The following is a 242,344-nucleotide window of genomic DNA, read 5'->3' on the forward strand; positions in this document are numbered from 1 at the left end:
CTCGAGTAAGTTTTTCACACCTTCAGGCCATATTCTGCGTTTGTCACAGCAAGGCACCTCCGTTTAACTGTCTGAAACTCGCAGCCATCCAAGCTGAGAACCAGACCGGGTGCCCTGGCTGAACATTAGCCTATTTCCCCACCTCGGTTTTGGCCTTTTCCTTGGAAAAGGAGGTTTACAGGGAGCTCCCTGACGGCCTGGACACGAGCCCTCGCCCTTCGCAGCGGGACAACGCTGGCAGATAACCCCCCCCCCCCGCCACTCCACCCGGCCGCAAATCGCCATGGACGCTGCCGCCTGTGGGGCAGCGGGCGGGCGGGCTGCCGGCTCCCGCCGAGGCCCCGGCCGAGCCGCCTCAGGGCCGGCGGCGCCGCCTAACGGCCGCGCGGGGCCCGCGGCTCCGCGCGCACAAGGGGCCACTCGAGGCGCGCGCCGAGCCGCGGGGGGGGGGGGCCGTGCGCCGCCCGCTGCCCGTGGCCGGCTCCGGCCACAGCCCCGGCGGGCGCTGCGAGGGACCGGGAGCGGCGGCGGGCGCCCCGGCCGGGCCTGCCCTGCCCTCCCCCGCGGCGGCGCTGCCGGGCGGCGCGGAGCCTGCGCACTGCGCCTCCCGCGCCCCCCTTCTGCCCGGCCGGCAGTCGCGCGTCCCGGCGCTGAAGATGGCGGAGGGCGGCGGCGGCGCGGCCCCCCCTTCCTCCTCCTCCTCCTCCTTGAAGGGGCTGCGGGAGCAGATGGGTGAGAGCCGGCAGCGCGGCCCCGGGAAGGGGAGAGGAGGAGCGGGAGGGGGGCGGCCTGGGGGACCCCCGCGGCCCGCCGCCGCCGCCCGGCCTGGCCCCGCTCCGCCTTGGCTCTGCCCTCGGTCTCCTGCCCCCGCGGCCCCTTCCCGCCGCGCCGGCTTTGCGGGGGGGGGGAAGAAGGGCGAGCAGGGCGGGAAGCCGGGCCGCGGCGGGCCGCGGGGAGGAAGAGGAGCTCCTCCCGCCGGGCTGCCCGGGCCCCCCGGCCCCGCCTGGCGCGGGCCGCCGCCCGGGACGGCTGGCAGGGGGACGGCGGCGGCAGGGGCAGGGCCAGGGGCGGCCGCACGGCGGCTTGGCTTCAATGAATCACCCATTTTTCGTGCCCTCTTCCAAGACCCGAACGTGGTTTCTCCGACGGCTCTTGCAGCTGCCGCAGATGTTTTGTCCCAGGTGTTGTGTCCCACAGCTGCCCCAGCCCCCAAACGCAGAAGGACGGGTCAGTCCGGATCGCTGTCTGCTCAGCAGAAAACTTCTTTTCAGATTTTTTTCCCCTTTTTTGAATCGGAAGTCGTAAGAGGGTTAAAGGAACTTAAGTGTAGCTCTGCACTGCTTTGGTCTTGTCTTCGGGTGTGTTTATGTACCTATTTATACTTGTGATGCTTAATAGTATCATGCTCTGTGAAATGAGTGTTGCGCAGGTATGAAACGTACTCCAAGCAAAATTTCGTGGCGCGACTACGCACGTTAGCTTTGTGGGTGAGCCGTTAGAAAAGATAAATATTGTCATATCCCAGACTTAGAAAAATGTGGAAAAGTTATCATGATTTTTGATTTGTTAGTTTCATCTAAACTAGCTAACCTGGACCATGTATAAAAACTACTCTGACAGCCTCTCGTTTGACTTTTTTCAGTGTGTCTGTGTAATTGCTTAAAAGAAGAGTATAAGCAAAGGTCCTGAATCGTCAGCTCACATCTGGCAAGTTTTCTTCCTCAGTGTACTACATTAGAAATAGTCATTAATTATTTCTTTTTTCCCTTTCGAAATTAAGACAATCTTAAGTGCTTGGGAGAGATAATGATCTGCCAGAATGTATTGCTTCTCACCTGTGCAGATCATGTCTATTTATTTGATCACTGCCCTTGCTGCAGGAACTGCTGACTTTTTTTTTTTTTTTGTATTGGATGCTCTTAGACTAGGGATCCTAGATGTTTCTAAAGGCCTCAAGCAGAGGGCACCCACACTTGCTGACAGCTGTCAGCATTTAGTGCAACGATCAGAGGTGAAAGGGTCCTTGAACCGGACAGCTCCATCTCGCTTTAGATACACGCATGCTCAAATATGCCCATCATCATAAAAACTGCAACAACAACAAAAACCCTAACTAGATCCTAGAAAGGATAGACCTTGAATTTTTTTTTTCCCCCCCTGAGGGGGTAGAAGTCACTGAACCGCAGTGTAAGGTTTAGTTTACATGGATCGCGTGTCTAGCAGTTACGTGTTAGAGGATGAATTCATTGCTGATGTGAGTTGAAGCGATACAGTCTGTGAGTGTACAGGCCGCTGCAGTTCTGTTCCTGACTTCTTGTCAGCAGCATTCCCCACCTATCTGGAGAAAGCAAGCAATGTTTAGAAATCATCCTCGCAATCCAGTGGTTAACATTGGAATTTGCAAGATAATTTCGCTGTGTTTGCTGCTATTTGGCAAAGTTGTGAACAGCAACCAAGTCTGATACTGCAGCTGTTTGGAGAAGATCTGTAAAAAGACGGCGTGAGGAACCTCATTTTGTCCCACGCTACTGCTTTTTGGCAGGTCTGGAGGTGTGGGCAGAATGACATAACTCTTTCTTTCTCAGTTGACTGAGTGAAAGCTTCTACTTTGTAAAATTTCTGCTAGCTAGAATACTTATCCCCAGTTTCTGCTCGTCTGTGGGCGATTATGTACTTTGCCATCTCTATCAATCTGGAGACCAAACATCAATGAAAAGCAGTATACGGTGCCACAAGCAACTTCAGTCCTTTGACCGTGGACTTCTAGCTGGAAATCTCATTTTTAAGGACGATAAATAAAAATGGGCATCATCTTGCTGAGAAACCTGGATCCTTCTGTGCGTCAGGGTTGAGGTATATACAAGTTCCCTTTCTAGACATTGCTGGATTCTTGTTCCCTGCTTCCACTCGCTGTTAGACGCCTTTTGATAGTGGTTTGGTCTTTAGCTGGTTGAACTCGTTAATTGTTTTAGCCTTGAAAACGTAGAATCTCGTAATGCCTGTTGTTACTAACTTCCATATCAATACAGTAAGATTAAGGAGAATCTTTTTCTTGCCAATTCAAGCTAATATTGAAGGAAGGAAAAGGTGTTTCTCTTTCTTTGAGTATCAACTGTAATTAAGATTCTGCAGGCCAAATCACGCGTGCAGTGTCAGTTCTATAATTCCTTTGCATTAATTTTCTCTCCTTACACGCTTGTCCAATCTTGCTTGCCTTAGGTAGACAACAAAAGGCAGAAAGCTTCTGCAGTTAGAATCTAGTTAACACTTCCATTGGTGATGCATGAACAGGGAACTTAAACTAGATATGAAGTGTGGTTGAACGCTGTGAAACAGCACTGCCTAAATGGCAGTTTCTTATTCCATTGTTGTGCTCTGTGCTTGGTGTTGTCATCCTTCAGAGACAAAGAGGAATTTTTGCTGGTAGTTTGATACTGTAAGCAGTGCTGAGCTTGTAAAGATTTGAGAAGAGGGGAATAATCACTGACCTGTGCTTTACTCCGTTAGCAAGGTCTTTTTTCCTGAGCGGTATGGGTAGTCAGAATTTTTAAAATTTTGAAACTGTTGTAGTCTATTTTACCATTTTACCTTCATTTTCGCTAAAACACTGAAGTCTCTTATCTTGCCCTTCGTAGTATCAGTGATAGTGGTTGTGTGTTTGCCTTTGCCAGAGCTTGGCTTCACTGTTGCTAGGTTTTCCGCAAGTATATTGACTCACTGTTATGAAATTTGTTCAAAAAATACTAAAACGATAGATCTACACAATCTTGTAGGAAATCTGTGCAATCGCAGAATGTGGAACAAAAATGGAGTGCCTTCTTCCTGTGGCCTTTTTCAGCAAATGTAGCTGCAGGCATAATTACCATTACTTTCATAGCCAAGTCTAGGAACTTGCCTGCTAAAAGTAACAGCTTCAGTCTAATTGCTTGTTCCTCCCTGTATAAGTGACACTGTCTGGCTTTATCCTTCTTGCCTGGGACACGGTTCCTGGTGACTTCTTTACCAAGCGTATATGTTCAGAATTAGCACTAAAAGAAGGCTGAATAACTGTGAAACTTCATTGCTCAAGCAAGTAGTCAGGAACATATGCTGATTTGTGTGGTCTCTAGGTAACAAACTTCATCTAATGAAGTCTGACTTAAGAGCACCAGTTAATAGCAAAAAATATGGACGTACCGGAGAACTCCTTGGCAGGGGCTCGGTGGCAAAGTCTCACAGCAGGAGTTAGTAAACTGGAGGGTGAACGGTGTTTAGAGACTGTGCTTTGGGATCCCGGAGCACCTGACTGTCAAACAGCTGATGAATTAATCCCTGCATTGGAGTTTTTTGCTGGAAGAGAGAAAGAATTTGCTTTTTAATTTGGATCCGCAAAAGCCTCTGGGTTTTAGAGAGTGATTGTGACCAGGGATGGGCTTCAAAACTTGTCAAGGAAACCATTCCTTTGCCAGATTCCTAGTAGCATGGGGACGCTAGAATAAAAACATCTTCAGTTGTTTTGCCTTACTTGGTGGTATTTGCGCAAGGGATTCACGCTACTTCAGTCTGTGGAGCAAAAGTGGCCTAGTGGCTGGGGCATTGCTGTCGTTCACTAGATCTGGGTTCAATCTCTTGTTTTGTCAGACTCCTGATAACTTTGGAGAAGTTCTTTAAGATCTCTCTGTGCTTCAGCTTTTTTCTCTGCAAGGAAGTAGTAGTAATAGTGCTTCTCAGAGTGCCAAGGTGATAAATGCATAAAGAAATTGGATGTTGCGTAGGCCCCAGCGGTGAGGAAGAATGTTCCCAGCTAAGGCTGAGAACTTAACTTAATAGCAGTGACTATCAGTCTTAATTTCATTTTCTTCTTGTTGGTGGAAATACAGTAGTACAGAGTAGAAATAATTTCACACTGATTCACAAAGATGCATGCTACATATTAGGCGCTTAACATATTGAAGATTACTTCCGTTTGTAAGGGGTTTATTTAAAAAAAAAAAAGTATTCTAATTTAAAACTTTAAGTTCTTCAAATTCCTCCAAATGCATTCAAGAAAAATATCCTCCTTGCTGTCAAGCACAAAAAAACCCTCAAGTAATACCACGTGCACATGCAACATGTTTTTGGAAACTTCTCATATAGAATGCTGCATTCTCTACATATTCCTTTATGTGTTAAAATTGCAAAACATAAGTTTGTGTTTCATGCTTCAATTCAGATGAAAGTATTAAATAAATGCTGTCATGCAAGGATTGCTAGCAATGGCAAATGCCCAGCAATATCGTGGCTTGCACTATCCCTAACTGTACAAAGCCTTAAAATGTGACTTGGATTAAGGACTGCCTCTTCTTATGCACTTTGCTTAAAACATGCCTATCTTTGTTCTTACTGAAAAGTACCGATACTGCTATTAATTCCCAATTCTTAAAAGTGATGAGAGATTTTGGAAGAAAAGCACTGAGGTACTGTGAGAGATGTGCAGAAATACTCTGGGATAGTCATAATTACAGAAGTATCTATAAATAGTTATATCTTTAATTAAACTTTGTTAATCAGAGATACGTACAGTCATATTATGAAAGGATACCATGACAATTAAAATTCTGAGCGTGCAATTGAAATGAGTTATCTGAATATGACTTACCAGATGACTTGCGATGTTTTAAAAACAAACTAGAGACTTCAGATTACTGGCCTACCACAAATGAATTAGAACCATTTAGCTTCCAATTATACAGCTTACAACCAGATAGTTCTTAATTGATGATATGCTTTTGATATGTTTGCACATGTCTGTCCAATAATTAAAACTGTTCTAGATGTTAGTGATTAGCTTGCTAGGAGCGTGGGTTTCGTGGAAGAAAATCAAATGTTACTTGATGTGTTTTAATTTGAAAGAGAGAGCCATTAGCTGCCGTGCATAATGCCCCAGTAATCCACAGTGTATGTGTATGTTGTTCACAGTGTACAGAAGTGGGCGTTATCATTTGCTTTTTAAGGAAAACTGGCCTTCTTGCTTGGCATTTGTTTTCTTCTAAATACTTTTCATTTTCCAGTCAGTTTGGGGCTTCTGCTTTCCAGGTGAAGGGTTCCACAATTACAGTTGCCTTTGAAGGAAATAGTTACCAGTAGCAGTGTTGAGAATACCGAGATCTCTTCTTCGTAGTGTTTTCTGTCTTCATAATTCAAAGGGAACTTTTAAAATATTGTTCTTTGAGTTCTTAAATGACTCTTAATTTATTGACACCTACCAATGTTTAAATGGGCTGACCTAAGTCTTGGGAGGCAGCAAAGATACAGTAGTGGCCTTTGAACCACCTTTTCTGGGCAAGTGTCTTAAAGCTTCCAAGTGTTGTTATCCTTCTCCACAGTCAGAGAGAGACTGTTTACAAGAGCAGGAATCTATATTATATTTAAAGAATGTAAATGAATGGGTGTGCTCTGTTAAATGTAAAATTTATCTTCTCTTTAGTTTTGTCGAGATCGTTTCTTGCAGAAACGGAAATTTGTGGCCTAATGGTGATCGGTGACGTGTAAGTTGTGTCCTGGACGTTCAGAGCCTCGGATGGTAGTCTCTAGACGGAATCAGTTAGGTCTTACCTTACTCGCTTTTGGATTTCTCTGGAAGACTTCTCTGCCCTTAGATAATGAATAAGCAGAAGATGAACCGAGCCTTCAGTTTATTAAACAAAAACATAGTCTCTTAACTCTTGGTTGTCCTCTTCTGCCCTTTTATCCTACTTGTTTTTTTTCACCCATCTATCATTTCTCACTTATCCATTCTTTAAGCTGTTTGGGCAGGGATCGATTCTTGATTACTTCCCTTGGGTCTTGCATTAATTCTTATCAGAACTTCTATTTTTTTTAGTTGTTTAGATTAAGCATTCAGTTTTAAGAGAATTTGCAGTTTAATTCCGTTTACGTTTTGTACTACTGTGCTCTGCTCTAGCCTGTGCTTTTGCAGCGTTAAAACACTGTTAACTTGTCAGCGTCTTCTAGCACCGTTGTAACGCAGGGCTGTATTGGAGTGCTTCGTTAGCCTGGAGGCTGGTCTCATGGAGGTAATGCCAGTGTGGCCCCTCTTGTTGAGAAGCAGAAACAGTGCTGGGATGAGTTCTGAAGTTGCCAAAAGAAATGAATCAAGTGTAAAAGGCAAAAGCAGTAGTTTTCACTGCTATCGTGTAAAGCAACTATTATCCTTCCATTTAAAAACAGCTCAAAATTGTGCTTTTACAGGATTTGTCTCAAGTCAATTGTGACTTGCAGTGCTAGGCTGTGTTACTGCTGGCATTGTTTGGGCTGGGTGTACTGAACAATAGCTAGCTTGCAAACGAGAGGACAAAAGCGTTCACAAGAAAATGCTTCGAACAAGCAAAGGAACCAGACTGCTCAGGAAATGGGGAAGTAGGGGATAGGAGAAGCTAGCTGATTTCCAGTGTTACAGATAGTGCAAAATAAAAGAAATAATACAGTGGGGGAAACAGATGTGAAAGAGAACTAGAAGTTTGTCTTGAAGTTATTTTTTGCAGCAGGCTTAATTTAAGGTGCAGATGTGTGAACAGGAGTGAGTTTAAGGAACCTTCCACAGCTAGAGGACTGAAGCGGAGCTAGCTGATTTGAGCCTCTCTTCAGCTTTTGCTGACACTTGAGCTGGAAGTACCAGTGGGAACTAAACTGCTCTGTGCAGGTCAGATGTGGGATTGTTCTCACATGAGTTAACCCAATCCAGTATGAGGCACAAAATATGCTAATTTTTTTTTCCAAATTTACTCCAGGAGCCTGACACATTGGAAGCGTTAGCAGTGAAAGAAAATGATCTGTACAGCAGAGAGGATGCAAATAATCCTCTACTCCATGTGTAAACCTTCGCCATTTTGCCTTTTTTTGTTCCCTGTGTAGCCATTAAAGCTGTATCTAATTCTGTCAAGTTTGGCTTGTTTAATTTGTATGCGCCTATATGTAAGCATATAACTTATGGTGCATAACTCTTAGGTTTCATTGCGAATCCACCTGAGGTAATGTACGAGTATATTTATTACATAAATTGTTTTCATGTTAGGCCAGGGTATTAGGAAATTTTGGCGTTTCCACTCTGCAGAAATGGGTAAATACTGATCCCTGTTACAATTATGGAGGCTCAGAAGGTACTTTTAGTCATGGTTTACTGCATCAGCATTAAAGTGCGTCTCTAATATTTCTTTGAAAGAAATCATCAAGGTGGATGAAAGCAACTTCTGTTTGTTTTGCAGTTGGCAAGAAGAGTTTGTGGTTGCCAGCCCACAGAAACTTTGTGCAGAAGTATTCTCTTTAGATCAAAAAAAGCAACCTTAATGTATTCTGATGGAGAATTTTACACAAATATCTTAGTGATTTGCTCTTTCGCTGAGAAACAAAATGAGCATTCCAACCTTTCCAAATCTCTGACTTCCTTGTAGCTGTGTCTTAATAAGACTGTGCTTCTAGACAGCAGAGAAACAATGGCAATGTGTGGCCATTTGCTAACGAATCCAAGTTGGATTGTAAGGCTTGTATATTTATGTAGGAAGCATCTCTTCTAAAGAGAGGTCATTGTGCAGATAAGCTTGGTAAGCACAATGTAATAAACAGATTAATAGCTAATGCCAGATAGAGCAGGGAAATCTGAGTTGCATTAAACCTTGCAGAGAATTGGGAATACGTGAATTGGAGAATTGTCCCCTTTGAAATGCCTTTTTGTACAAGTCATAATCTTTTATCAAAAGTGATTGGTGAAAGAGTCCTTTCTTAAAAAAAGCGTGGACAAAACTGGATCATGCTGTATGCAAAGTTTTTTTCACTTGACTTTGCAAAGGTGAGGAAGAACAGAGTGGCAAAGGAGAAACGGCAGGAAACAGAAAGCCAGTGAGTAATTGAGAACAAAGTATCTGCCTCAGTTCAATTTCATGTCTTTCAGGTGGTGAGTAATAGTGTACCTTACTAATAAAGAGCTCCAGATTGTGACGCCTAGGCTCTTTTTCGGAGAAGGGGGTGGATTTAGATTGTCAGCTCTCTTAAGAGCCTGCAGTGCACATGCTACAGGCAGTGCTTCCTACTAGCCTTACAGTGGCTTCTGCAAGAGCTGGTGACACCTCGTCTTCCTCTTTAAGCACTGTGCTGGCAGTTGCCTCACTGCTGAGTAGAGAGGAGCATAATTCTTGGCAGAGCAGTGTGAGCAAGGTTAAAATAAGAGAACAGGAGACACAGTAGGAATGAGAATGACTCCTTCCATTGAAGATATCCTGCTTTTGGACAGTAGTACAGCGTCTCTGACCATAGAAAGTTTTTAGAGATGGTTACCGTTTCTTCTAAGGACAGATTTTGATTCCTTGATCTGTGTTCTTATTACCTTCAAGTTTGGCTTAGCGTGTGCGCTTCCCCCTTGGGAAAAGCGTACAGAGATCAACCCACAGATTATTCTAATTAGCAACCTTACTGGTGCCTCTCTGAGCATGCCTTAGGCTGGATGAATATGGTTAACGTGTCTTGGAGGTTGCTTCTGCCGTATCTTTGTAAATTTCCTTATGAAAAATAAGTAGTGTTTTGTTAAGTATATGAGGAGTTTTTTAACGTTCACAGCTCCTAATCAGAGTATGGATGTTTAAGGATAAGTAACAACTTAAGCACTCTATATATTTTTCCAAGAATTTATTTGTGGGACTGGTAATGCGTACTTTATAAAGAAATGCTTATGTTGAGTAGTTTTGCAGTGGGATCTGTATTTGTGATGAATTGAAGAAATCATCCTAAGCTGCCTTGAACACTGGGAAGGAAACCAGATTGTTTTAGAGAATTAGTTGCAGAAGTGGACCACCATGACAAATTCTGTGGGAGAGAAAAGCACAGTAGTGTAATAAAATAGGTAACACGTGTAGGGAATAAATATAAAATGAAAGCGTGGAAACAAAATCTAGAGTAAGGGTAAGACAACATGAAGCTCTTTTTGGCCTGCTGAAGCCAAGAGATGGCATGCACCGTCATATGGAGGCCTATGTACTTCCCATCTGGTGAGTGACCAGACAAAACAGGAGAACCATCTGCCTTCCAGCTGGTCAGTCAGGAGGTGCCTACTGGGAGGCTCCTGTGTTCAGCTCTGGAGAAGGAGCCTGTCAGCCCCTGCAACTCAAAATGGGAGATGAGGGTTGCCGGGAAAACGTAGGAAGAAAGGAGGAAAGAGGGAAAAGAGGATAACATAGAGGGTCGTTCTGTCCATCATTAGAAACTTTTGTGTTACCTACCTGTTTATGGGAGGGTGCGTCCTTGTTCTGGGTCCTCTGAGCAAGGATTGATGGTGTAAAAACAGTAGCTGTCGGTTCGATATCATCTTGCGTCCGTTTGTCTAACCTGTGTTAATTAATGGGTGGAAATCAGCGTAAAAGAAAATGCACAGAAATTTCAAACTAGAGTCGTAGCTTCCTCCTGCTTTCTTAAAAGCATGTGCAAGAAAATTATTGAAATAGGATCTAAACTGTATTACAGAAAAAGATTACTAGCAGCTAGGCAAAGAGTAAGTTCCTGTAGTGGAGCAATACAAAAATGGCATATTGCAGATTTGACGCGATTCACTGTAAAAGCAGATATATCTGTTAAGATAGAATTCATTATTGTTTTATGCATACCTTATGGACTTCTTGTTACCTGCTTTAAGCTTTTTTTAAAACGTTTGGATTTAGATGTCGTTTAGATAACAATCCTTAACATTCAGGAGATCTAACCTTCGTTTCAAAGACTCGGTCTGGGATTTTTTTGTTTGTTTATTTTCATAATGAATCACTAAATCATAAGGACCAGAAGGACTGCTGTGCAAATGAATGCATTCTGCTCCCTTTTCTGCTCGATATGGGAGAAGAGTGGAAGAGCATCTGACCGGTCCAAAGGTACCCTGAAAAAGATGCAGTGGAAGCCCTAAACCTTGCTAGGGACAGAGCCAGTTCAGTTCCTAATGAGTTTTACTAAGCACAGTGTGGATCCTTTGACAGTCTTGGCAGGGGCCAAGAGCATTACCTCAGGACAAGGACAGAAATAGAAATTAGATTTTATTTTTAGTACTGGTCTCATCAGGGCATGTTGGAAACCTGATCAGTGAAGGGAAGTGCCGTCGGTGCAAGGGAAGCACCGTCATACTTGTGGTGTTAGCTACATTTCGAGCTAAAAGGTATTTGAAAGAAATGGGATAGTTTGTTTTATCCGGCATCTTGCCTCAAGTAGTGGCCATTTCTTGATGCTTTAGTTGGTTTGGTTTGTTCATAATGTACTTGACCAGATACATAAGGTTAAATGGGGATGAAGGTTTGGTAGGAAAACTGCTTCTCAGATCATCTAATCATTTTACGTTCAAAATAGCCTTATTTTATAATGCATGAATGCAAATAATATTATTGGCCAGATGTGGCCTGTACTGTTACTAATTTTAGTTGAAGTATTTAAAGGTAGACTCCTGTACAATAAGCACACGCATTGAGCTGATCACAAATGATAGTTTTGAAACTGCTAGTGACTGCTGGGGGGGGGGGGGTGGTGGAAACTCAGACTAGAAATGACGTTTAGTTTACCTCTAAGATACTTTTTCCTTCTCCAGGAAGACTGCTGAATATCTCCATGAATGCATCCCTCAGTAATATGGCAAATGACATGGGTCGCAGTGAAACGACTGTTAACTGCTTTTCCTTTCTGGGTATCGTGATCGGTTAGGGAAGCGTTAGGCTCGTTTTACATAGATCCCTGTTGTGCAAAATTGTTTTCAGTGAAGCTTTGCTCCGTAGCAGATGACAATATTTGTTACAGAAAACTATACTAAAAACTCTTAAGTGTCCTATGCTAAAGAATATTTAAGAGTATTGAAAGTTAAAATTTCTTTATGCATATTACAGCAAAATAAAAACAGCGTCTTTTTAAAGGTTGCACGGGACAGTAGCGTGCAATTTCATTTTGTCTTACAGCAGCAGAATGTTAGTTTGGAAACATCACAAATAAGTTTTTATCTTAAATTTATCATAAAAATCAGAGAGGCTGTTAAACTTCTGTTGATCTGAAACTTGGGGAACTTGTGAAGTTCAGTCACATATCTTGGGGACCCATCAAATGTGATGACTGTTTCTTTTTTAGTAATCTTTTGTTTAAATGCCTAGTTCACTTTTAATTCTAACTGTCTTTGGTAGCGGAGTTAAACGGATTGCTTCCACGTAACATGAAGATGCGCTCCTAGTGCCTTTAAATCTGCTGCTTTCAAATCTGTAAGCACGTTGCTTCTATTCCAGTTCTGGGACACTGAAGCAGTGATCATAAATATTTTAACTGACATGAATCTTTTTGCTAAGTATTTGAAGACTTTTTTTTTTCTCTCCTCTCTTTGTCCTCTGCAAGTTGTAGTGTTTCTCCAACCTACTTTGCTGTTCTTCTATGGAATCTCAAGTAATTTTTTTCAACCTTAATTGTATTTTTAAGATGAACTAATTGCCTTGCAGGTATGACACATTTTTTAAAATGACACTTTCTCATCCTGAACGTTATTCAAGTATTTATTTCTTTTTTAAAATGAATAAATACATAATCCCATAAATCCGTTATGACTGGTTTATTCATCAAGATTTCTAATAATAAAATACGTCTGCAAGTAAAATAAGATTAATTTTATACCTGCTTAAATTGCAACTTGCTTCCTACTGTAGCTTTGTTACAAAAAATTAGATGTTTGACGTTTCTGAGAGTTGAGGCAAAATTCCAGTGCTGGACTTAAATAAAACCAGTTTGTGCGCAGAGTGAATTTATTTCATCGTGCTCACTTCTGTCTGGGCTGCTCTGAATTGGCTCCGTCTGCTTGCACCCCTGCTGTCCTTCCTCACCCACTCTCTGATGGAGACCGCAGAAAAGGTGCAGTTGGATTTCTGTATTTGTCCTAGTTTTAAATCATATTTAAAGTCATTTCTGTTCTTTTAGCCTTTGTGCTCTGCAAAGGTGTCCTTGGACATAAATGTCCTGGCCATATGTTCTTTTTCTCAGAAAAACCTGCAATGGGCTGTGTTTTTTATTGCGCTGTTTCCAAGTCTGGTTGGGTGCAGAACGTGTGACTGTGCAGACTTTGTTCTCTGGTTGATGCACTGAGCTGGATTCATATTTTTGTCTGTGTGGCATGCTGCAGTGTACAAAATCAGCTTTTTGACTGACCTTTTATGTACACAGTGAAATTATAACGTGCCCTCTTTTTTTAAGCTGTTCTCCTTGCCAGTTGGTAATCTCACCGTGTCGCAGTATGTCTGGTCTCTTATTTGTTAGAAAAGAGCCTTGGAGATGTAACGGGGGGGGGTAGAGGCAGACTGTTGTTTGGTGCTGCAATGAAAAATTAATTCAAGACATGGCAACAGCTGCGGGTGACAATTTAGAGTTGCTGAATAAGTATTGTAATCAGCGTTTATCACTGCCATCACATGGGATTAAACACTTTGAGGTGATTGTTCTTGGGCACAGCCTTAGGGAGGATTATTACCATGACAGAACTAGTTGTCATGGAAATCCATGAAGAAGAGAGAGACTCTTCCTTCCTCCTTTGCGTTCTGTGCCACTCTATTAAAGGAAAGCCTGAGATCATTGACAAAGCTGTCTTCTTTTTCTTGAATGTAACACCAAATTATATTATTCTTCCCTCATGTTATGCTTTAAATCACAGAACGTTTTATGTTACTTGTGAGGATTGCTTTTTCTGTTTAAAACAGGTGTCAGCTTTTGTAAAAATTATCGTATTGTAGCTTATTGCAAACGTAGCACGTGTGAGGCTGCGCTGCCTTGGTGTTGTGCTCTCTGATCTGTTCCCTTCCCCCCCGCTCCCCCCGGCCCAAGTTCAGATTTTCTAAGAGTCCAAATGATTTCCCTATGTCTGTTGCCCAAAGTGACTGGGCACCGATGAGGAGGAAAACATGTCGCTTGTGCAAAAGAACGGTGCCAGTCAGTGCTGTGCAGGAGAACGGGCGAGAGCAGTCTCCTCCTAGGTTCCCCGTCTGCTTTCTTTGTAACACTTCCCCTTCACACCTTGCAAGGTGACTAATTGCAGTGAAAGCTGATACCAAAATAAAGAAAAATCTGTGCAAAGTGATGCAGTAAATGGTCTTCCTGACTTTTTCGTGGGTTTTTGTTAATTACTGAAATTAGTAACGCCAGCCTTTGATTTCTGTGCACAAAACTGAGGGTTGTAGCCCCCTGCAGTTCACTGCGCTCACCTTGGTAAAACTTGAATAAGGTGAAAGGGTCTCTGCGTGAATGCTCAAATTACTGTTGTGCAGTCTAATTTATAATTCATTTAAATTGCAGATCCAATTTTAGAAATACTTTCTAAGCATTTCGTAATGGTTTACTTTGTACCACTAATCCACTTTCTGTTTGATGTCATCACGTAATGAAAGATCTTAAGAAAGCTTTCCCTACTTGGGTCTCCTAAGAATGTTATTCTACCAATACTAATAGTCTATTATAGATGTGTTCAGCCTGCAAATATACATGTGGTAGCAGCAAGTCTTTATTATTAAGTATAAGTCAGACTCTTCAGTCTACTAAATGTTGTTTCTCTTCTTGCAAAAGTTCATTGTTAAAGAAGTTAGATTTTTTTGGAAACTATGTAGTCCTTGCCTACACGTCTCAAAACAAGAGGTTTTTTAACCATCGTTCTTACGAAAAAGCTGCGCCAGGTCTGAAATCACATTTGACAAGTTTTCTCTCTCTCTTTCTATCTCTCTCTATCAAGAGAGAAAGATTAGTGTTTGAGAGGAAATACAAATACCCTGCAATTTCTAAAGGTTTTTTTTTCCTTGTTTGCAAGATGAGCAGTCCCAAATTTAGTTATATAATAAAAGATTCTGCAACTTTAAATACATTTCACATCTTTCTTTCATGAAATTTAGTTGTAGAGCATTTTTCTTAATGTGAAATGACTCTTTCTCACAGTTGCTGCAGCCCAAGCCATAGCAGAAGAAAGAAGAAGCCAAAGTGGTGTTAGCCCTGTTGCAGTCCAGACCTCAATAAACATAAAGACAGCAACTAAACCAGGTATAATTGCTGGTCGTTGTTTGTAATGACGTGTACTGGCTTCACAAGGGAGAGTTGGTGGGGATGAGTAAAACATATTTTTGAAAGAAGTTTCATGCTCTTTCTTCAGGGGAGATCAGAGCATAAAGCTCCTGGCATGCTTCATAGATTCATTCAAGGTCTGGTTTTGATGACCGATTTTGGTCTTCACTGACTTGTTCATTTGCTAAAGTTGCCTATCTTTTCAGCAGGGCATAGCAATGAAGGTAAATTATTTGTGCGTGCGTGCGTGTGTGTGTGTGTGTGTGTTCTGGTCTGGTTACCAGTTCTCTTCTGCCTGAAATTCAAGTTTTTATACCTACAAAGGCTCAAGAAGTTTTGGTTCTGCTTAGCCTGCAGACTAGCCTATCCTTAAGCACTTTAGATTTGTCATAGCAGGTAAACCATCTGTTCCCAGTTTGAATTTTCCTAGATTCCTGTCGATCGTAGGAGTTAACATGTACAAGAATAAGGACCAGAACTGATTTGGGAATAAGTGTATGTTCTCGCAAGACGACTGACTTCTGCTCAGGCTCTTTTGGGTGTATACATTGGGCCTTTTAATCTTGTGTCTAATTTCTGCTGCTCTTATTAAAGATACTGGATTGGTTGTTGTGCGGGAATGGAAGGGGGGAAGAAGGGGTTGTCAGCCTCTTCCAGATTTTACAAATGACATCTTTAATCTCTGTATAAAGTGTGCAGTGCTTTGATGGTATGTATCTGTCTCAGGATGTTTCATAATCCTTTCAATATTTTAGACTTATAACTACTTAATTTATTTAAGTTTGAATGTTCCAAATAACTGACAATTACATGTCTTTTATTTTTTTTTTAACAGTGATAGATGGTTCCACTCTAAGAACAGAAGAAAGACAAAGACTAGCCAGGGAGCGCAGAGAAGAGCGGGAAAAGCAAAATGGTATTTTCATTTTCCGTTATAAATATAATTTCCTAAAATATTTGTGAGAAAAGGATAATTTATTCTCTTACTGCCAGTCCTGTCACTTTTTCAACTTGCTTGGGGCAAACAACAAGATCTGCTATTTGTCTCGTTTCAGTGACTATCTGTGAACCTGAATGGGGAAGTATTAGATATGAGAGGAAAATATTCTAGAGATTCTTAGTGTCTTGAAGCTGTATGTCACTTTCTATCTTCCATTTCTTAGAGACTGCCAAGCAAATTTAGCTGGCTTCTCACTGAATACCTTGGCAAAACACTTCTGAAATAAACCTTCTTAGCTTAGAACTGCTTCCTGGAGCCCCAAAGACCAAGGTTTGGGAAATTCAGAGAAAACCGGAAAAGTGGAATGGCTTGATTGTCTTGAAGTCTGCTTCTCTCTTTCCCTAGCAAACCAAAAAGACTCGTGGATTGACGTGTTGGCAGTATATGCGTTATCTTAGCTAAGAATCAGAGACCCGGAGAGGAGCATAAAACTTGCTGAGCTTTGTTCTGTTTGTGACATGAATCTCAGTGCATATATATGCAGCAAGAGTCAACGTATGCCCTGCAGTCCTGGTCCTCAGTCTCCCAGCCTGTGAGGACTAGTGTCCCCCTCTGGCCTGCATGTCTGTGTTCCTTACGTATATGCAAGGGCACGTAGGAAGGAGAGTGATTGTCTTATCCTAAGGTAGAGTGAGAATAGAACTGGGGCGTATCTAGGTTTAGAAGTACTTTTGGGTCTTGTATGTAGATAATGCCTATGCGTGTTAATATAATAATCTAGTCTCTTGAGTACATTTCTTCTGACTAACCACAGAACATGTGTCTGCTGTGTATTTAACCACTAGAATTTTGTCACAGGAGTTGAAGCTTCCTGCAAAACCGTGCACAGCTATTTCTAGGTAGAGGCTGTGGACAATAGTGACTTAATTATTCTAAATTCAGATGTGATAACTGCTGTGTTTTTCCATCTTCTTACTCAGTACTTTACATCTTTTCATTACATCCTATTTTTAAAAAATGAGAATCACAACACAGAAAATTCTGCCCTTTGATACTCGGCTTACTATTAAGACTTTACTATTATGATGGCAGGAAAAGTGTATGCATAATATAGCACGTATGCGTTTCCTGACATTCCTGTCTAGTCAGTATAAGTCTAATGGCGGAAGGAGTTCCAATTCGTGTACATCCTAGGGACAGAGTTGAAGACAACTCTGTAGCCTCGTGCAGTGTCATTCAACACTGCAAACAAATTTTGCTATACGTTTTACCTTTAAATGGCGGGGGTTTTGCTTGGAAGTCTCTTGCCTGTCTGCTACATTCTAATATTGATGAATAGTTAAATTTGATTTTAAATCCTCTTAAAAATATGCAGCTGCCAAAGAGACACAAATCCTTGAAAAGGAAAGAAAAGCAAAACTCCAGTATGAAAAACAGCTGGAAGAAAGGCAGAGAAAGCTAAAAGAACAGAAGCAGAAGGAGGAACAACGGAGGGCAGCGGTAGAAGAAAAGAGAAAACAAAAAATAGAGGAAGAAAAGGTAACGTGCGTCAAAGTTGTATAGTTTTATAGAAGCTCCTACGTTGTGTTCTTACCATACCCTGAAGTGATGAAAAGTCAGGTGATTACATCATCCTGTTTTGGTTTGCTTGGAAAGTTACAGGAATTCTCTGTGTTAGAACATAAAGATGTTCTACACATCTGTACAGTGGGCCGTATGGATCTGTCTCCTCCTCCCCCATCCCAGTCCTAGCTTTAACTATACCTGAGGCACTCTGGACTTTAGGAACTGTAGTTACTGTTTGGCCATTGGTTATTTTTAACATGAGCGGGGGGAAAAAAACCCTCATTCCTAGATTTCCAGCTTCCTTCCAGTGCACTTGCCCTATAGAGTCTCTATGTAAGTTAGCATGGGTGACTGGTCTTAGATTTTTCCTGTGTCTTGCTTCCTAGGAACCCAGCTGTGGCCAAAGAGGCTCATGTTTCAGTTTTTCTAATGTGCTGTTACTGGTATTTTAACTGTTCTTACCTGACTGTCCCTTTACTTTTGCTTTGACTGCACATTGACCAATAGAGCGTTATTTGAGTTACGGAACTCATTGTTGCAAGATTCACAGAAGCTGAAAGTAGAAATAAATATATGGCCTTGTCATCCCCTTTGAAGAATAGGTCTGCTGGTGGATATTAAATGTGATGCAGATTCTGAGAGGGTTGACTTCTAGAAGCAGTGTATTAGTGGTAAAAGCACCACAGGCATATTTGCTTTCATAAGCTTGCTGGAAGCACTTGCTGTGGGTTACTGCTGAAGAGATGTGGGCCTGGCTAGATCTTCCCCTTGGAGTCCAGCTATTGTTATGCTGTTCTGCTGATATGTCTTTTGTACCCTGTTTGACTGGCCATATTCTGCATGTGCACTAGCGTTCGGTCATCTGTAATCAGCTTCTGGGTGTGTTCAACGTGGTATTTGAACTTCATGGAATAGCTTACATTGCTGAAGAAAAGCAGAAATGCTTGGGTGGTCCTTGACTGCTGTCTGATGCAGTGTCATCTCTTTAAGCAACTGCTTTGAGCGAAAACCTCCCTTGTGCTTCAAGAGATACGTTACCTTTAAGCCTACAGTACATTATTTGTGCAATTGTGAAGATGATGGAGATACGTTTTAGTGGCCATCTGTGTGAGTGCTCAAGGAAAACAAGGACTAGCCAATGAGTGTTTGATGGTGTTAACTTTGTCTTTACCTGATCCCTAGGGGAAGATCATACTTGTACACAGAGTGTTGCACACAAAGAGTCTGGCAGGCAGGAATACAGTGTGCATTTGACCTGTAAACCTTGCTTTTAACCAAGAAGTGAAAACAGATCTTGGCTTTCAGACTCTGACATTGGAGAACAGTTGCTTTTAAAGAAGTGCTCTTTGCCAGCAAGATATCGTCTACGCTTGTAAATTTAGCAGGTATAAGTGCATGAAAAAAATTCATGGTCTCCCACGGTCTTGTTTGGTACATTAGGCAAGTCACTTTTGGTTAATCCCCTTCCTTAGATAATGTAGATTAAGAATCACAGTCATGAATAATGTGGAAAAATAAGTGGCTCTCTGCGTCTTGAGGGCAATTAGCCATGGCTAAGGTTGAGATACCTGTCCACTCACAGTTATTCGATTATTCTGTACGTCTGTGCAACTGTTAATGTTGATGTCTTGAGCTGACAACTGATTTTCTGTTGTTTGTAAAGTGAGGCCTATGTCTTTACTATAACTTTCAGGAATTATCACATTGCAGATATCTTCAGAGAAACGTCACCTACAGATTGCATAATGTCCTTGGTACTTTATGACTTAGGTAAAATCTAGTTGACCTTTGTTTAAGGAAAAAAAAAGCTAAGCAAACAAAACTTTTAATTTTGTCTTTTCCACTGTTTGGGATGCATCCTTCTTTTCAAGTTCGCTTTGTCTGTTTTACACTGGGACTTTTTTAGTCCGCATTGTGAAATGCTGTTGAAAGAAGGTAGAGCCTTCTGTCCTCAAGAGGGAGAAATATTTGGATAATGAGTCCCCTTGGCATCTGACTGTAATGTCTCAGCAGCAAATACTGCTTCAAAAGCTCACCTGGGATGTGACTATTCCAGAAGATAAATCTGTTGTTGATACAAGTATGGAAACCTGGCTGATGATGGAGAAGAAATGGCCTAACATGGTTGCAGTGCATCTTTATGCACAAGAACCAAAGTTTCCCCATTAGCACTTACTAGTCTGGAGACAGGAGAGAAAGCTACCTTCATACTCTTTATCCTGTCAGGAGTGGTTGCTGAATCTGGAGTTCAGGGTTTTATTTTGCAGTTTTGCCTTCACATCTTGCTGTTTCTTGTTTCACTTTGTTTCTGTTAATGTCAAAATCTGTTAAGAGTTGGGTCAGTGCTTGTATAGTATTCTGCAAATACAAATAACTTTATACTTGGTATCTTATAATAGATAATTTTAAGCAGTTTTTAGAAATAACTTCAGAATATAAACAATCCAAACTGTGAGCAATTATTTTTACTCAGTTTGGGGTCCATCCCTCTTTAGAAAATGAGTAGTGCTGTTTAGTGAATAGGGAATTTGTTAACACACCAAGTGTAGCTATTTAAAGTGAAGTGTAGAATAAGTCATTTATGCTTTAGTTTAACCCAATCACCTTTGCAGTACTGTGAAACTTTTAATTGTCATCAACATTGTTTGTTTGTTTGTTTTTACAACAAAAGCTTTTTTATCAGGCATTACAGGTAAAGCATTTTAAGTCTTACTGGAAAAAAAAATCTGTATTTTGTCTTCTGTCATGGTTGTGCTTGGTAGTAATTACATAGGTTCACAGAGATGTTGTTTGATGATAGGAGCGATATGAAGCAGTTATGCACCGTACCTTGGAACGAAGTCAGCGACTGGAAACGCGACAAAAGAGATGGTCGTGGGGAGGGTCTGTAACTCCAGATTCAGAGAGCAAAACAGGTGGGTAACACCTTTTCTAGCATGGCTAAATACAGAATACAGTGGGCGAACTCCAGCAGGTATAGCACAGTTTGTGGGGAATTGGGCATCCTTAACCTCTCTTGGTTCTTGTAACAGGATCTACAGGGAGGTGTTGCGGGGAAGTACCTGTACTTCCCCACAGTACCTGTACACACAGTACCTGTACTGTGTGTTGTACCTGCCCTTGCTCTGAAATGCTGCTCAGACTTACGGCTGGTTTTGGCTTTGGGAAGTGCTAGACAGAAACCACCTGGAGATGCGACACCTGGCAGCATTGTATTGCCAGCCCCACACCGTCAGATAAGGGGAGTTGTAATTTTGAATATTAAAATAATTCTGATTCCTTCAGGTGCAGTACATACCATGGTATGTTAACAGTAATGATAAAACAGAACAAGAAATAGTATACTGTGTTACTCTATGGAAAATGTTCTAAACACACCCTTAGTGTTACAGAGTGCTAACTGATGGTTTGAATGACCAGTAATGGGTAAGGAGGTGTAGTGGGCAGTGTCCAAGCTTCTTGGAGAGTAGGTTCTGTCCACAATTAGATGAAACATTTTAACGCTCTTTAATTTGAGCTCAGACTGTCATGTTTCACACAATTAACTGTTTCTACTTACTAACATTCTGAAATTAGAACAGCAGATCAGGGCTGCACTGGGAGGGATCTTCTCATGTAGTGCCTAACTGGAAGAACCTCCGTTACAGTTGTGCTTGAAAGTGAAATAAAAACCTCTTACAATCAAGTGTTAGTCTGATTGAATTCTCATTTGAAAAGAAGGACTTTTAGGGATAGTGTCAGTGGGTGGCCAGTAGTAATTAACAATGAGTAACTTAAAATAAGTAATTGTTGAGGAATAAATTAAAAACAAAAACTCTTCCAGTCAGCCTGTCTTCTGAGTTACTGGTGTTGTATTGAGTGTGTTTCAGCATCTGTTGTAGTAATGGATTTTTGTCTGTCAGTGAGACAGTGTTCGTTTATAACATGTTTGGAAGTGCTCATGATATAAATTATCACTGTGATATCTAGCCTCCCCATTGTCTGGTAAAGTTACATTGATTGCTGTTTGACCTTGTGACTTAGCTTACGAACCTTCTTCTTCTACAGAGCCGCAGACTGCAGATGAAGGTGGAACTGGCGGTATTGATTTCCAAAACGTTCTTCTGTTTGTTTTACGCTCACTACTAACCTTTTAAATGTCAGTTCTTGTTTCTCTGAAACTAAGGAAAACCATCTTCACAAAGATCTTTTCCTGGATCTAGGCCAGCTGTGCAACAAATGTGATCCCTAAGCGGAAAGCAGTCCCCTATGTCTTTAACCATCCCTCCTAGCTAATTAAACTACAGATTAAGTCATGGCATCCTGAGGGAATTTTGAGAGAAACGATATGTGTGTTTGGGTTTTTAAGGATGACTGGACCCAGCATGGGAGGGGAGAAGAGACATTCCTAGCTGTATGTATTTTGAATATAAATTAGTACAGTGATCCAAGTTTTTAAAAAAAAAAAAAAAAAAAAAAAAAAAGTAGTCCATCTTTGGCTTCCTCATTTGCCAAAAGTATTTGGTAGAGGTTGTTTTGTTTTGTTTTGTTTTACCTGCAATTGAAGTAGCATTTATAAAATCAAATGATACGTTGGTAAATCTTTCTTAAAGAGAATGGTTCCTTTGTGCAGTTGGATACTTTTTCCATGGAGGGTTTTGCAAAACCAGACCTGGCCATTTATGTAAACACAATTCTATGCATTAAATGCGTTTTCATTGGATTTCAAGCACTTTCCAGTGCAGAGATTAAGACATTTGTAGAAACCTTCTGGACCACTGAGAAATTCATCAAGTCTGTATGTTTAATATTGGAAGTTATTCTTTGTAGCTAGTTTAAGATGATAGCCCTCAGCTGAGACCCAGCTAAATCTAAATTCTAAAAATCTTTGCATGCTCTCAGCATCACTAATTCAATACAGCTGTCTCATAATGCTGACAATATGTGACTTGAAAATGCAATGAAAGTCTGACCGAGTATGATTTAACTGGTCTGGCTTATTCTGGCAACACTGCAGAATCATGTGTATTTTATTTGTCTCTCTTCCCTTTCTCTGCTCAGCATGAATCCCTAATTTTCTCCCAAATCAACCAGTTCGACGGGATTGGTTTACCTGTTAAACGTGTGTTCCCTGGGTGTATATATATAAATCCAATTACTGTGTTCCACATTACCAAATGTCATTTTACTTGGAAACTAGAATATCAAATTTGTCTTATTTCTAAAGGAAAAGATCATTATTTTTCCTCCTCTATTCTTTCCTATCTTCTCTAATTTTAAAGTTAAACTTGATAACAAACACAAAATACATCCTTTGCTGTCCCCTACTTTATGCTAGGAAAGGAGTCTTGTCTTACCTTTTGGTTATGGAAGAAGACCTGAACCACAGTGCTGCTGAAATGCATGAAAAAAACCACTGTCTTCCAGCAAACATGCTCCTGATGTGAAAATAAACGTTTAAGCTGTACCTTATGCATCATAAAGTGACAACAGGAGGAATATATACGTTCTGCTACATTAGAACAACTTGGCATTAGTTTTGAAAAATTTGGTTGTGGAGATGAAAAGATAAGGCAGTGCTTGACCAAGACGTTTTTGTCATCCGCACTGTTTTAAATCTACGTTATTCTTCAAATTGAGATTTCAAATGTACAGTCATCTTACCTGGGCTGGATAATGTGAAATCATGATTGGATTCATGCTTTTCATACTTCTTCCCACGTCAGGATTGTCCTTAGCATTTTAACTTTCTGGGATGTCATCAGAAATCTACCCGAACTGTATGTGATGCATAAATCTACCTGTTTTTTTAAAAGATCCTTATTTGATCCCTTCCGCCTTATATTTGTGCAATTGTTGGAAGGAAAGCAATTATTTTTGGTTTTTTGAAAAATGACAACCTATGAATTCTGCTGCATTATGTCATTGTGGCTGGATAACGCACCTACCTTCTCTAACAGCATGTTTAGAGCAAGTTTCAGTATGATATTATTTCTTTACCATCAGTTTCTGTGGCCGATCTAGATTTAGAGGCTCCGTTTCTTAAAATGAAAAACATTTGGGGTGAGGAGGAGATTTTTTTCAAGTTTGTTAACGTTATTTTAAAGCTCTTCCAGGTACTACTGAAGAGTCTTTCTTGCCTATTGTATTGCTGTGCAAAAAAATACAAAATCAGACACGTTCATCCATGGAACTGGCCTTGTCAACAGTAACATCTAGGAACGTTGACTGGTAGAGCAGCATTTATCGGTGATGGAAGTAATGTGTTCTGGAAAGTAAACCCCATGTAATTGAACGTTTCAACATCCGCCAGACGTTCTGTGTTATTTACAGAAGTGATTCAGTGAGACCGCACCGAACACCTGGCTGGTGGTCTGAAAAGTAAAGATTGATGAAAGCCCCAGAGTGAAATGTTACATTAATGACACTGCTGTCAGTGCTAAGATGAAACATGCAGGGTGTGGGTCTGCCAAGACACTTGGGTGAAATGGCAAGACTGCGTAATAAAGCATCCTCGATGACAGAGTCCTTGCAAATGAGAGAGGTTTAGTGATGAGTGCTAAACAAAATCAGCCATGCAGGTGCATCCTAAGTGGAGACATGTGCCATTAGACTAGAACTTGGGCTGCTGGATTCTCCCCTTTCTAAATGAAGAGACTAGTAGAAACTTGGGAGGAGCTAAGATACAGATAATCTTTATTTAGTCTAATTTTATCCAGACTCAGATAGGCAGTGCTCGAGCACCCCCTCTCAGTGAAACTCAGTGAGAAGCTAGGATTGAGAGCTACTCTCTCTCACAGTAATTTTCTTAAAGTACTGTGTTTTCTAGCTCCTTACCCACTACAAGCCTTGCTGCATGGCAGTCGTACGCTTTCTTTGGCTTTGTTGCTATGTTTTGTTTTCCCCTCTCGTAAAAAAAAAATACAAATGTTTGGTACCATATGGGATTATTGTGTTGGCTTCTTCCAGTTCAGTTCTTTTGTATGGAAGGAATTTAAGTTTAACTTTACCCCAGAAATCCAAAAGAGTCTGTTAACTTTGCAGTCGAACTAACTTCATCAAGAATATCCTGTTTTCTGAAGCTTTTTTCCTAGGGAATTGTCCAAAGCTTTCAAGTTTGCAGAAGCTATCTCATGATTGGAATAAGGAAAAAGTTGAGGCCATCTGATCATATGTTTGCAAATGGTTTGATCAAAAAAGCTTTGACTTTTTAAACTCTCTAGGCAATTAATGCAAACTAAAATTTTCTGGAAAAAGAAAGCTCAAATATCTGCATGAATAAACTTCTTTCTGGACTGGTAACATATAGTACAAATTATATTTTTTCATTCAAGGGCATCAATTTTAGCCCATGCTCTTGGCACTTTGCCCTCTTTCCCCCTGAAAAATAGACATTGATATCCCTTTTTTTTTTTTTTTTGTCTGAACAATCTTTTCATTTTTTTCTTCTGAGTCTTCTAATGGAAGTTTCATCACTTGTAGCCTCTTGACTCTTGACACAGCCCACCTCGAGAACTTGCAAGCTTACTGAAAAATACTTTGCTTACTTTAATGTTTCTCGAGGCAAGATTTAATTTTGGACCTTGGACCTCAGCAGGTGATAGACCAAGTGTTGAAGTCCTAATTTGAACAGAGAGCAATTTGTTCTGAAATACCTCGGTGATGTTTGAAGGCGTGTGATATCTGCACAGCTGCAGTTGATGCAGTTGCCAAGCTTTCTTTTAAGAGTAGCCACTAGAGGGTAGAGTTTCCCTTTGAAAACACCAGATACAAGAAAATACCAGTTTCTTGATGTTTCTGCTCAGTCATCTTCATTTACAAAATGTCCTTTTTTCTTGCCGTAGAAAAATACCTGCAAAGGTCACGTCTTCATTTCTTAACCAGATTCAATAGATTCCCCCGTTCTCCCCCCACCACCCTATGTTCTCTTAATTCACCGTGGCAAGAGCTCTCCACTTCCTTGGCCTCAGCTCCAAAATCTGGTTTTCACTTCATATGGTTTTACTCCTTTAAGAGGGAGTCCAGCGGCTCATGGTGGTGCAGGAATCTGGGTTGAGTACTTATGGTGCATAGGCAGGCCTGTTTATATGCATCCTTGTGTCCTGGCTGCTTCTACAAGGAGCTGCTATAGCATGCTAGCCAAAGGGAGAAGAAGCTGTCTCTGTGGCGAGTAGTGCTGCTTTTTCCTTTGGCGTTACTTATGCGCTAATGAGTTCACATTAATCACCTTTGCTGTCCAAAATCAGTTGCTCGTGTTTGATGTATAGAATTTTTTGTGTTTGCAGTGCTAGTCGGCACTGCTTTGTGTGCACTACCCTTCTCTGCTTATTGAGTTTCCATAGTAACAGATACATGCTTTTCCAAGGCTTTCCCACTTTGGAATAGTGTACATCCTGAAAGAGCATTTCTGAAATAAAAAAGTAAATCTTCATCTGGCTTGAGGTAACCTTGGAATTTTGAAATACGATATGTGATTGTAGGTTGTTTTTTTTTTTAACACTTTCTGGTGCAATTTATTTAGAAGAGTTGGAAGACTGATAGGAGCGTAAGGAATAACTTCTAGAAAATTATTTCAGAAATTTCTGAAGCGGTTAGAGCAGACCTTGAGAAATGCTTAGCACCAGTAATGCTCCAAAAGCATTGGTTTTGTTTTGTTTTTGCTAACTAGCGAATGAATGAGTTGGCTGTTTTAACATAACTGGGTGAAGGAACAAAGAAATAATTGCTATTCAATTTTTTTCTTGTTATTCTGTATCTTATCAGTCTGGTAACACCACACAACCTCATTAGCCTTTGCCTTTACGCTTTAGGAGCACAGGATTTAAAAATCTTGTTTGCATGCATGTGCATGAAGTCTTAACTTGAGTCCAGTAAAACTAACATGCCGTTTGCATGCAAGTTATAACTTGTGGTAATTGTGTCAAGCGTGTTCAAAGTTCGAAAGAAAAATAATCTGTATTTCTCATTAAGCAAAACTGGAAATAGCTTTCAGGATGTAATGCTCACTTCCAAAGCTATCTCAGAAGAATGTGTGAAAGGTGGTTCTTCCGATATGAAAGTGAATTCTAAAGTAACCACTTCTTTACACAGCCAGCAAGCGGTCCACCTCCACAGCAAACCTCAAACAGACAGAAGCTGTCATGAATAAACGTTTGTCATCATCTGCAGCACTTCTAAACACTTCTGATCGAAGTAAGTGCTTGTAGTTCTGCTGGTAGCAGGTGTACTGCTCAACTGTTATTTGGGGAGGAGGCAGGAGGAGGAAGGATACTCCTCTTCCTCCCTAGCTGTATGGTTCACTTCATATGTTGATCTCAAACGCATTTCATGCAATTTGTTAATCCAGCTTGACTGTTCAGGGCTTTGACCCAGTTGATGTGATCTCTGTTAGAGGAGAAGAGTAACGGTAAAGATTGTTGTTCTTTTTTATTTCTGTAATTGTTTTACTAAAGCCTAATCTTGGTGAATGTTTGATTCATAAATCATTTCACATCAACTTCAGGGGTTTGCATGCCTTAAATCACCCCCTAAAATTTCAGCAAACTAAAAATAGTACAAAATACAAAATTTGACTTGTTCTGTTAGTTTCAAACCTTTGATTGCCTTGGTGGGGGGAATTAACTTAGTTTTGCCATCTTTCTGTTATGCAGGTCCTGTACTCTGTAGACACACACCTCCTTTCTAATATTAGAATTCCGATACAGATGAATGCATGAAAAGGCCCACTTTACGCCTGTGGGAGCTTTTTGGGTGGATGGATGTTGTTTTACTTTGACCTGGAATTGTAGCATGATTATAGCCATAGAGTGCTACTCTGACGTAATTTCCTAGCCCATTAAAGTAGCGTATTGTAAGAGCATGATACTGATGCACAAATTAGCATTTCTTACACTGTTAGTTCACACTGCTGCTTCCAGACATTCTGGAGTATATCTTACTGTGCCAGTGACTGTCAAGGAATAGAAATAGCTTAGGATTCAGCTATTGCTTTTGACTTTTATAAATGGACTTCTGACAGTTTCATGCCAGAGTTCCTCTGGCAGTTTTTGTGGCTTCCAGTCCCATTTTGAATTGCAGCTTTAGGGTGGATGAAGCTCCTGACTACGTCGTGTCATGTAAAGTGTGCACCTCCCAACTAGTCCTAACGAGGATCTAGAGGGCTAGCATAAATCTCTGCCCTTCCCATGCTTTGGTAAATCTGTTCATGTGAGTCTCCTCTCTTCCTCCTCTCCTCTCATATGTGTAAAACACCTAAAGAGGGGAAAATGTGAAACAAAGCTTATGGGGTGTTAAGTCCAGGTTATTCTGTGAATCGTGGCAAGCTGTCTTTTCCAAATCCAAAACACGACAGAAACAAAAGGAATCGTACTAATCTACTTGTTGTTAAGAGAAGTAAAAATTATTTGCGTTATCACAGATCAGTTTATTTTAGCCTGAGATTTCCTGAGGCGAAATTTCTCCAGTGTTTCAGGAGCCTGCCCCTATCCCAGAAGGTTTTTTGCCTTTTTTTTTCCTTAAAAGACGAAAAGCATTGATGAACTAAGGGCTGTTTAATTCGAAAGCAAGTTTAGCTAGGTCTATATTGCAGTGTTGTGTCAATCTACAACCTTTGATCAAAATGTGCTGCTCTAGGAAAATCTCTAACGTGGACGCAGCTAACAGTGCTTTTACTGGTTCAGTTTGGAAGGTGTTGCAGCAGAAAAAATCCTTGTACTCATACACTGTATGCCTGGTAAGGTAATCAGTGAACGTATCTATACTGGCATAGCTGCAGGGGCAGTCTCTCTGAGTCACGGGAGACTTCCTGTGATTTTAAATAATTTTTATATACAGTGTGTCTGCAGGGTTGAGCTCTGGGTATGAGTCAGAGACAGGGCTGTGAAGAACAAATTAAGCAACTAACAGAGAAAGTAAGTCATTAATTATCAACTAATTGGGATTACTTTCAAACTTACTGTCTACCTTAAAATTCCTTTGTGAATCTTTAGTCACTTTGGAGAAAAATTTCTCAAATGGCCTGAAGTAGAAGGTGTTTGGACAGGACTCCAACTGATCGAGCAGTCAGGATTTGGAGGTTGACTGACTGATTTAGATCACCACAACAAGTTAGAGCAATTCTGCGCTCTTGATCGGGCCCTCAAGAAGAAACTGGCTGTCTGCTAAATGATGGCTGAGTTCAAACTATAGAGAAAATACAGTTGCAGACTTAACCTTGCTTCTGCTGTGTGTATGTGTCTGGGGAGGGGGAGGCGCAGAATGTGGAAATGAGAGAGAGATGCTTGTCCCTGGGTCAGTCTTCAGCTGTGATCTGTGCTAATTCTCAGCTGAACACTTTGTTTCTTGCTCTCTTACTTGTACAGACAGAATGTGAGCAATGGCCTTTTTTAATTATTACGTTTATTTTAAAAGGCTTGCAAAGATGGCCTCATGAGGTCAAACGAGAAGTCTGTCAAGACTAGCCTCCTGTCTCCGTGATCTGTAAGATGCACGAGGAATGAGCATAAGAAGCGATGCATGTAGGGAGTGATTCTTCCCTGATACAGTTATCTGGCTTCTGAAGGATTCATAAATTCATACAGTGACTTAATTGCGCTTCTGTGTCTTAGGCAAGTGGGGCTGGTGTTAGAAGGGACTTAACTAGACTTTTACACAAAATTAATCCGTACGCTTTCACTTCCAGGTACCACAAAGAGAAGTGCCTCATTAAACAGACTGAATAACAAAGTTCCTCTACATTCTCAGCAGTCAGCACCCAAAGGGTCACAGGTGGAACAGAAAGGTGCTAGAAACCAGCTTCTTTTGAGAATTGGGAGGCAGTAAATGGGATATTTGAAACTGACTTTAAACCGTGTCCCAATTTTATTATAAATGTTTTCATTCAAACTTTCACAGCTGTGCTTGTGGTCCAGGCACTTGGACATAAATCTTGTTATGCATATTCCACTACTAGATATTCAATAACTTGGTTTCTATAAACTGGCTTTATTCCTCTGTAAAGTGGAAGGGTGGGGGGAGAGAAGAAAACCAAACCATTTGGCTTATGAGGAACTAGAGCTTCATAATGATAGGATCAGGGCTTTCAGGTGATTTTTTGACAAAAGAAAAGCATGGGAATGACAGTTCAGAAAATCATATATATCTTGTTAAAAATAATCTTCCTTGCCCTTGGTCTCTAGGAGGAACAGAAAAGAAGAGGAGCACATCTTTGAATAGAATGAGTAGTAAACCCCCTTCCACTCCTGAACTAGAAAAAGTGAAAAAGGAAGAAAAACCAGGTGGTTGTTTCGTAAAGCCGACTATTTCTCTTAAAAGTCATTCACAGTAAAGTTTGGATAGGCTAACCTTCGCTAGTTTCCTTTCGTTCTCGAATCTGTAGATCTTTTGTAAGGATTTCTAGTTATCTAGTGGTAAAGATAAAATTGTAAATGGTAAAGATTAAATTCCTTACTTTGAACCAAAAAATCCTGTAAGAAGGACTTTTAACTAAATTGTGCTGTAAGCAGATAGCAAAACGTCTCTCTGCTCAAACTAGAGAGACATAAGAAAGTTCGTAGGCTTACATGTAACTATGGTAAAAATTTCACTAGTATGTTCACTTAGGTAAATCTTACACTTTTGCTTTCTAAGTTCTGTTTAATCGTTCAGTTCAAAAGCAACTTCTCTGTTCCTGCTGCTGGCCTAAGCTTTGTGCATGCAAACGAAGGAGGAAACCTGTTCTCACTTCAGTCTGTTTTCCATTCTTTGTACTCCCCACTAGGTTACAAATATCTCTTTTCTAGTAACTCTTCTTAAAGCTGAAGTCTAGCAACTTCTCTAACATGTTTTTCCCTTAGAGTTAACAATTCTGAAACTTTCCTTTTTAGCAGCTCTTGCCAGCACTCGAAACTACAGTATTCTGCTTCTGAACCTTTCCTGTATGGGGAAATAATGGGTGCTGTCCGTGTGAATTTGTATGTTCAAATGACGCCTGACAATAACTATCTGCTTTGATTTGAGAGATCTCTGTTTATTAAAGAGCCTTTCCTGCAATCTAGAGAAGAAAGCTCTGCAGAGAGCATTTCATATTTTGACCGACTTCACACACGACTGCGTGCTGAGCGTGTGTCAGTCCTTACCCATTAAAATGATTAGTAACCAGTGGACAACAGCGCAACATTAGAGATTGCGGCGTTTAATTCTTCTGTATTGTTAGTTTGGATTCCCGTCTCCGTGACTTCAGTATTTCTCTCCAAAATTGTTATGATTTGCAACAATGCTCAGAAACCTCCTTTGCTGTGTGCTGCTTGTCTCTTCCATTATATGATTTCATGTTGGATCCTTTTTGATTTGTTCCCATCATTTAGCTCGTCGCTCCCAGGTCAGTCCTCTGGACAGTAGCGTAATCAGTCGCCTCCTCGCCCCCACACAGGCCTCCTTAGCTAGGAGTAAAAGTGCTGCTACATTATCGTCTGATGGACAAGATCCCTCAGGTAACAGGAGGACAGTAAAGCCTGAAAGTTTTATGCCGTTGCTCTTCAAGCCAGAACTTACATGATAGTCACTAACTGTGCTACTCTTCAGTATGAATCGGACAGTTAACATATGGTTACATATTATATTATTTATCTGATATTTGCTTTGGTCAGCAATGACCAATTCATATACCATGTTGCATGTTTACTTTTCAAAACTGTAGAATAATACTGGCTTTAAAGTCCAGTGCCAGTTTACTTGCTTTGCAGAGAACTGAATGCTGGTATTTGTTTTGTTTTGTTTAACTGACTCAGAGGTCTGCATTTGAGTGTGCCCTCAAATGAATCTGAGACATATTTGTCAGAGAACAGCGGTAGGAAACGGGAGAAAAAAAAAATCCAAACATGTGACTTGAAAGGAGGCCAAAAGAAATAAGTGTAGGGCCCAAATTTCTTTATGGAGAGAAACTCTTGAAGGAACGTGACAAAGGGGTTGGCTTAACATAAGCGCAGGGAGCTCTGAGCCAGCTTCATTGAGGCTGATTGTAGAAGTGGAGGCATATTTGAAGGAGAGAACATACTGTAGAAAAACCCTAGCTGGCTCATGCAATTTTATATTGGTCCAAACTGAGCTGGTAAGTCCCCACGGCAGCTCAGGTTGGTACTAGCGCAGAGGTCTCTACAGCATGTTCAGTTGCAAACCCTAGCTGTGTCCTACGTGTCTTACAATGGTAACTCGATGATTGTAAGAGCGCTCCAGGAAATACACATCTGGCACTGCTGTGGAGTCCTTTCTCCTCCTCTTTTACCTTTTGCCTTTCAACTTGCATTCCCAGTTTTGCTCATTTCTTCTTAAGTATATTCTTCCATCTTTATTTTTTATCTTACGTCACTTAACTTGGTCCTTAGTGGTAGCAGTAGTATTTCTACACAGCTACCCTTGTGTAATCAGTCCTTTACTTTTTTGGTTCCTAGTCAGTGGTCATATTTTTTCCACGCCTGTCTCTGTGCCACTTTTATTTTACCATGACTATTTTAATTCATGTCATGTGGGAAATACCATCTTTGTCACTGTTACTGACAGCGTGTGATTTATTCACTATTGCTGAGTTAAAGATAACTTCTACGTTTATATCAGTTTGCTTAGAGGTACTTGCTTCGTTTCTGTAGACACCTACCTGTGCTTTGGCACAAACTAAGCACAAACAGAGTGCAGTTCTCCTTAAACAAATGCTGTAACTATAAAAATAAAATGTGTTTTCCGGAAGAGTACAGAAATTGAGCGCTAGCATCTGTCACAATTTGTGCACGCTATAGAAAAATCAGGTGCCTGGTTTCAGAAGTAGATTTTTACAAATATATATGTCTATCTATCATTATCTTAATGAAAGAAGTAATCTGAAAATGTAATCTCTAACGGTATCTTATTACATGTGAGGAGACTGACATTTAATAGCTTAAGCAAAGCTATTTTAGTTTGATAGTTGATCCTTTTCTGTTGATCAGTTTCTCACGCACCTTGTATTTTGATTTGTTAATCTGGATAAAAGCCACAAATATGTAGAGGTGAAGGGATCAGAGAGGGAAAAGAGAATAAAATACTGTTACGTAAAGGCTTATTTCACGGGGAAAGCGTGTAAAGTAATGCTCAGATTCCTGACGTAACCAGTCTTTGAAAGGAAGGAATTTTTCCTCCCTAAGTACGGGAGAAACATTCTTAAAACTAGAACCAGTCCCTGTAACATGAAGAACTTGTATAGAACGTTGCTAGTTCAGAACAACTTTAATGGCCTGTTTGTGACTAGATGCAACTTGACTAGAATGAAAGTTACGCTGATGGGTTGCAAATTTAGAGATTGTTTGGAAAAGCATTTTATTTTTATCTGCTCCAAACTGTTGCTTTCAGAATGGTTTTATTCTTGGTGCTGTTGCTTCCAAAGTACTAATCGTGTGGTGGTGGTGTCTGTGTCTGTGACCCATTGCAACGTGCACTTCCTGTGGTGTTTCTCTGTACGGTTTCTAACACGCACCATCTTTCTTTCTCTCTTTCTCCCTCTTCCTTTTCTCCTGTTCTTATGCTGTGCACTTGGTTCTTGTTTTGTCTTGTCAAATTCCTAACTTTTATAGAATCTCACCTCTGTCCTCGTTCAGCTTCAGCCAGTTCCATCAATTCCCCAGTCCCAACTCCTAAGGTGCCCGTGCGCAGTCGTAGCATCGACAGATTGAAGTCCACTGTATCTTCATCTGATGCGAGTTCACCTGATGCAACCCAGGTTTGTTGAAAATCCACGGAACTTAGCTTTGTATTAATCCGGGGGTGTGGAACAGCTTAGGATGGGTTCCTGCTTTGTTTTCCTATTGAGATGTCCCATAGCACTTGCTTTGAAAAATATAGTAATGAAATGGAATTTGAATTTTGTGGTCCTTGATCTCTGTAATATCTTAAAGACATGGTGCTTGCTACTTGTGGTTCCTGAAATTTCAGTTATGTAATATGTTTACTGGCTCTGTGTTTTAGAACATAAAGAACATGTGCAATGCATCTTGTTGAGTAGTTGTATATTTGTTGTGTTAACGGTATCCTAAAAGTGAGCATTATTGTATTTTTATGTATTTTCTTAGAAAACAGAGATGGAAAAACTGTCCCCAGCTTCTGGGGTAAGACGCCCTCCGTCGCCATCTGTGTCTGCCCGTAGAAGATCCCCTTCTCCTGCTAATTTGGTGAAGCGTCCTCCATCGCCTTCAACAGCTAGGTATGCATCCGGATTAAATATCTTTTAGTTTATTGGATGAAAATGAAGGCTGCTTACTGTCTCGAAGACAACTGTGCTGTTAGAACTCAAGATGACCTACACGAGGCCACGTTCACGTACGTAAGGGATTCACTTTGTCCAATTTGTCTTTTCCCCGCTAGGGATGCAGCTCTTACTTGAGCCTTCATCTCTTTTGTGCAGAAAGATATACCCTGTTTTTTTGGTATGGTCTGTACACTAAAACCAAGAGGATGCATTCACCTATCAAATCAAATTGTGTTAGTGGATCAGAACCAAAGGGTTTATCCTTGACATGGAGTAAATGGAGGTCTGTGCTAACAAACCTGTTTTAGTATTAGCCCACAAAGAGTGAGCCCAGATGCCCGGAGTATTTTGGGATCCCATGTTTCAGTTTTATGAGGAAGGCAGCAGTAAATTTGAGTGTGGCCTTATTTTTAAATAAGGTACGTAATATAAACCAACTGAAGTAGACTGCTGTCTTGAGCCGCTTGTTTTGAGATTTGTCAGTGTTAGCCTGAAGAATGTTCTTTGTTTCAGCAGACAAAATCAAAAGACTCGCCCACCTTCACCTAGCGTATCAAAGCAGAGGCCGCCATCTCCTACGCCAGTCTCCAAGCCAGCACCCATCCAACGCCCGCTTCTCACTCCAGGTGTTATAAACATTACCAAAAAGAAAACTGAATCGGAGAGCAAACCAAAGGATAAGAGCACAGAAGGAGCAGGACAGGAGCAAGGTGCTTCACCAGTCTCGGACAGGGACGCAGTAGCAGCTAGCACAAAGACCAAAGAAGGTGAGTGTTTCTCAGTGACTGACTCACTCAAGACATCTCCAATGTATGTTAGGACTGGTGAAGTAATTCATTTATAAGGCAGACCACTAGAGATTAGGATGTTTAAAGGTGGAAGCTGTTCATTGCTGATTACTTATATAGCAGTTTCACACAGTGTGACTTTTGGGGTAAGGGAGTTGGTACAGTAGGCAGTTTATTTGGAGATCCAGGATTTAAGTCAGTAACTTTTAGTATTTCTGCTTACACTATAGCTTTAGAAAAGTAGAAATCCTCTTTGCCTTTTGAACTTCCTAAGTTTCCTGTTTTCCTTTTGAATTTTTAGACAACCTAACTGAGGGATCTACTAGCCTAGGTTTGCAAAGCCAGTAGCTAAACATACAGAGTTTTTTTTTTCATCCAGTTGGTAGTTCTTAAGATTATACAGAGACTCGCTTGGAGGAAAAGATCAGCTATTGATGCACCATAATCTAAAAGCCAGTTTTCCTAAAGCTAGAAACCTGCCTGAATCTTGACTCCAGTCGATGTATAATGATTGCTGCCTCAGGAAAAAGTGGTCAGTGCTCAGGTCATGCTGAGAACTGACCTTGATGGATTAAGGAGAGCCATATACCAGAGAAGCAATTAGTTTCCTGGTCCTCTTCATTGTGCCAAGTAAGCACAGCGCCTCTCCCTCATGCTGGAAGAACACCATCTGCCTTCTTCAGAACAGAATCTGGGAGAGTCTTCTGATGAGGACTTGCAGGCACTTCTCTGTGGAGAAGGACATAGGGGAAACTTAACAGGAAAAAGAGGGATCTCTGGAGTTTAAACTACAGCGAGTGGGCAGTACTGAGGGTGAAAATCCTTCAGAAAAGACAGGTAAGTGGGAACATATGCTTGCTCTGCATGTCACTGCATGTACAATTCCTTCTGTGCGTTCCTCAGCTGATACAGTTGTCTGTGACTTCTGCAGCTCTTCTGTGACACTACTCAGTGTTGAATGTGAAATACATTTAGTCTGCTGAAGAACCTATTTGTGGTACGGTTCTTTGAGCATATGTTCCTCTAGAAGGAAGCCTGGCTGTTGTAGTCAAGTGTCAATGTTTGTATGAAGTTGCACATCTGCCTTCACACAGTGTCTTATCATTCTTCTTTGCAGTCAAATGTCCATCTCTCCCTGTGCCTACATCACTATAGTAAATGTCTTGCATGCCTCAGAGGGGGCATAATCAGTTGTAATCACTGCCATCGCTTGGTGGAAGCTGCCGTAACAATCTGTCCTATTCCTGTATCTTCCACTTGTTTCGGAACAGGTGTCCTTATTCCTTGGGTGCCTCACCTGTCTCTTCTCCGTGCTGACTTCTAGAACTATATTAACCCAATGTATCTGTTTCCGTTTTATTCTATTGCTAATATCCAAGCTATTCATCTTTGTAGCGGTTTGTAATGGTGCTGGGTGAAGCTCTTTTACTTGGGCACATAGAAGATAAGGAAATAGTGGCCATGTTGTTGAACCTAGAGATGATTCGGTTTATCTCTCTGAATTTTTTGGTACAACGGATTATTGCTGAGTGTTTCACATGTGAATGTAGGGCAGAATCTTTGTTCTTAAAAGTAAAAAGTTGCATGTATTTTTCAAGGCACGTGGTGTGCAATAGATGTTGAAGAGCAGGAAATAATGATGGACATCTGTGTAGGCACTTCACCTTGTGGGTTGGTGCAGTACCACATCCCAGTCAGCTTCTGAAATCAAAGCACCAGCAAGCGGCATGTGGCAAATCAGTGTCTAGGTCTTGTAGGCTCAACATAATTGAGCTTTGTGTACTTGGATCTTCATATCATCTCTTTTCCCTCAAACTGAACTTGATTGCCGGTTGCTGACAGACAGCAATCAAGTCTCTTTGTCTTGTTTTTTGTGTGTCTTTGTACTAAAATATGCCATTCTGCAGTAAAACACTTTTTATTTTTCAGTGGCTTGGAGCAGTTGTCATTTCTGGCAGCAGCCTTTCGCAGCTTCTCTGAGAGTTAAAAGGCTTGTTTCACCTTAAAACATAAGAAATGCTCCTTCATGAGCTCTCACCTTATGCGTGATGATAGGTAATAAACTTAGATCTATCATGGAGCCTCATTGTTTTTGTATCCAGGTAGAGAAGGCTTTGGAATGAGAGTTCTAGATGAAGTGTGAATATATGACATGCCTTGAAATGATTTGGAATCTTCTCTCCATCAAAGTAACGGTGCAACACAAGCCTGCTTGTATTCTTGCTGTCAAAGTGAAAAATAAGAGTTCAGCGAGGAACTGGCACTGGCTTCTGTTCACTTAGCAGATAACGTGGAGTATTCTTTAACACCTTGCGAAAAATTACAGCTTAATGGGAGAAAAGGAGGAGGTTCAGCTTTCACCTCTTCACACGTCTCAAGTCTTCTGCATCCTTCTCACTCACTTGGCAACCACGTAGTTGCTGGAGAGGAGCTATCTAGAGCCAGTCTGCATTCCTAACGACTGCAAGTACCTTAATAGCGCCTCTTTGCTTTTAAACCACAGGCTAGGATTAAGCAAGTCCAACAGATCAGCTGTAGGTCCTGTAGATGTATTTAAAATTATTCTGAGACACCTCTCTTACCTTTTTCCCTCTTTCCCCTCCCATCAAGAAAAGGTCCTTTGAGAAGAAGACAGGTCTTGTTGTCAGGGACATTACTAGGAGCACCAGGAAAATGGACCAGTGTATAAAATGCTGGAGGCGTCTTCCAAAGACAAGTTAAGAATCACGCTGGGAAGTCCCATGCCCTGCCCTGTGTAAGTGGACTGTACAAGGCAGGAGTATAGGAAGCATGTTCTCCAGTGCAGTTTGCTCACCGCAGGCTGCAGAATCGTTTCCTTGTGTTGGAGAAGTGCTCTAAAGTTGGCTATCCAAATATCAAGGAGAACAGAAGTGTGATGTGCTTAAATGTCATAGAGGTAAATTACTTTGACACCCTGACAGCTAAGGGCAGCACAGGATTTCTATATCCAGTGAATCTACAACCTCGGGCAGCCTTGACCTGTCAGTGCTCATGGACCCGAGCATCTGACACTTTGTACTCTTAACCTTGGGTGCACAGAGATGAAAGCACTACTAAAGTAACTATATGGAAAACATCAGTAAAGCTTCAAGAAGTGAAAATACAACAGGAAAATCTCCCATAAACTTGAAATGTCCTACCCTCTCTTTTGTTCTTCTGCCCCCTGTTCTTTCCATATCCGTGGTATTGTGAATATTGCTGTGACTAGTTTTCCTATATCATTTTTGATACCTGATATTCATAGTATTACAAGCTATTATTATCATTGTATAACCCTAAAATAATAGATCCTTTGGGATTCCTACTGGGAATTAAATTCTTTATCTAGCTTCAGTTTTGAAGGGGAAGACAAGAGGTTTAACGTCAAGCAGTTTTGGCACGATTTAGATTCTAGTAGTGTTAAATTAGGACTGTTGTGCTAGTTGTTGTGCAAGTGCATAATGGAAGATGGCTGCTAGTATAAAAAGCTTCTAGTTTAAACTTACAAGGCAGTCAAATGGTGGAGGAGAAGAGAGGCAATGTTGACTTCCTCAGGGTTGTATACTGGCAACACTAAATGAAATCCTCCCTCCTTTTCTTCAAATAAAAAAAAGAGTTGCAGAATATAGGAAGAAAAGCACTTTTTTCTTAGTTCTGTGTTCATGCAAGTCTTGAGTGGGTAAACAGTGAATGGTGCAGGGTCTACTAGTGGCTCTCATAAGTGCAAAGGACTGGGCTTTCCTGCACAGGGAGGCGAAGAGGGATCACTTTTGACTGAGTTCAGTATGGAAGTGCTGTGGCTGGATTCTTGTCTGTACCGACATGACTGTGTTTTTTGCCCCAATCGGAATCAATCTGCATCCTGGAGAGGTGCTTCTTTTCCAGCGCTGTATACATCTAACTATTAGTGCTGGAATGCTTTTTGCAGGACTGCAGGAACAATTTGCATGCATGCAGCAGTACCGTGATTCAGCCCCTGAGGGCGTACTCTTTGCAGCTTTGCCCGCTGGCTGCAGGTAGTGATTGTGTCCACAGGACTTGAGCAGCTTTTCAAATATTAAAGTACCTAATGACGGCATTATGTTTTGCGTGATTTTGTCTTTAGGTCAGAAGCAAAATCGTGGATCAAACCCTGATGTCATTGTTCATTAAAACCACCTTAGCTTGAAGGCTTTATAAATGTTATGCAAAGATGTATGTGCTGATTTGTGAAATACTAAAAAGAAGAAAGCAAGTCTCCACCAGTATTATGGTGCTATCGCTCTGCTCACACCAAGAGCTAGTTCTCTGAATATCCAGATGCTCAGTTCTCTAGTCACATTAAAAGAGTTACATTTCTAGAGAGTGGGAATAGCTTATAAAAATCAGAGTTCTTTTAAGTATATTGAGAGTAATTGGGAGGCAAGCTTTTTTTTTTCCTCAGTATTAATTTAAAATAGTATCTCTTGTGTTCAGACACTGTAGTATCGGGCAGGACGTTAAAAAACAGAAAAAACAGAGTTGTGGAAACATTTACTTACCTTGTGGTTGGGGCTGTTTTGATCTCCATGTAAAGTAGAAATAGATATGTTGCTAAAATATGTGGAAATACGATATTACTGAATTCATTAGTATGGGCTTTCACAGCCAGAAAAAAAACGGTGATTACAGGCATCCTAAGATTCCCTCTAAATATAAAGGCAAGGATGTTAATGTTGTGAAACAACTAAGAGAAATTTAAAAATTTGTATTTCCTCTTCGGGCTCATGGATATGTGTTCAGTTTTATTAGACTGAAGATAAGATAAATGCATTTCCTGAAGCAGGTTTTTTTCAGTTTTCTTTTAAGTGCTTATAAGTGTTCTAGAATAAAAATATCTTTTTAGAAATATATTTTTAAGTAATTATAGAATATCTTCAATTATATTGCCTGAGAAGTGGTTGGATCAGCGTAGCTGAAATGAGTTGTTGTTAGTTCAGTGTCAATGAGATACTGTGGCAATGCGTTCATCTCTTTAGAAGTGCCTCTTGACTCTTGTGGGCCTTTATATACAGCGTATACTCGCTCACTGAGTGAAGAGCACTGATCTGAAAGATAGTGGGTCAGTTCACCAGAAGAAAAATCTCATGTCACAGTGATAAAGTCTTTTTAAATTTTAAATTAGTGAAGCTTTTCTAACAGCAGTTTCTTTTAAACTTTGCAGAATCAGGTATCAAAACTGTAGCAGGGACCACCACAGCTGAAGAAGCTGCTAAAATCTTGGCAGAGAAACGACGTCTAGCACGTGAGCAAAGAGAGCGTGAAGACCAAGAAAGAGTTCAGAGGCAGGAAGAGGAAAGGTAACGATTTGGGAGCAGGAAATGATGCTTTCTGTGGCGGGGCATGGTTGAAATGGAAACTTTAGATACATATATTTTCTAAGCATTAGTTTACGATCCTGTAAATCTTAATGCGGTTCCTGAAGCAGTGGACTGGCACTAGCATCATTTGAGATGGGACAGGGTGTTGTGTATATCATAATGTATATCTCAGTATATGTAATGCATGGTCACTGTGCAAGTAGCTGCTCCCTTTTCCTTCTAGTCGCCAGTGGTGCTTTATTTCAAATCTTGAATGTGCTTTTTACATCACTTATGTTTGATTTGTTGCCTTCAGATATTCGAACGCCCTGTGTTAAGCTGCCCTTTGCCCTTTGATGTTACATTACATCTGACTTTAGGGATCCTAAATCTGGATCAGAAAATGTTGCAGCCAAGTAATTCAAAGCAATAAATTAGCGTGCATTTGGTTTGCCGTATAAAAGCTGTTTAAAAATAAACTAACTTATTAACTGACTGGCTCTATTCCAGATCAGGTATCACCTATCCGTGCTGCTCTGTTATGGAACATCAGCTATTCTCTGTTTTCCAGCCCAGGATATAAAGCTATCATAAACTTTTATATAGTCTGCTACAGATGTTTTGTCAGAAATAGGATGTCATGCCCTTATTGGATGAGGTCTGATCTGGCAGCATACACCTTCGGTATAATGTTTGTGGAACTAAGGCCGCAGAAAAAACAGTCTTTTAGAAAATCTGACTAATTTTATGTTTGACAGTGACTGAAATGTTCGTTCTTGTCATGGATGCTGATGGTATTTATTAAATAGTTGTCTCTTAATCCAGTTCTCAGTCAAACGTTCCGTCATTGGAACAGCTGGCCTTGGACTTGACTTAATCAGCAAAGAGCATTTAAGCACTTGGAGATAGTTTCTTCCAAGTTATTTTGCTTTTTCCTCTGACTGGTCTAGACGGTGGCATTTGTAAATACGCAGCAGAAAGTATCTTAATGCACTTATTCTGTGGTTAGGTAACTTTAAACTTTCTTACTTCCTAGTCTGTCTTACGTGCTGTGTGAAATTACTTTCTTTAAATAAAATAATATCCAGTCAGTAACCTGTATTTTGGAAACACTAGAATCAGAGAAGAGGAAATGACCAAGAGAGCAACTGAAGAAAAAGCACGACGGGAAGAGGAGCTCCGCAGACTGGAGGAAGCAAAAAGACTGGCTTACGAAGAACAGCAAAGACAAGCTGAAGAGGAGAGGATTCGCCGAGAACAGGAAGAACAGGAAAAACTTGCAGAGCTTCAACACCAGGTCTGCTTATCTGTAGATTCCACTGTCTTCCTTGCACAAGCTATGGACGTGTTTTCAAGGGGCTTATCTTTTTCCGCCCCCCACCCCCCATAGAACAGTTTTGACAAACCTCTATCAGGAACAATAAAAGCAGAGTGCGTTCTGTGCTTGATGGGAGATTGATTAGGGAATGTCTTGAAGTCCTTTTCCTTGTGCTGTTTTATGTGAAATAAGTTTATCTTTTTCCAGCATTTGTAAGAACAGGCCTGGGACTGAAGCAGATTATTTTGTATTTTTTTTTTTAATCCAACTGGGTTACTATTTTGCACTCAAGAGACATGGAGAACTGTAAAATATTTGTATTGCTTCCACTTTCCCAGCTTACTGCTATGAGAGTTGTAAGAAAGCATTACATCTGGAAAAAGTCATCTGTCTTGCTCTGATTTCTTTAATTTAAAGATCTGTAGCGTTTCCAAGTCTGCTATTCCAGTTGCTAAATATAGTCTTCCACAGCTAAGATCTGTTTACCTTTGCAAAGGCATCCTCCTAAGTGAAGGAAGTTGTGTTTTGCAGAAAGTGAACTTTCTTTGAATTAGATTAATTTTGAAAATCGAAGCAGTGAATTACAATGAAATGACTTGCATTTAAGAGCTGTATCTTATGGATTGCATCCACATATGTTTCTGAACTTTTCCTTACAAGCTTGCTTATGCTTATACAAATTAGACAGTGTTAGCTATCCCCTTCTCTTCTTTCCAGTCATACCTGAAAGATTTTTCCAGTATAGAAGGAACAATAAGATGCTCATCGCCAAGTATTTTGACAGTAATATCTAACTGCCAAGATTGTAAAATTAACTTGCCACGTTTAGGATTTAATTGCTGTCTTGTTGGTTCATAAAATACCTTCTTAGACAAATCTTCATCCTGAAGTATAGTTTGAACTCTGAGTAGCTCAACAACATCCAGAACGTTTGCCTAGTCCTGTTATAGCCACACATACAGTTTTTCTTTTCAAATCAGTTTGCGAATCTCACAGTAACATATAATAATGTCGGTAACTGGATAGTTGACGTTTACCTGCAGTGTATGGTAATACTAAAAGGATGATTGTCTTGAACTCCTGTCTGTGTTGAACAAGAATCTCTTTAACAGCTCTACTTTTGATTCTTGGGAATGGGTTGTGCAATGGATGTTGTTTTCTTTGCATTATTTTCAGAGAGAAGAAGCCGAAGCAAAAGCCCAAGAAGAGGCTGAAAGACAGCGTCTGGAAAGAGAGAGGATTATGCAGCAAAATATGCAGGAAAGGCTTGAAAGAAAAAAGGTATGCTGTATTGATAGCAGAAAGGTTTCTCAACCTAAAATAGTGGTTGAGGTGTTAGTATTAAAGCAAGCTGGTTCAAATAAACTGAACAGGCAAACGATCTCAGCTGCATTTGAATAGAAGCAGTATGATTTTGAAAAAAAGCCAACTCTGGCTTATGAGCTTTAAAAAATGGTAAATAAAGCAGTAAATTTATGAAATATGAGCATTTTTGATGATTGAAAATTTAAACCAGAAGGCTGAAATATGAAGTTCTATATGTCACTGCAAATATTTTCTCTATTTTAACAGAGAATTGAAGAAATAATGAAAAGAACACGAAAATCAGATCAAAATGAATTGAAGGTACTTGTTTATTTGTAACTGTATAATGACACAGGGTAAGCTCATAGAGATCCACAGTTTCGATGCGCTTTCCTTCCCAGAGAAGGCTTTATCATGTGTCCTGCTTCCCTCTGTTTCTCTGCCATAAAATGACTTCCATGTGAGATGCAGGGGTCTGGTACAGTAATTTTCAGTAGCTTCCCATTGTACACATGCTTCTGCTGTGGTTGTTCTGATCAGAAGTCTTTGCATCTGATGCGTTTTTGTTCAAATTGTATAGAACCAATGTGTTCTGGCATTATCACCTGCAAATTGCTTTCAGCGGAAAACTGCTGGTTAGCAATGGATTCCCCCCTCCTTTTTTTTTTTTTTTTTTTTTTTAATTTTTACAGTATTCGTTCTATTGGGTGGAATTTTTCCCCAGAAAACTTAAGATTCCTGGCTTCATCTGTTTGCTTAAATCAAATCTTAGATGTCCTTTGGGTTTTTACAGTAAGCTGAATGTATTTTTGTTAGCATAGTGAGCCTTGACCTAAGATTTGTGGTGAATTGTGCATTTTGTACTGAGTAGTAGCTGCCCTTCTCTGAATATTCAAAACACAGACCCAGGTCTTCGTATGGCTGAAAAACAATAAACATGTAGCACATACCTTGGAGAGATGAGGGAAGAGGGAACTCTGGAGTAGTTCACAGGTAGGAGGTGGTAGTAGCTCTTCCACAAGTTCCATTACAGGCTCTGGCTCAGCTGAACGTGTTGTTATTGAGTGACCTGAAAACTCAGTATTGACTTCAGCAGCCCTATTAGTTGATGTCCTCTCCCAGCCAGGAACGTGGATTGCCTGTTAGCCTCTGGACTAGTGTGGCCTTAACTGCTGGTCACAAAACAGTCTTGTGCGAGAGCTGTGATCAAGCCATTTCGGAAGCACTAAATGGTAGTGAGCTATTGTGAATAACACTCAGGAAATTCAGTTGCAGAATGAAGAGAAGTCTGCCTCCGAGGTCATTGAGGGAGAGGATATCGAAGAGGAGGAAGAGCTGGGTCTTGAGAAGACTGATCAACCAGGTAAGGAACCTTGCTGAGTCAAATCTAAGTGGCAGTTGATGTTTCAGTGATGTTTAATCGTTGTTAAAAATGTCACTCGTTTAATAGCGTTGTGATGGTCTGAGCACATAAATCCCAAAAGTGCTGTTGAGGCTGTGTGCTCAGATGCAGCGTAGATCATTCCATACCATAGAAGAAGGGCAAAATGGTTAAATGCAGAATGATGTGCGTGAAATACGGGCGGCATGTTAGCATTTTATGTGTGTATTTTTAAAGATAGAAAACAACTTTCATGTTATTATACGAGCTTCTCCATAGAGAAATTGATCTATTGAAACTAAATTCCTTGAATTTTCCCTAGGAAATGTCATTTGGACACTTGTATTTTATTCATTTAGAATAGCAACTCAGTTACTGAAGCTCTTTTTTTTTTTTTTTTTTCCCCCCCTCATCTTCAGGAAAGCTAAATGGTGTTGACTTACCCCAGGCAGTCAAGCAGGAGACAGAAGGTTGTTCAGAGATTGCGCATGCCTTGATCTCTAAAGAATCTGAGGAACAAGATGGGTCAAAGCTGAAGGCCAGTGAAGTATTTATGAATGGAAGTGATTTGAAAAGTGATGAGGGCTCTCTGCTTGTTACTGAATTAAAGGATGCCAGGTGAGTGGGTGTACATGGTTGTTTTACTGTCAGAGCGATTACGAGTCATGCAAGAAATCCTTCTCTCTGCTTCAATTAAATTTAGTACTGTGTGTTGCATTGCATCGAATTTTGCACCCTGCTAGCTTAGTGGTGTTTCTCTGGCTTGCTCCAGGCATGTGGTGTGTGCATGCTGTCAATTTACCGCTTCATGTAGAGGCGGTTAGTTCAGGGTAATTGTTTAAATGGCACCTTGTTAATAGTAGTGGCTTTGCTAAGAAGTGAGACACGCAGCCAGCAACACACCAGTGTTATTTCTTGTAAGGAAAGGCAGTGGCTTGAAATCTTTTCCCTGGGAGTGACTGTCGTTTCTTTAAGAAATCATTAAACGTAGGGGAGGAGGACAAAACTGAAAAGTAAGAATAACCGACAGAAACCTACTCTTGAACAGTTTCAGTTGTGCTGAAGCACCAGATACAACGCACAAGCCTCCCGTAATGGAAATTTTTTTTTTAATTTCAAATTGTATTTCTTTAGACATAAAGCATTTCCATCTAATACTGGAAAAAAATGTCCTCTGATGCTTATTTCATTTGCTCATCTAAATGCTAATGGTTTGGAAGTGGTAGTGTGAACTCTTTTTAAAAAAAAAAGTGATGACAAATTAATTTCATTCCTCAAGAGATGGAACACAGAGACATTTTCATGATTTTCTTAAGAATGAATGAAAACTGATCACTCTGATCAGGGTTCAGAGTGTGACTATTTAAGTATAGCTTGCCTTCTGAGGCTCAATTTTGTGTTTAAAAAGGTCTAACTGGAGAGGGAAAAAAAAGGGGAATTGTCCAGTATTGAAATAGGGGTTTAACTGTGCAGAGCTTTAAATTTGTTGCTTTCTCCTGTCAAATTTCTGGAGCTAGACCTTACCTGAGAGCTAATAGTGCAGTAAAAAGTGAGTGTATGTTGGTGCATCGTTCTTCCCCTTTGGCTCTTGAGGAGGAGATCTCATGCAGCAGCTGGAGCAGCTTGTCAGGGAATGCCCTTCAGGATCCTCTGTGCTTTGCAAAGTATGCAGATTGCTATTTGGCCTCTAAAGAATCTAAAGATTAAATATCCAGAAAGTCTAATAAAAATATCCGTTCTCTTTTTCTAGCCATCCTGCAAAAGAAATGGTTGTCGATGACTCAGTAAAGTTGGGTGTTAACGAAGCTGATCGTACAATTGGACTTATTCAGAATCTTAACGGAAAATCTGGTTCATGGACTTTTGAGGAGTTTATTGACGTTGGAATGCATTCCAAGTCAACCAAACTGAGTTCAGACAGCATCCCTGCTGGTAACTGTAATCAAAACTTGAATGATGCTGCTACAATTTCTTCTAGTCCTAAATTGGCATTTGAGGAAGATGGTGCAGTGAATTCATTGACCAAACCTATAGAAGCTTCACCAGGTAATCCAAGCTGATTTCCCTCTTTATCTCCTCCTCTGGCTAGATAGTTCACTTTCTTGCAATTTACTCTCCTTGCCTTAACTTCGGCTTATTTGCAAGGCACTTTCTCCAGCGTGTGGGCTGGAAAGCAAGCTCTTCCTTTAGCGCTTTTAACTTGCATTCTGTCAAAAGGAGTCACCAACTGATGCCTTTTTAGGGACTTGCTTTATACAGTAGCTAAAGCCCAATATTAAGGCTTTTCCAAAGACACAGCTGAATTCCTGTGAAGCTCCTGTAGCTCTCAGCAGCTCTCAAGCCCATCTCTTGTATTTTAGGCTTCTTCTGAAATGTCTTAAATGGCGCATTGTTACTTTTGAAGATACTAACAGTTTAAAAAGTGTCTGATGTAACTCTTTACAGACAAGACCTGGCTGCTTTCCCCCTTCCACTCTTAGGCATGTTCTGTAACTTTTTGGTGCTGAGCTGGGTGGCCTTAGGAGGCCTCTTCAGGCTCTGGCAAGGTATTAGCTGTCCTCTCTATTTACGGTAGAATAGTCTTTCACTTGACTGGAGGGTGTAACACCATCCTTAAATTACACAAAGACAGTTTTGTTACATGTTGGAAGGAGTAATAAAGCTACCAACACAGTACTTGGAATTTTCTGAAGGAAGCTGGACTGCATCTGAAGCCACTTAGAGTTGAGAGCCCAGACCCCGATGCAGTATAGTGTAGTGTGTCAGAGGGGCTTCAGTAAGCTTGCTTACGTAAGACTAAACGTCTCTGGTGTTGGAGCTAAACCCCAAATGGACATGCTCACAGCAGGAGATCTCAGTCAATGAGATAAATGACTGCGTGAACAATTGAAATGAATAGTAGTGAAAAACCAAGACTTGCTATCCACTTTTCCTTCAAATGATGTGTAGCACTTTTTTTGATTAAAGTGTAGCACTTTTCTAGACTGAACTGTTTCTTGAGTCTCCTCTGTCGCTGCGCGTCTTGTGAACTGTAGTCTTATGGGCATGACCTTATTGAGACTTAATCCTTGAGGCCAAGATGGTAAGTAGGGTGTGGGCAGAGAATGATTTACGTGATATTGCTGATCACATTCTGTGTCCTGCCCGAAATCAGTAACTTTTTAGTGAAGAAACTGTTGCCTTTTAGTTTTGAACTTGAATATGTTTTGAGATAAGATGATTTAAGAGATATGTACACAGCTTCAGGAACTAATAGTCGTAGATTTAGAAGAATGCTGCTGTGCTGGTTTTCTAAGTAATCAAGTGGTTCTGTGCTCACCCTGCACGTAGACTGACAACAATGATAGACTTATGTGGACTACACGCAGTATGATGGTTAAATGTTTTCTTTTCTTTGCTCTTTGGACAGAACTGTGAACACTAGAGACCTGGAAATAATGTGATTGCACTTCAGTAATCCAGTGTTTTATCAAGTACCGAAGGCCTTGTTTTGAAAAGCTGCTTGTTTACCTTTACCCATCTTCAAGCTTGCAAAAAAAACAAAAAAACACCAGGGGAGGGATAACAGACTTCTAGATTTGCACCTTGAAAACATTTCAGGGAGACTCTTATGCTGTTGTTCCTTTTCCATTTGTTTAGTTAAATGTTGGATAAGATTTTCTTGTTTAAATATCCCTTGGTTTCCTTTTACAGACTTCTCACTAACCTGTTTGAGTCCTTTTGTTTTCACATCACTGTACTGTACAGGAGCGTGCCACTGGAGGCTTCCCAGTTAGCTGCTGGCCAGATTTTGCATATTCCTAAAAGGCACTTAATGAAATAAGAGACTCATTCAGTGCGTGTTAAAAACTGAATTCCATTTGTAATGTTCTTCTGAAAAACGCTGTACACTTGTTGGTTCACAAACTACTTAAAAAGGCAAATTTATCTTCAATTTTGAATTAAGTAGAAAAATTTCTTATTTCCTAACATGAAAACATGGGCAGTTTGAAAAAGCAGTGTTGTACCATCACTAATATGTTTTAAGCTATCGGAAAACATCGAAACATTTTACAGCATATGCACTAATATATTACAAAAATGTTGATACCTAGACATGTTTGTCATAGTGCAGTTTAACTTTTGCCATGCTTTTAAAAATGTTTTCCTTTTGAATTACATATTTAAGTGTACCTATACTCATGTAAGTATTATTTTATTGTGTACATAGCAGTATTAGACCATCGAAGTCATGTTTTGTTCATGTTAATTATTCTAAGTGTTCCTGTGCTAGCTTTATAACAGTGGCTGCAAACTGCCTACGTATTTGCCTTCCTCTAAAGCCTGTATTAAGTAATCTATTTAACCTCAACTTGCCTGCTTTTTACAGCATGAAGAGATTAACTAAGCATCTTCTGAAAAATAGCTGCTACTAAAAGAAATAATGCAGCCTTGTTCTGTAGCCGATACATTGAATAGGTGATTACTTTAAAGAATAGCTGTTTCAAATCAGAATAGCTGTTTCAAATCCCGCTAAAAACCAATGGCTGATACTTCAGTTCAAAAGAATCACCCAAATGGCAGCTGCCTTTTCAGTGTTTAGATGCGAATGTTTTTGCTGGAACCGAACATGTTCTTTCCTCAACACCACAGTTACAATAGGAAACCCTCAGCCGTCTTACTCTGTGTTTGCTATTCAGAATACGGTAGAACGGTTTTAGACTTAGAGCAGTGCCTTAGGTAAAAAGAAGACTGTATTTTTGTATAATAGCTGTTTCATTCTGGCAGAGACAATCATTCTAACAAACAAGATGCTGATATTTTTTTCTGTGCAGATATTATTTGTTGAAAGGTCTGTTACAGCTCTATGTAAATATGTGCGCGCTGTTAAATAAACTTTGCAGTTGAACAATGCTTTATTTCTGTAATGCTAAACATTACCTTACTAGGAGTCTCCAAACCCTTGCCATGCTGACCTGCCTTGAGGTGCGTTCTGGTCCTGCTCTGACTGTTCCACACATAGCAGAGTCCCAAAACTAGGAGCCTCTTTTGCAATTGCGTTTGTGTAGTTGGAAAGGCATTTGTATTAACACCTTCAGATCTTGCTATGTTTGTACCTGCCTATGACATGTTTGCTGTTGTTGAATTCTTAAAGTGAAAAGTGAGTTGAAGTCTTTGCCTTTTACGTGTATAACGAGCATCCGTATGTTTTAACACTGATTCTAGAAGTGCTCCATGACCAGAGTGGAGCAGTGACTGGCAGGAATACAGCAAGACGCTGCCTTTTTGTTTTACTTGGGAGGGTTCTTTGTTTCTGGTAGGTGCTTGTGACTTAAAACAAGTGGAGCACCGTCCCGTTTACCAATATTTTTGTTCAGTATTAGTCATTGCTGTGAAAAACCTTAACCGGGGTTCAGCTAAAGGGTAGTAGAGCTGTGTGTAGACAGTGGTTGTACTTGTGTTCTCCAAAGGGCTTTTTCACGCAGGCTGTTCTTAGCAAATGGTCCAGAGTCAGTTATAAAAGAAAATGAAAAACTCTGGCCTATGGAAATTGTTGGTTTTGCCCTCAGCTATTTAAGGGCACTGTGGCAGAGCAGCTGCCTCTTACTTTGCCAGTGGAAACACGGTATCGAACTTGCTTTCAGTAGCTGGGCCATGAGAGGTGTCAATCATGTAAAATGGTGAAACGAAAAAAGAGTTTTCCAGACTGTAGAACTCCAAACAAGCACTAGTCTCATTTTTATTAAATCATAAAACATACACTGACATGATAGGAGAACTACGATTATCTGAGCTATTTCAAGGCACTTCTAAAATGCATGTGCATTTTGCTGTAGTTCAAAGACTTGCTTCTTACTAATGGATTAGTAATACTTGCATATGGAAAACCTCATTTAAACAGTGATGTAGAAAAAGCTGGTGAGCAAAACTTTTGGACAAACCATGCAGAAATCAAGACTAAAACATGTTTATGGGAAGTAACTCAAGCTAAACCATACTGCCAAAATGTTATTATATGTAAAACAAAGCCATTCCTTGCTGCAGTTCAGTGTGGTAGGATAATCTACGGTATTGATTATTGACCTGCTATTAATTGTGTGATATATGTAATGTACCTGTAGTGTAAATGCATAATAATAATCTCTCTCATCCTGGGTGCAGGGAACTGAGGCTTGTACATGCCTCGTCAAACCCAACTCATTTAAATGCCAAGCTTAAATATATACCAGACAAGTTTAAAACCTTAAGGTTTGTTTTAGTTCAGGCTACACATGCAGATTATATAGTATTGGGATCTCTAAGGGTAAACCTAAAACTGAAGTGGCATTTTAAGCCTTTACACTAATGGTTACATGAAAGTAAAGTTAGCTTTTGGCAGCAGCATGCGTTTTCTTACTGCAGGAGCTTCAAAAAAATCAAACCCAGTATATGTTTAGGTTACTTTAGTTTTTTATGCTAAAATGGAAAAAGGTAAGATTTTTAGCATGCAAAACCTGCTTCTTTACCAAGATTATTTTGGAAAGCAGGGCTGAAATCCATTTTACAGCAGTTGCTGTTTGCTCCTTACAGTCGTTTGGGACACTCAGCGCAGTAAATTTTTCCATTATGACAAACAAAGCGCTTGTTGGCCAAACCACGGGCACACTTTGTGCATTTGAAACAATAGTCGTGCCAGGATTCATCTTCGTAGTTAACCACACTGGTTCCTCTTCCAAATCCTGCTAGGAGAGAAAGCAATTATAGGACGACAATAGTAGGTTGTCCTTGGCCGTGTTAGTCCACCAAACAGCAAGTCTCATTCTTAATGCCTCCTGTGCTGCTATACTAATACAGCTGATCCACGTTGTTTGCTGCTCAGTATTACTGCTCTTGGAGAAACAGGCAGCTTTACATGGGCCTGGGTGGCTTGTCTACATGAAGGTTTTTCTCTTGGCTCCCTTCTCCAGGGAACAGTCAAGTTGAAGGAAAGAGTAATAGAGCAAGGACATGCTGGGCTAAATGCCCTAGCATACTGTTATAGGGTCAGATCTGTGCTCTGAAATGCAGAGGAGAACGGAAGATTGATAGGACTGGCAGGATAGTGCTGATATTTCAGGGGTGAGCGTTGTGGGGTCATATCCAATAACCATGACATGCAAAACATACTAGAAGCAAAGCAAACATTACTCCAGCAAACTAAAACACTGCTCTTTTTAGTCTTCTGGTTCCCAAACTAAGATTTAGGTGGGAAATATTCCGGTTGGGGCAGTTTGGCGGGAGATAAATTTGAGGAGTGCAAAAGATGAAGAGCTCAGTTAGCAACTTGGTCTCCATCCAATAGGAGCTTGTAGCTTATAATTAGATCACATGCAAATTGCAGGAATAAGATTTGGGATACTAGACCTGCTTGCGGTGTTAGTGGCCTCTGAGGTACATGGCTTTTGGCAATCACACTTCTGACCTTAAGCATTCTGTGCCCACAAGCAGCATTTAATTCAACATACCTGTAATAGGATTCTTGCAGCCAGCACACTTCTTGGCAACGCACTCCTTGTAGCAGTCAACACAGTAAAACTGATCCTCTACAGCTGTGAAGCGCTTCCCACCCAGTTGCTTCTTGCAGTTGGAACAAATGAAGCACTCTGAATGCCAAGGCTGCTCCTGGTAAGTGAGTCCTCCAGAAGTGATGGGCTAGGGGCAAAGAGCAGATAAGCTGTGTTTCAGAATCAGTAGGGAGGAAGAGGTGACCCAGGCATGGCATGTAGGTGGGAGGGCTTTGTCTTTTATGAAGACCTCTTGAAAGCTTTAATTAAAATGAAATAGAGCAACACTTGAGTTTCTGTAGCCTAAAAATCCTGCATGTCTGGAGCTTTCATAATAGTTTACTTTACCTGCAGCAACTCTGCAATTCTACATCAATCAGTTGCAGAAATTGTAAAACAGCTGTTTTATATAACATTGGTTCGCTGCTTGAATACACAATACCTACTAGAGAGCTTAAACCGTCTTAGCCTTGTCATCCCCAGAGCAAGTGCAAGACTGGTGTTGTCCTGGTTTCAGTCTGTGGGCAGCAGAGCTGCCCTCGGAAAACCCTACAGCCCCTGCTCAGCTACTGTAATATGCAACAACCTTTAGCTCACTCATGATGTTAAGCCACACCAGCTGCTCACACCAGTATCTCGGGGAAAGAATGTAAGCAGTGGTACAGCTGTAGCATGATCTGCCTGCCGGTTTACCTTTCTAGCCTCTAGCAGACATGTAAGGGTTAGCAACTCTAAATTCAGGCAGCTGTCTTTGCAAACTGGAAGGACTTACGTTCTTGCATTTAGCACAGGTCTTGGCAAACTTATGCTCGTGGCAGGAGACACAGTAGAAGTCATCACCCTTGGGGAAGAAGCTCCCAGATCCGATCACTTGCTTGCACTGGCTGCAAGTGAAGCAGTCCTTATGCCAGACCATCTTCTTGTACTCAACGTTTTGGTCTCCTATAACAGACAACGTTATTTGGGATTTCAGGCCTGTGACAAACTCTCCACCCCGTGCAACGTGGCACGTCAGTGGACGAGACTTCAGTTGTAGCATGTGAGTAAAGGAAGGGCTGTTCATTTCTGTATCCCACTGAATTCCATCCAACCAGGACCATCAAGATTTTTTTTAAGTATTTATGCTGGGCAAGTGCCTGAGCCTTTCTGAGAAGACAGGCACCGAAGGTTGCACTTTTACAGAACAAACCTTTTGGTAGAAGTGGTTTAAGACTGACTACTGCTAGGGTGAACGATACACACAAGGGTTAACTGCCCTCAGCAGTTCTATCACTAGCACCATACCTGCAATAATAGGCTTGAAGCAGCCCTTACATCTCGGTGCATCTTCAGTGGCAGTGCAGTTGCTGCACCAAACCTTGTTGTTCTCCCTCAGCATAAAGGGCTCGTTGACCAAGGATGTATAGCACTTGACGCAGCGGAAGCAGTTGTCATGCCAGTAACGGTTCTTGAAATGCAGCTCCTGGGACAAACAAAATGGAGTGAGCAGTAAGCCCTTCTCTTTTGCGGAGCACTCCTCAAAATACACAGTTGTCTCATAAGCCTTGACAGTAAAGGTAGATTTTTTTTTCCCCCCCCTCTCACTTCCACATTCAGTGTTCGGGGGTGCAGCTCATCTGCAAGCAAGGGAAGGGACATTTAACCAGGCTCACTGACACAAGGGGCTTAATTACAATCAGAGTTGAAAGGCTAAATCTATGAAGATTTTAAATGCAGTATACAATTAAAACTTGAGAGTTTCAGGGTACCAGTGCTTCTAACAAACCGCTTTGAGAGTTGAAGTTCTGTAAGCGTTTGGGGCTTCTCTGGTCGTTGGGGTCCCTCTAGATAAGGTGTACATTACTATTACAGAATCACAGAATCGTTTAGGTTGGAAGGGACCCCTGGAGATCATCTAGTCCAACCTCCCTGCTCAAGCAGGGACCTCTAGAGCATATTTCCCATTATTACCATAAACATAAGCAATAAAGGCTTAACTAACTGACAAAAGCCAGACCAAGGAATGTGTTCCCAGGTGCTTTGGCCTGAAGATTAGTTTTCTGCGAGTCCTATGCAGGCTGGATTAACTGCAGTGCTGTCTCCAGGACAATTCAGCATTTGCAGTAGTTCGTGTGGCTGAACCTAGATCCTGAAATTAGATCCTGTGCAAAAGCAGCCCATCCTGAGCCTCCCTTACTGTGCTGTCCCGGAGCCTCTGGCTCTTTGCCCAAGGAACACGTGCAAGCACAGCCTGACTGACAGCCAGAGGGCTGCAACCACCTATTTAACTTGCTCAGCACTCACCTTGGAGTCGGCACCGATGGGTTTCTTGCACTCAATGCAGGTGTTGGCACAGAACTTCTCAAAGCACTTGACGCAGCAGTGACGGCCCTCCTTCTGCACATACTTCTTCCCTTGCAGCGGGTCACGGCAGTAGTGGCAGTCAAAGCGCTCCGACATGGTGCCCACAGTGTAACTGCCAGGCCCTGCAAGAGGAAAGAAGGTAAATGTACAGCCCTGACGCCCTAAGAACTGTTACAGCTTCTGGGGCCTGTGCAAAGGAAGACGTTTAACGGAAAGACGGCTCAGCAGTGGATGTATGGCATTGCCACGCTCTTCCAGGGCTTGTTACTGCAGAGAGCAGCTTCTGTTAATGCACCTCTGCTATCCGACAGCTCAGGGGATTATAAAACAGACTACGCTCTACCCACTGCATGGGCGTTTTCCAGGTGCCTGCACAGTCCTTCCTTCTTGTCCTTTTGTGACACGAGCATGTTTCACTAACAGCCTCTACTGCTCCTTAGCACATTCACACCTTCCTGGCAATAGCTTCAGAGCGGTGTCCCCCTGTCCTGCCACAGGCCGGGCTGGTGAGATGCAGCTCTCCTTGCAGGGACCTGGGTGGCAGGTCCGGGGCAGGGTGGCTGTCAGGTCTGCACACAGGCAGGGCCCCATCTCTTCCCGGGTGCCAGAGCAGAGGTGGGAACATCCATGTTCCCATGTCCCACCCAAGCGCCTCCACTGACCGTTGTCCAGCATGTCCAAGGGCTCACAGCTAGCAGTTTGCTGCATAACCTGTACAACTCTGTTCTGACTTTTGTTCACAGACCACCCAAAAAAAAAAAAAACCACAAAACACAGAGAAACGGTGGCGACGACAAAGCAGGAGACAGTTTTCTTTGATGCTGTAGGATAGCGCTGGTGAGGAGGCTGTGGCCTCAACGTAAATCCAAAAAAGAAACCAATCTGCCATGGCTCTATCACCTTGTCCTTTGGGCACTGACTCCTGCCAAAGGTGCAGTGAGCGCACCAGCCCCGTAGTACACTAAAACCTTTCAGTCTTGTAAAGGCTTCAACAGAATTAACTGGAGCTTTGCCATTGCTAATTAGGGCTCAGCCCTGCACCCAACGAAGTCAGAATGAGTTTTGCCATTGCACTACCCTGAGCAGACACCAAAGCTTGTGCTTACGTTTGAGTTTTATCTTTGTAGGGGGAGGTCTAAGTTAGGCCACTAAACCCTTACTCTTGGGGAAGTTGGGTGCAGTAGACAACCTGGGCTCATTCACAGCAACCACCAGCTAAAGGAAGAAGCTTGGATGCGTCCTCCTGCGTTGTGTACTGCCCTTTAGGATGCCGCGGGGAGATGCGTCATGAAGTTTCAGGACGACATGGGCTACAGAGTAAGGCTATGATGTGGGCTGACTCCTGGCTGTGCTCTGGAGCTCAGCAAGGACAGGGGCCAAAGGCTGCCCTACCGCCTGGAAGCACTGTGTTTGCAGCTACAGTTAGCATAAGCAATGCGTTAGTAACGCAAATATTTTCGTTTGCCTTAATAGCCAGCCAAGATACGAATGCTAGATTTCTGCCTACAAAGAGGCAGGATGGGCTCTGGCCAAACAAAAAAAACGCAGCTCTGCCTCCCAGGGTCCAGACTGCTGTGAATGCAGCCCTGCAAAACATGCTCGCTCCATGACTCCAGGACATGGTCCTGGAGAGGGAAGCAGAGTCAAGCAACAGCCTTTCCTTATCACCTTCTTAAGAAGAAGGAGCCTAGCCCATTTTATTTACATATTTCTTGTCAAGCAAGGGTAATGATACCTAATCGCTCATTAACAGCGACTTAGTTTGTAAGGGCCAGCTCCAGCAGTCCTTGGCTAGACCCTGGCTGAGGCTCCACATAATTTGTGCACAGAGATCACCGCCAACCAAGAGCGGAGCAGAATAGTTTCCATGTTTCCAGCTGAAGCCTGCAGCCAGCTGCAGCCCTCCTGAGGCCTTTTGTGCCGGATATTTGTGCAGTTTCCAACTGCCTCTTTCACCGAGCTTTCACATATAAAGTAACGAGGAAAAAACAAGGAGAGCTCTCCCTACATTTAAAGAAGCTTCTTAAGTTCGTGCCAGCAGGACTCTGCCAAAGCAGGACTATTATTTCACCATGGCCAGCTAGCTAACGCTTCAGCTGGGAGCCAAGGTGGGTGTGGGGGGCTCTTGACTGTAGGGCTTTCCACTTTGGCTGGAGATGCAAGGTCACCCTTTCTTCCCCCGCTGTGCATCCCCCACTTGCACGCCTCGTCTCCGCCTCCCAGACCACCTCTGCCAACTGCTCTTTCCATTCCCCTATGCCCGTCCGCAGAGGAAGCCAGCGAAGTTTCCGGCTGAAAGGCTGTAGAAAGCACCTGCAGGGTTACGTGCTCCCATGCAGTCAGTCCTTCAGCCTCCACCACCCAGGGCGCGGAGGCGGCCGTGCCCCCCCTGCACAAGTCGGCCCCGGGAGGGCCCGCAGCTCAGCCACTGCCAGCACCTCCCGAGCGGCCGCAGCCCCCAGCTCGGCCGAGCCGCCTCTCTCCTCGCGCCGCGGAGAGCCTGCGAGCAGCCCCGCTCTTTCCTCCTCCGCAGCCGCCTGGCAGCGGGCGATGCCGAGAGGGACTTCAGTTGCCCTTTTCCTGGCAGAGCTGAAGCGCCGGCGCGGAGACAGAGAGCGGGACCTACGCGGTCAGGCAATACAGCGCATTGCCGCTTGCTGTTGGCAGCCAGGGGCGGCTCTCAGCGCTCCCCTCGCGTAGCCTCCGCGCCGCCGAGCTCCCCACGCAGAAGCACCGCACGCGCTGCAGCCGGCGCGGGCTGCTCTGCCGCCTGCTGCCGACGGGGCTCGGAGGCACAGCTGCCGCCGGCGCCGGTCGCGCCCCGTGCGCTGCGCCCAGGAGCCATCAGCGCTTTGCAAACCGGAGCGGGATTTCGGGGTGGACACAGGACGCACCGGCCCTGGAGCTGCGCCCACAGGGCGAGGGAAGGTCCGTGGGAGGCCCGCCGTGCTTGCAGTTTGCTGCTGCATGCTTTAAAAGCAGGAAGGCTGTGTTTTTATAGCGCTAGACCTGTTTACGTGAATTTTCATTGGACACCTGCCCACCCCAGTGCTGCTACGCTTCCATCAACTACGTGGTCCAGCCTGTCAGCACGAGAAATCCCCACGGCAGCGCGGCAGCCCCGGGGCTTGGCAGCAGGCTCCAGCGTGAGCACCCTCGGCGAGGTGGGCATGGATCGACGCGGAGAGGTCTTCGCCAGAGCAGAGCCCCGCCGAGGCCGCCCAGCAAGCTCACGCTCCGCAGCACGAAGTGCAGGGCCAGCAGCCGTCCAAAACCGAGGGAAAGCTTTGCTGTCTGCCTAGCAGCCCTGATTCAGTTTTTTCTTCCCCCCTCTTTGAGCGTAAGATGCTGTTGGCAACGCGACACAAGCGGCCCCGAAGCAGCCAGCCCCTAGGTGCGAAGCCCAGGGAGGTGCCTGCCTCCGTTTGAGCCTTCGCAGTTATTTCACAGCTCTCCTCCCGCCTCACTTCTGTGCTCGGGGACGCGCTGGAAACAAGGCAGGGGAAGGACCCGTCACGTGCTACGGCCGCTGGTCATAGAGGGGTTAATTTGCTCCAGGACCGCGCACAAGCCAAGGAGTAACTGGAATAGGAAACAGGAGATGAGGCTCAGGCTTTAAAATCCAGGAGTCATCGCACCGGCCCCTATTTGTCACCCTCTCGATAACGTCAGGCCAGAACAGGCTGGAGGACTGCTGTTCCGGAGAGCAGGACAGATAATCCTGCCTCTCTTTTAAAAACCAGAAGTGACTTGCTCGGAGGCAGCAGCGGTGGGGGCACAGTTCGCACCCTTTCCCTTCCCTTTGGCTTAGAAAGCCAGGCCGGAGGCCCAGCTGATGGGTATTGCGCTCTGCGGGGACCGAGTTCGGGAAACGCCGCCTTGCCGAGGTCAGGGGATGGCCACGTCCTGCTGACAACTCTGCTAAGGGTTCAAGCAAATGAAACAAACAAACAGCTGGGAAACATGGAAACTATGTGAGCCACCGCCAGCTCTGCAGAGCTTTATCAAGCGAGTGGGTTTTATTTGGAAGAAATGCAATTGCACAGCGGCCAGGGCGAACGGCACTGAAACATTCCTGATCTCAGGTTTAGGGCTGCCTTAAACCAGAACACATAATTGCGACCATATGGTCTAGAGAGGACCGTAACCCTGTGATCCCACGTAACGCCGCATGCTCTAACCGGAGACAGACACTTATCGCGGCAGCGCTGACGACCTGCCGACCGCACTGGGCCTGGTGCCCGCGGGAGCCGGGCTGGGCCGGCCGACGTGCTAGCGGCTGCCCACCTTGAGCCAGCTCACGCGCCGATAAGCCTCTCTCATACGTGGCCGGGGGCAGCGGAGGGGCAAGAATTTGCTTTCAGTTCTTACAGGAGCTTACCGCCCTCAGCGATATCGTCCCTTCCCCGATTCGGGCCTCAGAAAGGCCCCTCCACCCCCTTGTCCGCTAGGAGGATGCGGACACTGTCCACTCCTGGTGCCAGCGTGAACCCAGGCCCGGCACGTGGGCCAAACGCGCCGCCCGCTCAAGCCCTCCGCGCACCCGTGCCGAGAGCCCGCGCCGGCCGGACCATCCCTACAGCCCAGGTAGGGGCCAGCGCGCGAGAGCCCCGAAAGCCCGCCGGTCCACGGCAGGCTGCCCAGAGCAAGGCCACGCTTTGGTGGCGACCACCAGGCCACTGCCCCAGAGGGGAGCAAATGCCCACGAGAGACTGAAGAGCACTGCAGCCCCGGGGAAGAAACATTCAGCGTCCTACTGCTGCTCGCGGAAGGAGTCCGGTCCCCTGACAGCAGGTAGACACGGCAGGTATTTGTGCTCCGTGAAACAATAAATACATCTTCTAGAGCCTGGATGGCAGCGGATCACAAATCTCAAGATGTTCACCTCCTGAGTAACCTACTCCTCCCACAGCTGCCCTGTACCCCACTGCTTAACTTCCCAGTGCTTCCAGGCACGCTAACCTTGGCCTGTCTTTGCTGTCCAGAAAACAGGCCCGTTAGGAAACGCTTAGGACGCAGTGGATGCATGGAAAAACCTTAAGCCCTCTCAGCTTGCCGTAACCACCCTTCCGTGGGGCCCGCGTGTCGGCGCAGGCTGTGCAGCTTCGCCGGCGAGCGGTGCGGCAGCTGTTGAGCATACAGCGTGGATTCACGCCGGTGCCACAACCACGCGGCAGCAACGCAAAACTCGGTGCTCGGGGGAAGCGCTCAAACTAACGCACGAAGCTGCAAGTGCTGCACCTTTATGCTTCATTTCACAGTGGTGCATTTAAAACTGCAGCAGGACGTGCACGCGTTTTAGCTTGAAAGGTGTTTGAGCAAGGTTTCTTTGGCTGCAGCTTTGCACCGGGCTGTGCTGTCCCCTGAGCTGAACGCCTGGCTAAGCTCCTGCTCAACACCAGGAGAATCGCGTACCCTCCAGACACGCGCCTCCAAACCTCCTTTCAGCCCCACTGGTCAGCCAGTGGTTGGGACCACAGAAAACGATGTGGGAAACGGAAAGTAAAGTATCGACTGACTCAAACCGTCCTCTGGCCTGGGCTCACCTCTGGCGACATGGGAAGTAGGGAGGGAGAGAGAGCGCAGGTTGCTGGGGTCGAGGGTTAAACGTAGCACGTGCCTGTCCTTAACAGCCTGGAGGGCCCTCAATAAAACTAAGAGCTCACGAAAAATCCAGCAATATCTGTAAGTCCTCTTTTCGTTCCTGTTCTGGAAGTTCAGACTTCCCCAACAGCAGCAACTACCAGTTTTCGAAAGCTGCTCCAGAAGCTCGCACCACTTTAACCACGGTGTCCCCCTCCCATGAGCCCGGACAGGGTGCTGTCTAAATGTAGCTCCTTGATGAATTTGGCTACAGCGAGAGGGCAGCTGGCCAGACCCGTGGCCTTCTCAAGTATCAGGGTATTTGGCACAAAGATCGGCTGGAATTCAACTCTAACATTTACCTGACCATAGAGGTGCCAGCTAGCCACTTGTCCCAAAAGAGTATCTGCTTTTCAAAAGCAGCCCCGCGGTCCTTGTACAACCACGGCTTTCACCCTTCAAACAAAGATCTCGAATGCAGGGGCCCTGCAGGCTTCCCGGCACCCGAGCCATGCTGGCACCATGCTGCGGAGCAACCACAGGGCTCTACAAGCTGGGGGCCAGGCTCAGGGCCACGCGCAGCACGGCGCAGCCAGCTTTGGAAACCGCACGGTCCTACGACCTTTGCTGCCCCACAAAAGCCATCGCATTAACACGGACTTAACGATGCACTGCCGTAACCACAGTCCCAAATGGCGCACAACCCCGAGCGCTCGCTCGCTGTCCTCGCTGCATACCGCCTTCCAGGCTTTCCTGCCTCGCAGCGCCGGCCCGGCCGAGCCCCCCGGCTCCGCGGCCCTGGCGTTGCTTCGTTCCCGTTCAGGTGCGCTGCCTAAAGCGAGGCAGCATCGCCGTGGTGTGCAGAGCAAATGAAACCGAAGCGCTCAGCAAACGGAGCTGAAGCGTATCTAGCCGATAAGCGAAGCATTTACCATAGGATAAGTGCTAATGTCTCTGGGGATATGTTTAAATGTGATAAGCCACCACAGAAGAACGCACAGCGTGGTCTGTAAAAGCAACCAGGGAAACCGTGCTTAAACCTTGTGCTCTACTCTGTGCCATTTAGGAAAGAAGATGAGACTGAAGGCGTTAACCCTCTGCCGCCGTGCTGGATACACGAGGCTGCATGTTCCACGGCAACACGGCAAGAAGGGGCAGTTGCTTTTTGACTCTACAGCAGTTTGATTTTTCTCCGCTGGCTGGGTACGCCCAGCCCCAGGAGCAGCGGGCACCTGCCCGTTTCAGCTCAGGACCTGGCACCAGCTGCTGCGTCACCTGAGTTACTATCTTCAGCGCTTCTCTGTGCGGGGCCACGTGGTTTGCTATAAATACCAAGGAATACCCTTAAAAGAAGGGTCCCATTAATCAGAAGTGAGAAGCGACAGTCAGGAGCGCACCTCAAGGTCACCGGCACCCTGCCCTGGACAACAAACATTTGCAAAGCCAAAGGGAAGAAAGAAGTCACTTGCAGGTCCTTTTTGCTGGGAGAGCTGGCAGTAAAGAGTGGAGAGCTGCGCTCCGCCGTCGCCGGGCTGGGGCACGTGCGAGTCTCACGCTCTGTAATCCAAAAATTATTCTGTTGATAAAATGGAAGCTTCTTTATTTAGAACAAAACCGGCTCCAAGTTCCTCAGGCGGTTGCTAAATCATTCCCTATGGTCCTATTGCCACCATGTCTGAGCACATCCCAATCACTATTAAATCTTCACGCTTCTCCGGGGAGGGAGGGAGGGAGGGAGGGAGGGATGCACTATTAAAACACGCTGCTCCAGTCCTGCAAGGACCGCCCCGCAGGGCTTGCTTGAACACTGACCCCGGAGCTCAGCTAGGGCTAACCAGGCTCCAGTGCACGCAGCGCTGGTCTGAGCGCTGCGCAGGACTTGGGCAATAAAGTCCAAATCTTTCAGAAAGAACCCAAACCAACAGCAAAAAATAAATAAATAAAATATCCTGTGCAATCTAACCCCCAGACACAGGTCAAGCCCGTGGCTGCCTCTGGATTGTGCCCCCGGCCGCTCGCGGGTCTGCCGCCTCTCGCTGCCTCGATGCCTCCCTGGCGCCCGCATCCACCCGAGAGCCGAACCGGAGGCTCCCGCCGGCTGCAGGGAGCTCAGCGCCGGGGCTGCCCAGCCCGCGAGAAGCGGCCGTCTATACGGTGGCCGTTTTCACCGTGCGCGTACGTGCCTGCCTGTGCATTAATTGTGATCGTTGCTCTAGTACCTGGCCTAGAGCCACGCAGACGCGGACCGAAGCACGGTCCTTGGCCCGGAGAGCAGCCAGGCTGCGGAAGACGAGCCGAAAGACAGACACGGCCGGGGGGAAACGGTGCAACAGCGGCGGTCACTCTGGTGGGCTGAGGTCAACAAGTAAGTGTCTTGCATCTAAATTGAATGGATCCCTCCTTTTAAACACCTTTGAAATGTTTAAAAATGCTACAAGAAGTCAGATTTTATGCGTTATACAGAGTACCTCTCTGAGTACCTGTGTCACACGAGCAAATCCTGAGCAATCCTGTGCAACGTGAGAAGCCCCACACTCATCCTTTGCCCCGGGAGGCTGAGCGCGAGTTTAGCAGCACGCTGCAACTTTCCTCCCCAGTGCGAGGAGGCTCTGCTTTCCCATCCGGCTCTCGCGAGCACCATGTTTCCCTTGCTCCAGGTGGGTGAGGCCGCTCAGTCTGACGCCCGCAGGAGCTGCGCCCCAAACTCGACACCCTCTCCCCAGGACTCGTCCACCCCACGTGCTACGTCTCATCAGGGTCTGCAACGGCGGTGTAATTTACAGCTGTGAATATATGCTGGACCTTAAGAAACACACACAAGCACAGTTAGCTTCTAGGAACCAGGCAAGGTTTCTTCAATCCCAAAGAGCTTTCAGTGGGTCTGTAACTGGAGGGCTAGAGGAGATGAGTCACAGATGGGAAAGCACAACACAGCTACGTGCCAAGGGGGACATGCAAAACACAATTTCAGGATTCAACGTTAACGGGAAGAAAAAATTATGTTTTCTTATTACCGGGGAGGGCCAGTGTGTTTGATCCACAAGACAAACACAAAGAAGAGGAAGCAACCACAAACCTCCCTCTAGAGCAGAGCACGCTGGGCTCCTGCACGTTCCCCTCTGCTCTGGGTTTCCCCTGCTCACCGTGTTAGTGCTGCAGCACACTTGCTGCACAGAGAAGCACCATCCCTCATTTTCACTCAGTCTGCCTCAAACAGCAGCTGAGCCCCAGGATGCCCAGGGCAGTGGGTGCAAAAGCACTGACTGCCCAACACATTGTACAAGTAGATGAGGCCATCACCACCACCTGTGCCCCTCACCGCCCTGCTCCCAGCACCAAGCCCACACCCTGCTTAGGAGCCCATTTGCCATCAGTAGTTACAGCTGCAGATCGCAGAGACTTAAAACCACTTTTAAGGAGGTATTTCTCTGGTGCAGGACGCTGCTAGCAAATCCTTCCTGCCCCTTTAGCAGGCGTTGCACACACAGGGCTTCTCCTGCAAGACAGACGGCAGCGTTTCCCCTTTACCTGTGTGCCTGTGGAAAGCCATTGGTAACAGCCCCAAGTCCCAGGCAGCCCCTTAGGCAACGGAGTTCACAGTCTCTTGGCCGATAAGGCGCCTCGTTTGATAACATACATTTAAAGGGAGGCTATTAATACAGACGGGACTTCTACCAGATGTCCACTCCCCTCCCCAGAGATCACAACCTTAATCCCCCTTGAAAATTCTTACCATTTTAGGTGATCCAAGGGAGAAGAATAGGATCCAGAGACCTCTGTGGGCAACATGTAAATACCTGCCTGGCTACTCAGCACCCAAATTAGTCCCAAAGGCAGAGAGCGCCTCAGGAACTTGACCCCCTGCTAGTACAATTTGGCCTTGGCTTCGGAGCTAGATTGTGTCTTGTAACCGTCGTGAGCTAAATTACAAACCCGATGTTACTTCTGAGCTGAAGGGAAGAGGGGGACAGCACGACCACGCAGGGGCCCGAGGAGCCAGCTCCCAGCCACGTGCGAGGCGCTGTCCCCCCGGCTGCGGGGCAAGGAGAGGCTGCCGCTTGCACCGGGGGAGAGCCCAGAGAAGTACCAGAAGATACACTCATGGGAGTTAGTTCCCACTGAAGTTTTCTTGCCAGTAAAACTAACACAGCTGGTCCCCCTCGGGTTTTTACCCCAAGGGGCATTAAGGACCCAAAGTGAACAAGCCCCCTGAACAGCAGCACTTTGAAAGTCAGGTGTCATGATTATGGGGCTTCTCCAGTGTCTACAACTGGGCTCGTTCTCCAGGCTTGGCTTACGGAGAGCACTGACTCGTGTCCCTCTCCTCTACTGGGGCAATCTGCAAAACTCTGGAAGATCCCTGCTCTCTAGCACGATTTGAATCCAATCGACCAACTTTCCACCCAAGTTACTGCAGGGAGCGGAGGGAGATCTGGTTCCAGGCTTGCTCCTGCAAGGAGATTCAGGTTGCAGCGAGCTCCATCGCCGGCTCTCGCTCCAGGTTATGTAATCGGTGGCGGCCGGCGCACAGGGCCGGGGGCCAGGGACACCCAGCTGCTAATCCCGCCTCGACACTGACTCACTCTATGGCCGTGGGAAAGGCAGTTAACCTCCCTGACAGCCACTTGGAAGAGCCAATGTTTATCATTCCTGCCCACAGAGCCCATCACAGTGGTGTCTGGCCTCTGAGCAGCAATCAGCATATTTAACCTACGTGGCCTTGCTACAGCCCAGCACCGGGAATGTCCTTCCTTCACACTACAGAGTTGCTAAGAGCTCCTTGACCACGTGCACGCAGCAAGGCACGGGCAGCCCCCAGCCCCGGCACTGGGCTCAGGGACGCCCCCGGGCCGCCACAGCCGTGTTGGGGTCCCCCGGTAGCACGCACACAATGTCAGCATCTTCACGGGTGTCCCGACGCCTCCGAGTTTTCATCGTGGCCCGGAAAAGGCCACCTTTGACAGCGTGTAGCCCCAGAACAGCGCAGCACGGAGCTACCTGCGTAGCGTGTTGAGACGGGGAAAGGTGCTAAAATACCAGTAGGCCGAAGTGCTTTGGCTGGGAAAAACCCTACGCTGTTCTGCCCCAGCTCACGTATAAACTCAAGCAGATTGTTTGCATAATTCAGATGGTAACAGGAACCCTAAGAACTGGTATTTTCCTGTGCTCCTCTCACCGTGCGGAGGGCAACGTTTACGCACACGAGTTCGTTCTCGGCCGTGCACGCAGCGTGTGCACCGTTAACCAGTCTCATTCCTTTCTCCTTCACTGCACAAAGTGCTGGCACGTTCCTGCTCGGCACGCGTTTCCTGCTTCCCTAGAGCGCCCTGCCGTTTCAGCGAGCACCGGTAACCTGCGCTCCCCGTCCCGCAAGGCGGCACGGCATCGCCGGGCAGCGGCGGCACGCCGGTGCCTGCCGCTCCACTGCCGAGGCTCGCGCGGCGCGGCGACCGCCAGCTTTCACCGGCGCAAATACCCGGCTGCCGGCGGCGCTACCCGCAGGCGGGCAGGGGAGGAGGCGGGAGGGAGGCGGCTGGATGGAGCAAGAGGGGCTGACGGCGGCTAAGTTTCCCCAGGAAACTCCCCGGAGCAGCGTTTCATCGCGCCGCCCGGTCTGCAAAGCCTCCGGCGGCGCCCCCCACCCCCGGCCCCAACAGCAAGGCCGTCTTGCTGGACCGTACGGCACCCCAAGCCGGGGCGGGCTGCCGGAGCGCACGGGGCTGCGCCTGGTTCCTCGGCTGCTCGTCTTAGCCGCCCGGGGGCCTTGCGCCTTTTTCACGTGAAACCTTGGCTTTCCTGTAGGTTTTCCCGCACCGAAGGCAGCGCCGCGCGGGTCTGGCTGCGCGGCAGCGTGGCTAAGGCATAGTGTCATGCACTCGGATAGACAAGTGATTCATATTGTGGTTTCCAGAGTATTTTCTTGCCCTAACAATCCCGCCAGAAAAGGTCTGGGCATCTCAGCTTGCTCGCACATCCTGCTGTCACTCAACGGGCAGAAAGTCCTAAACGGAGCCGTTACAACCCAGAGCATTGATGAACTATTAGTCACCGTCATCAAAGAAAGAAGCGGGCAGCAGTAAATGCGAGGAGGAGGGCAGCATCCGTCCCCTCGCCTCCCAGGGTCCCGCTTTCCCTTCCCGCCCACCGTGCACGGCTCAGCAACGCGCCGTCCGCCGGGCTCCCCCCAAAACGGGAGCCGCAGCCCGCGCCGCCGCCGGTCGCTGGTGCCGACAGGCTCCGGAGGGGCCGCGCTCCGGGCTGGCGCAGGGCGGACCGCACCGGCGGCGAGGCCGTCGCGGGGCTAGCGTCCACATCTACCTTTGCTCCCGTCGAGCGCTCGCCCAAAAACTTCCTTTTTTCACAAGTAACAGCATAGCAGATTCAGGCTGTTGGGGGTTTTATTTGTGCGTTTTTACCCCCCCTCTCCGAGCCGCCCGCAGCCTGTCCCGCGGCGCAGAGCACGGCCGCCGAACCTCTCGCAGCCCCGCCGAGCCACGGACAGCCCGTCCAGTCCGAGAGCGGACGGTTTGTCTTTAAAGCATCACCGAGGCTCTTCCCGAGGCTCAAACCTCCCCCCTGCCCGCCGCCCCGAGGCGGCTCGGCCCCCCGTTTTGCAGGCGACGATACCCCTGCGTGCCCCGCAAGCCTCCTGCGGGCGCTGCGGCCGGCGCCGCGGGGACGGAGGGGATAAAGCTTGGGCCCTCGGGGAACCAGCTCAGCCCTCGCTGCCGGCGGCGGAGGAAACGGGCAGCCCGGGGCAAAGGCGCGCGGTTTGTTTTCCTCCCTCCCAAGGCCAGGCGAAGGGCGGCCGGCGGCGGGGCCGGCTCTGCGGGCCGAGCCGCTCAGCGCCCAGCAGAGCTCGTAGGACCGGCTGTCAGCGTCGGGACAGAGGGGCTGGCGATAAGTTTGCAAGACAGACGGACACAGGCAGCGGTAGCCCTCCGCGGACTCACGGGAGGTGAGCGAGTAGAAACAAAAGGGGGAAAGAAGGAGGGATGAGGAGAGAGAGGGGAAAAAAAAAACAAGGCAGAGGGTGCAGGAGCACACGGGAAAGAATGGCTCAGAGATGCTGGCGCTGCAAATAAAGGGACGTGAACAATAGCAAAACTGGAAAGAGAGAGAAACGGGATTTTTTTTTCCCGTCTGCCTCCATCCATAGGCTGGACTATTTCCAGGACTATTCCCGAGGCAGCTCCAAATTTATTTCCCTGCTGCCATCTGCTCCGCGGATCCTTTCCGCCCGCGTTCCCGACCGGCCCCGCTCCCGTCACCTGTTGCTGACATGGCAGACCTCTGGCAGGCTGCTGAAAGCCCAGCGATACCGAGGTCTGGGGTGGGGGACGTGCTCGTGCATTAATCAAGAGCTGCTTTGTGGACCTGAGGTTTTGTTCAGCTCCTGCCCAGCCTCCTGGGCTATTTTGAGCTTGGAGAAGCCCCGGGGCAGTGGGGCACCAGCACAGACCCATGGCAGCAGTCCCAGAGTATAAAAGCTCCTTAGGGGACTGCAGAGCCGAGGTGAGAAGTTGCAGCACTATTAAGTGCCACACAGGACGGCTTTGATTCAGCTGCACCAACAAAGACCAGTTCCTCCCATCCCTTTTCCCTGTGGCTCTTTGCTATATTACAGAGAAGATGCAAAGTCTCCCAGCAGCCAGGATGCTGGGTGCCTGCCGTGGTCCATACAGTCAGGCTGAGTCTTTCAGTACACGCTTACAAAGATAGTCACTCCTGAAAGGCTGCACGTAAAAAAAAAAAAAAACCCTCTTAGAAAGACAAATGCATTTCTCTTAAGTGCACTAGGTTAAACACGGGCCATGTTTCTCTTTGCAGCACTGCCTCGGCCCTGCCTGCAGACTGCAGCGAGGACTGTGAGCGTGCAGCCAGCCCTGGGAGGCCCCACGGGCACCCTGCAACGCCTTGCATGAACCACAAGGAGAAAACTGCAGGTCTGACTGCACCTGGGTATCAGCCAACTCTACGGGAGGGCAGGGGAGGGGTGGCAAAGGCTGCCTTTGCCCCTCCTGGCAGAAAGACACACAAGTGCCTCTAAGATAGCACTGATTCAGATGCCTTATAACATCACCAAGCCCGTAACTGGGCTTAAAAACCTCAGACACAGCATCTGCCTGCTCCTTTCCAGCCGCCTCAAGACCGCAGTGGGCGCAGACGCAGCCTGCAGCGCCCAGCGATGCTGCAAAGCAGCCCAGGGTGCAGGAATAACCCCTGCAGCGTTTACCGGGAGGAAGAAGGAGCAAGCGCAGGGGAAGCAGCCTGTCTGTGCGATCACACAGGAGCCGCGGGGAAGGCCTTCAGTTTAGCAGCTCAGGGCCCCAGCGGAGCTGCAATCTCACCCCCAGCGGCCAGGCTCCTGCACCCAAAGCTCCTGGAAGAGCTCTGGGGTTTCTGCTCAGCCACAAGCTCGCGCTTTGGCTCCAGACCTCCAGCTGAGCAGCACTACACCCTCAACAGCGCGCCAAAGCGATGGGGGTGTGATGCCTCCAGGACCCAGTTACCAACATCGCTGCCTCCAGCACCGCTGTGGTCCTTGCAGGAGCCCTCCTGAGGCCAAGCAAGCTGCCCACGGGATCTCACCACCACTCACTTATCCCCCCCGGTGATAACCCCACAGCGTCTGGTTCAGCAGAGCAGAGCTCCACTACAGCTGCCTCGAGAGCAAAACCTGCCCGCTGCAGGTGTCTTTGTTCAAGGCTCAGCTGCAGTGAAACACAGGAGGGGAAGTCAAACACGGGGCGAAGGCTTGTGAGTCGCAGCTTTCCCCCCATGGCCTAGCCCTGACTTCAGAACTGAGCAAAGCAGCCTAAATCCCTGTCAGATAAACACCGCCCCGATCCTGGCCAGACAGCATGGCAATCTCAGCTAGGAGAAACGGGGTCTGATGGACATTCACAGCAATATAATCCTACCATCCCCCTACAACAAATGCTCACGCTAGGGCTTCACCAAGTTCTTAGTAAGCTGTCTCTGAAATAATATTTCACAACTTCCATTATGCTCCCTGCACTGTTAATTGCTTTCAATTACTTTTCATGGGCGCCGCAGCTGCTGAGCGATGCTGTCCCCCCGGTGAAGCTGAACAGCTCACTGTGAAGAGCAGAGCGGGAAGTGCGGTCATGAGTTTGTATCATTGCTTGAAAGCTGGGTCATTCACCTTCCCTGGAAATCTACCAACCACGATTCAGAAATTAGCAGCTACGCAGACATCAGCTGCAGCCCGTGGCCCTCCACTACCCACCACACGGGGCTCCAGCAGCCCTGCCATCCTCCCGCGCTCCTTCACCATGCGTCCACAGGACTTGGCTGCAAGAAGGACTTGCAAGGCGACCACGGCAGGCTGTGCCTGCACTCTTCTTCCAAAGACAGCACAGCGTGGGGTCTTCTAGAAAAACAGCACGTTCCCAGGAAGCTGCTGGCCAGGCAGCCCTCCAGACCCCCTTCCTATCCCTCCACAGGATAGCAAGCCACGCCAAAAAACTCACACAGGCTGTGCTCTGCAGGAGCGAGGGTACCTGGCATTTCCCTGAAAAAGCTTTATTTTCAGGGAAGGAGAAGAAAGGGCTGTTTGTGGGCAGCTGTGGTGCTGTTAAAGCACCCTTCCGAAATTCAGCACATGGGAGACACTGAGGATGGAAAACTTCAGCTCAAGTGGTCAGGGAGGAGTAGAGCAGATGCCTCTCAGAAAGGGGCCAGGAGGAAGCATGCTGCCTGGCTATGGGGGAGGACCAGCCACAGCTTCAAGGAGAAGGACATGCCCTTCCAAGTGTTGACATGCTGGTTGGGAAGACTCTCTGGCATCCAGCACACCATCAAAGCACTGTCCGAACCTGGCATGGGCCCCAAGGCCATGCCCTGAGCACTGATTTAGAGCTGATGGGAGCCAGCCCTGGCGTACGGGTTTAGCAGAACACCAGCCCATTGCCCTGGCGCGGGACACTCACCTCCAGCAAGATTAGCATTTGGCTAACTACGCTTTCAGACAGCACCGGTGGCTGGAAGGACCAAATCTCACTTGTACTTGGCCGTTTTAAAAATAACCCTTCCCAAAGCCCCACAGTGCATAACCCCAGGTCTGTCTTGGCTCCAACAGCCAAAGGAGATCAGCTTGCAGCCCTGACGGGGTATTTTTGGGCACTCTGACTAATTGTCAGGACATATGCTGGGCATTCTTTACAGGGAAAAACAAAGCTGCAAAGTCCCCTCTGGTGAGGCCCATGAGGTTGCATTAGTCACAGAAGTTATTCTCAGAAACCTCAGCTTTGGAAGGAGTTGATTATATTTCCAACTGGAGATAAACATGTTTTAAAATGGGGGGGAGGTCCACTTCCTCGCAGTCTGATACTGCCCTAGGAGCGCACTCCAGCAAAGCAAGAGCGAGCGTCCATCCCCGCAGAGTAACTGCTGCTGTCCAGACAGGGTAAACAGCAATTACTCCATTAAATATAGGACCTGCAGGATGTTCATCTGTAACGGTGCCTTTCTTTTTCCTTACTAGCTCTTCACTATGGGCTGAAATACTTCTCCCTACGTGGTTCCACCTTCACGCTTATCACAAACAAATCAGGCAGCCATGCCGGCCCCACTTTCGTTACCTGGCTGGAGTAGCAACAACTGCATGGCTTCACAGACACACAGCAGTGACCTGCCCAAACACCTCTCCTGTCCCTCAGGCACGGCCCACCGCAAGGACCAAGCTCTGCACCAAGCTCAATGAGGGCAGGAGAAGTGGAAACCCTTCACCTTGGAGCGAATTCAAATTCTCAGCCCCTTTCTTGGTACCACTTTGCACGGGCACCTGCTGGACATGCCAGGGGACATGCTCCAGGACAGCGCGGGGAGAGGAGAACCATCTGAGGGAGGCAACGTGACCCACAAGACGCAGCGGTGGTGTGAACTTCTAAGCCACCTTGCTCTGTGCCTGCGCTATCACACGCTCCCTCCGCTGAAACGCATGCTGGTTAACTCTCCCCTTTGCCGGGGCTTGGTCTGTGACCAGAGTTGACTTTATCCCGCATTCACATTAATACTCTGCAAACCAGCTCATCAAGCCTCTTGTTAAAGAGCCTTGCTGGACTGGGAGACCGCTTGTGCTGCTCCTACTGATAGCTCCAGGCCAGGCTGAGCTTGCCTTGGCTGCTCTTTCCCAAACTGACCTGCAAAAGACTGAGGACACAGGCAAAACCGGATAAGTCAGCCAGGCTTTCAGAAGAGGCCTGGTAAATGAATATTTTGCCAGCCGTGCCCCCTCTTCCCCCCTCCTGCTGTAGCAGAGCCTTGCTCTGAGCACGCTGGCCAGCCTTCGGGAGCGCAGCCACCGCAGCGGCTCGATACGCAAACGTGAAGTCCTCCTCGGAGGCCACCTGCCCTGAGAGGAGCAGGGATCAGCTGGTCCTGGCCGGTGGAGAGCCAAAGGCGCTGGGAAGGAAGTTCACTTCCCAGCTCGTTTACCACAAAAGAAGAACCGATGGTAAAAACAACCCGATTTTGTTTCTCTTAACGGCTGCGCGCCAAGGAGCGTGACAGCTGTAAGAAGCCCTGCGCGAGCACAGAGGAGGGGCACGATCACCCAGTCCTGCTGCCAGTCTCTCCCACAACCCACAGAGCGGGACGCCCGGCCGACAGGCAGCCCGCAAGGCTGGGCAGGGGGCTCGCAGGGGGCTGCTGGCCCAGCTCCTCCCTGACCCGTTTCGACACCTCTTCCCTTTTCAGCCGGCTTAAGCCTGCGCTCATCCAGCTTGATCTCTCTACACTTATTAAATGCAAATAATTGTGCGTGCGTGCAACGTATCTGCAAACACCCCTTGGACAGGTGCCTTGCCCGGAGCGGCGCGTCTCGCCCCACCGCTGCGCGAGGCCCGGGCGCGCTCTGCCCCCTCCTCACGCTAGCTCGTGCCAAAAGCTGCTTGACGCTTTGACCCGCGGGCGGCTTTCTTTCCTTCAGCGGAGACGGTGCAGCAGAGACAGGGGCGTCGCGGGGAGACGAGAGCCCTCCGGCGTCCCCACCGGTGCTCTCTGCAGGCTTCTGCCCCAGCAATTTCCACGGCTGTGCACTCCGTTTCTAGTAACGGCGTTAAGCTGTATGAGCCATCTCTCTGGGGTCGGAGAGACCGGTTTCAAAGCGCCTGTGCGGTACGGGAGCGTAAATCGCATTTTTTTCACAAAGCGGTAAAGATCTCGGGTCTCCCCGGAAATCATGTCAGATCAGCGCTGGGCAAGGACTACGCTAAAAGATATTCTCTGAGGTCGGGGGGGGGGGGGTTGATTAGAAAACATCGATTCAACAAAAAAAAAAAAATCTTTAGACCTTTCATCAGGATGAAGATTCAATTTCAGGCAGAAGCGGAGCGACCGGATGCAGAAGGGCTGGGAGCCCGCGGTCTGACCCCGGCGCCGCCTCGCAGCCCCCCGGCCGGGCGTTCGGACCGGGACCGGGAAAGGGGGGGCGACTCTCCCCCCCCAGCACCCTCCCGCCTCTCCTCTGCCACCGAGGGTCTCGCAGCAGCGCAGCACATGTGCGGCACTTCTTCCAGCGCTCGCTCTTTGAGCGCCGGGCAAAGTCTACGGGGCTGTTACGTTTGTTAAACATAAACCTCGGAATAAAAAAAATTAATAAGATACTTGAATGTGTGCTTGATTTTAAACATAAAAATAAAGCAGCTGGAGTTGGTACAAGTACTTATGTGTTTGATTAAGCCATCTTCTGCTGCGTGGCTGGACCTGGGCCCAAAAACGGTTTTGTTTTCTCTTTCGAGTGGGAGCGAGACAATCAGTTCAGGCACAAGGAGTAACGCAGCCTGCAAAGAGAAACAGTCCCGCTCCACGCCGCCGCTGCCAGCTGTCAAGCTGCAGTCCGAGGCAAAATCAGGGGATCGGCTCCATGGGACAAAAAGAGCAGCGCTAATTGCAGGCAAGCGCCAGAGAAAACTGACAAAAATCCCAAAGCAGCCGTGAAACAGCGGCTTTCCTTGAAACCCAGCTCGGGCAGCCGTGTTGCACGGGGAAAACGCGAGGACCAGCCTCCCGCCGGGAGCGGCGCAGGGCCGTGGGGAAAGGGTGAGAGGTTTGCAAGTCGTCGCCGGTTAGTCCAGCAAAAGCCAGGTATCACGCCAGGCTCCTCGCTGTCTCCTTGCTAAAAGAACGCCGACGGGGCCAGAGTCTCTTCTGGGGCGCGCGGGGGGCGAAGCCGGGGGGAAGCCTCGTCTGCCTCCCGCCGGCGTTGAGCGCCGTCAGACCCCGTCCTGCCCCAGGCCGCCGTCTGCAACGCGCAGCGGTATTTTTAGTCGCCCAGAGAGAGAGAGCCAAAAAAGCAAGCGTGCCTCGATGCCGAGGAGGTGCAACGCCGGGGTGAGGGGCGCGCCGCGCCGCTGGGGGAGGACGAGGCGAAGGGAGACGCGGCAGACCCGCCGAGACGTCTGTCCCCCTCCAGCCGCTACCGCCCTGCTGCTCTGCGCCACCAAGAGGCGGCACCGAGGGATATCGCTCACGACATGCAAGTAATGCACACACGCACACGTACGGGACGAGCGGTGCCGCCTCTCCGAAAAGCTGCTAAGAGCAAGGTGACGAAACACGTGAAATCGTGTTTCTTGCACCCAAATCTCACTCGGTTATAACTCCTCAGGTTAAACTTGTCCGCTTCGGAGCGCGGAGCCGTTCCCGTTCCAGGAAGCCCTTCCCCAGAGGCGACAACCGAACGCTCTGGCGGCTGCGCCACGGAGCTGCCCGTGATGCTCAGGGACCCGGCCGTGTCCCCAGCACGTTTTCCACACAGCTCCAGGGAGGAGGCGCTGGAAGAAACCCACCCACGCGCCTGGAGGGGGCTTGCAAGAACACAGAGACGGTCACTCAGCGCTTGCAAAATTATGATAAAGGACAGAAACACCCCTGCCGAAACCAGCGGGTATTTTGCAGATGCAACCTTTGCCCCCTTGCTGCAGACTGCGTCTGGATAAGCCACGCAGTTAATCCAGAAAAGGAAAGAAAGACTGTATTTTTTTATCGTGTGAACAGGTTCGTGGCGTACACTTCAGGGGTTCAGCTTTTGTCTGTGTTTGCGCTGATGATCACTGTTGTCTGTTTTCAATCACTGCTAACTATGTTTTAGACGATTCGGTGAAATCCACCAACAGGCCTCTGCCGAGTGGCTTATGCTCTGCCTCATCAAGACAGTTGCCAGGCAATGCACTAATGTATTTTCCTTTTCATTTATTTGATTACTCAGCAACGGGGAGCCAAAAGCCGAGCGACGGGAGCAGCAGCGAGCTCTCCCCGGTCGGCTGGCCGGCGGGCGGCAGCCCCCAGCCGCCGCGGGTCAGGCCCTTCTGCCCTCGCGCAGCATCAGCCCTTCAAGCAGCAGGCGCTGGTCCCGGGGAAAGCCCAGCCTTTCTTCCCGCCTAGTCAGACCGGGACTTCCACGCTCCTGCCCGGGATAAGCTGCAGAGGGATGAGCTGCGAGCGGAGCCGGGAGCCCACGGCCCAGCCGGCACATCAGCGCCACGTTCCCGGGAATCGCGAGAGCCCGGGCTCGGCCACCGGCCTCGCGACATCCCCCCCCCCCGCCGGCCGCGCGAAGCTCGCTTGCAAGGCAAAAGCTCCCTGGCAAAACAGCTCAAATAGCATCCAAAGGTCCGCGGAGCAGCCAGCGCTGCTGGCGCTGGCTCCCTTTCCCTCCGGCCGCTCCAGCTCGGCACCCGGCGCTGCTCGGAGGATGAGCTCATAGCTATTTCAGGTTGAATTTGCACTCGGCAATCTCCCTGGTAACCAAAACAAATGACTCACTGGTTTATAACAGATTTAGTGGCTGTTTGTTTCGGCGTCTAGTGGAGCGCGCAGGGAGTTTCACCGCTTTACAGAACCAACGCAGCCGGGTGTACGAGCGGGCGTAGGACGGGGTTTACAGCCATTGCCGTGGAGATGGGAAGCACTAGCGCTGCAGGTCCGAGGGAAAGCCGAGTTCAGGCCTGACCTTGATGGCATGAAACCGCCAGAAGCAGGCGGGAGGCGCAGCGTCAGCTCACGCGCGCCGCGGATGCTCCCGCACAGCAGCCCGCTGCCATCCCGGGCACTGCATAGGTATTAGCCTCCTCTAGCACACCAAAATAAGCAGGAAGATGGTGTTTGCAGTCCTTTCCACGCAGGGATCTCAAAATCTTTCCCGAAACAGGTATCCAAAGGGTCCGTCACCAGTACATCTGCTAACACCAGATATCAACAGCTTCGTTTCCCAAGAACTATGAGGACATTGGCCATTTATAGGACTCGTTGCCTGTTTATGCTCTTGCACACAAATTTCCTCCTGTTCATCATCACACGCATCAGCGCAAGGGGCACTGAGAAGCCAAGGAAGCAGGACAAAGCCCAGCGCATTTGCCTGCTCTGACTTCCAACACAGAGCGTTTGAAAGAAATCAGCAGCGTCCATTTAGTCTGTCACACCCAGCCCTTAGCCAAGATGTAGCGCAGAACTTGCCCAAATCCCCCCCTAGATTTAAAAAAGGGCTTGAGGGGTTGCTGTTTTCACTGAAAGTGTTTTTGCAAGAAGGAAAAACTCTGTCCTGCCCAGCTTAATCTCGCCAGCTGAAATTGTCAGAAGTCCTGCAGAAACGTAATCTTTGGCTGAGACCCCAGTCCCGTCTTCCGAAACGGAGATGTCCGGTTGCGTCCCCTACCAGCAGCGCGCCAGGGAAGGCGCGAGCAGCCATCTGAGCAAAGCTACTGAGTCCCGCTACCCAGCCAGGCAGCCTGCAGGGCTGGTTTCGGCTCCCGGGTCATGGGGTTTTAAAGGGACACAACCTCGGAGAGCGCAGGGGGCTGGAGAACGTCTCCCGTTCATGCAGTGCGACCGTGCCCTCTCTGCAGAGCACCTGCGGCCCTGCTGGTGGCAGATCCAGCGTCAAAATTTTCACATTTAAGGCTTTTTGTGACATTATGGTGGCAATGGGATAAGAGAGAAGAGATTTCAGTGAGAGGTGGACAACATGCTCACGTACCAAGCCAAGCAAGTCAGTAGAAAACTAAAGAGACTTCCACCCCTACTGAGCGCCTTTGCACCTCTGCAGAGTAACCGTGGGCTGCTTTCTGGTCCCGCTCTGATACTGCCGCCCATGCCATTTCCAGAAGCAGCACTGAAATATGTTATACATCAAGCGGCATTCACCTGGCAGGGGAAACGTGACTGGCTTGCAGTCAGCAGAGCAGGGGTAGACAGGAAACAGTGTTTGCATGTGCTGAGTGAAATATATAGCTCTGTGTATTTGTAAAGTGAGGTGAGACCAGAGAGAGAGATTCTTGCACCCTGCACTGCTCATTACTGCCTCTCTTACGGCACTGTCAGCAGCAGGACCAGGTCAGGACAGTGCTTAGAGATCACCAAGGAATTTTAAGCGGCAGCAGATCAGTAGGAATTATTCCATTTTCTGCGTCAGGACCGAATTAGGACCAAGGAGCCTTGCCCTCCCGCAGGTGCTCTCTCCATTTGCAGTCCCTTGAATCACCGACTGCCCTGCAGTAAAAGCTGTACAGAAGATGTGATGGCAGGTCCCCAGGATGCTTTCAGGATCCTAACGCTTCCTGTGCGGGTTGTTCATCCGAACAGACACCAGGCAGAACAACTCATCCAGCCTGTCCACGGGATTAGGTAAGTCATGCTATAAAGATTTCTGTAGTATGCAGCAGCAGTATGACTGCACACAGCTGCGCCAGGATGGCATGTCTTCTGGGATGGAGGCAGTCCTGGGGATTACACACCTACGGGACATTTTAAAAATCTCTCTGCTATTTCAGCAGAGTAAGAGGAGGGACAAACTAGCGAGACTCAGGACCAAGTGGAAGAGGCTAGAGAGCCCAGAAATGAGAAGGTAAGACAGAAGCTGGAAGGACAGGCAGGGCCCCAGAAGTGACTAATTCCAAGCCTTTGCCCCAGTGTTTATTATAGCAAAGAGCAGATAAGAAAGGCAGCTGATGGTAACAACTGCCAGGGGCAGCCAGTCCCAAGTTAAACAAATAGCAAATGGCTTGCAAGTAGCCTGCCAAGTCTGAATAGTTCCCACAACTTGGGGCATTTCTTTAAAGTATATTATTTTCTCCCACCCCACCCCGGTTTCATATCAGCAATGGGGAAGCTATATGTTGGGTGGCCTTCAGTTACTCTTGGGGGAATTTTTGGCCAAAGACCCCTGGAAGCACATGAAAACTGAACGTTCCCAAATGAGGGCACTGGAGAAGGACTTGGAGCCAATTCCCTGCCCGAAAGCCAACAAGCAACCACTGTGGGCAGGCCCAGCCATTGGTTTTGCATGCTGACCGCTCTATTTTTCTAACCAACGGAAGCGAGGCACATCCAGCACACCGATTCGTAAGGCAGAATTTTGGAGAGTTGAGAGTTTTTGCTGTCTCCAACCAAACGAAACAGCAGAAAGCAGTTCCTGCTCTGCCAGAAGCACTGAAGTCCTCTGCTGCTCAGACATTGGCATAACACGAGAACGCTCGCATACCAGCACAACCACTTCTGTCATTAAAGCTGGCTCGCGAGAGTCAAAAGCAAAACAGGTTGCTCACAGATCTGTGCACCAAGCAGAGATTCCTCCCACCAGGAATCGCTCAGCACATCCAGCCCAAGCAATTGCCCTTGTTAACAGCCTTTGAAACGCGTCATTGCAGAGCAGACTCCACCAGCGCCAGCCACCATTTTCTTGGAAGCTCCCCTATCCCAAGGCATGGCAAAGCACGGGAGGCTCTGATGTCTTCAAGACAAGCGGGAGGATTTCCCAGGAGGGTAAGCATTTTTTAGTTATTTTCCTTGTTCTTCCTCCTCATCTACATCAAAGGACAGAAGTCAGAACAGACTCATTTCACTGTAGCTCTGCAGTTTGGCAAGGATTAAACTGGCTTTGAAACAGCTCGATTCCAAATCATGAAACGTCAAAATATATCTGTCAAGCAACCTCTGATTTTCATCTCTTCTTTTCCACTCTGATTTTGTTTCCCCCTTCGAGGAGTGGGAAAAATATGACAAACAAGGAAGCTGGAAAACCCTGCAGTGTTGTGCACCTCCAGCAGGAACAATCTCTTCCTGTTCGTCATTTGAGCTCTGGGTGACAACTTGTGTTCTGCATTTGACCCCAACAGATCACAAATGCGACTATATCCCACCACTTTTAATCCCCACAGTTTTAACTGGTGTTCATTGCCTACTCGTGTGCCAAGCAACCAGCTCTGGTGGGCAAGAGAAAGCAGAGCTTTCCTTGTCCAGCTCTTTTCCACCAAACAGGAGAGAGAAATCCCAAATTACATCCGCCACTAGGGTCACCCCAGGGAGCACCAAAGAACAAGGTACATCTGTGAAATGAGTGGATCTTCTAAAAACATAGCTCTCTCCAAGCACTCTGGAGCAAAGAGGTTTTGAATTTCCTATTTGCAAAAATAATGCAATTCTTTTAATGCCATCCAAACCAAAATTGTAACTTTGCATTCAAGTTTCCAGGCAGGCACGCAGCAAAATACCATCACTTCCACCCTGGGCTGCAGCTCCCTCACTGTCAGGAACCCTGACATTACCATCCAGCCTTTTCCAGGACACTCTTTAATTTGATCTTTTTTAAAGAGTGCTTCCTCAGGACCCTGTCCGTCCCCGCCCAAGACGGCTTAGTGCCATCTTTCCCCTGCTTTTGAATAACTCCTACCAAAGTCCTAAATGCCATTTTAACCCTGCCCTGCCACGGGCTGTGAGCCCTACTTGCCACAAAGGGAAGAGCTGTCTGCTCGTAGGGGGCTCACAGAGCTGGAGAAACACAAGAGCATCCATCCATCTCCCAGACAACACCGCTCCGTCTTGCTCTGACAGCGGGAATTTGCTCTGGCAGTCACGCAAGCCTGAATCACTCTGAAAGCATCAAGGGCCCAATCCTGCTTCAGCACACGCTGCAGGGACCCCAGTGAATGCTGCCCCTCGGAGAAGGCCTTTTTTTTTTTTTTTTTTTTTGGTATCTTTCTACATCTTTGGTAGGAATGACATTTTTGGCTACCGGCCTGGGGAAGGTGAGCATGCGTATGCATGGCACCCGCAGCCTCCGGGGTTGAGGATGCGCAGCAAGGGCAGGGCCGTGTTTCCCCAACATCCCTCCCCGCTTTGCACCCTGCCTGTTTTGCCCAGCTGTTTTGTCAGCACCCGGGCCCAGAAGCACCCGCTCACGGGCACGCAGGCCTCATTTCAGCCAGGCTTCATGACTGCCTTTAGACACAGCAGGAAAATTTCCATGCACTGAGTGAAGTGGAAGCACGTACTTTATCTAAATAGCGTTTAATCCTGCAGAGTCCTGGTGTCTCAAGAGCCATCTGGTTAAAATTCCTCTCCAAATCAGGGTATCTAAATGAAACATGAGGTCTCTTTCTTCCTCCCACACTCCCGCTGCCAAAATCAGACATGAAATGACTGATCTCAGACATTTCTGCTTTGTTATTCTCCCTGCCTGCATCTTCTATGAGAGAGAAGTGAAAAAAAGAAAGCACAATGAACTGAGCTGAAGTATTTTGACTGTAAAGTTTGCACCATATTTTTTATAATAAAGTCACAGGTCAGGTCTGGGTCGGTTTATCATAAAGACATAATTTCCATTACTCTTCCGAGCAAAAGCCATTCCCCATAGCTAAAGTTAAAAGTTAGAGCTGAGCTAAAATCTCAACTCTGCTACGCGCGGAGGGCGAGGGGACGATAGCTGGGGACCACGAGGGCGAGAGGTCGGCCCCCCGCGCGCCTCCCGGCGGTGCCCGCGCCGCAGCCTGCCGCCAGCCGGTCGATCGGCGGGTGGCCGGTGCTGCCCGGGGAGCCGCTGCGAGCGAGGAGGGCGCCCGGAGCCTGAGCAGTCCCTGCGCGTTGCTGGGTGCCAGGCTCAGCTTGCTGCTGATAGCACCGGGCGCTTCATGCCGCTCGGAGGCTGGCAGAGGCAGCGGTCTAGGCCACAGTTAACAGGTAGCGTTAAAAGGTCCAAGCGTTAAAAGCAGTGCTGAGACTTCACGTTTAAGCAGTCCCAGGAGAAGGGAAAGCGCTAAACATAGGCTTGGGCTAGTTCATCTCATCAGCAAAGATCAGAGGAATTTTCCAAGGTACTTTAGGGAATTAGATACCTAAATCCCCCAGTACATCGCCTGGACAGTCGCACGCTTAAAAGGACGTCATTCACATAGGTTACTGCTGAGGGGACATAGTATTCCTGGCTCACATCGTTGTTATTTCCACTGAAGCACAAGAAGTTTCAGCCAGGTCCGAGGCACCCCCATGCCGTGGAGATCGAGTAGGTGCCTCCAAGAGGGAGGAGGGGAAGGTAGTCACCACCTCGGTGCCGAAGAACCACAAGTTTTCTTTGCCTCAGCACGGAAACAGCCCTGGAACAGCCCTGTTTTCACAGAGGCATGGCAAAAGGAAACGATTTTTTTCTTGTAGGCAACGAAGGCAGTTCTTTAAACGCTTTATTACAGCCTGGTGCTTTGGGCATGGGCTGTAAGTGACATTCAGGGGATACTGGCTGAGATCAGAGATAAAGTGTGTCTTAAGCATCATTCCCCTGTTGCTGGCTGTGAGCAGGGACCTGCCAGAGCTCCCACCAGCTGGTTCGTGCTGTATGTCGGCATTTTCCGTTCGTGGTACCGTTCGATGAAGAGGCTGCTTCCGAAATAAAGCCTGCCAAGATGCACTGGACAGCGTTTATTTTCAAGAGTTTGAGTACCCTAAACGTTGCCTTCTTTTGGGCAGCTGCCAATATTTACATCCAGGCAGAGAATTATACCAGCATACGCAGAGGCAGGCCATCGTTCACAGCGGGGAGCAACTTCTCCTGGTAGAAACACTTCAAGAGCCCAGTCCTACAGATTTCTCCTGGCCAAAAGTCCCCAAGAGCAGCGCAGCCCAGACACCAACGGTAAAATCCTAGTCCAGAACTGGTTCCTAAGCACCAAAGTCCAAAACCTGAGAGTCAAATTTTTGTTACTTAGAGCTCTTGCTCTTGCGCTCATGATGTTGGCTTTGATACACCTAACTCACATTTTTCTAGCAGTTATTCATTCTTGACTAATTTTTATTTACTGAGATCTTTAGGGAGAAATTAGGAGCTGGTTTGTATTCAGGAATGCTGTGCGCAGAGGGAAAAAATAAAAGAGGGTGTTGTCCATGAAATGAAGTATGTGGGTGCTTTTATCATTAAAAATGAAAGTTACATTCTTAAAGCCATATTTGGTTGCGTGATTAGCTATTTGCTTTGTACATCATGGCTTAAGAATTTAATCAGTTTCCTTTCTAAAGCTTTTTTTTTTTCCTTCCCCTTTAAGAACTTCCTGAAACAAAGTATAAAAAGTCTAATCGGTAGAACATAAAAAGAAACAAATTGATGGAGTTCAATAATTTAAAAAGCAGCCCCATCCATTGCTAAAGCACAGACTAGCTCCTGCTCACATAATATGAACTGGACCAGAGTCACATGCATTAACTTATCTTTTGAAAATTTGCTAAAGAAAAGATTAATGATAGAAACAGCCATTGCAGACACATGAGTGAACAGTTTCACTCATGCAGGTGACTCCCCAGATGCAGATACAAGGGTGCAGCATTTGTATAAAGGTAAAGGCGTCTGCATTCGCATGGGGACGGTGGAGATGCAGCTCATTAGAAACTTTGCAACTGTTTGAATTCCGTAAGGAAAGAAAGAGGAAGATGCAATAATCGCTGGCTAAACACTGCCTTTCTATAGTCCCTGATGCCATTATGGACAGCCTGCTCCAGCGGTTTAGTGGGTATCGTTCCTCGCTTTCCAAGAGCCTCCCATCACCTGAGGAGCCCACAAAACAGGCACCGGTCTAGCTATTTCCTCCTCACCTGTCATTAAAAACTTCAAACTGGCACATTTTATCACTTGCCTAGAAAAACACGCTGCTGACAGCTCGCACACAGCTGTACTGCTCTGTACTGCTGCAAACACTCCCTCAACACCCACTCGACTAGGAAGCAAGGAGGAAAGCGATATTTACACCCCCGTCACTGCCTTTAGTTTCAAACCTGCCACCTTTCCAGGAGGGAATGCCGTTGTCCCAAAAAGAGGATGCGAGAGAGATCAGAAGCAAGAATCCACGTGAGATAAACCCCACGCCCAAACACCCTCCCCTAAAACCGAGGCGGTTTCAGCGGTTAACTCGGCGATCCACGAGGAAACTGCTTGCTGGAAAAAGAGTGTTTTAAAAGAAGTACACGTCGCGCACTTAGAGGTCGCCCGCCCGCCCGCCCGCCCCAGGCAGGATTGCCCCCTCCCCAGCAGGGCAGGGCAGAGCCCCAGCGCAAGCCCTGAAGTCGGCAGATGGGCAAAGCTGGGGGGGACGCTGAGCCTCCGCCCGCCCTGCTCAGCACGGCGATGCTCCAGAGGCAGAGGGAAAGGCATGTGCTTACTGGCTGCCGGCGAGCTGCGGCGAGGCGGCTGCTGCCCGGCGGAGGGAAGCGCTGGGCGGAGCGCAGCGCCCCGGGCGCGGGCAGGATGCGGCCGCGCGCTCCGGTGCCGCCGGCGGCGGGCGAAGGCAGCGCGGCTGGGCCGGGGGTCCCGCTGGCAGGACCGCGCCGCTTCACCGCTTATAGCGGGGAGGCGCGCTGCAAAAAAAAAAAAGTCCGTCCAGCCAATAGCGCTGTTCCTGCCTGGGGAGCAGATGGAAAGGGCGGAGGGGGGAGGAAGAGCCTGCTCCTCCCAGGGCCTGTGCACCAGCCCTTGGGGGAAAACCCAACGCGGAGCAGCGCTTGGGCCAGCGGAGCTCTTGCCCTGCTTCCCCGCAGCAGCAAAGCGCGGCCGCGGCTGGGACCGGCCGGGCTGGGCAGGGTCCCGCTGCCCCCGCAGCGCCGGGACCCCCCCCCCCAGGGCCAGTCGCACCAGGAGAGCGCAGCCCGGACGCACCCTGGCCGGGGGTCTGTCCTCAGCCCCCCCAGCCCGCCCCGGCTGCCCTCCCCCAGGGCTAACGTTTTTGCCCGCAGCTCTGTTACGTTATGCGTCACCCTCAGGTTCCCAAACACAAGTTTCCAGGACAGAAAGTAAATAAAAGGGAAGGGTTGTTTCAAGTCAGAAGCCTGCAGGGAAAGAACGAACCCAACCCAAGAGCACAGCATAGATGATGCCAAAAGATGGCTATTTCCTTCAGAAAAGATGAGAGAGAGTACTATCAGGCAGAAAAAAAAAAAACAACCATTCCTATGTTTAAACAAATCTCCCATCTGTGCTGCACCACATCAGGCAAATCCGAGAACGTCCACTTTTGTTTTCCATTCCCCTCCTTTCTCCAGCCCTTATCCCGTTTGTTTTCTACTCATTCGTCTTCCAAGTTTGTCCCACTTCTTTCATGCTCCTGCTCTTGGATATGTGGTCTAGCAAGTTTTTCCACAAGAGATACTTGAGTTGGAGCTCTTGCATTACAAATAGACTTTTGTGGTGCCTTGGAGAGCCACAGAGCTTCTGGATAATGGCAGGGGAGGCAGGGCATCCTGCTGGGTATGCTAGATAGATACACTGTTGGTATCCCCAGAGAGCAGATCATGATAGTCGAGCCAAGGAATTTGTTTGTTCAGTAAAAAGAAACAAACATTGCACAAGAGCAAATATACCCTCTTTACAGAAGCGTTTGCATTTCTGTGCATCTCTCCATTTCGTCCTACAAACAGGTGACTCCCACAGACTCTTCCAACATCCCTAACGTCCACATTAACAACATTCCTAGCAGGTACGAGAAAGTTTGTTGGTTGTGTTGTCCTCGAGTTCAAGGCTCGGACTGTCACCACTTAGCAAGAGCAGCTTCAGGCACACATAAAATACAGATGTGAAATACCAGTGTTAGTTACTGTTACAGATTAACGTTTACATTCAACTTTCAGAGGAATCCAAATACCCGTTTCCAAAGCTCTTCCAACAAGCACAGAACTTAGTCACCCACAGCAAAGACTTTTTCTCTAGTGGGTGTCTATAACCAGCAATCAGACCGACAAAAACATCAGCAGAAGCCTCCTGTCCCCAAGGCATAACGTCAGTTATGTGATTGCAGCTGCACAGCTCTGGGGCTGATGAGAAATCATAGACGCTAAGGCCTCGGTAGGACGGGACATTCAGGGAGAATACTCCCAGCTAGCCCAATCAAGCCAGGAGCTCTGGAAGAAACCTGAACTTTAGACTGCTGGGATAGAAAGACAAACTAGATGTCACACCAACCACAGGGAATCTTCCTCAGGGCAGTCTGGACTCTGCAGCCACCTCCTGCAGGGTTCTTCTTTCAAGACCCTGGCCACAAGAGCAGCCTGGGTCCTGCTCCAAGCCTGCCACCAACTGTCTCTCGAGCAGCCAGCTAGGCATTTAGCATGACTTCTGCCCCAGTGGAGCTGAAGTTAGTGTCCCTTCACCAGAGATCGGTCACTGCCTCTGCCGCCCCAGGAGGAGATCGTCTAGGGGCTGACCCTGCAACCTTGCAGACGCATCTTAGAGCCACGCAAGTGCACTGGTAAGCGAATGAGCCTCCAACAGGTACCCGCAGCACGTCAGCAGTGCAGCACGCACCCTGCATCTGAGCAAGCGTCGTCAGGCAGCTGACAGGACCCTCCACCTCCCGTTTAAAATATGAGACACCTTCCGCATACAACGCAAACTGGAGATCCCACTGCCAAGTCCCCAGAGCTACCTGATAAGTCTATCAGCCTAATGGAGCAGCAGCCAAATACCGAATCAACATGCTCTTGGTCAATATGACAAGCATCCCACTGATTATAGCAGAGTGAGAAGTTATTAGAGTAATTCATTTTTTTTTCCTCCTAAGGTTACTGGAAAGGCCCCATCCTCTGCACGCTCCCTCCTCCATATTCCCTTGGCCTCCCTCGGATGGCCCCACGGGCACGACATCACGTCCGGAGAGAAGCAGCAGAGGAAGCGCTCGCAACTGCACACACAGTGCAATAATAACCTAATTCTGTTTGGAAAAAAAAAAAAAAGGAGATGATTTAGAGACCAAAGACAGCACACAGCTAGAGTCCAGGAAAAGGCACTCAGGCATTTTCATATTACAGATACAATATAGCACTGTAAAAACCTCTGCCAAAGTGCTGCATTCAACGAGAACAAACTGCAAGAATGACACAACTCATTTCAAAGGACTGAGACAGTTCTGCGTCAACCCAGAGCCATCGCCATTGCTTGCTAAGGAATACAATCAGTTACTGCGTTCACCGATTTTTGGCAAACGCGTGCACACGCACACACACACACACACAAAGGGGTCCAAGGTATCCTTGACTAGTTATCCAAACAAAATGAACTATGAGCAGAGGCACTTAAAACTGAGTCATTTGAATTAGTCACTCAAAGGCTAACTGCGATGAAACTTTATTTGGAAATATTTGGAGCTTATAAGGTTGCGGAGGGAGGCTGCTTTACAGCAGAGCGCTCGGCGAGGGACCCAAAGGAGCTGGAGGTTACCCCAAACCTTGCCTGAAAGCAAATGGCTTGTTCACATGGGGAAGAGGTGCGTGCCCTTTTTATCATCACCATCTTTGTTTGGATCTCCGCTCTCTTTGAACTAAAATAGGCCAGGCCAGGGCTGGAGGTGATGGGCCTCACCCTCGCGGGCCCAGGTGTGCCCACCTGCAACGGGCTAATGACCTGGCACCTCATTAACAAAGTCTCTGGGCAGGCAAAGCGGTGGAAAAGCTGAAGCATTGGACTCTTTCCTCCCAGGGAGGCAGGGTGCAGCTTCTTCAGTTTTTATAACAGTGCAATTAAAACATGGGTGATGTGAACCCTTTTTCCGCAGAGTCCAAGCGCACATGTGCAGCATGCTTTGGAAATTGTACGTGAAATTTGGACCTGTGCACCCGGCTGCATCATCGTCACCTGCTCAGAGGGTTAATTGCAGGAGGACTCTAGATGGACAGAGGGCTTAAGTCACTGCCAAAGGGCCTTGATGGACCCTTCCTCATCAGGGGGTGTGCAAACCCACATGAGATGAAGCACAAACTTTTCCTGAATTTAGCCGGCAAAGTAATAAGAGGCATGAGCAAAAGTGCAGCTTCCCACTTTTTTTAACATTTTTTTAATGTCAAAATATGACTGTAGCATAGCACTACAATGCCGTCACACCAACTGGAACCAACAGAGCAAAGAAACATTCAAAACCAGGAAAATCACCTACTGAAAGACCAATATCAAATCAGTCTTTGAGCAAGTGCCGAGACTGCGTTGTTCAAGGCATTGCCCCTACTCAGATTTTCCTAAGTGACACCACAATCGGCACGTTGAGAGCGGATCTCGGTTAGAGGTAGTTCCCACCTGAAAAAGCAACTGCAGGGATGGCTCGCCTAGCAGGGTGAGGGGATCGGCCCTGTCAGCCTGCGCGTCGCCCTTTGGCAGGGGCCAAAATGCTTCTCCCGGGACCAGCTGCTCCTTCTGCGCATGGAAAATTGTGAAGGTGACTCGCATTTAAAAAAGGTGATGCATCAGGCCCCCACAAAAATGGAGCCAGCTGGTGACTCCCTGGCCCCAGCAAGACTACGCTCACAACACAAACCAAGGTTTCCACCTCTCTTTCCAGCAGCAATATGAATTTCCAAGGAATGTTGGCAGCCCGCAAAGGTATTTGCAGCCTGCAGGGGGCTGCTTGAACGTTGCCAGGTTTCATGCCCAGGGCAGGGGTTGAGGTTTTCTGCTGTATGGTCATTTGGATCTCAGCATTTCCGGCCACGTTCGTGTGTGTGTGGGTCCTGGTGCCTCCCGCCGCAGAGCGGCTGCATCCGGGCTCAGGAGCTGTGTAAACCTGGTCTAATCCTGCGCTGCCTCGCGCCGCCCACCCGCCAAAGCGTGGGGAGTAGCCTGGGCAAGCACATAACTCCTGGGAAGCTATTGCTATGATTAAAACTTTTCGGCCACCAGTAAGTTTCCATCGACTTCCACCGCTGCTGGGCCACGGTTTGCTTAAACCTTTCCAGGCTTTGGCCCTTCCAGCAAACACCTCAGCCAGCCCTTTAACAAGAACTGAAATCCGTCAAATATTTGCATAAGCAAAACAGACAAAACTTGAGACAAGATTTGGTCCTTAGTTTTTATCCGTCGATAAGTTTGGTCCTTATCCGTTATCAGTTACTAGGTGGATACGTGGGCAGAGAGATTTGCCAGACAAAGAACAGTAATCGCGACAAGATAAACTGATAAAATAGATAATGTAAGGTTTTGCTTTTAACATAAAAAAAGGGATTTGGGAAAGTATGTAGGTATGGCCACCTAGAATATGCTTATTTTTATCTCATTGTACGTAATTACCCTAACAGCTCCTTTTTCCTTGGTGTCAGGCTCACCAGGAGTTTCACTTTCCAGATTTGAAGACGGCTTCCAGGCGTCACACCACCTCTAGACGCCTTTCTTAGCTCTAACTTGAGATTTTTTTCTTGGGGAAAAACAACAACAACAAATGAATTCAAGGTACCCACAGGCTAACCTAAGTAAAAATAAGTGTTTTAATAGCAGAGGAGGCTTTCAAAGCATGACAAATCTCATTTTGCTCGGGTCCGCAGCTTAAAAAAATAAAATAAAATAAATAAATCAAATCAACGAAGAGGCTGAGGACCGTGCAGCCCGGGCGCAGGCTTCGCCCGGCTCGGCGGCCGGGGGAGAGGCAGCCTCGGCTCTCCGCGCAGCGACTGCCGTGCGGCTCGCGGGTCCTGCTCCGTTGGGAGGCGCGTGAGGGTCTGTTTGGCGTGCTCCGGGCTGGGAAACGCGTGCGGCGGCGCGGAGAAACGAAGCAGCGCGGCCAAAGAGCGGGACGCGATCAGTGCCGGGAGCTGGGGCCGAGCTCCAGCCGCCGGTGAAGAGCCCAGCACGCCAGGTCACAAGAGCCACCGGCTACCTCAGAGCCAGGTCCTTTTCTGTGTTTGTAAATATGCCAGGAACCCTATTTACTATTTTACTATACTAAACATGCTAGAAACCATACTTACTACTCAGTCCTAAGACGATGGTAACAAAGAAAAGTCAGGTCGCACCTTTCTACCTTTTCTGCTGGTTCCTTGTGCCCGGCAGCATTGGCTATACGACCATTTTTACCTTCCCTCTCGATTCCATTTTTCCTTTGCTGAAAAAGCCCCTATGAACGCTGCATGGCTATTTACAGCAGGCTTAGTTACAAGCAAGGTCAGATGTTGTTTTTCCCCCCTATGTCAAACAAATCAAGTGAACAGTATCCCCTTAAACTATGTGCCTGATGTTAGCGTCATATTTAAGCAAAAAGTAAATCTGCGTATGCTTTTCAAAGGCTTTATTTCACAAACAACAACAAAAAAGAAATAGTCATGGGAAAATTACTAACTCTTTGGCAGTAAGGAAATTATGAATGCAATTTCCTGAGCTCTGCGTGCTGAAGGAGCTGCGGTAAATAGCTGTCAGGCAGCTTTCCCTACCAGAAGATCTCAGACGTGATACCAGGCTGTGCAGGAGACTTGTCCGTGCTGGACTTTTGCTCTCTTATCATGTCAGATGAGATTTTCAACCCATTTCCTCTAGCTGGCACAGAAGGAGCGCGGACACGCGTTCTTTGTTTTAAGGCAGGCTTTCTGGGAATCAGCTCTCCCGCGACAGTCGGAGAGCGCGCTTCTTAGCTAAACGCTGCTGAACAAGAGTGATTTAAAACCAGTTTGAAGTCAAAGCGGAAAGACGCCCGAGGGACAGATCTCGGCTACGTACAGGGATATAGAGGAGCTGTCTCCCTGCCACTTCCGCGCTGCAATAGCTGTCTTCAGCAGGAACAGCTTACCCTGATTTTTATGTGATTTTCACGCCAGGGGACGTGCCCTAGAGACCCCTCAGCGCCACCTCCTTGCCCTCCATCCCCAGCAGGGAAGGAGGGCCGGCTTCACCCCCCGCTTTGCCCCGCGGGTCCGAGCTGCTCCGTGAAAAACGCCCCGGAGCGAGGCGCGGGAACGCGTCCGGTCCCACGTCGCCCCGCCGGGACAGGCCCGGGGCCGGAGCCGGCTCTCGGCCAGCGCCGCGGGCGCGATGCCCCCGGCCCCCTTCGGGGACGTTCCTGCCCCTTGCGCAACGCCGCCAGTGTCCTTGGCAACTCGGAGCCACAAACAGCCGGCGGCAGGAGCCGAGGGGGACCGGCCAAAGGCGAAACCTGGTAACCGCCTTATAAATATTTACACGCAGGGCCGGGGCTTCGCTCGGGCCGGCTGGTCGGGAGCGCGGCCAGCCCCGCAAGCCCAGGTATTAACTGTCCCGCTCGCCCCGGATTTCCACCGCGACATAACCCCCCGTCTCCGTGTCTGACCCCGGTGATGCTCCCGGGTGATGCCAGGATGATGCATTTTTTCCAGGGAATATTTTCCTCGGCCCCCTACACCCGTGTCACGAGTGCCATCGGTCTATTGTCAGCTCTGTCATCGCAGCGCAGGCAGATCCAGCCCTTTCAGGCGTCTGACCCAGGGCTCAGGCATTTTGTCAACAGCAAACACCGCTGCAGCAAAGTTCCCGCCGGCGAACCGGCCCGTGCAGAGCCGACGTGAAGTCACGGGGAGAGCGCGTTTGCCTTTTGGAACAATTTGGGCATTTGCGTGTGAGCAGCGGACGCGGCTCTGAACTCCCGGGGTGGAAAACACACAGTCTGGACATACCTCGTGCTTTTGCGGCGTGGCGCTCCTCTGCCAGGTAGCCACAGCTGCCTCTGCGGAGGAATCCCGTCTCCGGTTGCTGCCTCAGTTTTGCACCTTGAAAAACGGACACAAATGCAAATAGTGACCTCGGACCACTCAACCAGACAGCTGATTTAGCTAAATAGCTTTGGGATGTTCATGTTTCTTTGTTCCAAAGCTATAAGATATGGCAAAGTGTCTGGAGAAGGGAAGATGATTGCGTTAAATCTGGCCCTTCTGTCACTGAGATCCAGAGACCCTTTCCTCCTTCAGGCATTTCCAATTCTCTCTTATTACAAAACCCCAAAGCTTCAGAGACTAGGAGAATTTATGCAGTGCATCATAAAAGCAGCAGTGATTAATATTAAAGTGATTAATATTAACCGAGGAAAAGAGAAAGGAAAGCGATGGTGCATCTAACATTCCCCTTCTTCTTCCTTAGGGAGTTTGAGGCGCGAGCTGTAACACCGGAGAGCAGATTTAGCCATCCTTCATCATAGCGTGCAGAGGAGATACTTGAAGGTGCTGCAGAGACCGAGGCTGCTGCAGGGACGTGGGAGATGCGCTGCCATTAGCAGTTCGCGGAGCTCTGCCCATGGAGCTGCTGGCAGAAACGGCGCGTCTGGGTACGGGCCAGTGCCCCAGGAGGGGTGAGGAAGGTGTCATAGGTGGGATGCAGGTGCGGGACTTGCCTGCTGGGGAGGGCTTCGGCCTTGCTCTGATTTTTTACGATTAGCCTATCCTAAAGCAGGTTCAGGGGCTGTAGCTAGCCTGAGGAAGAGGAGAAGGGAGAGCAGAAGGAAGAGGAGGAGGAGGTCGCAGGGTTTTACAGGCTGAGCAGCTGCCAACGCAGAAGGGGAGACCCCGGCTAAGGGCAGCAATAGCTCCTCATGCCACATTCAGGTGCGGACAGAGCAGGAGCTAGTCACAGCGTACGGATGCTGGGCTGCAGGCGGAGGACCGTGTCGTCCCATGGCAGAAGGATCCGGCGGACAGGAAGGGCTCGGGGGGTAGCTGCTGGGTATCTGAAGCTCTTGATCATATTTTAGCATGGGCTCATAGGAACAGGAAGGGCAAGGTGAAATATTCCTATTGCTGCTTCAGCCTAGGCACCATTTACATTGCAAAATGCTTTGATGATCCTTCGGGCAGTGGTTTCCTATGCACAAAGCATCCTTCGCTCCTGAGCACCTCGGTGCCCTCCCAGCTCAGCGCGGCCCACGTGGGCAGGCTAGAATAACCAACCTTGCTGCCGCTGGGAGGAGAGCTGACACACTGCGTAAAACTGACAGCTTTAATTTATACACTTCTGTATCTTTGTCCACGTTCTTGGGAGCTTATGCAAACAGGAAAGGGAGCAATGTTCACACATATCCTTAGAAGTGGCTATGACCACTCTAATCTGCAAAACACACAGGGTTAGGCGATTGCAACCATATATGGCCTCCTCGGGGCTGGAGCACTGCCTCGGAGCAGGGCTGGCACCCTTGTAGGAGGACAGCCGGTGGAATTTCCTACAAAAGGCCAACTAAGATAGACCAAATCCTTCTGTATATATGCCTGTCTAAATATTGGACAACAAATTCAAGGCTTAGCTACCCTGGAGTCCTGAACCTCACAGAGCCTCCCACAGTCATTATGGGATCTGGTAGCCCCCAGGCCAGGCTCTAAGCACCCATCACGGACTGTAATGGTGCTTTTCCTCAGTCCAGCCAAGATGGCCTATGTAAGGGCTTCATGTCCCAAAGTAATGTGCTCCAGAGCCCATGACAGGCTTCAATTCTGCTGTCCTGGCTTCAGCAACTCCTGTCTCAGCCCCACCCCTGATATCTCACCTCCAAAGCAGCCAACCCACCAAGGCCTTACATTGTTATCAGGCTGGGAGCCTTCATGGATGTTGGGATCACCATGGCGTCTTGCTGCTTTCCCTTCAGCCAAATTGCAACAGGGCAGAAGTCAAGGCCCTGGGGACCAGACCGTTGCTGATGCTGCCACACTTGCCTAGAGCCCACTGCTCCCACCAGCAAGGGGCAAGGCTGCTTCTGGCATTAACGTGGCTGAAGGTACCAGGTGAGTTATAAACGCCTCCGTATTAAGTGACACCCACCGCACTCACGGCTCAGCAGAGGAAGAGGAAATCAGCGGGCGCAGGTGGTGCTCGTGCGGGGCAGCTCCGGCCAGTGTTGCTATGCTCGCACTGGACACAGAGGATACACAAATATTCCCGCTGCCTCTGCGTTCTCTCACTGGCTTGGCAGATTTCATTGCAATCGTCAGCAAGAACACCGTTTCTTCATTTCCCCACTCCTTGCCTCGCCTTCCAATTATTCGCCAATCACAGACACATATGGCCAAGATATTTTTTGTAGTTTAATATTATAAAAACGTAGTTGGGCCCACAAGTACCTGAAAGGTACTTCTACCTCCACCTCTCCTCTTATCTTGCCAAGATGTTTCCTGCAGAACGCACTGCACGTCTGGCAGCCAGCATGGTTTTGGGGCTGTGACGGGCAGAAGCCAAGCAGAGAGAAAAGTCCTCTTGCAACAGAGCAAACAGCCATCATGAGCACAAATTGCATGCAGATGACAGTCTTCCCCCAAAGCCCATGAGAGTCTCAGGCTGATGCAGCTCCTCAGGTGCAGGGAGCGGGCTCACTTGGGCCCGTTATGGGCTGCTGATTTCAGGACCTTCACCTTGTTGCAGCTGAGGTAGGACAGGAGGAGGCGCTTAGGAGCATATTGAAAGGACCAAGTAAGAACAGATGGGACTCGTTACTGCTGATGAGCAGTGAAATTTCACTTCTTCCTCATGCATGTGACCCTGGGGAGATCTTGCTTTGCAGTGTATGTGTCCTGCAGAAGCAGCACTCAACCCCTGGTGCTGTTTACAGCTCAAAGCCTGCAGATGGGGGGAAAGCTTAGGGCAGGGAGCCTGGGGAGAGAGGCAGCACCATGCAGGAAGGTGGCCGTGCAGATGTGGAGCTGGGGGGGGGGGTCTGAGACAGCTCTGACCCTTGTCAGCAGCACCGGTGAGGGCTGCATCTCCCACGTCCCACCTCCGAGGGGCTAAAACTGGCCTCACAACCAGCTCGTCAGCAGCAGCCACACGCTCCTGCTTCTAAAAGCCTAACAGAAGAATTACCAATGAGGGGAGCAGCTGGCTTTAAAGGGAAAGGCAAGGTGCAGAGTAGAGACCCAGTGTCGGAGCACAAGGTCACCTCCAGACACCCAGGTGCTGCTGCCTACCCCAGGTTCCCCGCTGAGAGAGCTGGGTCCAGCCGGCTGCTTACCGGCCTTTCCAATATTGCCATCTAGAGGACCCACCAAGGACCAGGGATGCTGCAGGCGCCGATGAGGTAGGAAAGGAGATTCAAAAGCTTGCCTTCTCCCTTGGCCTCGCGTAAAGGCTTTGCAAAGCCGAGCAGACGCGACCGTCTCGTTTTAGTTACGTGCCCGAGTACAGCCAAGGTCCTGGGCCGGACGGCGCGCGCATCGGGGTTAGCCGCGTTTGTCCTGGTTGTCAGGATTTTGAGGTGTGAGAGCTACCTGGGGAAGCAGTGTTATTTCATGGTGGGGGGGGAGTGCATCTCCTGTCCCGCTCCTGGGACTCCCAGCAGCACGGGCCGCCCGCGTGGCGCCAGGCGGGCGCTTCTCGCTCGCCGACTCGCCCGGCTTTCGCCGGCCGCCGTCGGTGCTCCGGCAGAGCCCGGGGGAGCGCGCCGGCCTCGGGCAGGAGCCGCGGCGCCTTCAGGAAGCCGGGCAGATGTCCCCATTGCCGGCTGCGGCCTTTGGACGCCGAAGGGACCAAAAAAAGGAGGAAAAAATAAAAGGTGTGAATTTCCCGGTGCCAAACCATTACGAAAGCCCTGCTTTTTAAAAAAAAAAAAAAAAAGAGTCACCGCCTAGCTGCTACGTGCAAGAGCTTTCTGCGCATCTCCATCGTGCTCTTCGGCCCACAGGGGCGAAGGGCGAGCGGCAGGTTTTCCCTTTCCTGTACGTGGCTGTGCACTCGCCGCAGGCGAGCAGGGGAAGGGCGCTGCCCGGGCCGCCCCGCTCTGCCCGGGGGCACCCCGGCACCCCCTCTGTCTTGTCCCCTCTTACCAAGGGCCGTGAAACACACCCCAGCTAAGGAGGTTAAAACGTCGCGTCTCGGCTACGGATTTATTCCCGCGCGAATTAATGAAACGGCACAAACGATTCCGGGGGGGGGGAAAAGGAAACTTTTATAGGCCCATGATCCTTCTTTCACAGTACAACGCCACAGTCGAGGATTCAGCCAGTGCAAACAGAAGGTCCAACAGTGGTCGTCATCGGCTAGCACGGATCAGCTGCACAAACACCACAGCTACAGCGTTACTGCCATTCCCGCACGAGCTGACAACACCAGTACAAACCGTAACTCTGCCTGCGATGCTTTTTCGTGTGCAAAAACCAGGGAAATGCAATTTACAGAAGAAGGGCACCTTCTCTAAAGCTTCAGGTGAGCTATGAACCGCCTGCTCGGGGCGGCCGAGCCCCTTTGGCAGAAGGGGCCGGGGAGGTGACTCCCCGAGGGGCAGAGCGCCCGGGGCCTCGCCGGCGGCCAGGGAAAGAAAACGATCGGCTGAGGATTAATCTGAGGCATTTATTAAATCACTCCTCAATTTCAGCTTGGCTTATTCAGCTTGGATTTATTCATTTATCAGGACTGTTCAAAACAGTCCTGGTTATGTCGGGTACGAAACATAACAATTCACCGGTGATCCATAAAATCATCATTTGCTAACTTTTTTTTTTTTTTTTTTTTTAAATGTGTGAATTTGAACTGTCACTGGCATCAAAAGCTGAGGCTTACAGTAACACGTTGGTAAGCTTAAACACAGTGGATAAATTATTAGGGACAGAGAAGAATGCATTACTAATAGTTTAATTTTTAAAGAGGAGTTTAAAACTGACCCAGCTCTCGGTACAATCACACGAGCGACGACACCTGGACTTACAACTGGTGAGCCTTGGAGAGGTTTCAGGCAGCACAAAACACAACGGCCTCGAGGCCCGTTGCAGCAGCGGGAGGCTCTGCAGTCGGCGGGGCGCCGGGCGCCGGCAGCGGGAGCAGCAGCCCGCAGGCGCCTTGCTCCGCGCGCCCGGCTGTACCAGCGGGAATTTTCGTAAATTGAATTCATAGTCAAGACTATACAGGAAAAAAAACAAGAGGTAGTTATCTATCATACCTCTTCAAAACCGCAAAACTGAAAAATAAAAGCAATGTAGAAGTGAGGCAAGTAAACCTAAAGTCAACATGTACCAACTTTTTTTTTTTTTCTTTTTCTTTTTTAAACACATTAAGTTACAGACATCATATAAAACGCACACTTTATGGAAATCCTGCATAGCAGGAAACAGAGAGGCTAGCGCTAATCCAACAGCTACGTTAACAGCTAGAACTGCCATTTATCGGTGCAAGGAAGAGTCTAAGCCTGAACACAAACAGAGCGTACCCCCTTCGCCAGGAGTCCCACGGCAGCAGCCACGCAGTTTGTTCAGAAGGAAAAAGAAAACACTTTCTTGGGGATAAACTGCCAAAATAATTAGTTTCACTTCAGTAAATTTAAGGCAATGTTACTTAGACCTGAGAAAATGAAAAAAAAAAAAAAAAGTTTAAATTTAGCTTCCCAATTGTATAGATACACGTGCAAAATTTCAGTATTTCGTGTCTCGTCCCGCTCTCAGGTAGCGCTGGGGACGAGCCGGAGGGAAGCTGCTCCGATCCCGAGGGATGCCGCGTTTGCTCTGTGGGGAGCCGGGAGCGCTCGGCCTCAGCTCGCTCCTCTTACGCGCGGTCTCCTTTTAACCCAGAGCTTGCAGCGCTCCCGTAACCCTGACAAAGTTTTGTATAGCAAAACGGCAGCTAAAACAGGCAACGAAATTGCGTACAGCAAAGGTCTGTCCTTTCCCCCTCTCGGGGGGAGGGAAGACGTCAGGGCTAACAATTTCACTGCGCCTTTAGCCGTTTCCGTAACTGCAGAGCAAATCCTGTAACACCAGTGCGAAACTGCAAATTATTCTGTGCTCTTCCTTGGGAAAACAGCAAAAACAAACAAACAAAAAACCCCAAAACACATCAACTCGCAAACGTTTCTCAGTAAACAGTAAGGGACGTGAGAGAGAGCAGGATTACGGACACGCGGCATGCGAATAACGCTAAGGAGTTATTAAACAAAGTGCAACGACTCGGACTATACAGGGGGGACGGGCAGCCAACTCTCCCCTTCGGTACCACCTCGCTGCTAAACCCTTCTGGAGGAGCCTGGAGGAACGGGGTCAACGCGGAGCCCTAGCGCTGGCGCTGCAGGTCGGCCCGGCGCGGGCTGCCTGGGCTCGGCCCGGCGCCGTCAGCCCCTTCCCTGACTTAAGCGGAAGGGATTCACTCGCGCCGAGACGTGGCCGCTTCCCAAACGTGAAATTTCGTTGCCGATTCGGGATTTGATTGCTGCTTCCAGAGAGCTGCTTGAGTGACAACCCAGAGACAGACTCAACCCTAAAAATCTGTGCACAGCCTGCGTAGCTCACGCGGCATCGCCTCTTTCTGCTAAGCACGAGCACAAACAGAGCCTCCTGCCCGCCCCTTTCTTTGGGCTCCGATCCAAACAGCCGGACACCCAGAATCGTTGCAAAGAGCTTTGGCCGACGTCTGTCATTAGCTTGCTAAAGCAGTGCCGTGGCCAGGGCAGACAGGTCACTTAAAATAAGAAACTCTCCTTCCCTGCGCCCTCACATCCCTCCGCAGGGATGAGGATCCCCGCTCAGGCTCCCGCGAAGCAGCGAAGGTTATTGCTGGCCACTGCCCAGCGAGACAGTGCGTAGGCAGACGTTTCACTGACATTTTGATGTGATTATCCAAAGATCAGAGACAAAACTCCCCACCTGAATAGAAAGCAATTTACTTTGTTCGCCACCACTTCCCTACCCCGCTCTCCCAGGTGCGGAGGAGGAACAGGGAGTCAGCTCCTTTACTGACCCAGCTGCAACCTAAACCCTTCAGTGAATCGCACTTTAGAAGAAGCTCACTGTGTGCAACAGATTCTTACGCTAAAACAGTTCCACCCTACGCAGTGCAGTCAACACAGTTTTGAACTTAAATTTGCAGCTTGTTCTTTACAAGTGCTTGGCAGAGAATATTTATATTCTTCTGACACCATATAAATAATATTTATACAGCTTAGACATTTTGAGACATGCATTAGACTTTAGGTAGTACATATTTCTTGATCATATATGCAAATATTACTGTCAATCAACCGAGCAACCTTATGCCGGACCGTGTCTTGCGTTATCCAGGACGTTTGATGGCGGCTCCGAGTCATCCATGGGAAGAACCAAGCGCGTTCCCCGGATTACAAGTTCGTGGTCCCCAAAAGCAAGCTCCCGATCCAGCGCATCCTCAGCGCTGTTTCCTACGAACCGCCGCGAGGCGCCACTGGACGCGACCGAATCGGTGTTCACGGTGGAATCCCCGTACGTCAGGCTGATGTCCCCGTCGTTCAAAATGAGGTCGGAGTCGTCATCCTTCAGCTGCTCCTGATTCTGGGTCACAAACGGAAAGAAAGCGTTGTTTAGCTCTTCCTGGACGGGGATGTTTGGAATCGCACGGCCGCGGCCAGCGAGTCTGAATCGCAGGCTCTCCCTCGCGCTGGCCGTGACCGGACGTGCCACAAATGCACCTTTGAGGCCAGCGGACTTGCATAACACATTAACTCCTCTGCAGACTACTTGAAAAGGCTCCCTTGATTCTTTTTTCTGATGCTATATTCAGATATATGGTAAAGGCAGTTTGGATTGGTTTTGACTGGACTAAAAACTCCCACGGCTATAGGAACCGCATCAGGAACCCATCACAGCCATCTCCGTTTTGGGCAGGCACCTCGACACTGATGCTTTGCAAGCAGGACAAGGGAGCTCCTGCTACGGAGAGCTCCCGCTGCCAGGGGCTGTCCGGCACTGCGATCCCTCAGTGCTGCCGGAGCCGGCACCGCTGTCAGCGGAGTCCCCGGAGACCGAGCCCGGGCAGCAAACCTGGCTCTTTGGATGCACTTTGCATCCCAAAGCTACAGAGATGTAAACATGTCAAACTCCACCAACACCGGGAGAGAAAGGGCCCGCGAGGCAGCGCCGGACTCACTTCGTACGCCTGCGGACTTGTCAGGCACCGGGCGACAGGCCCGCAGCACGCCGGGAGCGTGGTCGTGAGCGGGGGACCGCTGTGCGTCAGCAGAGGCTTCAGGTAGCTACAGGGACGGTTAAGGAAGAAGCAGGAACGGGGAGATGCCGGTCACCGAAGGGTCCCTGGTTTTGGGGATACACAGCTGGGAGGACAAACGGGATGTGACACTTGCTGCTAGGTGCCGGCAGGCTGGGGGGACGCAGGGCGCCGCAGAGGGTGCCCGCGCTCCCAGCCTGCGAGAGCCCAGCGCGAGCGCCCTGCACCTCGCTCAGCCGCAGGCGCTCGCTTCTCACGGCTGCGGGCCCGAGAAGGCGCAAGGCGAAACCCGACGGCGCGCTGGGAAAGCAAACGCCGGCTACGGAGCGAGCCAGTCGCGCCCGGAGCCAACGGGGCTACCCGAGCCCGCGGGACGTGGCACCCCGCGCGCCGACCGCCGGTCAAGGATACTTGTGGTCGAAGTTGTACCACATGCGGAAGAGCCAGGCGCTTTCTGCCTTCGTACTCCTCCTCTCACTTTCCGGGACGCCCTGCGAGAGAGCAAAACGTTAGAGAGGGCCAGGACGACGCATCGACCTTGCTGGGAGAACTGGAGCCTCCGCGGGGCACCAGGTCACCCCCCCGGGACCGCAACACACCTTCCTCTGCCTTTTCAGAGGAAACCTTTGGATGGCAGAGAGCAATAAGGATATTCATGCCACGTTAGGCTAACGTCCTTCCAGCCCTACGCCGCGCATCTCGTAGCGGACGGCAGCCTTAGGGAGGCAGCATCAAAGCAGGGCGAGCACGGAGCGGCTGTTTTTCTGCTGCAGCCTTCCAGTTTCTGGCCCCAAGCTCTTAAGGGGCCTCGGAGCCAGCAGCTGCATCCAGACATCAGATTTAACAGTGACTGACAGGTCCAACCTCCATCGATCTCGCCCGAGATGTTATATGCAAATAATCCTGTGTCATGGGGATTCCTGCCTTCCTTTTGGTTGGGGAAAAAATATAAAACGGTTTGGAGGCGACTATGAATACAATTACATATTTCACAGAAATTTGGCTTTCGGATTTATGGCTCCGGGCTGCCTCTAGCATTTGACGCTTCCTCGCCAGGAAGTGAACAGCTCAGCAAACGGCTCCGAAGTAAAGAAACCTCCAAGGGGCAAAACTTGTACTGAAATCAATGAGAGTCTCAGCCACAACACGACCGGGCTGCAAACGCCTGGGTCCTCCTGCAGCAAAGAGAGCGCTGGGCTACGGGGCAGCTAGCTCCCTGCCGCGGGGCTCCGGCGCTCGTCCCGCCGCGGTCGGTGTTCCTCCTTGTGCCAGACAAGCACGCGCAGGGAACGGGAGGGCAGGGCAGAGGTTCAGGGAACAACCTCCGGGTAAAAATGGGACTGAAGATGCTACATAAAACGGGTCAGTAAATGGCATTTCTGTCCTGCATCCAGTACGGAAATGATGCAGAGAGCGGGCTTTATGTCCTTAATACTCAAACTGAAGCCTCAGGAGCAGGAAGACTACAGTGGTAACTTCAGACCCCTGAGTCCTCCATGTCACGTACATTTTGATTTTAGTTTCAATGACATATCACATTTTCTTGCTTCCATGTTTATAAGCAAGAAAGCAAAACCAGCAGACGTACTGGGGCAGTAACCCGGACCGACTAAACAGTGCGGTGTTATTTCCATGGTCGTCTTGCAGGCTGAATAAAAGAAGGCCTCAGTTATAACGACAGAGGGCACAGAAAAGAAATCATTCGGGCTGACTGCAAACGCTTTCACCAAAGGCACTGAAAACCCTCCTACGGCTGGAAGGGAGACGAGCACAGAAGAGCATTCACAAGATCTCGGCTGCGATCTCCGCGCCCAAGAGCGGAGCGCAAATTCCTCTCCGAAGACCACCCGAGGGCTCGCGGCAGAGCGCTGCACTCACCACGTTTTCCTGGTCTGCGTCCACACCAACTCTGGGGAGGAGAAGACAAGTACCCCGTTAGGACATGCAAGCCCACGCCGGCGCGCACCACCACGCCGGGGGAAGCTCCCTGTTGTCCCTAGAGCAAGCAAAGCGCTTTCGCCGGTCTTCCCTCCTACGGGAAGGGGCAGCCGTGGCTAGGGGCACACGGGGGTGCTCGCCCCGACCCCCCCGCAGCGCGCAGCTCCCGCGGGAAGCAGCGGCAGCGCTCGCGGCAACTCACAGCACAAGCGCGTTAATACCGCCGTCCAGGGCGGCAAAAGCAAAACTTTAAGCCGAGCCCACGCTGAAGTCCCAAGGAAGCGCGGTGCCTCCCCCCCGCGCGGGGCGCGCTCCCAAAGCGGGGCCAGGGTCGCACGACGCCAGGGTGATGGGGAACCACGAGCGCCCCCGTTTCGGGGGCCTCGTTTCGGGGCCGCGCTCACCGGATATTGAGGCACGACAGCATGGCCGTGGTGCCCCCGCCGAAAACCCACACCGTGAAGAAGACGATGAGGAGCGTGGTGCTGAACATCATCTGCCGGGCGTAGGTGGCCGTGTCGCGGATGGCCAAGGCGAACGCCATGGCTCCTCGCAGCCCTGCACGGGGACAGCACCGGCAGAGGAGTTGGGCTAGCCTACAGGATGGGCGACCACCTCCACCTCCCGCATCCAGGCCAGGCACGTGGACTTCCCAACCTGGACATACCCGCGCTGCCCAGCCTCCCCGCGCGCCTCGCTCAGCTCTGTCCACCAATGGGACACTCGCCATCAGAGATCACAGCGCTGTAACAGTGAGGCTTTAAGCTTATGCTGTGAAGGCTGGTGATACCACCACCGTTTTCCAGTTAAATATGCCCAGAGAGGCCAACTCTCCCTCCCACCCCTCTGCTCCACACCATTCACTCAAGTGCAGGGCCAGAAGATATCGTAACTATGTCTCCAAAGCGGGGCATTAACTCTGGCGAGCCAAAAGGAGCCCTTTCCTCCCCAGCCTCTTCTCCAGACATTCTCCATGAGACGGCTAACGTTGAAGGAGGAATATCTCTGATCGCTGTGGGGCCGGGGGGGGGGGGGTGAGGACATGCAGATGGGCCATACGTTTGGAGACAAGGACATGCTAACATACCGGCAAACATCATCATATGCTGCAAATTTGTTCCAATCTTATTTCTTCTCCCCAGATTCAGTAAAAATGACAACGGGTAAATATTGGCAGCTCTTCCTAGGAAGATAGCAAGCTACGTTTGCATGCGTTAAGGAAACCGCTCTTCCTATGTCGCCCCTTGTATCCCACCTCTGGGCACACACTCAATTCCTGCTGCGCGGCAGAAACGTTGAGGAGCTTCAGAAACACATCGGTCCTTTCAGCGCAAAGACAGTAACCCAGCTCCAAGTGCGAGAGCAGCGTGAGAAGAGCACGCTACCGCCTCACCGAAGTGACATCCACACTGCAATTCAGGCACATCGTACCGAGAAAAGCACAAAGACACAGGATGAGAGAACAGGTTAGACAAGACGGAGGGGAGATAAAGCACCGCTTCCCCCTCTGTGCTCTCCCTCTGCACTCGTTTTCCACCACAAGACACAAGTGTGTCTTTTGCGAAGCTCAAGTTATCGCAGCTACCAGGACGCCTCTGACATTCCTCGGCACACCACGCTTCACAGCTGGGTTTGAAGCTTTAAGCCCAATCCAGTTCCCAAAGACTATTCAGCAAAATGAAAGCAGCAGTCATGGAGGGGGAAAAAAAAATTCTAATACTCTCTGTTTTCATAGCCTGGGAGATATAAGAACACCAGCCCCTTCATATTGCTTTTATCTTTGAAGCTGTGTCTTTTAATACCAGCACCCAGATGGCAAAAATAATCTTGGAGCCAGAATTCAGTGCAGCCTAGAATAATATGTAAAATGCTTCCAGCTTTTATGTTCTTTCCTGAACATCAGCAATTTGCATAAGAGACGTATTTCGTGATCTCTCTCGTGAATGAGCTATTTCATCAGCGAGTTAGCCAGTTCCTGCCGAAGAGGCACCGCACAAGATTTCCACTGAACTACCCAAACGGCTCTTCCTTGCTCTGCGCTCCCTTCTACCCCGCTGCCGCCCTGCAGAAGCCAATCGGGGAAATTCAGCAGACCCCACTGCAACCCCCCGCACCGACACTGGCAAAGCTAACAACATGTTATTTGTCAGTGAAAACCTGCCTCCATGCAGGCAAAGGGTGAAAAGAATTTCACGCAACTGAACTGGCTCGATACGAAGCAAATTCTTTCCAACGCTCCCTTCCCCGAGACCCCAGGCGCGTTAGCTTGCCTCCACCAGCACTAGCTTGCAGAAGGGGAAATCCTTTCTCACTGCATCATTCAGAGGCTTCAACACTGCAGCTTCAACTGTGCTAATTTGACAGCAACTTCTGTCAGGCTTAACCAAATGGAATAGCAGAGAAAAGAGGAAACAAACGGCTTGCTGTACCAGGAGGTCCCTTTTTGCAAAGCCACTACTGTTTTCTCCCGTACCACATCGCCACGTGACAGAGCTCAGCGCCGCAGCCCCACGTTCACATCGAATGCCGAGTCCCCGCAGCAGCTGCTTCTAGCGCCCAAGGAAGCAGACAAGACAGAACACAACAGAAAAGCTGGGGGGAAAAAAACTCCATCTTTTTAAAACAACCAGAGAAGCCACAAGGAGAAACCCTCCCTACTTTTAAAATTAAAGCTAGACTGACTGAAAAAGAAAATAAAAACCACATTTGAATGAAAAGCACAAACTAGGAACATGGCACCTCTCCCCTTCTTTTCTTGTTTTATCAAATGGAGTCCTCTAAAGGATACGAAAGCGCCCACGACGAAGGTAGGGTTAAAGACGTGGTTCTGGAAGGTGAACAGGGCAAGTCCCATGTAGGAGAAGATGAAGTTTTCCGCCAAGAAATTCAGAAGCTCGAACAACTGAAAGAGGAAAAACAAATTAAAAGCGAGCTAAACATAGCACTGATTTAACAAGAAAAACATGTTAGCCCACTCATCACGCAATAAACACTTCTGTAAAAGCAACTCTAGTAAAATCCAGCTGTATACAGACAGATGCACCTAATTCTGGCTAAAAGGAAAGAAAAAATTACTGAACTTGAAATTCAGAGAGGTTGAACGGGCCTGAGCAGCTCTTACCTGCTTCGTTCTGTGTTGGGACTCAGTGGATAAGTTGTTATACGTGTAATGGGCCTGCGTGATCCCGCAGAAGAGCACAGCCACCACACCTGGGGAGCAGAGCATCACGTTAACCTCCGACCACGGGAAGGGACCGAGCTGCACACTGACACTGCAGGGGACTCAAAGCAAGGCTCGCACAACCAAGAACCATTGAACTTGTGCAAGCCGAGGGCGAACACCAGCTGCGACTGACACAGGGAGAAGCGCAAGTCAGCAGCAGCACCACCGGCACCGCGGATCCCACCCCAGGGATGCGCTGGAGCTTGCCTGTGAAGCCACACGCTTCGGCCAGCAGGAACGTGCTCCAGGACATCAAGAAGAACAAGCCCGTCTCCAGCAACGGGAACTCCCGGAGTTTGGTGAACTTGGTGACGTTGCAGACTGTCAAGGACAACTTGGAGAGAAACTGTAGGCCAAGAGAGTATCAACTCTAGTTATACGTCATTGCAACCCTATACACCGAAACACGCTATGTCAATGCTTTTCATTAATGTAGACAAAAAAAATCATGAAACTTTGGATCTGGGAGAAACGCAGCGCAGTAAAACAAGAAGCTGTTAAGCAAATACTTGGAAAAGCCAACGAAAAGGATATTAATGCTGTCACAACTCCAGTAGCTGCCCCCATTGCAAAAGATCCACTGAAAATCCCCAGGAAGATCCCAATAGACTTGAACATCGCCGTGACATCAAACGTGTGGCTGTTGTCACCCGCTGGCTGGTATGCAACAATCGACCTGAAAAGAGGGAGAAAAAACACACACAGGAACAAAACGCTCATTAAGTCTGCAGGGAGAGGGACGACCCCCGGCCCCGGCCCCGCTCCTTGGGCCACGGTGCAGCCCTGCTGCGCTCCCGGCGCAGGCCGCGCTCTCCTCGCGCGAGGAATTCGGGATCCACCTTGGGATCTGCTCCCAGCTGGTGTCTTGGCCACCCCTCCCAGGCCAGGCCCTGCATTTGCTCCTTCTAGATGTTAAAAAGCATCAGGCCAAGAATCATCTCTTGTGCAGTCACCTGTTTGCTGGGTGACAATTCTTCAATCCGGATAGAATTTGGGGAGGGGGCACCAGCCCTCTTTAAGGTCAGGCACTTTGGGACCACAAAGCGTTCCAGCAGGAAGCCTACATCTCTCTCAGTTGATGGGAATACCCCCTGGAGAACCCTAAGTCACTCACTTTTATTGCATTTAACGTGCGTTACATTTATTTTGCACAGTTTCGAGTTCTGAAGTGAAGTATCACATGGCAACAAGGCAAATGGCTCAGCGCCAGTTTCTAACAGCAATGCTATTATCTTTATCAACCAAACTTTAACATAGCTTTTTTAATGGGATGACAAATTAGTCAGCCGTGACGGTACTCCATCCGCCCAGGCTGATTACATTTCTGATACTTCTAACTCTTGATCAGCTGAGTGCTATGAGCTATGGTACGAGCTGCTCCACCGTTTCACCTGGAAGGATGCAGAAGACGCAGAAGAGCCCGTATTCATCTTCTAACCCCCTTTCAGTACTGACTCGTCATTAGCTTTCTCGGATGTAAACTCACTGAAAACACTAACCTCCTAGTTAGCGCTGGCTCTGTTAAAGCTCTTGGACGTGAGCTCTACACAGTTGCTGCTTCACCTCCTGAGCTACGCTGGGACGGAAAGCTACGGTCTCACGCGCGCATCCTGCGGCTTTCTGCCCTATTCCCAGCCGGACGTTCCCGGCAGGCTGACCGAGAGGTCTGCCGCTTCCAGCACCTAACAAAGCTGCGCTGCTTCTAGCGCACCTCAACTCCTCTGCCCTGGGTTTGGGTCTCCCACTGTCTTCCACTTTCCATTCCCCAGCACGTTGTTCTTCTGGTTTTTTTATTTTATTTTATTTTATTTTTAAATCCAGACCGGTTTCATTTCTCCTCCATAACTGGCGGAATGGATGACGGTTTTGCATCTTAACCCATTCGAGCTCGCCGCCTTTCGGTTCTGCCTTCGATTCCTCTTTCTCTGCCCTGATCCCGCCGCCGGCTCCCTGCCGCCAAACCCAGCCGGCTGAAAGCACCTCCGGCCGGGAAGGCAGGGCGAAGCGGTGGCTTTGCCCGTTTTACTTCCTCCCTTCTCCTCCGCGCCGGCATGGGGGCTTCCCAAAAACGCCTGCCCCCGAGCCGCGAGTGGAGGCCGACGGCCCGGCCGAGGACCCACCGAAGCGCCCGCAGGGACCCCTGCCCCGCCGCCGGGAGCCGAGCGGCGGCGCCAAGGGGCCGATGCCCGCTGCCTCGGCCGCCCCAGCTCCCCGAACCCTCGCTTGCCAACCTGGGCCCGCCGGGGGACGTCGGCGAGGCGGAGGAGCGCCCCCAGCCCGGCCCGCCGCTGGCGGGTCCCGGCGACGCCTCCTCGCCCAGCCAGCTCCTGCAGACGGCGAGAGCTGCTTCGGCCTTCGCAAAGGCAGCGGCAGGTCTCTTTTCCGCCATCCAGCCCTCTGGGAGCTTAGTCCTTCCTCCCAGGCCTGTCCCCTCCGGCCGAAACCCAACGCCGGAGCAACGCCAGGCCCCGGCCGGCCGGGAGGCTCCCTGCCCCGCTCCCTTACGCTTCGCGCTTATCCAGCTGCTTTTGGTGACAGCAAGGACAGAGAGACTACGGCCAAGGTTAAAACGGGTACGTTTTAACTGGTCAGAGGCCCTAGAGAGGCCTGCATGCCGACGACCGTGCCGCGCAAAAACCTCGCATCGAAATGACTCGTACTGCAGGGCTGCCGGTGCTTCGGTGCCAAGTATCTCACTTCAGCTTGTGAAAAGAGGAAGCGAGGCAATCAGAGCGACAGCGACAAAGCTGGCACTGAAACACTGCACACGGTGCACTTACTCAGGTTCACACCAGCGTGCGCGTGTAGGTCCACCATGAATTTCACCACCCTGCTGCTCAGCCCACCGCCTCCCAGCCAGAACCAGCACAGGCCCCACGCTCCATCTCCTCCTCGCTCCGGACCTTGGATGGGACCCAGCTGTGCAGCATTGACTCTCGCCCCAGTGGCGACGCATCCAGTGTAAAAGCCAGAGGGAGCAACACAAACAGTTCCAGAAACCTCAACAGAACCATTCAGTTTAGTAAATACAACCCATGCGAGCTGAGATACGAGGCTCACAATATGTTACTTACTGCCTACACATCAGCAAAGCCCACGCAATCAGCACGCTGGAGTGACAAGTATTCCAGAAATATTTTCTGCATTAGTCTTAGCTATAAGTTAACCTGTCATGATTGCAGATATTATGCATTTCCAAACAAAATCCCATGATGACAACACGATGAAAACGCAGATAAAATACGTGCCGAAATATTTTAAAACATCCTATTGGGAGCCACCAAGTTCTCAGCGTGGATGTTCAGTCCACCGTATTAACTCTAGCTGCAAGAAATGTCATGTCCTTGGTGCAGGAAAGTGGGCAGAGAAAGGAAATAGCTGGTTTACCAACCATTTCCAGCTAGGCCAAAGCAGGTGTTTGTGGATGGGAGGCCAAGCAGGTAGGAGCAAACCCATCTGAGAGGGGTTTCAGGGGGATGCTCCGGCTGGAGAGCCGACATGGTGCTTTTCACATGTCAGAGGCCATAAAGCTTCCTTCTGTCTGGGTCAACAGGCCATAGAAGAAACAAATAAAACAATCCCTCATACACAGGGCAGCTGCAGTGATGACCCCCGCTCCCAAACAGCGGTCTTCAACGAGGAGACTAATCAGGAGGTCACTATGGCTTTGGGGGGGAGCTAATGGGGAACTCTGGTCTTGCAAATACTGATGCTCGCACTTGAGAGGAGCAAGGCCAGGAGGCTCCCCCAACGCCTGACATGTAACATACATAACAATTAAAAATAAAAACAGAACACACTTACGAAGACAGCACTATGGCAACGGCATCATTGAGGACGCTTTCGCCAAAGAGAAGGGCATACAGCTCAACATCAACCTGGAGCTCATGGAATATGGCAAGAACAGTCACTGACAAATAGAAAAATAGAGAGACATTCAAAAAGGTGCCGTTATTTTTGCGTCATCAAAGACAAAACACCCCTTGCAGAAGGCCTCCTCCCTGCACACCTGTGCCGGTCCGCTGAGACGTTCCCACCGCCCCCCGTGCCCCTTTCCGTGTTCCTCCTTCTGCCCTGTCAGCCTTGCGTTTGCTTTATGACCAGCCTCCCCCTCGGGTTATTAAAGCACACACCGGGGGTTATGCCCACAGCGTAGGCAGACGCGTGCGAGCCCTGCCCCGACCTTCCCGCGGGCCCGAGCGCCGGGAGCGCGGGCCGGGCTGCGGCACGGCGCTGACACGAGCTCTCCAGCCGCTCCGGACTGCAGCCAGCTCAGAGCATCCGCGCACGGACGTCCCCGCCTGCAGGACGCGGGCTGGCGAGGAGCATCCCGGCTCCTGTCTCGGATGGACAGCTGTCATTTCCGTCCACCCGATGCTCCAAGAGAAACCTCGGGAGGTGATTCAACGCAGGGGACGCGCTGGGAAGCGCTGGCACGGATGCATTAGCATTTTAAGACCTAACCGGAAAAAGCCAGCCGCGGGCCCAAATCCCATTTGAGGGCTTCTCGCGATTCGCAGCCACGTAACGGAGGTCAGAGCACGCTCATCCCTTCCTGCAACCCAGCGGCTCCAAGAAAACGGAAACGCCACAGGCTTTGCCCATCCGTACAAAAGCAAGACAACATCCACAGCGACCACGACGCAGCACGCGGCGCGTGGTGCAAAGCCCGGCCGAGCCGGCTGCCGAAAGCCCTTTAGAGCAACCGTCAGGGCCTCACCTCCGCACACCGAAGAAGGGGTTGATCCCATTTGCGCCGCTCAGCCAGCAGCTTAGGGCGGCCTTTACAGAGCCCAGGGGACCAGGGCAAACAGCCCTCGTCTCACGGCGCCGAGCACCCGGGAACCGCCCCGGGGCGCCGCGCGCCCCCTCTCCCTGCCCCGCGGCCCCTTTGCTCCGCGGGCACCGGCTGCGGTCCCGGCGGACACGCGCCGCTGCAACGCGGGGCCGGGTTTCTCGCTCCGTTTTCACCTGCGAAATCTCGCCGCTCCTCTTTCCAAGCCTGAAAAGGGGATGGGATCCCGACGGCTCATCTGCAGCAACCGGCTCCCCGGCTACGTTTTGGGGGAAGACATCGAGACCTCACAGTCTCCGGGCTCTGTACGAGGCACGCGGGAACGGCTGCCTCCCAGAGGGATCGATAGCCTCAACACCCTCCCCAACCCAAAACATGCTCAGAGAAGCTGGGAAATCGTTTTTGCTCTTTTTTTAAAGGTTGTTTTTAATAAAAATGTCAGCACTAAACAGCACCCCAATACCTGGCAAATCTTAGGGAAACACACACAAAAAAAATTCATTAAGAACCCACTGGGAACGCACATCTCGGGGCTCCACTTTACAGATAGATGCGGCTGCTGCAGCAGAAAAGCTTATATTCCGCAGCAGCGTTATTGAATATATACATATATATATATATATGTATACACACGCACACATATACACAATGCTTTCACCTTTGGAAATGGGAATGACTAATTCTCAGGATGAGCATGTTAGGAGTCCAAATTGATCCAGAAATGACAACCATGGGCACTTCCTTTAAAAGGACAAAAGACTTGGCTCATCCAGGAATGCAGTCTCCCCCTTCCACGAAAAAAACCGACCAATATCTGCTTTCGAAAAGATCTCCCAAAGCTGCTCTGACGTCAGGAGGCAGACGAGGCTGCCACCTCCCCAAGCCCCACGACACTATTCTCAAATGCAGCAGCCAGGCTGCAAAGAAAGAAATTCAGGATCTGTTCAAGGCGGGAGGAAGGAAAAGCCTTCTCGCGCTCCTGTGCTTTCAGGTGAAGCTGGAGCATGCCAATAAGCAGCTGCCATGTAAAAGCAATTGTGAACTAACTGAAATCTGGCTGAACAAGGCCAAGATTTTTCATAGTTTGGTTTCACAAAGCTGTCACTACTGACCTCAAGATACTTTCTATTAAGACCAACTTTCAGTTAGATTAACACCTTCCAAAATCCCACCCAAATGCAAGCTGAAGGACAGCAATTTTAATAGGCAGGAACTAAAACCTCCCCACGATCACACGTCTTACTTCGCGCCAGCTGCTTGTGCAGCATGTCAGAAATACAACAGACCTGTCCTAAAACCCAGCGAAGCAAGAAGGAGACTGCCTACGACTTCACAGCAAAGACAAAGAAAAAGGAAGTTTGGGAAGTATACTACACTTAACTGGAAGGAATCAAAACAAAAACGGAGACAACTTTGATCTCTAAAAATGTTACAAGCAAACTTAAACTCTGAAATTCAGAAAGAGGGAAATTCAACAAGTTTCAGTTCTCTCCTTTCTTCCTCTCTTTACTACAACTCAAAACAGAGCAAAACGTAGGAAGAAAAAAAAAAAACCACTTAATATACCTGGGTCAGTAGCTGATACGATAGCGCCAAACAGGAGGCAGTCAGTAAAGTAGAAGTCTCCGCCGAGCTGCCCCGTGACTTTCATCAAGGCAACGCAGCCGTACATGATGGAGCTGTTGGATCAGGAGACACAATTACCCACATTTGAAGCAGATGTGAACAACATCCAAACGGGCTCAGCTCCCCAGAACTTGCCAGATTATCCCCTGAAGTTATCCAAACACAGGGACAGAGAAGAAGGGAGTTGCATGGGCTGAGCCCGAGGAAACACTTGGGTGATGGTCTCAGAGGGCAAACTCAGGGGCGCTCTCTACCGTATCCTACAGGTAACATACGCCGTACGCTCTGGTGCGGAGTTAGCCAGCCTGGCACGGCTAAAGAAAGGCAACAGACGGGCTAAGCCGGCCTAGAGCTGGCGGGACGGGCAGCAGCGATCACCTCGCGGTGGTTTCGCAGCGTTTCATGCTAACGCATTTCAGTGGAAGGACCTCGGCCTGACTTTGAAAGGGCCAAAGCTTTCAGTTGGGATCAGGTAACACGGATGCTGAGCTCGCCCGAATCCCCCGGACTCTCCAGCGGAAATCACCCTACGCACGCCTGCACGTTACTCTTCCGAACGGGAATCGTCCGACTCCCTCTGCTCAGACAGATAAATCGTGGGGAACGCAACCTCCGACCGCGCTCCCGAGGCGTCCGCTTCCAGCCCGTAAGGACAGGACACGCGGTTACGATCCTGGGACCCCGCCTTCTACCCAGGCGCCGTGCGCGTTACTGCTGCGCTTCTGAAAATGTGAACTTAGTGTCTATTTTTTCAAGAAAATCTGGACAGAGAACTGTGAAACTCTCCTTTCCGTGTAGATCAGATGCTGGAAAAACACTACGGAATCAGACCGCGATCCATCCTGCCCGCAGAGTGAAAGTTCGGACAAGCAGTAGCGTTATCCGCCCCGCTGAGCAGCAGGGGCGGAAAGCCCGTCTTGTCTTTCGGGGCCGGGATTAGCGTGGGCAGCTCCCGGGCTCAGAGCGTCGCACCGAGGTGGGCTCAAACCCGCGCTGAGGAGCCAGGTCGGGCTTCAGCCCACTCACCCGATCGCCAGGCAGGAGATGGCAGTGCCAAGAAAAGCGTACGCCAGGATCGATCCCAAGTTCCTGAAGAAATGCCTCTAGAAGGAGAGGAAAAAAAAGGCCTGAATTACACCGTACGAACACTTTATTTTAAGCCTTGCCAACCGCTGCACAGGTATCGAGGCAGCGTCGGCGGCAGCCTGCAGCGGCGCCGCCGCGGGACGGGACAAGCGCGGCGGCGCGCACGGCCGCACCTGCGGGCGCTGCGGCAGCCTCAGTAAACGCGAGCGCGTCGCTGCCTTGTACCAGCGCCTTTCAGAGCTGCTGTTCCCAGTCCTGGGGACCGATTTCCCAACCCGGCACGACTCCTCCTTCCTCAGAGAGCTGCTCGTTCAGCGAATAGCTTGCCGCTTTCTAAAACCTTCCTAAACCCACAAAAAAGCCTCGGATGACCCAGCTGCAGGCAAAGGCCCGAAAGCGGCCTTGGAAGCTGCCCGCCCGAGGAAGGGTAATCCTCCCTCGGGTGAAAAACTGGAGGCAGTCCAGGTTGCTGCGGGGGCAGCGCGATGCACTCGACCCACCGAGGCGCTACAATCCCACGCGTGCTGGGGAAAAGCGTACCTAACGCCGCACACTTGGCCTGCTGACCAAGCACTGAAACGCTCCCAAGTATCAAAAACGCTCCGGAGGCAGAGAAACTCAAAACGTAGGCGCTGCGAAGGCACGTACCCTTTTTAAGCTGTAGCCTGCGTAAAATATAATCGGAGGAAGCAAAATGTTGAAAAACACCTCAGGATCAAAAGTCACCTGTGGGGGGAGGAAAAAAAAAAAAAAGGCAATAAAATGCATTAAGATTCTGCAAGACAAAGCACAAATAAGAATGACATAAAATATAGAGAATAGCCCCTGCACGAGCACCAGATGAAATGGGGTTGGGGGAACGCTGGCAGAAAACGCAGCCGGCATCTTTTGGGGACACGGGCCAGAGCCTAAACAGCTTAAATGAAGACCGGCTGACGCTACAGTTTAATTATGCCGAGCGTTCAACTTGCAATTCTGAGCCGAAGCAAACCGAAAAAAAAAAAAAAACCACCAAAACAGACAAACAACAATCTCAGCCTAGCGGAGAGAGGACGGGGCCCGCACGCCGGCTCCCTTACCTTCCTCAGCATTTCGTTATCCTGGACGTTGTTGAGCTCCTGGGCACTGATTTCCCCCTTCAGGGTGTACTCGTAGTACTTGCCGCTGACGTTCACCAGCAGCGTGGCGGGGCTGCTCTGCACCTGGCAGCTCAGCGTCACGTTGTTGACGTCGCTGGGGACGTGGATGCCGTAGCGCAGGACCACGCCGACCAGGACCCCTGGGCGAGAGGCAGGCGCATCAGCGAGACGGGCCGCGGCCGGCGCGCCCCGCGACCTTCCGGAGCGCTGACGCGGCGTCCGGCACGCCGGCCTCCCGCTCGGCTGCCGGGCGCTACAACGGGGCAAATCGCGGCCCGTCGGGTACTGGACCGTCCCCGCTCTCCCACGTGCAAACGCGCTCCCTGCTCGCACTGACTTTCCGACAGCGGGTGCGGGCTGGTCCTAAAGGCGTTAAGGGATTTAAAAAGATACCCAGAAACTGCCGTGCACGCTTTGAGGACGGCGAGCATCCTCAGCAAGACACGGCCCCGGGCCGGTGCTGCTTGCTTTAAAAAGCAGCCGGAGAGGAGACGCGCTCAAGCACCGGAGAGATGGTTTTAATTCGCTTCCCTTTGCCACCAACCCCCTGACCCAGCAGAGTCGTTTTAGGTATCTCGGTGCTCGTCCTTCCCTAAAACGACAGCAGCAATATTTCCCTTCTTCCCCCCTTGCCCAGCTCGTTCAGGCGGCAGGACCCCGACCCGGCGGGCTGCCCCTCACCGCGCACCCAGGACGGGGGAGCCGTCGCAGCGCACGGCGCCGATCCCCGTTTCCCCAAGAGCCGCTGAAGCTTCGCCCTCCGAGCCGACCGCCCGGACGCCGGGGTCCTTCCCGCGCTCCCTGCGCGCCCGTCACCGCGAGCAGCCGGCCCCGGGCTGCCAGCCGCCCCGCGCGCTGGCGCTGCCTCCGGATCAGCTGCCGCGCGGGAGGATGCTGGGGTTAACTTGCAAGTCAGCGATTTATAGGGCACTTTTTATTTGCCGCGCAGCTGATGAGCTGCGAGCCGAGCTCTGGCGTGCAGCTTCACGGCACGGGCGCAGGGCCGGCTCCTCCGGTGGCTTTTGGCCGGCGCGGTGCGTTGAACGCTTTCCTGCCGGTGCTTTTTGACACGAGCGCTGTTTCAGGCCTCGCAGAGCCAATGCAAAACTGCAGGCTGGGGCGGGGGGGATATCCCACAAGATGCTTTTCCCTGCAGTCTTCAGCTCAAAAAAGGGATCGGAAACGGCTGCGTCAAAGCAGCGCTGAGCCACAGCAATCTCGGATCTTCACCCCATCTCTCCCAGCCTCACGTTTATGAAAAGCTCTCCGGCACGTGGGAACTGCACGGAGACCGCGACCCTCAGGAGGCTCCTCCGTTTGCCCCCCAGGACGCTCGGGGACTTCGGTGTTGTCTGAATTAAGATCCTCCTCTGAGCTTTCCCTATAGGCAGGGCACGGCCCAAACCGACGGGAGCAGCAAACCCTTCCTCCGCAGCCACCGCCTCCGTGACCGCAGCACGCGCAGCATCTCCTGCAGCCCGCTCCCGGACTGCCGCTGCGTTTCAGCCTTCTCTTCCCTCGCCAGCAGCTTTCCGGAATGAAACTTGCTCGTTTTGCCAACGACCAGAAGAAAGCAACCCCCTCCGCACCCCAAGGGAGGTCGCGCACAGCAGCGGCGCCCAAGCCCGCGACGGGGCCGCGATCAGAGGCAGACGCGTCGGCTGCTAACGGAGACGGAGACTCGCTGCCGCGAAGTCGTCGGTCCGGAGACCGGGCTGACGGACCGGGGAGCTGCGCCGAAAACCCAGTCCCTCGTCAGAGGCGGCGCTCCCGCAACGCAGCTGAGCTGCTCTTGCAAACTCCCCAATGCTCCAAGCCGTGCACGCGCGGCCGGGCTCACCGCGGGCTTTGGGCTTTATTCTGGCGCTCACCATCGGCACAGAATTGCCCCGACAGTGGCAGAAAAGGCCCATCCTCTAGCGCGCAGCCAGACACGGGCAGCTCCAGCAAGGAGAGCTGCTTCAGGGTAAGGCAGAGTACTGTACAGAGCACCTGCCATCGCTCCTTCTACACCCTCGCTGTTAACAGGGGACACCAAAAGGAGTCCTCTTGCTTACTTCTCTGCTAGCATTTCACTTCCTGTGATCGTCCACTATCTGCTCCAGAAATAAAAATATAGAAGTGAAGACACGGATGTCAAGAACATCAAGATGCCTTAACACATCCTTATTTGAGCATGTGGCAGGAGGGGTCAACACAGCATCAGGACAAAAGGCCCAGGTTTTCTTTCACGCAGATGACCACCCCCTAGACACCCTCAGAGACAACCAAGACTCTCCAGGGGGATGAAGTGAGCTTCAAAGGGGTTATTCACAACTCCTACAGCTATGAAGCAACACTCGACAGCAGCACTGGGAGTCCAGCTCAGCGTCCCAGCCGCGAACGGGACGAGCGCTGGACTGGAGACTGGAGATCTCCATCACCTCTTCCCCTTGCAGCCGCTGCTCCGCTCCTGCGGCCGGGCAGCACCCAAAGGGGCCCCAGGCTCCGCTGCCCGCACGAGCCACCCTGGGGGCAGCTCTCCGAAAGTCCATCTTGGAGCTTCACGTGGCCATCGGAGACCTCCAGCAGCAGCTGCCCGTCCTTCCTCAGCTGGAAACCCACCCAGCGACCCCCTAAACGCCAGGGCTGACCGCTTTGAAAGAGGATGTTCTGCAGAAGGAAGGAGGGACAGACGTCGGCGCCTGGGAACTCAGGAAGGATCCTGCCTTCACCCCCCTCTCCCCCCACTCTTAATCCCTGCTCCAGGTCAGCCCTTCCCATCTCGCTTCCTGGACCGCCGCTCCCGGCCCCGCGGGCCAGCCGCGCTCAGGCCGTCGCCGAATTCCCGCTCTGGCCAGGAACGGGACAAGGGGAAAGGGAGGGATAAACCGACAACATCTGCCAAGCCCGCTGGGCACGGGTCTCGCCAAATCGGGCATTTTATTTTGCCCTATAACGCCCTGCCCTGGAGCCTCCCAGAGCTCCCAGTACAAAACGGGCCGGGCTGGGAAGCGACGGCCGCGTGCGCGCACGCATCGGCACGAGAGCTGGCGCGGCGCGAGGCTGGACCGGGCAGCAGCCGCCACCGGTCCCGACGCCGGGATCTGTTCACAGCTACTCATACGGAAAGGATGCTGCTGCTCTGCTTCAAGCTGCTTGTTAGGGACCAGAAAAGGTCCTGGGCTTAGGAAGCGCCGAAACAACGCTGGAGGGCTACGGACCGCCTGCGGTCCAACGTGGGGAAGTCACTTGAAGCCGTGGCCGGCTCCGAGCAGACCGCGCGGCGCGGAAGCCACAAATCCACCCAAAGCAGGAGCTCACAACTTAGGCTTCAAACACCGATGCAGGAGGAGGCTGTGATGCATTTCAGCAGAAGGAGACGCACGCAAAAGTTTTACTTGACTTAGCGTTTTGGGGTTTGTTTTTTTTTTTTTTTTCAATTCGAAAAAGATAGGCTTTTATAAATTGCTTGGCCGGAGCCAAGGGCCCGAACGCGCGGCGCCCCGGCTGCCAAGGGCCTCTGCGGGCCCTGCTCTCCGCCCCGCGCCGCCGCCAACGCTCGTAGCAGCCAGCGCTCTTACCGGCGGGCTGGAAACGGCCTCGGATGCCACTGATTCGGGGAGGCCCCACCAGGGCTGGCGGGCGGCGCTGCAAACCCCCAGATAACGCCCGGCACGGGGAAACGGCGGAGCCGGCCGGCCGCGGCAGAGCGGGCGCGCAAAGGGGATGCTGCAGAGGGGACAACCCCGAAGGGCGCCCCGAAGGGCTGGAGAGAGCCTACGAGCACCTCTCCCCAAACCAGCCCGGGACCCCGGCATCCCGCTGCCCCACCTTCGGGACAGGAGACCCCCTTCCCGTTTAACGGGCTGGAGCAAACGCAGCGCCACCATCGGGGTGCTCAGCGCGACCCCTGCCCGGCGCACAGCCCAAACGCACACCACCCCGGCACGGCTTTGCAAGGGGCTGGCTGAGCCCCCAAACCCTCGCACGAGAACGAGCGCTTCCGGGGACCCGAAATCACTCTGCCGTCGTCCAGGTTCGCCCAGGTCTGCACCGATCGCGACGCGCTGCAGGGGCGGGCAAGCGTCTCTCCTTTAGCCCCCCAGACCCGACGCCTGAATCGCCACGGGGAAGCGCAGGGGCTGGCAGAGGGGGGTGCGCACGGGGTCTTTGCAAGGGGGAAAGGCAGGGGGCTGATGCCCGGGAGGGGGCCCATGCATGGGGGGGGGGGCAGGGGCTATGCACCGCAGGGATGCAATGCACTGGGGTGGGGCAATGCACCGGGGGGGGGGGGCAATGCATCAGAGGGTGATGCATGGGGTGGGGGGACAATGCACCGGGGGACGATGCATGGGGTTGGGGGGGGCGATGCACCGGGGGGGATAATGCAATGGGGGGCGATGCATGGGGTTAAGGGGGGCAATGCACTGGGGGGGGATAACGCACCGGGGGGCGATGCATGGGGTGGGGGGCCAATGCACCGGGGGGCGATGCATGGGGTTGGGGGGGGCGATAATGCAATGGGGGGCGATGCATGGGGTTAAGGGGGGCAATGCACTGGGGGGCGATGCATAGGGTGGGGGGGCGATGCACCGGGGTGGGGGGCAATGCACCGGGGCGCGATGCATGGGGAGGGGGGGGCGATGCACCGGGGGAGGGGGATAACGCACCGGGGGGCGATGCATGGGGGGGAGGGGGGCGATGCACCGGGGGGCGATGCATGGGGGGGGGGGCGATGCACCGGGGGGCGATGCATGGGGGGGGGGGCGATGCACCGGGGGAGGGAGATAACGCATGGGGGGCGATGCATGGGGTGGGGGAGGCAATGCACCGGGGTGGGGAGGGGGGGCGATACGGGGGCCGCCCTCGTCCGCCGGCCGGCGCCCCTCACCGTAGATCATGGCCAGCCCGGTCTCGTGCAGGAAGCGGGCGCGGCGGTGCTTGAAGAGCCAGATGGTGAGGATGGTGAGGGTGAGCAGCAGGATGAAGACGAGCAGGTTGGCGCTGTCCTGCCGGTGGCTCTCCTCCGCCGCCTTCTCCGACACGATCTCCTCCTCCAGCGCCCCGGGCCCGGCCGCCGCCGCCACCGCCCGCGTCCACAGCGCCGCCGCCGCCGCCGGCCCCGGCCACCGCCGCCGCCGCCCCGCCATCGCCGCGGCCCGGCCCCGGCCCCGGCGCCACCAGGAAGCGGCGCTGGGCGCAGCGCGCAGGCGCCGCCGCCGCCCGCACGGCACGGCACGGCACGGCACGGCACGGCACGGCGGGGCGGGACAGCGGCGGGGCGGGGCGGGGCGGGGGGGAGCAGGGTGCAAGGGAAAGGGAGCTGCAAACTCGCAACCTGCAGGGGTGCAAAGAAGGGGGTTCGCCAGCTGGCAAGGGAAAGGCAGATTGCACGGGCCGGCGGCGAGCTGGCAAGGGACAAAGAGGTTGGAAGCGGGGGGGGAAGGGGGGGGTGCAAGCTGGCAAAGGGGAGGGGGGAAAAAAAAACCATGTTGCAAAGGTGTGCAGAAAGAGAGGTGCAAGGGGGAAACGGGTAAGGGTGTAAAGGAAAGGGAGTTGCAAGATAATAATGGAAAGGCACGGGGGTGCAAGAAGGGGGTTGCAAGCTTGGCGGTGGGGGGGGGAATAGGTTTCAAGGGGGCAAAAGGTAGTTTGCAGGATTGCCAGGCTGAAAAGGTGGCTGTTTGTTTAAAAAAGGGTGGCAAGACTGCAAGACAGAATAAGTTTTACGCAGGCCCTAGCTTTGCGAGAGCAGCCAGGTGAGCGGCTGGGGTTTTGCGTGCGAGGAGCATTGGAAGGGCACCCGTCAGGCTGCACCCGGAGCCCTGGAGGGAGAGGGTGCGCTGACAGCGTGGATGGTGCCTCACCACCAGCAGCCCCGAGGTGGGGTGAGGGCCTCGTCTCCGTTACCACTGCTGGAAACGGGCGGATTTGTGCAGCCTTTGGGGCAAAGATCCCAGTAAGCACTGCAGCGATCAGGTCAAAGGCGATTTGCAGAAAACGCCCTGAAATAATTGCTTTTGTGCCTTTGGGGCAGGGCAGCCGCAGGGAGGAGGGCAGCGTGGCCGCGCCGCAGCCCCGCCGTGTCCCAGCCTGGACGCGCTGCCGGGACCCCTCTTCCTTCCGGAGGTCTCTCGAGCTTCCAGGTTGAGCAGGTGGACGGTGCAATTCAAGCCAGAGCCCCAAACAGCTGCAGGCTCTGCTGGCAGGGAGGAGGAACCTCTGTCCCCCGGCGGGGGCAGCTCCGTCCCTCGGGCTTCACTCTAACCGCGGCCCGGGCGGCAGCCGCCTTTGTGAATGGGGCTTCCGTGGGAGAACGAGGGTCGGCGCCACGCCCCCTCCCGCCGGCGCCACGCCCCCTCCCGCCGGCGCCACGCCCCCTCCCGCCAGCGGGGGCGCGGCCTGGCCCCGCCCCGCCGTGACGCCATCAGCGGGCGCCGGGCGTCGCGGGCGCCCCTGGCGGCGGCGGCGGGCGGCGGCGGGCGCGGGGCGAGCGGCGCCCGGCGGGGACGATGGCGGCCGCCTCGGTGTGGAAGGGGCTGGTGGGGCTCGGCCTCTTCGCCTTGGCCCACGCGGCCTTCTCGGCGGCGCAGCGTGAGTGAGCGGCGGGCGGCGGCCGAGGGGCGCTGGGAGCGGGCCGCGGGGAGGCCGGGCCGGGCCGGAGCCCCGGGGCCGGCGGAGCGGGGGGCCGGGAGCGGGGCCGCCTGGCCCGGCCTTGCGCCGCGGGGTGTTTTTAAGGCCGAGGTGTTCGTGTCGCCGCTCCGCTGGCTCGCTGCCATGCTCTCGTGTGTTTCTGTTTCATAGATCGCTCTTACATGAGGCTCACAGAGAAGGAAGACGAAACGTTGCCCATAGACGTAAGTTTAAGATTTTTACCGTGTTGCGAAGGCGTCATGCTGTTCGGGCAGGCTGGTCTCGCGCAGTGTCTCTTTATTTCCAGTGCGATAGGCAAGAGGAAAGAGCAAAGTAGTTTTTAAATTGCAATTTCCTTCGAGTCCAGAAGAACCTCGCTTTTTGTCTCAACTTCCTGCAGCCTGTTAGCTCTGTCAGAGAGAACAGACCCCAGGTCAGACTTCCCGCTGCTGCTTTGCAACTACGCTGAAATACCAGAAACTCCCCCAACGTAGCTTAAGCCTCGGAGAGCCTTTGCGTTCATCCCCTGCTTTGCAGCATAAACATCCTCCTCTCTCTGGCTTTTGTTGGCTGACATCTGTTTATCCTGTGTGGCTGTGTGCCTGTTTGATCCCAGCGCAGTCTGTTTCAGGAAGTGGATTTTTTTTTTTTCAATTCCGCTTTAATTATTTCTCATTCCATTTCTGCCTAATCAAAGTTAAGGATATGAAATACCCACCGCTACTAGCATTCAGGCAGAGTAGCAACTGTCACCTCTGTACAGTGTGCGGTGGCAGTTTAACGCATTTCTCAGAAAGAGTATTAGATCTTTAAGTGCACAGGAACAAAGTGTTTTGTTCTAAGCAAGACAGGATCTTGCCGAGGATCTACGTGAATCAATTTAATTCATGCAATGCGGACTGGGTGTCAGGCATTGTAAGCTCCTTTCAGCTCTGCAGCTGTTTTGCTGTGCTACCCTAGGTGAGTTATTTAACCTTTCCGTGCCTCAGTTTCCCTAGTGATGAATTGCCCACCTCTGTAAAGCACTCGCTGTCACTGGATGAAAAGTGCCAAAGACTGTTTAAAAGAGTAGATGTTTTTGTAAACACTAAGAACGTTTAGTAATGTGTATGTTGTACTGTATTTCCTTCTTGTTACAGATAGTTCTTCAAACTCTGCTAGCCTTTGCAGTTACCTGCTATGGGATAGTACATATCGCAGGAGAATTTAAAGACATGGATGCCACTTCAGAACTAAAAAATAAGTATGTTTTATTCTGTTCACAAGCACGTGTATCTGCTTCTCTCTGTACAAACTGAGCACAGCTGTGAAGTAGCAGCACTGGGCTTGCTCTCTTCTTAGTTCAGTTCTTAAATGCACGTTGTAGGTGGAGCACAGAGAGGAACAGTCACATCCAGGAAGCCAGAAGCGTCTAGAAGTTGAAACAGAGTTAGCTAACATGAACGAATGAAATACGTTTCTCGCTTTTCCTTGTCCAAAATCCAGCCTTGCAGAGTTGGAGAGGAATGAAATGACTGCATGGACAATAAAAGCTTAGCAGTCACAGAATGGCTATTGTGAGTTGGTCGCAGGGACTAGAGGGCAGCAGGGCTGCCTCGCCCTCTGAATCTCATTGGCCCTTCACAAGAGGCTGAATTACTTGATTTTTCTCTAAACCCTGAAATATTCAAAGTATGATGTCTGAAAGATCTTCAGAAAATAAGGGATTTTGAATTGTGTATACCAAGTTTGGTGGTCACACATGGCCTCTCTACCAAAAAAACACAAGGCAATTCGAAAAGTAAACAAGTTGGTATTACTATACTTTATAGCATTTACTTAAGAGCCTGAACTTCAAGCATGGAAAAAGATGGGAAGCTGATGGTAAACAGTGTCAAGGTATTTAACACAAGTGACAGCCGAAGTAAGGCTGGCACGTGAGGTACATTTGCAGCTAGTAATCCACAGACTTGCCTCTAAGCTCAAGGAAGGAGAGTGAAGTTAGTTCATGGTGCGGGCAATGTCCATGTATTGAGCAGTCAGTGTTTTTCTGGTCTTTGGCTTTGTATTTCTTAACTGCACTGCGTTTTGGTTTAAGTAACTTGTAAACTGCACGTACCTTCCCTAAATTTTGGGTTCAAAACTTGTATTTCTCCGTCTGTAAAAGCTGACGTATCCTAGACTGACTTTTCTAAAACCACCATTCTAAAGCAGTATTAACCTTGACCTTTTACATTTATTTTGAAGGACATTTGACACATTAAGGAACCATCCATCTTTTTATGTATTTAATCATCGTGGTAGAGTATTGTTCCAGTCCCCAGACACAGTGAATTCTTCTTCAAACCAAGATGCTTTGTCATCCAGCTCGTCACTGAAATTTCGAAAACTTGAACCTCTGCGCCGTTAAGACTTTTACAGATTATAATAATAAACCAGGACACTGAGATGTAATATTCAAGTTGGGGATGTAAACACTTTTTTTAATTTCTGGAGCAGTATTTATATCGATCTTCCAGACTTTATAAAGTATATATATATATATATATATATATAAAAACTAAGGACCTTCTTTGTACGCTGTTAACAAAAATGACTGAATTGTGAATTGGCAATGCAATGTAAATTATTCTACAATTATGCTGTGAAACACATCTTCAAATTTTCATATATTAAAAAAGTTGCAGCTGATTTCAGTTAAAACAAAAAGCAAGCTCGTTTCTACTGCATTTAGTATTCTTTGACAAGAAGGAATTTTTGAGTGCTATTTATTTTCTCCGTTTGCTTGCACTACAGTTTATGGAACTCCTTCAGAAATACTGTGTGCACTGCATCATTTAACAGCAGAAAAAAGGGGCAGCATCTCCTGTTCCTAGAACGTCTAGGAGACCTGCCTGGGGTGGGCATGGGAAGTCAAAAAGGTTGCTTTCTTTTTTTTTTATTTTTTTACAGTGCTGAAAAATAGTTGTGTGAAGGGTTTTTTTGGTTTTTTTTTTTCCTCAGTTTTCATTACCATGTTATTTTCTTGTTGCCCTCCTTTGTTTAAATGTAAACTGTCTATGTTGCCCCGAGTTGCCAGGGATGCGGCTGTACATTTGGTGCCTGTGTGGGGGAAGGCAGCTCACCTCTGATCACATAAACAATCTACAATGCTCAGCTTGTTTATCTACTGTATTTATGTTCTCTTTGGTTGTTTGTATGGGAACGTTCATCAGATGGCTGAATGGTGTTTTAGTACCTCAAAATGGCACCAGATACTAGTTCCTGAGTCATCTTCTATGAGAAGTGCTTAAGTATCAATAAGAAATCTCCATTCTGTAAATGTTCCAGTGGTAGGTTCAGCAGCCGTATCTGTTTACTGGCGTTAGCGCAGTAAAGATAATCAACTAGTCATGGTACAATTGCCCCTTTTTCTGCCAACGGAGCCTATAAAAGTGATTTCTTCTTCCAGCTGAGCCCTTAGTTGATTTAAGATGACTGTCTTGATTATATGTATTAGGACAGATGTTAGGGTCCTTAACTGTTACCGACTTCTAAATTCTGATCTCCCCTTAGGTGGAGAGGGGCTGAAACAACGCTTTCTTTTCTTGTTTGTTTTTTTTTCCCCTTGGTCTGGCATTTCAGTCAGCGATGAAACAACTTTCTCCCGCTTACCTGACATAGCCAAGAGTCGGTAGTTTGAAAAACCAGTGGGGCCAAGTAGAGGTTTGCATAGTCTGAGGATGTCTCTCTGCCTCTGTGCAAATTCAGCCTTTTGTCCCACAATCTGTTTTTTAAATTGTTGAGAACTTTCAAAGGCGAAAAGCTTAGCAAATATACTGTGTAAACTGAAGCCTCTGTTTCTAGCTCTGCCCATCCTATGGAGTGGGTCCCCCAGTGCTAGGGCCATAGCCATAGCTGCTGCTCTACAATCGCTCTTAAGCATCTGGGTTTGGTTAGAAAGGGTTACTCTGCCAGCTGAAAGCATTTGAGCTGCTGGATTACTTCCTAGAGTGTTCTGGCTCCCCTATAGCTGGTGTCGCAAATCAGCTCTCCAGATAGCTGCTGTCACCAAAAGCCTCTAAAATAGTAAGCGTCAGGTCAGCTCTCTGTTGCAGGCAGAGCTCTTTCCTTGGGGAAGAGGGCTGCTGTGGTGGCAGGCGCGCGGCATGGAGGAAATGGCTGAACACAGGCCAGATGACCTTGCTAGTCACAGAGGAAAAGCAGCAGACAGAATTGGCAGAGGGAGAGAGAAGCAAGAGAGAAAGTCAGTAACCACTGTACCAGACTGATACCGCAACTGTGGTTGGCGGTGAGCTGCTTGTAGAGGGTCTCTTGGAGCAGGGCTGCTCAGCCTTAGCGTCTAAGAAGCCCCGTTTGCGCTACTGTAAGGCTACGTGGACCTGCCCAAGGCAAAAGGTGCTGCTCCATGACAGCTGAAGTCTTTCTTGGAGAAAAACTGTTTCTCAGACAGAGTCATGCTAGGAGCACCCTGTTGGCTGTACCAGGTCGCTTTTCTTGTGACAAGCAGCCTTACTCTTCAGCAGCAATGGTTATATCATAAAGCTGTACAAATTATTTTTTCTTATTGATCTTGCAACGTCCAATAAAAATCAATATCCTTACAGCGTTTGGGAGTGATTGTCTTTGTTTCTGACCGTCCTCGAGCCTGCCACAGCAAATCCCTGACGACCACCTATTTAAAAATGACTGCCTAGTATTGACAAGAAGTGGGTCTTGTCTTAATTACAGCACATGTGAAAGTTGGTGCTTGGCCTGGTGTTCATTACTGTGAGGTAAGATCAGTAAAGGGAATCAAAGCAACATGCTGTAAGTAGCTAAATACAACATAGAGGAAGAAAAAGTTACTGGCCTTTGAGATTCCTAGTCAAGGTATCTAGGGGGGGCTGGCTTAATTTCCATCTTCCCTTTAAGCATAGTTAAAGGCTTTTCTACCACATGCTAATCCCCTGCCTACCCACAGAACACGCTCATGTGAGGTTTGGTATCGCAATGGTTGCTGGAGGAAACAGCCAGCCTGCTCGTGAGGACTTGAGCAAGATCGCTTGTCACTCGCGGTTCTGCTTTCCTACTGGGGGAGGCTGGAAAGGCAGCAAAGAACGAGAAGAGTTTGCTCAACTATAGCATTAATCATGATTGCACCACAGAGAAAGCAGCAGGCTCACCCTTCATCTGCTCACGGAGCTGCCTCGATTCCTCCGTCTGTATCCAGCACCGCGTGTGAGGGTGTAAAAAAACCAACAGTCAGTGTTTTCAAGAGGGAGCACCTTAGCCAGCTCCCCAAGATGCGCCGTGCTTACGTGCAGCGCACAGCCATCGGCTGCTGGCAGATGAGTTAGTTTCTCTTCTTCAAAAGCGAAACAGCAGCTGTGCCAACAGCTTAATGGATTGGGCCAAATAGGCAGTTCCCAAACTCACCCAGTGTGTACCTGCACCGCCATCAAGCCTTGAACCGAGTTGGCTAAGGGGCACAATGTTTCTACTGCATTACATATTTAAAAAAAAAAAAAAAAAAAGTGCTCACTTGCATTTGTTGCAGGAGGAGCCAGTTTAGGCTGCATTAATTTTGATGTTTTCTTCACCTCTCCTCAACAACCAGTGTTAGTTTAGTGGGGAATTCTCTTTGTACGTTTAAAGAGGAGGAGGCCAGGAGTAATTTAGCCCTTTTCTTCCCTGGGCAAGGGGCCTAGGACATGGTTTCCATCAGCAGTCATTCCCTCTTGCTGCCCGTTGCCTGTTGGAGGCTGCTGTGCCGGACACCTTCCCCCGGCTGGGAATACAACCGGCAGGAATCGCTGTTCCCAGGGAGAGGGCGACAGGGGCTGAACTGCAGCACCTCATCTGAAAATAACTGCTAATTACATACATTTGTTTCCAAGTCTGAGAGTTATAAGGGAGCCTTTTGCTTACCCTCCACATGTCTCCGGAGGCTGGGAGCGCTGGGGCTGTCGCTGCAGCACAACAAAACAAAACGGCAGCTGTGAGCGCAATTAGCGCTGCTTTTGGAGGGTAGGGCCTGGTGCGCCCCACGCTGCAGAGCCCTGGCTTGAAGCTCTCTAGCGAGAGTTGGTGGCTTACCACCCCTTCCCCAGGAGGTCTTGAGCACAAATACGGCTCCGTCCCTGGAGAAAGCAGGAAACGGCAGCTACTTTCTGGTCTAAAAGGATTAGTTTCCCTCTTTACCGCTCTCTTCCCATGCTTTGGGTTCCCTCGCTGCGCACCGCGCTGCAGCGGAGCTGCCCTCGGCCGCGTCTCCGCCACCCTCGGCGATGACAGGAGCCACGCGGACCCTCCAGCTGGAGCCAGCCCCCCCACCCCCCAGCGACACCCTTTCTGCCTCTTCTGGGGAGGCGGAGGCACCGGAACAGCAGCTTTTCAGCAGACGCTTTGGAAAGGCCGGGGCTCGCGCCGCAGCGCTCTGCGGGAATCCCGGCCGGAGCCGCCGGACCCCTCCGGCCTCGCGGGCCAGGGGAGCTGCGGCTCCGTGCACGGTTTCCTGCCATCCCCAGCCAGTGCTTGTAAAGTCCTGGCAGGCAGCCTGCGCAGCGGGGAAGGGCAGAGAAAGGCTATTTTGAATGTTAAACAAGCAGAAAACTTTGGTACCAGCTTTCCAGGGCCGGAACTAGCAGTGAAGGCAAAACTCTCCTGGCTGGTTTGGCCTCGAGGGTCACCTTGAAGCCTTAAGCACCTAGGGGAGAACCAGGGTGGAAATAAATTCTGGATTCAAGCAGGTAGAAACCTTTTAATCAGTCCCATGTTGTTCTCGGCGATACAATGTCATTTCAAAATGCTTTGGACTGCAACAAAAGCTACATCCTTAAAATGGCAGCTAATTAATTTTCCTGTCCTGCTAACTTAATCTTTTTTCCAGCCAAGAAAGGCAAATGGGAGTTTGCGAGGCGGCGGCAGCCGGGAGCCTGGCAGCGCGAGCAGGGGCGTCTGGCAGGAACACGAGCTCCAGGGCTCCTTGGCAGCGGCCCAGGCATTGCAGTGTCACAGTTTATCAGACCATTTTAAAAGGCAGGGGGGAAAAAAGGGTAAATTTGGAATATCAAACTGACGACTTGTCCTATGCTAGTGGTCCGGGGGGGGGGGGGGGGGAGGACCCAAAGTCCCCTCCTCCCTACCAAATACACAGCTATTTACCCCTTATTCATAGCTCCAGCATCACCCTCCTGCCAGACCGAGCCCTGCGCCAGCAGCTCCCTCCTGTCCGTCCCTTCCTGGTGCTGCCTGAGCGCTCGCCCAGTTTCCCAGGGACTGGCCGAAGGCACACTGCGGTGCAGGAGGCTTTCTGACTTCCAACTGAAAAGCAAGGAATACAAGAAAGAAAAGGGAGAAAAAGAAAAGAGGTGTTTCTGCTGTATTTCTGAGAGAACAGATTTTCTGGGCCAGCCATACCAAGGCCCGTGTTTTCCCAGCCAGCCCCAGGCCGCACCAGCATCCTCCGGCCACCGAGAGGTCTCCGCTGCAGGGGAACGAGGAAGAGCGCCTGGCGCACGCAGTAAACGCCGAAGCAGTGATTTACACCCTTGTCTGGGATGCAGAAGTGCACAAAACAGACACTTGCTTCAAAAAGCAGTTTCTGAGGGGGCAATTTAGTGGGTGCTCCAAAGAGCAGCTCACCAAACCCCAGTGGGGGCTGCTCGCTTCCCCACACCCGCGCAAAGCTGTCACTCCCAGAACCGTCATCGCATCACTTGAGCCTCAAACACGCCAGCAGAGCAGGGCTCAGCCCACAGCAAAGACAACCCTGCAGTAATACAGGCGCCTCCCCAGCCCAGCTCGAAGCCTGGGGAGGGGAGGGCAAAATAAAACCCTCATAGCTGCCTTCTCCAAGAGCAGCACACTACTCCTGCTTTGCAGTCCACCCTCACGTAAAGATCTCTGCCCAGAGACTGGGCAGAATCAGCGCAATTTCCAAGTGGAAGCCTTACCACCACGGCTCTGCCCCTGCTGAGTGGTGACAACTGTCACAGGGCCTTTGGCACCAGCAGTGCAAGCTGGCAAATCCCACTTGTGCCACTTTGAATATTACAGCCGTGGGCAGACCCCACAGGAAAAGCCCCAGCAGAGCAAGACCGATGTGCTTCTCGCATGGGAGGGACCCCATAACCCACAGCGTGCAACAGAGCTGCTTAATAAACCCAAATCTCCTGCTGCAAGTATGGCCAGGCTGCTGCGTTGGGTTGGCATGGGCTAACAGAAGGCAGCAACCTCTGAAAGAGACAGGTTGGGAAGTCTTCCCACCGAGCACGATGAGAACAGTGCTCGTTTCTTCCAGTGTACCAGGTCAAGAGAGGCCTGCAAGGCTTTCTCCACTCTGCCCTTGTTTCTCATGCTCAAGAGGTAACTGCAGAGCTTAAAAGGGCGAGAAACAAGGCTCGATGTCCCCAATGTTCTCAGAAGGAGAAGCACGGGAGTCAACAGGGACGCTCAACAAGCATCCGGGTAACAGGCAAGTTAAGGCAGCAGCACCGAAAAAAGAAAAAAAAAAAAAAAAAAGTGAGTCATTTTAGTCGGTTGCGGTTCCAGGAAGAGCAGCGGAGGAGCACAGATACCATCAGCACAGCACCAAGACACCCTGCACACAGCACACTGGCTCCAGAGGCACGCTTGGGACGGACGTTCTCACGTTCTCGAGACACGACTCAGGTTTCCACCTCTTTGGCGAGCTCTGGCCCCTCAGCACATCCGTGTCACCGGGTGACGAGAGCAATTATCATTTGCAAATGCCAGTTTCCTACCGTGACAAGAACAGTCCCTTTCCTTTCCTTGCTTTCATGGCCCTTTCTCACCTCAACAGAGCGGCCACACAGAGTCCAAGCGTGCAAGGCAGAGCCCGGGTAGGAGACGTGCTCTCTGGTTACATCCATGTGAAGGCAGAATTTGGCCATTCAGAACCCAAGCAAAAAACAGGCTTCTCTGCTGCCCCTAAAGTCTGAACCTCCTTGGGCTCCTGTCCTGCGCTCTTCTGGAAACAGCCAACCAACCAACCTATCACCCAGCAATGGTTCGCTATAGCCTAGGCTACGACTCCCCCACAACTGCCAGTTTTTCCTTCGGGAAATTCACTGCTAATTCTCAGGGATCAGTTGCAGTTCCCTCACCCCACTTCATCCATTGCAAGCCGCAGGGATACTTGCGGCAGCAGGTGAAGGAACATCTTCTGAGCATCTCTCCCCAGCATAGCGTGCCCAGGGGCTGTGGGGCAGCACACCGAGCCCTTACATGCCCTGCCTGCATCTGGCCCGAGGCAAGCCAAATGCTGCTGCAGCGTTTCAAGCGCTGCGCATTTGCATTCCTGTTTTCTACAAATACGCCTGCAGAAGCTTTTGCTGAATCTGACACATTTAAAACAGCCTTTTGCAAAGCTTGTCAGCTCGCCACCATTTCCTTTTCCACTAATGACCATTTTGGATAGCAGCTTCTACAGTCTGCCCACTTGTTGTTGGCAGAGAGAAGAGCCCTGAATCCAGGGATGCCAGGGGAATTTAAAATACACTTTTGCAATGGCTGAGAAAGAAAAGGCACTGGAGCATTTGGGTCAGAAACCAGAACTCGACTTTAGGAAAAGGCAACACCACCACGAGTGCCTACAGGCTCTGGTGACTTCTCCACAGCACTGCTACCTCTTGTCTTTCCAAACTCCCACTTTTTTCCATCTCTAGAAGTGCGCTTCCAGCCAAACGTGCCCACTTCCACCTCCACCCCGTGGAAGCGCTGCCTTGCAGCCCGCCGCGGCAAGCCTGCCACTTCCCACCCCGTGCTCCCGCTGCGCCAGGCCCAGGCTGGCGCCTCCGAGAGCGCAGGGAGGGAGCCCACCAACACGCACACGCGGCCCAACAGCCAGCATGTTGTTTTGTGCGGGATTTTCAACACTGGGGAAAGAAAACTGTGCAAGGCCAAATTAGGGCATGGATTTTATAATCATCTTTCCCGGTGACACACTATACGACCTTGGGTAAGTCCCTCCATCCATCTCTAAAGACTCTCTCATAGGAGTGCCACAAGACTTTTAATTAGCAGCCCTAAAAGAAGTACTCGAGCTAGTTTGCCTCTTTTCCAAAATAACCAACTGCAGATGAATTGGAACAACCTTATTTTCAAGTTCTGCAAGCAACCAGGATCCAGGCTGCTCTCAGATCAGTCACTTAAACAACATAATCAAAGCTAAATGTGCCAGCTGTGCATGAAGGATTTTAATGTGCTGCATGGACTAGAAAATAGCTTGAAGAACCAATGTTATTTTTGCATGGCTGGGATGTCACTGTCAACCAGCTGCATCATAATCGTCTGCAATCAGCAAAATGTTTTTATCACTTTTCAGTCTAGGGGAGGAGGGCTCTTTTTTATTTCTACCCTACTTATGAAAGCATCCTTGAATCCTGAGGCACCCATTACCAGGAGATCAAGCAGCTACTAAGGCAACGTAAATTGATCAAAAAATCTTCAACTTTTCATGGTCAAAACGCCAGTATATTGACAAGTTCCTAAGCTTCACAAGTTGCGCACAGCCAATACAACTGTTCCCTACTCCTACCACTTCCGAAAACAAGATGCGCATTTCCACAAGTCCAGCAAACATTCAGCTCCCGTTTCCCAGAGGCAGCTCCCTGCACTCACACATCCTAGGCCTCTCCGAGGCAGTCGGACAGCTCCGCAGCACAGTCCCTCCCCTCGGAGAACCTGAGCACTGCCAGCTCCCTCCTATCTGCCACAGCCACCTCTGCAGAAGCAGATGGGTCGCAGCTACAAGATGAAGGAAGAGGGAAAGTTTTCCAGCTCCAGCCTTCTCACAGAACTGAACCTCTCTTTCATATATGCTACACATCAAATATTTACCAATAAAACACTGAAAGATGCCTGTACTTTGGAGAAAATAGCAAGAATGAGGCTGAATACACAAAAAAAACTTTGTCCTTGTAACTAGCAAAATGCTTCAAAAACCTCTCCTCTAGCTTCACCATCCTCTGAGGCAGTACTTCACAGATGAGGAGACCGTGAGGATGCACCAGCTGCTCAGCAGGGGTGCAGAGCAGTGATATACAGAAAAGTGTCAGAGGTACCCAGTATTTTAAGGGACGTTTTGTAAGGCTACTCACATTAGGAGTGACAGTGATTGAGATGACAGCAAGCATACATAAATGCTGAGAATCTGGCTACTTCCACTGCTGTTGGAGCTGATCCAGGAGTAGAAAATAGCTGTAAAATTCCCATCACAGATGCTGAGATGAAACTTCCCGAGCTCTCAAAAAAGAATCAACCTCCTGCAAAAATCTGATTAGGGGTTTCCATTCCACTGTCTTTCCCAAACCAAACTATTCTTTTGGACTTGACCATAATTTCTGCAAGACCTTCAGCCCAAACTCAAAAATCTTAGGAAATGCAGTTTCTTAGCTGGCTTCCCAGCCCGTGTTAAAGAGCAATTTCTTTTCTTTACATGGCATCAGCAGTTACCGTTCCTGGCAAACTCACATGGCTGCCAACTCAGGGAGGGTATAAGCAGGTATGTCTTCCTGCTGCATGTGAAAACACTCTCCCACTGACTTTACCATTAGACTGTTCTGACAGCTGAACTCCTTTCCTGGCATGTTTTTTTTTTTCTCTGAACTCTGAATTATCAGCTGCTACGATACCAGATTTGCACTCCTAGTCCTGAGAACCGGCTCATACGCTTTTTACCTGAACGTTCTGAAGCACCGGAACAAATCAAGCCGAACCAGCTTTCACTGCGTCCAAGACACAGCTCTTTTCCCAGCGACTCTATTCATAACCACTACCCGCGCTCCCAGCTTGATGGACAACAACAGGGCTCTCGCAAAACTGCCACCGTGTTAGAGCCACGACCAAGAGACAGTTGCAAACACTGTCAACAGACTGGGGCAAGAAAAGCACCAATGCTAAACACAAGCCAACAGCCTACTTTCAGGGACAAAACAACACGTCAAGCTGCAGCTGAACTATAACTGTTGAAGAAAATGATACACGTCTACGCTTTTTAGTTCAGTCCCTGCCTAAATAACACAGTCATAAAACTGATCATGTGACTCAGATTTAAAAGTACAATTTAACAACAATTCTTGGAGGCCACAAGATTTCTGCTAAATCCCAAGACTCTGTTCTTCTCCAGTTTCTTCCTTTTCCACTTGAGACAAACATGAAGCTTGTTGCAGACGTGAAAGTTAGAAGCTTCTTTTAAATCTAGTGACTAAACATACTTCCTTCAGATCTCTAGTCTCTGCCAGATTTTGGAGGTGTCTTTGGTCTTGTTTTCAGCTTCACTAGATCGTATGTTTGTAGACTCGTATGATCGTATGTAGAAATCTTCAAGACAAGATTTCTAGAGCCCATTTGCCAAAGGAACGATGTTGCCGCACTGGCTGGTATGAAACACTATAGTTTAGCTTCACAAATTGTTTTTTGTAACAAATGCATTTCCATTCACTTTTTTCATCAGAAGTTTCTTAGCAGGTATTAAAGAACAGATGAAAATAAACTCAATACCCCCGTAGTGCTGCCATTTCAGCCAGCCAGTTTAGAGGCAGGACCTGGAGAAAATTACCAGGAAAAGGAGGAGAAAAAAAAAAAGTTTTTCTGCATGCTCTTTCTTGTAAAGGGAGGTATGGGGTGCAACGTTTGTCGACCAACGTGCAACGATGCTTGACCGCTGCAAATTCAAGCATAGCACAGTAACAGCCTCTGGGACGTTTATTTTGGAAAGTGACAATCATTTTCAGATGCTGGTTAGGCCTAGGCAAGAATACACTCTTGCAAATCATAAATGCATAGCGCACACACATTGGCAACAGCAGCAGCATCCAACAGACACCTGCCATCAGTGACTGGGCCTGGGAAGCGGTACTTAGGAAAGAGGAAAAACTCCTTGGTGTTGACAAGAGAAAAATAAAGATAACCAAGCACTGAGGATACACAGTTAGGAGAGGGTCAGGAAATACAAAAACCAGAATACGCACAGGTACCTTAGCTTGGGAGCGCCACACAGCCTTTCTATAGGTAGCCAGAAGAGATGCACTTAATTTGTTAATTCAGATTGTTAAACTACGCTCCTCAAGGGAAACAGAGCAAGCTGGGGTTTTTTTCCCCCTTCACTTCCTAACGTTCTGGTTTTAACTGTGCCATATTATCTCAACTTTAGATATGGGCTCAGAAATATAAGATTGAGCAAAGCACTTGCAGCTTCCCAAATCCCATCCACATATACTCGGTAACCTATGCATTTTCCTGATCCCCTGTTCGGGAAAGATCATGTTGCGCAAAGGTTCATTTGTTGTATGGAGTAGACATACTCTCCAGTAATGCAGCTGTTGCTTCTGGGGTCACGTTCTCTACCCAGAAACGAGAAGGTCTGACCCTAGCATAACCCCTCCTGGTTGTCCCAGCTGCACACCGACATGAAGTGTGCCATTCAAAGCTTGCGGTTGTATTTGTCCAATGCGTTTATCGTCCACAGCTAGCACAGCTGTTTGTTTTACGAAGCGTTCTCTCTCTTAGAATTCTCCTTAGCAGACATGACTGTGAAGCATTAACTGGTTTCCAGAGTGAGCAATGTTCGTTTTGCGGTCCATTTGGGAAACACTCGAGACTGTGTGCACTCTTAACTGCATAACTTTCACTCTTTTTTCTTCATCTCTTCACTGACACAACCTGTGGAAATGCAATGTCTGCTTCTTCCTTACGAAGATTCATCCCCAGTTCACTGTAAGTTTCTTCCCCTCTGATAGTCTGATCCGAATTTCATCTATTCAGACAAAATAATGGTGCCGTAAGGGAAAATTCTTGCTGTTTGAACTTGAATGGATTATTCTGTAGTTTCTGTACATTTTCTGAGGCATGAGACTTCAAACGAGTAAGTCAAAGAGTCACCAGCTTCCTCTAGCTAATTTAGTGGCTAACTGTATCACACCAAAAGAGCAGGTCTAGAGCCTAACAGCAGCACCGGTTAAAAACACTCTTTGGTAATTCTTGCTCAGACACATTATGATCAAGTCAGGGTCTCCCAAATCAGAAAAGAAAATCAAATAACCATTCAATAGACGCAAGCTATCTCCTCTGAACACCTACCACTTCAAAAATAATGTGAAGTATATTACCAGCCATTTTAAAACCAGGAACTTGCAATATATTTGACCTACTGTAAATACATTCCCTCTTAGAGTCCAACATTAGGCTTTAGAGGTCTATCATGACGAAATATAGCTTCCACATAAGGAGTTTGAAGGGATGAACCCCACTTCATATCGTTCCAAGGTATTACTGATTTTTTTCTACATGTTCAAAATCACAGAATCACAGAATGGTTGAGGTTGGAAGGGACCTCTGGAGATCATCTAGTCCAACCTCCTCGCTCCAGCAGGGTCCTCTAGAGCCTGTTATCCAGGATTGCGTCCAGATAGCTTTTGAATATCTGCAGCGAAGGAGACTCCACCACCTCTCTGGGCAACCTGTCCCAGTGCTCTGTCACCCTCACAGTCAAGAAGTTTTTCCTCAGGTTCAGGTGGAACTGCCTGTGGTTCAGTTTGTGCCCGTTGCCTCTTGTCCTGTCGCTGGGCACCACGGAGAAGAGTCCGGCCCCATCCTCTCGACACCCTCCCTTCAGATACTTGTACACATTGATGGGATCGCCTCTCAGTCTTCTCTTCTCCAGGCTAAACAGGCCCAGCTCTCTCGGCCTTTCTTCAGAGGAGAGGTGCTCCAGTCCCCTCATCATCTTGGTAGCCCTCCGCTGGACTCTCTCCAGGAGTGCCACGTCTCTCTTGTACTGGGGAGCCCAGAACTGGACACAGTACTCCAGATGTGGCCTCACCAGGGCTGAGTAGAGGGGCAGGATGTACACATGATTAACGTCAGTGCTAGAAGAACAGCTAGGACAGGTTTATAGTAACTTTTTTCCCCATCACTTCTTTCATATAATGTTGTAGCAGAGGCTTGCTGCTGCTGGATTTTATTTCCTTCTTGCATTTTACTGGTGTAAACCCAATGGTCAAACTGCATCTTTCTGAGAGATAAGGCCACTGCTTTAGAGGGGAAGGAAAAGATGCCTCACAGGGTGGCTAGTACTAAAAATACCAGTAGGAACAGAGAAGTACAGGATCACCAACTTAAATCTGTTTTCCTGCATCTTGCATGCTGGCTGCTCCACCAGAATCCCTAGCGTATTTGCAGTACTATGAAAGGAGCTAGTTAACATGATCACGACTTCAGCCTTTAAACAAAGGTGTCAAAGGATCATAGGATGTTTGTATGCAATTGAGCAACTGAACACACACAACTGTCAGAAAAGCCACTTACTACTGGCATATTATCATGACCATTTTAAAGCAAAAATTTAATTACACACAGGTCCTCCAGTCTTCTTAGGCTCATATGTTCTGCGACATACAAGGTTACCTTCAGAAAAACAGTAAGAGGAACGGAAGAGAGAATATCGCCTCAGGTAATTGAGGGTTTGGTAAACTGGAACTTAGTACCCTTAACACTGAGTAAAAACGTGCACGCTGCGCGCTACTAACACAAGTCTAATGCAGTCTGAGCTGACTGATAGGGCGGGTGCTCCACGGTAGGAGCCATTGGCAGGTAAGTACAAACACGTTCTGCAACTCATTACGGCAAGCTGTGTTTGAGGGCAGGCGGGTCAGATGCAGTTACAGTGCAGCTACGCTACTTGCTGGTTTTACAAAAATATGAGAAGTCTGTTGGTAACAGACAATTGGAGGAACTCAACGCTGCCCACTACAGACTCCTCAGATTAGCACTTATTAAAAATTAATAAAATGGTTTATTTTATATATACATATGTTCCAAAAAATTTATACAGTTAAAATATCAAATTAGTGATCTGGTAACAATACTGTTCAAAATAATCTCTTTCGTATGAACATTAAAATACACGTTTTTAAAAGCGTTTCCTTTTAGTGCTTCCAAAGCACAGCGTGTGCCAAGGCCACCTGAAGAATCTCCGTCCTCCTCACAGGATGAAAGAGAACTGAAGTCGGGGACCTGGGAAGCCTCAGGTGCACTTTCATAATGTCTGTAGACAAAACAGAAGAGAGTCTGAGGTAGATTGTTTAGTGACCATCAGGTGGTAACAGTCACAGGGCTGTCTTTAGCTTTCATTAACACAATAGCAGTTTCTTTACTCTCAATCTACACTGAATCTCAAGTTTAAAGGCATGGCTAGTAGTTCTTGGGAACAAGACCCTCGTCTCTGTGGTGGCAACATGCAATATTACCAGTGCAGGTGTTTCTGGGAGGGTTTTTTGGGAACACACGGGATCTCTCCACGATGCAGACAGTGCGTGCATTTGACAGTGCCCCATTTTAGTGCAACCTGCTGCCTATAGCACGTAAAATGTCTAATGACAGTGTTCAAATGAGTAAATTCTCATCACCTGCAGGAGGGGCAGCAATGGTTATTTTCTTCAGCCTGTTGAGCACATAGCACCCTCCACAGGAAAAAAGCCACACCTTTCATGGCAAATCCTTAAGGCAATAGCCCAGCTTCTGCCGATAGAGGTTCTTAAAGTTAAAGCTCCACTGCTTCTTCTCAGACTCTGACAGTAAAATCACTTGACTGCCAAGATGGTGAGGGCAGCAGCTACATCCTCTTCCACTCTTCTGCGGCACAGCAAACTCATTCCTGGTCCATACTGGTCTGGCTGGTACACTATTATCTACTGTTGACATGATTAACTCTGTTGGGTAGGCTGTTGAACTCTAGTTCCTCTAGTATTCTCTCTAAGTGTTGTATTAAGACCCGTTTTTTAAACCTAAGGAAGAGAGGGGGAGTAATTTAATTTTTTTTCTTCTGAAAAATACATGAACAACTCAAGATTACTCAGCCGTGACAAACGATATTTCCAAAGGCTCCGATTCCAGTACGGAAGAGCTTGCTTTATTTCTGGCATTATAATAGCACCTCTAATTTAATACAGCTGCCCTTCCCCCAACCCAGCCAAATTTTGGGTCTTTCTTCAATAATGACCCATTTCTCCATTTCACATTTACCCGTAAGTAAAGACCATTTACTCCATAAAACTTAAAGGTAGTTTGACTGCTGAAACAACTAGAGTAATTGAAATACGTTAAAAGAGAAAAGCACACAAAGTACTAGAACTGGAAAAGTTTAGGCTTCACTGCCATGATCAAAATTAACATTTATTTTACGACTCCGTCATTTACATCTATACAAACCTCGCTGCTTCCTTGATAGCAAATTCAATGAAATACTTCTGAATTTCCACAGGTCCTTGCACCTCCTCAAGAAGGGAGAAGATTTTTTCATAATCTAAAAAAAAAATTCAAACAGATATTAAAAATAGATCTTGCAAATGTATTTTCAATAGAGCTCAACCACAAAGAGAAGAAACAAAGCCCAGCATTTCACACTTCAACATCTGCTATAAGACTAGGAAAAAAAGCCAACGTCAGCTCTCTGTACAGAAAGCAGTTGATACCAATAACTTGAAGTGATACTGAAGATCTAGTATTTACGTGTGGCACTCAAGAAGTAGGTTCTGTTTAAGAGTGGCAGCTAGAAGCATCTGGCCTCAGAAAATAGAGGCTAAGTGTGCTCAGCAGAGAAGCTTCCTATTTCCACGAACACAGTGCCATCATTAACAGTTAATATACACAAAGGGCCACAACATCCTGTTTTAACCTAGAGCTATCATTTCTGGAAGCAGAGGTTAGGACCAGTCGTCTTAAAAGACAAATTATTAATGCTTAGTCTGAGCACTATTAATATCGCTGTCTTACTGTACAAAGTAAATACATGCACTACAAAAGAATGAATTGGACACACTAGAGAAAAATGAAAAAATATCATGGTTTCAATATTTTCCCTATCTTAGCCCAAAATGAAGCTATTTATGCTGCTATGACTAAGAGTCCGCTTAGAGCACTGCGGCAGTTAAAGAACGAGGACGTGCGGTGAGAAGTTTGAATTCATGTACACATTTAACACACAGTGCTGGTAGCTTCTTTCTTTGATGACTGCCTGAACTCTGAAGCAAGACAGATGACTCATACTGCACATACTACTATTTTATTCCTTATCACCATTTACTGGACATGAATTTGGTGCAAGATTAGACTAGCTCACTTCGCAAAACAGGAAGCAAACACACAACCAAGTAGGATGTTTTCATTATCATTAAAATAAAATTCCTGTGCAGCATAAAAATGGTTTCCTTCCAAACTAGGTCTGCCACAGTGTTTCATTGAGGCATATAATCACTAAGTTTTGGGAGAAGAACATGAGATCAGAAAGACAGCAGAGCCGGAAAAACTCCATCATACTAATTATTATCTTTATGGCATTTGACAAAGTATTAGAAAAAAATTCATTGGTTTCATTTGTAGAAATAATTCACTCAGACACAAGACCACTTTAGGGATATCTACGGTTCAAGAAAAATGGAAAAATTATTCCTATGGGCATAATTTATATATGCCTAGGCATAATCATGTACACCTAAAGCATATCTATTAGTTGGCCTCTCTGGCTAGTACTCTGTGTTTGTTCCTGTATGCAGGTACAGGCGCAACACATAACAACAGCTGAGGTGGCAAGTTACTTTTCCTTGGAACATTTCAAGTGTGTTACCGTTATTGACCGTTTTAGGAAAAGAGAAGAAAGTGATTTTTAGTCTTCAGTTCTTAAGAGTTTACGCAACAATATTCCATCGCTAATTTTACTGTCTTCCTAAATAATAAACTACTACAGTACTATTAACTCTGAGATTCCCTTTCCAGCACGTTCCAAGACGCACCCCTGTAGCTACACATGCCTTTGCCCACCCAAAGGAAGTTTTGAAGGACGCAGAGCAACAAAGCGCATCGTGCACATACAAAGAGTAGCGCAATATAAAGGAAAGTCTAAAGAGAGGCATTGCTGAGCTCTTTGAAGTACCCTTTCAATACTGAAACACAGACTTTCTTTAGATGGTCAGTAACACCTTTGTAGAGCTACAAAGATAAAACCTTTGAAAGCTGCTTTACAGGGTACCTTTTATACCAGTCAACCTATGTCCAAGGGCAAATAAGGTCGCTTGGCACTTGCCCTCCCAAATACTAGCTTCTAAGACTTCAACTCACCTGCTCTCCTCGCAAGAACTTTTCTCCTTTCTTGTTCCTCCATTGCTCACATGCAACCCGAAATAATTCAAAATCTAAGTTGTGTATGTATTTTAAAAATAGCTCCATATAATATCAACAGTCTTCTGTATCCCTAGCCCGCTTTTAATACACTGACAAGGTTTAAGAACTTACTTCTTCCAGGTTTGCGAACCTCCTTCATCACTTTAATCTTGATATCAGCATTGCTTCCCTCCAACATCGTCGGTGTTATTTTCAATGAGTTTGGCACAGATCCAGAAGCAGACTCCACAACCCGTTTTTGGTCATCTCCGGACACACTGTAATTTAGAGGCCCTCGAACAAGTGCATTGGTGCCAGGTTTATGATCCAACCCATCTTCACTTAAACAATTGAACTCATCAGGTAGAGAATCTAAGTCATTGGGTAACATTTCATCCTCTCCCATAACAGCGGGAACCGAAGGAGCCATTTGCACAGGTAAGCCATCAATTTGCTTTTCCACTGATTGACAGTTTTCTGCTTTCTTCTCTCCATTGCCGTCTTGGACAATACTGCTATTGATATCTGCAAATTAAAAAGATGCATCTTATTAGTGAAAAACAACAACAACAAAAAAAAAAAAACACCCTGCACCCTTTCTTGTGGAACAAGAAAGAGCCGATCTTGTTGATCGGCCTTGTACGTGCCGATCTGAAAGCACTGAATAAATCTCTTCAATACTTTAACCTGTGAAGCGACCCAGGAAATACTTTCCTTTGGAATGTTACCATCTCACATCACTGTCGTGAAGGTGTCATTTCCCATACTGCTATTTCAGTGTTACAATTTCTCACTAAACTAATGCTTTCCTTTCTTCCCCCCACCCCCTCCAACTCTAGCAAAGAAAGCTTTCTTCTGATTCTATTTGCTGGAACAGGTTAGTAAGAAAATTAGGTTTTATGAGAAATGAAAACATAACCTTATTTTACCTTTCCTATCCTACCTTCCCCTCCCCCAAACTATAGAATAAGCAAATGAAAACTAAAAGCTGATCTAAAATCCTTACAACCTGCCAAAGTATCTCGGTGAAAGGCTTCAAGCTTTCTCTCCCCCCACCCTGAATTGGTTTTGCGACAAAATTGCTTTTCATTCAAGACTTCATCAGCTATAACAGCAGCCTGCTCATCCAGGCCAACAAAAGAGAAACTCAGTCCTAATTAACACTAGTTAGAGCATACAAACGCCGACATAATCTTTTGAATTAACTTAAAAAGAAAAAGGATAGTTTTTTTGCACACGCATTTCCCTTTGTGACCATACAGACTGCTGTACTACAATTCAATATACCTTTATTTGCCGGGATGCCTTTGAGGTTCAGGTATGATAGGGATCCAGAAGCAGAGGGCGGCCCTTTCCCACCAACATGATTTGTTACAACAGGCGGTGACTGTGGTCGTCTCAACAGTGGGGACATACTACGCCTCCTCTTTAGTGATGCTGGAGTATTGAGCTCTCCAGGACGCTTTACCTTATTCTGAGGCCCAGTGACAAATTCATCTGCCTCATCTATCATCATACCCTGAAAAGAAAATTGTTTCTATCAGTAAAAAAACAGAATTTGAAACCATTTTATCAGTTCATTACTGGAGCAAGTCTCTCCATGTCACAATTCAGGGGGTTTTCAAAACCCTTTACAGCTCTCAGAATACAGACACGTTTCACGTGCACTGTAACCAGAGACTGACCAGCGCCACTCTGTAAATCAACGCAATTCTTTACACATTTCTTAGACCACGTAAAAAATACCACTCCTTTCCGCATAGTACAGAAGAGCTGTACTGGTTAAGAATACACCGCAGTCGGATAAGAAATTCTACTCATGAATAAAATATTTCAAGTCATGTTAAGAGTAACTATACAGCAGATAGCATGACTCTTCCCTACCTTCTTATCCTGTTTAAAAGGATTGCCAAATGTATGAAGCCTTTTCGGTTGATCTGGATCAATCTCCCGGAGGGGCGACGGCATCATTTTCAGGTATTCCTGGTAATTTCCCATTTGAGCAACAGGGACACTATGAAGGCAGTCTGCAGCAGAACAGGAGATCTTTATTTAGTCTGCTTTAAAACTAGGGCAATACAAACTTCACGCACACGCTTCAGTTACAGGTGTTAGCATTTAAGAACCAGAAATGACTATTTCTTTCCACTATGGAGAAAGAGCTGAAGATTACAATTTTAGAAATCAGGCTAACAAGAGCGAAGCTTAATTTGCACAGGAAGAATGAGAAATAAGCAAGTTTAATCTCTATTCTAACAACTGTATCTTAGACCTAACGAGGGCTAACTGGAAATAAGCCTCCCTCTGCTTAAGCTACCGTCACTACCAATGCATCTGCCTACTGTATCTTAGCATATGGAATTGCGCTCTCACGAAACTTGCTTTAAAATTCAAAGCAAGTATGATATTTTCCATGACAGAAGGCAAAAAATTTCTTTCTGCCCTCTCGACAGCCAAGAGAGGCTGAACACCCCAACAAACGATGCAAAGCTCACTTCCTTTCCCACAACCACAGGGCCGAAAACACCGCTTCAGCGAATAACCAAACAGCTGTACTCTTTCTAAACTGTTAAAGGACGGTGACTACTTACCCTCATCCTGCCCCAAGATAAGCCTGTGTGTTTTCAGAAGATTGGTTCTCATTCTAGTTAGCTGGTCTAGAAGACTGCGACGAGGAATATCGTAAGCGTTTCTGAATGCCTGCGGCTTTAAATCCTAGTTTTAAAACAAAATGAACAACTTTCAGTTAACTCACCAATTCTCATGCAGAGAAATTCCTCTGAATATCGTAATAATGTTAATTATTTAATAATTATTTTGAAGTTACTGCAGATGTTTGTAACTGGATACAGCAGATCCCATGTCTGTTACAGTCTTTTCAGCAAGGCCCTAGCACCGTCAGCTCCATTAAACCTAAGCATGTTAATTCCTGGACTAGCAACACTTAAATGCCTCTACAAGAGGCAGCTAAACATAATCACCTTTGTTTACTACTATGGGGTTTTCAAACAGTGTCCGAGATGCATATGCAAAAGATTGCATTTACTCTCCTATTTGTGTCTATTCTTCACTTGTCACAATTCAGAGTAAATACTTGCTTCCTTTTTCTACATGAAGTCTATAAAAATTACCCATTAAAAATGGATCAGATAACTGCTTAACCATGCAAGATTACTTTGGTGTTTACCTTGTTTAAGAGTCCTATGTGGAAGCCAGCAAATTCTTTAGCATTCATTTCTGCCAGTCTCAGTGGTGATTCCCCAGTGATCCCTTGCAGCAGTTGCTTAAAATCCCTACTGTGCACCAAGGAGAGGCCACTGGAGTGATTTTTCACTTTTATTCCAATTTCTTGTGGAACTTTCTTACCCACTGAACCTATAATCCGTTCCGACTCTATTTTTGTCTAAAATGGAATCACAGCGTGAGTTAAAGAATCAGCAAGCATTGCAGATCTCAAGTAGTAAACACTCAGTACATCAACAGACTAAAACTATAAACGTGGCTCCCAGATACTCAAGAAATGGGAGAACTACCTATCCAGGGATATATTAGAGTCTAAAGAAGAAAAAAATCCTGATGTGCTAGCTTAATGAAAAAATATTTAGCCAGTGTATCTAGTTTTAACGGCCAGCAGGAGGTCTGTGAATATTGCAGCAAAATCGGCAAAGTCTGTAACTTTCTTTTTGTGCCCCTGAAGACTCCTCTTTAAAGAGAAAGAAAGAAAAAAAAAAAAAAACCGCTAACTGAGGATTGGATTTACTAGTTAACAAGTGTATGCATCCATCTGTAAGACTGTATTTAGCGTTAAGTATATTCAATGTAAGATTTTCAGTCGCTTGCAATACCTTCCAAAAAAATACCCCAAAAACCAAATCAAAAAAAAAAAAAAACACCCCAGACCGGAATGATTGCAACCCACTTCCCCCAAATCTCATCCTCTGCAGGGTTTGCTTCATCATCTATGGGAAACTCTGATTTGAAGGACATCAGGAACACACCAGAATTCTGGAACTGCATGCCCCTATATGGCAGCTTATAATGCATGCGACACATTTAAACTGTTTCATGCACTGAGAATGTCTGTGAACACCACAGTAGCCATCTTGAACCATTCTAACTCTGTACTGCAGATAAATAATAAAAATTTGCATACCATTAAGCTATCGAAATACCACAGGAAGTTTTACATCTAACAGATGCTCAGTCATGTAAGAGGCTTTTTGAGCATTTGTATTTTGTGCATTCTTTAAGGCAGAGGATTTGTCCTTTGTAATTTTTAAAGGCTGCACTGCTTCCCCACTGACTTCCAGATATTAAACTACTCTTCAAGAACTACTCATGCTAAGGAGGCATGGCTTTCAGGCAGTTATACCTGAAAAGGCATTCTTGACAAAGAGAAAAGATATGCCAGACTATTTCCCATCAGGTCACATTTAACACATACAAAGGATTTGACCTGAAGGAAGCAAGAAGCTCAAATATAAAACTCTTAACTAGGATCTTATTCCCCCTTGGAAAGGAAGGTACACTTTTTTTTTTTTTTTTTTTTTTAAAAGAATGTACACCTTGCCAAGTCACCCGTGGAAATAAACATGAAACTGAGAATAAGCCTCTGACTTAAACTGTGATGAATATTGGAAAGAGCAGCCACAAATCCAATTACCGATAATCTTTGGAGTTTAAAAGGTCTAGTAGATGTTTAAAGCGTAACGGAAGAGGTCTCCTTCTCGCTCCCCTCCACCCCTTACAGAAAGCCCAATCACCGGTCTAGAACCGATCTGGATTCATCCATATTTGCAGTGGAAATGGTCACCAGTCTTCAATTATAATATTTGCAGTACACCCATATGAACTCCCACAGGGATTAACTGCTTTATAATGAGATTACCACAAACTAAATAATCAACGCACTTCTAATTGCAAAGGTTTTATCAATACTACCTGTTGGCTGAGTTTTTTAAGGTAAGAGATAACACTGTAACTAAGTCCACAATCTAAATTATCTGATATCAGATTTGGAGCTCCCATCATCCTTAGGGCTTTCTTTAATGGCTATAAGGAAAACAAAATACACAATAGTAAGAGAGTAAGTCTTTAAAAAAAAAGTTTTATAAGATCAATTACAGGAAGCTAAGGCACATGGATTAGTGCTCTAGCTTTTCCACTTTTGGCAACTAAAATTCACGTCTATTCAGATAACATGTGACATGAGTTTGGTAGTCTAACTAGCTTGCAACGGACATCATTATGCCACATTACCAAGACACCACACACCGTGGTGCCACTGGCAATTCCACTCAAAGGCTCAGTACCAGAATAGCCGGGATGATGCAAGTCCATATTGAGGTGCATTGTCCAAGCTACATGTAAAAGCTGACACAGTGCCTCCCCCACCCGTTTTCTGGCCCAGCCAGTTCTCTTAGCATCAGCTTCCCAAGTTCTAGCAGTTCACCCACATTAACACTAAGTAAACCCGCATTTTCCTTACCAAGCTACAAAAATAATGCCAAATTTGGTTTCTCTGAACAATCTCAAGTACATTAAATCAAGGCTTATTAAATATTTAATGAACTGAAAACACGTTAAATATCTTAATGTAGTTACTATTGCTAAATATTATTAAAGGTATTTATTTCTTAAATGCGTTAAACCTAATCTACATACCTCTGCCAAGCAAAAAGTTTGCTACCTAAAATTTCATCGTAATTATGTAAGCAAAATTTACTAGAAAGAAGTATAGTGCACTGGGCTCTGGTTGCACTAGCCATCGTTATACCCGGGAACAAGAAATGAGAAAAGAAACATACCAGTAGGTAGTAAGGAGGCATTGTTTTTAAGTAGTTGTCAAAAGCCTGTCGCCACTTCAGATTTGGTTTAAGTTTGTGAACCTTAAACAAGTCATCTGCAACAAGGAAAACAACAAAACAGGGTTTCATTTATCTAGTCTCAGACCATTAGCGCTATTCAAAATTCAAGGTGCCACGTTTCCCCCCTTTTCTTCCCACTCCTTCATCTCCTAATGGGGCTTCCCCACAAAAAACTGTCCTTAACCTTAGGTTTGAAGAGTGTTGAATCCCCAGTCCTAGCTGCAGTAGATACTCTGGAACGATTCCTCGTTTCAGGCAAACTTTCAAGGTATGCCAGACTCCTCATTATAGTAAGCTTACAAGGTCTGCCAGAATCTTAAATACTGCACACAGCTACTAGTAACGTGGAAGGTGTAACAGATCCACCTGCTAGAGGGTTTTTAACCTCCCTCAGCGCTCTTATGCATCATCATGGACTCTCTGCATCTGACTAAACCAAACAACATTCATTTGGTCCAATTTCCATTTTCAAAATAGCTTTTGTTCAACCTGTATGATGAATTCGATCCTTGCTTCCAATAAAAATATCAGTAGGTATCAGAGGGGAGGAAAAGAAAAGAGAGCAAAAAAAAAAAAGAGAGAGAGCAGGGAATCCTTATGGCGAGCTTTGCTGGACTCCGCTGGTAACAGCGGCAGCTGTTCCTGGCAGAGGAGGAGTATGCCTCCAGCCCCACCGCCTACCTCTTGCCAGAGCAGCAAACTCTCCCACGGATGCAGACAAGAGACTGTAATTAGCTACACAGACTGTTTGATGCCGTTTACAAAAAGGGCAACCAGACACATTACTTTCTTTGGACACTGTTTTGGAAACACCTTGCTCACACTAGACGTGTGCCTATCCCTGTTCAGGAGTCACTGACTTGGAGCATGTACCTATTTGCTACGTACACTACAAACTGTAACAGCGATCTCCAAACATCAGAAGTGAACATGGCCTCCTGCAGTTTATCTTTTGAGATTATAATTTGTCAGTTGGGATCAAGTGTCTTCTTAGTAGGCCTGTAATATGCTGGCAAAGGAAGGCTAGTGGAAGTATATACAGGACTGGAGAAAGGGAGGTCCAAAAACTAACTGAGGAGAGCTGCAGGAGGAGACAGGGACATGGGGACATGTACAGAAGAGGGTGAGAGAAAGACAGATGCAGCAAGGAAACTGTTTTCTCCAGATTGAGCTTTCAGGAAGATATATTTGGAGAAGAAAATTTGACTTGCATAGTATTCTGCATAAATAGAACAGATATTAAGATACGATTTTCCAAGTTCTCATTGTCAAACCACATTTAATTACAGGTATTTTCCAATCTAAATGAATTCCATATCACATACAGAAACTACTCTACAGCTGCTCTAATTATTCTCTTTCTGGCCTGAAGGAAGCGGGGTGGAGCTTGACAAGACAAGCCAGAACTCCATTTCTCAATCTCAATATACCGCATGCTTAGTGCTATTATCCAGGAGAACCTGTGATAATATTCTGACACATGGCAAATGTAAAATAATATCCATTCTTATCTTATAAGCCTATTAGCTTTTTGTAGCAAAATGGAAGTTAAACTATACACCCCTCTCCCAAAAGTCCATGAAAAAAACACTAAAACCCTGCAAAGTGTTGTTATAATATGCGCTAATACTTTAAAGTCTGTAAGTCGGTTATGAGTATAGCTTAAAACTCAGACTCCGTATCATCCATTTTTTACTGTCTGATTTCTTACACTGACACAACCCCGCAAGTCTGACAGGGCAGCCATTCTTAGGCATAGACGTTCACAAAACGTACTGGTTCAGCTAGCCCTAACGCTTGACCCGCAGCATGGCTGTGGCCTGAGAAGTCAGCCGCAGAAGCGCCTCTCTGATCTCTGCTATCCAGAAAAAGAAGTTCTGACATGTAAGTAGAACTTCAGCAAAGATCCATCCTATTTACAATGAGAGCCTGCCAGCAGCATGAACTCACTGCAAGAACTCCTACCTTCTAGAAGGAAGAAAGTCACAGTGGTAAACATAACTACAAGTTTTAAGGAAAGCATCACCAGCAACATCTTACCTGCCTCTGTTGCAAGAGTTCAAGACAGTTAGGCACTTTTTTTTCCAGCAGAATGCAACACAGGCACTTGAAATGTACTTTTTCCACTGTGCCCTGGGCTGCATGTGAGCGTTTATATACGTAGGCAAACAACTGATAACTCAGTTAACTATTTCTTTTATAGATTAAATTCAAGACCTTTGTAAATAAAATTCAAAACTATTGAAAGAATCCTTTGAGAAAATAGTTTTAGTCCAGCCTATTGATTTCCACATGCTATTCTCGGCATAGTCCAAAAATCACTTAATACAAAATTCTTTTCACTTCTGCTAAACTCAAAGGGAGCCAAAAGCACTGGATAATTTGGAAGATGGTATCAGAAGCCACGAGGAAAGAGCCACAAGCTGTAACAATTCAAGAGAATATAGGTAAAACTACAGAAAGATCAGTTAATTTAATCTGTGTGTGCCACAAATAGTCTTCACCCACAACCCACCAAATTGTGACAAAGAAGATACTAATACACATCTTTAATACTCTGTACCGCCTTAGGGGGCTTGATGTACTTTCAATCTTGGTGAACAGGGTAAAGAACGAAACAAAAACAAACAACAGCAACAAAAACAGGCAAGCTTAATAGTTTCGTTAAGCTGATTACCAAAGTAGCTCATGTGACAAAAGACTAGTTCAGAACAACAGGTTGTATCGTGTAGCGCAAACTTAAAACTTAACCTTTTTTTTTTTTTTTTTTTTTTAAAATCACCACCCACATAAAATTCCACCTTAACAAGTACAACGCTATTTCCTGCCCATTCCTATAATTCTCTTAGCTTTCCAATGCCTCTACGCTAATAGATAAGCTCCTTCATTTTGAGAAGACACTCATCACTTTACATTCAGAGAAAGTAATATTTTTGGCTAGATTGTCTGCAGGGAAAGATAAGGAGCTACAAGGTAAAAGAGCATCCAGCTACCAAAAAGGTAGTGCATTATTCTCTTCTTCCATTGGTACAAAGTATTTGGTCCCCCCACTCCCAGTGCAATAGCACATTATGCTTACATTTGTGAGAATGACAGCCCTTGGTTTCCAAAATATAAAACCATTATTTATAGGCTTTCTCCAGGAGCCTATAAAAACATCAAGGAAGCTGTCCACGTTGCAGTCCTTCATGGGCAGACCTCTTCTAAACGCTCATTCGTCTGCCTATTTAGTCCCATGGAGAAAGGCTATTAACCACCTCATGGTATTCGCATCATTGCTATTTCACCACTGCTTCTGCTGATACTCCCAGTGAGTAAGCCCAAACTCTGTCCATCAGTGCCTGCACTTTCACTAATACTCCTAGGAAGATCAGTCAAAAAAACATCTTAGGAAAGGCAGCAGCACTCAGCAGCACGCTCATCTTCACTAAGCTCTAGCTCTAAACCCTCGTTTGACTTCTCCTGTATGAATCTGGCTGTACAATTGTTTTGAAACAGAAAAATATCTTAAGAGTATAATGGCTTTGCTAATATCAAAGACAACAGTCCTCCAAGAAGAAATTTCTATAATCCCTAGGTGACATACTCAGCATCGAAGTACATCCTCATTCACCTGTGAAAAGCACCACTGCACCCCTATCTCCTCAGTTCTCAGAGCATGCCACTACTGCAAACAAGTCACGATGGCTCTCTCTAGTCTTCCTTAGTAGTTGAAAGAGAAGGAGCAGTTTAGCTGCAACAGCACTTTCCACGTAATCTGTCTTCTCTGTAAAAGAGCTAGAGACCAGAGTCTTGTCAGCCAACCTCTCCCCCACAGTGCATGGGTCAGGATAACAATGAACTGTGTAGCCGCACTGTTTTATGAACAGCCATGTTAAGCGGCTCCTTACAAAGCTTCAGATTCTAAGAGCAGATCCATGACGTTACATGCTATAGCATTCCCAAATCCACTCTTGCAGAAACTGAGAAATCAATCACTCGATCTATAGGATGTGGTACAATTTACATCCTTCAGTTGTGGACCACTACAGCTGTTTCAGTTCACTCAAGCAAGCATCACCGGAAGGCTTCCTCATGCATGCCTATCCTGTCTGTCTTTTAGGGCTGTCTCTTACATTATTTTCCAAAAATAGGATCTATAGTCCTTCTGCTCAGGAATGCAGAAGGAATATAGAAATGCAGGAAACTTAATCATCTTGCTCTCTGCTTATAATGCTTGAACACACGTAAGCCACTTGGTAAGAGAGTTGAACGCTCACAGAATGGTTCAGAAAACTGTACGGTACAAACGAAACAGTTGCAGGGCATTTTGGGTTTATTCCTTCAACAGAAGGAAGGGAAAAATATCATCCACGGTACTATCCCTAGGTAAGTCCCACTCTTCAAATACAATATTCTACCGTTATGGCAGCAGCCACTAGAACCTTGTTGATGGAACAGTATGGGTGGTAGTGGCTGCACAGAGCAGACTTCGCTCCTGCGCTTGGGAAGTTCTCACATCCTTTTTAATGGGGTGAGAGCAGGGAAAGATTGGTTTTGTACACTCAAGTCCTTGACTGAAACATCACTATCCATTATTGCTATGTATCAAGCTTATTATAGTCGTAGCCATTTTCTGCATTGGTAAGTAGAAAAGCGGCCAGATCTGCTTTTAGATTTAATGTATATTCTACAGAATTTAATTCCACCATGCCTTAGAGAGCAAGGATTAGAAAAGTCCCAGAAAAAAGATCTGACTGTAACCCTTTTGTGTATCTGTTTGTGTTAACAATACGGAATACACAGTATTTGTATTCTAGAGAAAACATCCAGTTTACAACTCAAACAGCACGGAAGCTTCACATTCTCCTTTAAACAGACCTAAATTTCTGACGATGTGGGATACCAGGTAGTTGCGAGTGAACTGCAGAACAGCACTACCAATATTGAAGAGGAGCCTTTGTCCATAAAGCAGGAAGAGCTTTAGATCCCTGCAAAAAAAGGCAGGGGGAGGACGTGGATTGCCAGGAAAGACACGGCAGAACCGCAAACGCCAGCATCAAAAGCACACCAAAACGAACAGGGAAATTCACTTGGTATCAAAGACGACGACTTCACTAGTGGATTTGCAGCAGTAGCTCAGCAGCAGGCTCACAGAAACCATAATTTAGTCTAAAAGTAGGATACTTGCACACTTTGGGACAATTATTAGGCTGTGTGGATGATTATACAAGACAAATTCATATTACCAACAAGCATAAATTTTCTTTTTTGATTATGGCCAGGATTATGAGAAAGCACTCCTGAATTGTTTTTCCTAGAACTGAATGCAACAGTCTTGTGTAAGATATAGTGAGAGTCAATGTTAATTAATTCTCTTATATCTTCACTGTTATTCTGTATCACTAAGCACACCCACAGAAAACAAAAAAGCCCTGCAGCAGCCCTGCAGCATCTACAGCTAAAAGGTTTACTACCACCCATAAACCTACTCTCTCTGCAGTTATCTTTTTGCCATGGGAACCAGAACCCTTACAGCCACAATCATTACGGCACCTATTCACGCAGCACCTTTCCGTACTGTCTTTCCTGTAGAAAGCAAGTTCATTATGGGAATGAAAGACACAGGTCCTTTGGGCAGGGAAGAAACGTGGGCTGCTTCATTGCTGTTTCGCTTTACTACTCTGAACTGCATCAGGGAATTTCCCTTTTCCCAACACCCATAAGAAACCCTGCATCTGATCTTCCAGTCAAAAATTAGCTGCTGCAAGAGCAACTACAGAACCTGGATACACCACACCCTAAATGAGGGAAAAGAATGGAGGTTGAAGCTTACTCCAGGTTAAGGAAGAGGCTACGTGTCTAGGAGGTGAACAGCATCAAACATGCACTGGAAGCAGGTAGCTCTCCTCCTCTGCTGGAGAGAAAAAAAGGGAGAGGGGGTATGAAAATCCTCTCCTCCCAAAGTATATTAAAGAGTTTGCAACATTCTCTACTCTCTGATCTCCATTATTTTATAATGTCTCAAACTAAGGCACAAGACTAGCCGTTATTGTTTTTTTTTTTTTTTTTTCTCCATTCTGAGGTAGTTATATCAGCAGACTAACGTAAATTTATTACCTACCTAACAACGGAAGTAAAACAGGATAGTTGTAAGGCATCACAAAGAGGTTTACACAGGTTAAAGTAGTGCTTGCTTTTAAATACCCGAACGGATGGCCAAGTTCGCTGTATTTTCCGCTGCTGCTCACAAATACCTGATAAAGAATAAAAGGTATCACTGTATTGTAAGAACAGAGAATATTAAGCACAGAGCATTTAAAATTAAAATCAATCCGAATCCAAGTCCATTAAAACAACAGATTATCAAGAACCGCCAAGCTGGAGGTTGCACACACCAAAGTGAGCATGCACTTACACTCCTCGGTCATAAAACTCAGACATGCAACATTTAGTATACCCCCAGTGTGGAACTGCTCTTCACAGTATAATCTTTAGTGAGCCTATTTTCAAGTGATGCTCTGAATAGCTTTCTAACTATTTAAAACAGGTTAAAGGACACCTGTTGAAGGTATGTTAAAAAAGCAATCCATTTAAAATTAGTCCTCTGACTCGCATATAAAATAGTACAACTAAAATTTACAATATTGATAAATCAAAAAATTTAGAACTTTTTAAACATACACATTTCAAACAAATATTCAAGAAATTTCTCTTAATTATGCAAAATGTCAACATTCTTGATTTTGATTTTTTTTTAAATTAGGCATAGGAATATTAACCTTGGGAAAAAAGTATTCTCTATTTGCAAACAAGGATTTCAACAGGATGAAGGTGGTACATATTCTCATTGGGACACTCAAAATAATCCATATTTAACCAAAAATAGTTTTTGTAAGAAAATAAACCTTAGAGTAAAAAGGAATTTTTTTCCCCTCTGTTTTTTTCCAGGCATTTTTTACTTGGATGGATTTGCTAAATGGTGTCTACGATAATTAGCCTATTTCTCTAGTTTGTAAGGGTCTGGTATGCAGCTGGGAAAATAAAAGCCATTTTTGAAAGAGAGCAGAGAAATTTAAAAAAACTGAGATTGTTTGGAGGACTTAGGCAAATAATATACCTACGAATGTATTAAAGACATTTGGGCAATTAACTTGTTAAAAGTAACTTCAATTTCTCTTCTAAAAACGGTTTTTATATTTGCAGTTAAGTTTTAATATTTATTGGAAGTGGGATGGAAATAAAAATAAAGAGACACACACTTCACAAACCCTTTCCAGATTACACTAACCAAACTCCTGGTGTACCTATTGAGCTATCCTTTACAGGAATACCACAGGGAAGGTAATTAGAAGCTTTGTTTTATAGAAGATGCAGAAACAAGTCACTCTTCCAAAACCACTGAAGGAGTGTGCGGCAAAGGATTGCAACAACAGAACACTGACGTCTTCAAGGCCAAGCTAGTTGCCAGTCTAGTCAACAAGATAACAGCTTCCATCCAGTTCCTACTAGTAGCTTCAACCACCTAGTGGAAATTGTTACCTAATCAATATCTACAGGTGTGACGGAAACTAGTGCTAGTTTTTCCTGTAAGCAAACGGAAGCCTGCAAGAGAATTTCAATTTAGCCAAAAATGCAGCCCCGGGGACACATTTCTTAGCAAAAGGTGATGGGACCTAAAAACAGAATTAAACAAACTTACAAAGCCTATAGAGACACCTCCTTTCTAATAGAATTACCAGAAGTTAGAATGCTGTTAACTGACACCATGACATGTTTCTTCTCATCAGCCACAGCGTCTGACATCAGACCCTTGCTCCGGAAGCGTACAAAGTCTAAGGTGCTGCTACTTTATGATACTTCTAGAATCAAGTAAAGGTCAAGTACCTGCCAGCAGGTATGGGGAGACTTCCGTTCCAAGATGTATTGCGTTAAGGGTGAAGGCTCTAGCTCATACTTGTCAAAAGGAAGCTTGTCTATTACCATTGGTTCACAATCAACACAGGAGAACCTCACAACGGGGTGAGCTGTGCGTGGAGGCTAAAAGGAAGGGGAAAAACATAACACATCAATTGTTCAATATTAACAGTGAACAAGCCAACCCTCTTTATTTGAGAGGGAGGGAGGGAGGGAGGGAGGGAGAGAGAGAGAGAGAGAAAGGGGCAGAGAGAAAGAGAGACGCTCATAAGCATACATTTAACAATCCTGTGAGCCTAAACTCTCAGTTTCCATAATTTCCTTTAAAAATAAAAATAGGGCATAAGCTCCTACACTGTGATATCAATTATCTAAATATTTCTCTAACTTAAAGAAAAACAACAACATTGGTACACACATTCTTCCCATCAAGAGAAAAATATGGTTAATATTTAACTATTTATCTCTATATTTAAAAGCCTCGTTAGTCAATCCGTAATATGACAAATGATTTAAAGAAAACTTCAGCTCTGCCTCCCAGCTTGATGCTCACAGAACTATACATGTGAATTTGTGCTCACTTCATGAAGAATATTGCAAGATACTCCCTGCTGAGTTTGATTTTTTTCCCTCCTGAATCATGGTCGGGGGGGGGGGGGGGGGGAGGGATTGTGAGGAAGGGTACCTTGAGCACTTGCAAAGTGCAGAAACGGAATATGCCTGACAGGAAAGAAATATTTAGAAAGGCTATTAAGACATGCCAAAAGCATGACCATTTCAGAAGGAAAGGGAGAAATGAATGCTGTTCTCTCCTCATTTTCCAAATGATGCAAATCTTCCCTTACAGTTTTAATTCTTCCCGCCAGTGAAAAGAGTCCATATACAAAGTACTGCTAAACAGACAAACACAGTGGATTTTCTATCCTCCTGAATAAAAATCCTCCTTGCTCCATCTGAATACCTTTTATTAAGCTTCTGATTAAAATTTAAAAGGCTCACTATGACCTGTGGTATAAGAATTTAAAAGCTTATAAAACTGAACGGTAAAAACTGTTTACCAAAATAGCTCACCAGATACATGGCAGTAACCTTTTCACATCCAAAATGTATCACAGCATAGGATATCTACATTAGATTATAGTATCCTGTGTTAACAACAGTTTGAACTGCTCCTTTCAAGCAAAGTTAGATCATATTGCTAAACAGAGAGTCAAAGATTACGTTATTATTCATTTTCAGTTGGTTTATTAGACACAATTCTTTTTTCCAGTTCTAATTTCACTTACCAGTGTTGGTGAATTCTGATCAGGCCAAAAAGATTCTGGGATTGGCCAATGTCCAACAGGAACACCAGTCTTAGGGTTAGGCCGTACATAAATGAGCTTATGACAACTATGCCACGGTTGAGAAGTAAATGAATTGATGGGCCTGGATGAATCAACAAGTCCATCTAAAATTTAAACAAAGCAAAATAACAACAAAAAAAGAAAGCAAATAACAACAGGGCACCCATTTGTTTCCCAGCAAAACTTCTCTGTTAGCAACCAATGTGTTCCGTTACATTTTTTTTTCAAAGACGTACAGGTCTTTGCATCAGTGACTGGAAAAGCTAAATATCATCGTGTAAAACAGAATCATCTGAGAAACAATGATAATCTTTGCCCGCTTCTACCCTCCCGCATCTGTGGCACAGCAGTTAGATAATTAGCCCAGTAAGGCATACTCACATATTGTGGAAAAAGTGTTTTCTTAAGTTCAGTACTTAAGCTTTGTGGAAGAGTCAGATGCAGTTTGCAGAAGCAGTTTTTGTCACATTAGTTAATAAGAATGTCACAGTTCACAAACCCTGCTATCTAATGCAAAGAGCGCTGTTCTCTGCCAGTTCACTGTATGCACCAACACACATTCCTCTTCACGATGAGGGGAGGGCAGGTTTGTAGCAATACAGAATTTTAGAATTGGCTTCAGAACTCTGTTCTTCAGGGCAAACGGCACAGCAAAGATAACCCATTTAAAGAATCTTTTTCTTTTATAAACATTTTACACTACTAATTTGTCCTGCTTTAGAGACAGCTAGGCAATACTATGCAAAATGCCTTTCAGTATAGTTCTCTGCATTATATACACAACAATCTTTATAGCTTTGGTAAGTCCCATCAAATTTATCTCTAGTTTAGAACTCCCTTGATTCACATAAAGATGGAAACCCTCAACATTTTTGTACACTCGTATCCACAGTATGTCATCATGTAAATGTGACAAGAGGTTTAAGAAAAAAAAAAAAAAAAGAAAAAGAAAAAGAAAAACCACCCAATTCCACCAGCTGTTTTACCACGTAGGTGAACATTTGTACCAACAGAAACCAGGGACTTTGCTAAGGTGCCAGCCTGCATGCACTGCATTAGAGGCAAACCCTAAGCATACGTCCAAGAAAATGACATTCATGTAAGTAAAAGGAGGAGGAAAAAAAATAAGGCAAGAAAAAGGTGATTAAAAATGAAAGCAAGGATAAAACTGACTGTGCTAGGATGCTCAGAGGAACCTAAAAGCTATTACACTTCTAACATTCCAGGAATGCCCTCATTTTCTAAACATGAACTGGTCAGCTCGCTCTCTCTCCTTCATTTCAGTCGCAAAATTCTGCAAATCTAAAAAAAACCGTTCCACGTTAAGAGTACACACTTTTTCCCCTATTAGGCATTTTACTTGCAGCTAGCAAAATAATTCCTTGTTCTTTGAGCATATTTTTTCACTTGCCGCTAAGAACATTCAATTTAAACTAACTGTTTTGTGATCAATTAGCAGAATGAAAATGCCCAGAAACTGAAAAATGATATTAGAGATGTTTAAGGACTTAAATACACTACTCCTGAATTTAATTAATTAAAAAGCAAGTTTTGACAGCACTGGAATCGGTACCATTTCCTGCAAATACTCACTCCCCCTTCTTGCTTCCTTCAGAGGCGAGAAAAAAGTGACTGGAAAGCTAGCAAGCTGGTAAAAGATCATCCATACAAACATATGCAAACATATGGCATCATTCAACTTATTGAGGATTAAACTAACACTGGTAAAAATTCAGCAAAGACAAGACTAAACAAATGCGTGCAACTCAAAGTTATGAAAAGAATATCCACAATGATTTGGGGTATTTAAATAGATTCCAGAGCTCTATCACCGAAGCACGTAAGACTTTTATATGCCTAATCACTTTTTTGGATTATATTAAACCTCTGATGCATCCTGTAAGGTACAGTGAAAAGAAGGCAGAAAGTAAATTTAAGGACTTTAGGACATCAGCATGCATACAAAACATTTCTTTTCAAGTACTACAGGAAAAAAAAAAAAAGACATAGTTACTATACCTTCTCCAATAGGAGCTGGATCTGGTCCTGACTTTTCAAAGTTAATAACAACTCCACTTTGAACTTTTTGAACTAAGGACTCTAAACATTGATTCAACATTCTTTGTGTCCGAACGCAGTAGGAACGACCTATACAAGAGATAAATTGCGCAAGGAAAATATGAAAGCAAGGTTTGGGCAATCTTAATTAAGGAATACATTTTGTTACATAATCACATTGTCAAGGCTTTCAACTTTACCTAAAATAATAGCAAACTTAGTAAAAGCCGATGTAAAACTCCAAGTACTTTTCAAATGCAAACACAACCAAGGAAAACCAAACTAGTATTTATTATCTCATGAAGTCTCATTAGTGGAAACAAGCCTTGAAGGCTATATATCAGGCTGGTCCAGACTGGGTTTATAAAGGTCCTTAAGAACCTCCGATTTCACCAGGACTTCCTAACTCATCCGCTTTCATCTCTCCAGACCTAATCAACTATAATTCAACCCTTAACATCCCCTCCCAAGTAATATTTTTTTCAAGCAACAACTTAGCAAGAATTCTGATGAAGATATAGAGGAGCAAACTCACTCCAGAATTAACTCTCTTAAAATTATATCCAGCTTATTAGCTGTGCAGCAGAATTAAGCTCTCAACGTTACCTGTCCCACTCACTCAACATTTAAATAACAAATCTCACGGCTGAGCAAAGCCAACCTCTGCAAGGACAACCTAATTCTCCAATCCCTCCTACTGCTGCATCAAGGAGATCCTCTCAAATCTAGAAATCTGAAAAAGGAATGTGGCTTATTTTAGAGTTTTCCTGTGCTACTGGAAAACCAAGCTCAAATTGCACCACAAAGATCCACACGGAACCTGACTAATCTGTACATGGCGTTTAAAGGGAGAAAAGCAAGAGGTAAAGTTGAATCAAAGAAAAAGAACATTTTAAGTCAGATACCAAATGTAAATGAGAGCCAAGTGATGTTCAGTTACCTCCTGTGACTTCACACATCTGTGTGATGGCAGATTCATCAGTAGGCACACTCCCAAGCTGCTCTGGTTCAGCAGATGCAGCTCCTGGCAAACGCAGCACTAGAGCAAACAGCCTTTGATCCCAACGAAATGGTTCTTTGGTTAGTTCACTTCCAGGCAAAGGAGAGTTCAAAGGAAGATGAAGCTAGCAAAATAAGATTTGAAGAACATTCTCAAGTATTTGACAAAGTCACCTGAAAACATAATACTCAAGTTTTTAATTACTTTGTAAGCAAGGACCTGATTTTTTTCTCCTATCCTCTAGTTCATCTGAAGTCATAGTTTGGAAACACATACGGACTATGAATTTGGTGACCACACAATGACAACACAGCCAGTTTCTTTTCTCTAAAAAATAGGTTGATGAATGAAATGGAAGTACTATTCACAGCAAAAAAATGCAATTGATAGTCATCGCAGCATAGTACCAACTTGCAAGATCATAATCTGAATGAATCTAACACAAGTTTACCTCCTCTTGAACTCCAGCCGTATTTGTCAGTTTGTTTCCATCTGTGATGGTAATTAAAATAGATGGCTCCAAAAAGAATGGATTCCTTCCCTAGAGATGAAAGCACAGGAACACTAAGAGTAATACTCAATTGTAGACTTGTATTTTTGTCATTATAAAATAAGCAGTAAGATGAGCAACCTTTCAGAACAGTCCTGTAATTTTCTTTAAACAGCTGTGGGACTATACAGAACTACCTAAATAGCGCTGCACTGCGCACTCACACACTCCCAATTATTTGCCTGAACACATTTTTTAAATTACTACTCTTTTCTCCAGTAACAGCACCAACCTCCTGTTCCCCACAAAAGCAGTACATAAACTAGTAACAGCACAGAGAACTCCAGGGTACGTTCAGGACACATGTCCTGAACGTATGTGTTTCTCTGCTGCATGTGACAGCAAAGAAAAAAATGAATCATCTTCCAAATTTTAACACACAGCTATCCAACAGAACAATGCATAAAAAATTGTAGAAAGCAAAAAGATAAATTGAACCATAAGAAAAATCACTCCATCAAAAAACACACCAAAACTAAAACGACAGTCTATAAACGGATTTGTTACCTGTCCATAGTTGTCTATTCCAGACACTAATCTATTGAGATTTAGCAAGTCAAATGATGATCTGAGTGCCTGACCAAGGGTTGTTAGTCCTGAAGCTTGCAGATTTTTCAGTTCATTCATAAATGTTGCGTGATTTTCCTTCCATCCAGCCTGAAACAGAAAACAAGAAAGCCTATTAGCTATTTTAGTAACAACCTATGAGTTGTCATTAATGAACTTGGAGCTGTCGTTAATCTCCCTCTGCATCAAAAGTATGATTATATTCCTCATTAACGTATACAGTGCATTGTTTTCTTGCTACATACACCTAATCCATGTCTTACTGCACAACTTGACGTGAAACATACAGCAAGTATACAATGGGATACTGACAAAATACACACACTATCAACTATTTGAAATAATTTACAGCTACCCACCTTCCACCATGAAAACTGCTGTAGAGGTCACGCAACTGATAGAACTATTTGGATTCAGCATGTGAACGTTTTATTAGAAGGAACTCTTAAAATAAATCCAATTTGTAAGTCAGAATAGTAGTTCCCAAAGTAAGAAAAGCAATGATAAAAGGAAGACATGAGCAGCACAGTGTTCCTGCTTCTTCCATCATTTACCCCTTTTCACCCTTCCCTCCATAAATCCAGACTAGAAGAAAAGGATGCATACGCAACATATAATACAAGAGCTGGATTCTAACAGCCAAAATTAAAAACAGGAAAAAAAAAAAAAGGGGGGGGGGGAAGCAGTAATAATGCTGATTGTCATCTTTGCTCCCCGGTCACCTCCTCTCCCTCCCCCCAGTTTCCCCAAATAGGAAGCGTTATTAGCATATAAAATAATAGAGGGCATATTTAAAGAACTATCATCAGTCATTTTCAATATATTCCATCACTACGACTTGCTTAACTTTTCCCTCTTCTTTTCCTGGGTTCATTTCATGCCTTTCAATGCATTATCAAGCATCTTCCATCACTTCTGCATTAAAAACCCCACGATTTTCTCCTAGCTTGATTCAACCCCTAGCCCCATGCTCTCTGACTACATTCTTCTGCCCTAACTTCCCACTGTAAACCTTCCTATGGAGTATTTGCAAACACCTGATGTTTGACCTAGAAAGCAGGCAAGACATACTTTCTGGTCTCCTGCTTCAAGAAAATAGGCATGCAGGCATACGACTGTCTTTTGTTCACAACTTCAGTTGGAGAGTCCTCTCACTAACTATTTCCGTTTCTTTGCTGCCACCCAAACCTTTCCAGAGCTTCTGAATGCAACTTATTACTTAATTCTTTTGGTTGCCCTGAAACCTGCATAACAGCCTCACACCTTGAGAGATGTGCCTGGATTCCTCTGCACCTGAATCTGCCGTTCAAAACCAGACGCAGTTGTAGACCAGCTGCTGGCTCTCAATTCCATGCTTTAGCAGAACTTGCTCTTTTACAGAGGAGAAAATAGGACAAATTTAGAGAAGGCCAGAGGCTTCTCTCCCACATCCCAAAGGCTAGCAGGTGGTGGGCAGAAGCCAGCAGCTGGTAGAAGGTGAAGAGAGCTGTAACACCCAGAAGTTCTGGGTGACAAGTAGTACAAGATCTGGGGGGGGGGGGGCGGAGGGGAGTATAGAAAACCTGCTCACGCATTTGTCTTGGGCCTTTGCTTTTAAACTATTAACAAAAAAAAACCCCACACACTCATGTAAGACAGAACCAAACAATTGTTTAGAGCATTTCGGTATCTTCCACCTCAAAATTTTGGAGATCAAAAAAAAAAAAAAATAGAGTTATCGTTGATAAAGCTTGCAGATAACTCAAAGGAACTGCAGAAAGAGATGAGGACAGATCAACCCTACATCAAGCAGTCCGGATCCTATGGTAAAGCAGACTAACATACACATCGAACAGATGTGATTCACGTTCCTTCTTCCTAAAAAGTCGTGTGCTTCTAGGATGGCAGGCTGCTGTAGAAAACACCGGCTTGTGGGGAATTAGGGCATGATTTAAGCTGCCCCAACCAAAACAAGCAACCCCAGATGTTCACACAGTTATCAGCCTTGCTATCACATCTCGCTGCTTGGACTGTTCTTACAGTAAGCAAGCAGTTATTCACCCAGGCTATCATCTGACAGCACCAGAGAGGTTTCCAGGCTTCACGCGGAATCCTAGTTAGGCAGACAAGGAGAATGATTTCAGACAGTCCGACTTTTCCTGGGACAACCTCTGAACAACAAATCATCCACGGGAAGTAGTTTGTCTCCTCCCTGGCTGCACTGGTGTCAGGAGCAATCACATGCTGACTATTCCACTTCGTGCGAGAATCTAGGAGGACAGGATTTTCCTGCACTTTTTTAAAAACAGTTGCATCCCACTGCCAATTTCTCGTACACTCTGTCGGCTCGGGAGATGGTAATGGAGTAGACAGCAAGTTTTGAGCCATAAACCAAGAAAAGAACGGAGCAGAAACAAAGGAAGAGTTTGACCATCCTGAACGCGAGATGTTCACCCTCTCTGCTTAGCTCTCCGGCCTAAACTAGGAGGATTTATTTTCTCTTTAGAACAATGAAGCACCATAAGGAGAATCAACAAAAACAGTTTTTGGTCAAATTTAGCTCCTTGAACCAGTTCTTCAGGATTTAGATTAGTACACAGGAAAAGAGGAAAATTCTGCAATGGGGCTAAGAGGCAAAATAGACTTTCAGCAGCAGCTCATCATTAAACTGGCCTAGCTTCATCAAACTACACTAAGTTCAAAGGAAACATGTCATGCTGCGCCCAGTCAGCCAAATAAATTTCAATCAAATAGGATCAGTGCACCCTCTCCCTCCCAATCAGAGCGTAACAAAACATGGCATCTCATCAGCTGAGCCTTGGTAACTCCCCCCACACATACTCGCAGCCCAAGGCAAGCATAAGGTGATAGCTTTGTACAACGCTGTGTCACTGCAGGGTATGTGACACGTTCGCACCTGGAAACCACAGGTTCCGATTCCCCTCGTTCCACTCCCCAACTCAACCAGCAGCCACCCAGCCCCAGCCTTGGGATACAGAAGATTTAGCAGAATTTACAGGATTTACAGGGGCTCATTGTTTTGGAGAACAAGACCAATGTGTTAATTATCTTTTTTCAGAATAAAGGAACACCAAATCCCAACAACACCTGTGTTGTCCTTAAAAGACATTTTTTAATGAAGATTTGTAACGAGTGAACCTTAGTAACTTATCTAGTCTCTCTGGAAAAGTCTCCAGAGATGCCGCTATTCTAAGGACTATTCACTTGCTGCTTTCCCTATTCCAAGATCTCTAATGGATAAGCATCTGAACACAGCTGCTTTGTGCCTCTCAGTTCAAAGAGCACAGAGAACCGTAAACTCCTCCAGACCTATTCTTAATGAGGCATCTTGAGACACCTACCAAAAACTCCCAAGCATACCAGAACAGTGCAAATCACATGTAAAACACTGCTCTTGGCACAAAAGGAGAACTATTGCACCCTTAAGTATTTGGTCTACATGTTTCACACTAGAAATGTGCATGACACTTCAGAATACACCTAATGCCTTAAGGATTCCCATTCTTCAAATCCTTTGCTTTGTCAAGCTGAATGAGCTCTCTCCGTACAAACAGGGAGGCTCTCCCCACCCAAAACCCAGAAGGTATCCTTTGACCGAACAGAACAATTACACAGAACTTTTGATTTCTAGGAACACGCAGATACAAGTGAAACTGCTACACTTTGTCTGGCAAAAACACTTATCCAATGAGTCAAGTTTCTTGGGAATAACCAGGTCCTACTTCAAAAAGTGTTTTTCAGTGAGGATTGCTCTTTGAGTTTCTTTATTGCAAAAGCACATTGGGGAGTAAAGCATTTACAAAGGCAGCGTTATTTCTAGGCTCTGATTGAAACGCTGATGAATTTAGTAGTATTTCTTTTTAAAACAGTAAAAGTTCTCACTGATATTTGGAGATTTTGTTATTTTCCACTTCTGAAAACATTTGCTTGGCTTCCAACGCTACTGTGTTTGATCTAGCAGCAGCATAGTTGATTGCCTGCAAAATATGCTGTACTTTTTTCCAGTGCTTAACCAAGTATGCTGAAGATACAAAAGAGTAACTGATCATCATTAGTTTGGCGTCTAGGAAAACTGCTTTTCCATTACATCCTACAGCCTCTCACAGAATCTTGAACTCAAGACAAGCCAGAGGATATCTGTACCTATTCCTCTTACATAAAAAAAAAATAGTACCAGAGCACTTCTCATTAAGTGAACAAGAGCAGAAGATGCAGGATTTGCCTAATTCTATACCTAGTTTCAAATAAAAGTCTGATTAGTTAGCATGCTACATTCTTCAATTCATCCTCAAAACAAGCTTTCTGTATCAAAAATACCAAACTTAATGACAAGAAGGTCTACTGCTGTACAATGTTTCTCCTAGGAAAATTCTAATCAATGAAGTTACAGTAAATAATTAAACATGTATTTCAGGGACAGACACTCAAGTTTGAGAAGTATCCTTTCCTCCTCATTTATACAGTAGACTCATCCTTCAAGTGAAATAAAGAGAGTCAAGTATGTAACACAGAGCATACAGACAACAAGTTCAACAAAAGCACTTTAAAGTGATTAAATAATAATCCTTCCTAAATTCAAAATACTGCCACTAATGCTGCTTAGGAAAAAACACTGCTTCTACATAGTACTACTTTCTTTTGCCAGTAGAGATATTAAGGAGCAAAAAACAAACGTAATTATGAAGTCAGAATTAAACATAATTGTTTAGCTGTTTATGAACCAGTTCTAATATTGAGCGTTGAATTTTTCATCTTCCGTATTGCGTTCGTACTTAGTCACTTTTACACCCAGAATTTATCACTAGTAATCTGAGGGGCTTCTATCTTGCCACAATATTACCATACTATCCTTTGATAACTTATAAGAACAAATAATTTTAGCCAGTATACGCATACCAACAGATTTTTAAAGACAACTAGAAAAAAGCTAGTAGCGTAAGCAAAAGTCCCACCCTTCTTGCTTATGCCAAGAACAGGCAAAAATGCAGTGTCATTTAGCCTTCTGTGTTGATAATTACAAGTTTTGGATACCATCCTATGAAACGCTGAGATCTGGAAGCCCACAAAAGCAGCAGCATACCACTCTCCAGCTGCTGGCTTCTGCCTCCGCAAGTCAATCGTACTGGGAAAACTAAGTCCAGCTGAAAAGTAAAATTTTTTTCTACTGGCTTAGTTTTCAACCGATTCTGTGCCCTGCTCTATTTCGCCACGCAGCTAGAGAAGAATTTCTTCTGCTTCAAAACGCAGGTAAGGTCAAATGGCTTTGAGGCCCAGTAGAGAGGCCCAGAACATCCAACTTTCAGACTAAAGGAAGGATGAAGAATCGAGTGAAGAGAAGGCTCTATTTACCCCAACAAGTCCCAGGCCTATCTGTAAGAAGTATAATTGAGCAGCAAATGACAGTCTTACTCAGAATCAACAGATTAAAAAGAGCTTCAAGATTTAGGGAAAACAGCAATTTCAGTTGTGAGAAGTGGGAAAGCTTACCTTATAAAATGTATTACTTTAAAAAAAAATAACAACCTATGTTCATTATACAACGTAGAACATTATCAAAATACAAGCGAAACATTACCAAGTTTCGGATGTGTTCAACGTGTCATGTTGCAACCCCAGCTACGCTGCCTTAACTCTCATATTTACTGTCTTTATTTTTCTTTAACAATGCAACGTTTTAAGGCAGCATGGCTGACATCAACTATTTCATAACGTGCTTTGGTCAGCCTGTGTGGGCAGACCCAGGGTTTGGACAGTCTGAGCACAAGAACTCCAGGTCCAGAGCACCCTCTCCCCATTTCACCAGCTCCATGCAATCAGGGGGGGCCGGAGCTTTCCAGGGCTTCAAGCCTTTGTTTTTAGTGCTTTTACAGCACATACCAAAAGACACTGGATTATGAAACAGTAGCTTATCGTTTATGGGATTGCTTTCAGATCTGATTCAAAGTATAACACTACCAAAAAGTAATCCTCCAAATTAGAAGATAATTTGGAATCTAGCACGCCAATCACAACAAACCGTTTTGCAGAAGTACGCAATATTTACTTAAACATAGATTTTTTTTTTAAGGTTTTGCTAAAATTTTCCCCAATAGTAAGAACGTGATTTTTAGGTATTATAACACATGTAAGATATATATGTAAGTTTCCGAGTAATTTAAGTCATAATTCAACGTACCCATCTTAGGAAAACATAGGCTAATACAGGATAACATGTCTATGGCATACTGGGTTGTCACTGACACCCATTTGGAAAGACAAGGTAAAATAAGGTAAGACAAATCCAACTGCTGAAACCTTACACCACTCCTGCTATGAAATTTAAGTACCTTGTGAAGAAAATGAAGCCAGCAGAACATTTTGCCTTTCAACTCAAAATGATAAACTTACCAGTGAACAGAGAGATAACTTGAAACTGTAAACGTGACGACCAGTCAAATCTGTTCATGGCTGTGTAAGAATCAAGCAGACAGTTCCCTTCTAGGCAACCGAATTACTCCTTCTGACTCCCCTCAATGCCAGAGGTTGCTCCTTGAACACCAAAACTTAGTCATGTTTCTATAACCTCCTTAACATAGCCCCACCATCGCTCCGCAAGTTCTGCGGCGGGGAATACTCTCCTACGTGAGCTAGAGCTTCCCTGACCCAGCTTCAGTAATTTTAGAACAGGAATTCCAGTAAATACAACACTACCTTTATGTCCAAAACAGTAAGAGAATTAGTCAGCCCAGTTTTGCTACGACAAAATGTAGCCCAGGAGGAGGAGAGGAGTGGTCCTAATACCATTTTTCCTCCCTTCCCTGCTAGGAGCAGTAACACTGCTGGTAGATACAGAACAGCCTATATCCATACTCCTACTTTTTTTATTTGATGCTCAGGAAGGTGTACTACCTGGAAATAGCTCACAGTAGAACAGAAGTATCGATTATGCTATGAAACATCTTTTACAATTTTTCTAACATTTAAAAATCCTAAAATGAGTCAACATAATCACCTAACTTGTTGATTTTCACAAATGTTTGTCTGAACTGTGCAGATGGGGGTGGGGGAAGGAACAGCTCCAAGAGAGGCTTACAAAGACTGACCGCCCTCCAAAACACAGTTATGAATGCCACGTTTGAGGCAACAAGAGCTCTCAGGTTCTGTCTGTACCTTGGCTGCAGAATACCTCTTCTCCAGTGTCAGTACCTGCGTGTTCTCATTATTTTTATGTAACATAGCAGTCATGCAGATGCACAATATCAAATAAACTTGCAAGAGTAATTTTTTTCTTTCTTGGCACAGCACAGCACCGGAACACCCATCTTTCAGATGCGAGATTAGAATACCACCAGAACAGAATGATACTGGCCCAGAGGCCTGCGTTCAACCTATTATCAGAGACCGTGCTGTACACTGTGAGCCAGCTCAGATACAAGCTGTACAGTCCTGGATCTGGAGCACTAGTGAGTGCTGGTAGAGGTCTATCAATGGATCTTAATGGTCCGATATAAAGTTTGTGGGGAGATGAGAAAAATTTGACGGGATCAAGCAAGGTGGGGAACTGCTATCTCTATGTTACGCTCTCTAGCGCACAGTAAATCATTCGTATTATTAGTTTTGTTCCCCACTGTTCTCGTCTCCCCTTGCCTTAGGTAAGTTTGAAGCACAAAAAGCTGTTACTCTAATCCTTCCCTGTAACAAACGAGGAAGGCAAACACGTCTTGGTTAACAAGCTAGCGGAGCCTGTATTTAGATTTTCACAGGAAAGGCTGGTTTTGCAAAGCAGAGTGTTCAGTGTAAAGACTAGGCATGACCCTACTGCAGACCACAGAAATGAGCCCTACTCTCTCAGGCAGGTATACACTGCTGTTTACTAAGAGATGAGCCTAGGAAAAATATCTTCTCAGAATACTGCATATATTTCTCATTGAAGGAATATTTAAATTCGTGAATTCACTATCCACTACAACTTTCCTCAGTAAGCCCACAGGGTACTCATATATAATGAAGAGACTGAAATAGTCACTCGCTCCTCCTTATATTAGGGATAGTGACAGGCAGGTTAGAAATGTAAGGCTAAAGCATTGTGAATAGTAAGCAAATTGTTTCTTTCTGTCAGTTATTTCTGCTATTTTTGTGAGACACTGGAACTGAGAGTGAGTAGTCAAGGGCTTCTTTAAACCCAGGTAGGACTGTTTTGACAAATTTTATTATTATTAAAACACTTACTATTATTCACTCCCACTCAAATAACCTATAAAAGTTTAATAGGCAAAAAACTTCTCCAAGAGAGCAGAAAAGCATAAGCTACATAAATACATCTTCAGAAAGAAGACACTCAAGAAGAGCAGACAATTCTTTTAATCTCCCAGTTTGAGACATTTTGTTTGACAACACAGAATTTTTCCAGAAAGCTGTTACCTGTATGCCATCTCCCTCCGTTTCCAGGCACCACGAGTATTCCAATTTTCTCCAGCTCAGGACAAAGTAATGTAGCTCCATACCCTGCACAGTTAGACACCCTCCTTCCCCCAGTTATTTTTTTCCTTCACAACCGGAGACAACTTTAATGCAAGAAACAACGTGTTATTCCCTGGCAGTGTTTGGGTCAGCAAGCAGTGCAGCACACAGATTCATGCAGAACAAGGTAGCTGGTGCTAAGGACATGACATGTGCATTACTGCATTTCACGGGTTTTCCTTCAGAACAGCTCTAGTACAGTCCCAAGGTCTTATCACTCAGTAGCAATCAGAAAGCATCTTCCAGTTTTATTTCATCCAAAAGCAATCCAGGTCTTGCACTCCAAAGCAGGTCTGCAGTATAAATAAAGGTGCACCCAGAGATCTGCTTCAATTGCACATTCTTAACCTGAATTCTTACGTTAAACGCACTCATTGAAGATTAATTCATTTTTAGGAAAAGGACAGAATGGACTAGCTCGCTTTTTAAAATCATAGATGTTAGTGAACGTGAACAAGATCAAAACTACACTTTAGTAAGATACGCAAGTCATGGTTACTGTTACTGATAGCCGGTTACACAAAAAGAAGTTTTATCTTCTATGGAAAAAAATTATTTCTCCATATTTCAAAAGTCACACACCTTGGAAAATAAGCTCATTTAAACTACACCATGTGCTCCACCATCCTTTTCAGAGGGAGTCAACATTAAACAAGATGTATAAAAACTTCCTCATCAAGAAAAAGTCAGGATGTTTATCTAAAAACGAATCATTAGTCTAAGTATAGTATCCATGAAAACCACTGGTAGAGAGGCTCTCAAGCTCAAGCTACAGAACAAGAGCACTGTAGTCTTCTGTTAATTACGGGCATTCAAAGTGCAGCAGTATCTTCTCCGGTTAGAAATATGCAACAGAGATGCTATATGATCACCCAGAGTTGGAAAAAGTGCTTGGAATCAAGAGGTAATCACCACCAATTCCAAGCCTAATAATAATAACAGTAATACAAAACAAACACCTACCACCCTTCTATTCATTACCTGCTGCTCCTGCTTTAATTCATCTCTGGATTTAGTTTTTTTAGTCAATAATGTTTCATGCAGTCCGACTGCTACGTTCACTGCATTTTTTTTGCTGCAAATGAGCGACAACCTAGGATATTTTAGTAGAGAATTAAAACTAGAACAAGCTATGTTTTATACAATAGCTTAATGAAAATGAAGCAGATTCAATTACATAATTTGTAGCTCTGATACAGTAAGCAAATGAAGAGGTTACATGCTTCTGCTGAGTAGCACAGCATTCATTTTTAGAAACACCATTACAGGTGCACCTAAACAAAAAACTGAACAAAAAACACTGGCAAGCACGAGACAGTTGAACCACGAGCGTTCCAACCAAAAATTCTCATCAACTCATAGAGCCTGTTGCTCTTCCCAAGCATCAAACAATTCCAGTGCCACACAGCCTCCAGCTCTGTCCTTCGCCTGGCCCCTTTCCACCCCCAGTAGCGCTGCAAAAGTCACAAGGAAAAAAAGATAGTAGCTAAGAGGTTACAGAGGGTATGCTATCAGCATACGTGAAGTCAGCACAAGGGATTCCTCATGTCCCACTTCTGGGAGTGGAGTAGAAGAGATATTCATGATTCTCTAGCTTTACAGCAAAGAACTGAAAGGATGCAGCATCATCCACATGCACTTTGAAAACCTTCACGTTCCTCTCCTCTCCTTCCAAAATACATCACAGAACTAATTCTACTATACTAAAATTTACATGTATTGAAAGCTTATTTATTCAAAAAGGAAGAAAAACATCTTGAAAGTCTAAAAAGATGGCAGTCTGAGGGGGCAACTTACAAGGGTCACCTAATCAAGAAAGTTTTCCCAATTTACATCAAAAATCCTATCCAAGGCATTACTGCAACACACAAGATAGACCTGAGACTACAATTGCATGTTTGCTGAAGAAGCATAATTTAGGAAATCTCAAACAAGTAAGCCAAGCAACCAACGTCAACTCCATTTTAAAGTCTGATATGGTAAAAAAAAAAAAAAAAATATATATATATATATATATATATATTTTGGGTAGCAATGATACGGTCAAAGTTTTATATTTTAGAGATGAGTAAATTTACAATTTTGCTCTAGAGTCATCTGATTCAAAAGCAACCATCTCAATATCAGCTCTTTTGTTTAAACGGAGCCATGCACTGTCTCACTCTCCCTTGCAGTACCCTCCATTTTTTCCCCATGTATTGTCACACTGGGTAACTGGCTAGCTTGAATATATGCACTTGCAAGTTATCAGGGCTTGCAGGCGGCCTGCCTTGGAGCAGGAAGCCAGGCCCTGTTTCCAGCCCAGGATGGCCAACAAGTCCCCAGCCTGTGAGCACACCACCAGGACACCTGGCAGAAGCTAAAGAAACCAAGCGTTCCAGCTCAACAGACACAGATTTTCCCACAAAGCAGAGTTGGTTTTTTTTTTTTATTGTCAGTGATAGAGCTCAGTTTTTAAAACATGCTACAGACACCGACACTAATGCATTTTCCTCACTTATAAGCAGAACATAGCATCATTTAATTTAACTACACTGTACGTCTTTGTTTTCAGTTAAATTAGTCTGTAGATAACAGCCATCTTATGAAGACTTTATTTTTAAAGCACTATTTTATACTTTTAGAGTTTAAAAGCATGATCGAAAATAAAGCCAAAACAATTGCTCTCATCTTTAAAAAGCAAAATTAGGGAGTTCTGAAGCATTGGCTTTGTATCCTATAATAACATTTAACATTTCTAATGCTACTTCTCCTAGAGAGTTCAGATCAGAGTTCAAGCAAAGAAACACAGTAACTGTGTTTAAAAAAAAAAAGGGGGGGGGGGGAGATCTGGCCTTTAGCTAAAAAATATCCTTTGAAGTATTGACGTTGAACTTTTGCCAATTAAAAAGCAGGAAAACAAGATATGTTATTTAAAAAATAAGACTCTAGGTTACTTATCTGGTGATAAGGAGTTTGAGTTTCATAGATATATTATATCAAAGAAAATCTTTTCAAATTCTCTGCAGAGTGATTGTATAGATTAACATAAGGCTACAGGCAACCACAAATTCTGAATTGCACAATAACCGACTCCCATTACAAGAATGTATTTTTCCTTGGCATTTCATTAAAAGCTTAACCCTACAAGAAAGTGTTGCTTAGGTTTTTCTGGTAGATTTTGCTCCCTTTTTTTTTTAAATAGCGCAAAAATTACATATTAAGTGGTACATTACACAAATACGAAGGAATAAAAAACTCCAAGTCTCGAAATTCACAGTGAATTACTTAAGTAGCAATCTGCACTTTTTGTACCTATGTTAATAAAGTTACGGACACAGTCATTCAAAAATAGGGGAAATGAAGAACAGAATCACTAAAGCGTGGAGATGTCCACAACCTTCTCAGAGGCCTACAGAGTAGCACTGCTCTCTCCCCCCCCCCCACCCCGAACACTGATCTTCGAAGACAACTAACAAGCTGGTCTTCAAAGTCACACAGTAGAGAAATAACTTTCCCATTTAATTGGAACTGTCTGAAGTATGAAAATACTGTAAGAGAGAGCATAAAATTTCATGTTTTCTTTATCATAATAGGCTCAAAATATCATTCTTGTGCCACTCCTGTAAATAAGTTTTTTGGCAAGTGTTTTTGAAAAATACGCAAGAATGACTATTATAAGCAAGAAGAAGAATGCCTGTAGCCTTAATTACCTTTTTCCACTGTTACAATGTGTGAGAATCAACATTTAACCTTTACAAAGAGCCAACACTGTGTTAAAAATAAGTGCCCGTACTCAAGACTTCACATAAGCATTTTGTTCATATTCAGCTAGACTGCAGAGCCAGGTTACAAGGCCTAGGCCGCAAATTATTCTTGCATAAATATCACAAAAAAAAAAAATCTTAAAACAAACAAAAATCCACTTGTGAAAACAGGATACAAACAGCACAAAGGCAGCCAGTACAGATTACACCTGGCAGGAACTGCCAGTTTCACAAAGTACCTTCCCTCTTGCAGAGAGAGTATTTCACTGCAAAAATGCAGCTAGGGAGATCCCACTTAACTGTTTGATTACACATTTTAAGCTTCCATTTTTAAAATAAAAGCGACCTTTGCACTGAGGATGAGTTAAGCCTCTTAGTGCAAACACATCCACTTTTGTCTAGTTTATCCTGTAGTCTTAAGGGCTTATATCTTTGAGTGTGTCCAAGATCAAATAAAGAACCAAATAAAAAGATGAAAACATTGCTACGGTGGCTATGAAAAAACAGATGTTAGCTTCCATCCAAAGCCTTTGGCATCTCACCAATGGCATGAAGCGGCAATTCACTTAAGATGGAAAAGCAAGGTTTGAGTTTGCAACCTCCTGTAGAAACAGAATCGGTTAAGATATTTTCATTAAGAATCAACCTAGCAACACAGATTCTCCCTTTCAGTGAAGGCAGGTAGCCAGTGAAAGCACAAGTACCTAAAAGTAATGATAAAAAACTTCCAAAACTAATGACAAAAAAGACAGCCGAGGAGAATTTGGTTGATCACCTCGATCAAAGAAAGAATTCACTTTTGAACTGTTTTTCCACATAAATTCAATCCTTCAAAAGAACTCAATCACCTTCTTCTGGCATGAACCTGAATTTTACAAGGGACCTCAATTTCAGAATTGAAACATTGAACTATTTCTCCTTTTGAGAAGAATGAATCACCTTGAGTGTTTGGGGGGGGGGGGGGGGGAGAAGAGTACATTACACAGCACAAAATCCCTGACCATAGTCCTTCGTCCTCTCTACGCCAGGTCCTGCAGAAGGGTTTTGACTAGAAGTCACAAATGGAAGTGAAAAATGCAGACAGCAAGAAGCACTCACTTGGGTGCATGCAGAACAGCATGCTTATGTTTAGGCTTGAGCTTTGGTCTACCCAATATGTTGTTCCTCAAGAAAGGAAATGCATTTTTTAAAGGTACGCTCTTGACAGTAATCCATTTAGTATTTTTGAAAGCTGAATGGTACTAGAACATTTTACTGTCTGCCTGCTACAGAGATACCATTTGATAATATGCAAGTTTTCACTAAACTAGCACTGAATTGTAGATTTTGAGACATAAACTGCAGTCCTGAACTTATAAATCTATCTCACTTCCACGAAAAAGAACCTTTGAACCGCTTTTAGCCTTACTTGCTCAATTCCAAGATAGATGCCTAATTAAAAATAAAAGAGGGGCTTTCCATGCATACACACAGTACACACATCCTTCATTTAAAGTCTTAAGTGATAAGGCAGTTAAATACAAAGAGAAGAGAGTAAAAACTGTTCAGTGGGGGATTCTCAATTGTCCTTGAAAAGAACTAGGCGTCAGGGATTTGCCCCAATGCTCCTTAAGGAACTGAGTGATTTCCATTAAACAAAATGAATCTAGGAAAAGAAACAAACAGAATAAGAGCAATCGTTGATTTTAAAGCTGCCATTTGTTCATGCTGAACGTCAGTCCTGCAAAGACGGACAAATTTCATGACTTAAAAAAAAAAAAAACAAAAAACAACCAAGCATAGCGGAAGCTGTATTGCGAGATTGGAGGAGAGGTCTGCTTAGTACTTCAGAGGCAGTGGGAAATGCTAGCGCTTAGACATAAAAAGCAGATCAAAGATTGCTATGAATGACTCAGAACATGTATGGAGGTATCTCTAGCCTATCTACTTTTCAACCAGCTCAGTATTATATTCTGCATGGTTTCCCCCCCCCCTTCTTCCAACAATGCTTGGCCAGTAAGTTTACTATGTTTGTACATTATTTACAGCAGATGTGGAGAGCAAGATAGACCTCTCCCATTTACCTCAGCCTTATTTCCCTTTTGCCTCTGCTATCACCTTCCCTCCTGTTCCTGCAGCTGCTAATCTGCCTTGCAACAAACAATTCTGCTTGCCTGCATCATCACTACCAACTTGTAAACCTCCAACCGTGTTTCCAGCTGTTCGTACTTCCTTTTCCATAGCCCAGTTCAGACCACTAAGTATTTGTATTTGCCAAAAGACAAACCTTTTACACAAAACTCATGATTTTTAGTGTCCCAAGATTCCTGCAAAAGTTTATCAACTTAAGAATATTCTGTGGATTTACTACAGACTACCTTACTAGATATCCTTCTGGTTCTCTTCCTTGAAGAAATTTTAAAGCACACAAATGCATTTCCTGTCATTTCAGCCAGCTTTCCTGAAGATCTCTGCCTCAAACCTAACAGGTTTCACAGTGGGCTTTCTCTTTCCCCCTGCAGCTCAGGGTCAAGAACTCTTGATTTGATTTATTCCAGAAACATTCAAGTAGATCTCAAATCTCCGTTTTGCAGCAGTCTATTAATTTGTCCCCTTCACAGGGTTTGCGCCTAAGTAGTTACATTATACACCAGCACATCTTCAACTTGAACCAAAACAAAAAACTACAGTCAAAAAGCTCTCACATACACCAGGAAAATAAACCAAACAAACCACACACACACAAAGTTAGTTATCCCAAGTTACGAACTCTCATTCTGAAGTATTATTTATGGTAAAACAATAGGTTATTGACATATGGTAAGTACTCACTGATGGACTTTAAAAGAGCCTTCTACAGATTCCTATACCAGTCTCTAGTACACCCCAACTTGACTTCGAGATTTAAGGCTATCAAGCTCAACTGCTCTTATGAAAATTTCCAGGAAATGGAGGCGGCTGCCCAGTCACTTGACTCAGAGAAGGGCTTCTTTCACAAGAGAGCTCTTCAGCACTGAAACAACATATGGTCGGACTAGCAGGGCATAGAAACAGAATTTGAAGGCATCCTATCAGTTCCAGTTTGTATCTCCTGCAGTCCTCTTACGCTCTTTTCTACCTGCACGGCACAATTTCAGGTCGAGTCTACCACTCTCTTTCTGTCTTCCCATGGGGTACAGAACTCAATTCCAAAAGCATCTTCTCATCATCTCTAACCACAGGCAGTGGTAATCCAACAACACTTGTTCTCCCTGTCACTTACCAACGTTAAAAAAAAACAACCACCACCACCACCTTACATCTCCACAACAAGGCTCACAACGATTTTTATTCCTCCCAAAAAGTGTCTTAGCACTTTCCTCCAAATCACAGTAGACACTGCTCTAAAACTACTAGCCACAGGCATTTCTCAAGTAGTAAGTTTTTCAAAGGGCAGCCATATATTGTATTAAGAATTTTGAGCAAGTCTCAGACAGCTACATATGTCCTTCTGCACTCAGATTCAGGGAACCCACTTCCAGTGCAGCCACAACTGGCTCCTTAATTCAGTGTAATATACAATACAAATTATTAAAGATGCATATAGCGTCAGATGCAGCAGTATAAATATAGTTTAAGTTTTCCCAATAGTCTGACTTGTGAGCAAGTCATTTTTAAAGACGTTCATACTACAGAAGAGTCCTATAGAACCTAAACCAAAAAAAGTATTTCTATGACCCTGTCATAAACAATACTCCTCAAGCCCTGTATCATTGCCTCAGCCAGATATCAGTCACAAGGGAACAGGGAAGTCCAGTTATTCTGTAACTTCACGCAAGACCACCGCTGCTTTATTCTGGGACTCAGATGGCCATCTGCAGCACAAATCCGCATGCAGTTTGAAGCTGTTCCACAAAATGCAGGCTATAAGGTTTGACAAAAATCACAAATGGGAAAAAAAAACAGAGAGCTAAACCTTGTTCTCCTTTTCAAAAACTCTCCAGGCAGAGATTTTAGTATCAGCATCCCACATAAGCTCTGTTTACAGACAACTCTGGGTTCATCTTGCTGAAGCCTCCCTCCGTCCCTCTTTTCTGGATCACTAGAAAACAGCAAAAGCTTCTGGGAAAAGAAGAGAGTCTCTTTCCTTTCTCCATACTTCTATTCTAGTGCCACTACTTCAATGCCGGTAGCACAGAAAAACAGGATAAAGTAGATTAAGAGCCTATCTGTTTAGACCATGGCATATGCTTAGGCACAGAGAAAAAAATACACATTTGAGTACAGAAAAGAGCAGCTGAGGATGCTAAAATTTCACATGATTTCAAAAAGCAGCTGGGCAAGCACACGTAAGACAAAGCTACAGAAGATCATTACCGGCATACCAACCCTCAGCATGGGTTCCTGAACTACAAACTGTGGGAGCTCGGTAAAGTATTTTGCAGAATTATCAGCAATATGCTTGGCCTGTTGTTAGTCTCCTCTCCAGGCACTTAGTATTGGCCGCTTTTCGTGGAAAAGGGTGAGAAGGTGGGGCTGGCACACTATTTTGAAGGTACTGAAATAACAGGTTCAACATAGAGGACACGAAGCAAGCTCCAACTTCTCAAAATCCATTAATACAAAGTCTTCAAAGCAAGGACATATCAGGTATTGAATTCAAAGGGACTGATAATGCATTTTATCTTAGCTAAAAGGCCAAGAATGCAGGCTGCTGGGCCAGAAAGACCTTTGGCCTATCCAGTAAGGCTTTAACTGATTTTCCTCATCCAAGAGAGCTGGAAACACATAGGAGAATAAATTCCTTCAACAGCTAGAATTAAGTGCTTGTGTTTTAATTGCAATAGACAACTGCCACATACTAGTGGACACAAAGGACTTTTACTGTAGGTACCATTAGATTATTGAATGTACTAAATACCCCAAATCGGAACGGACTAGCTTACTTCAGTTTTGCTGACATGCCAAACTGAGGCAGACTCATTTGACAGCGCCCTGTTACAATTTTGATCTGGAAAGTGCAAGAAAAGCATCTTGTTTACGGTATAAGAGTCCAGCTGAACATTCTTACTTCATGAAATAACCAATTACCTTTCTCTCCTACTCCACAGAATAGGCTCTGATCCCATGTTCAGAACTTACAGATGTATTTCCACTGACATATAGGAACAGTTCCCTGGACAGATATATTTGTACATCTAATCTTTTTAAAATATTAGTTACTTGTGTTTTATTGGAGACAACATTTCAGAAGCCCAAATAATACCTGCAAATGGCTGCATCAATTTTTATCACAAGTCATCATCCATATATTATGTAATAAACAAGAATGAAACATGGTTCCAGGGGCATTTGTGCAACAACACTGTTGATTTAAAATACTGTTAGACCACAGGGAAATGAACTATAAAACTAAAGAAAATGAAATACACTCATCTCAGTTAACCCTGCACTAAGTTCCCATAATACCTCTACCTCCTGAGCGGTCTCAACACTGCAGAAACTGATGGAAATAATCTCAAAGAAACTTCTTAAAGTTATCAGTCAAATATTATGATTCACAATGTGATAGAGGAGTGAGAATGTTCAAATTGATTTTTACACCACAATTGAGATGCTTTACTTGCATTTTCCAGATTAAAATTCTAACAGGAGGCTGTCAAACGAGTTTGGGTCAGGCTAGTGGAATGTCAGCAACACTGAAGCAAGCTAGTCCATCTATTTGTGCAATGTATTTAAATAAATAAAGAAGGAGGAGAGATAAAGCAGCCACTAACCAACAATAGCCACTACGGCACGTATTTGGAAAGCAAACTTGCAAAACACGTTCCCTTGACGAGTTTGTTTTCTCCTTCTCTAAAGGAGAAAAAAATATTTAACTACAGCAGTATCAGCATAGGAACTAATTTTTATTTCCAAGTATGTTTTGTCAGACATGCATAATGCCTGTGCCTGCACTACAAAGTTTTCCTGGCGTAACAATGGTGGTTAGAAACACTACAGAGGGGCATCATAAATACCAGTAAAAGGTCTTGAGAACATGTCTTCAACTGGAGAGAAGAATTATGATGTTGCTGTAAGGCTCCTTCTGCTTGAGGAAGGGACAGGATGCCAACATAACCATACCAATGTCTACGGTGCCAAAAAGTCTTTATGTAAAATAAACTGAAGTTGTGATCATAATTATTAAATATATAAGAACAGGATCTGTTCCTACACAAGTTACTAAGCTTAGAGAAAACATTTTAAGATTAAGGATCAATTTAAAAAAAAAAAAAGCATGCTAAAGGAAGAAAAATAACTGTTCCTTCTAAAAAGGATGTTAGCACATTATAAGCACCACAATACATGACGTTTTTTCTTGGCTACATACCATATGCCAGACATGATTTACTATTATAGATATCAGAGTCCCACTTATTTCAATTACGATTTACTAAAATTGCGAACTCTGTCAAATGCTGATTAGTACATTATTTAAAGTACCATGATTTCTTCAGCAAGTTTTAGTACAGCATGTGATAATAACCTGTAGCATTTACACACAGAACTCTAAGCAGAAGAGTCATTTTTACTGAATCACCATTACGCTCACTACTGCTGCAGCGAAAAGGTTTCCTTCTCACACTTAAGGAAGGTTTACTTGTAAAATACCTGACATGAAACTAGGAAGAAGAAACCCTCCAGATCGGAGGTTCATAGTTAATACTGGCATGATAAGGACTTGATTTTCGTATTCAGCCACAAATGGTGATGGGAAAAAGAGATGTGAGCATTATATTTAAGAAAACTCTCCAATGTGGACCAGAGGGTGTTTTTTTCCTCTTTTCTTTTTGTGTTTTTTTTTTTAAAGTTCCACAGACCTAGTATCTTTAAAGCCAGAAGACAGATGCTTCCAGCTCACACTAATAATGATGACCCAGCACCCTCTTCTGAAAAGACGAAAGGGAAAGGTGCAGTAACAAACAATAAATACTGACTCACAAAATCACTTATGTCATTTCAGAAAGCAAATTGTGTTTTTTGACTGTTACTGTTGACTGCTGATGAAAGGAACCAAGACTCCTAGCTCTAGACAATTAAGCTTCCTTATTACCAAAGATGTGCATTACAGGGCATCAGCACAATCATTTTTATAAATCCTCTTCAATAAGCTTTATTTGGGGATCTAGAGAGGGCCAGCTACTCTTTTATCTCATATCGGTCTAAGGTGCAACAGGTATCAGATGATAAATATACTGGTCACGGCCAATATGGTTCTAGACCTGGTCAGCAAATGACACAGGAATGTCTGTAGCTAATCAACAGGATAGGATGATTCAGGGAGGGCTCTAAACCTCCCAAAGCAAAGGTGATTTCTGTAGCATATTTTAATGAAACATCTGAAGTCAAGTTAAACACTGAGATCTCAGCCATTTGAAGGCTGCAGTTAAGGGGAACAAGGAGTCCCGATTTTCTTCTCTTGCCACAACCTCGGGGCGCAGTCAGCACGTTAAAACGCCACAGCCCTACTCGCCTCAATCCTGAGGAACAGGAAGGAGAGCAGGGACAAGGGAAGCCAGCCTTGCGAACGCCAAGTCCAGCTCAGCACGGCCTCACGCAAGGATGTCTACCTGAGCCGCAATTATGAGTGCTTTACACAAAACAGGTGCGGAGGGGGGAATAAAAATAATAATTAAAAAAAAAAAAACAGGCCATTGCATCTTCTGCTCCAGTTCTTGCACGGCGGAGCTGGAAGACAAGCTTCTACCGCCTCCGTCCTACGAACCACGGCGATGGCCCGGAGGCGGCAGCGCAGAGGGGGTGGCGAAGAGCCTCCGCCGCCGAGGAAAGCCGCCTCCAGGCCGCCGGTCCCGCATGCGCCACCGTCAAGGCCGCACCGGGCAGACCCAGGAGGCCGCTGCCCGGGCCCGGGCCCCGCAGCCCCCACAGGGACGGGGCGGGACGGGCACCACGGCAGCGGGAGGGCCGGGAGCCCCCCGCCGCCCTCCCCGCGGGGCGGCGGCCGCGGTAGCCGCTGAGGAGAGCGGCGCGGCGCGGCGCTGCGCTGCCGCCGCCTCACGGGAGGCGGGCGGGCAACGGCCCGGGAGGCGGAGCGCGCCCGCCCCCGGCAGGCCGGGGCGGTGAATCACGCACCCGTCGTCTCCTCCCCCCCCCTCCTCCATCTCAGCAGCGCCCTCAGCCTCTCTCCTCCATACAAAAGCAAAATGTCCGCCATCTTCACAGGCTGCTGCTGCCGCCGCCGGGCCAGCCGGGGCTGCGCCGCGCCGCCGCCTCAGGGCGGGCGGCCCCGCGGCGCGGCCGGGGCGGCGGCCCGGGGGCCGGGGCACCGGGCAGGGGGCGTTTATTACCTTGATGCAGTAGGGCGGCTCGTCGAAAGTAACCAGCATGTACCTGTCGCCGCGGCTGGCCGGGTCCCGGGCCCGCAGCTGCGGAGAGAGCGGAGAGAGGCGGCGTGAGCGGGCGGAAGGGGGCGAGCGGGGCGGCGGGGCGACCCCCCCCGGCCCCGCACTCACCTTCATGAAGATCTCCACGGCGCCCTTGGCGATGTCCAGGTAGCTGGTGCCCAGATACGCCCGCTGGTTCATGGAAGCGGACGTGTCTATGAGGAAGAGGAGGATCGGCATGGTCCAGGCAGAGCCCCGGCCCGCCGGGCACCCCGCGGGGAGGAGGGGGGAAGCGGCTGACCCCCCCCCCGGCTGGCCACCCGCCTGTGCGCCCGCCCGCCCGCCCGCTCCGGCTCCGCTCCGGCTCCCGCCGCTGCGGCTCGTTACTGAGCTGCCTGTGTTCACTGAGACTCAACTTCTCTTCCCTGAGCCTCCACCAGCACCATGTGACCAGCGCGCACGCCATTGGCTGCCAATTATACCCGCATTTGCATATTCATGAAGGCGGGGGGGTGGGGAGGCGGCGGGGTGACAAGGGACGCGGGGCGGCGGCGGGAGGCGCCGCGGGGGTCCCTGCGCGCGCGGAGCGCCGCACCTGTCACCGCCCCCTGCCTCGGCGGCCCCGCGGGGCTCCCCGCGCCTCGCCGCAGGGGCGGCCCCGCCGAGCCCCGGCCCGGCCCGGCCGCGGCGCCCCGCGTGGGCCTCGACGCCCGCGGCGGCGGGGAGGCCGGCGGGGCCGCCCGAGCGGGCAGCAGCTCCCAGCCGGCCTGGTAAAACAAGCCGAGCAGCTCGGCTAATCGCCTCCGTGACATAATCGCCCCGCTTCTGGTGTCCGGAGGTTTGGCTTAAGCGCTCTAAATCCTTCCTTGGCCCTTCCGCGGGCGATGGCGTTCTGCCGGTGTGACAGCCCTCGCCAGGGCTCCCCCAGCGCCTGGCCGCCGTCGTTCGGTACCTACCGCCCCGACGTACTCCCAGAGCACCTCGCAACAGCTCGATGAAGGCAGGGTGATAAAAAATAATGAGCTGCGGCAGAACTGGAAATACACATAGCCCCTGTTGTCGTTTCCTACCGCTCAGGCCGCAGCACAAAGCGGCTCAGGCTGAAGGAGAAGGGCTCGAGGTGTTCCTCTGCCTCGGCAAAATGGCGCGGCCTGCGCGCTTGGCCAGCGACGACAAAATGGCGCGGCCTGCGCGCTTGGCCAGCGACGACAAAATGGCGCGCGGCCTGCAGGCTCGGCTGGTCCTGGGCCCGGGCGGCTACTACCGGCCGCCACCGGGTCGGAGTAGCCAGGCGAAGGGGCTGCTTCGCGCGATGCCTGCTCAGGAGCGCTCGTGTGCCTCCAGGATCCGATCTGAGAATCACAAAAGCAGCACTGTCAGCCTGAATCTCAGGTAAAAATAATAATTAAGTAACAAATAATACTTTCCAGCGCTTCTACGTTCAGAGGTTCTTTCCACAGGGTTTTGGTTTTTTTTTTTTGCACCTCATTTGAACAATAGGAAAAGAGTTGGTTTCAGTTTTCACACCCTTTTCCTGAAGCCTTTGGAGAATACTGGCGTTTCACAATACCACAGGTGAATTCAAAAATCCCCCTCGCAAAGCTATTTGCATTGCAAAATATGAACATTCGTAAAGATAATACTACTTTAATTATTATTAAAGATAGTATTTGATCTTCATCAAAATAATCACAGATGTAATTCCATGTAATTCGCAGATGTACTTGTCCCCTTTATCTCATCACCAAAAAAGAATCTGAAGACAGGATGCTAGTCAGTCTCTACATTTGCTTTAGAAAGAGGTTTATATTTTTAAAATCTTAGTTTCTGCCAGTTCTTTTCATGTAGTATAAAATTATGTAAGTAGTGGACCATAAGTGGAAAAATTAATAGCTGAAAAGTGGTTCATACTGAAAACAAATACTGTCAAACCTGAGATCTCTCCATTCAGCTATCCAAGTTAAGTTATATATATGTGAGTGCAATTGTCATTAAGGTGTCTGAAAGTTAACAATCATGGAAAGAATGCCAGAAGGGATAAATATTTTTACATAAACGTAGTACACATGAACGGAGCCAGACTGAGAGAAATGGATTTTGAATCTCTACAGATAAGACAAAATGCAGGTACCAGTAGTGCCAGCTTTCCCATGTTTATGTCCTGCTCTAGGAAAGGCAACTCCTAGATACATAATAGGTATGTTAAGGACTGAATGGAAACTAAACTATTGGTAGAAGATGCCAGCTAATAACACTAGGTCCCTGCACCGAGAACTTGCTGAGGCTACCTATGCATTGCTGTCACATCAACCGAATGACATCAGAGACTAACTTTTGATACCAGCTGACCTCAGCCAATTCAAACTGGCAGTCTCGAGGTCCTGCGTCCTGCAGTGTCCTCAAGGCGGCCTATGTGAAACACTAAACAATAATTTAAAGTTCATTCTCTCACCAAATATTTTTATTCTGGACTGCCAAAAACCTAACAGGCACTTCTCCCACGTCCAAACATAATATTTAAAGGTCAAGACAGACCTCTCTTGTTTCCAGTTTCGGAGGCTGACCTTTCCAAGGGTAGCAGCAGGCAAGGTTCACACACTCTCCCTCTCTCTCTCTTGAGGATTTTGGCTTTTGGAGCTTGCTCCTGCTGGACTCTGCAAGAGCTGAGGTCTAGCAATTTTATGGCACAGTGCAAGACATTTATTTAGTTTAATGAGACTTTTTTACTCCTGAAAATACTGGACACCATGGTTGCTAATGTGCATAAAGGCAGTTGCAGTGAGTCGTGCTTTACTGCTGCCCGTTGTACGCAACTCTATACGCTTTGTGTTTGCGTTGCTGACTACTTGGCAGCTATGGTGATAGACATTCGCTACATCTATAAAGTTTAAAGTTCTCTTGATTTTCAGTTGAAATCACTCTCATCTAAATTCCTTCAACTGCGATACTTAAAGAAATTGTCTCTGTGGGGAAATTAATCAGAACAGCTACTGCAGATTAAGCTCTCCTATAATTAAATATTTTGAAATAGCTCCTGTGTAGGTATTCTATCCCGGCATAAAAAGGAATATTATTCAGGAAGAATGGTTTCAGTCAATTTCTGACCAGACAAATCAGTCTTATTTTTCTCTGCTGTGCTGATAAGTTGTTATTTTTCTGTTCCCTGTCCTCACACAGCTTAAGATCTAAGCTGTTGCTGCGTCTAACAGGATTTTAGCTCCAACAGTCTTCCTTACTTTTTAATGCTTTTGTATTGCTTTGTCTGTTACTTTTTTTCTCACCTAGCTGCCTTCTGACCTGAACAAGTCTTATATCTGGGAGACACTAGCCCCGCTCCTTTAGGCCCTGAAGGAGGTCAGCTCTGACACTGATTAGCCTTCTGAATTTGGAATACGCTTGATACCTTAGTCAGAAATATCTCCTTAAAATCTGGATCAACAGCTAAATCCTTCAAACCTCTCTCCTCCTTCTGTGGCTCCCTAGCTGTCTTGTAATGCAGCCACCCTGGCCGCTCTTCTACTTGGTTTCAAAGGCTTCAAGCCAGAGCAGAAATGGCAACTGTTAAATCATTATAAAAATACTGATTAATCCATACAGTGACTTGGGAGGTAAGCTGCTATCATACAGAGAAGGAGCTGCCACCAGGGCTGCGGGACTTGCTCAGTACCCCACCAGACATAAGTTTCAGTACCACGGTGAGAATTCAGAAGTTTTAGCTCCTTGCCTACCCATAAATCTGTACTGTCCCTGTCGGAAAGATGAAATGTCGTATTTAAGTAAAGAGTTTGTGTACAGCTGAACTCCTCTAGGAAAGGTAAGAAATCTCGCTAAACAATAACTTCTCCTTCTGCGGCGTCAGTAACTGTGTGGCAGGGTAAGAGTATGGGGAATTGTGTTCAAGATGGCAGAAGCTGAGCAAATGCAAGTCCTCGCATATAGCATGCTGTGTCAGGGTGAGATATTCTCACCTGACAGCAGTTAGCCACTCTTCAGCCAGACGCTGGAAGAGGACAGGATGCTTCTGTCCATGTGTCACACAGGCCCTTCTGAAAAAATCAGCCCGTTATTTTGTTAGATATTGCTCAGCAGCACTTTTTTTTCCTGATTTTGTACTTAAACTACAAACATCCACAAAACTATAAGTCAGCCCTTAAAAATTTCTACCCCTTTCACTTACTCCATCCATCTCCTTTCTGCAGTCATTCCACTGAAGACAAGTAAGAGCTTGGGAGTCTGATCCAAAACTCACTGTCGTAGCAGTAGACTCTGCCTTTCAGGAGTTTGGGTTTGCAGATTGGAGGACAGTAACTGCAGCTTAGGCGTAAATCCCACGTTACTGTGGGCCCTCAGACTTCGAGTGTGTAAATCTCCCATGGAGATGTGCACCTGCATCTCTTTTCACAGGCTCCAGTGAATTCAACAGTTCCATTTTCAGCTGAATTATAAGGATGAGACAACAGATACATGTCCTGACTGCAGCACATTTTGTGCTGATTTATTGACGGTGCATAAATACCACACCATAACTGTCATATTTAACCACAGAAAAGAAAGCTATATGCTCAGGAAAATAACTCAAGGGAAGTCTAAGATTTTCATTAAGTCATGCCACCTCTCCCAGGCACTTCAGAAAAAGAGGCCTAATAGGGTAGGGGCAGGGTGCGGTCAGCACTATATTCTCCCTGCGTCCCTGAGGGGCAGAGCAGCCCTTTGCGAGGCGTGGCACAGTGTGCGGGAGGTGGGGGAAGCACACCATGCCCATCACTCCTGTTGGTACCAGGCTAAGGGGAGAGGTGCGAAGCTCCAGCTGGGCTCCTCGCTGCACAGTGGTTCCTGGAGAGCCACTGCTGGCAGGGTGCAATGCAAGGGCAACAACGCACAAACACAGCACCACAAAACAAAGATTGGAACCGCATGTTTGTGGCACTTTCAAAGTCAGGAGGGGACCCGGGGCCCTTGGACCGCTGCGAACTGCCAGCCACTTCTACCAAAGAGCATCACAGCGTGAAGGGCTCCCAAGGACCTCTCCTCTTTCTGCAAGATATTCGTGTGAGCACAGATGACACTGCCCCTGGTCCAAAGGTGAAAGCCAGACCACGGCAGCCTGCACAACAACAGGCACAGCTTAATTTCCATTTTGCTTTAAAGACCAATAAAAAGGGGATGAGGAAGTGATTGGTTGCTTAAGATGGTGGGTCATTTTGCAATAATGGTAGATAAGCAAAAATCTGACAAAATGTCTCCGAGGAAACATAAAATAAATTCATGAAGCAGCACTCTGAGCAGCAAAACAAGCTGGAACAAATTTCCACACAGGGAAGGCTTTTCATATGACAGCTGGTCTCAAAGTCCAAAAGTCTCTCCAGAGAACAAAAAACATTTTTTAAAAGTTTGAAAAAACTTTCTGACCACTAAAAAAGAAACTGAAAGCCTCTCGGTAAATTCAGCAGACTGGAGGAATGAGTTTTACTGTACACATGAAGAGGAGAAAAAGAAATGAAAGTACTGCACATATCCATACATATGCAGAGAGGTACAAAACCGAAAGTATGCGTTCAGGTTTAGTGCATCTTTGTGATCGAACCGCAAATAGTGTCGGATTAATGGTATTGGCTCCTTTTCCTCAGCTCCAAGACCCCATATGTCTCACTGTGCTTTCCCTATGCAAAGATTGTGCTTTCTCTCTCAGAAATATTGGTGACACTGGAGCTTATTCTGGGGGAAGAGAGGGAAGGAGAAGGATTTCTGGCTGGCTGAGGCACGGCGGCAGCTCTTGCACCATCTCTTCTCTAGCTCTCTGCAGGGCGCAGGCGACATGTGCGCATCAGGCGGGTAACCCTGCGGGAATCGAGGCTCTCAGGGCGGTGCTGGAGGAGCCCTGAGGATGCTCCAGCCCAAAGGTGTTTTTGAATTGACAGCCGGCCAAGAACTGAAGCGAAATTCCCTGTTACTTCCTTTTACTAGTCTTATGCTAAGTGTTGCTAAGCCATACCTGGGAATCAGGCCAAATCAGCTTGGGATCTTTGGATGAAAGGCATTATTAAAAAAAAAAAATCCAGAGTGTCACCCATGTGGAAAGCAACAATATGAATGAAATGAATGTGTAAAGTAGCAGGATTTTTTTTATTACATTCTACAAGGTAAAATATAAGGGGAGGTCAAAAATTTCCTCTTCTTGTGAAAAGTACACCCTTCTAGCTGGGTTTCTGAGAAGAAGAGTCATAAACACAGTGTATCATTACTGGACCTGACACCTTAAAACAAGGCTAGGGTACACAATTTGTGCCACAGAGCGAGAGGTGAACATTGCCCTGTCTGTTGCCCGTCAGTAATTTTTCACCGAGAGTACTCCCCTATACTGGGGGCCTACTGTGGCCTGACAGGACTCATCATAAAAGGAAAGCCATGCATGACTGTATCATTTCTGGACACAGTTATGATTTTTACTATGTACCAGGCTTACCTGCAACAGAAATCGTCCCTTACAGAGTTCAAAGTGTCTGCCACAGAGAAAGTTTACCTAAGCCGACCATGCGCTCCACATCCTGCTTGTGTCTGATCCAAAGCGGACTGGAGCTGGCGGCAAGTCTCAGGGAGCCTGGGCCCTCGCGCAAGCCGATGAGCCTGGGATTTGAACTCTGGAAGTCGCTCTTCAGCCCTCAGCCACTGTCCCCTGATGGCAGGGCATGCTGTGGCAAGAAGGTAGAGTCTCAAAAAAAAATGAGACGCAGCCCCCAAAATACAGAGAAATGCCACTGCATGGGACACTAACCCAGTGCTCTGAGAGCACCTACAACCAAGAGTTATTAGTCTCAGATCAGAAGTCTGATGTATTATTTAGGGATGAATATGAGCATTTCCAACATCATCTGAACAGCTCATCATCATCACCTTACAGAAGCTGAACTCTTTCACAACGTCAGTAAATTTATCTCATCATCACTTGCTTGCCAAAAATCCCCAAAGCTACCACAGAAAACATTGTGCAATAAAATGGGATTGCATTTTATCATAAGCATTTTTCACAGAATAATTTTTTTTCTTGAAAGAATTCGATGTTTTACCCTAATGACAGCTGCAAAGCAGACGGAATTGTCTAAGAGGGAGCGCAGGCTGAGGTGCCGGGCCACGAGCTCCCTCCTGGCTTTGCTACAGACCTTCTGCGTGATCTTCAGTAGGTGCCAGCCTGTCCTGCCTCAGGTTCCCCAGCTGCTCAAGGGCTTATTTTATTGTTGCTATTATTTTTTAATAGCACTCAAAACTGTGCCGAGCCCTCACGAAAGAGACGAGAAATCAGCCCTGCCCTGTAGCTCTCGCAAGCTAATTTCAGATATGACCTAATGAGTGGGTGGTAACAAGACAGCGAGGTGGGATGGGAGAGAAAGGCCTAGGCAACATCGCTAAGATTATAAGGAAACTCAGCAAAAAGCAAGTGCACGGGAGAATACAACAAAGATTCTTTCATTCTTTAATAATGCTTTTTAGATAAAAGAAGAGGAAGAGGAAGCAAAGTCTCGTCTCCTGAGGTGCCTGTTTGGTATTTTCAAGAAACGGGTTTCCAGGAAGGGTTTAGGCAGGGATGACGCCTCGTCCTTTGAGGCCTGCCCTCTGCATGGTGTGACACCGCAAAAGGAGGTGGCAGGAGCAGACAGTGCAGTGAAGCTGGTGTCAGCAGCAGGACAGACCAGACGGGAAATTCAAAAAAATGAGACAGCAGCAAGTAAGCAATAGGCATGCAGAATCTTGAAGAGCCAGCCTGAAGGAGATGGGGTAGGGAAAGAAGGGCACCACAGTGGGAGAAGGTGCACGACACCACCAGGCAAAGGCCACCACGGTGTCCTCCTAGCGATGAAGAGATTTGCATTCCCCTCGTCAAAGGGTATTTATGCCAGATAGCAACATAGAAACAATACAAGACTTTTATTTTGATTTCTTTCCTTCTCCTCTGTCTGTTAAGATTTACCCATGATAGAAGATGCTGTACTTATTCTGCACAAAGTGAAAAAACATTCTGATCTCTCCGGAGCTGCTATCTTTGTTCCTGTCTCTTTCTGCTGACCTTGCTCAGTACAGACCGAATGACTGAACTTCCTGATCTCTCAGGTCCCGATTTTGTCACTTCCTTGCACTCGCTCAGTTCCTGTGTATTAAGTTTGAAGGTCTATTGGCAGTAAAGGAGAACTTCAAACCCAGACACTGCTTGTGTTTACTTGCTGTGTGCTCTTACCTAGTTTTGGGTACAAATGCAACCTCAAGCTGGAGAGGGTTACAAGAACAAAACTGTCACTTCCTTTCAGAAGCTTTTTGCAATTTCTGAGAGCTGAAAGCTAATTATTTTGGCACAAGGAGATACCAAAGCATCTTTTAACTATGGCATTCCTGTATAAAGTTTCCCTGACACTTTTGACTGAGAGGAAGGAGAAGAGTAATAGAAAGCCCACATTTATCTTTCAGAGGCACAGAGCAGCTTCCATACAAGAAGAAATTAAACAGACAAGAGCTCTTCAGGTTGGAAAAAAAGATGACTGTGGAGGGGAAATGATAGCAGTCTGTAAAATCCTGAATGGAGAAGGTAGATACAGAGTAATTGTTCACTTTCTCTTACAGTATAAAAGGTGAGGGGGCATCCAAAAAAGTCATTAAGCAGCAGGTTTAAATCAAACACATCCAGAAGGAAGGACTCGTTCATACAGTCCATAATTGCATCGTGGCAGTCATTGCCTCAAGAGGTTGTGGAGCCTGAAAATGGATTTTAAAAGGCATTAAACAAATTCAGAGGGGACTGCACAATCAATGGCAAATACGCACAGTAGTTTAGATGAAAGTTTCCAAAGCCCTGCCCTGCTGATTTCCCAAAGCTGGGAGGACGCACTAAGTCAAAATCCTTCTGTATAGACCCGTTTTCTTCTTCTCTAAGCATCTGTCACTGGTGGTTGCTGGAAATGGCAAAATGGCAGTTGCTGCGGCCAGTGCTGCGCTAGGAGGCCGAGAGCAGCACATCCCTGATGAGTGGCAAACAGGTCTCTGCAACCTGCTGCTTAGCCCTTTAATCCCGTGCTTCACCTTCAGTGTTTAATTGTAGCCTGTGTATTTCACGTTCATTTTTCAAAGGGTGGAAATTTCAATTGTCCTACATTCTTGCTCAAAGAGCTCCCCAGTCCCCAAGAATAATGTGATACTATCTACAAAAAAAGTAAAGACAAATAAGGCTGCCGAACAGCAGCTTTGCATAATCAAGTGAAAGTAACAATTTACCTCGGACAGCAAAATGGCAAGGAAAAACAAACAAACAACCCAGAAAACAAAAACAAAAACAAAAACAAAGCTACTCAATTTCATAACCAAAAAAATAGGCAACTTTAATAAAAGATTTAATATGCAACATTAATAAAAGACAAGAATTTACAATTATGGTTGTGCCCCAGACTTTTTGAAGCTATAATAATGACAGTTCTCTTCCAAATAATTCAGAGCACAGTCAGAAACATTTTCAAACATCAGTTCTTCCCTATTCAGCTAAATCCATTGTGTTCTCAAGGAAAATCCAACTCAACTAGGAGTTCGTGCCAGCTATTTCCTATGTCAAAACATGCTCGTTTTTCACCCCAACACTCCTCCAGCTTTGCACAGTGCATACGCTCCAGCACCACGCTGCCGAGGACGGGTGCTTGTCCCTGACCCCCCGCAGCCCTACTCCCTCCTGCTGCCCCCCTCAACCTTCCTTCTCCGTTCTTCCTTTTCCTCCCAACACATACGCCTCCTGCTCCCTCATTTCACCATCCAGCGGCAAGATGGAGAGGAAATAGAGGAGAAAGCAGCAAAAAATGGAGGAGAGAACCAGACGTGGTGGGTGATCAGTGCTGCGCACAGACTGTAGATATATATAAGAAAGGAAACAGGACTGAAACTTAACAGGAAAAAGCGAAAAAGCCTAGTGATGGTCTTGGACAGTGGAAGTTTGTGATGATCATCCAATGCCTCAAGGTTTCCTTAGCACTATATCCTCAGTTTTGGAGCACAGCGAACAAGAAGGATCGGGGTGGAAGCTCCTCAATTGCTCAGGGTCCCTGCTAACTGGGTTTGCGTGGGAAGGGAGTCACCACCACTGGACTGTGCCCTTCGAGGGTTCGTATCTCCGTGCTGATGCTTAGAAATCTCCTGCTAGGACCTCTCAGCCCCCTTGCAGCTCTCCGGATCCTCAGCTCTCCTAGGTCCCTGCACATACTAAGCAACAGAGACAGGAGAGAAATGACGATTGCAGGAGGATGGACATACGAAAGCAAAAAGAGTAAAAGACATTTTGAAAGGCAGTCTTGAACAGTGTAATTCAAAAGGAGAACAAGCAGAGAGAGGCATAGTTCTAACAAGATTCCTGTTGTTTTGTAGGAAGGGCCAAAATTACATGAAATAAATTATTCATTGGAAGCCACGCATTAGCCATCGGTACACCTAACAGGAGTTTACCTGAACCTTATCCGAGGCAACCACAGTCACACTATAAAAGTAGCATGAGCAAAAAGATAGAATTTAACTTTTTTATTTAGAAATTGGTACCGAACAGAATCACTAGACATCAAACTACTTTTTTTTTCTGTATTGCACAATAGTACATTACATCACAGCATCAAGGCGCAATGCTTCAGACTGCTGGCAGCAAAGCAAAAATTACCCTCAGCTTTCCAAAGGGAATTTCAGTGAAACATAGACATTTCAGTAAACGGGCTTTGACTAGGGGTGTTTTAGCTCGAGGCGGTCCAGCCTGGTGCACTTTGAGCTTAATTCTCAGTGGTCTCAATCCCTTGAAACTCCAGGTGAACTCGGTTCATTGAGGTGCACTCAATCAGATCACCTGACGCTTGTCCCGAACTGGTCAACCAAGGGCATAAAAAATGTGAAATGCCCAAAGGTTTTGATGCCTGGGAATTCACCTGTAATGGGCTGATGAAGTCGCTGCATACCTCGCCAAGGCAGTACAGTCCCAGGGCTGTTCCCGCTGTAACCCTTCCGTGGCCGCATCTGAAAGCCCCTGGTCAAACAAGGGATATCAGGAGAGCCTGGAAGGTAAGTAAACTCAAACTTAAAGCCTTGCTGTGTACCAGATAAAGCCATAGTGCTTTCCTGACTCACTCACTATTTTCAAAATGAAAGCAGCAAAGAATATCTTGTCTTTTCAAAGTTTTTCTTAAAACATTGCTCAGCACTATCTGGATACAAGCCGTATATTCAGCTGTTCCCTTCCCAGCAGATAGTTAAGAGTGCTCTCTGGTTTCATAGGCCAAGACCTCGCCAGTCATTCAGTTGATATTATAATCTGTTCTGTGCCTTGCAGCCATCATGAAATCAAAGACAGAGTGGCCATATCCTAACTCCTGCCAAAATCCACTTCTGTGAAGAACTAAACAAGTTTGGTACAGATCCTCACTTTGTGATTGCTGTCCAGCTGAGAAAGCAGGCAGAAATGATTCTTCTGTTACAACAAAGTCTTTCCGCAGCCCCTGCTTTAATGTTAATTTTTTCATTGGAACATATGGGTTTCCTGCGACACGGACTGGAAACTGCTTCTGTTGCGCTTCCGAAAGGCATCACAGGATTTCACCATCGGTCGCTGTGTCTCCCAGGCCATAAGACAAATTTTAACGCACAGTAGTGGAAACAATCCTGAACCAAGAACTAGTATGACAGATGTACAGAGAAGCTCAGTCCTCCTTCTGAAAACACCATTGTTTATTGCTGCCAAGGTCAATGAAACTACAAGCAAACTGCTTTAGCAAACTCCACGAACTTAAATATGTAGATATTCTGCACTGTCAGTCCTGAAAATATCTGAAGAATGATCAAAATCACAACTAGCAGCCCTCAGATACAGCAGCTGAGAAAACCTCGGTGGGCTTGAGTGGCATCAAGGCTAATCTGCTGCTGCTTCTCCAACAGATGACCTTTTGCTTTGAATTTTCAGAGGGTGGAACAAATATGTTAATTTTCAGAGAACCCGGGGGAAAAAAAGCATATGAATTTCTGGCTGCAAAGTGTGGGGACTATCTGTTTCTCCCTCAAGGGGAGAGAGCTTTATCCAGGGGCTGTGCTGGAGCCGTTCCAAGATGTCTGCCCCGACCGCCACGGAGCAAGGAAAGAGGGCCGGCCCCGGGTCTGGGTTTCGCAGGGTCCGGTTAAATCAAAAAGTCACAAGGCTGGAGGAAGCTCTCTGGATGAGCCCAGATCCAGTCTGGGCTGATAACAAAATGAAACCCTTCAGCTCAGCTATAGCTATGGGTATTTCACATGGCTCTAGTGACAATTGAACTATTATTTTGTGCAAAAGCAAAGTCTTCTGTATCTTGGCAAAAACAAAAGAGGGAAGCCTAAATAATTAGCAAGATCAAGAATCAGTGACCCTTTCATATTTCTTGCATGCTTGCCAATATTTTGGTTTGGTAGCAAATATTAGTTGCAACTATTAGTAGTCAAATAAATTAACGTCCTTCCAAGATGCTCAAAATGGTTTAAGAATTGTATTCCCATTTCACTGAGGGAGAAATCAAAGTCAAATCAGTAGGAGCCAAAGGCACTTTTATCCCTGAAAGTCTCAGTTGACTGCTGTGTGCCCATTTTCTTCACCAGTAAAGACGGAATAATTGTGAGCATTGGTTCCAAGTTCGTTTTGTTTTCAAAAGTTTTTACACTTTCTGCCCTTGTAATTTAAATTAGGTGACAGCTGCAGTCTGGTCTTAAATGAGTTATGCAGGGCCATACAGTGAGTATAGTGCAGAAATGAGACCAGAACCTCCATTTCCTTACAGTCATGAGCTTTAACTACTCTTTAGTGCTGCCTCCCTAACTGAAATAGTAAAGCATTAATGCAAGCAGTTCCAGTGTTCCGATTATATGATCCCAACCCTCCTCTTTTGTTGTTGCTCATTCATCCTTTTTATGTAACTGTTCCCTTAGCTGTGAAAACCATAAAGGTCAGCTCGACACTAAACTCTTATCATTTGTAAGTGTTATCAAAATTAAGGACAAAGCATAAAGGATTGCCACCCATTCTCTGGGTTTTGGGGGGGGAGACAGCACGTGGGTAACATTATTCTAAACACAGCTGATCCAGTAAACTGCACTCAAAAGACCTCTGCAATCAAATTTACTGCTTGAGATTCTGTATGCAATAGGGGGAATAAATAAACTGGCCTAGTCTTGCTGAGGATGGTGTATGGGGCAGACGTAAGGTCAGCTAGCAATGCTGTTGTGTTCTCAATAAATTCGATGGATCAGACTTTTATCTCACATAACTATAATTTTAGTGGCATTATTTAATCTACTCTTATCCTAATAGAATCCCAGGTATCCCATTTATATAGACTTTGTTTCTCCTAGCCAAAAATTGCTTATGAGTGTAAGACTCCAGTGAATTTATCAGTATTACTACAAAAAGCATGAAGAATAAAAAATATAAGGCACACCAAGAATAAGCCAAGTGTTATATCTGTTGTCTGTATCAGACACTGCTGCTGGTGTGCATTAGATTTGGAGGAACCCAAAGGCTGCACTAGGCCAGAGAAGCTCTACGAGGAACCGTGCTTCAGTTATGCTGCAAACACCTTTCCCTTAGAAAGCCTGCTTTTACTTTAATTAAGTGCTTCAATAAATCTATGTAAAATTTCATTTTAGAGAAAAAAAGTGATGGTTCTGAGAGCATTTGGTGTTTTTCAACATTTTCCCTCCAAAATAATTTTTCAGTACTGTGATATGTGGCACACTGCATGTGACTGCTGTATGAACACAATATTGTAATATAGTAGGTTCTAAATCAAAACAGAAATTGCACTCTATCCATAATGCATTTATTTTCTGAATTGTGCAAGCTTCTCCCAATAACAAATGAAATTTCACAAACACTGCGAGAGAGATCTCTCCCTCCAGCATTCATCATGGAATTTCCTGTCTTTCCATTTCTCTTTGAGTTAGGTGGGTACAGTCCTGCAAGGAGAACATGGCAGAAAGACTGTTTTTTTGGACTTGCTCTGAGTGAAGAGATTTGCATTTGGGCTCTAGCTCGAGTTGCCTTTCGCCGTGCTTACTCCTGAGCTGGCACGCTGCTGCCTTTCTTGACTTCAGCCAGCGCACTTCTTGGGCAGAGGAGGCAAAAAGCAGCATGTGGAAATGCAGTAGGAAGTTGAAACAGGCCGTAATGGCTGCAGCAGGAGAGCTGCCGACAGCCTCAGCCGCACAACAACACTGGGGTACTTCCCAGAGCGCCCCGCAGCCCCGTGGGCTCCAGCGTCCAGGCAGCACCGCACTGGCAGGCTTGTTCTGAGCGTGGCAGAAACTTTGAAAGAAAGGTTACAGACTTCAAACAGATACGATTATGCTCCAACAGGCTTGCAGCTAGTGCTAATCTAGCTTTAAAAAAAAAATAAATAAACCCCCCAAGAAACCCCCTAAGACACTGAACAGAGCCATCCTTTACCCTGTGCTCAAACTGGGTAGATGCTGCCAGTCTGCAATTAAAGCTCAGGTTACGCAGCAATTCTGGCAGTCCCAGGGAGCGCAGGGCAGCTTTTTATTGTTATTCTTCTCCCCACTGATGCTTTCATGGGTTTCAAAAGGGAGTGAGAGTTGGTCATCCCACAAAAAGCTGAGATTAATTTTAAATTAGACTTTGTTATGTTTGTGTTTCAGAATATCTCCATTCATAAATTTGCACCACAATAACAGGGAATGTGAAATGAGACTTAGGATGTGTTGATACACGCTTACACAGGAACCAGTTGCAGGTGACTGATATGCCTGATACTGGAACTGAGCTTTTTATGCAGTTTAAATGAGGACTCAGTTCTGTATCCTCTAACCACAGAATGGCATTTCATCTCGCGAGTAGTCAGCTTTAGTTCAATAAACAAAAGACTGCTCAACAGGAAAAGGCAAAGTAGGATGAGGCCTCCAAAAAACCAGATCTAAAACATCATGTGAAAAATGAAATATTAACAGGGGCAAAGCTGCCAACTGAATGTTTCCTCTGGTATTTGCTCAAGTGAATGTTACACCTCTAGTGGCAGTCAAAGTGAATTACTTAGTATACTAACTATGGAAAAGTCAGACTATAGTCAAGTCGTTTCTACATCCTAGCTGTACATAGGTATGTACAAGAAACATATGACATTTTTTGAAAAATAAAAACGTAAAGCCCCGTGTCAGTAATTCACAGCGCTGAGAGGCCAAAAATCAGGCAAGAGACATGCGTAGCCCTTTCCAAGTTAAATACTATAATTTGTCCAAATAAAACTACACAGCACACAGAATCACACCCAGCATTCGATGTGCCTATGGCTTCTGCCAAAGTTGACAGATACGTCCATTGCCTGCCCTCCAAAGAAGGCTTGTTGTAAAAAAATACTAATGTACAGTTCATCCCTTCAGGCACGTGGGAAGGCCGACTGCATGCCGGAAGACACCTTGCCCTTGAGAGGGAGGCAGAAGGCCCGACTGGTTTGTGCCAGGAGCCTGTCTGTGGACACGCGTCTCCTGCCAAATCCTGCTGTGCTGGCAGAGGCGTCCTCCCCCAGCCTGCTGCAGGCCTGTGACTATTGCCCTGTAACAGGTTACCACCCCTCGGATCTGGATATACTTGTTTGAACACTCCCTAACCTATTTCAGTCAAAATCAGCTGGGCCAGCAACCTCTTATTACTTAAACTGTTAAGCTGTGGCTCCACAGGCTTTTTTTTCGTCCCTGCAAAGCTAGCTCCAGCTGTTTCCACTCCCTTAATCTTTGGCTATGCCTTCCAACCTCTGCATCCCCCTCCGCTGGGCTACTAGAGCTAACTCAGGGTTATTTTGTGTAGCTTTATAAACCCAACGTTTGTTTTACGTTGTTTAAGTTGTACCACCACCCCACCTCGATTCACTAAGCTAAATGTTACAGTCCATGCTAACATGACAGAGGAGATGGCATGGACTGGGAAAAAGTGGCCAGAAGCTTCTTAAGTCAAATTGGTCTCCAGGAGAAATGTTTGTGGACCCTTGACCTGAGACTCACTAATGCACCTCTGAATTTGGCTCTTGATGAGCTACTAAACCTGAGAAAAAACTTCTTCACTGTGAGGGTGACAGAGCCCTGGCACAGGTTGCCCAGAGAGGTAGTGGAGTCTCCTTCCCTGGAGATATTCAAAACCCGTCTGGATGTGACCCTGGGCAATATGCTGTAGAGGTCCCTGCTTGAGCAGGGGGGTTGGACTAGATGATCTCCAGAGGTCCCTTCCAACCTCAACCATTCCGTGATTCTGTGATACATGACTGAGTTATTTTACAGCCACCTCATTAATGATGTCAAACCCTTGTTAGTGTCACACTCTCCAACTCACCAAACTCAGTAGGATCTCTACAATCAAAGCTTTTTCTGGCTTGGGCCTTCATTTGGATAATTCAGGCCATGGATATTGTTGAGTTATACCCTCCCATAAAAAGTTCAGAATATGCCAAAGGCAGGTTGCTCCTAATGTCTTAGGGTCAAAGGTGTCATTATAATATTAGATAGAGAAATAAACCCTACTGGTGTATGTCCAAATCAGTACAGACGTGGCTATGTTGATGGTATCCTCTTCAAATCAGTGCGCGTGGATCATCTATACTGTAAGCTGCTCAGTTTTTGGTGCCAGCAAAGCCCACATCCAGAAGGTTTTTTGAATTTCCAGGTCTGAGATCAACTCCAGCCCAGTTGCCTCCTAGATCTCTACTTCCCGCAACATGTTTGCATCTCACCAAAGGCTGCACAACCTAAGCACAAGACCATACGGCAGCAGCAGCAGCCAGTTTCTCCTTCTTGACTTCTAGCCTTTTAAAAAATCCTTTTGTCTTTTCCCTGCTGACCAAAATCGGGAACAAGTTCAACAGGAAGGACAAGTGGTTTCCAGAGTAATTCCTCGCCAAACTCCAGGAGGGAACCGCAGCATGTATTGGTGCCAGGCTCAGGAAACAGAAGGCACCACACAGAGACCCCTTCAGAGGGAGGCAGGACCAGAAAGGGTGCCTAAAGTTACTTGCCGGCTTTTAAGGACAAATCTAAGTATCAGCGTAGGCATTTGTTAACGAAACAGCAAAGTCCTCAGTAAGGCTGCCCTCCCCTCCCCTCTGTACAGTTGCACAGACAAAGACTTCATACGTTGCACACATGGAAGGCTTGAACAGCTGAGGTGCAAAATAGCTTGCAGTAAGTGAAGCCTTTAATAAGATTTTGATAACAATGATTTTTATGTTAATCTCTGAAGAGTTTGCTTTTGTAACATTTGACTGATAAGCATATAATCTAGTTTTAATTTAATCTCTGCAGGTGTTTCCCAATGGCAAATGTTAAATTGTTATTGCTTCTTTACTCAGTAATAATAGGACAAATGTCTGTAAGGCTGCCACCATCCATTTGTATGCAGATAGCATCATATTTTACAATAGCTGTAAAACTGACAGAATAGCCTCTTACTTCTGAGATGACATTATAAATATGTTTCAGTGCTGAAGTAAACATGTTTGGAAGGAAAATGAAACAGAGATGTTTATTAGAGGTTTAATGAAACAACCATAACTGCTTATTTATAAGAGATGTATGTACACAGTGCTGAACGAAACGGAGCCCATGCTGAGTTAGCAGCTTTCTGGTGAGCAGGACAATGGAGATTCTCAGCAGGGTCCTAGGGACAACGCCGAAAGAGATCCTACAGTTTATGAGGATGATGGCTCTCTGTAAAACTCTAAATGTTTGCTCTCTCGGAGGTTTTTAAACGATTACAAATACCATGGTGTCTAAGACCCATTTATGGCATCTTTCATACAACTTCATGGAGCAAAGCGTGTGGCAAGAACTTCCACAGGAAGAACAACCATAATCCCAGACACCCAAGAACAAGGAAGTGAGCCCTGATATCTGTCTAAAGCGCCATACAACTGTACTTTGGGCAAAATTCACTCAGTACAAGACCTGGGAGGGACTTGAACGATTGCTTAGATCTTACGCCGGCCTTATGTTCCAGAATGAGCAGGCATGAAAGCTCCCTTGGTTTACATTTAGTATTGTAGAGAGAGCTATGCTTTAGGCTGTACTTTCCCCAAGTCATTTCATGTGTTCTGCAGCAAGCACAGCTCTTTGGTACGCTGCGCTCACCATGTCCATGGGCATGCCCCAGGGCCCGTTCGCATGGGCACAGTGCTGAGCTGCAGGCGCTACAGGACTTCTGAACTGAGCTGGCTGGAGGCCAGAGCATGGCCAACAGGAGCTCAGAGCCGTCTTTGCTCTCCTGTAGAGACATGCCCCAAATGGGATTACACTTTAACAGAGGCCTGGATATTTCCTCAAAGGTGCTTAGATACGTGGTTCCCAAGGTCCACATTATTAGTCATAAAAACAAACAGTCTCACCTCTGACACAAAAAATACATGCTGGTACGTTTAAGTCCCCAGTGACAAGAAATGGGAATACAGCATGCTGCCACTGGGGGGTGGAAATTTGAAAAGCTGCCACATAGACAAGTCAAAAAAAAAACTTTTTAATAGGTGAATTAAAGGTACAAGAATAGCTCGGACAGTTCTTTTAGGTTGAGAAATTCTCACTTGTATTAGAAGTCAGAACATGTATACCGCTTTAAGCCGGTAGTTTGAATGTAGTATTTTGCTTCTTTCCTCTAAAAATGAAATGTCCTCTAAAATGAAAAATTATCTGTTACGAAGACTTTTGTATAAATTGGTATTAATTAGAAAGAAAACTCAAATCATTTTCTACAGACAGCCAAGATGAACAGAACGTGGGTGTGGATGGAAATAACGCAGATACAACGTTCCTTCATCTCCTGCGTTACTTGAAAGGCAAAGTGGATCTACCATGTTGTGCTGTGGAGAAGGGAATTGTCAAGAAAAAATTCCCAGGGGATATATGGCATTATTTCAAAAAAGAGCTATTAGAGCTTGCTTGGAGGAAGCATGACCTACAGTATTTTTTTAAGCTATTCACTTTTAAGAATTAAATGCTTTAAGACCTATAGGTAAAACTCAGCTATATAAAATGTTTTGCTCTCTCCTACTGCCTGCACTCTAGTTCTTTCTTTTCTTATCAGACTCTGTAAAACTGCAATTTATTTTGCATAACAGCTCCAGACTGAGGATTCATTAAACGACCTCTCTGACTGCACCACCATAACAGTATTTGCCAATATTAGAGGTGTTCTGAGTTAGTGGTGAACTCCAGTGCCACGTAGTCTGTGTCTAAATACTACACACGCCCTTTTGCCATGAAAGAAAAAGCAATTTCTGCTATACAAGTGTGAAAACTACAGGAATTGAGCGTAATGCAGTGGTTCTGACAACTTAAGGAAATCTTCTCCATGATAAATGAGTAGTGAATCTCCCAGTATAAAGTATTTAAACAGATGGATTATCACCACAGCAACCAAAAATACTTCCATGACAGAAATCATTCAGGAGCATTCCCTATCTGCAGACTTCAGTCTCAGGTTTCTTAATGCAGGCAAGCAATATTTTATGTAACAGGAGACTAGCCAATGTTTTTAGGTAACTCGCAGTGGTTTCCAAGATCAGTATAAAATCAAGAGGACCCAATACTGGCTACAGGAATACAATTATGTTCCTCCTCAGACAACGGGTTTAGTGATCTGACAAACTTACCACCGATTCTCTTATTTCTTATATCTCTACTTCTTCAGACCACTCTTATTTCTGGACTTCTGTTCCTCATCTGCATTTTCCCCCTCACCTTTTCCCTGCCCTACCAGCATCAGAATAAGGACTAGAACTTCATTCTGTCTCTAGTCCCAGAAAAAAATTAATTACTCAGGCAAAATAAAGTAAACTGAGCAGGAGAAAGTGAAAGAAACAGTAACCTAATGGTAAAGGAGGCCACTTCCCAGAAACCTGTGAGATAAAAATTCCAGCTCCTGCCACAAAACATGGCAGAAGTCTCCATCTCCTGCATCTCAGATGAGCAGTCTAACCACAGCACACAGCATGTGGGCACACTCACACGCAGCCTCTCAGGGATTTTCTCATCCACCTAAAGAACTGAGCCCTGCTGGCAAGGCAGCGAGCAGAGCAGTAGGATTGTGCCAATCCAGCTAGGTGAGCTTTGTGCATGCCCAAAAAGCAAAGCACCAGCAAGCTTAGCAAACAGCTCTGTAATATTTTTGCAGATGTCAGTGCTGGCTAAATAGTGATGGCACCTGCATACCTTTAATACCGCCTGGTATCAGGCGTAATCTGCCTCAAGGGCACGTTATTGCACAATTGTCAATTATGTGGGGTTTTGTGTTCTCTGAAGCATCAGGCACTAGCAACAGAGACAAGAACGCTGACTCCTACTCTCCTGTATACAATAGTTTTCACATTTCACTGGAGTCAACACAGGGCTTTTAAAATAACAAAAGAACCTGGAAACAAGTAGCAGTGAGAGATGGGCGGAAAAGGAAGGAGACCAGCATAGTTTCTGATTTTCAACAAGTGGTCTGTGGATGCAAAGGTTAAGTGTGTGACAGAAAAAGCAAGCAACTGAAGTTGAATCCTGGGAAACTTAGAAAGGGAGATCTAAAGCCTGTCCTCAGAGGTTTTGAATTTTCTTTGTAAAGAGCTGGATTAACTGGAAAACACCAATGTAAATCTAGCCATTTTAAATTACGTTTTTTCTAATTTGATCATTCTGTTTACTATTAATTTGAGTATCTCTGAAGCATACTTATGTCTACTGCACTGGGAGCTTTTGCTGAGACAGGTTTCCAAAATGAGAAGCATTACATTGGATTAACATGCAGTAAAAAGTCATAATTTTTTGAATGTATCCTGAAGATTGAAGTGTGCTAGCATGAATGTTTACAAACAAGAATTCTAGTTTATTTTTAAGCATGTTAAACTCTATTCGTTGGTTGAAACACATCAAGAAAAAAAAATCACTGTTTTCACTGCACACATTTTCAGAAATGCTGATAATTTCTAAATATATACAATTTTTAACCGTAAAATTATGTAATTTACGGCTGGAAGACTGAAACCGCTAATGGAACTACTAGTAACGATGAGGACAAGCAGGAGGAGGTATTTGGAAAAGATGAGTGCTAACACACACATCCTGCCTAAGCTGCAAAATGAAGAACTATTTTTTTTATTTAGCATCTTCCATGTTTTGAAATGGCCAAAGTATGTTACTTCCTGTCCTGGATTGTTACATGATGTGACTGTGAAATACTAGTGGCTGCTGTGTTTATTTCACCATAGAAGCGTGTTCATTCCACTGGTGGGTAAAGTCAGGTAATCGGTAAAAGATTTTGCAATCCTGCTAGCTAGAAGGCTTAACATAAACCTTAATTATTCACCCGACTAGCAACAAAAATATATTGCAATGTTCAAAATCTCACAGCTGGGAATGATCTTACGTGGAGATTACGTTGCTGCGTTTTTTGTATTGCACAGGGCTTGAAAGCCCAAATTAGAAGAAAAGCAAAGAAAGATGGTAACGGATACTGCATAAAATGAGTTAAAGTCCACAAAAAAGTTTAATTTCATAACGATAAAGCGCAGCAAATGAAAGTTATAAAACGAATATAGGGGAGCAAAGGTAACAGCAACAAAAACAGAGCTACAGAGTCTACATGCGTCACTTAAGTTGTACTCGTGTACGATTAGATGATCACGAAACGTGTGTTCTGCTTGTTACCAGCTCTACTGCACCCTCAGCCCAGGAGAGGCACGCTGACCCTGCCTGCCGGACCGTCCCTAAGGAACGGGCAGGCCCGCTCTAAGGCGGCATCTCCAGACCCCTATCTGAAGTGAACCGCAAAGGCGGGCTGGGCCCTGCCCGCAGGAAAGCGCAGCGGTTCCAAGGTCAACCGAAACGAGAGCCACGAAACGGCCCGGCAACCCCCTGGGGAAGGCGCTAGCTCTCGGGAGTCGTTAGAGGCAGCAATTTAAAAAAATAAAAAAAAAACTTAAAATAAACCAACCTTCCCCGCAAGGGAAGAGCGGGGGCAGCTGCGAGCAAGGTGCCGCGTTTCAGCCACCCGGCCTGCCCCCGCGGAAAGCCCCGGGCAGGGCCGCCACCGCCGCCGCGGGCGGGCCCCGGCTGCGCCCTCGGCCGCCCGCGGGCCAGGCCTCGGGCCGGGCTCCCTCACGGGGCCGCGCCGGACCCCTCGGCGCCGCAGGGCGGCCAGGGCCAACCTCCTCCCCCCAGCGGCTAACATGGCGGCGGCTGGCGGGGAGGCGCGGGCGCCAGGGGGCGGTGCTACGTGACGTCTCGCGACGGCTGGCGGACGGGATGGAAGCGGCGGCGGCGGCGGCGGCGGCGGAGGTGGGGAGGGGGGGAGAGTCCGCCCCGATCCCGGCAGCCATAGCGACGACGCTACCTGCGGTGACGGGCGCAGGCGGGGGGGGGGGACGGACAAAGGGGGCGCCGCGCGAGCCCGCACCCAGCGGCCCCGGAGGGGTGAGTGCCGGGGTGGGGGGCGGCACGCGACACCCCGCCGTAGCGCGCGGCCCGGGGGAGGGGGCGCCCCCACCCCGGCGTTGCCTGGCAGCCGCGGGCCGGCCCTGAGGGGGCCCTGCCGGGCCGGGCCTTCCCCTCCGCCCCACTCCCCTCCCGCCCGCAGCGGGGCCCGGGGCGGCCTCGGCCGCGCTGCCGGGACCTGCCGGGGCCTGCCGGGGCCGGGGGCCGCCGCGGGGGTCGCCCGGCCGCAGGTGGGGACGGGGCTCGTGTGAAGGTGCCGGGCCTGGCCCGGGCGGCGGCCTTATCGCCGCGGCCAGAGCGGAGAAAGGGCGGCGGAGAAAGGCCGTTAGCGCACGGTTACCCTCGCCTCCATCGCGGCCGCTGGTTGTAGGGTAGCAAAGAGGAAAACTCGGCGTGTGCGGTTGTTTCTGTTTCTTTCCCTTCGGTAGATGCGCTCCGAGAGCCGAGTTTGAACGCCTTCCTTCCCTTCGCTCTCTTGGGGAACAGTTTTTTCTTCAGATGGTCTGTGGCAGCTTGGCCTTTGAGCTGGTATTTATCTGGTCTGAGACGGGGGGGGGGGAAGCCACGTAGCGCTGATGAACACGGTCCATGTTTAAGAAACGGTCAGGGTGGGACACTGAGCGCAACCTCGGAGTGAGAAAATGTAGGCTAAAGCAGACGTGCCCTTGAAAGGCTGCCGTAGGGTCGGTCCTTGCGAGGCAGGTAACAGCACGGAGCCAAAACAATGCCCAGGTGTTATTTCACACTTCCCTGCTTTTGCACGTACCTCAATTGTACTTGAGTAAAATCTTTGTTACTGTCACTTTTCAACGTTTGCAAAATAGAAGGAAAGAAATGAATGTAGACTTAATAAATCTTGGTGCTAGTATGAGCATGATTTATGCATGTTGTAGTCATCCGCTCTAATAGGTAATGCTCTAAGACTGTTTCATCTCCAAAGCATCTGGGAGACAGTTGTTAATTACATTGCACCTCATCCTGTAGAGAGGTAAACAGTAGTATATTTTGGCCTAGGCTTTGCGCAAAGTATCAGAGTAGTTCTGCCGGTTTAAACGTGACTGTCCGCCTACTTAAATATTTTGCAGAATATGTGCCTCTGTGGATTAGCAATTTGAGGTGAGGTTAACCAACTTGCTCAAGGTCACAGAGTGTCAGTGACGGAGTTAGCAATAATGGAGTCCAGCCGCCCCAACTCGTGGTCCCATGCTCTAATCATTGGATGACGCTCCCAAATAATTGCAGGTAGTTTAAACATTAGATTGTGTAAGCGCACGTTCAGGCCTCCAAAAACTCTTGGAGAAACAAAATGTTAATAGACCTGCTCCAGATGTTATGCTGTAATTGCATGTAGCTTAAAGTTAAAGTAATTGCTCAGCTTGACATAGGAAAGACTTCTGAAGAAGAGCCTGTGGCTTATTTTGTAAACGCATGCTCAAAAGGCATACATACTTCATTCATGAATTTACTTGAGTATATAGTGCAGAAAAGTTTATTGTGTAGATTTAGAGGGTAGGCTATGAGATGTTACTGCATTGTAATGAAAATAGATTACACTAATTAGATAATTTTTAAAAGAGAAATGTAGAGATTAGGACTCTAGGGAAGCTATGCTATATTGTGGATAAAATGTTTACCAGATGATATTCTGTAGAGTTATTTCCAATTGTTAGGAAAAAAAAAAAAGCATAAAAACATTCAGAAGTCATGGTGATGAGGCTGTTGGAAATTAAAATGGAACAAAAAACTTCCTCGTTTGATTTAATTTTTCAGTGGAGATTGTTAAATAAAAAGAAATCACAGTCGGTGTTATTTCTGAGCCTAGAGGAAAGTTGCATTTCATTTCTTTTTTTTTTTTTTTTCTGTCAAGTTAAATATATGGAGAGAGGGATTTCAAAGGAAATGCTGGCAGATCCGTGCTATTGTGATACAAGCAGTATATATTTAGTAACTTAAGGGAGGAGAGATCTTTATTGAGCTAAAAAAATTATCAGTGACAATTGTTTGGACTTCAAAGAGTGTTGGAAAATTGGCTGACATTGTTAAGGTGTTATGCTTTGGCCCATGTCCTCTAATGAGCGTTATTTCTGACAGATTCCTGCACCTGTGCAGAGTTTCGCTGGTGGTACTAGGAGGAGTGCATCTGCACAGTTTAGATCACAGAATTAAGGCCACCGATTTATGTTTTGCAAAGATTTGTTTGTGCTTAGTTTCACATTATGCAAGTAATCATGGTGACTGTTGACTGTGAAAATTCAGTCACAGTGTTAAGAATCTGCCAGTGTTGTGCGTAGTGTTGTGCATAGTGTAGAATAGCGACATCGAAGTTGTTTTAAATGAACAAGCTGGGATACCAAAGGCAGTCTGCTGTGTAGCTTTATTCTGAACATTTATAGGGATGATGCTTTAGGTGTAGGCTGCACAAAGAAGTTCTTTACACAGAAAGTCTGTATTATAAGATCTTTAAAGTTGCAGGTTGATGAGTGTTGTATGAAAGGAAGGCTATTATTAATACTGTACCAGCCAATCTCCTCAGCGTGTATGTAGTTTATAATATGGTCTTTGGGAAAAGTACTTTTATTGATGTTACTTGGTGAGATATTCCAGCTAGGTGACTTCTAAGGACAAAATAATTGTCTCAGAATGGGTGCTTGTTGCTTTCATAGAAATGTCACACAAATTTGTATCCTGAATGACACCGCTGAGTCAGCAAACGTGTGCTGTGGACCTGGGTTTGCCAGGTTTTACTTCTGACAGTTTGAGTGGTAACTTCTTGTCCAGCCAAGGTAAATAAGAAAAGGAAGCAATAGCAGGATCTACTTTTTTAAGATTAGTGGCTTTCAGCCCGCAAGTTTGTGGAATCCTGGAGCGGGGGTTATGCACTGTGTTTTTGGTGGGTGCATAAGAAAAGGAAGCCTGCTAATAGGCTTAGTGATCCATACTTCCACTGATATTTTGACTTTTGAGTTTTTGGACCCCTAAACCTTTGCTGTTGGCTGAGCTGAAGATCATGGGTAGCTGGACTTGTGGTATGACACCAGGATTCAGAACGAAACCTGTGCAGTGTTTAAATAGACAGTAAAGCATCAACATCATGCTAATGATTCAAAATAATCTTTCTGAATTTTAGTAAATACAATCACTTTACAACGTTTGCCAGTAGTTTGCTCTTGGTTGCACGGTAGTCTGCAGAACATATTAAAATAGGGTTTAAAGCATTTTTTAGAAAAAAATAACTTCTCTTCGCTTCAGAAGATTGCCTGTATGTATGTATAATGTTGGCAGTAGAGATAGGTATCCTTTAAGATAACCTTTAGTTCTCATATATGCTTACTGAATATTGCATTGCATTAACTTTTTGCAGGATTTTTTCTTAATGTTCTGCCTGTAAGAAGTTTCAGAATAAATTGTTTTATTTTTGTGAGCTGGCAGTTTTTTCACATTAGATCCTCCTATAATCTGTATACGTTTGGATGGAACAATGGCTCTTACTCAGCAATAGTACGTTAAGTTGTTCAAGAAATAATACCGAGACTTGCTGTGCAAAGCGATTCCAGAGCCTATTAATTCTTCTGGAACAAAAGGGATTTATCAGAATTCTGTTAAGCACTTAGAACCCAAATTGCCATTTTCTAGACCCCTCTTAATAAGGTAGCAGAATATCAACTTGGAACACTATCACTGGGGATCTGTTTTCAGAATATTATTAGTAGCATTTCAGTGAACTGGAAATAAATCTGTGCTCTGAAAAGAAACTGGATCTTGGGGAAAGAGATTTCGGTAAGAACCCTACTTTTAGATTCTACAAGGATGATTTTCTGTTTTTAAAAAATAAAGAAGCTGAAAAGCTTAGATTATGAATAAGAGTCAGATCCTGCAAATCGGAAGGTATGAAAGGGACTACAAAAACAGTCTATGCATGTTTTAATGAACATCTAAATTTGTATACTGTTTCAAGTATGAAACATTTTTATCTGGTGCTTGGAAATGTGAAAACCATGATGTTTGAAACATTAAAAAAAGCACTTATTTTTGATTGTTCATAATACTAGGACCGTTCCCTGCTAGAAATCCTAGAAACTACATTTCTTCAGGTGCTACCAGATTAGTTTACTAGTCCAGTAAAAACCTGAAATGGACATTGTTTGATAAAGCTTCATTCGAAGTGGAACTTACAGCTAATAAATCAGTAGGAAGTTACTTGTGTTCTTCTTCTTTTAATGTTTCCTACAGTAGAATAACATCAAGCTGCAAAGGACACCTTGAGTTTGATTAGTAACCTATAGGAGATGCAGTAAAATATGACGCTCTTGGAAAAGACAGCATGTAGCTGTTTTACTTGGACTTTACGTACTACAGACAGAACCATGATAAGTACGCTCAGGAATCTGGCCTTAACTTTATTTTATGAATTAGATTTAGGACTGTTGCTTGATCAGGTCATGGGTTTTGGTTTTAGTTCTGGAGTGACACTCAAAATAAAACAAAACTAGGGGCAAAGGGAGGGAGAATCATGATGGTTGTACTTTGGTTAGAGATGGGGGCGGTAGAATACCTTTCTTATTTTTTAATCAAATAAATCCAGAATCTCTTTGGTATTATTCATCTCAGTTATTTTTAAAGTGATTGCCTTTAACTACCATCCAGTTGTAACCTGAGTTTATTTAAGCAAGGCATGACGGTGTTCTTCATTCTTTTGTTCTGAATCTACGATTTGACGTACCTCAGTGCATATGTGAGCAGATACGTAAGTTATTACACTTCATCCCGGAATGTCTTGAGTAGGTCACTGCTTGCAGCAGGATTCCTGCTTAAACGATGACTACTGTTGCTTTATATCTTTGTGCTTCCTCACTTCTGCTCTGTCTTTTCTCAAGTGCTAGCTTCGTGAGGCAAGGATGGAATTTTGTTGTTTGGTTTGTATTTGCAAAGAATCAATGTAAGCAACCATTGTCGTGGACTGGGACCCCAAAGTTCTGCAGTGAGACACTGAAGGAGTGCTTTTCCATTTATTTGATAGTGGTGTGTTAACTAGAGGGAAACCTGATGCAAATATACTTTTTTATTTCCGTATTTTTTGAAGGAACTTAAATATAGGTTCATAACCAAGCGTCAGGTTCTGTGTTTTCTACGTTTTTGTCTGCATCGGTTTGCTATAAATTTATGGAAATAATCTGCTTCCCTTTTCTCTTTTTTTTTTTTTCTTCCCTTTTTCCCTTCAGAATTGCCAAAATGCTTTGGAATTCTTAAACGATTCAAAAACTGAAGTCTCTGAGGATACGAAATCATAAGAACACAAGAAGCAGCAAGGAGGATTCAGTGCCAATGCAGCAACAAAAAAGACAGCCAGAGTTAGTGGAAGGAAATCTTCCTGTTTTTGTTTTTCCTACAGAACTTATATTTTATGCAGATGACCAGTCAACACACAAGCAGGTGTTGACTCTTTATAACCCCTATGAGTTTGCCTTAAAATTCAAAGGTGGGTTTCTTAGGTTAAGTTCTATTAAAGGGTTAGTTGGTGATCTTGAAGAGCCTAATTCTAACTCATGTAACAAATCATACTGGTGGCAAAACTAAACTTGCATCTATACATAAATCTATTTATAAAATTTGTGAGGTATTCATGTTTTATTACTACTACTGTCCTTTTCAATTGCAGTTCTTTGTACAACTCCCAATAAATATGCGGTGGTTGATGCTGCTGGTGCAGTGAAGCCTCAATGCTGTGTTGATATGTAAGTAAAAGTTGGTTATTTATTTTTTCCTAATTATAGGACATTTGAGAATACCTTGATTTCCTTTGTTATTGAAGAGGTAGTGAATGCCAGCATGTACAATATAAATTAAATTGGATAAATATATAGTGTTTTTCTTATCTCTTATAGTCTTCTGGTTGCCCCGCCTTTGCTGTTCTTTTGCTTTAGGGCAGAGGTACTAGAATATTGGATATGCTTCCTTTTTAAATTTTGTCTTTAAACATAAGTAAAATGCTAATAAATGCATCCGGTAGTATAGTTTATACGTCAGCAGTGAGAGTAATATGAGCCTCCTCTAAACACTTTCTTTCTAAGAAGAAAAGCAAGACCCCCAGGGCTGGGATTTCTTTGTGAGAAATATTTGTTTGCAGATTGGCAAAATGAAAATGTATGAAGTTCTACTGAGCACACTTTCCTGGGACATGTTTAATAAAGGTACTTTTGCCTACCTTTCCCCCGACCACCACTCTTGTTCTCTCTCTTCTTTCCTTGTTTCTCCTTTCAGGTCCTAACCCAATAACAGAGAAAAGATGAAGAGCAGTGAAGTTACCATAGCGATGTATAGGGCCTGTAGGCTGCTGTAATTCCAAGTAGAGAAAGTAATAGATATTTAAGTTAAAATAGCCTGAACTTTTTCATCTTCCATTTGCCACATTATTTCTGTGCTGATGTATATGAGTTCTGGGTAGTCAGGTATGACTGAAGAGAGTATGAAGTACCTAAAAGAGCAGACTGAGCTTTCTGTTTAGAAATTTGCTGACTGTAAGACTCTGGAATCTCTGGACCATGGGGGGAAAAAAAAAAAAAAACCTACTGAGTGATCTAGGCTTTGCCAGGTAAATGGTACTGTGCGTATGGAACTGGTCTTTTCCTTAGGCTGGTTTCATTAGGTATAATTTAGAAAATTCTAGGGACTCGCCAAATAGAGAGGATGTTCAAAACACTGTTTGGACTAATAAATTTGAGTGGGCAGGGGGAGTAATCCTAAAAACAGCACAAAACTGATCAGAAGATACCAGCATATAAGTGAACTATTCTAGTCGTTAGCAGACACGTACACAATGTTGATTACATTTAGTTCATCTTAGACAAATGTCTTTTAATAACTGAACGAAAATAAGATGTATGCTTGTTCCACAGGATTTTTTGGTGTAGCAAAAACCCCGCCCTGTTCCAATGGTTGTTGTCTAAGGGCAATGTTTACTGCTAGGATATGAGCGGTACTATGTTAAGTATGGCCATTTGCCAGATAAACAGATATTCTACAGAGCTTGTAATTATGCAATGATCTCTAAAAAGAAACAGGAGAATGTATCTGTTTATAAGGGTTTGCAGAGAAACATCTCTTTGCTTGGCAGCAGATGCATGTTCTCATAGCACAGTGTTATGTAAAGATTCTGTTGAGGTTGATACTTAGTACCATGGTACTAAGAGTAGAAACAGAATTTAAGAAAGAAGTGTTAAAGGAAGAAAAGAGAGTTGAACTGCCTGATATGTTCAGTTGTATGCATTAAGGTAATTGGAAAAAAGCCTTTTGTTTTAGTGAAGGCAGTTGCCCAGCCAGCAAATTACTTGCTGAAAGCCTGTCATAAGCACGCTCTTTTGCTTCTAAAGCAATGTAGAACTACCTATGTTCCTGCAAACTTCTAACTTAGAAGATGACTTACTTTCTGTTTCCTTGTTGAATAGTCTATTCAAACTGAATACCAATTGCAAGAACTGGCTATGTGTTAATGATTGACTTTGTAGATATCTTGATGTCATGCAGTTCCTTTAAATGCAGTCTACAACGCAAAAATCTGTTTCTTGCAGCTTTTTAATATGTATGTTGTCACAAAGATGCATTTCTTGGAACAATTTTAAGAGTACTGTCCTGTATCACTAAAGATAAAAAGACTTTTTCCCCCCCTCAGGATGTGTCAACTTTCTTGAAGCCAAATCACTTTTTTGTTTTTTTTTTTTTTTAAATCGGATGAGCTGTTATTTTCTTAGAAATGTAGAGTAGCCTTTCCAGAAAAAAAAAGTATTCCACTTTGGAAAAAATAATTGTAGTCCATATTAACCCTAGGAATTGATATGACTTCAAAACCGAAATGGTATCAGTTTTCTGATGCTAGCTATGTGAGTATTCTCATAGTATAACTGCAGAGAGGAGGCAGCTAAGCAAAGCACCATTCCAGAGAGGTCTGTATGGCCTTTGATCATGTTGTTTTAAAACTGCTTTTTACGGGTCCTGCATGCAATTTTTCCATGAAATACCATAAAACTGGAAGGAATGTAACAGCCATCAGTCTGCCTTATTGTTGAAGCTGTCTTGGTCAACCTATTCAAAACAGTAGAGCTCAGGACACTCGCTCAGCGGTGAGGAAGTTTACCTGGAAAACAACTGAATCTCTGGTTAGGACTCAAGGGATATGTCTACGCTGCAGTCCGAGTTGTGGCTACCGCTCGTGTAGATGTACCTGGCCTAGCTCTCGCTAGCTAGTGGAGTAGCTGCAACTTCGTGCATTTCAACACAGGCTGCAAAACATACTCAAGGTTAGCTAGATGAGATGAACAAAGCTTTGACAGCACGGAGCCCTCTTGGTGCTATCCAGACTTGCTCACTGAAAGACAGCCAAGATGTGCTTATACAGATATGCAGCTATAATTCTGACTGCTCCGTAAACGTTCCCCGAATGGTGGCTGAATGATTTTGAAAATGCCTTTATTGCAGGCTCATTTGTTGCTATAGGGAGAATGAGTTTTGCTTCTGAGAAAACACTGTAAAACTTTGAGCATGATTCCCTCAAAAAGCTAGACTTTTGCCGTCACCTTGTCTGTCCAAGTGTTTGGCAGTCCTAGTCTTCTTCTCTCCGTCCTTGTCCACCCCTGTCCCCCATACCTTTTGAACTCATTGGCCAACGTCAAACAACTTTGATAAAGGATTAGGCTTGTATCGAATAGTTAATACTTCAGGAAAATTGGCAGTTAGGTCTTAGATTGAGGCAAAGGCTGTGTTCTGAGATAAAGAATTAAATATTCTTTTTGGCCAGCCAATCGGAGCAGGTGTCTTTGGGAACCAGAGAACCCTCTCAAGTGCAGCCAGCGTGGGGAGGGGAGAGAGAAGGCAAGATCAGATCTCCAAGAATACTGAGTGGAGGAGAAGGGAATGAGGATCTAGACTATTACATTGAATCTATGTATGGGTGAAAGAGGGGGGAAATTGGGATGTACGATGCATTTCCATAGGAGACCTGGCTTTATTAGTTCTCCTGTTCAAAAACGTTATTTTCCTCCGCAGTGTGATCCGTCACAGAGATGTTCGGGCTTCTCACTATGGTGTGATAGATAAATTCCGTCTGCAAGTGTCTGAGCAGAGCCAGAGGAAAGCACTGGGGAGAAAGGAGATTATTGCTACTCTACTTCCATCTGCAAAGGAACAACAACAAAAGGAAGAGGAGGAAAAACGAATAAAAGAACACCTGACTGAAAGTGTCTTTTTTGAGCAGACTTTGTGTCAACCAGGTAGTTGAAATCTTACTTTTACTCCTCGAGTCCTCTGAAACGGTTTTGAAAAGCTCAAGTGACTAGAAAAGACTAGACTAAATAAATTTAAAATTAATTATTTTAATTTCCTGTAAGACTGCCATCTTTATCACTGAGGCGTGGTGGTGCTCAAGAGCCCAAACTGTGGCTGTTCTGCTTATGCTCTCTGATTAATCAAGACCCTTTGCTGCCCAAAGTTCGCATATTGTGCCTTGAAGAGTACATCCCGCATTCCTCTGGTGCAGAATTTCTATTATAATCAGTAGGGACTCATCTGCAAAAGGATAGGAGTTATCTTTTTCCCTGGGCTCTTTCTTTCAGAACATATGCCCCTCTGAGTTTGTTCCAAACTCTCAATCCTCTATTTCCTGATGAGCAGGAAATAACTGCCAAAACAACTTCTAAAGTGCTCCTTGTTCTGTGCCATCTCCCTTGTCGGTCTGAAAAGTACAGAAAAGTACAGTTGCCAGCTGGAAGCTCTTTGCATGTTATGTACATGAGGAGGTGAATCAACAGCCTTGGGCAAAGCCTGGTCTCAACAATTAAATTGAAATGGTAGGCGAAGATATAAATTATATTGAGTTTTTACTGTAATCGAAACTGATTCTCATTCTTGACTTGACTCTGTTCTTGTTACTTTCACTAATTCATACTGTAATATTCTTGTCACTGTTTATTTTTCAAGATGAGAACAAAAATCGATAGATTAACTTGCTTGAGAAAGTTCTTCCTGATAAAACTAAACTGTGACACTATTCATATGTGGTTTATTGGCTAGTGAAACATCTTTTACTAAAAGACCTCAAGGCAGATAATGGGAAGATCCGTGGTTAAAGAAAGCAAACCTATAAGAACTCTGGAATTATAGAACAAAATGTTTGAAGAATCTGATATTAGTCTCAATCCAAATGACTATTCCTCTGCTTAAAAAGAAACCTGTTTGCTACATTATATGGCTTGCTTACAGAAAAACAATAAACAGAGCAACCTCAGTGTTTGGTACATAACCTGCAATCTAGAAATAATGGATTTACAGAATGAAAATAAGACCCATGCTGCTAGCTTCTATGAGCATACAAAAACTTGATAGAAACGTTGGCTGGTTTTTAATTGGTCTTAAGCACTTGGTTAGAGATACTCAACTAACATATTGTCAGCTCTTTTTAAAGGTTACAGCGTGTGCCTTTGAGTAGGTTCCAGCTATTAAACTACAGCACAATAAAGAATATCAAGGACAGAATTTCATCTGGAGTTTGCATTTCCTTAGTGATACTGCACTGTCGGAGTGCTTCACAGTAGCAGTTTTTAAAAGTAACTTTCAAATGCTACTACTTTGTGGCATATAAACTGCTTCTGGAAGGTGCAACCCTTGATCCTGTAAGGAAAGAAGGGGAACTTATCTGGCCCAAGAACCTCTGCTGCTCTTGTAGTCAGGTGTTTTTTTCTGGAGAAGTAAGCAGAGTTTGCTGCCTGTGCTTCTCCTTTAGGTATTCTTTCCCAATTGATTACTAATTACTCAAAAGAATATCCAGGCATGGTGTCGGGACGCGTGGTAAAACCTCAAGCATTGCTGAAACCATCCAGTTGTCATGAGCGTGTATATATAGCCACTGGGCTTGTCAGGCTGTGTCCCTGCAAAAGGGAGGGGTTTGGGAAGTCATGTGAAAACAAGTTTCAGCATCAGACTCAGAACAGGGAGCAGCTTTCTCGCTGCAAAATGCAAAAGACTTAGGAAGATGGGTTTAAGTTGTTGTCTTGTCCCACCCCACCCCCCCCAACTCCAAAAGGAAGAAGAAAATCTCAAAATATTGCAGCTCTGATGTACTGCAGACATTTTTGCAAAATATTTAACATTTATATTGCTTAGATATTCCTAACAATGGGTATAATTTTTTTTTTTTTCCAGAAAACAGAACTGCCTCATCGGGACCTAGTTTACTAACAGTCTTCCTGGGTATAGTGTGCGTTGCAGCACTAATGCTACCTACTTTGGGGGAAGTGGAATCCCTGGTGCCTCTCTACCTCCATTTAAGCGTGAATCAAAAGTTAGTAGCTGCTTATGTTTTAGGTAAGTATTTTGGATTTTGTAAATGTTTCTCTGCCGCTTCTGTGATTCAAGAAAATTTCTCCCATGTTTGCTTCTGGAAACTTGATGGAGACAAAGCACCACAGTGCGTTTTCTTTTGCATCTCCACTTGTATTTAATGTACAGCCACAATAATATCAAGAGGAATCGATTATCATAAGTATTCTGGGCCAGATTTTAGTTGATTTTTTGTAAGAAACAGGCCCCTACATGCTAATTTCACCTTCGTTTGGTGACCGGTCAGATTGCCAATGCCTATCATCTGCCAACAAAGCTGAATGGCATGTGCTGTTGTTTCTTATTTTTACATTGATATCTAGGTTCTGGAGTATAGTAATTCTATCTCTCTTCTGTTATTTCAAATTCTCTCTCCAACCAAGATGAGCTGGCTTGAAAGCTTCTATCCACTAGCTTCTTAATAAGGAGTTGAAATGTATAGACGTAAGTTGTTGTAAGTACTTGCTAATAGACCACTACTACCATCCACAACTCTTCCTGACTTGTAATTTGCTCCTAAATTAGCAAGCATAGATAAGTGTCGTGTTTCATTTGATATGACTATTTTTCTATAACTGTTTCAGATTTGAAGAACAGTAATACTAAACTCGTTCTCCTGTCCCACTACCTGGCAGAAATCAGGAGTTAAAGGAGAGGAGCTAGGCAGCCTCAAACTGATAGATAGAGGTGAGGTAGCGATGGAAAAAGATGCAGGTTCTTGGTGGTTAATGCACACAGTCATTGTAATGACTGGCACATTCAAGTCAAGTCTGCAGCGCTGAAATGGTGTTGAAACTCACCTGTCACTAACAAAAAGCCCACATCTTTGTCTGAGCTGATGGTGACGTATTTTCAGATTGGGACCTTGCAGTAGCCCTTGCTTTATTTTTACCTCTAGTGTTGAAAATTGCTCCAATTTCAGCTGGTGCCAATTACAGTATTGAACTATATGACTTCATGCATTTGCAACAATTTACCTGTTTCTAGATGCAATATAAAGTAACACTTAAGTTCTTTCCGGCTTTGATTCTTTTGGTAGCTGTGTTCTTAGATAGTCTTCTGTATGCAATTCTTATTCATAAAGAACACAGGTTGATTGCCCTTGAGAAGACAAAAACACTGTCTTTCACGGCCAAGTACAAACTGGAAGGCTTAGCCTTTAATTGAAAATGGGGGTTTACACCACACCAACTGGGCTACGTGACGTATGAGAAGTGTTTGCTTTATAGAAATGCTTTACAAAATAAACTGCTTATTACCTGAATGTCCCTATATAAGTGGTATAGGCTTTCTGTAGCACCCTTCTGTAACCTCCGTTGCTACTCTGCAAAGATTTAGATAACCTAAGCTAAGGCCTATTCTAGTTCTGCTAGTACTGATTTTCTGAGCTAACGCACACCGTAACAAATAGCTGATCTATATTTCCTGTTGAATGGATAAAATGCTTATCTAATGGAAGGCAGTGTTGCAACTTTGTCTTGTCATGCTTCTGTCTTTGAAATCGTTATAAAGTAAATAATTTGAATTAATATGTAGTGGAAGGATAGTAAAATAACCTCAGCAATTTCTTTGTCCATGGTGAGATCTCTGGACGTTCGCTGAACTCTCTGTAATGAAAGGGTATTATATTAATGTTTTTCGAGCCTAGAAGAAAGCAAGATTGCCCAAAACCTCAGAAAATGCAAGAAAATTACTATTTTCTTGTTACATAAGGTTGGAACTCAAGCAGGCCTAATGGTTTTTTTCATGTGCCTCATTGCCTTGTACAGTATAACCCCATGGCTAAGAACTTGCAGACTTGTACTGTTTTCAGCGTCAGCAGAACGTTAAAGTGAACTTTTAAGTGCGTTATGAGTAGGTTCATTAGCCCCGCGTTTCCTGCTTTCATCTGCCGAACCCGTTCTTTTTAACCGTTTTTTAACTATCGGAGCAGCTCCTTCCCCTCCCCCTTTTAAAGGTCACAACAAAGAGTCTGTAGAAAGCTCCACGTGTAGACCCGACAAGGAAGCTTAACTGATCAAAGACTGGTTTTAGACAAAGATGCTATTCTGCACAGAGCAGAAACAAAAATGTCTTGTAGTTTGCTGTTAATCTGCCTTAGTGATGATTCAGCGTTTGAATTGACCCCCCAGTCAAATTTGCCATCTTATGTGCTAGTATTGTGCTTAGCTAAGTTAAAATCTCAGTGGTATTATTTCTCAGCAATGAGACCTACAATTGTTTGGAGCGTTTATGGCTTCTTTAAAGTTCTGTTAGTAGATTTACTGCACTTTAGTGTAATTTCCTACATTGATTTTTGACTACATCAAGTTTTGGAGCAATACTTTTAGTTTTAAGTGAAGTGTGTGTATATATAAATTCATTCTGTCTGCGTTTTTGCTCTCACCTTATTTTCTGGTCTGTAACAGGATATAATGACTTTTCTCTATTTGGAATGTTTTATTCCATGCAATTAAAATGTCTAGTTTTTAATTCTTGTCTTTCAGGTCTCATCACCATGGTTATTTTGAGAACATGAGCAATGATTGAATAGGATGTCAAACACCTTACTGTATATTCACATCATGAATGTGGACTGCCTTTTACTCCCATTTGGCTCATTAAGATGCTAGCAAAACTGTTCAGTGATCTAAGATACCTTCAGAAGTGTAATATATTTTAACTGTGTATAATAAATGAAAGACTGAAGCACTTTTAGGTGCTTCTGTAACAGACAGCTATGAAATGTTCAGTGATACGTGTGAAAATAATTTGAAAAACTTTTATATCTACGCCTACTGTACAAAATCCTTATTAAAGCAACATTTGTTATTTTTAGTCTATGTTCACATCAGTGTGTGATCACTATAAAAGCAAACAAACTGTCTTATGTAAAACGTTCATTTGGTTTGTGGTTGTACATACTGAGATTGGTGCATAACACTTCTGTATACCTAGGATGGAAGTCATGGCTAATCATTGAAGAAAATTAAAAATTCCATCAGTGGAACTATGAAATAAACCATTAAATTGAGAACTACGTCTTCACCTAAAATTCCTTACTTCCTTATTACAAGTATACCACCGAGTGCTTTTCTTACCTGGGGAAGTAAAAAATGGCTGTTGCAGCAATTATCACGATTATAGACAATAAAAACAATTCTATAATTGGATCCTTTCATTTTTTAGGGATGCATGCAATATACAAATGAAATGGCATTAACACAAGTGGAACTCACGCTGCAAACTAATACAGAAGATAAATCAGCATTTTTCTATGGGTATAGACTAACCTGAGTATAGCAACACCTCCCTCTCATACTGCTACGATAGTGGATTTCTTTTGTATGAGAAACTCCTGCTCAGATCTAATTTTTTTTATTCTAGGTGAGTGTTTACACTTTATCTTGTTTCATTTAACAAGTATGTCCCTTCATTTGATATTTAATTGTAGAGATGTTTAGTTTAAAAATCTTATTTCTGCAGAGGGCCCAGTATTCCTGCATTTGGTTCATGCACACAAATCCTTTGTTTATTTGAAAGAGGTCTCTATAATATGCTTAGATCTGTATAAACATTGTTTTGGAAATTAAACCTTCTTTCCCCCTGCATGTTATGGGTCACTTTTCTGTTCGTGCATGGGGGCATAAAGAAACCATGCAGACGTGAGTGTTGCCTTTAAGAAAAGGGATTACACAAAAGGTGAGGTTGAATTTAAGTTAATAATCACTGTATGTTTTATATATAATACACTAAGTCTTTAAAAGGCAATAAAATGTTACTTTAATTTGATTCTCCTAAGAATTGAGATTGTGTCATCTATGAGAGTCAGATGAAAAACAGTGAAACATTAACTGTCCTTTTTTTTTTTTTTTTTTTTTTTTTAATATAAAGTTACTAACCAGTTTGAGAACTCGGTGTCCCAAATCCTGTGCCCCGTATGCAGCACTTTCTGGTTCCAAACTCGGAGATCCTGTTTAGCTCCAGCTGTTTTTCCGCCATTGTGGAGTTGCATTCTTGTAGCTTCACTGTTACTCTTAAGTACCTGCGCTGTTAAATGTGACTTTCATGAGGTGGTTTACCTTCCCCATCTGCCTCTTCTAGAGGAAGGGCAAAGGAGTTGAACAAAAGTTAGGGAGAAAAACTGTCATGTGGTACATTAGCCTGATTATGTTATGTATTAAGATAGCTACTTTTTTTCTGTGGGAAATAGCAGCACTTTCTTCAAAGGTATTGTCTTAAACACCTAAGCTAAATGATGTAAGTACTCATAGTGACAAAAAAAAAAATTTTTTTCCATATCCCTGGAGTTCTAATCATGGACCAGGGTCCTGTTTTGCCAAGCACTTGCAGAAGTACAAAAGAGGGGGTTAAAGCCTACATCAGGGATCTCTAGTGCGCTAACGTGTACCAGAATTAGGAAGTGAGAATACATGGCAACAGAGACCTATACTGCCAGTGTTTTTTTTCAAGGAAGTTAAAGAAAGAAAAGCAATTGGTATGGGGCGGGGGGAGGAAATCTGCCGAAGAAATCAGTTTAAAAAAATTTATCAGCAACAAAAAAAGACTAAAAAATTGGAACATTTCATTTTCAAGATCACATGAGGAGCAATGCACAGATTAAAAGATTAAATAGATGGTGCATCTCAGCAGATGCAGAATAAAACATCTACTTGGACGAAACACGCATGAAAAAATGTGAATTTTGACTTCCTTTTACTTCAGGGAGATTACAGAGCACTGTATGATCGCAAATTTATTCCACTGTTGGAAACACAAGACCTGAGGACATTAGCATTTCATTCAGCACTGTGAGGGGGACTGTATCAACTTATTTTAAAGTATGATTGCAGGGAGAGACTAGTCAAATTTTGCCAGATGGATACATGAGGTTTATAATGTATTTTTTTCTTAAATATAATATATACACACACCTACACCTCGTACCTAGAGGCTCCTGTAATAGGACTGTGGAAAACATTGACTGCCTTTGGAAATGAGACCTGAGACAGTGAATATGCCTCCTCTTAAAAACACCAGGAAAAACAGTTAAGCGTTCACATCATTTCCTATTCCTGACTCTTAACACAAACAAAACAGTCATTTCCTTGAAATGGAAAAGTATTTTGAGCAGGCATTTAGGAGTGCTTTAAGATCATCCAGCAGAAACAATTGTCTTGTTTACCCAGCACTTGCTATGGCACTGATACCTCAAACAAGCAGTGCTGGCCGACAGGAAATGAAACTGCTATTAAGATCTTTTCATTGGTGTCATTCCTAGTAGCTATAGGCCTGGTACATGATCTCTTGTAGGTGTTTGCACTTGTCTGGATCAGAAAATGCTTAGAGCACCCCATTTTTCGCTAATGAAATGCATCACAGAATGCTTAAAACTACAGTAGATCCAGTTTAACTGTCTCAGAGCTCCAGGGACAGATACGGCCTTCAGGTAATCAGTGCTTCCCATCGGGGACCACAGGAAGCCCCAGGAGACCGGAGAGTGGGTCAGGCAGCCTTTTATGGAAATCACCTGAAAACAGAGTCAGTCCCTGCAAAGGGAGAGCCTCATCTGCTGCTGACATTTCTCCAAACAGGCCTGAGGAAGATAACCAAGCAGTTACCGCTCTTAGGCATTATAGCTTAATGGTGGCATTTGCAGCAGCTTGAAGGCAAGTTCATGCACAGAATGGTGCCTTCAAAAACAAAACAGATAAATCCTTTCTGGAATCAACTAGGTTAAGAGTTTTCAAAGTCAACTACATGTTATTGCATTTTATGGTCTGAGTGGCAAGTATCATCTGATAACCAACAAGCCTAAACTAAAGAGAGGCTGCCAGATAGGTCTGGCAATGAATTACCATTTTTTATTCTCTGGTTTTTCAATGTTAACTTAAGATGCTTGGCTTTTTTCCTTGTAAATGCCAAGTTCCGTCACCCCCTTTCCTTTGTCAGGAGTATGACTCTCCTATTTAATCACTCAGCACCTTCTCCCTCTTAGGTGCATTGCCATAGAGACACTACAGAAAGGAACTTGCCTGAGTCAGTCAGTTAGATCCAAGAATACTTTGTTTACAGGGAGGAAAACTCAGTCGTGGAGTGATATGCTTCACAGGTCCTGCAGTGATTCAGTGCAACCTCAAAATCCAAGGGCCGAGCTGTATAGGAGGTCTTAAAAAAATATATATATCCTTTAAATCATTCTCTCCGCCAGGAAGGAGGCTGAATTCTTGGTCAGAGCAACTGAGGTACTTTGTCCTCTGACCTTGCATGAGGCCCTCCTGGGCAAGAAATGCTAGAAGTGGTAAGGGAATAGACTGCAGTACAGAGTATCCAGGGCTGAAGTAATCCTGGCATGATACTCCTGTTTAGCTGCCAGCAGAGATAGGGCTCAGTGGGCATAGAAAAACAGATTCTTTCCAGTGTCCCTGTGAAATAGGGTACTAGCCTTCTCGCGGTCATGCTAGAGAAGGCACCAACTCCTGCAAGAGAAACATCTGAGGTTAGTGGTGTTGGATGGAGTCTATCTTATGTAGCTCGCTGCCTGAGGAAATCAAAGTAAGACTGAAACCGCGGAAGGAGAGCCAAGTATTCTGTTGCCAGCAGCCTATCACTTGCTCTGTATTGCTCCACATAAGCCAGTGAAGATTGTGAAACCATTCCTACAAAGTCTAACAAGAGCCATTTTGAGCGAAAGTATGAATGAAGGGAGTTACCCATGTAACTTCAATAAGTAAGTAATGGAGGTACGAACACATACCAGTACAGGCAGGCAACACTAACAGTGTAACAACTAAAGCCAAGTAAGGGGGATACATGAGTATTTTGGTCCTCCGTAGAACACAATCTGCATAAGCTCTCTGCTGTAAACTAATAGCTCTCTATTTACTTAAGATAATAAACTGTAACTGACATATATCAGCTCTTGAAAATTTGCAAAGCTGTATAACCACGCTGATAATAAAATGTGGAATTACATGCAAAGTAATGCACGCTGATCTTTGAAATAGCAGAGACTATGCAGAGGAATAATTTAAGCAAAAGCACAGTCATGATTATAGCAGCACAATCAAAGCAATGGATGATTGCCTTACTATGAAGGAAAAGACTATTAAGAGGCCCATCTGAGTAACAGATTCCCTGTAATAGCTCTATAGTGCAATATAAATTCAGATACATGTAATTGCAGTCATCCTGATCCTAGCAGAACCAAGAGATCTAAAGAGGGAATAAACATGACTGATATAATGGATATCAAATAAATGGAATAAAAAACCAAAGAGTTTGTAATGAAACTTAAAGCCATGTGTCCATTAAAAAAAAAAAAAAGAGAGGAATTAACAATACAATTCACAATAACAAAGGGAGTGCATTCTTCCCTGGGAAACTGCAGATACTCTAAGTGGCTTGAGGTAAGAACATTAGGGCATTAGATAAGCATATAATTTGAAAAATAAGAAGCCAGCATCAAGAGAGAAACAAAATTCTGCAATAATGCTCTGGAATCACGTGTTTTACCGACACCACCAAATCCATTAGCACCTCTCCCTCAGGAATCTGCCATGAAACTCCAAAAACAAAACCTGATGCTGAAGTGAATGCACTTATAATGAAAGGATATTGATTTATTTTTGTAAGCAGGAAGTTCCCTGCAACAATTTCAGTGCCACATGGCCTGATTTAAGCTGGTTTGAAAGTCTGGAAGTCAAAACAGTACACTGCTTTTGTACCATAAAAAGCAATGCATGATATGCATAATGTGGTTTTGATTCCTCTCTGCACAAGGGGAAAAAGAAATAAGAACCAAATTTCCAAAAATCAGTACCTTCAGCAAAAACTGCTCCTGCTTGAGCACAGAACTTCTTACTTAGGTTGACATCCAGCAAAATAATAAGCATTTATATAGTATTATTAAACTTAGAAGGACGTATTAAATAATGAGCTTTTTACAAAGCTCCTATGAACCAAGGAACAAAGGAAGAAATTAAACCAGCAGAAGAGTTTTAAATTTGATAAATACCAAACCTGTCTGAGGAACATTCATGGGAACAGGAAAGTCTCACAAGTTTCTCGAGAGACATGGAGTAACTAGCACGTAGGCATGAACAGACTGTGCTTGGTTTTGGCTTAACTGCACTCTACTCCCACCTCTAAACATTTGTGTTACCCAGTCAGGCAAGGTTACTCTTTCCCTCAGTTTTTTGTTTTGTTTTTTTGCTTCTACCGGAAAACCCCAACAGAAAACACACTCTCTCCCTCCCAGCTTTAAGTGTGGGATCTAGGTTTGCTAGAGGCAGGGTAGCTTTCTGCTTGGAGTCTGCTGCTGACAGCGGAAAGAAAGTCATTGTCAGAGGAAGAGCATCTCTCCAAGAGCTACCTTGGCTGTCAGTTGGGCCCGTGCCCTCATCATATGAATGCCGAGATCAAACAAGAATGTTTAGTTTCACAAACCGCATACAAAACACAGACAAATGGGACGCTAAGGGAAAAAAAGTACTCTACATGTAAGGATTAAAAAAAAAAAAACATTCAAGATATACCATTAGGAAACAGACCCCAAACCAAAAGCGCGAGGCAACCGTTCTCGCATTGAGTTACTGAATAGGATTCTTGCAGGCCAAGTACTCCTCTTTGGATTGGTAAGCTTTTAGTTGTTCTACTATAGCTGTAAACATTCAATGGTATTTTCAAATATCATTGAACTTGGCGCTTACAGGAAAAGAGGTATCAACTTGAACTCCATCTGCCAGCTGACAATGAAAGGCTGCTTAAAACAGGATACGGAGAGCTTGCATAGTCTAATTATGACTCCTAAACCCTCTCAAAATAGAATTTTAAGTAAATGAGTTATGACTCCAACGTACGCAAGACTGCAACAGCATGAAGTGAACAGCATTTCTGAAGCGACTACTGCTAAGAAACACACAAGCTCTTATCCAGCTTGAAGCTAGTTTATAGAGCTCCACAGAGGGTACTCCTGTCTTTACTTACTGCACCAGCAAATAATCTCACACCAGCAAGACTGGACTCACAAATACAGCACTAATATTAGAATCACAATACACATTTATAAATCACAAAATCTGGGATTCACAAACATACAAAAGACTTGGAGATTAGTCTTCTGTTTGTACAGCTCGGTGATCATTTACACTCAGGTTTTCCGAAGAAAGGTGAAAGAAACGAATTTGAGATTAAGTTCTCATATTAATCTTCAGGAGGACTGTGGGCAGCTGTTGAGTGGAGAATCCAGGTCATCTGGCTTGCTGACAACACAGAGAAGAAACCACCAAGTTACACCGGCTGATGCACAGGCTCATTTTTCCTGGCGTTTGTATCGCTCATCTAACTTGAGGTATCTATTCCTCTGCTAAATGCAGTAACCACTAGTGTTCATTCCAAAAATACAGTCCTCCCGAGCACTGGCACAGTTATCAATGTTCCCAAGGCAACTATGCCGTTCTGGAGAAGGCAGAAGGAAATAAAACACCTATCAGTTGTCAAGAAAGACACACCGGCCGCAGACCTGACTTAGCTGCCAACAAAACCGACAGCCGAGTTTTCAAAGAGACCAATCAAAAGCCGATCACTAGCACGAGTTCAGAAGGGTGACATTCACAAGGACTGAAGTTCTACTTCTTCACAGCCACCCTCCAAACTCCACGGCTACAGAATCCTAGAGAGAAACAGATGCACGTCCCTAAAGAGTTGGAGAATAAAAAGTTTATATACAGGATTATAGTAGCTCCAAAACAGACGGAGACAAGAAAGCTGCACATTTCTTCCCAGAATGGGAACAAAGGCATGGACACCTGTGAGATACACTCAGATCAGTTAGGGAATAGCGTGCAATAGTCTTTAACTGTGATACGATTCAAGCTGAGCTCCAATACTCCTTGATCATGAGTAAATGGGGAATTGGCCAAATGCAGGTAAGACTAATAGCACATGAGTCAATATATGCGTTGTGTTGATTATGTGAAACATTCTAATTCCCTGAGTCCAGATATATATTTTGCAGCAGAATTTGGTTCCTAAATCTAATCTTTATTTCAATGGAAAAAACTACCCATGCCTCCTGACTCCAAAACTGCAGCTAGTTGATGACATGGATGGACAAGAAATGAAGATACCTTTTTCTATGAGCTTAAAGTGATTTCTGTTTTGCAAAATCAGGGAAAAGAATGACTGAAGACACAGCCATGTGTATCCAACAGCATTAATGGCCCCATTAATGCAAACCACAAACACTGCCCCACTTCTCCATGGAAGGCAAGAGACCCAGTACTGTCCACTATAGAGCCATAGCTTCCAGCTTCCAAACTTATTTCACCACAACTTCCTCTGGGCATACACTAGGGACTCATTTAGCTATTAAAGAAATAGCTAAGGTAAAAGTGCAACAGCGTCTTTTGAAAATACTCATAATTTTTGTTCTTGAGTTTTCCTAGAGTTGTGACAGAACTTTAAGACAGCATTGCACTAAGAAAACAGAAAAATGTGCTGTAGATTTTAGGGCCAACTTAGATGTGGTGAAATGGGTTATAATAAATACTTTCATTCAAGAAGAACAAAACCTTTTAATCACAGATGAAAACAAGAATGCGGTTCCTACCCTAACAAAGTGCAGAAATAGCAGACCACATTTACTTTTTTCCATTTATTGGCACTTATTTGAAAAATAGCATAAATATTCAACAGAAAAGAGACAAGTTGATCCACATCCTATTGATGCATTTTTTTTTTTTAAAAGACCAGAACAGATTATGAGGAGGTTCATTCTTAACAAATAAGCAAGATTTAAAAAAAAAAAAAAAAAAAAATCAGTCTTGCCATCACCACAAAGAGTGAACGCACCAGTAAGTCTTTGGCACATATGTGACATTGCAAAACTAAGCTATGTCATCATAGAGAGAAAGCAAATAGACATTAAACACAGGCTTGTCCATTTGCCACAGGGGTAAAGGGCAGTTTGAATTAAAAACAAAAAAAACACCCACCCTGCAACACAGACGTTGACTGTTACAATAATTTAAGAGGAATAAAAGCAGAAGTAAACAGTGTCATATTTTACTTGAACTGAGTAAAACTATTAAATAGATTCTACTTTATTTCTGTGATAAGGATATGCTGAAACTGGTCATTGGTCCTCAGATCACCAGGCCTTCGACTCTGCATCTTCCATTTCTACCTTTGATAGCTGCTGTCAATCAAAGCTTCATCCGTGTGAGTTTTTTATGGCAGAGTTCAGAACAGGCTTCTCTTCCACTTCAGGAAGTCTCTATTCTTTTCTCACTTTATTATACATTACAAAGTTTTAGTGTTTAAAAATAAAACATTTTGCTTCATTATTAACCATGCGGGAAACACCACATAGTACAAATGTGTACACACATACAAACGAGGCCCCAGATGGAGGGAAGTTCAATTGCATAATAAGAGTCAATAACCAAAATGAAGTTGCCACCAGAAAATTTGAAACAGCTGTCTATGGTGGTTTGCAGATTTTTCCTCCTGTCTTGGGAATTTCAGGGTTGATATCAGGATGCCTCAACCCAACTGACTTTTCAAATATAGTACAAGAATCCATATCAAATGACTAAATTCTAGGCTTCTAACCACCACTTGAAGTTTACATCAGCAGAAATAACTTGATGCCATTAAGTTCAGGAAGTGATATCAGGAGATTAAACACTGCAAGAATCTGCAGTTAGGTGTTCATATTCGATCACTTAAGCCTGTATAAAAGCATTCAAGGCCCCTCACTGTTTTTCTCCAACAGAAGTCATATATGAAGATGGATACGGTCTGTTAAAATAATGCACTTCTGAAGCACTCAATACTAAAATCTTAGGATTTAGTGTATTGTTCCAAACATTACTTTTTTTCCCTTCCCATTAAAAGACCTTTAACAGAGCATCTACCACTCTAATACATCATCTAATGGGGAAAAGAAACCAAAATGCCCCTAAGTACCCAAAAGAATGTTCTACACCAAATTTGGATTTAGTTACAACAGCAGTCATGATCATGAATAAAATCCAACATATAAAAATGACAATTCACCAACTTGTTCTTTTCAATCCAACTATAATACAGAACTGATTAATAGCCAATCCTCAGAGAGCAGAAAAATCTTTTTTTTTTTTTTTTTTCCAATACTTCCACTTTCCTTTCAAGAACAAAAAAATAAATAGCTAACACTCAGGGAATAAAAATATAAATTATTAAGATGCTTCACTGGTTTCAGATTGAGGACAAACATGAAAATTATCTGTTACTACATCAGCACCATTTTATATTAGCGAGGACACAGCCTGTCGGCTGTTGGAAAGCCAAGTTTTCTACAAGCAGAATGTACATATAATATTTGTAACTTACACCAATGAGACAATACTCACTGCAAATCAACAGCTTGTATACCGATGTTAGCATCAAATATATTTGTAATTCAAATGCTTACCGTATTTTAGTAAGTGTCATACAAATTACTAGACACATGAATTCTTCCTCAAGGAACTATTCTGGAAGTTTTCTAGAAATAATGACATTTCTGGAAGTTCCTATGAGGAACAATCACATAAAGAACGCAGTTACACACAACAGAAAGTCTTCTAGATTTCCAGATGTTTCTTGGCGCCCATTAAGCAGATTTATGTTTCTCAATTAATAGGTAACTTAGCTGTAAGATCTACTGGTACAAACGGAGATCTGGAGTCAGAAAGTGAGACCGGAGAGCCTGTGTTGGTGCCAACCTCAGCTGGTGAGTCACACGAAGAGCCTGCACTGCTTCTATTGTCATCAAGACCACGTGACGACAGACTGAAAACAGAGTGATATCAAGATACGAGAAATGAGGTATTTAGTTTTTCCTGAAACATTTCAAATACCGCTTTCCATTCACTGTAAAATGATTCTAAAAATAAATGTACATCCTTGAAGAAACAGTAAGCCCTACAATTTGAAATTAACTGTAATAATATGCCTTACAGACACTTCCAAACAGACAGATAACATTTTGCCAATTTTCTCCCTTGGTTCGCCCAGAAATAGTCTACAGGCTAGAAACCTCAGGTGGACCATGTCTTTGCAAGCCCTCTCCCATCTTCTATGGGTCCCAGCCTAGCATCTCTACATACCCAGATGCCTCTTTTCTGAGGAGACTCAAAGATAAACTACATATAGTTCTTGTACCACTCATTGCTTATTTCACAGGACACGGAAAAATTTAACTGTAGGTGTTCTACCACTCAGTGACAGCTTTTAAGTGTTTTTCAAAAATGTACTCCTAAACCAAGATGCAGCAACTGAACCTGCACTGCTGTGCCTACTGTGATTAGGCTGGGGCTGCGGGGGTATGCTTTTAAAATACCTTGAACACATCCATTTTACTATCACCGTTGCAACGGGCTAAAAGCTTGCACACAGCGATGTGCCTTAGCTGGGAGGCAGAAAGGACAGACATACTGTAAACAACTCTGACATGATAGTTTTTACTGTGCACACCCTATGTGTTATTAACCTCTTGACTAAAAAAATAGTGACGGATTTTGCTTTAGTGTAAGTCATTACACTTCTGTATGTAGTACTTTTTATCTCCTCCCAGCCAGGGAAGGTCAGGCATGGACTCATTTTCCCATGTGACTAAGTGCAAAAAAGCATTAAAAAAAAACCCAACACATAGCATTAACACTCACATTTGATTGCAACTTGAAACTAGACTCCAAAAAATAGCCAGCCATGAGGTATCTTTTCCTAAACATGCTTAACTCCCACATACATAAAGCATGTTAACAGAAGATTATTAGTCAGCCCTGGAAATTCTAAAATTGTAGTGAATGTTATTGCGTATTTACTGTAATACTCTCAGTGCTTCAAAAATACAGGATGTTTGAAGCTGGGTTTTTTTTTTTGTTATTAATACAAACACGCTCATTGCTAGATTAAAAAAAAAGTATATATTTCTAGTGCCTCTGATGAATTTCAGACAACAGCACAGTATTACCATCCCCCAAGGTCTGTCTGATGTGAAACTTCAGGGGTAAGCATGCTGGAGGATCCTTGGAATAATCTTTTTGGATGATCTTCCATCTCTGTTACACCTTAATAAGAGATAAGGGGTGATAAAAGAATAACTACTTCTCATTTAAGCTAAATCTATTTTCAGTGTATTTCTACAGAGCAAACCAAATAGAGGTTCAAACCCATTACAATCTGTTAAGTATTATTTTAAATTTAAAACATAAATGTTTGATGCTGAAATTTTAAGAGTATTTCCGGGAAACCTTTTAGTCCAAGCACTGGGAGAGTTTAAAGTTGTGAATTGAGGTACTAGATATTGAGGAATTACATATCAAATGCCTATTCTTCAGCAGTACAGAATAATGTTTTTGTTTCAGTTTATTCAACTAATTAGTTCACTGACTAGCTCCATCAAAGTAGAGAAGAGAACAAGGAAAGCTTGTTTTCCTCCTGCAGTCAATTAAAACAAGGTCCAGGATTATCAATAAACATATACTGACTGTGAATTCTAAATACAGTAGAAAAAAAATGGACAGAGATGCACTTAAATAGGCTATGGCACAACTCAGATGGAAGTATTTCAAAACTTGTTTCAGAGCCAGAAGGGTTCTGTTACAAAGGTGAAGTGTGCAGATGCATTTAAAAACAGATGCAACAAAATCTGAAGAGAAATTTGAAGAAAAATGCAGGGATAGAGAAACAACTTCTAAATACAGTTATAAGGTGTCTACCAGCTTCTGAATCAGCTTGTATTGTAGCACTATGATTTTAAATCCACAGTATTTGTGCACTTCAGTTAGCCAGGACTTTCACAAATTTCTGTTTGTGAAACTAAACACGCTAATAATTGTATTTCTTGTTTTAGTAAAGAGGTTACATTAGTTTCTTATCAGATGCATACTACTACAGCAATGGAGAGGCATTAGGACAGAACAATTATTAGAGTTTTACTGAATAGTAAATACTAGTTCACCAGTGTTTCTGTTTTATCACTACGAACAGTTCCATGTATTTGGTCATTGTAATAGCCTCTATTCCTAGTCATTCTTTACAGTCTCAGCCAAATGAGCAGAATGAGGAAGAAAGCTATATGAATTACTATCACATTAACAACCTGACCTATTATAGTAGCCAGAAATAAATACTGTACCTTTTCTTTTTATTGACCCAAGAACGCTTGGTCGAATGCAATTAATAGGACTCTGGCTTCTCCTGCTAAAAGAAGGCAGATGCTACACTGATGTGTCATCATTAACATAGGAAGCCCCAAAACAAAGAATCAAAAGATGTTCAGATAACACACAACTAAAAGGAAAACGCTAAAAACATGAGCATTAAAATAGCCTATTCAAAATAACTTGTTTTGCAGACAGACAGACAAGGAAGCATAGACCTTAACAGAAGTTAAGTCACATTGTTTCACAACTGGGACAGGCTACAAGCTCACACCTAGGTGCTGACTACATCTCAGTTGACAGCTGTACTTTGCTGAACTGTTTTGGCTTGATCAAGTTCAATTGTGCCCACATCACTCAAAACAATATCCAATACAACTGAATCCAGAATGCCTAATAAACCCCTAAATCCATTTTAATTCCTTATAATTCAATTATTTAATGTGCGATTAAGAGCAATAGACTACACTGCAAAATCAGAGGTTGAAATGCAGCCCAGCTTCCTGATGTTAAGACATGAGGATTTTAACAAATACTCAGGGTGTTATAAAATCTAAAGTGTATATGAATATATAAAGTGATATTCAGGATTAGAAATCAAATTTAATTATATTTATGACAAATTCTGAGATTTCAAAAGCCTACTGTGAACAAGATAGGCCAACTTCCTATTATTAACAGAGTCTGGTACTTACCTTGGAAATCGCCTTGTTGGACTTGGGCTAGGACTTGGAGGTAATCCACTACTACTCACCAAACTTTGCAAAGATGGTGAGAAACATTGCTGAGAGCAAAATAGTTTGAGTTATTTACGTATAAACACTGTACTATACCCATATAGTAACAACTGGGCCTAATTACAGGTAAATAAATAACCCACTGTCAATTTAAAGCAACCAGCCCATCTGGCTGGGTATACCGAGATACCATTTGTGGTTAAGAAGGAGAGGAAAAAAAAAAAATCTAGAAAAAGTTGGACGGATTTCATTTTCATGTGGAATACATGCAAGTTGACAAGCATTTATTTTGCCATAGTCTGATTAAACTAGTTTATAAAAATGATGATGTATGCCCCCTCCTCTTACTCTAAAGGAAAGGCAAATAAAGAATAATAGTAACAGGTTAACAGTCAGACACTCCACAGAAATTCACATCCACAAAATATGCAACCGCTAGCTGCCGTTTTCTGTTTCTGGATTTTAGTTTTTTTGTTTTATTCTCCAGTTTTTTGCTTACAGCTGAAGTAGAAAGGAGAAGGTAGCTTCATCTTTTGCTATTAACTTGGTTTAATTTATTTAGCATAATCCAAGATAAAACCTTTATTACTACATTTTGCTTACCTTCCCTATTCCTCTGGTAGGTGAAGGAGCTGGAGAAACTGGGATAAAGTCTACTTGCTTTGGTGATGACGACTTTTCACAATCATTGTCACTCTGTAAATAGTACATATAATTAAGGATCCTACGAGCAAGTATTTTAATATAAAAATGATCGTTTTGTTTAGAATTGAATAAGATTCCAAAATTATCCTCGTTCATGTTAATCTTTTTTTTTTTTTTTTAAATGCAGCCATTTATGAGGAGATATATTATGTGCAACAAAAAAAAGCCTTAAACGTTATTTGCTGAGTACCAGAAAACGGAAGAAAATATGGACAGGCAGGTATCTGTGCAATTTGCTTTTTGAATATCACCCCAAGAAACCCACATATATCCTTGAACAACTGATAACTTTATGTCTTGTTAGTGTGAAACACTGCTGACCAAAAGCAGCAATATATCCTCATCATTTTTAAGTCAAATTATGTAAGAAAATGTTGACATGAAAGTCTCTAGTGTCCTAACACTGATAACAAAAATTAAATCATGAATGTATTACCAGGCTCAAGCTCTCCTCCCATGACTGGCTCATCTGCATTGCTACTTGCACTTCTCTATAAGGAAGAAATGAAATGTGTTGTCTCAGGCCCGTAAAATATTTCATTAAGTATACTAGTATACTAAGTATACTTTGCCTTAAGGCTCACCTTTCATGTACTGTTTCTCTGTTTATCAAATTCATTCCTTCTTCCTAAAAGAGATTAGCAGATGAAAAATAAAGACTTCAAAAAATAAAAAAGGTTTGCTCCAGCAAACCAGAAGAAATTTACCTTCAGTTCACTCAGGTATGGAGTCAATATAATTCAGCTAACTATCTTAAGTAACAATAATCTTAAATTGTTTATTATATGAAGGCAGATGGTGTGAAGGAAGGTAAAGACAGAGCGTTAGAGAAGAGAATTGTAGCCGACTTAAGAGAAACCATCACATAAAAAGTATTGCTCATGGGAGTTGGTTGTTTCTCACGTAGTTTTTTCATTTTCATCACCATTCAAGAGATGGTTACAAAACTGAGCAATAACGTGACCAAAGCTTTTACATATGCTAGAGTATCTTTATATAATCTTGCATAAAATAATTTCATAAAGTAGAAACTATTCCTCCTGGCTCCTCACTTCAAGAGGATAGAAACTAACATAGGTAATCCTTAAAAGCATGACTGGATTCTTACCTTACTCTATGTATTAGAAACTAACTAGAAGCTGTCAGCATTTCATTTCTATACAATGCTTAGAAACTAACTAGAAGCTGTCAGCATTTCATTTCTATACAATGCATTGTATGTAATAAATTCAGGATTTCAGTGGGGTTTTTTTTCCCTAAAACATCTATAAAATATTACTGAAATGGAACAAAGGTATAAAATTACACAAACTAAATATTAGAGCAAGCATAAACACATTTGATTCAATCCCCTCTTAAGGCAAGAGCCATTTCTTAAAACTAATTGAATACTATCCAGTGTGTTCAGTGAAGGACTAATTCAGGCTAGTTCAAGAAAAGAGTTTAAATAACTAGTTTCACTGTCTGCAATCCTACATAGGAAGATTCTTCCTACATTAGTTCAATTGGTGATTATTTGCTAAGATTTGAAAAAAAAATCAGAAGTACAACACATGGTCCCCATCTGTGCCTGTAAGTATACATGAAAGAGAAATTCGATTAGTGAACTTAATGATCAAACACAAATTAAGAAATGTAATTGTTCACTTTAATAAATGTGCATATGAAATAATTATTAATACAAAACATTTTTTAAAATTTTGAAACATCAAAGACTACTTCATGTAATAAATATAGCAATAGAAGCACAGTACTGAGTTCATCCCCTTGCTCTCATCAGATTGGCATATTAATCCAAACTTTATATTAATAAAAAAAGCTCTCCAACTGACTTGAGTGCTTCAGAGTCTCTTTAAGCCAGTAAATTATTTACATAGTGAAAGCAAGTATTTCTTTTCTACAGGATTACTATGCACCTTTAAAATCTAAGGTGGGAAGCAAGAGCACATACAACCCACTTCAGATATCATACCCCAAAAATTCTGGCTGAAGCATAAATTGATTTTTACAGAGTACAAAGAAAGAAAACAAGCCTATCCATTTGAAAACTAGCAAGTTAAAAAAAAAAAAACAAAAAACCAAGCATCTTCAAGTCAGTTTTATAAGCATTCTACTGTCAAAAAGTCAATATAAAAAGTGGAAGAGCTACAAAAGTTTGCGATTGCTGTTTCTGAAATGTGAGCCTGTAGATTGTGGTCTGTCTGGTGGTAATGCTATTTAAGGCAACTCAGATATTTGCCACACCCCTCTCCCTTCCTAGGTATTTGATCTGGTGCCCTTCCCCTCCACTGACGCTGTAACAGCACAAGTACAGTGACCTGGATAAGAAAATTATACAGATGAAAAATAGCCCAGCCAGAAGTCTCAACTATTTTTTTAGCCAGATTGCTTCCTTATCCAGCTCATTTTTTGGCTGCACAAATTCTTGTGCCAACACAAGGAACGCGCTGTCATTGGCCCTGAATATTTACGCTGGCACTGCAGCCAAAAACTCTGTGAAATTTTACCCTAAGGTTTTACATTGAAAGCTTCCTTGCTAAAATGTCCGTTATAAGATTTCTCTTCTCTTTCCATTCAAATCTTCTTATCTCTATAAGATACGTTCTACCTTTTTATAAAATTTGGAACTCTGAAAACAGATACAACGTTTAGTTTTGAAAGCACTTTGACGCGATAGACTGCTGCAGACTCTATACTACCGCTTCAAAGCAAAATCAATAGTCATTTGAAGGATGTTGCACTTTAATGGGAAAAAAAAAAAACGAAAAAACTACAAACAACTTACTGTTTCCAAAAAATAATAACATGCACTTACCTGTTTGATTTGATGAAGACGGCTGCTAGGAATACGAACAGGAGATGATGGCACAAACTGCAAAACAAAGCCACATACAATTGAAACGTTCTTAAAAAACACAGGAGAAGGGAGGAAAAGGTGTTAGGATGTTAGTATCCACTCTAAAATGCTATCTCAATCTCAGAAAAAATAATCTCCCAGATGAAAAGCAACTTTTCTAAGATTTGCAGAGTATGCAAACTATATTAAGTACTTACAAGAACATGATAATATATATTTCCATATTATACTGTTTCGCATGCTCAGAGAGATGCTAATGGATATCAACCTGCTTTCCACTTCAGTTCCAGACTACTAGAACTCATAGCCTTCTTTATAGAATTGACTTTTAACTATCACACAGCTGCCCTTAAAAGATATGGCTGCACAAATATTTAACCTGTTTTAAGTAGTTCAGAAGGCTCCCCAATAGATCCTTTAAAAACACAAAGCTAAAACCACACATTGTGCAGAAAGTTTTCTGGATTGTTACCGGCCTATAAATGAGTATTCTGACAGATGAAAAAAATTCAGCTATCAGAGGGCTAGCAAAGAGTTAAATACCTTCCTTAAGGTTTCTCAACGGCTTCACCAATTCAAGTGATGGAAAATGAAATCAGATACGATATCACTAAAAGTACTTTTCTATTAATTTTGTCAGTTTTGCATCAAGATCTTCTCACTGGAAAATTATGATCTAAAACTGCACATGCAAAAACAAAACAAGTAGTTAAAATATCATTTCCTTTCATATATTTCCTGTTCCTCAAACATTTAATCATCAATTGACATTTGTCATTATCCCTTCTGGGATCAAAAATTCAAAGCTTTAGTCAGTTTTACCTAACCTCCTCCCCTCTGTAAGCCTGACAACTCCTCCAAATAAACGTGTTTACAAAAACAACGTGTTTTTGTAAAATGGATGTGCTCTCGATAAGAAAGGTGCATATCATTACTGTTTATCACACTTTATGCAATATGAGGCTTCATCAGCTTCAAACAAAACATTACTAGAGCTCTTCATTATGCTGAAATTAGAGAATTAACAGTCATTCACTTATCTATTTACTGCAGCATCTTCCGATCAGTGCCATGGAGAATGCAAAGATCTTGCTGCCTTATACAAAAAGTCATGGCAAGTTATCATAGATCATTAACATGAGGTCATATATCCAGAATCTTCCCTCTAAATAAATATACATATTTATATATTTTTATATCAAAACGTATATACACACGCCACACTTTTTTCTTTCAAAAAATACTAGCCTATCACACTCACACGTAGAATGTCTAAAGCTTTCATCAGAAGTCATCATAGTATATACTACTACAATCTAGCAGTTATAACATTTCGATTAGCTATTTAAGTCCACTTCACACCAGCTTTACTATTATATTGAGCTTCCCAAAATCCTGCGCACCTAGTAGAAATTCCTCCAAACTGTAACAGCCAACATACACCTTCAGCTGACCTCAATTCTCACACAGAGAAAAGGCTCTGGACAATACTACATTCCTGTCCATTCACTCCATCACTGCACAGTAGAAATGCATTTGTTCCACTCTTTATATTTTAATTTTATAACTATGATCCACTCACTCTAAGGTTTAACGTGAACAGAATACATACCAAACCGGTACGTAAAAGTAAAAAGCAGAAAAAGGCAGTTAACTATTCCTCTATAGAATCTAATACAGATTTGACTAAATCTAATCCTGAGGATCCTACATTTTGTTTCCAACAAGTCATGATCCTTGTTTTGTCAATGCTCAGAAAACACTTTTCCCTGCTAATAGTCCTTTGATTTAATTCTTGTAAAAAGAAATTATCAGAAGCCTCAGCAGCTTTTAAAGGATACCTGCTAAAGCAGATTAAACTCATTTGTTAAAATTATGCTTCTTAAATCCGAGATGTTTTAGGGGAGCACAAACTTAATAGAAAACATTAGAAACTATTAGAATATCCCGTGGAAGAGAAGCACCTTCCCATTTCTCCCTCTTCCGGTATGTCACACAGGTGCAGTATCTCTCTCACAGAGGGTAAAGTTTTACAAGTGTCAGTCTGGCTGCAAAGCCAAACTAAGCAGTCACCTGCCCCAGGCACCAAAGCCCTTCCATTTCCCTCCTTGCACTGCCCCCTGTCTTCTGCCAACACAGCGGATCCTAACAGGGAACTTGCTCAGCTTTTTTAAACAAACCAACCAACCACTTTTGCTGAAACAATAGCTGAGCATCTAACCACAGGTCTAAAACGCTCTGCTTTGAGAAAACCGTTTACTCACTAGATGCCACTGATATCTTCTGGGAGGAAATAAACACTCAATAACTGAACATAGTTGAGCCTTCCTTGGCAGTAACATTTAGCATCAAAAAACTGCAGATTAAGACATAGTCAGAATGGCAGAGCTGCCCCTGCAATTATCATTACAAAACAGCTGGAGCCTGGGACTCAGAGAAGTTATTCAAAAAAATAAAAGAATATTTTAGAATTTAGCTGAGTAGCTGGAACTGCCACCACAACAGCCCTGAAGATGGAGCTAGAATATGACCTTCAGTTATCACCAAAGCATTTTAACAACTCCCATTATTCCCTCAAGAGTTAACACAACAGATTAGAGAAACAGAATTATTAATCAGTTTTTACTAAGTTTTTACTAAGTGCTACTAAGTATTTTTCATGGTTTAACATGGCACAAAACATTCAGCTGTATTTATAATACTAAAATAACGTTTTAGTCACTTATTGAACCTTTTCTCCCTCCTTATTACAGTTTACACTGTAATAAAACTTGGATTTGTTTTTCTAATTACAGAAGAAAGTGGTTTTTGAAATATACTTCATTATCCATCTGTTGTAAAATCACACCTACCAGAGCTCACGTCATTTAGCACCCTAGAATAGCTTCCCAAACATCATAAAACGACACTTATTCCTCTGCTATAGCAAGAATATCAGGTGCAGTTAAAGTCCTTAATGCTGAAGAGGTTAATCATCTCCCAAAAATGGTTTATCTATAGCTGATCCTGGCTTAAGACAGTAGAAGGATGAGATGATCTCTAAGTTCCTTTCCAATTCCATCCTGTCCTTCCTAAGAGGACCATAATTCAAAGTCACTAAGAATTAGTCAAGCTATTTCAAAGTGGACAAGGTGCTGATGTAGGGTTCCACGTTCATTTTTAGCATCAGCAAAACTTAAGCTGTATTTTATCAGCAGCTGGTCAACAGGGGTGAGGAAGAGAGGTAACTTTTAGTATACTTTTTAATAAACTTAAATAATTAATAAACTTAATAAAGTGAGATGAAGAGTTAAGAACACCTTCCCATGAGGAAGTGAACGCTGGTTCAGAGATGTTCCTTTCCGATCAGCTAATTAAACTACAAATCATTAACAGCTAGTAGTCACTGCACCGGAAAGTGTTAGAGCTCACTAGACCTTTCAGAAAACCCCCTGTGAAGTTATGCTGTGGTCACAATACATACAAGCATGTTCTCTCAAACAGATTTTGCACACGTTTTAAGCCATTCTTCTGAGTTCCATGAACTACAAGCTCACGAACTGCACCTCTGCAAGGCCACGTGGGTAAATCCTCACAGCTGCTGGTGTTTCCTTCGAGTCTCTGACTTGTGCTCCCTAGAGTCTAAAGGGAAAGGAAGAAAGGAGTCCCACATCGCTCCAGGCGTTAAGATGAGTGTGAAGAAAGAGCTCTTCATGCAGGAGAACACAGGGGGGAGAGGAAAGAGGGGAGAAGAGACTTACCCTGTTTTCAACCTCTTGATCTTGAACTACAACCCTCTAGCTTTCGATACTCACACTGCCTTCCCTGAAAAGCTTCCACTTCAGACATGAAAACATAACCCAAAAACGTAAGCTAAACATAAGCTGCAAAGTGTCCTGAAAATTCCTTTGTTAGCTCTAGAATAATTTTTGTTCTCAAGTACTGCATTTCTCGGGCCACCGAGTCAAAATTGTTCCAATCTGCTGTCGACGATATTCAGAAGAAAGTCACAAAATCTAAAAAACAACAACATCTCTCTGTGGTTCAGGACAGATAGAAGAGCCGGTCCATCACTGAACTGTCTTCTGGTTCCCAACAAGCTAACAAAAAACAAAACCCTGGGCCTTAATGGGCCAATGCTCCCTAAATTAGCTTCCTCCCCCCCCCCCCAACAATTAATTGAAGATCTTTAAGAAGGAAACCCAGTAAGCTGAGCTTTCGCCTTTGTTTCTCCTTCAGTCTGACCACAAGTATAAGCATAAGCACCCTATGCTGCAACCCTAAAAATGCATGAATAGAAAGACTGTTGCTTAAGAGTTCTTCACCAGAATTTGTTCCATTACGATTAATTTTTTTTTTTTTTAAACAGGAGACATGCTAAAGGAGGAGGAGAAAGGTTTTCCCAACAATCTTTCCAAACCTTTACATAAGCATCCCAATTCTATTATAGATGCAAGTCTTTGCTGAAGTAGTTGTATGTCCTAATTTTAAAATAGAATTTTAGCTAAGGGGCATCAGCCAAGAAAACAATAGAATAGTAGTCTTCAAACATTAACACAGGGCTAGCGGACTATTTCTAAAGCATCTTCAAAAGGTAGCTAAAAAAAGGATAATTGCCATTAGCACTACAGGGGACTCCAGCTCTGCAAAAGTTATGGGTATCTACAAATCAGAACGCACTGAAAACTTATATGATAGCACTATTTTGTTTCTCATACTTAAAAGAGAACTAACACTAACCTCCCCCCCCCCAACACGTCCTAGTTTTTCCAAAATTCTAATAGTGAACTGTATGCAGCTGGCTTCTTACCCTGTGTGTATCTGTTTCATAAGTCTGTTTTAGAGGAAAAGGGGAAAACTCTGATTTCTGGTTATACGTCAAAGTATAACCAAAACGAATTTTTTGCCAGAAGAAGTAACTACCCCACGTACCTTATCCCTTCCAATAAGGGCTAGCAAACCATTCCATGCTATCTTGCACAGATTTTCTAAATCAAAGTCACACCTTTTCACACTATTCATAAGGTACTATAATACAAGAAAAATAGTATTTCCTCTGTGTTGAAGCACTATATTTTTACATTTTTTTTTTTAAATCAGACTTTGAGAGCTGTAATAATTCAGTAATTCCATTTCAACAGAAGTTGAAATCACAAATGAACGTTTGAGAGATACGGAATCATTCATTCTGGAAGTCTCAAGATTACGTTATACCAGTCAGCTAGGTGATTGCTTTTTTTTTTTTCTCCTTAAACATCAGAGATGATTAGCCCTTTGGTTACTGAACAACAACACATCTTGTATAGTTAGTTTTATTTGCAAAATACCTTTCTTATTCCATGTTAGAACATCTGCTTGCATATTATAAACAAAGTTATGATCGCAATGAAATATAAGTGCTCTCTAAGGCCAAATGGTCTGTAAATAACGTTTCACCATGGCTACGGCATACTAATGTCACAGTTTAGAGTCTTGTTTCTGAAAACACACAGTATTAGTTTCATAGCCTACAATCTCTTTTTTTTTTTTTTCTTTAATCCCGTTTGTACACTTCTGTTTTCGGCCTAATGTGGTTGGTCTAATCGTTTTCTTACCAGACTATGACGATTCATAACTGTTGTACTGTTCCTGCGGGTTCGCAAAACGTTAGCCTGGAACACCTGTGAATTATCACTGTGAAAAGAAACACTTGTCAAATGCAAGAGCCATTTCCTCCCCATCAAAAAGTACCTCTTAATATAATCTCAGTTTCAAATTCTAAGACAGCTATCATTTCAAGGCAAAGCATTCGAGAAATAGGTACGTAAGTATTCTTTCAGTTTGCCGGCAAGAGCCGAAAACAAATCGCTCTTCCCCCAAGTCCCAGCTACTTCACTTCATGATGCTGATTAATCATACCGAGTCATCAGAATGACTGCACAATTGTTAAGACTGATCATTTCTGTGGGAATTTATTAAATTTGGAACGGCTACAGACTGCCTATCGCTTCAAACAAGTCATTCAACAGAACAAATTTGTAAATAGCACATAATCAGTAACTGAAAGTAGCTTCAATGCCAGTAGAATCAAAAATACAGTACTTCAGTCAAGGTGATTGCTAAGAACATTTAATAAGTTATGAACTTTTCTTTAGCAGAGGTTAAATTAAACATACTGGAAATCCAGTTTTGAAAGCCCTAAGACTTTTGACCACAGTCACGTCTCTAATCAGGAAGGAACACATCCATTTAAAATAAAAGAACTTTATTTGTTTGATATAACATGGTCTCCTTTCTCCAAGAAAACATTTGAATTCTCTTGATGCCTAAAGTAAGTTTCTCCTGCCATCACCGGTTTTATCAACAGCCATTGATCTGTGCTTAATGAACAAGACTACAGAAATTAAATGAATGTTTACGGTCATTAGAATAAAAATTCAGAGCCACAATCCTACAATCCCTGTGCCCAAAAAATCACTGAGGATCTGCATAGGCACACATATCCAAGTCTACAATCATAATTAGAACCAAATTACAAAAAGCCACTGGGTTATATCCTTGTCTCAACTGCTAGCCTCAGATGAACAAAAGCACTACATAAAATAATATTTCTTAAAACTAACCTGACCAATTGACCAATAGTATTAGCTTGTCGCAAAGGCTAATAATCAAACTAAACTTCATTAAGTGTATTTTAAAGACACATCATAAACAGAGTCCTTCAGTTTAAAATACACCAGCTAGGCATGCATGTTTTAGATTTTTTTTGTAAACTTATAGTTAGATAAAAGGTAACAAATAAGCTTCCCTCGGAAATAAAAAGCTAATATAAACTCATCCAAAATAACTCTAGCCACTATTACAAGCACCATCTTTTGCACTAAGATGAATGCATTGACCCCTTTTTCTAAAACATCAAGTACAAATGAATAGGCATCATTCACAACTTCCAAAAAAAGTTTCATTCAGGTTATATCTACAAGAAAGCAAACAACTGTGATTTGATAGGAGCTGGAACAGGAGAAGTTTAAGGGTCAACGGTCTGAAGTTGAGAGATGAGATTTACTGCCTGAGGCCAACAGTTACAGCTTCTCTTTAGTACACATGTACTGGTACACAAGCACATGGCTTAAACAGTACGTTCTGAAATCCAGGTTTTGAACGGAGAAAACAGCTTTGAAAGAGTCCCTAGTCCTTTATCACAAGCCAAGTCCAATATTCAGTGCTAAATGGAGAAGAAAAGAGGGAGAGAAGCAAGCCCTACAAGTATCTTTACCTTCAAACTTCTGTGCGAAAACACCAGAGCTGGTCAGATCTCAAACTTCACTTTTCACAGAAAATTCTGATGGTTCCCATTAAAAGTCATTTTGATTCAGCATGAAAACAGGAATTGAAAGTTCTGTGAAAGGTAAACTCCATGATCTAAAAAAATTTCACCTACAGACGTTCTCTGGCTCCAAGTAACCCATTCCCAAAGCTTCTCATTAAATCTCTTAATGAAGAAATCAAGACAGTAGGCAGTGGTAGAGCAGAAAAAGCAAGCTGTCCAAGATGCTTTTGTTTCTGTTTACCCTACAAAGCCACTCTGGGAAAAACTGAAGTTTCTTGCCAAGAACTGCAATCTTTCAAAGACAGCTGGAAAATTCCTAAGTAACAGGCAAACCACTGCAGCCACCTGAAATTAATTTAATGAGATTCCCGTTTAATTTGTATAAACGCCTGCTATATGTGCAGTTTCAAAGTAAGAGCTGGGGCTTACCCTTCTCCTCCGTGCTCAGAGACTGAATGAAATAATTTGTTTACAGCATGGCTACAGGATGCTTTTTAAAAAGCAAACAAACAAACAAAGTGTCAAGGGTCTCCTAGTTTATAAGAAAAAAGTTATAGGGCTGAGGAGGTGACGAAATATGTCTATGTCTCAGATACATAATCAATTTACCTGCTTGGAAATCTCCCTGCTGAACAACTACTATTCACAATAGAGCCATACTCCACGGAAATATAAAAAGATAGATGTTTCATTACAGTTATATGTATATTTAAAAAGTGCAAATATGTTTACTTAACATTAAATGATGACATAAGAGGCAAGAATTAATATTTTCTCTGAATTGTGATGAAATATTAGCCATTTTGGTACAGAGGATTTATGAGATCTATTCATCACTTGATATCTAATTCCTTACAGAAGCATGACATTTAATTTAAAAAAAAAAAAAGTAAGAACTTATCATGCATTATACTATCTTTTACAAAATTTCATACCTTATCCTCTCCCACACTGTAGTAGGCATACCACAAGTAGCAGCACGTAGAAGACCACCTTTAAGTTAGGTGTTAGCCACACCATGGATGGTGGATGTGGGGGCACCTCCCAACTTTATGACAGCTCAGAAGAGGCAAGAAACAGGACTTCTGCGTTCTAGACTTACCATACATAGACCACACGTATCGTGAGAGCTTTCCTCCTAGCCCGTGCCTGGGACTGCCACTGTCTCTGCCCTGTCAGTTGGGGAGACCTTGGCCTGGACCACAGCCCAAACATCCAGCCCACCCTGCAAGTACCAGTCGCCACCGCGCTGAAGGCACTATCCAGGCAAAACTGTTTGCACAGCCCCTTGTGTTTCTCCTAGTGTTCTATCGGTACATCATAACCGGTATCGTCCTGAATAATTCACAAAACAACTGACACACGGTTTTACACTCAGCCTAAAAGTGCAGCTTAGGTATCCTTCGGGGTCCCTCCAGCCAGGCCCCTCACTGAATTAGTCTGGTTCCTCTGAAAACGTTTACCGTGCCAGTCTTACGTAACGCAGGGAATGCTCTTTGACAAACGCGAACCGTTACAGAAATCACAGAAACACACCACTTCATCTGGGAGGCTGTGCACCCCTACAGCGCTCGCCCCAGCCGCGCAAGGGGACAGCAGAGCGGGATGGAAACGTCTCGAGGAAACCGCGGCGTGGCCAGGCCGCCCCGCACCTACCCGGGTGGGTACCTTACCCCAGCCCCGCAGCGCTCAGGACACTCGCCACCACCTGGCGTTTCACCCCTCAAGCAGAAGATGCAGCATCCCCATTGCTTTAATACAGATGCGCGGGGGTGCGGGGGGGGGAGGGCACAAGGACCTTGGGGCGCGCAGCACCCCCGCAGGCTCCGCGGGCGCCGCAGGCCGCGGGGGCCGCGCTCACCTGAGCCCGTGGATGAGGGGGGCGCTGTTCGACCGCCTCAGCCCGCCCCCGTCGCCCGGCGCCGCGGCGCTCCCCGGCGGCAGCTCCAGGTCCAGCTCCATTTTCTCCTGAGCCATCGCGGCGGCGGCGGCGGCGGCTCCCGCGGCTCCGGCTCCTCCCGCTCCGCCGCGACGCCCATTCACAGCCGGCGGCCGCCGCGGCTCCTCATGCCGCCGCCGCCGCCCCTACAGGCCCCGCGGGCGGCGCCGCAGGCAGCCTCCGGCGGCGCGGCGGGCCCGGCGAAGGCGGCGGCCCCAGCAGCGCCCCATGCCGGGGCCGGCCCGCCGGCGGCCCCTTCCCACAGCCGCTCCCGCCGCCGCCGCCCGACGACCTCCCGCGCGCGCTCGCTGCCGCTGCCGCCTCCTGAGGGGAGCGACGCCTCGGGCCGGACACCCACAGCACCCCGAGCGCCCCCGCCGCGCATGCGCCACGGGCGGCCCCTGCCCGGCGGGCCCGAGCCGGCACGGCGCACGCGCAGAGCGTCTCCACGGCCCGGCGCGGCCGTTGGGGCCCGGGCGGCCGTTGGCGTTGGTGTGGGTGCGGTGCAGCTGCCCCCTCCCCCCGCAGCTCTGTGCCCCCCCGGGCTTGTGTCGGGGATGGGCGCAGGAATAGGTGCTGCTATTCACGGGGAGCCTCTCAGCCGAGGAGAGAAAAAAATACAAATTAAAAAAAAAAAAAAAGAAGAAGAGGGAGACTTAAAACGGATTCGAAGGCACAGCGCCCCATCCCTGAGGCGACCGGACTACAGGGCCCGCTCACAGGTCCTGGCGTCGCCTCTTGGCAGGGCTGCCGCCCTGGGCCACACGGATGTCCGCCAGCACCAGAGCCCCGTTACCCTCGGAGATGTACAGCTGTAACTCTGAGCAGTAGTCTTCGGCCTGGAAAACGTTAAAATGAAGGCACAGGCCTTGCCAGGGGTGCGTGGCCCTGGGCGACACCTCCGGGGGGTGCCAACCTTTCTGCTGTCTGTGCCAGCGCCTGGGCAAGACGCTTGGCTTAGACCCCCTGCTGAGGTTAGGTGTGATGAGCTCCGCTGCAAGGTACAAATACTCAGTGCTATAGAAGACATCTGTGCGCTTATTTTTCTATGCTATAGCAATTTTTGTCAAGCCCTATCTAAAGACCAGCTTGTGTGGAGAGCAATTCTACCCTTGTGCACTTATATATCAATGTCTGTACTTAACTGTTACCATGTACTGTTCTAACTGTAGTTACAGTTGTAGCGTGGGTTTTCATTCATTTCCGTGTATGTCTGGTGGAGGTACAAACAGCTTGTTGTAGTTGCCATTGCTTAGGAAGTGCATTTCTACATACCGTATCTTTGCAGTTTTTACATCTGCTGCGTCTTCTAGGCTTGATTAAGCTTTACAGTATTTTATTTTTCAGGAGAAAAATAAGTTTATTTTATTGGTAGCTTTATTTATGTTTCTGAATTACTCCACCTGGATATTTATGTGCGTCTTGATTTGTATAGAGAGAAAGGGGAGAATGAGTTTTTTCTTTCCAAACTCTATTTCACACTAAGCTCTGCTTATATTAGTTATGTGAAATTCAGATGTAAATATTGCAGTTGTCTAAAAATTTGTTCGTAAGTACTCTCTTGCTAAGCGCCACAATGCTAACGTTTAAATATCTATAACCAAGCGTCTGAGTTAATACTTTGCCAAGATGAACGTAGCCAGTGCCAATTCTCAGAAATACAGTTGGTGGTCCTCTGCAGGTTCAGGCATCTCTGCATCAGTTTACAGTCCAGGTGAGTATTCCAGGCAGACTTTCAGAACAAAAACAGCCAGAGAAGAAAGGTAGATTTTACATAGTGGAAATGGTTTTTTTTACAGCTTCCACACTTAGTAATTAATTTATTTAAGGCTGGGGAGAAATGGTGTTTTGTAACTTTGGCAATGTGTATTTCATCCCCTGGGACATTTCCCTGACTGTATAAAATATTCCCTGCTTTGTCTCCCAGGCCATGGCTTTTTATTCCCACCAGTCCCTCCGCATCACTTTACCCATCTATCCCTTTCTCCTCACTCTGTTTCTCCACTCTGAATCTCCCTCCTTCACCAATATGCCCACAGGGCTCTGTTTAACATATTCCCTCCTTCCTTAATCCCTGTTCCCATGGTCATTTGCCAAGTTTCCCCCACCCAGCTCTTTTGGTTTTGATTTCCTCATTTTTATCTTGCAACTCATTCTGTTCCCTAGCACATCTCTCCCTCAGCCACTTCCCCTTTTCTCTGCCTCATTAGCCTTCTCCTCTTAGCACTGACCCCCAAAGCCTTTGACAGTCACCCTGATATTCCCCACTTTCTCTTGTATATACACGTTCCCCTTAAGGTTCTCTTGGTTCTCCTGGTCAGATAGCAAGCTGATGTGATGGTGCCTGGCACTGCACAGTTTGTGTCCGTGGGGCAGATGTTTTTCAGCTCTCAGCCACGTTTTGGATGGTGTTGATTTTTTTCGGAATGGTGTCCTAGGACATGGCATTTGAAGCTTTTTGCTTTCTGTGGCAACAAGGACATAATACAATAGCTCTGCAATAATAATAAATATCAAAATCCACACAATAGCTTGGTGATGTAGTCACATTTTGCAGGTGGCTTTTGCATTAACAAAGCCAACATATATACATGTGCATACATTTCCCTTCAGGGCTAGCTGTTTTGCTAGATACCGTCATTTGAATTGCTTCTTAAGTGGTGTCCAGCTGCCGAATGAAATGCTTGTGCTGAAACACTTAACAAAGAGAATGGTGCGGGTTCTGTTATTAAAACTCAGACTGCAAGTTTGCTGTTACTTTTAGTGAATGGGTGGCAGTAAGAGGTGATTAACAAATTTTTCCTCTTGCAATACCAGATCCTAATTTTTCCCACAGATCAAGCTTTTTGCAATTACCGAACGCAAAGCAAAATAAAGTTTTGTATTATTTACCTTGTTTATCTTTGAAGGAGATGGGAATTCTATATCATCCCATGGGAATGTGTCATTACTGGCTACAATAGCTGATTGTGTAAACAGTGACACAGGACTATAAAAGGTTTTCCTTCTGCCACGATACACGACTGTGAATTTTGTCTCCAGGTTTTTCAATAGGAATGCAAAATTTATTCGGAGAAAAAGCCTGAATTTTTTAAAAAATTAATCTATGCAGACCTGTTAACTGGCCTCAG

The 242,344-nt window shown here is 45.2% G+C and overlaps 7 protein-coding genes and 1 non-coding gene across 28 annotated transcripts; 3 read left to right on the forward strand and 5 right to left on the reverse strand.

The window, feature by feature from the left end:
* Positions 1 to 574: 574 nt before the first annotated feature.
* MAP7D3 (MAP7 domain containing 3) lies at positions 575 to 46,875 on the forward strand. Its single transcript, XM_068957726.1, has 20 exons — positions 575 to 732; positions 14,920 to 15,021; positions 15,878 to 15,958; positions 17,358 to 17,521; positions 20,349 to 20,463; positions 21,596 to 21,628; positions 26,618 to 26,719; positions 29,208 to 29,306; positions 29,704 to 29,802; positions 30,871 to 30,996; positions 33,106 to 33,251; positions 33,601 to 33,731; positions 34,293 to 34,543; positions 39,747 to 39,882; positions 40,999 to 41,179; positions 42,377 to 42,481; positions 42,773 to 42,826; positions 43,775 to 43,868; positions 44,306 to 44,504; positions 45,637 to 46,875. The coding sequence occupies exons 1-20, from the start codon at positions 657 to 659 to the stop codon at positions 45,944 to 45,946; spliced, it is 2,604 nt and encodes an 867-aa protein (XP_068813827.1). The 5' UTR covers positions 575 to 656; the 3' UTR covers positions 45,947 to 46,875.
* A 2,706-nt stretch (positions 46,876 to 49,581) lies between these two features.
* FHL1 (four and a half LIM domains 1) lies at positions 49,582 to 82,134 on the reverse strand. Of its 6 annotated transcripts, none has more exons than XM_068957732.1 (6): positions 81,755 to 82,134; positions 53,672 to 53,853; positions 52,673 to 52,850; positions 52,161 to 52,330; positions 51,350 to 51,536; positions 49,582 to 50,584 (listed from the first exon to the last, which is right to left on the reverse strand). In XM_068957732.1, exons 2-6 carry the CDS (start codon positions 53,825 to 53,827, stop codon positions 50,430 to 50,432), a joined length of 846 nt encoding a protein of 281 aa, XP_068813833.1. In that variant the 5' UTR covers positions 53,828 to 53,853; positions 81,755 to 82,134; the 3' UTR covers positions 49,582 to 50,429. The 6 variants fall into 6 exon arrangements, with proteins under 6 accessions (XP_068813833.1, XP_068813834.1, XP_068813831.1 ...); XM_068957733.1 differs by having other exon boundaries at positions 49,582 to 50,587; positions 81,755 to 82,118; XM_068957730.1 differs by lacking the exon at positions 81,755 to 82,134 and adding an exon at positions 71,634 to 71,840.
* Positions 82,135 to 93,649: 11,515 nt separating this feature from the next.
* On the reverse strand, positions 93,650 to 116,174 carry SLC9A6 (solute carrier family 9 member A6). Its single transcript, XM_068957548.1, has 17 exons — positions 115,916 to 116,174; positions 110,983 to 111,182; positions 110,552 to 110,629; positions 109,844 to 109,920; positions 108,758 to 108,870; positions 106,201 to 106,306; positions 102,931 to 103,072; positions 102,604 to 102,709; positions 102,295 to 102,383; positions 101,962 to 102,075; positions 100,261 to 100,372; positions 99,578 to 99,731; positions 99,114 to 99,144; positions 97,647 to 97,726; positions 97,158 to 97,263; positions 96,286 to 96,562; positions 93,650 to 94,169 (listed from the first exon to the last, which is right to left on the reverse strand). Exons 1-16 carry the CDS (start codon positions 116,172 to 116,174, stop codon positions 96,287 to 96,289), a joined length of 2,043 nt encoding a protein of 680 aa, XP_068813649.1. The 3' UTR covers positions 93,650 to 94,169; position 96,286.
* Positions 116,175 to 117,473: 1,299 nt separating this feature from the next.
* Positions 117,474 to 122,245, forward strand: MMGT1 (membrane magnesium transporter 1). Its single transcript, XM_068957326.1, has 4 exons — positions 117,474 to 117,618; positions 117,829 to 117,881; positions 118,797 to 118,900; positions 119,884 to 122,245. Exons 1-4 carry the CDS (start codon positions 117,537 to 117,539, stop codon positions 120,044 to 120,046), a joined length of 402 nt encoding a protein of 133 aa, XP_068813427.1. The 5' UTR covers positions 117,474 to 117,536; the 3' UTR covers positions 120,047 to 122,245.
* Positions 122,246 to 133,412: 11,167 nt separating this feature from the next.
* LOC104150567 (integrator complex subunit 6-like) lies at positions 133,413 to 199,657 on the reverse strand. 10 transcript variants are annotated; one of them, XR_011143527.1, is made up of 20 exons: positions 199,497 to 199,657; positions 176,801 to 176,886; positions 176,636 to 176,713; positions 156,022 to 156,171; positions 155,416 to 155,505; positions 154,905 to 155,088; positions 153,926 to 154,054; positions 151,847 to 152,010; positions 150,531 to 150,683; positions 148,768 to 148,900; positions 142,605 to 142,699; positions 141,739 to 141,849; positions 139,985 to 140,200; positions 139,389 to 139,512; positions 138,682 to 138,824; positions 138,085 to 138,316; positions 136,930 to 137,322; positions 134,851 to 134,944; positions 134,125 to 134,426; positions 133,413 to 133,687 (listed from the first exon to the last, which is right to left on the reverse strand). XR_011143527.1 is itself a non-coding variant. In XM_068957320.1 (19 exons), the coding sequence occupies exons 2-19, from the start codon at positions 176,870 to 176,872 to the stop codon at positions 134,327 to 134,329; spliced, it is 2,661 nt and encodes an 886-aa protein (XP_068813421.1). In that variant the 5' UTR covers positions 176,873 to 176,886; positions 199,497 to 199,655; the 3' UTR covers positions 133,413 to 134,326. The 10 variants fall into 10 exon arrangements, 4 of the variants coding, with proteins under 4 accessions (XP_068813421.1, XP_068813423.1, XP_068813420.1 ...); XR_011143526.1 differs by having other exon boundaries at positions 134,049 to 134,426; XR_011143525.1 differs by lacking the exon at positions 199,497 to 199,657 and having other exon boundaries at positions 176,801 to 177,079.
* LOC138068832 (U2 spliceosomal RNA) lies at positions 172,812 to 172,994 on the reverse strand. The gene has a single exon (XR_011143610.1). It is a non-coding gene; the product is annotated as a U2 spliceosomal RNA (small nuclear RNA).
* Positions 199,010 to 214,285, forward strand: MOSPD1 (motile sperm domain containing 1). Of its 3 annotated transcripts, XM_068957323.1 has the most exons (7): positions 199,010 to 199,129; positions 204,370 to 204,626; positions 204,807 to 204,882; positions 208,187 to 208,410; positions 210,338 to 210,499; positions 211,099 to 211,201; positions 213,001 to 214,285. In XM_068957323.1, the coding sequence occupies exons 2-6, from the start codon at positions 204,473 to 204,475 to the stop codon at positions 211,161 to 211,163; spliced, it is 681 nt and encodes a 226-aa protein (XP_068813424.1). In that variant the 5' UTR covers positions 199,010 to 199,129; positions 204,370 to 204,472; the 3' UTR covers positions 211,164 to 211,201; positions 213,001 to 214,285. The 3 variants fall into 3 exon arrangements, with proteins under 3 accessions (XP_068813424.1, XP_068813425.1, XP_068813426.1); XM_068957324.1 differs by lacking the exon at positions 211,099 to 211,201 and having other exon boundaries at positions 212,980 to 214,285; XM_068957325.1 differs by lacking the exon at positions 211,099 to 211,201.
* Positions 214,286 to 221,135: 6,850 nt separating this feature from the next.
* On the reverse strand, positions 221,136 to 239,354 carry LOC104150570 (P2R1A-PPP2R2A-interacting phosphatase regulator 1). Of its 5 annotated transcripts, none has more exons than XM_068957327.1 (10): positions 239,136 to 239,350; positions 235,560 to 235,638; positions 229,945 to 230,001; positions 227,714 to 227,757; positions 227,566 to 227,620; positions 227,028 to 227,120; positions 226,383 to 226,471; positions 225,663 to 225,724; positions 224,496 to 224,592; positions 221,136 to 223,312 (listed from the first exon to the last, which is right to left on the reverse strand). In XM_068957327.1, exons 1-10 carry the CDS (start codon positions 239,249 to 239,251, stop codon positions 223,153 to 223,155), a joined length of 852 nt encoding a protein of 283 aa, XP_068813428.1. In that variant the 5' UTR covers positions 239,252 to 239,350; the 3' UTR covers positions 221,136 to 223,152. The 5 variants fall into 5 exon arrangements, with proteins under 5 accessions (XP_068813428.1, XP_068813432.1, XP_068813431.1 ...); XM_068957331.1 differs by having other exon boundaries at positions 225,663 to 225,727; positions 239,136 to 239,335; XM_068957330.1 differs by lacking the exon at positions 224,496 to 224,592 and having other exon boundaries at positions 239,136 to 239,354.
* Positions 239,355 to 242,344: the final 2,990 nt, after the last annotated feature.

Source organism: Struthio camelus, chromosome 11 (genome assembly GCF_040807025.1).
Source record: "Struthio camelus isolate bStrCam1 chromosome 11, bStrCam1.hap1, whole genome shotgun sequence".
In the NCBI taxonomy this organism is placed as follows: Eukaryota; Metazoa; Chordata; class Aves; order Struthioniformes; family Struthionidae; genus Struthio; species Struthio camelus.

Excerpts from the sequence above, each read along its gene's own strand:
- MAP7D3 (XM_068957726.1), top strand. The coding sequence starts at position 657 with ATGGCGGAGGGCGGCGGCGGCGCGGCCCCCCCTTCCTCCTCCTCCTCC. Across the intron at positions 30,997-33,105 it reads TGATGGACAAGATCCCTCAG|AATCTCACCTCTGTCCTCGT; the intron begins GTAACAGGAGGA and ends TAACTTTTATAG. Across the intron at positions 42,827-43,774 it reads CAGATCAAAATGAATTGAAG|TTGCAGAATGAAGAGAAGTC; the intron begins GTACTTGTTTAT and ends CAGGAAATTCAG.
- FHL1 (XM_068957727.1), bottom strand. The coding sequence starts at position 62,864 with ATGGCTTTCCACAGGCACACAG. Across the intron at positions 52,851-53,671 it reads CCATCGGTGCCGACTCCAAG|GAGCTGCATTTCAAGAACCG; the intron begins GTGAGTGCTGAG and ends TGTTTGTCCCAG. Across the intron at positions 51,537-52,160 it reads CCTGTGCTAAATGCAAGAAC|CCCATCACTTCTGGAGGACT; the intron begins GTAAGTCCTTCC and ends CTTTGCCCCTAG.
- SLC9A6 (XM_068957548.1), bottom strand. The coding sequence starts at position 116,174 with ATGGCGGGGCGGCGGCGGCGGTGGCCGGGGCCGGCGGCGGCGGCGGCG. Across the intron at positions 110,630-110,982 it reads ATAACGAAATGCTGAGGAAG|GTGACTTTTGATCCTGAGGT; the intron begins GTAAGGGAGCCG and ends CTCCCCCCACAG. Across the intron at positions 102,076-102,294 it reads CCCAACACAGAACGAAGCAG|TTGTTCGAGCTTCTGAATTT; the intron begins GTAAGAGCTGCT and ends TTCCTCTTTCAG.
- MMGT1 (XM_068957326.1), top strand. The coding sequence starts at position 117,537 with ATGGCGGCCGCCTCGGTGTGGAAGGGGCTGGTGGGGCTCGGCCTCTTC. Across the intron at positions 117,882-118,796 it reads ACGAAACGTTGCCCATAGAC|ATAGTTCTTCAAACTCTGCT; the intron begins GTAAGTTTAAGA and ends TTCTTGTTACAG. Across the intron at positions 118,901-119,883 it reads ACTTCAGAACTAAAAAATAA|GACATTTGACACATTAAGGA; the intron begins GTATGTTTTATT and ends TTTATTTTGAAG.
- LOC104150567 (XM_068957319.1), bottom strand. The coding sequence starts at position 176,911 with ATGCCGATCCTCCTCTTCCTCATAGACACGTCCGCTTCCATGAACCAG. Across the intron at positions 138,825-139,388 it reads TATCTTGGGGCAGGATGAGG|ACTGCCTTCATAGTGTCCCT; the intron begins GTAAGTAGTCAC and ends GTTCTGCTGCAG. Across the intron at positions 134,427-134,850 it reads GCTATCAAGGAAGCAGCGAG|GTTTAAAAAACGGGTCTTAA; the intron begins GTTTGTATAGAT and ends TCTCTTCCTTAG.
- MOSPD1 (XM_068957323.1), top strand. The coding sequence starts at position 204,473 with ATGCAGCAACAAAAAAGACAGCCAGAGTTAGTGGAAGGAAATCTTCCT. Across the intron at positions 204,627-204,806 it reads GTTTGCCTTAAAATTCAAAG|TTCTTTGTACAACTCCCAAT; the intron begins GTGGGTTTCTTA and ends TTTCAATTGCAG. Across the intron at positions 208,411-210,337 it reads GCAGACTTTGTGTCAACCAG|AAAACAGAACTGCCTCATCG; the intron begins GTAGTTGAAATC and ends TTTTTTTTCCAG.
- LOC104150570 (XM_068957331.1), bottom strand. The coding sequence starts at position 239,251 with ATGGCTCAGGAGAAAATGGAGCTGGACCTGGAGCTGCCGCCGGGGAGC. Across the intron at positions 226,472-227,027 it reads CTACCAGAGGAATAGGGAAG|CAATGTTTCTCACCATCTTT; the intron begins GTAAGCAAAATG and ends TTTTGCTCTCAG. Across the intron at positions 225,728-226,382 it reads CCAACAAGGCGATTTCCAAG|CAGGAGAAGCCAGAGTCCTA; the intron begins GTAAGTACCAGA and ends GCCTTCTTTTAG.